This window comes from Panthera uncia, chromosome A2 (genome assembly GCF_023721935.1).
Source record: "Panthera uncia isolate 11264 chromosome A2, Puncia_PCG_1.0, whole genome shotgun sequence".
Classification (NCBI taxonomy): Eukaryota; Metazoa; Chordata; class Mammalia; order Carnivora; family Felidae; genus Panthera; species Panthera uncia.
Genome location: NC_064816.1, coordinates 34,431,608 through 34,719,965, shown reverse-complemented (window position 1 = coordinate 34,719,965; position 288,358 = coordinate 34,431,608). Strand labels below are relative to the sequence as shown.

The 288,358-nt window shown below is 40.5% G+C and overlaps 1 protein-coding gene and 1 long non-coding RNA gene across 4 annotated transcripts; one reads left to right on the top strand and one right to left on the bottom strand.

The window, feature by feature from the left end:
- Positions 1-58,387: 58,387 nt before the first annotated feature.
- On the top strand, positions 58,388-208,217 carry TAFA4 (TAFA chemokine like family member 4). Of its 3 annotated transcripts, none has more exons than XM_049640877.1 (6): positions 58,388-58,561; positions 80,484-80,620; positions 87,045-87,160; positions 183,350-183,505; positions 200,206-200,289; positions 207,915-208,217. In XM_049640877.1, the coding sequence occupies exons 3-6, from the start codon at positions 87,046-87,048 to the stop codon at positions 208,100-208,102; spliced, it is 543 nt and encodes a 180-aa protein (XP_049496834.1). In that variant the 5' UTR covers positions 58,388-58,561; positions 80,484-80,620; position 87,045; the 3' UTR covers positions 208,103-208,217. The 3 variants fall into 3 exon arrangements, with proteins under 3 accessions (XP_049496834.1, XP_049496836.1, XP_049496835.1); XM_049640879.1 differs by having other exon boundaries at positions 200,206-200,330; XM_049640878.1 differs by lacking the exons at positions 58,388-58,561; positions 80,484-80,620; positions 87,045-87,160 and adding an exon at positions 180,473-180,848.
- On the bottom strand, positions 75,763-84,841 carry LOC125929559 (uncharacterized). The gene is made up of 3 exons (XR_007459904.1): positions 84,742-84,841; positions 78,861-78,994; positions 75,763-76,013 (listed from the first exon to the last, which is right to left on the bottom strand). It is a non-coding gene; the product is annotated as an uncharacterized LOC125929559 (long non-coding RNA).
- Positions 208,218-288,358: the final 80,141 nt, after the last annotated feature.

Here is a 288,358-nt window from a genome sequence, read left to right as displayed (position 1 = left end):
GGAAAAGATTTCACTTTAAAAGAAATTTAGGGGCGCCTGGGTTGGCTCAGTCGGTTGAGCGTCCGACTTCAGCTCAGGTCACGATCTCGCGGTCCGTGAGTTCGAGCCCTGCGTCGGGCTCTGGGCTGATGGCTCAGAGCCTGGAGCCTGCTTCCGATTCTGTGTCTCCCTCTCTCTGACCCTCCTCCGCTCATGCTGTCTCTCTCTGTCTCAAAAATAAATAAACGTAAAAAAAAAAAAAATTTAATAAAAGAAATTTAAAGGCAGCATTATACTTTTAATCAGAGCAGTATAAACTTCTAAAAAAAGTATCTGAAAAAAATGTCAGCGTTGAGCTTACCTCATTTTAAGAAGTGTGTAGAAATACGATTCTACAGACTAGCAAGAATTCCAGAAATTGAGGACATTTTCATAATGCAACTATTATATTTAAATATTTTACATTTATAGAGAGAATGCTTTTATATAAACACGAGTACATGTAACACTTTATGGAATTAACTTTTGTCAGACTTTTTCTATGGGAGCAAAAGACCAAATGGTTATAAAATTTAAATGTAAGGAGTGCTTTTGAAAATTAAGTCTTGAAAACAGATTTCATTGTTTGTACATTTTGGGTATGGCTTTGAAATAAATCGTTTTATATTTTATTTGAATACCAGAACAATTTTTAAGGTTTTCTGCGTCTTAATGCTACACCCACCCTTACTTTTTGGCAATCTGGTGGCTCTAGATTATAAAAATAAGTAGCTCACTGATGAGGAATTCGGTTTAAGCAAAAATTATGCCTTACGTTTATTTGGCAGATGATTCTACGATGCTTTCCCAAATGTATTGCATAACTTTTACAAAAATGACAGAAGAATTATTCCCATTTCTCACGTGAGGAAAATCAGACGCTGTTTAAGGGAGAGGACTTCCCTAAAGATCACAGTTCTTCTGGCCCCACATCCATAAGCTTCCGTCCTTTCACTTGCTTTGCTTGTTCAGCAAATACCGAGTAACTACCATGTACCAGTTACTGTTTTAGGTTCTGGGAAAAGAACAGAAAAATGTCCTTGCCCTCATGGAACTTACGTTCCGGTGGAGGAGACAGACAGTAAACAATATAAATAAGTGAAATTACACTGTGTGCCAGATGCTGATACACGCTATGGAGAAAACTAAAGCCGGGAGGGGCAAGGGATGTAGATTTCTTGGGGGAGGCAGAGTCTGGTACACTTAAGTGGAGGGTCAGGGAAGGCCTTCCGATTTGGAATAGGTGACCCGGGAAGCAATGCAGGGAGATAACTGGGCCAAGAGCATTCCAGGAAGCCAAAAGAGTACGTGCAAAGGCCCTGAGGCAGGAGCATGCCTGGCAAGTTTGAGGAGACACAAGGAAGCCAGTGCAGCTGGAGTGATTGAGGGGCAGAGGAGTAGGAGATGAAGTCAGAGAGGTTCTGGGACTGGGGTGCAAGTGGCAAGGCTCCCATCCTTTGTTTCTGATAAAAGGGGAGTTGCTGAGTTGCAAACAGGAGTAATGATCTTGCCTTGAACAGGGTAACTCTAGCGATGATGATAGGAGTAGACTGCAGAGGGATGTCTTAAGGTCTGTTCTCTGGGAAACAGACTCTGAGATGGAGATGTGTATGTTGTGTATTTCATATTGTAGAAGGCTGTGTGGACCATATGTCTTCTCTGCCCCATCTTATTTGTTGGTTCCCCCTCAAGTTTTTAGAAATGTAAAAACCATTCTTTAGATGTTTAAAGAGAGCAGAGGGGTAAAGGAACTTACTTAAAGCCACACAGCTAGGAAGTAACAGATAGATTGGATACTGGGCTTCATTTATGAAGGAATTTAAACAAGAAAGTTTACAGGTAATGAAGGAAGGAAAATAGGAAGGGAGGGAGGGAAAAAAGAGAAAAATTAGCTGGGAAAATAGAGAATCGAGAAAATAGTTCTGGATTTAGGCCCTTTCTTGCAATTACAGAATCGTTTTCTTTGAAACACAGCCAATGGAGAGAGAATTTGAAAAATACGTGCTTTTTCAAAACTAGGAGCATTTAAAATCATCTCAGGTATTATTGCCTTAGAGCAACCAGTTGTTTAAAACAACCTATTCCCATCCAAGGACTGTTGACAGACATTTTAACACCTTTCTTCTCTTTTAGCTTATTGGGGCATGTCAAAAGGTGTCATAAGCATTCTTGTCATAAAAGAAGTGGCTTAGAGCAGCGCATAGACCGCGTCAGCCCTCGCTTTGGGACGGTAACGCATGCATTGACCACGCGGTGGCAGTCAAGCCCTTCCAAGTGGTCTCCGTGTGGCCTGAGGCCCGGCGTTTTCATACCATTATAACATAGATTCCAGACACCTGAGTGACAAAGTAAGACCTTGTTTCTGCATATGGATACATTTGTTTCATTCCTTTGTGTTTTTTTTTTAATATTTATTTTTGACAGCGCGTGCGAGAGAGAGAGAGAGAGAGAGAGAGAGAGCACGAGTGGGGTAGGGGCAGAGAGAGAGGGAGACACAGAATCAGAAGCAGGTTTCAGGCTCTGAGCTGTCACAGAGCCCGACATGGGGCTCAAACCCATGAACTGTGAGATCATGACCTGAGCTGAAGTCAGAGCCCTAGCGGACCGAGCCAGCCAGGAGCCTCGATTTGTTTCATTCCTGATTTGAGGGAAAGCGGGAACTTTCGCAGACGATTTCACACCTAAGTGTGGAATTTCTTAGTTGCAGCCAATAGCTTAGTCCTGTGTAATCACTCTTAACTTGCGTGAAAAGCATTTGGCCCTGGAAAGACAATGTCTAGTGACAAACACTATTTAGTGGAATGCATTCTCAGTGATGTGCAGAGGAATTTACTTGGAATGGGAGGTCTATTTAAGGACCTGTAGCTGGCACATTAGCTCTTCGATTCTTATTAGGAGCTAATTCCTTTCTTAGAAAGGCTTTATGGGTGTTATCACATATACAATTGCTGTTATGACTTAGTTTGAGCAGAACCAGACTGTAAGCACAGGAGTTCACTGAAACCTAGACATGGAAGACAAGTGCTTAAAGCATAAATTGAAGAGTGTTGACAGTCGAGTCCTGACGTGACCTAATGTGGTTCTCAAAGTGTTTAGTATCATGTATTCTTAGCAACCTTGAATTGCAGAATTTTTGCATGTTTTTGCTGAGAGGGACCTTGGAGGTCCTTCATGGCATTTGTTCGTTCCACAATGGTTTGTTGACTGCCAACCAGTAACAGGCACTGGTAACAGACCGGTAACAGAAAGGTGGGCTCCTGGAAGAGGCAAGTTGTGTAGACCAAAGAATGCAGGCACAGAAGTCAGAAGACCCTGCCTTTTCCGCCTTGCGACAACAAAAGCTGCGTGTTCACGGCCTTGTTGCCCAGCTGCATGGCGCTTCAGTTTTCTTACTTATAAATTGGTGGTAATACCTATCAGGCAGAGCAGATTTAAGGATACAGTTTTAAAAACGCAGGCACACTTGTGTAGTCCCTGGCACCATAGGATACGTTCATTAAGTGCAATGATTGTGCTATGACATATAGAACTATTGTTATTTAAAGCTCTAGTATCTGGGGAGCACTTGTATTCTGATTTCCAGGCCTCTCCCCAGACACAAAAAAATGGCTTGCTTGGTTAATGTCGCCACAAGCCTTGTTTAACAGAATTGTTTATTGCAGGGCGTCTCCATGCCTTGGATACGCTCATGTGCGTTGTGAATATAGCTAAACAGGAAGAGGTAGTATTTCACTGTTTCAACCTTATTTGCCCACTGGATCTTTTTCTCAAGGAGTATGAGGGTCAGCATTGCAAGAATCCCTCTCCAGGCACCTGGAAGCACTTGCTACGGCCACAGGGCCCTTCTGGAGAAAGGGTACCGGGCAGTGCTTTGGGGATGAAGTTGCTTTGGTCAGTTGCACCATGTTTGTGAGTTGAATGAGTTGTACTACCTGGTCACAGTGGATTGGACCAGGGATCAATAGCTGAGCGAAAGTCTGTCCAGTCAGGAGGCTGCAAGATAAAGGGTAAACAAACAACCCAGCCATTCAGAGGGGACATTCGGGACAAAGAGAATGCCAATTCCCTGGTACCAAGACACCAGATCTGAGTCCCTGCGTGGTTCCCGAAGCCACTTTTCAGTTACCCACGAGGCCACTTGGACGTTAGGTCACGAATTGGATGATCTCTCTTCCTGACGGTCTGAAAGAATCTACATGATACAGCCATGCTTGCACTCTACGTATTGTTCTCCCCACCCTACCCCCTGGTGATGGAAGCGAACAGAGGTTAAAGGACTTGGACCCAGGTCTTCCTACTCCAACTTTAATGCCATCCAGCTGCGCTGACGTGTTGTCCCTTCTTGTGCTGAGGTCAATCAGCCAGACAAATATAGGGAGAAGCAATTGGAGTTTTCGGAAATAATCTGGAAAGTAAAGATTGTCAGGACACAGTTCTGTTGAAGTGCCTACCGCTTTGGGTGGAAATCTAAGCTGGGCGGAGTATTAAATAAAGGTGCCAGAGAAACTGGGCCGGTGTGATAGGAGGCAATTGGACGAGGAATCAGCAAATGGGAGACGCAGCTAACGGTGGGTGTTGCCAAGTCCCAGGAGCAAACCCGTAGCTAACGTGATTTGGGCAAGGAACTAGAGCCAGGGACTAGAGTCAGATGAGGTTAGTCCTGGATGCATATTGAACTGACCTACGGAGAGGCTGGGAGAGGCCTGGCTTAATGTTTGAAAGCCAGCTCCAAAGGAGGTAGCGGGAGGTGGAAAAAGGAAGAACTAAGGAAACACGCACATACCAACCCTTCCAACTCTCGAGGCAGGAGGAAGGCAATAAAGCCCCACCTCACAGTAAGAGTAATTCTACGCTGACAGACAAATGTAAATCCTCTAGAGAAACATCTTTGTCTATGTGTCATTTTTCAAAAATGCAGGGGATAGTCAGCAACATCAGGGAGAGAGTTTACACAGGTTGCTTTTGCAAGTGTTTATGGTTCACTCTGTGGAAACGGGACCGGGAGGTTTTCCTCCTCTGGTTGACACCGACATCACCACATCTGCTTTTCTGTGAAATTAAAAGCAAGGTGTGATGATGGAGCATCTCACAGCACGGTCCCCAAACCCGAAGCGTGGGCGGAGACGGACCCTTGGTCCAGCCTGGCAGGTAGGTCTATGCAAATAAATCGCCTTTCGGAAATCGCTTTGTAATACTATCATTTTACTTTGTGCTAGATTATATGTTCCTGGAGAGTCGGGTTTTTGCAATTCAAATAGCGGTCTATTGAAAAGACGAGGTTTACGGTGGCGGTGACTTGGTGGGAGCGATAAATCTGGAGGACAAGGGCATAAAAGTAATAGGCAGGAAAAGGTGCCCGTTCTTTCACAGCTCTGCTTGTACACCAGTGAAAAGGACCAACAGCTGGGAACGATGTGTTCCACTCCTGTCATTTTTCTTCTTCTCCTTCCTCTTCCTCTTCCTCCTTCTATCAATATTTGCATTTAAAAGTGTGGTTTCTTGGTGGAAAGTAAATTGCTCCCGTCAGCCAGGAATCCCGCAAAAAAGTTCTGACTGGTTGGTGACTAGCATACAGCGTCCTGTTCCAAGGGCTCACCCATGCTGGTAAGGCACAGAGCAGATTTTGGATTTACCCAGCGTTAGGCCGTGGCCATCTCTTGGAAGGGAAGCCGTAGTCGCCTGCGGATAACGTCTGCTTTGCCCACTGAGACTTCCTGAGACCCATGGAAGGTCTTCTGTAGGGTAATGACATTTGGCCAGTGTGGGTACATGATGTCTCACAAGAAATTGGGGGGGCTTTGCAGAACCGTAATGACAGGGGCACCTGGGTGGCTCAGTTGGTTACACGCCTAATTCTTGGTTTTGGCTCAGGTCAGGATCTCAAGGTTTTTGAGATCGAGGCCCACCCCACATACCTGCGCGCGCTCTCTCTCTCTCTCTCTCTGCCCCTCCCCCCACGATGCATGCTCTCTTTCTCAAAATAAATAAACCTTAAAAAAAAAAAAAAACAACAAGAGGGGGGCGCCTTGGGTGGCTCAGTCGGTTAAGCGTCCAACTTCGGCTCAGGTCATGATCTCGCAGTTTGTGAGTTCGAGCCCCGCATCGGGCTCCGTGCTGACAGCTCAGAGCCTGGAGCCTGCTTCAGATTCTGTGTCTCCCTCGCTCTCTGCCCATACTCAGTCTCTGTCTCTCAAAAATGAATCAGCGTTAAACAACAACAACAACAACAACAAAAACAACGTGATGACAGGCAGTGTGAACAGCGAAAATTACTAGCATACCCTGCTCTGCCACTTACTGCCTGGGTGACCTAGGCAAGTCACTTACACTCACAGAGCCTCAGTTTTCCCATCTGTCAAAGGGGGCTACTGAGGTTGCGAACCAACCTCAAAGTTACTGTGAGGTCATTGTACATGCAAGGTACTTTGCTGGGCAAGCAAGGGGTGAAGGGATGGGGAGGCTGATATGAATCAGGTGAGGGCATTTGCCTTATACTGAGGTCAGTGCCCTGAAGGGCAGGAATGTGCTATAGCCGAGGGGAGGAAGGGAAGTGCAGCAACACAGTATCTGCACAAGGTGAGGCCTCAACAAATAGGGAGATGAGGAGGGAGGCGAAGAGGCAGGTGAAGAGGCGGAAGAAGATACAGACACACAGGGAGCCGGGGTCGTGTATCCCGTGTTGTGACCACTTGCCTCTGAAATGCCCCGGGAGAGCGGGCCCCGACGTCTGCAACCCTGGAAGGCCCCCGGGGGAGCGAATGTGGGGGAGGAGGCCAGCGGGAGTCCGCAGGGCCAAACACGCACCCGCTGTGGCGGAGGCCCCAGGCCTGCGGGCCTTGAACGCGGCTTCCCACTGAGGGGGTTCGTCAGCTTCACCTGACGACCTCCCCGCCCGCCCGCGGGCTCCAGGCCTCAGCGCCGCCAGCTGGGAAGTGAGGAGTTCGGACGCCACGTCGTAACTGGTAACTGCTTCCGCTCGCTCGGTGAGTCTGCGATAAAATGGCAAACGGTGTGTGGAACTATGCAAATGTGTGCACTTACGTAAACCCACGGTTCGGTTCTGTAAGGCCGCCAGGCCACTCCGGGGCTGTGAAAGGAGGGCCTCCTCCTCCAGGTTTTTTACAAAGCGCTCCTGGTCTTTGTCCGGGGGGGGGGGGGGGGGGGGGGGAATCATTCACTTGCTAATGTGTTTAAGGAGGGGCTGAGACTTCAGTTTTCCATTGTTGGTAGTCAATTGACTACTGGGATGGGGGGGAACCAAAGCTGTTTTGGAGCGGGAGGTGGGGTGCGAGTTGGGTAAAATAAATAAAACGGATTGCTGCTCAGTAGAGGAGGAGGGACGTGCTTGAAGCAGGTGTTACTGCTTTTTGCCCAGGGCATGTGGTAGAAGAGACCGCTGACCAGGAGCCAGAGGTTGGTTTCAACGAAGGGCCAAGCCTGCCTTTTAAATCAGGGAGATAAGTTCTTTACGCGGGTGGGAGGCGCCTGGTGCTTTCAGGGCTGCCCTGGATAGTGACCTTCCGTCGGCCTTCAGCATTTTGTGGATCGGGCCCTTCACAGCCCCTGGCAAGTTTGCCGGGCACATTCGGGCCGCCCTAGAGACGCCGTGGGGGATGAGGGTGTCTGAGGAGCAGAGTGAACTTGGGAATATGGATCTGACCCTTGCTAAAGACCATGCTCTGTGCCTTTTATCTGGGAGCCTTCTTTAAAAAAAAGAATGGTTTTTTGGAGCATAGTTGGCACACAAGGTTGCATTAGTTGCAGGTGTGCAACATAGCGATTCCGCGTCTCTATACGTTATACTCCGCTCACCACAGGTGTAGCGACCATCTGTCATCATATCCTATTACAGCATCACCGACTCTATTCCCTATGCTGTGCCCTTTATCCTTGTGACTTTGTCATCCCATAACTGGAAGCCTCTGCCTCCTTCTCCCTTCACCCATGTTGCCCGTCCCCCCCCCCCCCACCTCCTTCCCCGCTGGCAGACAAGAGTTTCTTCCCTGTATTTATGGACCTGTTTCTGCTTTTTGTTTGTTTTTCATTTGTTTGGGTTTTTTTTTTCTTTTAGTGAAATATGAGTGACATCATAGCCTTTTTGCCTTTCTTGTCTCTGAGTCAGAGCAGTTGAGTTTCTGAGTCGCATGCAGTGGCCACAAATAGCTTCCCAGTCGCAGGAAAAAAAAAACAAACAAACAAACCAAAACGCTTCCCAGTGAGAAAGCGGAATACTTGGACGGTGGTGTTTGGGTGGGGATCATGTCAAAATGTGAGCTCGTGTGTATTTTTAGTTCTGAAGTGTATGACAGGTACCACCGTTGTGGCTGACCTTTATGGTACCCTTGACCCTCACCCCCTTCTTTTATTTATTTATTTTAATGTTTATTTATTTTTGAGAGAGAGAGAGAGAGCACGAGCAGGGGAGGGGCATAGAGAGAGGGAGACACAGAACCCTAAGCAGGCTCCAGGCTCTGAGCTGTCAGCACAGAGCCTGACGCGGGGCTCGAACTCACGGAGTGTGAGATCATGACCTGAGCTGAAGTCGGACGCTTCACCGACTGAGCCACCCAGGCGCCCCAACCCCCACCCCATTCTTTTTTTTTTTTTTTTAATTTTTTTTTTCAACGTTTTTAATTTATTTTTGGGACAGAGAGAGACAGAGCATGAACGGGGGAGGGGCAGAGAGAGAGGGAAACACAGAATCGGAAACAGGCTCCAGGCTCTGAGCCATCAGCCCAGAGCCTGACGCGGGGCTCGAACTCACGGACCGCGAGATCGTGACCTGGCTGAAGTCGGACGCTTAACCGACTGCGCCACCCAGGCGCCCCCCCCCACCCCATTCTTAAACCCCACCCCCTTTTTCAGCAAGTCCCTATACCTGACCTCACCCTCCTAGTTTTATACACGAGGGAAAGAGAGCCGCGTTATTCATCACCCTCAAAAATGCTGCAGGGCCCAAGGGTTGTGTGAGATGGTGATGTCAGTGGGAACAATTCATTATTCCATCAAGCACTTGGCATGCCAGTCAATGAAAAAATATGTGCTTTAGATCTGACAGCTCAAAATAGTCTTTTCAGCAATTGGCATGCCAAGATCTTGATAGTATAATGAATTATTCTTTAAACCTATCATTTCAGACCATCAGTTTGGCCATGTAGACTTCTTGGGGGGGGGGGCAGAACTAAATTATAGAAGTTATCTAAAATAGCAAGCAAAATAGCTTTGCGACCTGGGAAGGGAAGACCAAAGCTTTAAGAGGTAGAATTAAAAAGAATGTTCCTCAGGGAAAATACTGAGGTAAACATACAATTACCAGTCGCGAAAGTGTAAGAAAAGCTCGCTGACTTTACGTGACTCTTTAGGCAGGAAAAATACTTTATTCTCATTGGCCACCTGTGGAATTTCACTGAAATTTCATCCTCATTTTCTATAATACTGCCCTGGGAAAATACATAATTTATTGTTCTGTTTGTATTGTATGCAAGCTTACTGAGCAATATCGTTGCAGATTATTTAGGACACACAGGTGTTGAGAGTAGGCTTGGATTGGACTTCGAGTCTGGCTGGAAGACCAGTTTTTCCCAGTGAATCTCCATATGTAGATGACTTTTCCACACTTGATGTATGGCTTTTCTTATACTCATGTGGCTAATTAATTCTGTTCGTTCTGAAGTCCTTCCTCTTCAAAGATCCCTACCCATCTCTTCTCCGAGTGTTCTGAAACCAGGGTGAGAAATTGCACAGCTCGCTGGCTTTATGGAGGGTGTTAGCGTGTTGGCAGCATTTTGGGTGACTTCTGAACACGGCACAAAGCATGTTTAGGTTTTAGCTGGTCAAATTGCTTTCATCTGAAAATGTCAGCTTTATTTCTAGGAACAGCAGCTGCCACATACATTTTTTTTTTTCTCTTGAATATCTCTGCCGAATTGCTGGATGTAAATGGTTATTTTCCATTCTGTTAAATAATGCCCTGTTGCTGCAGCAATGGTCATTTTAAATACCATCAGAAAATAACAGCGACACCAATTTGTTCCCAGGATTGGGTCTTAATTGTCTCCCCGTTGTTTGAAAATAGAGAACAGCCTCATTAATCCACTGCAGAATATTACGCATTTCATTAAAATATTGCCTGGAAAGGAGAGTTACTTCACATCCCCTTCATGTGTCCTTCACGGCCGGCAATATGATCTATTCTGCATTTTAACTATCAACCTGAAGAAAAATCTGGGCATCCATGACCTTTTAATTTGTGCTTCAAAGAAAACATTTCGTAATGTTATGTAATAAATCAATCATTACTTGCTTAATAATCTTAATGCATGTCTTTGAAGTTAGCAATTCACAAGAGAGGCCGGGATTTTTAAAAATTGACAACTCTCTGGTCATTTGATGTAAACTGTGTTTTATCGATCAGCTGTAAAACAGTACTTGATATTAGCTGAATGTAAAGGCATGAGATCATGGGGAACAATGAAAAATGAAGACTATTATACATATGGATATGGATATGTGCATATTTTTATATAGTCTCTGAACTACCCAGGAAATATGACTTTTTAGTACATTGCTATTTGAAATTTGTGAGATAATAATAAATCCCCTTTAACTCTGTCTCATCTTTGTCCATGAATATCCTGACATACATAGTACTTACATATTTTCTAGTTTTTTTAACCTTGAAATGGAAGTATTTGCAACTGTGGTTTCTATGTACTCTATGGATCCATTATTAAAAATGCAAATTTACCCTTGTTTGTTCAATCCTCTGTTGTCTATTTGCCCTGATTTCTTTTGTTGTCTGAAGAATTTTTCACTTTCCAACTTAGAAACAATATCCCAGTTACTTATTATTAATGCTCTGTTTATCATACCAAAAAAACCCAAGCAAAGCCAATCCTGGATTTTTGCATTATTTTATAGATGAGCATCAGATAACAGTTGCAGATTCACTGCTACTTTAATGACTAACTGCTGAATTAGACGTTTCCTGATTTGTAGCGTATTTAGAAAAAGCAACAATGCAATTAATCTGATAGTAATAGGAACGGAAGTTAATATTGGCCTGAAGGTAAGCTGCTCACTGTAAACATCTAGCCTGAATAATTTACAGTCACAAAGGCTCAGTTCTGGTTCCTAAGAGTCCTCTCATCGCTGCCTGGCCAACTCAGCTTCACCCCATTTCTCTTCAGAGAATTCTACCCAGGTATTACCAAGGTCCTATCCTAGTCACTAACACAACAGTGACAATGCCTCTCTCTTAGTTTTTGTGGGGCCCTCTTTTTGTAATAGAGAGTCCCTGAAGCTTCGTAGTAAAGGGCACATCTGGACTCACAACCTCAGCTCTAGGATGTAGCTCTGACTTTGGGCAAGGCATAAAACCTCTGGGCCAACGCTTAGGAAGACCTACCTTCAGGGGTTGCTGTAAGGGTCAGGGAATAACGCCTGGCACTATATAGGAATTCCAAAAAGCTGTGGCGTTCCAAGACAGGGAGGGAACTTGGCATTCCAAGACAGGGAGGGAATGTCACTGGTCTGGGGTCCCACACCTCAGAGCTCTCAGCCTCAGGTTGGAATATTGTTACCAGTTGCAGACTGACTCTGACCTCTTCTCTATTCCTTTACCTGTTACCTTTTCCATCATTTCTATTCAATAATTAATGCTGAAAGGCTTTTCTCTATTGAAACAATGCTCCCAAAAGGTTTTTTACATCTTCTCCAGGTTTTTTTCATTTTCCTTTTATCTCAACACTTGAAACACATTTAGACAGAATAGGTTTTGTCTGTTATTTTTGTTTCCTCTAAAATGTCTTCGGTAGGTACTACGTTCACTGTAGAAATACCTGAAGATATAGAGAAGTGAAAAGAAATCATGTGAAGGAAACCATATTTATCAAGTCAGATGTGGTTGTGAATATCCCCCACACTCCCTCAAACACGTACATACAGATTTGACACGCATGTGTATATGTATATAGGTACAACTTTTTTCACGCCAGGCTTTATATGTATTCCTACTGTGCATATTTCTGGATAACCTGCTATTTGCCAACAGGATTTAATGGTACCTCCTCATTACCATAAAAATATTTACATCCACATTTGTGATGTTTGCAGATAATTTCATCAAGCCAATCTCGTATTGCTGGACTGTTGAGCTTTTTCCAACTACTTATTATTGTTAAGGAAGAAATGCCATGCCTCGAACATCCTTACACATACATCTTTGTGCATCTGTACAATTGCTTCCTTAGGATAAATTCCTAGATGTGACACTGCTGGGTCCCAGGGCGTGCACACTTGTAGAAAACTGATTTCATCCTGATACATTTCTACCCAGAAATATGGTACTTTTCATCCAACCCTCGGGCAGATAAGAATCCAGCCACCTCACATACTCACAACACTGGGCATTGTAAGTTGGTGGAAGGGTTTAATTTTTAAAAAAAAATTTTAAAGTTTATTTTTTTTATTTTGAGAGAGAGCTAGAGAACAAGCAGGGGAGGAGCAGTGAGAACGAGGGAGGCAGAATCCCAAGCAGGCTCTGTGCTGTCAGTGCAGAGACTGACGTAGCACGCGAACTCATGACCCGTGAGATCACGACCTGAGCCAAAACCAAGAGCTGGATGCTTAACCAACTGAGCTACCCAGGCTCCCCCGAGGTAGAGTTCGGAATACCTTGAGAGAAGATGACATATTGGATCAATCTGTGTTTCATGTATTGAAACAATTCTAAGCAGTCTGGTTAGCAAGACAGGTTGCTGTACTGATGTCTGTGACAAGGATCATAACAGAATAGAAAGTATCACCGGGTCTGCAGAGCCGGACCCTACACAGGGAACTGTTGTTTTGCTTGAAAAGACCCAATAAAGGAACAGCAGAGACCATTATTTAGACAGCCCAATTGGCTGTCAGTTTTCAAACTAGGTTAAGTAAAAAAAAGGCTACCCAGGTTAATTAAAAGATAACACTATGCAGTCGGAAACAGTGCCCTGGTAATTGTTTCTTCCATTAAGGCAAGTATGCAATGCATATTACCGAGATCTAGGAAAAAAAATAAACTTGGGTGACAAAGATGAGACATTTGTATCTAAAGCTGGAGTGTTTACCCCATATCCCGACATTAGGTGTTTATAAGCCTGGATGCATAATGGAACATTTTGAAATTATCTGTAAACACGGAAAGGCTATAATGATCCGTAGGCTTGGGCTATTTGTAATTGTCTGAAAAAAATGACAGTAAAAAAAAAACCCACTTTTTTATTTGGTAAGTTTCAAACATACACAAAAGTAGAATGAGTAGTACCATGAACATCTGTGTACCCATCATCTACTTATAAAAATCGTCAATTCATGGAGACTCTTTTTTCATCCACACATCACTCCCTCTGCCTCAGATTATCTTGAAGCAAATCTTTGACATCATATCATTTTACTCATGAAAATTTTAGTGTACAAAAATATGATTTAAATTTTTGCTTCAGCATTGTTAGAATCTCTTTGTAAAATATCAACAAATTGTACGACCTTAGCAAAATTACTTAACTTCTCTGAGCCTCAGTTTCCTGTTCTGTAAAAGAGACACTAACAATACTTAGGTATATAGTGTTATTGTGAGGGTTAGAGGAGTTGGTTCAAGATAACATCAAAGTGATGCCAAAAGAATGTTGACTAATCATCATTTCCATTATCATCACTGAAATTCAGATTTTAGAGGAGAATGATATATGGGGGCTTTGGAAAGTTAAGTAATAAGACGTAAGGCTGCTGGGGAAGAAGAAGATGGGAAAGGTGACAGGTGCATCAGAAATAAATGAGTAGAGCTAGAGATATTTGAGGAAGGTACATCAGCAGAAATAGCCAGGAGCCCGGGCATGTGGGAGGGTGGGGCTATGAGTGTTTTGACGCTGGCCACTGTCTATGTTCCATTTCTTGCCAGTAGGATAGGAACTTGGAGAAGCAGAATATCAATGGAGGATGGACAAGGAGGAGACAAGAACTTGAGTTTCAAAAATGTTAAAGTTCATTAAAGGTCAAATCCTATCATAGTAATAAATACTATTATAATACAGAAGTTGAGCTAAATATGGAAACAAGTTTTGAGTCTTGCTTAATGGGTCCCTAATATCCAGAAATGATCGATTCTGCAAATTTATCTGTGACCAATGCATGTAAGTCATCTCTTGGAATTTATTTTTTGGGGAATTCGATTCATTTCCAGCTATGGTAACCTTATCAAATGAGGACAGTTAGCTGATTTACCAAATGATTTTGAAATTTTGCATCTAAAGTGGCTTTTTCCACCATTCCATTCATTGGTTTCTTTCTTTCTTTCTTTCTTTCTTTCTTTCTTTTTCTTTCTTTCTTTCTTTTTCTTTCTATTAATATCAATCACTATCTAATTTTTTAATCTAATAAAAGTGGCATATAGGATAATTTCACAGTACAGAATGTTTTATGAAATCAGGCCACAGAAATACTTTGATGAATGCACCTCAGTAAAGGACTTCATGGCTGATGAGGTATTAATTGTGGCTACTCCTCTCAGTATCTATTTGCAATTAACAGGGACTTCAGATGCCATGACTGAAAGGAATGGATAATATAGATGTTTTAGTGGTAATGCCAGAGAGAGAGAAATCTGAGGCAGGAGAGCATTTGTGTCTTCAAATCAAATCATATAAGAACAAAATTTGTAAATCACATTAAAGAATTTGGATTTTATTCTCAACAGTGTGCCTCCCAGCTACAATGGGAAGTGACATAATCATATCTGGACCTTTAGAAAGGTCACTCTGGATTGCATGGAAGCAGGACAGGAAGCAAAGGAAGTAGAAGATTGTAGAAGACGCATGACTGAGGACAGCGGGCAGTGAGGATGGAGAGATTTGGGTGGATGTTAGGAGTTAGCATCTCTAGGCCATGATTATCAATTTAATGCAGAGTATGAGTGTGAAGGAGACATCAAGACTCAGTGCGGATATGGAAGAAAAGGTACATGGCTGTATCACAGCAAAGGGAAGGAGGGAGAGAGGCAGGCTTTAGAGGAAAGGCAGCGAGTTCCATTTTGTGTTAGAACTGAGGCGACTGAGAGGTATCCACTGGAGGTACCTGTTGGACGCAGGAGTCTGGGAGCCTAGGAAAGTAGATGCCACTGGCATGGAAATGATGGTTGACACCATTGGAATGGATAAGATCAGACAGTTGTCAGTCAATGGACACTACAGGTGAACACACGGGTGCTGAGCCCCGCTTACTTCAGCCCTCTAGGATTTGCAATTTCACCGGATAGAATTAGTTTCTTTGAGGAGAAGAGCTCCTACTGTCAGGGAAGGTGTCAGAGTCATTGGGCCATCTTTAAACATTTAAGTTGGAAGAGAGTCTCAAGATCTCATGGCAGACTAAAGATGGCCACAGACTTTTTGACAGTCTTTCCTTCTAGAGATGGGATCTCTTCCTCCCATTGATTCCCCTCATGTTTTAAGTCTGGGTGGTCTCTGTGACCACTTTGAACAATTAATTATGGTGGATGTAACCCTGTGCCAGTGTCTTGGCCCACACACTGAAAGATCAGCAGCTTCCAATTCCTGTCTTTCAGAATATGTGCTCTTGGACACCATGTAGGAAGTCTTACTACCCTTCTGGAGAGACCTTGAGACAGCGTGGAAAAGGAGGGACCGGGCTGAGCCCAACCTTCCAGCTGGCCTCCACCAAGGCATGTGAGTGAAGCTATTCTGGACCCTCCACACCAGACACCAGCTGAATACCACAGAGTGACCCATGTGATCCCAGTCAGATTAATGTGGAGCAGAATTACTCAGCTAAGCTCTGCCTGAATTCCTGTCCCACTAAATTGTGAGATACAATGAAAGGTTTGTTGTTTTAAGTTACTGAGTTTTGGGTTGTTTATTTAGCACTAAGGAATCTAAACCATTGTCTCTGTCATATTCCCTCCTAATAAGATTTTGGAAAAACACGGTGTCATCAGTTGAATGTTCTCTTAAGTCAAAGAGACCCATATGTTGGACCAAAACCTATATTTGCATCTGTAAATCGAGGATGAAAATATCTGCTATTCCTTCTTAGAGTTGTTTTAGGACTCAAGAGAGATAATGTATATGAGTGCATTCCACAAATTGTGAACCACTCTCCAAATACAGATGAATTTAAATAGAGTTTAAAGCACTCTACAAATACAGCTTAAATATAATTTTATTGTAAAAATAAGTTTTAGAGGTGCCTGGATGACTTAGACAAGCGTGTAATTCTTAATCTTGAGGTCATGAGTTTGAGCCCCAGGTTGGGTGTAGAGATTACTTAAATAAATAAATATATTAAAAAATGTTTAAAAAATTTTTTTAATGTTTTATTTATTCTTGAGAGAGAGAGAGAGAGATGGAGCATGAGCGAGGGAGGGGCAGAGAGAGGGAGGGACACAGAATCTGAAGCAGACTCCAGGCTCTGAGCTGTCAATACAGAACCCGACGTGGGGCTCGAACTCACGAGCCAGAGCCGTGAGATCATGACCTGAGCCGAAGTCAGGCGCTCAACTGACTGAGCCATCCGGGCACCCCTAAAAAAATAAAAAGTTTTAAACTGATATTACAAGTGTTTTTTAAAACAGCGTTAAATATACAAAGTTAATTGATGTACTTACAATTTCAAGTTACATTGGATCAATCAGAATTACTTTGAGTCTTCGTAAACTGATTTGGAAGCTTTTTATCAGTTCTCCCTGCTGATTTAGTATTTTAGCATTTTGAGTCTTTGTGAAAGGACAGAAGTTCATTTTTACCTCTTCTTTCACCATGTGTTGCTCTAAAAAGGGCCTTATTTACTTAAAGAAATCGAGCGGATTCATTTTGGTTGAGAACAAGGAGTAGAAATGGATCCAAATTGATACACAGCAGGTACTGACCGCCTTGGATGGCTTGGTGCTAGCTACAGATGACTAGCTTTTACACATTTGTCACATTACCTCTTTAGTAAATTGAATTACCAAATTAGCATCAGTTGCTCAGCAATCTGGTGATCTGGTACCAGTTTTCTTCAGGGTAATTGAATTAATTTGTGTAATTTAAATGAACACCAATCTTGCAATTTTTCCATCACGATGCTTTTGAAAAAGTGGAGGGAGGTAGAGTTCAAATGGAATCGGGGTCCTGAATAGAAACATCGGGAAGGATGCTGTCCAGGGTTTATGTTTAGTTGTTTGACACCCGCCTATCATATCCAACTCAAAGAAAAAGCAAGACAAAGCCAGGTGTGAGGTTGGGGTCAGTTAGGGTGGCTCTTGCAGACAAGGCCATTGGGAGCCAAAGAATTCTTTATTGTGTAGGACTGTGCTGTAGATTGTAGGCTATTTAGCTGCCTCTCTGGCTTCTACCCATTAGATGCCAGTAGCAACTCTCACCCCTCAACTCAGCTGTGGCAACCAAAAATGTCTATGGCTATTGCCAAACGTATCCTTGGGGCCCAAACTGACTGTTGCTGGGAACCATTGTTGTAGACAATTGAGTTTGTTTCTCATACTGGGGAGCAAACTAATTTTGCCTCACACTCTTCCCCACTTTTCATCCCCACCTCCCGAGCCCACAACCTTTATGCATCACATACATTTCTGTTTAATCAGCTCATCCCTGGTGGTGTTTTCCAGGACAATGGGCTCTTGTTTATTCCCTTTGATATGTGATAGTGGGCCACTCTTTATTAGACTCATTCAGAAGCTGACATCCACATTTGAAGGTGATTTTTTTTTTTAAAGAAGTCATCCTTTAAGAGGTCATAAAACACTTGGCATTGGGTTCTTAGAGTGTGTGATGAATATTTTAATAGTTAAAAATGTAGCCAGGCAGCAAGGAAATGATTTAATGTTGTAAATAAATCTCTTTGTGGGATTTAATGTGCAAAAATGGACAGCAATGGCTTTAAAAAATCATTCCCCAAGTGATGGGATCTATACAATGGCGCACTCTGTATGTTGGATCCATATCTGGAGGCAGTGTTCACTATATTTTTTTAGATATTGGAGGAAGACACTAAGATCATTTTCTCTCTGAGGACCTCTATCTCGTTTTCTCAAAACTAAAAACCCATAAAGTCAACTTTCTGGGAAATCGTACTAATACCAGACCCCTGGAGAGAGTAGCAGTCATCACCTTCCACTAGATAATAGTAACATGGATGTGGTGCTTATGATGTGTCAAGCACTGGTTTAAGAGCTTTGCATGTGTTAATACTTGACCTTGTGAGCTAATTCAGGAACTATGTACAGTGGGCCAAATTTGGCTGCTGCCTGTTTTTTACAGCCTGTGAGCTAAGAATGTTGTTTATAGTTTCTAAGAGTTGAAAAATAACATCAAAAGAAGAAGAATATTTCTTGACAATTACATGAGATTCAGCAAAAGACCCATCTGATAAAGGACTGTTACCCACATATACAAAGAACTCTTACAATTAACAAGAAGGAAATAAACAACATGATCGAAAAATGGGCCAAGGACCTTAACGGAAACATCACCCAAAATAGATGGCAAATAAAGCTCTGAGAAGATGCTCCACATTAGAGGTTGTCAGAGAAATGCAAATTAAAACAACAACGAGATACCACTACATACACGTTAGAATGGCCAAAATCCAGAACACTGACAAACGCCAAATGCCTTCAAAGTTGTGGATCAAGAGAACTCTCCTACTTTGATGGTGGGAATGCACAGTGGTGTAGTCACTTTGGAAGACAGTTTGGGTATTTCTTAAAAAACTAACCATACTCTTACCAAAAGATCAAGCAACTGTACTCCTTGGTATTTACCCAAAGTAGCTAAAAACCTATGTCCACACAAAAATCTACACAAAGATGTTTAGAGTAGCTTTATGATTAATTTGCCAAAACTTGGAAGCAACCGAGATGTTCTTCAGCAGGAGGATGGATACGTAAACTATGGAAGAACCAGACAATGGAATATTATTTGGCACTTTTGAAAATGAGCTATCAAGCCATGAAAAGACATGGAAGAACTCTAAATGCATAGTACTAAGAAGCCAGTCTGAAAAGCTGCAGACTGTATGATTCCAATTACATGACTTTATGGAAAAGGCAAAACTATGGACACAGTAAGATCAGCTATCACAGATTGTGGGGGGATGAATAGGTAGAACACAGAGGATTTTTAGGGCAGTAAAGATACTCTGTATGATATTATAATGATAGGTATATGTCATACATTTGTCCAAACCCATAGAATGTACAACACCAAGAGTGAACAGTAAGGTAAATTAGACTCTGAATGATTATGATATGTTAATGTAGGTTCATCCTTGGTAAGAAACAAACAAACAAACAAGACCAAAACGAAAGCACATCGTTCTGGTGAGTGGTGATGATAATGGAGAAGGCTATATATGTGCGAAGGGTGGAGGTATTTGGGAAATCTCTGTACCTTCCTCTCAATTTTGTTGTAAACATGACACTGCCCAAATAAATAAATAAATAGCCTTGGGGCACCTGGCTGGCTCAGTCAGGGGAGCATATGACTCTTGATCATGGGGTGGTGAGTTCAAGCCCCACTTTTGTGTAGAGATTACTTAAAAATAAAATCTTTAAAAAAAGAAAGTCATATATATATGTATATATACATATGGAAAGTATATATATATATACATATCTATCTATCTATATATATGGTAAGTATATATATACATATATATATGGAAAGTGTATATATATCTATATATATGGAAAGTATATATATATATATAAAGTCTTATAAAAAATTATATAAGATTCAAATTACAGGGTTCTTAAAGTTTTACCGGGACAGGGCCACACCCATTAATTTACATACTGCCTGTTGTTGTTTTTATGCTACAATGATGGAGCTGAGCAGTTGGGACTGAGACTGGGTGGCCCACAAAGCTTAAAGGATTTAGTATGTGGCTCTTAGAAAAAGTTAGCTGGCCCTGAGCTAGGTATTATTACTGTCCCCATTTTACAGAGGTGAGATGGAAGTACCAGGAAGTAAGTGGTTTGTTTAGTAACATATCAAATATGTGTCCAAGTCAGGATTTGAACTCAGAGTCTGGCTTCAGAGTCTTGGCTCTTCTGTGGTACCGCAGTACGGTGACAATAGGACTTGGCAGTACAGAACTCCTCACTTGAGGTTTATTTCTTTTTGACAGAGATAGAGTGTGAGCATGAGCTGGGGAGGGTCAGAGAGACGGGGAGACGCAGAATGCGAAGCAAGCTCCAGGCTCCGAGCTGTCAACACAGAGCCCCATGCAGGGCTCGAACTCGCAAACCGTGAGATCAAACCGAGCCACCTGGGCTGAAGTCAGACGCTTAACCGACTGAGCCACCCTGGCGCCCCAGAACTCCTCGTTTAAAAAACAAACCAATAGAAGCGACTCCCCACAATGCAGCTTTTTTTTATTATACTCTTCAGTCCGTTCATCCTTTATTTTTTGTACTTAGATCCCCTGGAAGCAATTACTGAATGAAACGGAGAGCAGTTTGCACTCCTTAGGGTAGGTATATATTCCCTTCAAGATTTCCAAGGATGAACGTTTGTAATTCTCCTTTTATTCTGCAGGATTCTTGCCATACAAGGAAGCAGCCCTGAGGTGCAGGATCCTGAAGGCCGGGAATATAGTTGGGTAACTGTTTTCGTGCCACACAAGAACACGTGAGGAAGGAGGACATGTCAAGGACAGAAGGGCCATCTCTGGGTTTGCTGTAATTGAAGTTTTAATGTCTATGTAGAACAGTTAGGAACTTTACAAAATAAAAAAATTAAAAAACAAAACAAAACAAAACAGAATTTGATCCAACAGTCTGGCCCAGAATTGGCCAAGCTTCATTGAATTTATCCATTTCAGAAGATGAAAAGGCTGCGTTGTCTGCCAGGATTTAGCATCCAGTCCCAGGGAATCATTGTGTTTCTAATCTGATGTTTGGGTCATGACGCCATCCCCTCTGCCTGCCGGTCAAGATCAGTTCATTTTTCTGTTATGCTGTTAAAAGGCCCTGGCTATGGAATGGTTTCAAAGAAGCATTTGGCTCCATAGGGAACCCAGCTAACAGGTCTTTCGTTTTATTTTATTCCTTTTGGGATTTAGAGGGGCGTTCATTCCTAGTAGAAGAGGGCTATAATAATTTCCATTTTATTAACAACAGCCACACCAAAAATAATTAAGAGTATAGAATGTTCTAGATCTTGATTGGAGTGATGGTTCTATGAATAGATGCATTTGTCAAAGCTTATCCAATGGTATACTTAAGGTCTGAGCATTTTTACTTCCATTTAAAGGACCTTAGAGGGGGAAAAGTATGGAAGCCAGATATTTTTTTAAGAGTAAGAACAGTTAATTATAGCACCTTTCTGAGGCTGGGTAAACCCAGAATTACTCTCTAGTAATCACTTCTAATTCTTTAGATTTCTTGAATCCCAGATCAAGGTATCTCCTTGCGGGAGGCTTAAATTCATTCCCTCTAATTTGTGTTCTGCATTCCTTTCAAAGCAGTCATTCTAAGGCCACATAAGGATAACTGATATTTATCCCTATAAATAGTCAGTGTCAGAAAGGTAATCTTTATCTTTGAGTCTCTTTATTATGCCACACTGGATTTACAATTAAATAAAGGTGGAAAATTTACCTGGGAGAGGGGGCAGTGAATGCACTTAGTGCCTTTTTCCTGTAGCTTGTAAGGAAAGTGAAGTGTGGAGGTAAGAAATATGACTTTAAAATAAAAAATCTTTGGTTGCAATCGTTCATCATGCCTACGATACAGATTTCCAGTCTTAGATATAAATATTTCAGGATCAAGATGCTTTCATCTTTCTCTGCCTTGCAAGAAGGCAAGATTGGAAACAATCTTCCTTAAAGTAAGCAGCTTTAATCATTGTTTCTAAATCAACTGAACTGTGTTGGAAAAAAAGAAGATGTAAGAATCCTATAATCCCTGGTTTAGTGGTAATGAAATTGTCCAGGCCGAGAAGGGAACAGATGGATTTTGATTAATTTCCACTAAGACCAGCAAGTATCAACCTCAATATTCTTTATAAACTTGTCAGGGTAAATGTTTTATAGTCATAAGAGGATGAAGAAAAAAAGACGTAAAATAAACATGATTTATAACTGGGTTATGAATAGGTAAGGGAGATACATTTAAAAACACTATCCTCATGAACCTGTCAAAATTCAGATTCACTGAATCAGGACGTTTATTTTTTCAGAGACCTTTCAGATTTAATTTCTTAAAAGATGAAAGAATTTGTTTTTGTTGTTGTTGTCAAGAGAGGACCCATTGCCCTAAATATCCGGTGAAGTGGGCCTTCACCTATCATGGCCTTAACAGTAAGAATACAAACAAGATTCACAGAGCTGAGAAGCTGTACCTCAGATTCGACATTTATGATTCCAGGATGATAATTGGAAACAAAGATGAACTTTACTGAGACATAATTTGGAATGAACTTAGACAATTCAGTTGCCACAGTTCATTAGTTTTATGGTTGATATTCAGGATGCTGAGGGGCAGATTTTCAGCTTCCTCTGTCCTTTTAGGGACCTCCCCCCTCCTCCAGTCAGTCAAAGAATAGACTGGGAAGGGGAATCAGAGGGATCCAGGGGCTTAGAGATTTAAATCTGCCATTACCTTGAAATGAGAACTGAAGATTCAAAAAAGGCAAAGAGAGAATCTGAAGTGCATTGTGAATCTGGTCTGCATTGTGTAGGGTGTGAGGCGTGAAACTCCAAAAGAAAATCAATAACTGTTTGTTTTCCATTTAAAAATACTTCTGCTGCCTAGCTTGTCTTTTTCCCAGGATGGCTTCACATTGTCCACTTCCTTCCGCCTGGTCTCCGAGATGCTCACAGACCGAGAGCTGGCTGAGCAAGTAAAATCCTGAATATAACCTTCAAGATCGTCAATACTTAACAGATTGCCAATTAAAGGCAGTATTCATCCTCAAAACATGCTCGGTTCTCATTTAAAAACAAAACAAAAAATGCTAATTTGCTTTCCAATCCTGGAAGCAAAACTGTGATCTGAGAATATATAGAAAAGGTTCCCTCTTTCTCAGCTATGAAGTGATCTATTTACGTAGGGGAAAGTGAGTGTTATTAACGAAGAATGTGATTGTTGTGCCATCAGCCCCTGGAGTGTGGCGACTAGTAAATGAATTGGGCATGAATTTAACACTAGATACTCCATTTTTCTTCCTTTATTATCTTGTCATCATAGCTGTGACTTGGAAACAGGATCTGCTTTAAGGGCAAGGATGCTGATGCCGGGTCCACTGTAATGGAAACAGGCTGTTTGGGAAATCTGACCTGAGGATCATGATCTTAACTTGATAGCACCCCACCTTTCTAGAAGTTTCTATGTTTTGTCTGTTAGGTATGCAGGTAGCAGGGACAGCATCTGTCATAGTGCTGGCAGAAAACAAGCAGGGCTGACTTCTCCATTTTGAGTAGCAGGTACAATGCCTAGGGCCCATGACACTTTTAGGAGCCCATGAAAATGTTCTACTTTCTTTTAAAATCAGAAGAAAAGGGCACCTGGGTGGCTCAGTCAGTTGAGCGTCTGACTCTTGATTTCTGCTCAGGTCATGATCCCAGGGCCTTGGGAGCAAGCCCTGAATTGGGCTCCACGCTGAGCGTGGAGCCTGCTTAGGATTCTCCCTCTCCCTCTCCCTCTCCCTCTCCCTCTCCCTCTCCCTCTCCCTCTCCCTCTGCTTCTCCCTCTGCTTCTCCCCTGCTGGTGCATGTGTGTGCATGTGCTCTCTCTCTCCACAAATAAATAAATAAATAAGTAAATAAGTAAATAAAGTCAGAAGAGAAAAAGTAGATATAATGCAACCTGGATTACATTCATCTTTTTACCAACGCAGTCATAAAATATCATTTTAAATAGTTTTTCGTAGAGGAAAGTGTTCATGAAAATAGCAATGCCAAGGGCCCGCAAAAGTCCTCATGTGGACCTACAGACCAATGACAAATTCAAAGATTTCAACTGAAGATAATGAAACAAAGGGGGCTCTGTGCAAAGGTGCTGTTTGGGGTCAGAAAACCTACCAGGCGAAGCACCCAAGGACTAACAACTATGGGAATTACCACTCCCTTTGGGCCTGAATTCACAAAGGCAGGTGACCAGTGGCCAAACCCACCCAGAAGCCGGGGCAGGGGGGAGAAGTTCAGAGGGTCATTCCATGTAGGTGAGCTTGTAGGGCGCAGAGCAGCAGACAAGAGCAGAAAATGGTTTGGGGACGGGAGATGGGGTTGTCAACAAAGAGTAACAGCTACTAGGACTCCTATTCCAACCCCTCCTGCCTCTAGACTTTTTAAGTGAGTGTAACTACCGTCTTTGTGTAGGATTAATAGGATCTCTGCATGAGTTAAAAAAGGAGGAACTTATTTTCTGCTTCAAAAGAAAACACACAGATTTGAAAGGATAGTACCCTATCGAGTGGCAAGTGACCCAACCTTTCCTGCTCATTTGCTTTATTTTGGAAGCATCTGTCTTTTAGGTCTTATGTTTTCCACCCCTTCACAATCAGGGCTCAACCTCCTGTTCTGTCCCACTGAGGAGACAGTTGAGAGAAGTGGTCAAGAAAAGTCTTTTGAAACTGCCTGGCCTGCTGGGATATCAAACACCTATACCACCTCCCTGTGCCTCAGTTTCTTGATCTGTAAAAGTAGGATAGTAGTAATATGTACCTAGTGCTTATTGTGAGACAAGCACTATTCTAAGTACTTTATGTATATTGGTTAATTTTACCACACACAGAAAACCAAAGATTAAAACATGAAGGGAGACCAATTTGCGATGGTATTATTTGGCTATCTGCGTGCAGCTGTGCTTGAAGGTCAGTTGCCACTCAAGATTTCATATATGTGAATCAATAAATGTTTCCTAAATTTTTGGAGGGGTTCTAAGCCAGTCAAATTGAAATTCTATCCCTTGCAACCAGGATAGCCCCAATAAAGTGAAGGCTCTATAGATACACATATATGTATACACACCTATATATATATTGTATACATTTATATATACATAAACATATCTTCATTAGCTAAATCAATCAAGAGGGAAATGATAGAATACATAGATAATGTCTCTAAACCTTGGGGAATGCTGCTCTAGAAAGTCTCCCGTTAAGAGAAGTAATGAAAATGACCTCAAATTTATTCAGTACTAATTAGTGCCAGGAGATTGTGTGTATTTGATTTGAAATAGTCCTCACCACCACCCTATGAGAGCACTACTAATTATGCCCATTTTATAGAGGAGGATATGAAGCACCAGAGAGCTGGAATAACTTTCCCAAAGTCAATTAGCTGATGAGTTGATGGAGCTAGAATTCAAACCCAAAGCCCATCCTCTTTTTTAATAATAGGCTCCCTTCCCCTGTTGCACTCAGAATGCAGGGATGGGTGGACCATGGGTTTGAGCTGGTGTGGTTTTTGCCATCTTCTTTGGTTCCATCAGAGAAGGCTGGGGTAACCACAAGAATGAGATAAAGGATGATGGGGTCAGAATTGTGGCAATGCAAACAGTTCATAATAATAAATGAACTGGATGCATCAGCTTTGAAAAGGCAACCATCTCTCCCGCAGAGTAACTGAATGGACAGAGGCTTTTCTCTACCTGTTGCCACACACTGTGTGTGCATTAATAGCAAAGCTTTCCGCGTTTACTTCTGCAGCAAACCAATAGAGCAACTGTCTTATTGTGTTATGTGCTTTGGCAACAACAGAAGAGTCTGAAGTGGCACCCGCTGGCCCAGATCCAGAAGTGAATGCCTTCCTAATGATTCCTATCTGTTAACAAGATTCCTGCCCTATTGAAACAAAGGCAGGTCTAACCCATGAGTGGAGGTGGGCGGATGGTAGGACAATATTTCCTGGGCTGAGAGCTACAGCCCCTCACTTCTCCCAGAGGGGGCATGGGGAAGGGGTGGGGAGCTGGTGAGCCTTGAGGCTCACTCTGGTAGGCTGAAGGACCTGACCTTTATCATGTCCTTCAGATCAGGAATGAAGAATGGAGGAACATCCTTAGACTTTTTCAAGCCCAAGATTCCTAACTCTTGGGGCTAGTATCAAATAATTGTCAAGCTTTCTCTGACCCTCCTGATACTCAACTCCTTTCTCCTTCCCGTTTGCTTCCAGAGCTTTAATATAGCACTTACTGTATTTTTCTCCAATACCTTTTCCTTTTTTTATATAAAAAATTCATTTCCCTCTCTGTACTATAAAGTCATTATATTCTAGAGCACTGGAAAAAAGAAAATACTCATGATTCCACACCCAAAGAGAATCATTCAAACCTTTGTACTCTCTTCCTTTATTTTATTTTATTTTTATTTTTAATATAATTTATTGTCAAGTTAGCCAACATACAGTGTATACAGTGTTATTATTTTATTTTTAAAGATTTTAAGTAACCTCTACACCCAACATGGGGCTTGAACTTAAAACCCTAAGATCAAGAGATGTGTGCTCTACTGACTGAGCCAGCCAGGTACCCCTCTTCTTTTATTTTAAAAGATATTTTATTTTCTGGTTGAAAGATTGTGACTCCAAAAGGGCAGCAATCTCTTTATATTTTAAGTGGCTAGCACATAGTTTGGGAAATGTTTGCTGAATCTACATGGTTGAGGTGAGCACAGATCCAGGGTTGATTTTATCTTGCTTAAAACTATATATATTTTTAATTAGTTATATCAGAGTTGCCTGGAAACTTCATCAGTCAAGTTAGACCAAGGAGAAAAGATGCTTCTCTTAGTAACTAAAGCCTCTGCACCTCAGGCTCTTCATTCTTTTCTTCTGACTCCTTTCTGTCTCTGCCTGTTTTGTTTTGTTTTTTTTTAAGCCTTATTGAGATATAATTCACTTGTCATAAAATTAACCTCTTTAGAGCGCACAGTTCAGTGGTTTTAGTATGTTGACAGTGTTGTGTGGTCAGCACCACTACCTAATATTAGAACATTTTATTCCCCCCCAGAAGAAACCCTACACCCGTTCAGCAGTCAAGCCCTGGTTCCCCTTTCCCAGCTCATGGCTATTAGTCTACTTTCTCTCTTTATGGATTTGCCTGTTCTGGACATTTTAGGTAAATGTAATCATACAATATGAAGTCTTTTGTGACTGGATTCTTTCATTTAAAAAAAAAATTTTTTTAACATTTATTTATTTTTGAGAGACAGAGACAGAGCATGAGCAGGGGAGGGGGAGAGAGAGAGAGAGGGAGACACAGAATCTGAAGCAGGCTCCAGGCTCTGAGCTGTTTGTTAGCACAGAGCCTGATGTGGGACTCAAACTCACGAACTGTGACACCATGACCTGAGCCGAAGTTGGATGCTCAACCGACTGAGCCATCCAGGCGCCCCATGGATTCTTTCATTTAATAATGAAATGAAGCTTAATGTTCACAAGGTTCATCCATATTGTAGCTTGTACTTCTTTTTATTGTTTCTTTGCCTGTGTTTTCCTGTCTATGGCTTCTTCACATTCTGTGAGAGGTTTTATGGTATATTTGTTCAAGTGGCTCCTGCCACTTGATATTTGCCTCCTTTACCCAAGCAGTGTTACATCTAACATATCCCTTTGCTTGGGGCCCCAAGGATCAAGTAACAAGTATCTCAGAATTTGCCAGATTCTAAGAAACTGTGTATTTCAGTTTTATGTGATGTACATTTACACAGTTGGATGTTCAACTATTAGAAAGCAAGTATGTTTGAAGGTAATAATCTTATACACAGAGAAAGACATGCACATACATAACAGTTCCAAAGATGAGGTAGACAATCAGGAAAAGTAAAGTAACATTTCTAGATGAATCTGTCAAATACTTTGTTAAAAATCTGCCAACTTGCAAAGGAATTTTAATTAACTGGAGGAGGGATTGGAATCGACTGGGTTCTAGGAAATGGAAAAGTTATATGATCTTCTAAACTGTGCTCAGTTTTTGACTAATATTAGGACCGGGAGAAATTGGCTCAAGGTTTATCTGGAGCGTTGAAGTCTGCCCTCAAATCAGTGAGTGTCAGTTACCTCAACATATGCTGCCAGGAAGATCACTTATTATTAATGGATCGTGAAATGGATCGCTGGGATGTTCGGGTAATTCTTTGTTATGAGCTCTGTCTCTAAGTACAATGGAGTTGTTTTCCTAATCAGAGGTCTAGGATATTTCTGTATCTAATCAACTCATCGCTTTTTTCCTCTGCATATTATTAAGGCATTCATTAGCTTTCAGTAGCACTGCAGAAGTTGGCTTGGGTTTAAAATTGTGCCCATGGTAGAGGGAATGTTTCCACAAACCACTTAAAACATTATTAAGCGGTACTCCTTTCCCCCTCAGAATTTATTTAATCTCATTAAACCTAAAAAATGGCTAAGCAGCGGGTAGCATTTTCATTTTTTCTTGGTGAATCAAAACATGAAAAAGAATGCAAACATTAAGAGGTAATGAACATTGGATGCAATCTCTATTCTAACTTTTCAGACTTAAAGCAATATAAAATACTTAGATGTCGTTATCTAAAATACTTATGACGGGGTTGTTTTTCCTTGACAAGAAATTAATTGGTAATAAATCTGTGTTAGAGTGTAACCGGAAGTAAAAGCAGACTGTACCGACTTAATTTGGCTTTAGGGATAAGATGGCAGCAGATGTTGGAATTAGCATTTTAAAATATTATCCCTCTAAGTCAGCATTTGGAGAGGAGATTGGTTGTGGAATTTTGCATGGAGAGTGGTAGATTCACTCATCCGAGGTCTCATGGCCTTGGACTATGTTTGGGGATCTCTGGAATGTACACAAATAGCACTTGGAGACAGGACTCATAACCAACATCCTAACATCTTAGTGCCCACAAATTTGCACATCATCCATGAGCATGGGACATACTCATCTTCTCTGAATTATTTCAATTTTGGCAGCAAATATGGTACCAGTGTGAGCACGATTAGCCAAAAGCCCAGGTGACTCAGGGGAGATGGGTTTTAGTCTTCTGGTGCGACATAATTGTGTTGCCATGGGCAAGTCATTTAGCTTCTGGGATCACTTGTTTTCTTCTCGGTAAAAAGGGACAATTTGTAGCTGCCCTGCATACTTGACAAAGTGGAAAGCTCTGTGGGGGAGTAAGAAACACTAGAGAAATAGAAGGTATATTTTAAAATCAGCAAACTATGGCTTAAACCAATGAAAGTGCAAATGTTATAGAAACAGCCCCCAAATATCAGTTTTATCTAAGAACATACCTTAGGAATTCATCCTAAGAAAACAGTCAAAGGAATATGTAATGTTCATCAGAGCATTACCAGTAATGGTGAAATATTGGGAGTAACCTGAATGTCCAGCAATAGGGGATTGGCTAATTAAATTATGTTATGGCTATATTAAGGAATACTGTACCTTCATGAAAATCCACAACATGTTGTGAAGTAAAAAAATGGCAGGTTACAAAACTGTATAACCTATGGTTATATGGCCCCAATCTTTGGCTTTGTGAAAATAAAATACATATATAGGAAAAAATGTGTGCAGATAAAACATTAACAATGATTATTTCTGAGTGGGTAGAATATAGATGATTTTTTGGGGGGTGATTTTTGTGTTCTTAAAGTTTGCTATATAAAGAACATATAACTTTTCATTAGAAAGAGATATTTGTGTAATCTCTCTTTCTCTTTCCCTCTTTCCCTCTTCCCATCTTGATTCTCAACCTGGGCATCTTCACCCTCCATCCCAGTGAATATTTGGAAATATCTGAAGTTATTTTTGGCTGTCATGACTTAGGGGTACTCTTGACATCTAGTAGGTACAGGCCAGCGATCCTGTTAAACATCCTGTGATGCCCAGGGCGGTCCCCGGCCAAAATGATTATCTGGCCAAAATGTCAACAGCACCAAGGTTGAGAAGCCCTGTGCACATCCATCCTAGGTCAGACTTCTGTTGTTGATCTCACATGACCCAGGAGAGCTGTCCATGGTGGTCTCTGTAGGTAATGCTCACTGGCCTCATACTTTCTTCTTTTCATCAGATCTTCTCTTCCATCCAGCCTATGGAATCTTGCCTTGTCTGAAAGCTAGAGGGGAGGCTATTTTTCCCAATCTATTGTTCGAGATATGCTGTGGCTTTTTGATATTCAAAAACTTGGCTTCTGGGGCTCAGAAACCCTTTCAAAACTATTATCTCCAGCATGGGTTTCAGCGGCCTATTTTGAAACTCATAAGCCATGGCTGTGTGTCTTTGTTCTCCGAGTTTTGCTTTGGTACATTTTTCCCTAGGGTTGTAAGCATACTGTCTAGCTGCTTGAATTTGTTGCGGGTGAGGATGGAAAGTAGGGTCATGGACTAAAAGGAAGTACAAGGGAATATTTAAAAAATCATCTCAGCACATGTATTTACTCCTTAAAATTTATGTCAGTGTGTGCTAATGTTACAGAATAAAGTGCTGACATGATGAATCATACGTTACTTTTTATTTGTTGCTCTTAAAAATCTTATTAAAATGTTAGAATGTTCTGAATTCACCAGGGGCAGAATCAACTCAGTGTGGAACCTTGTTTATCATGACTGGGTGGAGGTGTCGCCTTGGGGGTTGCCATATTCAACCTGACACCCACTTTTTGATATGCTCTGTCTCATTTTCTTCAGCCTGGCTCTGTATGCCTGTGCTAATTTGCAAGATTTATTTATAAATTCATGTGTAAAAGGGAGATTCTCTTGAAGTTTTCAGGCTGGATAAAATGGGAGTATATGCAGCATAAGCATGGGAGGAAAATCACCAAGTCCTACAAAACAAGTTGAAGTTTGTTTCATGTTGTGGCACCTAGAAGCATGATCACTGTTATCTCCACAAATTCTGCCCCAACCTCCCTTTTGCTGAGAGAGTACATAATGTGTGGAGTCTTGCTGAGAGTGAGCACTGATAAATGAGGAATATCACCGCTATTCCCTACCTGTGATCCTTCACTTGGCAGCCTCACGCCCTTCCACGGCTTTAGGGAATGCCTCTAGGAGTCTAAGTAGATAGATGATTTCCAAATGTGTGCAGCCAGTACAGCCCTTTCAATGCTACTCAAGGTTCTGAGGCCTCTTGCAGTAGGGGGAAAGTGTATTCTTGACTCAGAGACTTTCTAGCTTGAAACATCACATTAAGAAAGACCAGATAAGTTCTCTGAACCTCAATATTTCATCTGTAAAGTGGAGAGAGTGAAGACCATCTAATGAAGACTCCCAGTAAACTGAGCCAGCAAGTCCCTGAACCTCTCTTTCAGAGGTGATAGGGTCTCAGCGACAATGTTTGTCTCTTCTTTGATCTCCAGTTATGTAGGTTGGCTTCTTTATAACTTCAGTTGCACATTACCCTTAAGTATTTGTCATGTAATTTAGTTCAGCTGCCCCAAATCAATGGCTCAGTTTCTTGAGCTTCCATTTTCAAATTCCAGGGAGGAAAGTGTGATTGGTTCATGCCATTTTTCCAGCCAGACCACGCAAGTCAGAAATAGTGGATGGATGGACAGTTTTAGGTTCCGGAGCCTAAACTAATCTAATTAGCTATTGTCGTATGGGTTGGTCAATCAGGGCATTGTATGTGGCACACTCCTGGCATGGACATTAGTTATTGTCCAACACTCCTTCTTTTGGAGGAATGTAACTGTGTGATTATAGTGTGACTGCTATTCACCTCTTATACCCAGTGTGGGCATGAGGAGGTGCTTGTAAAACAACCTGGCCTACATTTCTTTAATTTGAAGCGAGAGGAGAATTCTTTTTGCATCTAAGGTCATATGGCTGGAAGGAGATGGCTTGGAGTTTTTGAAGATCATCTTTCCTGCCTCTTGGAAGAAACCTCCTCTTAGTAAGAGAGAATGAGTCCAATGCAAACAAAAGAACACAGCCAAGAGATGGAGAAGAAATACTTACACATTCATGCCCTCCCTTGAATACCAGTATCTAGTTACATTTCTAGAGCATCTCAGTTACGCAAGCAGTAGCCTCTTTTTGCCTATTTGTTTGTGTTGAGTTTCTGTCACTGGCAATCAAGGATTCTGCCTAGGATGCTTCCTCAGATGGGGGTGTTTGGCAGTGAGGCAAATGTTTAGTACTGCAACTTGTTTGAAATCCATGGAACTTGAGGTCCACTGATAGATTTGGCCTCCCTGGTGGGTAAGTCCCTGATCAAGAGTATTCCAAATGTCAGATGTCCAAGTGAAGCCTCTTAAATCCTACTTTAACATTTATGACCTTTGACTAAATAACGTCATTTCAAGGTAGAGGTGAAATATTCAAGTCCAAAAATAAAAGTCGAATGGCAGGTGGTTTTTGTTGCTGGTATAAAAATAGAGCAGATGGAAAGAAAGTTGGAATAAAACCCCATACTTATTTTTCTGCTTTCTCCAAAACTTTCCACTATAAGTCTAGGAGAGTAAATATCAGTTATGGACCGGAAAAGTGGTTACTATTTCCACCCTAAGTTTGCCATAATATCCACTTGCATGATACAAGCTCAGCTTCCTCAGAACCCAAGTTCCAAAGATACTTGATGACCTTTGTCTCTTGACCAACATCCTCATCTAGATTGAATCTTTTCAGAGCAAGCTGAGTTGGTGAACAGGGAAGGAAGGGATTCTTAGTACATATAATCACTCTTTGTGATGTGGGATGGCTGTCCCAAAGAGTACAGAGTTAGAAAGGCCCAGCTAGGCCCATGGTGGGATACAAATGTGACTACAAACCCTGTTTTCCCTCAGAATAGTATTCTTATTAGCCTATCACTGGTCAAGCATTTCTGCATTTCTGTCAACAGAGTCTCTCCTATTTTTAAAAATTTCAACGGGACTTCATGTTTGTTGGAGGAAGAAAGTATAAACTGAATGAGGATTCTATCTAGGTTGTCATGCTATGTTTTTGTTAAGTTCTGAGGGATTATGAATGTCTTTTACAACTGCATCTCAAGTGCCTATTACTATGTCTAGCATATACAAACAAAATTAAACAATTTTTTTTTTGTTTACATGACAATGTGTTTAGTCTAAGTCTAGTAAGCTCTGATACAAATTGAATTACATCTGGGCCGCCTGGGTGGCTCAGTTAAGCGTCCATCTTCATCTCAGGTCGTGATCTCGCAGTCCGTGAGTTCGAGCCCTGCGTCAGGCTCTGTGCTGACAGCTCAGAGCCTGGAGCCTGCTTCGGATTCTCTGTCTCCCTCTCTCTCTGCCCCTCCCCACCCCTCACTCTCTCTCTCTCTCTCTTTCAAAAATAAACATTCAAAAAAATAAAACAAAATTGAATTACGTCTCACATTTCAAGCTTTACAATTTTGTCACTCTTGATTGATTTAGAAGAATGTTAGTTTAAAAAACTAACTAATGTGGTAAAATACATATAAAGTTTACCACCTAACCATTTGTAGGGGTACGGTTCCATGGTGTTAAGTACATTTGTGTTGTTCCATAACCATCACCAGTATCCATCTCTGGAAACCCTTCTCATCTAGCAAAACTGAAACTCTATGCCCAGTAAACACTAAACTGCCCATTTTCTCCTGTCTCCATCCTTTGCAACTATCATTCTACCCTCTCTGTACAAATTTGACTTATGTAGATGCACCATATAAGAGGAATTATACAGTAGATGTCTTTTTTTTCACTGGCTTGGTCCAGTTAGCGTGTCTTCGATGTTCATCCTTCTTCTAGCATGTATCAGAATATCCTTCTTTTTAAAGGCCAGATAATATGATACTGTATGTGCAGAGCACATTGTATTTATCCATTCAAGGACACTTAAGTTGTTCCTATCTTTTGGCTGTGTGTCTCATACTGCTGTGAACAGGATGTGCAAATTTGACAAACAAAAATGTTAAATGACTTCATAAAAGAATCAATGAAAACATAAATTAATGAATGACAGTAGTGGTCTTCTGTGTAGCCACATTGGGAGACAGTGGGTGGAAGGGATGGGAAAAAGAGAGTACCAGAGGAGTATTATTTCTTTGATGATTCTTTCTGAGGCTGGTCCTGCTTGGAACTGGCTCATACTGCTCCATGCAACAGCTCTTGTGTGATCTCTAAAAATGCCCTCCCACTGTGGTTCCATAAATCCTTCTTATGCTAATTTTCCCTGAAGTGCTCTTCTTTTCCAGGGCATAAATTATTGAAGCATTTGTGGTCAGTGAATGGAAGGAGAGTGAAACCCACCTGAGCCTTCCAAAGCGAATGGCCAGATACCTTGTCTGGGTTCCAGAAGTTTAAAGCAAGCCTGAACAAGCCATCCCAGGCAGGAAGTCATTTAACAGCTAAAACGGCTGCCCACTTCCTAAGCGAGGTGGGGGAATCCAGGATCCAAGGAGAGATACCTCACATCTTTTCACCATTGCAAATTTCCCGGGCTTTTTCCCTGGCCAAGACTGTAGGGAAGCTACTAGAATAGAAAGTGATTCACAAAGATCAGCTGAAGCCATTTTTAGATGTTCACTCTCAGGCAGGAGGACCTATTAGTATCTGTGTAAAGAGGGCCAGAGCTGGCATAGCGCATCGTGTAGGGCATTTGGTTTGGCATGGGTGTCTGGTCTTTAGTATCCGAGTGAGGGGAGGGGCCCCCCTTTGTGGTGGAGAGTGTCCGTGTATGAGGCACGGATGTCTGACAAGGCAGGCTGAGCTCAAGGAGCTTGACTCCTGTTTCCTCAGAGGATGCTGAAAAACAGGCTGAAAACAAAATATATATCAGTCATTTCATTTATCAAAGTTCTTGCAGTTCCCAGTTTGAAGTGAAGGAAAGCAAAGCAAATATCTGCCTAGAAGAGTGAACTTGAAAGCTAGAGGGCTGGGGTTAAAAAAAAAAAGTTAGAAAACAGTGCTTTGAAAATTTCAAAGGCAAATGCAAAGGAAAACACACATGCTTTTTGCTTTGGGCTGGCCCATCCTGACATAAGCCTCAGAGTGAAAGAGACCGGCTCAAGGTCTAAGTCGGCTCTCCAATAGTGGTCTTAACTCTGGGTGCATTATTTAGTCTTTTTTGAGCCTCAGTTTTCCCATCTGTGAAATGGATGTTATAAATAAGAGAACCTATCTCATAGGGTTGTGAGGATAACAATCCATGTGAAGTCCGCCGGATTAACGTTAGTGTTCTTACTAATCTCCCAAGTAAAGATGACGTTCAAAATACATGAGCATTGCAAAATTTTAAAACTGAAGCTTCACTTGATAATATGAGGATTTTGTAAGTGGGCCTAAGAGAGTTGGAATGTTCCTTCTCAGGCACAGTTATCAGCCTGTTGCTTAAGCACCAGGGCGTGTCCAACAGATGCTACAGGTAAGGAAAATAAACAGTGTCTCAGTCATGTGCTATCACCATCCACAAATACAGAACCACGTCAAAGGGTGTTTTGTGAGGCTGCTCATGCGTGTAAAACTGCATGTGTACAGCCTTCACAGGTTCTTACTTAAGAAGATAAAGAGTTTGACCCTATTTTTATGAGACAGGCATTAATTGATTTTGTACTACCTCAAAGGAGGCACAATGGGTGGTAAAGAGCGAAAGAAAGAGTGTTATGGAATGCATGGCAGAGATATTTCTTTTCCAAGAGGGATTGTTCTCTTTGCCTAGAGCAGTTTCTGCCAGCTCTTTGCTTGGATGGCTATCTGTCACTGAGGTCTTAGCTTATATGTCACCACCTCGTGGAGACCTTCCCTGGGCAGCCAATCTAAATTAAACCCATCCTCCATTCTTTTAATCCTCTAGTCTTCTTTTAAGCCCTTACTTGGTTCTGAAATTACCTTGTTCATATATTTGATGATTTGCTCACTGTCCAACTCTTCCTGTAACAAGACACACAGGTCACATGAAAGCAGGGCCTACATTTGCCTTGTCATCATATCGCAGAACCTGGTGCACAGCAGGCATTCAATAAATAGATGATGTAAAAATAATCGAATAATTGGGGCTCATTTGGCATTTTGTTTTTATTTTTTTTGCTATATATATATATATATATATATTTTAATTTTAGAAAGAGAGCATGCGAGAGGAGGACATGGGGGGGGGAGAGAGAGAGAGAGAGAGAGAGAGAGAGAGAGAATATTAAGCAGGCTCCACGCTTAGCACAGAGCCCAACACTGGGCTCAATCCCATGACCCTGGGATCATGACCTGATCTGAAATCAAGAGTTTGGACCCTCAACCAACTGAGCCACCCAGGTGCCCCTGGCTTTTTGTTTTTAAACATAATTTGCCTTTTCTTCTGATTTGGTTAGTAAATCTCAATTGATCAGACCATTTTGGGTTCTTGCCAAAAGACATTGGAAAATTGAAGATGGTACCTAACTGTACCATCTTGCCTAAGAATCATACTTTTATTCATTTGGTAGGGCTGCTCTAGCAAAGCACTACAAATTAGGGGGTCAAATCTGAAATTAAGAAGCTGGTAGGGTTGGTTCCTTCTGAGGGCTGAGAGAGAGAGAGAGAGAGAGAGAGAGAGAGAGAGAGAGTCTGTTCTATGCCTCTTTCCTCTTTGCATGGTTTGTCTGCAATCTTTGGCATTCCTAGCCTTGTAGATGCATCACCCCGATCTCTGCCTTCATCTTCACGTGACATTCTCCTTGTGCCTCTGTCTTCAGAGTTTTCGTTTTTATAAGGATGCTAGTCACATTGGTTTGGGGTCTACCCTAATGACCTCTGTAAAGACTCTGTCTTCAAATAAGGTCACATTCCAACATACGAGGGGTTAGGATATCAACATATGAATTTGAGGGACACAATTAAACCCCTAACAATGTTGAACACCCAAGATGGGAGAATATGGTATTAGGTAGAGCCACACAATTGCTTACATTCCCCCTCCCTGCCTGCCCCCCCCCCCCCGAAGGACAGGTAAACTTCAGTCTAGGGAGACTTGGAGATCTGAAAAAAGCAGAGCTTAAGTGAACACTCAGATGCATGGCATAACCATGCTTGACATAACGTGCTAAATCAATAAATATTTGGTGAATGAATGAATGTGGAGTTCTTCTAAATGACCTGCTCCCTCAGCCCTTCCAAGTCTTTGTTCCAAAGTTCAGGTGACAACTAGCCTGACCACTCCATTCAATACCCCCAGCTCTAGCACTCTTCTCCCTTTCTACACTTAATTTCTCTCTGTAACATACCTTCTACTCATCTGTACTTTACTTATTTATCATTTGTTGCCTGCTTCCCTTCACTAGAACGTAAACTCCATAGGAGGAGTTTTTACTGTTTTATTTCTGCAGATACCAGCACCTGTTTACAGTGCCTGATACACAGTTGACCCTCAATTGCTTTGAGTGAATGAATGAATGAATGAATGGTCTCAGGAGAGAGGTATGACATCTCCTGGCATGTACTTATAGGTTTTCCTTGCACCTGCCCTCATTCTCCCTAGAATCTTAGCACAAAGGCACACTTCAGAGATGAAGCCCCTGTCTCTGATGCTTGAATTCCCTCTAAGACTGGTGACTACTTTGTAACATGATTGTCTTTGGCCCAGAGCCCTGATTTTGATAAGAACAAAGTGTTGAAAGTGTTAAATGATATGCAAAATAATATGGTATGGGGTACACGTGTGCAAAGAACAGAGGTAGGGGGAAGGGAGGCAGGAAGGCTTCGATACATTGGCTCAAGCAGTAGGCTCAGAGAAGGGCAAATACACTTTGAAGTGCAGGATGGGGGTAGAGGCAGGAGAGCGCATTATTTCATATCAGTGCAGAGTAAGGCAAACCAATGACAGTGAACAGGATAGTGGTAGAGAGCAGTGCCTCTCAAACTTTTGCATAAACTAACCACCCGGGGATCTTGTTAAAATGAAGTTTCTGATTCCAGTGTGGGGTCTCAAAGTCTGCATTTCTAACAAAGTCTCTGGGGATGCCTCTTCTGGATTACACTTCGAATATTAAAGAACGTGGACTCTGCAACCAGACTCCTTGGGTTCAAATTACACAGTTACCACTGATTAGCCGTAATCTTGAGCAAGTTATTTAACCTGTTGGCGCCTCAGTTTTCTTGCCTACAAAATGGAGATCCAGTGAGGATCTCTGTAAAACGAATACTATTGACATGTGACAGATTGTTAGCGTTACTTCAGTCGGGGAAGGTTCAGCACGGAGTGCGAGTCAAAGAAGTCTTAGTCGTACTTTTGTAATTTTTAAAATAACAAAGTATTCCGTTATTGACATGTGCGCGGATTTTCCTCCTCTCCCACGCAAGCAAGTTACATAAGAAGCCGGATTAGTGATGCCTGCGCTACGCTCTGGGCCGCCAAGGAAGCCTGTCTGCGAAGTGTTTCGGGTCTTCGGACGCAGATACCGTGCGTGGGGATTGTTTTGCATTGGGAGCCGAACCCTAAATTCTTCTCCCTCATGGAGGGCTCACGCGGCTCCAGGTATTCGGAAAGAATACCTTTCCCCGGCACCCGCGGAGCGGTGGCCACAGCGAGGCGCTCAGGAGAGGCGCTGCGAGCCGAGCGGAGGCGAGTCGGGGGCGGTACGGGGCCGGGGCGGGACGAGGGCCGGCCCACGTGGACCACCGGGCCGGGCGGGGGAAGGGGCTGCCGCCGACCCGGCCAATCAGCGCGGCCCGCGGTGGGTCGGCCCCTCCTGGCCCGCGCGCCTGCCGGCTCCGCCCTGCACTGCTCTCTGCGCGCGGCCCGGACGGGGCGCACCGAGCGGGCGTGCGGTTGCTGCCGGACCCCAGGAGGGGAGTCGCGCCCGCGCTTCTACGGTCGCTGCTTTTCTGCGGCAGTTTCGGACTTGTCTTCGGAGAGACGTGGGAACTTTCACGGACAGCCTGCGGAGGTGCTGGGCCACTCCCTGGGCGCCCGCGGGGAAGTGGCGCGGTGAGCGTCCTCCGGCTTCTGTGCGGAGATCCGTGCCTCGTCCTGGGCCCGGCCGCCGGACTTGGCTGCGGCTCTAGTCAAGTAAGAAGGTTTGGGAGCTGAAAGGACAGGGCGGGAAGGTGGGGTTGGGGTGGCTCTGGATCCAGTGCTCAGTCTCTGTCTCGTGGGTAACAGCTGCCTCTCGGGCTGATACCGGCTTGGCTTGGCTCCGGGCAGCACCTCGTCGCCCCCCCCCCCCCGCCCCCAACCCCGATGCTCTTGAGTGCGGGAGTGACCTCCTGTGCGGTGCTTGCCGTGCACCTCGAAGTTGGAAGCCGCGCTCCTGAGTGAGAGGATGCATGGCTGGGGCTGGGCAGCTGCATCTTGCAACTTCAGGGTTCGTGTCTGCCACTCAGAGATCCCCAGGGAGCTCCTTGGGTGCGGGAAAGGCCACTTACGGATCGGTATGAAGAGGGCGAGGGCGAACTCGTGGTGAGCAATTGTTTTGTAGAAGCCGGCCTTGGGCTTCAACCCTTGGGTCTGAGCCGGGATCCTTATAGGAGCCAACGGGAGAGAGCTGGTTAGCCTACACCTGAAATCTTGGCTGTGAGGCTTTTGCTGGAAGGACTCAGCGTGCACCTGGCACGCGTCTTCCGGCTGAAGCGCTAAGCTTCCCGCCCATGTGGAAGCACTAAGAGCGGGTCTGGAAGTTCCGTCCCTTCCCGCCTTAGGCACCTCGGATTAGCCACCAGGGCAGAGTGTCTGCATTGCTTCCCCACTTTTTTAAACGTTGTCTTGCATCATTTGCCCTGTCAATCCGCTCCTGGAAGGGAGAGCATATTTAATCCTAAACTCATGGCTTGGGAAGGATGAAAAGTGAAAAGCCGGATATCCCACATCTATGGAGGCAGCTGAAGCTAGACACGGTGCCACTGGATTTTCTCCTGAATCAGTATTTTCTCCTGAATCAGTATTTTTTAACGTCTGGGGGTTCCACGGATGCCAGTGACAGCCTTAGGCAAGTCATGAGGCAACTCGCAGCAAGATGTACACGTACAGATTCATGGACTCACTGAGACCTACTCAAGTGCCCAAACTCCACCCCTCCCCTGCCCCCAACCCGGATTTAAGGACCCCCCTTGGTGAAGCATCTGCATCCCTGTACTCTTTTCCCCTTTAACTTTTCTATGGCCGTCCCTCCAAGACTAGCAAGGTTGATGTGATGTGACAGGCAATCCCGGTGTGTGGGGATCGGTGTGTTCAAAGCCTTGGTCGGCTTCTTTCTCTAATACCCTTGGTATAGGGATTATCCACACCAACCTGAAAATTAAACCTGCACACCCAGACACCCACACTTGCCCAATCACAATATAATCAGTGTTTTACACTTGGTCATTCTTGAACAGATGTATGACTTAAAAAATTCAACAGCTCCCTGTGGGCTTTACAGTGAGAGGCATTTCTGCTAAGTTTGTAGTCATAAATCAGTGTGCAAGCCTAACACTTCCTTTGGATTGGAAATACAGATCTTAATAAGGCAGCAAGAGACAGTTTTCAGAATCATCATGACTAATAATGACTTATGTCCTCCCAAACTGACTGCGTGAGGAGGCATTGCTCATTTGTGCAAAAAGCTTTCTTCATGTATGTGGACATTACTTGATCAATATTCTCATAAAGCTGTATTTCAAGGTTTCCTCCCTCAGTTCTGTCTCATTGTTCTGCTTTGCGTGACTTTTCTCTCTTCCCTCCGTGGCATTTTAACTACCCTTTGACGCTTTAAAATTTACTATAAGGTTTTAAGTCACGATTTGACTTGGCCAATTTTCCCTGATAAAGTTGCTGTTCACAGAAAAGCAATACTTGCTTGTTCACTTATTTTTGAATGACTTTAATTTTTTAAAACTTCTCTCTCTCTCTCTCTCTCTCTCTCACACACACACACACACACACACAACTTATAAATGTTTTTACTTAATTACTGAATATTTTTCATTGGAAGCAACATTTTCATATTTCTAGTGCTAGAATGTTCTAGGTCACTTGAATTTCAATATTTATTTTTTGCTTTTTTTAGAGATGTGTATTGTTTGATGACCTAGTTCCATTTAATCTAAAAAAAAAAAGTCTTTGTCCCCCCACCTCCTTTTCAGTGTCACGTAACCTTTCTCTAATAGCTGCTTTTATCTGTACCTCCGTTTATTGTTACACTTAATATAATACTTTGTTATGTAAATGTTGTGTTGATGCATATGATATTAAAACTGCATTCACTGGGGATTAACCCATGGGGATGACATCATCACTAGCCAATCCTCTATCTGATTTGAACGTGCATTGACAAGAGTCACATTATCATATTGAGCAAGCGTTTGTACATCGCCTGTGATGAATAAGAGAAAGAGGGACGTCATTTTGGCTCTTCCTAACTCAATTAGCTGCCCAGTTGGAGAGTTTTGGGGATTTCTATACTAAGAAGCTTAGCTTAATAAAATTAAGACTGCAGTTTATAGATCTCTTTACAATTTGCAGAGAAGTATGTTTTCCCCCCCTTCTGCCTTTTTCCTCCTTGGGAGTTTTTACCCTATATTTTGGCTCTAATTTCTTTACAGTAATGGAGAGACATCATGGTAACTGGCCTAGCCTGCTGAGATTTTTTTTTCTCCTCAAGATAGATGGAACATCTATCCAACATCTAGATGATGGACTTATTTGTGTACGTGTGTGCATTTCATCCGGTGTTGGATAAATACATCTGCTAAGATTAGCAAAATGACTTCAAGTCCTGAAGCCAATCCTGGATGACTGGGAGATCATACAGCGTACTTTATCCTAATTTGTTAGGGAGATACAGGATTGAGGGTGAGGGACAGGCAGTAGGGAAAGGATGTCCACAAAGGGATTGGTGAAGTGATCTTGGCCACATTAATCACTTCATAAATACTTGTTTTGAAAACATTACTAGAAAAAGCTCACTTCCTTCCTTGAAGTCCTTGCTTACAGACATAGGCTTGAATTACACTTTGTAATTAACTTTGGCTTTCCATCTTTCTGATATCTATTAGAAAAAGAAGTAACTCTTCCTGCTTTAGAGTTACTATTCAAACTAAATCCCATTTCTTCCATAAAGTCAGTTAAAAGGGCTCTTGTGCTTTTTTTTTTTTTTTTCTTTTAAACAAAAAATTAATTGCACCATCTGGTTTAAAGAAAGACCCAAAAGCTCACAGAATTTTAAATCTGGAGAATACTTCAAGAGTTTAGTGTTCTAAAAGATCAGGGCTAGAAGGTGTTATGACTTCAGTCCACTACGGTGTAAAAAGAACTAGGGTCCTAACTTCTGGCCCAGTGTCCTTTCCTGACTTTTCCAATAAAGGCCTGCAGGGTGGTGTGGGGATGGTGGAAGGACCCCTCATTTCCGCTGTGTCTGCAGAGCCCAATCATGTCCCCTTCTTTCGCTTTCAAAGATCAGTTTGTTAGAATGTTATGCTGGTTGAGCCCAGCTCAAGAATTTGACAGCTGCAAGCTTGGGCCACTTTCAAGTAGCTGTCATGGTATCTGCGGTTACAAAAGAGACATTTAAGGGGAGGTGGCAGTGGAAGAAGATGGGGTAGCGTGACTCAATTTGGACCTATTTGAGCACATAATAAGACACAGATGTTAAAATGACGACGAGGCATGATACAAGGCTTGAAAACTCAGAATATTAATTTATTGAGTGATAGTCTCCTCTTTCATAGTTTGTGCTTTTTAGTTGCTGTAAAACCAAACTGGTTATTTGGAATAAAACTCTGTTTTCTGGCATGGTTGTGAGTAATGATAATGGTGTTCTGCATTTGTGGAACACTTAATGTGTGTCAGGTGTAGAATGTTGATGGTAATGAAACATCCTGGTTAATAAATGGCTTTCTCTATATGGATGAACTACTGATTTTCAAAGAATCATGAATCTAAAACCGTGTTGAATATTTTTTTTGTCACTCTTTTTAATTCAAAAGGTGTCAGGATCTTACAAGTAGCAAGCAAGTCATTAGCATGAGCATAAATAATTTTAATTCAAAAGTATGGTGGTGTCAGATATTAGGGAGTTCTTGTTAATAAAATGTTAATGAAATGGCAAATAAAAATATGCTGTGTTTAGGAAGATAGATAGTAAAGATGTGGCTAATTTGTCTCCTTTCATAAGATTGTAGTATTGCTCATGCAGAAGAATAAAATATCTCCTTTAGAAAGACACTCGAGTATTTTTCTTTTTTTTTTTTTTTTAACATTTATTTATTTTTGAGAGACAGAGAGAGGCAGAGCATGAGCAGGGGAGGGAGAAAGAGAGAGGGAGACACAGAATCTGAAGCAGGCTCCAGGCTCTGAGCTGTTTGTTAGCACAGAGCCTGATGTGGGGCTTGAACCCACGAACCGCAAGACCATGACCTGAGCTGAAGTTGGATGCTCAACTGACTGAGCCACCCAGGTGCTCCATAGTATTTCTTATAAAATAGAAAAAAAACAGTAGGCCTTTACAAATATTTATTTTTATTTTTTATTTTTTGAAGTCTATTTATTTATTTAGAGAGAGAGCAAGCAGGGGAGGGGCAGAGGGAGGGAGAGACAGAACCCCAAGCAGGCTCTGCACTGACAGTACAGAGCTGGACACAAGGCTTCAGCCCACGAACCGTGAGATCATGACCAGAGCTGAGACCAGAAGTCAGATACTTAATCAGGTGAGCCACCCAGGCACCCCCTAGGCTTTTTCTTCTTTTTTAATAAAAATATGGCATTGCAGAAAACAGTAGTCTATTTTGATTTTTTTTAGTGCTGTAAGTTCATTTCAAATTAGAAAGCAATTGAACATTTCTATAGCATTTTACTTGTCTTAACTAAAGGTGGAACTGTCCAAAGCCAGTTATTATTAGTTTTTTAAATGACAATTGCACCTGCTTGAATTCTGTTTCATATTTATGCCACATGTCCCAAAGTATTCTCTGAAAATTCACAGTTTTATTTCTTTTGCTTAACGAATCATGAAAACATCGATGAGACTTTGGTATATCGTGGGCACTTCCCTGTGCATCACTGGTCCTAAAACTGAGACTTTAGGCACAGAGTCTAAAATAATCCAAGAAAGTTTCCAGGAAGGAAGAAACTTAAAGACCATCTAGGGCAGTGGTTCTCAACTGGGGGCAATTCTGCTCCATCAGGGACATTTGCCAAGGTCTGGAGACATTTTTGGTTACTACAACCAAATTAGATAGGTCTCTAGCAGGTAGAAGCCTGGGGTGCTGCTAAACTTCTGCTAATGAATGGGGCACTCCCACAACAAAGAACTCTCTGGCTCAAAATGTTGGTAGTGCTGAGATGGAGAAACACTGATCCAGGTCAAGTTTTGGGGCCCAGAACAGGGCTTATCCAATGTCCCTAGCTCCCTATTTCGGGCAGGGAACTGAGGTCTGAGGTGTCTAATGCAGAAGCTAGGATTCTTGCTGTTGCTCAAGCCTTCTGGTTTGAAGATGTCTTTTCGATTTCTTTAATTTGTAAAGATAATGTGTGTTTGGGGTAGAAAATTCAAATACTGTAAGAGAGTATAAAAAGGAAAGTGAAAAATGAACCCAGTTTTGCCATCGAGAAAATACCTTTTCATATTTCAATAAACCTATTTCCATTTCCTTCCTTGTGCCTTTATCCACATATAGACGTTTAGACCAAATCATTTTAGATAAATGAGGCCATATATCATATAATCTGTACTTGGCAAAGGGCCACTGGCAGGCCTTTGGTGAAACCATGGCGGGGGAAAGAGACTGTTGACATCCATGCAGTCAGGTGAAATGCCCTTGATTAGGAAGACTTTCTGTGCAGTGATGGCTGTTTATCTGCATTCGTGTAAGACTCAGATATACTCTGGAACCATTCTGGGAAGGATGACAATTCAGTGAAGAGAGCTAGAGGACATTCTTTTTCATGGCTATGTGTTTTTCTATGTAAAATTTCGTCTTCCTCCTGGTCATAAAACACTCCGAGTCAAAAAGCAATTTTGAGTTTCTTTATAATGCATTCCTCTTTGTCAGAGACAGCAAGTTTCATAATGTGAGTGTTGGAAAAAGTCCTTCTGTTCAAATTTTTTTTTTAATTGGTGTCTAGTTTAAGATTAAACAAAATTTTTTTAACATTTATTCACCTTTGAAAGAGAAAGAGGGAGAGGGCGCGTGAGCGTAAATGAGGGAGGGCAGAAAGAGAGGGAGACACAGAGTCCGAAGCAGGCTTCAGGCTCCAAGCTGTCAGCACAGAGCTTGACGCAGGGCTCGAACCCACGAACCACAAGATCATGCATGACCTGAGCTGAAGGTGGTCACTTAACCGACTGAGCCACCCAGGCACCCCTCAGTTTAATATTTTAAGTAGTTTGTAAGCCAGAAATTTTTTATACAGTGGGGCGTTTAATTAAGGCAGTCCCAAAATATATTATTGGGGTGAATTCTCTGCATGTACCAGTGGGGGCAACAATTCACTGGGGCCTGCAATCTCCGTGACTATTTAAATCATTTGGCAGCTCTTGCAGAAGCAGCCAGATTGTAATGTAAACATCTGTTACCTTTTCTCTGCTTTCAGAACTGATTATGCAACCCGGCTTCACATCGGAGACACACAGCTTTCTTCATCTATATTTTTGGATTAATTCCTTCTCGACACACACACACACACACACACACACACATCCACGGACACAAATCAAAAGAGCCATAAAATTGGTTACCATGGACCCAGTCCTCCCAGGATAAAACTCACATCTTCACCCTCTGTCCTGCTCTTTGCAGACCCTTGGATCTGCTCGGGAGCATGGAGCTCCATTAAGCAAGCTGGGGGATGGCTATGAATCTGTCCCCTGGTACCAGTCTCAGTCTCCTTGTGTGCTGAATTTCCACTCACCTCGGCTGAGAGGATTTGGGAAATGAACTGGTTAACTTTTAAACCTCCCCAGCAAAGCCACGTGGTACCAGCTAGTGTAGGGGTGGGTGAGAGTGGGCAAGGAGGCATTTGAATGGAATTGGACGTTAGATAACAAATGTCTCTTTTGCTAAAGTTTTCTGCTGGTATTTGCCACCGCTACGTTAGGGAATGTTTGTCAAATACTTGCTTTGTTGACCTTTCAAAAAATGATAGTAGCTACAATAGCTATCATTTGTTGAATAAGGATGTTGCTGGGTACTGCACTGTTTTAAGAAATTGTGCTAAAATTGGGACGCCTAGGTGGCGCAGTCAGTTAAGCATCTGACTTTGGCTCAGGTTATGATCTCGTGGTTCGTGAGTTCGAGCCCTGTGTTGGGCTCTGTGCTGACAGAGCCTGGAGCCTGCTTCGGATTCTGTGTCTCCCTCTCTCTCTCTGCCCCTCCCCTGCTCACAGCCTGTCGCTCTCTCTCTAAAATAAGTAAACATTTAACAAATTGTGCTTAAATACAAATTACATCAGTTCACCTACTTTACCATTTTAATTTTTTTCTTTTTATTAAGGTTTTATGTTTAATCTCTACCCCTAACGCAGAGCTTGAACTCATGACCCCGAGATCAAGAGTCGTATGTTCTACTGCCTGAGTCAGCCAGGCATCCTGCTGCTTAACCATTTTTTAAAAAAAATTTTTTTTTAACGTTTATTTATTTTTGAGACAGAGAGAGACAGAGCATGAACGGGGGAGGGGCAGAGAGAGAGGGAGACACAGAATTGGAAGCATGCTCCAGGCTCTGAGCCATCAGCCCAGAGCCCGATGCGGGGCTCGAACTCACGGACCATGAGATCGTGACCTGAGCTGAAGTCGGACGCTTAACCGACTGAGCCACCCAGGCGCCCCCTGCTTAACCATTTTTAAGCGTGTAGTCCGATGGTATTAAACATATGCATTGTTTTACAGCTGTCCCCACTGTCCATCCCCGGAACTCTTTTCGTCCCATAAAACTGAAACTCTGTGCCCCTTAAATAGTGGCTCCCCAGCTCTCTCCTCTCAGCCCCTAGCAGGTACATTCTACTTCCTATCTCTAGGAGTTTAACTGCCCCAGGTACCTCACTGAAGGAGAATCATGTATTTGTCTTTTTGGGCCTGACTTACTTCACTTCGCATAGTGTCTTCAAGGTTCATCCATGTTGTAATGTGTGTTGGAATTTCATTCCTTTTTAAGGCTGGGAAACATCACCTTTTGTTTATTCACCCATCGATGGATGTGTGGGTCACTGCTACCTTTCGGCCTCTGTGAATAACGCTCCCATGGACATGGCTCTGCAGATATTTTTCTGAGTCTCTGTGTTCATTTCTTTTGCGTGTATATTCAGAAATGGAATTGGCGGATCATATGGTAATTCTATTCTTTAGTTTTTGAGGATCCGTCAGTATTGGTTTTCATAGAGGCAGTATCATTTTACTGCACTGAACATTTTTACGCACTATCTCATTTAATTCTCTCCCAAGCCCTCCATGGTAGAGAGCGTCATCATCTCCCTTCTGTGCACTAGGAAAGTGAAGTATGTTGGACGAAACCACACAGGAAGCTTGTGGCAGAGCCACGGCGTGAACCCAGGCAGTGTGGGAGAGCCAAAGCTCTTTCTAGGTGATTCATTTTTTCACTTCAAGAAAGATGACCTGAACACCTCCTGTGCATGGCCTGGGTGTGGTGGGGGTCTAGGAGATAAATAACAAATGTGTTGATTGCAAGAAGAAGCTCTGAAAGTCCTGATCTTACCACACTAAGGAATTTGATTGAACTGCGGTGTTCTGTGAGTCACGCTCGTTGTGAAATTGGTGTTTGATCAAAATAATAAGAGGCCGATAAATATCTACTGTGGTTATTTTGGCTGTTCATATTAGTGCTGCCTCAACCCCTCTGGCGATTAATAACCATGCAGCTCAGGGTTTTTAAAATGCCATGCCAGTTTTTGTTTTTCGTTGGAGGTGGGGGTAGCCATGGATATAGACAGTACAAGGAAATAATGGAGATCAAGATAAGCCTTAGGTAGGATCTGAGTGATGATTGCATTTTTATTTTATGGAAACAGTAGGCAGAAGACATTGGCGTCTTCCCCACCAAAAATACAGGTAAATGGAGCTCTTGCAAAAGAAGGCACGTTTTGTCACTTTATAGAATTAACATTTGATCAGTTTTGTGGTTCCCGAGTCCTTTATAAGCACCCCATGTTTATTCATTATTGTGATTACACAGTCCAAGCAGCTCTGCTTGATGTGATGAGCAAAAAGCAAGACGCTAAGGCATTTAAATACACTTGAAATTAACGTTTGCACAAATAGGTGTCTGATGGGGTATTCTAATTTGATTCTAAAGGCCTAGAAATAAGTCTGTGTCTAGGGGTGTCCTCCTGGGAATCCTAAGTCAGATGTGTGCAGTTCATTTGCAAGGTTTCTGTATTGTTTAAAAGGAAAATGGCAGTGTTTGGAACCTATCAGCCCTACGTCCTTTGTGGGTGAGTAGAGGGAGCAGAGAACCAGTAAACGTGGCTGTTGATACTGGTCTTGCATAGTGGGTTACCCTTTAGGATGGAGAGGCAAGCTGTAGGTTCCTGGTAACAGGGGAAAAGTCAGCTTGTCTGGATATATACTCAAACAAAGTACACTAATCATCCTACGGAAGTATTAATCAGAGAAGGAAAATACTCAAGTCTGAAAGTTAAGGTCACCCTGAGAAAAAGGACTGGCAGAATTCCTAGAAAGCTCTGTTTCTTCAAGACATTTTGGTTCCAAATTTACTCTCTTCACATTTACAAAAGACTCATGATCCCAAGTGTAAACTCCGTTTCTAGTTTGATGTGCAAATATTTCTGAACCATAGCATAAATAGACATGAACTTACAAGCAGTTGACTACATCCATATACAAGTTTCAAAGTCCTCATTTACTTAGAAGTAAGTAACGAGGAGAGAATATAGGGTTTATGCTGATGGCAATTTTTTTTGTCCTCTGAACATACTGGATTTAAGAAATCTATTTCATGTTATCAATCTTGTTTGGTATGCCAGTATCCCAATTCTAATCTTACTGCAATTCTTTTTATTAAAGTATAATAGACACACAATGTTACATTGGTTTTAGGTGTATGACGTAGTGATTTAATAAGTCTATGCCTTACGCTATGCTCATCACAGGTGTAGCTACCGTCTGTTAATATAAAACAGTTACAGTAGCGTTGACTATATTCCCTATGCTGTATCTTTTACCCCATGACTTACTCCTTACAAAACTGGAAGCCTGGATTTCCCACTCTCCTTCATCCATTTTGCCCATCCCCCAAGCCCCCCTACCCTCTGGCAGTCATCACTTTGCTCTTGGTATTTAGGGATCTCTTTCTGCTTTTTGTTTGTTTGTTTTTTAGATTCCACGTATTAAGTGAAATCATATGGCATTTGTCTTTCTCTGTCTGACTTACTTCACTTAGCATAATACCCTTTTAGGTCCATCTGTGTTGTCACAAATGGCAAGATCTCATTCTTTTTTTTTTTTTTTATGGCTGAGTAATATTTCATTTGTGTGTGTGTGTGTGTGAGAGAGAGAGAGAGAGAGAGAGAGAGAGAGAGACATCTTTATTCCTTCTTTATTCATCCTTCTATTGATGGACGCTTGGGTTGCTTCCATATCTTGGCTATTGTAAATAATGCTTCAATGAACATTAAACATAGAGGTGCATATATATTTTTGAATTAGTATTTTTGGTTTTTTTGGGTAAATACCCAGTCATGGAATTACCGGATTGTATGGTATTTCTATGTTTAATTTTTTGAGGAACCTTTATACTGTTTTCCACAGAAGCTGTACCAATTTATACTCTCACCAACATTGTGCAGGGGCTCCTTTTTCTCCTGCAGTTCTGTGTTTTCACGTAGACTAGTGTATAAGGAGAATTTTGTTCAAACACAGATTCCCAGGGCTCACCCTCAGAGCTACTGGTTCAGTAAGTCTAGGGCGGAGCCTGAGAATTTGCATTCCAACGAGTCCCACAGAGCGTTGATGCTGACAGGCTTGTGCTTTACCCTTCTCCAGTTCATCTTTCAGAGGTAAAAAATTTAATATGGAGATTTTCATAGAACAGGGTTATTTTGATTAGGTTGTGAGCTTCTCATTTTGTGATACACTGGTTAAGTTTGTCTAACTAGTATAATTCTGAAGATCAATATAGATTACTGAGGCCAAAATACAAATTAGATATTGGTTGGATCAGTGTTACACATATGAGACACTGATTTTGATAATGTCCATAAGTTCCTTTTAGAATATAAGATGTATTTTCTGTAGTTGAGGACTTCTAATGTTTATTTATTTTTGAGAGACAGAGACAGAGCACGAACGGGAGAGGCACAGAGAGAGAGAGAGAGAGGGAGAGAGAGAGGAAGACACAGCATTGGAAGCAGGCTCCAGGCTCTGAGCTGTCAGCACAGAGCCTGATGGAGAGCTTGAACTCACCAATTGTGAGATCATGACCTGAGCCAAAGTCGCATACTTAACGGACTGAGCCACCCAGGCGCCCCTGTAGTTGAGGCCTTTTAGAATAAGAATCATACAGTTGTGTGAATGGGTATTGAGGCTGTTTTGCTGTATGTAGCATGTAACCAGCATATCACCTACTTCTGTCATCTGGCTGATGTCTATACTGATCAGGAAAAAAAAAATGTGCCTTCTATTTTCATATCCTTTGAGTCTGATTTAAATTGTAATCCTATCGGCAGGTGACATACGGGAATTTCGTTTTGGTTCCTGTATAGTTAAGACTCAGCAGATGTTAAAAGCTGATGTGGATTTAAGATTTCATCCATTCTGGGAATAATTGAAGATTTAGTTAGGACCAGAAGATGGAATTGTAGATAGAGTTATAGGACTGAAGGGGGTATGGAAAGTTTTTGCACAGATGCCTGGCTTGGTGCATTCTCTTACCACTTGGAGGAATAAATTACTGTCCATGTTTGGTTAAATGAAAAGCTTTCAGTAGATTTTACTATGTCTTGCACTATTAACGAGAACTTGAAGTTTGCAAACTACAGTCTCTCCTGAATGAGAAACAAATGTTGAAGAATTTGATTGCTTAAATCCTTATTCATTTTTTTTTTAAGTTGGGGTTTTGGGAGATTATTTTAGAGATAGTCTGACGTATAGAAATGTGTGGGTGTTGGCAGGAAGGTTGGAACTGGCAGCCACCAAGAAGAGTGGATGGGCTGGGTCAGAGTCGTTTAACCTCCTCTGTCTCCAGAGCTGTGTTTTAATTACATGGCTGGTTTGCGGAACTTTGGTGTTCTCTCGAAGGCTGTGGTGTGTTGTGTATGTTGTACTAACATTTCCTTGGGACCCATCAGTCACTGTTGTCCCTTTGGCATGTTTTCACTTTGGTCATCTTTGCCCAACTGTCAAGATGCTATAGCTCTCCTCCCTGGCTGCCTGCCATTTTGCCCTCTGTCCCCCTCTAGTTCTCAACTCCAGACAGTTCGAAGATGAGGCTTCCAGGTTGAGTGGCAGACTAGGGCACGGCAGAAGTTAGTTTACATGGAAGACAAAACAGCCGAAGCATCCAAACAACAAACTTGCCCTCATCTGCCCTAATCTTTTTTTTTTTTTTTAAAGAACAAATATCCAGTTAAAAAAAAGCATGGCATTTTATTTACTATAGAACCTAGAGAGTGTGGATGGAATTCTCTGTTGGCTGGGAATTGGCAGTGTAGTTACAGCCGCTAGTTTTGTATCATATGGACAGTGATTCCGCCAGTGATAATAAGCAACCAGTGACCTTGTGGAAGCCCTGCTGGTGACATGCAAGTTGTAAAAAAAATAAAAGTAAAATTGCAGTAAGATAAAAAGTAAAGATCACCTTTAACGACTCCTCCAACCCGTTTCTAAAGCTCTCTCCCCACCAACTGTTAAGAATTTGGCTCATCTCTTTCTGCATATATGTACAATACGTTATGTCTCAGTGAAATCCCAACGTGAGGAGGGAGAATGGCCTGATGGTATGCTGGTAGATTCTCCCTAACCATTTGCAGTTCATCTGTCAGTGCTCACTGGTCAGTAGAAGTAGGGAGCATTTACGTTTATTTCAAAAGTATAATGTGGGAACATCAAAATGTATTTAAACTTTTCTATTTATATTATTTAATTTACATATGTTTGCTAAATAGGTCGTATTGTGTAGTATTGTGTAGAATTTTTTCACTTAAATAGTAATTTATATACATCTGTTTCAATAATTTGCATTGTTCCCTTACCATTGTCTTGGAGAGTGACCCATAGCTCTTGTCCCTTTCTTTAACTAACTTTCATTAGGAACGTACTGCATTTTATTTAGTTGTTCCCTACAGGTCAAGCCTTTTACATTACAGACCGGACAAAAGTTTCAGTAGAACTTCCTGCCATGAAAGAGAATATTCTAAAATCCGTGTCCTCCACTAACAGCAGCCACTGAGCCACATGTGACTGACTGTTGAGCACTTGAAATGCGGCTGTTGTCAAGGAGGAACTGAATTTTAAATTTTATTTATTTTCAATTAATTTAGCATTATTTAAATAGCTGCTCATGTCTAGTGGCTGCCTTTTTGGACAGTGCATGTATAGGTATACCTCCCTCAGAAGGGGTACAGCTACTATTTTACTGTCAAAATGTTTTAGTAAGTGACTCATCAAGTGATGGAAGTGTAGTCTGTTTTGTTCAACAAGAGGATCAAGACTTTTTAACTGAAAAGAGGGAGATAAATAATCTAATGAAAACAGGACGGAGTTGTTAAGATTTATCAGGCGTTTTCCTTCCCTCCTTCAGACTCCTGTCTGCTCTGCCGGGGCTGGGCTTCCTGATGGGAGCTGTATCATTCTACCAGGGCAGTTCTTTGTAAAGTGAATTGATGGCTATGTAAATACAGCCATTAACCTTAAGCACCTTAGACAGCTCCTTGGGCGCTGCAGTTCTCATGCCCTTGAAAATGCTGGTTGATGGATGCCAAGATATTAAAAAATTTTTTCTCCCTCTAACTGTTTGAAACACGGGACCTTCTAAGTGATAGGCCAAAGGAGCCAGTGAAATTGAGGGCCTACTAGGTGTAAATACTATAGCAGGGGTTTGGAATTCTCTCCTTGCAGAGGGATATTTTGTAGGTTTACTCTGGATAGATAAGCAATAGGATCCTGTGTATTTGTATGTATATCTTCTTTTAAAAAATACACATATTGAGATAAAATTTGAAAGCACAGAGAAAGCTTGTGGAAAATTTGCTTTTAAAGCAAATGGAGTTTTATAATTCTGAAACTTTGTAGATATTTGAAAATGAATAGCATATGTTGCTATTAAAAGATACCTTCTCTTTCTTGAAAGTTAGAGAAGGAATTTGAGTGGAGGTGGAGACAGACAGAAGATAGATAACATTTCCATGTTGAAAATGGATTTTGTTTGGGCTCCTGGCTGGCTCAGTCGATAGAGTATGCAATTCTTGATGTTGGGGTTGTGAGTTTGAGCCCCATGTTGGGCATGGAGCCTGCTTTAGAAAAAAGAAGTGGGGCACCTGGGTGGCTCAGTTAAGAGTCCGACTCTTAATTTCAGCTCAAGTCTTGGTCTCACGTTTTGTGAGTTTGAGCCCCACATCAGGCTCTGTGCTGACAGTGCAGAGCCTGCTTGGTTTTCTTGATCTCCCTCTCTCTCTGCCCCTCCCCTGCTCATTCACTGTCTCTCTCTCTCTCTTAAAAATAAATACATGTTAAAACAATTAAAAAAAGAAAGAAAATGCATGTGGTTGTAGGAAAAGTAGCAGTTGTGTAGAAGTAGGGCCAAAAGATGTCAGTTGCCAGTGTCTCAATTTTCTGATGTCATCTGAGACACCTTCCCCTTGCTTATTCCCCTAAAACCACTTTGGCCATCTCTCATTTCCTAGAATGCCTAGACTCATTTCTTCCTCAATGGCTTTGTACTTGACGTTCCTTTCCTTGGAACTTGCATCCTGTTTGTTTCAGAATGGGTCCCTTATACCCACCCCACTTAGGTGACCATGAATCTCTCTCTTAGCTTTCCTTCTACTATGGCTTCATATACGTGGGAACTTGTGTGTGTACTCTTTCCTGAGTTTTCTGGGCAATATGATGTCTGATCTTGCACATAACAGTTTTTCACTGCTGTGTAGTATTTCATCGTACAGATAGACCACTCTATACTTATCCATCCCGGTATTAAACATTTGAATTTTTTCTAGGTTTTGGCTGCTATGAACACTCTCATACGTGGTTTCAGTGGACATACAATGGTTGTTTCTTTTGCATAGCTTTTTTTTTTTTTTCCAGACTAATGTTTGAGCCCGGGTTGTTCTTGCCAGAATTGTTAAATAGTTAAAACACTTATGTAGCGCTTGTCGTGTGCCAAGCACTATTCCAAATCGTTTGAACATATTAGCCCATTTAATTGGGGTGAGTAGGACTATTGTCTTCATTCTACAGAGGAGGAAACTGGAAAAGAGAGTGTGGAGCCTCTTGTCAGCATCACTCAACTAGTAGCTCAGAGCTTGAATTTCTCCCCGTCTCTCTCTTTCTGTCTTTCTCCGTCTCTAATTGAGAATGTCTTTCCAACATTGATCAGATTAGTAACATTGATTTCTCCAAATGGTTACCCTTCTGCAGGACCTTGTGCCCGACAGAGAGGCAGCAAGGAACAGCACTATAAATTGAACGCTAGCAGCTAGTGATTTGAGCTGGAATTTGAACCCAGGTGGCCTGCCTTCAAAGGCTCTGCTCATAACCATTCTGCTAAATAAAACAAGCTTTGTCTTTGGCAGCCTTTCCCTGTCCCTTCCAGCACGTCTTTCCCCCCTCTTCCTGGGCTCTTTGGTGTTCCAGCTGGCCATGCTGCCTCCCCTATGCCCTCTTTTCTGCTCCCTGGTGGTTAGCTTTATTTTGCAACCCCAACCAGCCACTAGGTGTGAATGGGGCAGAACTAGGTGGCCTTCAGAAAACCGTGCTCTACCGTCCCTCTACCTGGATTTCAATCTTGGCTTCAGTCCTGACTCTGTGCAACCCTGGGCAAATAATGTTAATCAGGTGTCCTCATCTTTAAAAAGAAAATATCAGGTGTGAATTGGATAGGAAATACCCGCACAGCACACAGCACAGTGTTTGACACGCAGGAAGTTTTCATTAAATATAAGCCCCCACTGTATTTATTATTATTTAGTTTCGTTGGTGTTATTCAAAAGGATTGTCATTAGGGCATTTTAGTGAAAGACTGAGTAGCCTAAAGTCTTCCCATGTTAATTCCTCCAGGACATACAATTCCTTAATAACCCCAAGCATTGATCTCTAGCAAGATAACCTGGCTGGGGAAATATTTGGGGGCAGGATTCCTTCCCCCAATGCCTTCAGTCGTGCTTTCTCAACAGCCACCTGCATTAGGAACCTGTGTAAATGCCGTGAACCCCTAAAGTGAGATCCCCAAGTGGTTTAACAAACACCCAGAGGAAAATATCAGAGAACTCAGCATCTTTTCTTTTCATTTTGTTAATCTCTAGTGGTTTTCTGAAGCCCAGGGAGAGTAGTCTTAGGACTTTGCAATTTTCTGGCTGAAGCAGAAGAACCGAGTTTGATCTCTTGGGGCTTAAGAGAACAGCCAGAAATCCAGGAGCACTTGAGTGGGAGCCAACAGCACCTTGGTCCGCCTGGTTTTCAGCTACACCCGTCATTAATTCTCTCTGAATGCAGTGTCACATGCAGATGAGGAAGAGTTGATTAACGGTATGCTGCTCGGTTTCTCTTCTGGTCCCCGGCACTTTGAAAATGCAGAGGGATGGAGTGGGGGTGGGGGGGAAAACCAGGGGTGTTCCCTGTTCGGAAAAAAAGAAAAGCCCAATATAGTGTTGCTCATCCCCTTTTGCATTAATGCTACTGTTTTGCATTTAATTAGTGGCCAGTAGTTAAGTCAGGCATCTAACATTTTGGTTGTGTCCTTGAGCTATGGCAGTCTTTTAATCAACCAGTACCCGCCCCCCCCCCCCTTCTTTTGATGTAGTGTCTGCAGGCAAATAAAAAGACCCAGCTTCGATGGGACTGGTAAAAATGGAAGGGAGATTTTGGTTTGCAGGTTTTTCCTGATGTTTCATGATTAAAGGGGCCCTGCCAGGTGTTAGGAAAGGAAATTGCTTATACACCCTTTAGGGGCGGGCTTCCCTTTAATGTCTTGGGAAGTGGGAAACAGACAAGGGGGAAAATAATAGAATGGAAATAATGGAATAAAGGTGCGGGAAATATTCTGTGAGCCTAGACTCAAAGAATGAAGGGGTAGGATCAGTGATTCGCTCGAACGTAGCGGATGAAACATTGATCCAAGGGGGCTTAGGGGAGGGGTGATGCCTCAGAGGTGAGGTGCGGAGAATTGAAATGATTTCACACCACTTGGGCTGATGATCTGGGCGCCAGAGCCCTCTGTGTGGGCAAGAAACATATTACTACTAATAAGGGTTTTGAGCCAAGACAGCCCCACCTGCTGACACATACATCACAACATACACGTAAGCTTTCCTGGAGGCTTTATGGCTTTTTATTTTTCTGTCTAACCTTTTCTGACATACTGATATAAATTAAACAATCTTCTTTCCCTGTCCCCTACCTGCTACTCCAAAATTACAAGTGAATTTGTATTTTTGTGTCTTTCCTGCTTATTGGTGCTCTGGCTTATTTATAAGCCGTCCAGTGCCCAGGACATACACTTTCAAATATTTGTTGATTGGCTTTGGTGATTCTGCTATGCTGGAGAGATGCTGTATATTAGGGGATCCTCTTCTGAGGGTCTAGCTTCCAATTCCATGTTGGGTGTGTGTGTGTGTGTGTGTGTGTGGCTTTGGGCAAACCGGGTAACCTTTCCCGGAGCTTCTGTTTCTCCATATGTAAAACAGAGTCGATCGTACCCATCAGTTAGGAAGGATGTGTGATACAAATGAGCTAGCATGGGGACCTTGTCCAGCACAGTGCCCAAGACGATGTCTCTGTTATCGTCCCCTTTCTCTTTACCCTCGCAGTCCACATCTGCAGGGAGTGTAAATCTTGTAGGGAAGAACATTTGGGTCTCATTGGAAAGCACCTTTTAATTGTCTGTGTTTTGTCCTTGTCTTCTGAGAAGATGATAGAGACATAGGGTAGAGGAGTGAGAAATCGCCGTGCTCAGTCCTCTATAGGAAAAAAATGGATTATGGAGGATTAATCTTTACAGTTCGTTTTATCGATCAGCTTGGCATAATTGCTCTCTTCTTGAACGTCGGCAGCGTCTTCAGTTTTAGCAGCAAGCTGCCCAGAATGTGACCGGGCCCTTAACATGTTTTGTGGCTACAGTTATTGAAATGTAAATTCCACAGAAGAGAAAGATACAGAGCCTAACCCTGTTTTGGGGAAAGTGACATCGAAATGAGCAAATATTCCAGGCACAATCTATCATCAAATCTTTTTTGTGTGTGTTTAGTAATTTAATAGGAGATAGGAGCTGATATTTATCGAACACTTAATTAAGTACCAAACATTGTGTCACCCTTTTAATGATGTTTTATCAGGACAAGCTTATGAGGTTGGGACAATGGAGTCAGACTGCCCATGGGATTTCGTGCTGAATTAAGTGTCTAAAAGAAAAACAGTGTATAGTCAGAATTCTTTCCTGAAACATCCCATAAAATATTTTTGGGTACAACCCTGTACAAGAGTTCTTATACCTTACGTTTGAGAACTGCTGAGCTAGTCCACAGGAAGGAACAAAGGGAATGCAGAAGTCTGGTTGTTCAAATGCATTGAATAAATGAATGTTGAATGAATTCTGCTTGTAACTACCAAACTTCCATAGATGGGTGATGAGTTGAGAATTCTTAAGTATTTCTCTGGCTTAAAGGGTTGGCTTACTTCTCTTTTAATCTTAAATCTCTTTAACCTAAATCTATTCTATGAAATCTGTTGTTGTGACGTTTAAACACTGCTTTGGAGACAAACTTGACCCTGGTTACATTCTAAAGTGAGTTTGTATATTAAATGTGCCAATGACGACTCCATTGTGCTATTAGTGCTTGCTTGCTTTCTTTCTTTCTTTCTTTCTTTCTTTCTTTTTAAAGTTTATGTATTTATTTTGAGAGAGAGAGTGAGAGCGAGACAAAGCAGGGGAGGAGCAGAGAGAGAGAGGGAGAGAGAGAGAATCCCAAGCAGGCTCCGTGCTGTTAGCACAGAGCCCAACATGGGGCTCCAGTTCACAAACCGTGAGATCATGACCTGAGCCAAAATTAAGAGTCTGATGCTTAACCAACTGAGTCACCCAGGTGCCCCTATTAGTGCCTCATTTCTATGGAGGAGAAGCTGGAGTGTGCTGACTTGCCAAGGTCACTGTCAGACACTGCGGTAGGTAGCCTTGTGTGATCCCTGCCTCCTAGAGTTCACACCTTTGTGGGCCAGGATCTGACTTGCTTCTAACCAGTGGAATACAGCAGAGATGATGGGATGTCATAGCTATGATTGTTACATATGTAAACTCTGGTTGCTAGTAGCCTTGCCCTAGAGATTCTCTTTGGTAGCTTGGAGATGTAAGCAGGCATCTTGGGAAAGCCCATGTGGCAAAGAAATGCAGATGACCTCTAGGAACTGAGAGCCAGCAAAAAGCCTTGAAGCTTTCAGTCCTGCAACCTCAAGGATGAAGGACAGTGTTGCCAACATCCACGTGAGTGGGAAAGTGGGGTCTTCTCCAGTTGAACCTTCAGGTGAGAACCTGGCCCTGGCTGACAGCTTGCATGCAGCTTCATGAGACCCTGAGGAAGCACACAGCTAAGTTGTGCCCAGATTCCCGGTCTACAGAAAGTGTGAGATAATAAATGCGTTCTGTGCTGTGCGAAGTTGTCAAGTATGTAGTTAATCTGTTATGCAGCAGTAGATGTATCATCACAGAAATAGTGAGTGTCAGGGTTTGAATCCCATCCCATTGATAGCAGATGTGAGGCTGTGAGCAGATTTGGAAGGACGTTGAAGGCGATCTAGTCCAGCAGCCTTTTGGTGGGTGCCTGTCCCGGCCAGTGGTCAGCCAGCTACTTGGGGACTCCCACACACTGGGGAATTCGTTGTGTCTTGACACATTTGTATTCCATTTGGACAGGTTCCTATTTCATTGATTGGTTCACTCAATATATATATGTATTTTTTAATTTTTATTTTATTTTTTTATGTTTATTTATTTTTGAGACAGAGAGAGACAGAGCATGAATAGGGAGAGTCAGAGAGAGAGGGAGACACAGAATCTGAAACAGGCTTCAGGCTCTGAGCTGTCAGCACAGAGCCCGATGCGGGGCTTGAACTCACGGACCGCGAGATCATGACCTGAACTGAAGTCGGACGCTCAACTGACTGAGCCACCCAGGGGCCCCCTTGTATGTATATACATACATATATATATATATATATGTATATATATATGTGTATATATATATATACACACACACATATAAACATACACACACACACACACACACACACACACACATATATGTTTAAGTTTAATTATTTTGAGCGAGAGAGAAAGAAGAGAGGAGAGGAGAGACAGAGGATCCCAAGCAGGCTCTGTGCTGTCAGTGCAGAGCCCAGTGTGGGGCTCGAATTCACAAATTGGGAGATCATGACCTGAACTGAAATCAAGAGTTAGATGCTTAACCAACAGAACCACCTAGGTGCCCCAATTCATTTACTTACTAAATGGAAGTATTTCTTGAGGGTCTCCTCAGTGCCAGGCACTCTGCTACGGGGTAGGCTATGGTCTTGCTTTACGGAACTGACACTGTCATTATTAAACACTTATTTCTACACAGCCATGATTGTTTTTTAATTTTACTCTAATTTCTCTAAGTCCTAGTTCTGTTCAGTGGGCTCCAAAGAATATTTCTAACCCTTTTTCCACAAGACAGCACTTCAGATAGTAAATACTGTTGCCATTTTGTCTCCCCGAGTCTTTTTTTTTTCAGGCTTGCTCTCCTCCCGGCTTTCTTCACCATTTGGCGTATGGCTTGGTCTGGAGCCATGCAGCCCAATACAGTAGCTATGGGCCATAAGCAGCTACATAAATTTAAATTGATTAGAGTGACATGAAACTAAAAATTCAGTTCCTCAGCCATACTAGCCACATATCGAGAGCTCAGTAGCCACATATGGGGATGACTGTTGCATTGGAGATACAGAACATTTCATCGTGGCAGAAGTGCTATGGGACAGAACTGAATCTTAAATTGGACTGAATAATGTGAGATCTTTCATTCTGGTCTAATTCAGAGTATAACCGAATTACCCTTCTCTAGTTGTAAGTAATATACTTTCATTAATGAAACGTAATATCAAAATAACATTTTTAGCAGCCATATTGTATTCCCTGGTTTAAATTCAGCATTTTAAATTCAAAGTCATTTGAGACATCTCTGAGCAATTTTTCCTCCATGTGCTACATGAGAGCGGTGTTTCTTCCATCCTCTGCTTTCTACTTAGGTTTTTAGCCCCAACCTTCATAACCTGCATTTGCCTCCAGAGAATTTAACTCTCTTAGCTTTCAGTGGATTGGGCACCTTACTGGAGTTTTTTCAGTTTTGCTTTTGACATATCAAAACTGTTGTTTTTCTTCCTGGGTTCAGATCATCCCCAAATTTGAGTGGGATGCTGGCAATGTCAGCATCTAAATTAATGATAAGAAGATGACCAGGATGGGGGCCCTGGACGGAGTCCAGCGCCATTCCTCCAGAGAATACACTCTGAATTGACATAGATGTAATTAATCAGCAGCAAGGAAAACTTTTGATGGGTTATTCAGCCTATTTATTTTCATTATGCCTGGACTATATTTCTTTATAGTTTTGCTTGGAGCTTTATGAAAAACTTAGAACATGTTGCTGAATTCTGGAATTGGTGATCATAACAGCCTTTGATCGTCAACTGCTATGAGTATGAAAAAGGGAATGAGCATTGCCTGGCATGGGTTATTCCTTGTTGAATCCATACAGATTCCAAGGAATCCTTGCTGCTCCTGGCCACGCATGTTAATAATGGCATTCTAAGTGTTTTTTGTGAGGTTGGCCCATGCTTACTGATAACGTGATTGGCAGAACCTCTGTTTTCACTCCTTTTCATTTGCTGGTACGTCTCCTGTTTCCCAGATTTTTCAGTTTGCCAGTAATATTTTTGCCACCTCACATCCCATGCCATCAGAGGTATGGGATTTAATTCATCAGGGCGAGGAGCCTTGGACTCATTTAGAGAGGGCAGGCACTCTGACAATCGCAACACCTATTTTGGACCGCACTTCCCTCTAACCTGTGTTCCCTCTACCCCTTATGGAAAGCATCTCATCCTTCTTAACAGAACACAGGCATAGACTGGAGGTTGAGTAATTCCACTCGCTGTCACCCGTTAGCATCATGCCACTGTCTCCAAGCAAGAGACCCATGTCTTGTTGTTCTCCTTGCCCTGAGCGTGACAAAAATAGCCCTTTTGTAGTTCTGTGCGTTTTCTGCTGGGCTCAGCTCATTCCAGCCTTTTGCCTTCAACTGGGCTCAGCTCATTCCAGCCTTTTGCCTTCTTGACACTCGTATCAGAAGCTGGAAGATTTTTCATTTGAGGATCGAGGCATTCTCCAAAGCAGGTGACTTTCCAGGAGCCAGCTAGATAGAAAGCTATTATCTTGAGAATGACAGTGGGTGCATATCTTTGCCTCCACCTTCTATTTGGACAATGGGCGTTAATTTCTTCGACTACTTTGGGTATTACTGGAGGATCAATTTCTCTAAACCTTCTTTTTCTTTCCTTTTTTTCTCTCTCTTGGCTAAAATCATTTTTACTGAGACCCTTTCATGATGGATGTAACATACTGTGGAAACTGGTTTTCAGATGGCAGGAGTTGTGTGCGAGATGTGGGCTCTCTTTTCCAGGCAGGCTTCCAACCTTCACGACACCATCACCACGGCAAGTCAGCTGTGCGGTTAACACGGATTTAACAAAGCCCTTAGAGCTTGTATTAAGAGAAGGACTCTGGAGTGAGACCCTTGCTGGTTCAAATCCTGGCTTCCCCACTTACCAGCTTTATGACCTTGGCCAAAGTATTAACCTTGCTGTGTTTGAATTTCCTCTAATAAGGTCCGTGCCTCGGAAAGCTGTGCAAGACTTGAATGAGTTAATATATACAACAAGTTTTCAGCATAACATTTGGCAACTAGTTAGTGCTAAATAAAAGGTTTCTGATAGCAGTGATTATTATTTGTGGACTGAGACTCTCAAGCCTGAGAGGCCTCAAATAATTGAAATTAGAGGGCAGTCAGCTGGCAAGATTCTCAATTCTGATGTCCAGGGAGGGATATATGAAATCGATACCTGATTTTCTGTTGTGCCAATCAATGTATCATCACCCATGACATGAGAAAGGAGCGGGGATGCAGAACAAGCTTTGCCATTTTGAGGAAGGACCCTTCACCTTTTGAGGAGCCCCGAGGCTGCACCCCGCTTCCTTAGCTGGCCTGTGTGCACAGGACACTATTCACCTGTGCCTCTTGCCACTTGCTCCTTACCTTTTCTCCCTCAGATGTGAAATTACTTTATGGTTTAGTTTTGTTTTCTCCTTTCCAAATGCCCTGGGACTACAGGCGGTTGGGGAGTTTTCCTTTGGGTTCAAGCCTCGTTAACCCTGGGAACCTCCCCAGTTCAGTGATCTGTGGGTGAAAACGTGGAAAGCAAAAAAACCCAAAAAAACAAAAAAAAACCCCAAAAAACCAAAACCAAAACCAAGCAAACAAACAAATAAAAATGAAAACAAAACAAAACAAAAAAGCAGGAAAAGAAATCCTTTGGTTTGGTTGGAAATCCACTTGAAGACAGGACTCTGTATACTTTTCAGAATTTATCATTATCTGAAAATGAATTTCCACAGTGCGCTTTCTCTCTCTGACCAATGAGAACTGCTGCTAATAAAAGCCCTCTTGCATCCACCCTAGGGGAGACTGTTCTCACTAGCGCTCTAGCTGGTCTCTTTGTACCTCAGGGCCTTTGAACATGCTGTTCCCTTTGTTTCAAAGTCCTTCTTCCACCTGTCCCACAGCTGGCTTCTCTCATCTTTTAGTCTCTAACTCCAACAAGTTTCGACTGCCCTTGCTAAATTATCCTCTCTGCCCTCTCCCCCTTCCTTGCCACTTTCTGCTGTCATCTTTTTTTTTTTTTTTTTAATCAATGTCTGGAATACTCCTTTTTCAGATGGCTGATAGCAGAATACAAGGCAGAGACCTCACGTGTCCCCTTCGCTGCTTGTCCCCATCCCTTGAGGCAGTGCCTGTCACATAGTGGGGGCTCAGATATATTTGGTGAGTGAATGAATTTTGAAATTCAGTGCAGGAAAAGCTGCTCTGGAAGAAAAAGCTCACATTCCCCATTTGCCGTGGGTAGCAGATACCTCCGGTATCTTATGACATATTCCTCATCCCCCGGCAGCTGCAGAGGACCATTCTGAGCAAGTCCAGAGGTGAACTTCTGGGGAGCTGAGGGAAATAACACAAGGTAGCAACTTGAATGAGCAGCCCAAGCTGCTCACGTTCTGTCCCTTATGTTTGTCAGGTAGCCTTCTACCTTCCTCACAGGGCCTTCTCTGATGCAGTGTGTACAAGCCAAGGCGGCCCGCACGAAAATGGGAGGTAATACCTCTGATGAAAACCCAGTGGAGAGATGCTTTCAGCAGCGGACGATTCTGGGAGCCGTTCTCTACAATTCTGGGGGGGCCCTATGGAATCTGCCTGCCACCATACATGGCAGCAACCTCAGTCATGCACCTCATGTCCTTGTCTTGGGCTCTGCTTGGGCGGGGGGCTCTCACCCCGAGACCCCATTCATATCGATAACTTCACTTCCTTGTCCCCTGCTTTCTGTCACAGCCTGCACAGGCACTTGCGATATAAATCGGGAAAGCTTTTATGAACCTCTTTGTTAGTGTTTGCTTGCATGTGTATTTTATCTCTTTCAGGGTGACAGGGGTCTCTTTGCCCTTGGACTTCTGACACTTGTTACCCTAAAGATCTTTGACAGTTCATCTCCCTTTCCTCTCAGCTGCTCACTGAGCAATCTGCTGGCCTCCAGCTCTGCCAGTTTCTTCCTTGAAGATGCAATCATGGAATCCAGCTTGCTCTTGCTTTCTTTCCCAGGCCATGCGTATTTATAGCTCTGGCTTTTAGATTGCGGGCTAACTTTCAAATGTGCTTGCTTTGAAATAGACTTTCTGAAGGACCTCTGTGGGGATAATGAGGCCATTTCTACACTTGCAAGTTGGAATACATTACAAATAGTGGTTGCAAGAAGTACTTGAAACGATGGTACTTTCTATACAGGGCAAATTGTTTTTTTTTTTTTTTTTTTTTTTTTTTTTCAACCTTGCAAAACTCATTCTGCAACCCTCGCCTGGTGCTTTTGTGACTGGTTTATGCCTTACACAGAAGTCAGCTGCATCATCTGTGAGTTTTCTTTCCAACTTGTGGTGTCAGTACTGGCAGAATTGATGGGTGCTGGGTTCAGCTTCCTTAGGGTGGGAAGGGGAAGGAGGGAGAAGGTAGCTGTGATATTGTATCACATGTTTTGGCATGTCTTGGGAGGTAGATTCTTTAACTTTTTCTGTGCCGTAGTTACTTTTGGAGGTTTGGTGAGGCCAGTGGATCCTGTCTCAGAATAATACCTTAAAACACATGAAAGAAAGTTTATACAATTACAAAGGAAGCCAGCTATACTGAAATGTAGTGGTCAGGGGCGCCTGGGTGGCTCGGTCAGTTAAGCATCCCACTCTTGATTTCGGCTCAGGTCATGATCTCATGGTTCATGAGGTCGAGCCCCACATCAGGTTCTGTGCTGACAAGTGGAGCCTGCTTGGGATTCTCTGTCTCTCCATCTTTCTCTCTCTGCCCCTCCTCTGCTCGCACTCGGTCTCTCTCTCAAAAAAAAAAAATATGTAGTGACCAAAACATTAAGGCAATTTGTGATCAAGAGCGTGCACTTTTGTATTAATGCATTAAACAGCATGCTCTACAGGCGAATCCATTAACTACATAATTGTGGAGTGGTGATGGATACATATTCTGAGGTATGCACCACAAACTGTAATGTAACTTGAAAATACCTGTGGTTTCTCTTTGTGACCAAGTCATAGGAACTGTTATAAACTTGTGTCGTTTGTTGCTGACTTTGATAATTGAAGGAAATGCTGAGTTTCAAATAGAGGTTAGTGCAAATAAAGATGTCATTGTTTTTCTGCATCCCAGTTCATGGACCCTTGAATTCTACCCAAGGACCCCAGATTCAGAACCCCCATTTCCACGATTGACAGTTTGCTTTACGGCCTGTGCTGAAGCTCCTGTTTGGCTAGGCCACTGGTGACTGCTCTACTGTCTCCTCACGGGAGATGCTCGGCAAGTGTTGGTTGAAGGAAAGTGTTGCCAGCACTGTACCTGCCATCATTATAGGTCAGACCCATGTTAATGACGAGAGCCACGACCCTGGGATGCTACTTCGAGGGATTCCTGTGTCTGCTTTTTTTTTTTTTTTTTTTTTGGTTTCATCTGTTATAGAAATAGCCATTGATCGGGAGAACCAATGATGTCTGAAATTACTTATTAGATTGAAAATACTTTGGAATGTGGTTTTACTAACTTGGTTTGTCAGGTTTTCTCAGGTAGGATCCATTTGCTGATTACTACTTTGCATAACGCTGTGGAGTGAACAAGGCTGATTTCGGTTTTGGCATCAAGTGGTTTCATGTCCAGTAAGGTTTCATACCCATACACGAAAATATATGCACACAAGGGGAAAATGTTCGGAGCGAAAGCCCGAGAGTGTGTGTCCACAAAGTGAACGATCCAGGTATTGGTTGAAAAAAAGGGGTGGTAGGGGTAGGAGAAAAGGGAGGCTTGAACACTCATTTGTAGACATTGGAAAGACAGTGTTGCACAGTGGTTAGGAGGGCAGAGTCTGGGACCTGGGTCCATATCCCAGCTCTGCCACTTGGTAGCTGAACTTGAGCAAGTTACATTTGGATGCCCTGCTTCCAAATTCCTCCTCTTTGAATGGGGATAAAGATAGCACTTGCCTCAAATTGTGGGGAGGATTAAATGAATTCATGCAGAGGAAAGCTTTAGGGCAACATGGGGCATTTATAGGGGTTCTGGAAGTCACAGTGAGCTGTTATTACTCATTACAACAACTCACATTAGCATGGTTGCAGTTTACTCAGCCTTTCCCTATACCATGCCTCATTTCAACTTTACAGTAGCCCAAGTAGCTATTTTAAAATCCATTTTTGGGGTGCCTGGGTGGCTCAGTCGGTTAAGCGTCCGGCTTCAGTTCAGGTCATGATCTCGCGGTTCGTGAGTTAGAGCCGCGCGTCAGGCTCTGTGCTGACAGCTCAGAGCATGGAGCCTTCTTCAGATTCTGTGTCTCCTCCTCTCTCTCTGTCCCTCCCCTGCTCATGCTCTGTCTCTCAAGAATAAATAAACTTAAAAAAAAAAGTAAACTCTAAAATCCATTTTTAAGATGAAGAACTTGAGGTTCAGGGAGGTCCGATGATTTGCCTGTTGAACAGATGTGACGCATTGGGAATGAGAGCCCATGTCGTGGGTTGGCAAGACCTGTTGATGTTCCAGTGTCTTCCACTGCATTTAGTGTATCGGCTGAAGGGAGCTTCTGCAGTTTATTTTACTTTACTTTTCTTGGTGAGAAATGAACTTTTATTATGTTTGAGCCATTGTTTGGGTCTTTTTGTTAAAACGGCTTGCATTCTTTTGCACCGGTGCTGGATATCATGTTTCCTGCACCCTGCATAGGAAGACTTTCTTAGCTTATTCCTTTATTTGGTGAGCACCCCTTCCATTTGCTTTCTTAAAAGGTATGCTTGAGCAGTAAATACCTTGGGAGATGGGTTCTTTTGCATTTGACCTGTTTTTTATCCTTGATAAAATCCTGGATCCTGGAACCTTTAAGGATCTTCTTTTTGTCTCCAGCGTTCTGGTGTATGTTGTTTTCCACTATTGTGCCGGGTACTAAACCCTTTCAATCTGGACACTTGTATCCTTCATTCCTGTTAATAAAATTTTTTCTTTGATTATTCCCCCCTCCCCACCCTTGCATTTTCTCTTTGTTTTTAGCGGAACTCTTAATACTCAGGTACTGGACTTCCTTGTCTGGCACTCTAATTTTCTTATGTTTCTCTCCTAGCTCCCCTCCATTTCTTTTTGCTTTACTTTTTGGGGAAATGTCGTCATCTTCCTTCTACTGATTTTCTGGTTTGTTCCCTGAATATTTCTTTTTTTTCTTAAATATTTATTTACTTAAGTAATCTCTACAGCCAGCGTGGGGCTCAAACTCATGACCCCGAGATCAGGAATTGTTTGCTCTTCTGACTTAACCAGCCAGGTGCTCCCTCTTTTGTTTTTAAAATAACCCCTTGATCTTGTTTCTTGGTTACAGACCCTCTTATCCCTCTGAGGATATTACTGACAGATTTGTGTAAGTTTTTTTCCTTCCTGTGTGGGTTGTTGCTTCTGAGTTGCCATTTCGTGTTTCTCGAGTTCATTTTAGGTTTTTCAGATGAAGGGGACTGACCCTTCATGGATCCAGTGCTCTCCCATAGAACTTTCTGCAGTGATGGACATGTTCTATAGCTGTGCTCTTTAATATACCATTCTCCAGGTGGAGCTGTTGAGCAGTTGAAATGTGGCTAGTGCCACTGATGAACTCAGTTTAAAATTTTATTTCATGTAAGTTCATTTCAGTTTAATGGCTCACGTGGCTAGAAGCTGTCACTTGGACAGGGCAGACGGAGTTACTCTTACGTTAGAAGGTGTGAGTATGAGGCCTGCCTGTACCACCAATTAGCTTTGTAACCTAGGGAAGCTAACATCTTGGGTTTCAGTTTCCCCATCAATGAAACGGGGGTAATTCTATTTGGATTCAACCAAAAAAAAAATCACTCCAGCTAGACCAAAGGTGAAAATTACTATTAAAAAAAATTCTTAGGAGTTCTTATGGAATGAAGAGAGACCAAGGAAAAGCTACAAATAGAACAACCTTCTGGAACCTGGATCAGACTCTTGTATCTCATTTCTGCTCTTTGAGTATCTGTGTCAATCTTGTGTCTGTGCAGATTGGCTTGCCTTTTTTTTTTTTTTTTTTTTGGTGCCTCTACATGTACTGAGAGAAAGATGGCCACTCCACAACTCCCAAATTTATGTTTCTCCCCTTCATTAGCTTAGTCTCAAATGACTAGCTATCTCTCCGTTTCTTTCTTTTTTTTAAAGTTTATTTGAGAGCGAGAGAGCAAGCCAGGGAGGGGCAGAGAGAGAGGGAGAGAGAATCCCCAGCAGGCCCTGCACTATCAGCTTCTGACGCGGGGCTTGAACTCACAAAGTGTGCTATCATGACCTAAGCTGAAGCCAAGAGTTGGACATTTAACCGACTGAGCCCTCCAGGAGCCCCATCTTGGTTTCAATTCTAAGTCCCAGGAAGCAGAAACTTTACCTGGTGTGGCTTGAGTGAGCCATGGGCGGCCGAACAACACAACAAACGATATTGCCATGCATCTCATCTCATAAGAGGTTTGGTGGGGGCTGGGATGTTCTCAGGGAAAGCCGTAGTTCCAGTTGCTTCCACACCTAAAAAAGTGTCTCTAGTTAAAAATTTTGCCACACGGTGAGTACTGTGATTGAAAACCCAGATTTGTTGGGGAAAGGAGACTGGATATCCTGCTTCAGTTTAGGTTTTCAGATTCATTTATTGATTCAACAGATATTTGTTGAATGCTTGGTACATGCCAGGTCCAGTAGCAAGGGCTAGAGATGAGATTCAGTGCTGAGAGAAGAAACCTATCTCTTGCCTACATGGAACTTCCGGTCTTATGGGTGAGACTCCTGTGAGTATAACAATGCAATTCTGAATAATCAAGAAGAAAAGGCTAAAATTTAGAGATTTTATTTAGTAATTAGGACAGTGCCTCCATCAGGGTGGTTGTCCTGAGAAATGAAGATGAAGCAGGAAGTAACTAAGTGGAGAAGGACAGAACAATATGTTTGTCTATGAACAAAAGGAATGACATGTGCAGAGGTCCTGAGGCAGGAAGCCTATGAAGGACGGGAAAAAAGAGCTGGATCATATTGGAATTTCATTGTTTCTGCTCCCTCTGGCCCCTGTTTACAAAAGTACTTTGGAACTGGTTACAACGGATGGATGGGGTTTCAGGGGACTCTGTTATTTTAATGAAAGGTTAAAGGTCCCGTAGGTGACAAAGCTAAATCTACATCTTATGTATTTTTATGTTATGCAGCAGATTGTGACAATCTTAGTTTTTATATTCATTTCTTCCTTTTGGGGATGAATGCTGCATTTATTACCTTGAGGGCATAAACTCCTAAGAATAAGAGGTTATTGTTGCCAGCCTCTTGTGTTTTTCTGCTTTAGAAGTCTTGTCAAGTTTGTAGCACATCTTTTCTGTGCTGGAATTACGAGATCATGACCCCATGATTTCCTTATATTTCCTTATATGGGCCTACTTGCTGCCAGAATATTTCCCTGATGCCCCAAAGAAACATGACTAGTGAATTCTTGTGTGAAAATGTGGACTCGGCATAGAAATTTCTTAAAAGTCAGTTTCTGGTTGTAACGCATTATAAATATTAGCTGGTTTTGTTTTTGGTTTTTTTGGGGGGGGGGTCTTGAATACAGAAGAATGGCCTCACAGGCCTTTGTCTGAGTCGATGCTATCAAATCAGGAGGAGATTAAGACAATTGCTGTGAGTGCCACAGGTTCTTTCCAAATGAAGAGAAAAAAAATAATCGGGAGTGTATTGTTGTCTATGAATCACAACTTACGGTGTTACTGATAGGCCTGCATTTTGTTTCTCACTTTCATAATATATTTTGTTTAACCCTCATGTCTACACTGTTGCCATATCCGCGTGTAATGAGTCTTAAAGATGATTGGTGGGGCAGGTCTTTCTTTTGTACTCAGGCCCAGTGTGCCTTGTACTCGCAGAGCCCGTCTCATCTACTGAGATGTACTGAGACATGTTCACTGAAATACTGGATAGGTGTTTCCTAGTGTTCACACATGAGAAAGTAGATGTGGCAGGAATTTATGTGATGGGTTCCTTCCTCAGCTGCGGCCGGGTGTTAGGAGGGCTCCGTCCTTGTCATCACCTCCATCCTCGGATGGGAGGCCTTCTGAGTGGGACTTTGTGTATGGTGCACACCGCAGTCTGCAGTCTTGACTGAGCATTTACTACGTCCAGCCCCCCTCTCTGGTTTCTCCAGACTTTTCTGTTTTAAACGCCCCTTTCCTCCCAGAGGGTGGACTCTCTCAGCCTAGTTTGGAATCCCGAGTCCCCCATTTCCTTGTCTTGTGCTATTGTAAGTAATATTGTAAGTAAGTGGAATGATTTCTCTTTTGTACGGATTGAAAACAAAATAAAACAGAACCGCGTTCTCAGATCATTTTGAGGAGTAAATGAGATGAGAAGTGAACCGACGGGTCCAATGTTGGGCCCTGGGTATCCATCTGTTAGGTTATTACCACGATGCCAGATTCTTCGGTTGTCTTCTCCTGAGTTTAGATACAAAGCAATCGGATGTGGCTTTCAATTGCTTTCCAGGGCCCATGAACATTCTTCTAGATTCTCAGATCACACAATGCCTATCTTAATTTCATATGGCATGATTGGTTATGAATCACTGTGAGCCAAGGCTGATCTTTTCTTAAAGCTGTAAAACATATGCCCTTGGGGTCCCTTGCCATCCCATCCCTTGCCCCTTGTCTTCTTCCAGGTCCCCTGACTGCTTACTTCCCTATATTACATGCAATAGACTTTGGGCCTCACATAAACCAGACCCTAAAAGTCCTTTGACCCCTTCCCTAATGACTTACAATCTACCAGGAAACCCATCCTTGAATTGCATTGTGATTCATTGCCTGTTAATTCTTGTATCATGTGGTCTGGGTTACGTTTTCATTTTATTCTAGGGAAATAATGTTTTACCCTTAGGTGACTGTCACAAGGTGGGAATTTTGAGTTCTGGTCTGGTGAGCAGCATGGGTAGGCAAAAGGGGAGTGGACATAGAGACAGGGCGAGTTGAACTTTGGATCCGTTAAGGCATATTAGATAAGGTGGTCTTGTTCATAATACTCATGTATTTGTATCTGTCCCCATCAAAACAGATTTGAGAACGTCTTTAAAAATATTGAGTGAAGTGAAAGATAAAGGGAAGATAAAGAAAACTAAGTATAAATTAGGCATATAAAACGCATGGTGAAGAGTTCTATTTGCTTATTGAGGGTAGGCTATAAATTTGGCTCAGAGCTTCCTAGTTAGCTAAAGGGAAGAGTGAAATAGAATACACTCTTGGGTGTGCAATGTCCGTAAGATAAGAACCAGTGTTCTTGGTACTAAGACCCGAGACTTCGACCTTGCAAGTTAGTTCATTAGTTTGCCTGCACACGGAGTGCCTGAGGTAACCCGGTGTTATGTGTGAGAGGACTTCTTCTGAAAGAGGCCTGACTTCATTGGTGCTCTATTCTCAAGATAGCTGGACAAATTCATTCTTTGTCTCTCTCTCTCTCTCTCTTTTTAAGTTGAAGTGTCCTCGCCACACCACGTTACATTAATTTCAAGCCTAGATTCGTTCTCTTGCACTTCTAGGTTGAGACCTTCATGTGTGACAGACAAGCAGTGAATAAAATGTTTTGCTAGTTTTTCTTCACTTGAGGGTATAGATAAGGCAGTAATTTTCTTGGACCCACAGGTAAGATAGACACCAGCCCTAGAGAGAATTAATGAAGGGGAAAGGGGAGTTTACCCCCCTTGCTCCCTTAGGCACCAGCTCATTGGTTCGCAAACATTTATTGGTAGCCTGCTGTATGCAGTTGCTGCCTTAGGCTTCAGAACATGAGTTTTTCTTTGGCTCTTTTTTCACCATCCTGCTTCAAGCCGTTACCCTCTCTTGCTTGGATTCCTACAGTAGTCTCTCAGCATTCCCCCCCCCCCCCCACCACAGGGTGCAGTCTCTACCCAGCAGCTGGAGGGCTCTTTTCCCTAACCCGTCTCCTTTTCCTGTCCTGTTTAAAACTCTCACATCGCATGTGTGGAATCAAATCCCAGCTCCACACTATGATTTGCAATCTCCCTCATCATTTGCCCCCGGGACTTCTGTGATATCATCTCCAACCCCCCCCCCCCCAGCTTATTGCCCCCCCCCCCCATTCCCACCACTCCGACCGCTGCTCTGCTGCTCTGCTGCTGACTACAGCAGGTTTATTTTGGCTGGTGGTTCCTGCAAGCGCATGCTGGTTCTCTATGTAGGATGCGCTTGAAGCCCACATTTTGTCGCTCACCATTGTATCAGAGTCCCCTTCTCAGCAGGCCTTCTCTGGGTATCCAGTCCAGGTAGCTGTGCATCCTCCAAGCCCAGCCAGTCTCTGTCACACTGTTCGCTTTTGTGTTCTTGGTTATACTTACTCCAATCCACAGTTACCTTATTCACGCTCGTTTGCCTGTTTGTCTGTCTCCCATGCTGGAACACTAGCTCCAGGGCCTTAGCCATCCTCTGTGCACAGTGCCCAACACATGGCCTGCTGCGGGAGAGTTGATCAGAAGTGCTGGTTGGGGTGCCTGGGTGGCTCAGTCGGTTAAGCTCCGACTTCCGGCTCAGGTCATGATCTCATGATTCGTGGGTTCCAGCCCTGCTTTGGGCTCTGTGCTGACAGCTCAGAGCCTGGCACCCGCTTCGGATTCTGTGTTTCCCTCTCTGCGCCTTCCCCACTTGTGCTCTGTCTCTCTGTCTCTCAAAAATCAATAAAAATGTTAAAAAAATAAAATATGTAGAATCTTATGTTTATTTAAGGATATCTTATATTCTGTTTATAAATATGGCTTTATTAAAAAATTAAAACATCTACTTATTTAACAAAAATGTGGGTCAGTTAACATTAGCACTGTCAAGAGACTTTTTATTTTTTGCCACAGGAGGGCACTGTTGGCAAACATAAGATGATTTTTAGGTTGAAATTTAATAAAGGTTTAGATTAAGCTCTTAAGAAGCATTTGTCCCACTAATAGATTAAAATGGCCAATATTGTCGGCAGTGGGCATTGCCTTGCCATTAATTCTGTCACGGCTGAGTTTACTGTGTATATATGTCCATGAACTGCATGTTATCTATATCAGAATCATACTGTGTTTCACCTAGAATGCTCTGTGAGTCATTTTCACATACGGAAGTCACCTTGGCGGGTCTTCTAGTTGAACTCTATTAGTTCACAGGTTCATTTAGGGTCATAGAAGTTAGATGACCGTTCATTTGGGAGTGAAACTAAAGACTTACATTTATTCATTTATTTAACAGAGCATATTTAACACCCATGATGCACAGGACATTATGGTAGAGATTAGGGTACAGGAGAAATACAATATCATCCTTCCCCTCAAGAGGTTTATTCTGGTTGTAAGTGAACAGACCCTGACCCCCACCCCCATCCCCAACCTGTAACCCCATGCCCCAGCCAGGAGTGCAATCGTTAACATAGTAGAGGCACTGTTACCCATCTTTATGTACAACTTACCTTACGAATATTCTTTATGTAGACATTAGATCACATCACATAAAAACTTTTATGGTAAAAATTCAAGTGCTTGGCAACTTGTGGGTAGCCTTCACATATTATGTTGGTTATTTATTATGTTAAAATCCTTGGACCCTCTGTTTTGATGATTTGAAAAATGAGAAATGAGAGGAAAATTTCCAATTAAAAAACTGGTCTAATTAAAAGAAATAAACCCTCTGCAGTAAGGATAATTGGGCCTTGAGAGATTTATGGCTAAATTGCCATTACTGTTCCCATTGGTTCAGCCCCAGACCTGGGCGATTTCCCTCGGACAACAAGCTGTAGAGTCACGCTGGGTGTTCCTGAATTCGGTGAGTGCATTTCATTTCATGTAACTTGCCAGTTTGTTTTCTGTGTTTCCTGTATACCGGCTCTGGATGCAACCATTGTCACTTAGTGATGATTGCTTTTGTGCTTCTCGTGGTCACTGGAAGGCTGGATTTTTCTTCATTAACAAAATGCACTGTTTGCTCATAATTCTACTAGAAAGGATTGTGTCACTGCCCTTAAGTAAGGATGCTGTGTGGTTTTAAGGAATTTCTCGGTTCTTAAAATGACAGTGTGTGAACCTTATAAAAACACAGCATGTCTGTTTAATTTATTTAAATCATCGCCAACTGGAAGAGCCTTTTTAAAGAACTCTCCACCACCTAATTTAGATGAGATAGTACTGCTAACACTTGAAATTAAAATGCCATTTATAAAATGTTTAATATTTAATAGACACAGTTATTGTCTTTAATGGCTCATTTACAACATGCTTTAATATGTTCTAAAATGGCTCAGTAGTAAATTCTTCATAGATGTTTTTAAGCAGGCAATAAAAAAGCAATTTATGACATGTATATACCACATTCTGGCAGAAAAAACGTGCCCACTCTAACATATGACGGTGAACATGCTCTAAATTACTAAGTAATTCCATGCATCGTGTGATAATTATAAATGATAGCCCAGTGGAGGCATCGGCCATGTATCCATGTTTGAAATATATTCATGTAAGCATCAATAACCTATTAGATACATTTACCTTCATCAGCACACTCTTAAAAATAGGAAACTCATTAATACTTGTTTCAGAATAAATTTGTGAAGAGAAGGTTTACATCGGCTTTTATGTATTTTTGTGGAAAAGCTGCTTGAAAATTTCCAGAAGACAATTCAATGCGGTTTTGTTATTTAAGCAACTGGAAATGGAAACATCTTTCCTCATTTCTGTCTGAAGAAATGATGAATGAATTTATGTAGGCAACTTCCATTTCAAAATTTCCATTGTTTATCAGATAAGACATCCCTTAGTGGGATCATCTTTTCTCGTGTTTTCCACTCACAAACCTGCTCCCCCCCCCTTTTTTTAACTCCCTAAACCCAGGTTGCTAATTTTTGATGCATTTGTCATTTACATCATCTGCTGTCTTGATTGAGTAGAAATGAGTATGGTAAAATGATTTATTACAACGTCCAAACTTTTAAGGGTGTCACCTCTTTTATCAGTTGTTGGGAGAATTATGCTAACCTGTTCCCTGATACAGTGGGGGGGGGGGGGGGGCGGGGACTGAGAACCAGAGTTGCCAGGCCCTCCTAGTAGATCCCACCCTGGGAGGTCAGACGAACTGACGGTGAGTCTGGAAATAGCCAGTTATTGGAAAGTGGCCACTGTGCAGGTGATGCAAGGCAGAACTTGTAACACTCACCATTGGCCAGGCGGGAAAGGGCAGTGCCGTTTGGGACCATTTGCTTTATTATTTTTTTAAATTTAATTATTATTATTATTTTTTTTTATTTTAGAGACAGAGAGTGAGAGTCAGCAGGGGAGAGGGGCAAGGGGGGAGAGAGAATCCAAAACAGGCTCCGCACTTAGCGTGAAGCCGACACGGGGCTCGATCCCATGACTCTGTGATCTTGACTTGAGCCGAAATCAAGAGTGAGTTGCTTAACCAACTGAGCCATCCAGGTGCCCCCTGTTTGCTTTGTTATTAAGCGAGAATCTGCTCTGCTGTGTTGTTGCAGAAATGCTTCCAAATTGGAGTTTGTCAGGAAATGAGTCTGGGAGGGTGCATAGACAAAAATCCTCTTTTTTTTCCTTTGGTTTTGTTTCAATGCCGAATTCCTTCATTGAAATCCACAAAAGTAATTTAGCCTTCATGCGGTATGTTCTGGCTCTGGTGTATTTTCTCTGCAATGTTTTAGACAAGTTGTGATCTGCAGTGTGGTTGTCTCCCATCTGTTTGAAAAATGGCAGCTTAAGCATTCAAGGACTTTAGAATTCTTGCATGTTTGGTCTTAATTTGGAAAATGACATAAGACTTTAATAAATCTGCAGCAAATCAGAAGCCTGCAGCAATTCTGAATCCCTGTTTTTTCGCAGCTTTTCCGAGATGAAGCAACATTTATTTAGGGGTTAATAGCAAACACCTTTGGCTCCAAGCCTGGATCTGCTTGCACATTTAGTCCAGTTGCCTACACACATTTTTCCAGGCAGAATTCTCATCTTTAGGATGCTGATCAAGGTCTTGAGTCCCTAAAGAAGATAGATTTATTTTCAGTCTATTTACTAAAGCATGAAAAGAGACTAATACTTTTTGGAAATAATTTCACAGGAACTGGAACAGTAGGTGCCTTGCTACCAGATGGCTTGAATTTGAATCCTAACGTAGCTGCTTGTTGGCTGGGTGACCTTGGGCAAATCACTTACTGTCTTTATGCCTTACTTTCCTCATCTGTGTATCAGGATATAAATAAATCCTACTAATATTTTATTTGTTTAAAATTTTTTTTAATGTTTATTTATTTGAGAGAGAGAGAGAGAGAGAGTGACAGAGTGAGCAGGGGAGGGGCAGAGAGAGAGAGGGAGACACAGAATCCAAAGCAGGCTCCAGGCTCTGAGCTGTCAGCACAGGGCCTGACGTGGGGCTTGAACTCACCAACTGTGAGATCATGACCTGAGCCAAAGTTGGACGGTTAACCAACTGAGCCACCCTGATGCTCCAATCCTACAAATATTTTAAAGTGCTTTAACATAGGGACTGGCACTATGTGAGTGCTTCTGTGGGGGCTTTAGTGGATGCTCAGAGAATTGAATTAACCAGAACATTACAACTACCAACTCTCCGTGTTGTTTAGGATTGGTAATAAATTCTAAACCACTTTTGTATATCTTATGAATGGAAGGCTTTTAATTAGATATGTCACTTTTTGTGGGCTATGGGCATTGAGGAAGGCACCTGTTGGGATGAGTGCTGGGTGTTGTATGGAAACCAATTTGACAATAAATTGTATATATGTATAAAGACATGTAACTTCTTATTTTGACATCATTTCTGACTTAATGAAAAGTTGAAAGAATAGTACAAAGAATGCCTATATGACCTTTACCCGGATTCACCAATTGCTTACATTATGCTCATTATTTTTTATATTCATTCAGTCTTCTGTGTCTCCCTTCCTTTGCCCTTCCCTCCTTCCCCCTCCCTCCCAGCATCATTTGAAAACGAGGTAGAGGCATTTGCTTTTTATTCTTCAATATTTTAAGGTGTATTTTTTAATATAATTTAATCTTTTTATTATTTTTTTTAACGTTTATTTATTTTTGAGACAGAGAGAGACAGAACATGAATGGGGGAGGGGCAGAGAGAGAGGGAAACACAGAATCGGAAGCAGGCTCCAGGCTCTGAGCCATCAGCCCAGAGCCCAACGCGGGGCTCGAACTCACAGACCGCGAGATCATGACCTGAGCTGAAGTCGCTTAACCGACTGAGCCACCCAGGCGCCCCAAGGTGTATTTTTTTAGTAATGACATTCTCTTTCTTATTTACAGTATGATCAAAATCAGGAAACTTAAGGTTGCTACAACCCTCTAATCTGCAGGCTACGTTTAGAAATTGTTAATTGTAGCAATAATGTCATTTATAGCAGTATGTGTGTATGTTGTGTGTATGTGTGTGTAGGCACTTCATCCTGAGGATAGCTTTGTGTGTGTATGTGTGTGTTTCTGGTCCCAAGATCCAGTCAGTGCACCATCAGAATTGCATTTTGTTGCCATGTGTCTCTCCTTTATTTGAAACAATTCCTTAGAATTTTTTTTTTTTTTTTTTTGGTCTTTCATGACCTTGATACTTTCAAAAGCAATTACATTTTAGAGTGTCCCTCAAATTTGAGTTAGTCTGATTTTGCGTCGTGATTAGATCTTGCTGTAAGGTCATTGTGTCTTCCAATTCTAAAAGGAACTGTGATATATCATCCCTGTAAATTTGTAGACTGGAAAGCTGAGAAGGAACTTGATGCTATCCAGATTGACATGTGTGGAGTGAGGCGGGTGTAGCAAAACCAACACAGATATTCTGAGGCTGCTTATCTACAAGTAAATGACTATTTCAAAAGAATAATCCCCTTAGGGAATTCGCCCTACTCATGGGGGGAGGGGGGCAAATAGATCCAGAGAAAAGAGAAAGGGAAAAAAACCTCACTATTTCCTTGATAAGAAATCAAGTGTAGGCAGAATTTTTTCCTGTGTACAACAGAAATAAATTAAACATCTGAAGAATGGTCTCCTGTGGCTGGAAACCTCCAAGTTTCTTGGTACCAGGAAACATAAACAGGCACTCTCTGCTCCTTTGTTGGAAGAGAGTGACTATCCCTACGCAGTACTAACACATGAGGGAAAAGATGAAAAATGTACCCGACATCTAAATGCCAAGTGTTTTAAGTTCATTCTGAGAATGATGGGGCGCACGAAAACTTTTTTTTTTTTTTTTTTAAGTCAAGACATGGGCAGTGTCTTTCCTCATGGAAAACATGGAATCTCTTTAAAAACAAACACGTTTGGAAGCAGATGGGTAGAAAGGACTGTACTATGGCTGGAAAACAACAGAGAAAAGAAATGACTAGAAGTAAATGCTTTTGGTGCCATGTGCGAAGTTATTCATGCTCTTGATTGCACTCGAGTTTGGAAGTGACAAGAAAGAGTTAATCCTTTGAAGCCAGCGCCTAGGGTACACCCTGGGAAAATCTGACCGAATGAGTTACTGTCCAGCCTAAAATTAAACTCCTGGCTCCTTGTCTGGCATACGAACGATGAGATCACATTTCTTTTCACTGATGGGTCCATTTTTTAATGAATTGAAAAGAAGAATCCCCAGTGGTTCCTTTTGTGTGAAGAAAACAAGATAAATATTAGCTAGGAAAGGTCATTTTGGTTTCCAATATGTGGGAAGTTCATTATGATGGATTCTGATAAATTATACTGTGTATTTCTTTCCGATAACAGAAGGTCACACTGTGCCCTTGGGTGGACATCAGGACAAACATACTTAATAAAGTTGGAGGATGTGGGACATGAACAGTTTCCAGTATTTTTTCCCCCAAATACCTTATATTTGTGCAGTTATTCAAAGTCTCTTTCCTCTTGTTGAGCTGTTCACTCAAGGCCGACTCTCTTTCCTTAAGCCCCAAAGGGGTGGGTCTGTGTTCTTCAGTCAAACATGTAATTACCTTTAGGGGCGTCTAAAGAAGAGAAAAGGCTCAGTTGTGCTTTGTGGCAGGTTTGTAATAGGTTCAGTGTGATTCTAAAGTAACTAGACTGTGTTGCAGTGAACATTTTTATCTCATGTTTGCAACTGTAATATTTACTGATGCACATCGTCATTTTTCTCTGATCTCCACCACTGGGAGGGATGCCTTTAACTTAGCAATGTTAAATATGGTGTAGTTTTGGGGCGCCTGGGTGGCTTACTTGGTTGAGCTTCCGACTGTTGATTTTAGCTCAGGTCATGATCTCATGGTTCGTGGGACTGATCGGTTTTGGGATCTGTGCTGACAGTGTGGATCCTGCTTGAGATTCTCCCTCTCACTCTGCCCCTCTCCTGTACTCGCTCTCTCTCTCAAAATAAATAAATAAACTTAAAAAAAAATGGCGTAGTTTCAAGGTCCATTTCCCCCCCGCCCCTTTGACATGTCTTTGGTTTGGGATCATCTGAATCCTTGCAAAAATGTTTCACTGAGTAGAAAAGTCCTTTGAGGTCTGTGCATTAAAGGACCGTGTTGGATGTCAATTAGGGAATTAACAAGTGTTCTTTGTATTTTGGTGTAATGGTTTATTTTGGAAAGACATTTACCCTCTTCCTCCTTCCTGGCTTTTCTTTCTTTCCTTTTTTTTTTTTTGGTATTTTTTTTTTTTAATAAGAAATTAATTGTCAAATTGGTTTCCATACAACACCCAGTGCTCATCCCAATAGGTGCCCTCCTCAATACCCATCACCTACCAACCCCCTCCTTCCCAGCCCCCATCAACCCTCAGTTTGTTCTGAGTTTTTAAGAGTCTCTTATGTTTTGGCTCCCTCCTTCTCTAACTTTTTTTTTTTCCTTCCCCTCCCCCATGGTCTTCTGTTAAGTTTCTCAGGATCCACATAAGAGTGAAAACATATGGTATCTGTCTTTCTCTGTATGACTTATTTCACTTAGCATCACACTCTCCAGTTCCATCCACGTTGCTACAAAAGGCTATATTTCATTCTTTCTCATTGCCACATAGTATTCCGTTGTGTATATAAACCACAATTTCTTTATCCATTCATCAGTTGATGGACGTGCTGGCTTTTCCACTGCGCTGTGAGCTTGGGCAAGTTGCGGAACTCTTGGAATGGGCAATCTCCCACTTCATTTTCATTCCAATGTTAAAAAATGGGGAGAATGGAATTTTGCATCATGAATGGTTTGGGATCCTCCATCAAATTTTGAATGCCTTTGCTGCTGAGAGAACTTTTCCTTTAAAATTGTGTTCTGTTAACCACATCTGTGGCTAGTGAGTGTAGGATTCTGTATCCTTCCCCCCTTGTGTGTTAGGACACTTTACAAATATAGATGCATTCCGTTGCCTACCACAGTCCTGCAACTGCAGATTTCACTGTAAAAAACAGTATTTTGCTACCAGAAATCTGTATCCTTTCAACATTAGAATGCTAACGCCTTGCCATCTTTTTTGTTTCTTAAATAGGTCTTCCCAAGCTAAGATAATTTTTTGGAACTGCAGAAATTGTTGGCGATAGCTACAAATGGGAATTTGGAGTTGGTCTGAAATTCATCTTGAAATAATTGTGTTTGACTGGAACCATATCTTGTGAAGTCACCAAGGTAAAATGATTTTAACAGACACCTAGAGATGGTTTCTTTATGAAGCATTGAGGATTTAGCAAAACGGAGTATCTTAGAGTTGATGATCCTTTATAAAAAGTTTCTTTTACATTTGAATTTTTGGGTATTTTGGGAATCCAAGTTTTTCAAATTTTAGCTCTCATTTTTGAAACCATTTCCGTCTGTAAAGCAGTGTCTTGGCTACTTGGTAGAGTGACAGGCGAAATTTTAAAGATAAGCCAATTTTGTTATACTTTTGAACAAAATGTTCAATGTGGAAGAAATTGAAGTTGAAATATTATGGTACGTGTAGTAGGTCAGAAATCTTTTTACTGGGGGTCTGGTTTATTGACTAAAATAAAGACTGTTGAATGCTCACTCATCCCCAGGCCTTTTTCCAGACAGCAACAGCTGTTGTTAAGTAAATACCTGTTCTAGGCACCGAAACGTCTCCCAGGAACCTGCTACATAGAATTGTCCTTATAAGAAAATGGATCAGGGATCATCCCCTAGGATTGGAATGGGTGCCCTTGAGGCTTTGGCGTTGGGGTTTGTTGTTGGGATCCAACCAGGTAAACAGAAAAGGCATTCTGATAATGTTGGACACAGGGAATTGAATTCAGGGAATATATATAAAGGGGGAGTCAGAGAAGTCAAGCAGAAGGTGTGGAGGCAGCCCAGGGATAGGGAACAGTGGGAAGCTACTACCATCCAAGGCTTGTAGAACAGGAAGGAAGTTGTGTTTGCCAGCACCTGGGGGAAGGGACCCTCGGTGGGAGCTAGAACCATAATGGGCCTTCTGGCAGGAACTGGCACCATGGAGGAGAAATGACCCCTCCATAGATCCTTCCCAAATTGGAGAAGGTGGGGAGAAATACCCCTATCCTTTTTCTTTCATTCTCCAGGCTCTAGGTACCATCTCCTATTGGTTAAAGCCAGCTGATTCAGGGGCCTGGAAATCGCATCCGGTAGGAGTGACCCAGGGGAAGGGAAGAGAATGGATCTTAGGTCAAAACAGGCTCTGGCAGGGAGAGGCTTCATGTATGAAACCACTTCCTGTGACATTTTAACAAGCATGGTGTGGTCTCTTTATACCTCTGAGGATGAGTCTTCTCTTGAGGATGACTCCCCAGCCCCACAAAGTAAATGAGGTGTATTGCATGTGCTGTCTTCTGTTTGAAGACGGACAGTAGTGGACACTACAATGCCCTGCCCAGATCCCCCTTTAGGAATGAAGGATTTATTCCCTCACTGTTGGGAGTGCTGCAGAAGGTGGCCTACAGCTTCTTTGAATTATCCTCAATTCAAAGAGCCCCCTTGCCTAAAATTACCCCCCTTTTTAGGGGCAGCTCATATCCAGTGATGGATCAACATGGAAAAGGTGTGGCCCTTGCCAACTTAGGACCACTGAGAATGGGCATCTCAGCTGTGGAATTCTCTATTGGGTTATCTGAGGCCTTTTTCTCCTACTGTCCTGCTTTCTCCCCTCCCTTGCCTTCCTCCTCCGTAGGTGATAACCCTAGAGCACCCGTCAATTAATTCTCTGCTCAAGCAATTCCCAACCTTGATACTCAGAGAATCTCAAATATACTCTCCAAATTTGGTAAGATCCATTCAGACAAGTTTAGGTGATAAAGAGACTGATAAACAGATGGAAACCAGATTTCACTTGTACATTAGGTAGGAGAGGTTATAGTTCCCCTGAAAGACCCAATCTGAATTTGGAGACTAAATTGGGTGGGACTTAGTGGTTAGAGACAGGGGAGCCAAGCCACAAAGCCGAAGAAAAGTCTTTAATGGTACTGAGTGGAAGGTAAAGAATTAAGCCAATGGGCATCTGGAAATTGGATTAAGAATAAGAAGGTAGGGAGGTGGGGTGCCTGGGTGGCTCAGTCGGTTAAGTGTCCCACTTCAGCTCAGTTCCTGATCTCACAGTTTATGAGTTTGAGCCCTGCGTCGGGCTCTGTGCTGACCGCTCAGAGCCTGGAGCCTGCTTCGGATTCTGTGTCTCCCTCTCTCTCTCTGCCCCTCCCCTGCTCACACTCTGTCTCTTTCTCTCTCTCAAAAATAAATAAACATTAAAATTAAAGAAAAAAAAAGAATAAGAAGGTGAGTTTCAGAACCAGGTTGACTTTGATGGGTTTATTTACAAGGAGAGAGAGCTGTTCATACTTGAAGTTCTCAGCAATGTGCCTCACATCTCAGAGAATGGATCGTGGATACACGGACTGGGCAGGGGGGGATTCTGGTCTTCAGGTCAGTCTGGTACCTCTGAGGAATGCCAGCTGAAGGAAAGGATAGTGAGGGAGAGCACGTTCCCTTTGTGTAACATTTTCCTCAGAGTTGAGAGCAGGTCCTGGCTGTTAGCAAGAACACAAGGATCTCAATTATATGGGCCCAAGGAAATGGATTTTGCTGATAACACGCAGTTGCTTGGACATCATGCTTTCCCCAGTTGAGCCTCTAGGTGAGGACATGCCCAGAGGACATTTTGATTTCTGTCCTGTGAGTCCCTGGGCCGAGGACCTGGCTAGAATGTGCCAGACTTCTGACTTAAGTGCCCTGTGAGATAATAGGTCCAGTGTCATTTTAAACTGCAGAGTGTAGCAGTTTGTTATGCAGAAACAGAACACTAGGGGCGCCTGGGTGGCGCAGTCGGTTAAGTGTCCGACTTCAGCCAGGTCACGATCTCATGGTCCGTGAGTTCGAGCCCCGCGTCAGGCTCTGGGCTGATGGCTCAGAGCCTGGAGCCTGTTTCAGATTCTGTGTCTCCCTCTCTCTCTGTCCCTCCCCCGTTCATGCTCTGTCTCTCTCTGTCCCAAAAATCAATAAACGTTGAAAAAAAATTAAAAAAAAAAAAAAAAAAAAAGAAACAGAACACTAATACCCCATTTATCTGATTCCTTAAAATTCTCCCTTTTGGGGTCACTAATTGCTGCCAACTGGAAGCCAAAGTGCCTGATCCAGCCTGCAAATGTGTTTTACTTGGTCTGTTCCGCACTCTGTGTTTAAAATAAGACAAATGGAGTTAGTTGCCAACATGTAAAATGTGCTTATCGCATACCAGAGTCCATTTTCTCTTGAAAAGTTAGTCCTGGCCTCCCTGGGCTCACATTCCTGGGCTACAGTAACAGTCCGGGGTGGCAGCCTCTGTCCCTAGCTAGGCCTCCCCACTCCCTGCCACTCCCAGTGCCTCGGGTCTTGCCAGCCTATGCCCTCACTTGCAGGCATTTGAATTTTTGACACTTGGGTTAGAGCTTTTGTAACAATTAGGTCAATAACTAATATTGGAGTTAACAACTGGAATTTAAAAAAAAATTTAATGTTTATTGTATTTTATTTTTTTATTAAAAAAATTTTTTTAAACATTTATTTATTTTTTGAGAGACAGAGACAGAGGATGAGCAGCTGAGGGGCAGAGAGAGAGGGAGACACAGAATCTGAAGCAGGCTCCAGGCTCTGAGCTGTCAGCATGGAGCTCGACACAGGGCTGAAACTTGTCAACCACAAGATCATGACCTGAGCCAAAGTCAGACACTCAACTGACTAAGCCCTCCAGGCACCCCACAACTGGAATTTTAAAACACAATGGGTTGGGACAGAGCACTTTGCCCACAAATTCCACAAATACGGAATTTTGAAACTACATGCTTTCGCCAGTTAGTAATAAATTAATAATCAATTCCCTAAAATGATACTATAATTAATTACAGTTGATTCTTGAACAACACGAGGGTTGGGGCACTTGAGTCCTCCAAAACTTAACTACTAAGAGCTTGCTGTTGACTGGGGCACCTGGCTGGCTCAGTTGGTTAACAATCCGACCTCAGCTCAGGTCATGATCTCACAGCTTGTGAGTTCAAGCTCCGTGTTAGGCCCTGTGCCGACAGCTCAGAGCCTGGAGCCTGCTTTGGAATCTGTGTCTCCCTCTCTCTCTCCGCCCCTCCCCTGTCCCTCTCTCTCTCTGCCCCTCCCTGTCCCTCTCTCTCTCTGCCCTTCCCCTGTTCATGCGCTCTCTCTCCCTCTCCCTCCCTCCCTCCCTCTCTCTCTCTCTCTCTCTCAAACATAAGTAATAAAACATTAAAAAAAAAAAAGAGCCTATTGTTGACTGGAACACTTACCAATAAACAGATGGGAGAGATAGGAGATGGGGCTTTGAGAAATGAAGGCATGTGTAGGGCCTTTACAGCAGAGAGACTTGATGTCCCCATGTTAGTTTAGAATGCTCAGGATTTCCAAGGCGACGGGCAAAAGAAAGTCAACACTTGGTGCCTTTTTAATGCCGAGTTGTTCAAAGATGATACTGGAACCTTGCCTTCCCCTGGCTGCTTCAAAGGCAGATGGTGTCTCCTGTCAATGAGGAGGATGATACCTTTTCAACAAGATCTGTGTGGCTGAACTGGGAGACGCCAAGAGAGAAGGGTGGGGGTAGAACCTGTTCTCTGGAGTATGATTTGGATGCTAGGTGCCCAAGGCGGTGCTTTCCCTCAAGCACAGACTCGGGGCTCTGGCTGAGGTGATGCTGGTGGTCATGGGATCTCGACCCTTCCTTCCAGAGCTTCAGAAATTTCATCTCTAGTGAGGCAAAACGGAAGCCAAGCCCATGGGCCTGTCTTTACTGTCTGTCCGTGAGTGTTGATACATGAACTACATATATGAAGGGGATTCCTTTGATCCACTCTAGTGAATTATATCAGGGACAACATGACTCATGTGCCTAATACCACTGGAGTTTCACATGCCAACCTCTCTGACTTTTGCTTGAAAAAGTTAATTAAAAAAATTGGAAACAAGTCGATCACGTTCTATCTAATGTCATGTCAAAAAGGGCAGGAAATTAGGGAGATGTCAACCATCCTTCAATTAAAAAGAAAATTGGGGGATGGGACACCTGGGTGGCTCATTTGGTTGAGCATTACACTCTTGATTTAGCTTCTGGTCATGATCCCAGGGTCCCAGGGTCATGGGATTGAGCCTTGTGTTGGGCTCTGTGCTGAGTGTGGAGCCTCTTAAGATATTCTCTCTCTCTCTCTCTCTCTCTCTCTCTCTCTCTCTCTCTGCCCCTTTCCCCCACATCCACATGAACTTGTCGTTGAGCAACTGTTTTGATACTGTCCATTCATATGAACCTAGGTTTATCTTCCCAGCTTTATTGAAATATAATTGATACATAACCCGGTATGTGTTTAAGGTATACAATGTGATGATTTGATAAATATATATAAATTGCAAAATGGTGACCACCATAGTATTGGCTACCATCTCCATCCTGTCATGTATTCTTTTTTGTAATGAGAACATTTAAGATCTACTCTTAGCAACGTTTAAGTATATGATAAAGTATCGTTAGCTGTAACCACCATGCTATACCTTAGGCCCCTGAACTTATTAATCTTGTAGCTGAAAAATCGTACCATTTGAACAATATCACCCCCATTTTTCTGCCCTCCCAACCTTTGCTAACTACAGTGTTTCTCTGAGTGGCTTTTTTAGATTCCATATATAAGTGTTATCAAATAGGATTGGTCTTTTCCTGTGTGACTTGTTTCCCTTAGCCTAATGCCCTCAAAATCGATCCGAATTGTTGCAAATGACAGGATTCCATTTTTTCATGGCTGAATAATATGCCATCATACATATATACCACATCTTCTTTATCTTCTCATCTGTTTTTATTTTATATTTACCTATTCTTGCCCATATTCCCACCAAACTTTGAGGCTGATAATCATATATTAATATGTATATATAGTATGTAGCCAGGAGAGAACTCTCAGGCTGAGTGTGACAATTTCTGTGGTTTCTTTGAAATGCAGAAACCGTGGCTATTTTATTTGAATCCACCTTTAAGTATGTAACTTTCTCATTTCATGATATAAAATAGTATACATACCCCCATGTTCTATCAGGACAAGTCAAGCTATACACTGGGGCTTCATAAATAGACTTAGCAGTTGTAAAAATTTTTTTTAAAAATGGTTATTTTTGCTAGACAGAGCACAAGCCGGGTGGGGATGGGGAAGAGAGAGCAGGAGAGCCAGAATCTGGAGCAGGCTCCAGGCTCTGAGCTGCCAGCACAGAGACTGATGCAGGGCTCGAACCCATACGCCGTGAGATCATGGCCTGAGCTGAAGTCAGCCACTTAACCGACTGGGCCACCCAGGTGGCCCTAAATAGACTTCTCACTGAAGCACATTGCTAACATGAAAACTCGTAATTACAAAAAGTGTTCATTGCACATTGAGTTAATACTGGGTGCAAATCAGATGTAATTGGCCTTCACTTTCCTTGGGGGGAGAAGAAGTCCAGCACTGAATATGTCCTGCAGCTTTCTCCCAGTTTCCCCCAGAGCCTGTTGGCATGTTTGCCCCAGGGCCTCACCTCACTGAGCTCTCGCTGACTTTGTGTCCTGCTTTCTCTCCAGGATGAGAGTCTATGCTAAGTCAGTGTTACTGTCACACTGGCTCTTTCTGGCCTATGTGTTAATGGTGTGCTGTAAGCTGATGTCCGCCTCGAGCCAGCACCTCCGGGGACACGCAGGTAAGCCCTGTAAGCTCATGATATGCCACTGAGATCAATTAATAAAACCCTTGCAAACGTCAGAGTCCATGTTTGAGACACAGGTAATTGACAAGAGCTTTTGATGGTGTATAAATAACGGGAGAAAGCATGAAATAATCAGAGCAAAGCAGTTCAGTGGTGTGGTGTTTAAAGAATGTTGCTGCAGACATTTTTTAAAGATGTTTTCCAGGTTTGTTCCTTTTCCTTTCTTGAGTACATTTCCATTCTTACAGTGGTTTTTCTCAAAGAATCCCAGAGAGCCAGCAGCACTTTCTTTGTGCATGTATTACTGCTGTAGCTTCCTTTGAAGGCAGAACATCTTTATTGGTAAACTTAAACACTTCCAGGGCTGGAGCGAAGCTTTCAGATAATCTAAGACCTTTTCAACATGTGTGGAGAAACGATGGTGAAGGGTTTAAAAAAATGAAGAAGAAAGGAAAGAAAAAAGCAGTGGTAGCTTTTGTATGGGACCTAAAATAAGACGTGTCTAAAGTTTTAGAGTATCATCCTCATAATTTCTAGTGAGACCCTGGTCTATACTTTGCTTATTTCTAAAAAAAGATGAAAATAATCAGTTAAGTATCTGTGTGTGGTTGTGCAGGTGCATGTGTGTGTGTGTGTGTTTGCCCCCATTCCCCTTTCCTTGTTACATCTACATTGAAAGTGGTACATACTTGGAAAGCCCACAGTGAATTGTGTTTTCCTGAGTAATTCACGTTTGTGGACTTATTGCCAGGTAATTAATTTGCTGTCTTTGCTTCCATAGTTTGAGGCGTGGCAATGCCAGGCTTGCTTTGACGGCTTGGTGAAAAAGTGAATATTGAACCCTTAAACCAGGTATAGGTCAGAATCATGAATTCTCTCCCACAGGTCTTGTGTGTAGAGTTTATCAGATATCCCTACCTTCAGATGTGTAACTGGTTGTGCTTTCCACTCTGTTATTCTGGTATTTAAAGGTTAAGACATAATTTTAGGCTTCAGATGAGTTTAAAAATCTCTCACAACTCAATTTTCCCTTCTCAAGCGAGAGTTCAGAGAAGAAGGGAAAAATAATTGAAATTTTAATGAATCAGCATAAAATCAATACCATTTGGCTGCTGTGAAGTGCCTACAGCTAGCTGGTCATTGCACTGTGTGTCTTTTGATGAGCTTGTTCTCAGGGATAGAGTGTGTGAAGTCATTAGTCTTATCTGTTTAATTCGTATCTCTTTTCTTGGGTGGAGGTTGAGAGGGTAGCAGTCAGGCAAACCTTTCAGTGGGGCAGGTTATCAAGAACAGATTTCCAGACATCCAGGAACTCAGCTTGCAGCATTGTGTTGGAAAGTGATTAAAAGTTGAAGGAAACACAGGATGTGACGGAACCTTCAGTTTTTATCCATGTGGCAATCCTCATGTCTTTGAATTTAGAAAAGGTGCAACCATAGGGATAGATATAAATTAAGATTAGAATTATATACAAAAGAAGTAGGGACAGGATCTTCCATATGAGGAAAGACTCAACAGCAATCAGGACAGCAAGAAGTCAGAGCAAAGCCTTGGCAAATTCTGCTAAGGAAATGAAATTTTCATTCCTAGGTGATTTTATTTGGATCCTCAGCACGTGCTTCTTGGCTTTTGGGGGCTTCCTTCATCTTTGTGATTTAAATCCCTCTCACCACTTGTCTAAACAACCATCAAAGGAGCCAGGACTGGACTGGTTCCCTCCTGAAGGGGGCTCTGTTCTCTTATTCTTTTACTGTGTGTGTGTGTGTGTGTGTGTGTGTGTGTGTGTGTGTTAGATATAGAAAGAGATTTCTTATGACGTATTGGCTCACATAACTGTGTAGGCTGAGATGTTTCATGATCTGTAATTTGCAAGGTGGAGGGATTGGATGAGGCTCTGACACATTGGGCAGTGGCATCTACTCAGTCCACCAATTTAAACGCTAATTGCTTCCAGAAACACCTTTACAGACACACCCAGAAATAATATTTTTTAAAAACTATTTATTTTGAGAGAGAGTGAGTGAGTGTAAGCAAGTGGGGGAGGGGCAGAGAGAGAAAGAGAAAGAGAGAAAATCCCAAGTAGGCTCTGTGCTGTCATCATGGAGCCCAACCACGAGACCAACCATGAGACCATGACCTGGCCCGAAATCGAGAGTTGGGGGCTTACCCATCTGAGCCACCCCATGTGCTTCAAGACACACCCAGAAATAATGTTTAATCAGGTATCTGGGCATCCCATGGCCCAATCCAGCTGATACATAAAATTAATCATTAACAACTATCCTTCTGGAAAAAAAAGAATGTGTATACCAGTATGTGTGTATGCACTTACATATTATTGTGCTCCTTGTTTTGATTTTTTTTCCCATTTAACAACAGAGTTTGTAGATTTTTTTATGTGAGTGCTTATAGATCTGTCACACTGCTTAGTCCTCTATGGTATGGATGTGCCATAAATGATTTGACCATTCCCAATTTTGTGGGCGCTTGGCTTCTTACCATATTTATACAACTGTGTATGTTCCAACTTCAGATGAATTCCTAGTAGTGAGATATTGAGTTAAAGTGCATGTAAATGCATTAGTGAGAGTAGCCTAATTGCTGTAACCAAAAGACCAAGTACACAGAATGGCTCAACAAATGGAAGTTTGGTTTTTGCTTATAAGTCTTGGGGGTAGGAGGTAACTACGTCAGCCGGGTGATCATTCTGTACTGCAGTCTCTTTGGAACCGACAGTGGATGGAAGTACTATCATTTTCAACCTGTGGCATCCCCAGTTGTCCTAGAGTGGCCTCTATTCCAGTCACCTGGGAAGGGAGATGTGCAGGGAAAATTCACCTGAGAGGTGTTAATGGGGTGGCCTAGACGAGGGCTGCATCACTTGCACCGTCCTGCCATTGGCTACAGCAAGTGGGGGAGGGGCAGAGAGAGAAAGAGAGAAAATCCCAAGTAGGGTCTATGCTGTCATCATGGAGGCCAACTCTTTCTCGATCTCACCAACCATGAGACCATGACCTGGCCCGAAATCGAGAGTTGGGGGCTTACCCGACTGAGCCACCCGTATGCTTCAAGACACGCCCAGAAATAATGTTTAGTCAGGTATCTGGGCATCCCATGGCCCAATCCAGCTGATACATAAAATTAATCATTAACAACTATCCTTCCGGAAAAAAAAGAATGTGTATACCAGTATGTGTGTATACCAGAGGCCCATAACCACACCTTAGTGCAGAGCAACTGGGAAACACTTTAGCTGTGCAGGGAGATTAGCAGAACCTGAATTTTGGTGAGTATTCAGCTTCTGACCCAGCACGTTAATGTTTTAGTAGTGCCTAAGCGCCCTTCGAAACTTTTGGACTTATTTATACTTCCACTAACAGTAATTGAGTGATCATGCCCGTTTCCCCAAAACCTTGTCAACACTTGGTGCTTCAAGTTTTTTTTTTTTTTAACGTTTATTTATTATTGACAGACAGAGAGTCACAGAGCATGAGCACGTGAGTGGTAGAGAGAGGGGGAGACACAGAATCAGAAGCAGGCTCCAGGCTCTCAGCACAGAGCCCGATGCGGGGCTCGAACTCACAAACTGCGAGATCATGACCTGAGCCGAAGTCAGTTGCTTAACCAACTGAGCCACCCAGGCGCCCCATTGGTGCTATCAGGTCTTAATTTTTTGCCAACTTGTGGGTTGTATGGGCTTGCATCTGTTTTTGACTGACAACTCAGTGTGCTGGTGAACTGTTTGTTTTTATTTGAGCTACTGTATTCTTTATCCACTTTTCTTTTGGCTCTCGTGATTGTTTACTCATTGATTTGCAAAAGCTTTTTGTAGACTGGGCACTTTGATAATCCCCTACCTCATCCCTTCACTGTTCTCCCTTTTCCCTCCCATTCCAGTGAGGCTGTGTGTGTGTGTGTGTGTGTGTGTGTGTGTGTGTGATGGAGAGGGGTTGGGGACTGGTAGAAATTTTCACTAATGACCTTCAGGAGAAGCAAGTCTGTGGTTTTCTTCCTAGCATAAGAGCTCCGCTGATAGAAAACTCGGAGTCAGAATCAACAGGAGTGGGGTGGGGGTGGGGGAGGCTGTCTGTACTGAGAGGCTGAGAAGCTCTAGTCAGATTTTTACTCCGCTCTGGATGTAGGCAGCTCCAGAGCAGGAACAAGCTGCAGAGGGTTAACTGCAGAAGCCTGTGCCTGAGTGTCCAGAAGGACTCCTGACACTGTCCCAAGGGCTTTTTGTTTGGTGCTGGCCAATTAAAGGAGCTGTGGCCCCAGGAAACCCTAGTTAGAAGTTTATTGGATGCTTTTAATGGCTTGGATTAGGAGAGTGGCTCATTGATGGTTGCGTATAAACAAGGAGAGTTCTTTTGTTTTAACATTTTTTTAATGTTTATTTTTGAGAGAGCATGAGTGCAGGAGGGGCAGAGAGAGGGAGACACAGAGTCCGAAGCAGGCCCCAGGCTCTGAACTGTCAGCACAGAGCCCGACGTGGGGCTCGAGTTCACCAACCACGAGATTGTGACCTGAGTCGAAGTCAGATGCTTAACCGACTGAACCGCCCAAGCGCCCCTAAACAAGGAGAGTTCTTACAACGACTCTCTAAGATGGTGGGGAAGAAGGTGCGACTTACCCCACTTTTGCAAGATGAGGTGTTAGGTGTGGCTTGCGGTTTTCATTTCAGTTCAAGCATTAAGAAGCCAAACCTAATAAAACCCCACCTACTTTTCCCAGGATAGGTGGTGGGAGTCTTTCTTTAAGGCACATGGCATTCATGGACAGAAGTCCACAAGTGGTGTTTCTAAGGAATTAGAAAACACAAAAGACCATCCTTCTTTGTTTTTTAAGGTCTTACTTGATGTAATGATGGAGTGTGAGACCACATGGACTTGTGTAGCCTCAAGCAATAGAAAAGGTGAAAGCGTCAACTGCTAGGTCAGTTTCTTTTAAAAGAAGTCAGAGTTAACTCTGTTATTTCTTCAACTAGCGATTTGTCTTTTTCTTCTTTTTCCTCTTTTTTTCCTGTCAGTAGCACCGTTTCCCCGCAAGAGGGCAGCAGACAACATGGTGGAAAGGTGCTGCCAGCTTCAGAAACTTGAGAAGCTTGTGGAATTAGTACTGGGGGGAGATTTACAAAAGTTTCGTCCAGTGTAGACATGATGAGTTTGGGATGATAAACACCCTACGACCTTGAGATTTATTCCTAGGATAAATTGGACACTTCAAAGAAATTTAAAATTCCCCTTAGAAGTTGGATGCTTCTTCTCTGATGTAACATCATCGCTTCTTTTCTGATGTAACAGACAGTTAGGAACGTAGGTGCTGCTGATTTGCAGATTCATTTCAGTGGCTCTATTTCCCCAGGGAGCTTTAAGTATGACCTGTTTTGGGGTTTTAAATGACAGCAGATGCTGTGGTGCTTAGCTGCTATTTAATATAATCTGCTTTGGTGTAAAGCCTCCTATGTGCTATACTCTGTCCAGGTGTAAATAGGCCCTGACTAATTGGAACACACGTGAGAATGAAGCCATAAAGGGAAGCAAGTATTTGGACTCTCAAGTCAAATATAATCCTGATTCTGCACTTATGGCTGTGTGGCTTTGTCAAGACCACTTAACCATTCTGAACCTACTTCATTGTCTGTGAAAATGGAACGTTCTATGTATTTACCTTACGAGGTTATGGGGATGACAGAATGAGAAAAAGTAGGCAGATGGATTAGCATATAGTAAACACTCCATAAATGGTAGCTATGTATGTATTTAGAGGCATCCAGAATGAGAGCCAGTCTGGAAACTTTCATCTTTGAGGAACGGCTGGGAATTGTGTCGGTACAAGGAGATAGATCAGTGCCTTGGGAGGTCAAAGCTTTATCATGTACAAGAGAAAAAGTCTTGTTTTTCATGGTTCTGAAAGGCTGACCGTGATGAAGAGCATTGCTTTATGAAGACTGACGTTTCGGCTCAACTTGAAGAAAGCAGGAAAAAAGGAATTTCTAACAAGGCTGCAGGAAGCTGGGGACAGAGTGAACTGGAGGTGCTGGAAGCTGGTCGGGTGATGAGAATTGTGACAGGTCTGAGATCTCCCCCTACTTGCCAGCTAATGAGTCCGCCAGTCACAGTTTCCTGGGTGCTGGCAGAAGACATGAAATGCCTGGGTCAGATACAAGGGATTGTACTGTTCGTGGTGCAGTGAGCTGTGGGAGTTTCACGTGTGCTTGGTTCCCCCTTCTGTACTTGGGCGGATTATCAATTCCGTTTGGGACTTAGTCTCCTCTGTAAAGTGGAGATAATAAAATATAAAAAAAAGAGTCCCGTTAGGTTTGTAACTAGGGGTCCACCACAGGCATACCCTGTTTGATTGTACTTGGTTTTCTTGTGCTTTACTGAATTGTTTTTTCTTCGTTCCTTTTCTTTCTTTTTATCTTTTCTTTCCAATTGAACGTCTGTCGTAATCTTGTGCAAGGAAGTGTACTGGCACCATTTTTGCAATAGCATTGGCTCGTGTCACATCTTTGTGTCGCATTTGGGTAATTCTTGCAATATTTAAAACCATGTCATTATTGTATTATGGTGATCTGCAGCCAATCAGTGATTATGACTCACTGAAAGCTTGGATGATGGTTAGCAATTTTTGTAATAAAGTATTTTTAAGATATGTACATTGTTTTTTAGACCTAATGATAATGTGCCCTTCATAGACTATAGTGTATTGTACGCATAATTTTTATATGCACTGGGAAACAAAATCCTTTTGTCTTTATTGTGTCGTTGACTTTATTGCAGTGGTCTAGAACTGCCCCTGCAGTATCTCCGAGGTATGCCTGTATTCACGTCTCGAAAGTGCTAAGAATTGTGTTCCACAGTTAGTGCTCAATGAATGTTAGTTGTCTTTATTGCAACCTGCCTTATCCTTTTAAATGTATTCTATTTTATAGCTATCTGTACTGTTGAAATTTATGGTAATTTAGGTGTCCTGTTTTCCGTATTATAAATGATGATGAAAATTTGAATGTTGTGGTTCTGTGATTTGGTATGTCAGGGAGCAAGAATATCTGGTCCCCTCAAGGTCCTTCTAGCTGGATTAAGAATCAGACTGACACGAGACAGATAAACAGGAGAAAATAAAATTTAATAGGCTATGTATGGGGAATCCATACAGACATGGAAGTTACAAAGCCAGGCAAAATGAGGTATGTCCATCATTCTGAACTAAGAAGTGGGTAGGGGTCTGGGCCTTCAAAGAGAAGGAATGCAATCCTTAGGAAGAATGAAGCAGTAAATGTGCGGTAAACAGATATTTGCCGGGATACTCAGGAACAGTGGGTCATAGACAATGTTCGTGGACCAGGCCTATTCTCCCTCTCTACCATACCTGGTTTATATCATAACATAGTTACTTCTGGTGATAGCTCTCTTCCTGGAGCAGGTCTTCTATCAAAAATCATTTTACACAGTTTTCATGGGGAGTTAAAGAGCTTTACTTAATCCACTGGGTCTTGATTGCTTTCAACTCAAAATAACCTTTATGCCAACGTGGCCCATCTTGGGGGTGGCCAGCGCTTAGCCCCTACAGGTGCCTTGTGTTATTTTTAACTTAGGATAAATCGAAGGGTAGTTATTGAATCTAAGTTTGAGCTCATGTTTCTGGCTCCTATAACGGCTGAAATTTTACAGGAACTCTGCAGGTACTTTTGATTGGAATGACTAATTTGGCCCTAATTTTCTGTAAGAAATGTCTTTCTTTCCAAGATAATAACTAAGTGGGGAATGCAACTTCTGCTACAGGAGTTATTTTGATGAGGCTCAAATGCAACTTACTTGTGAAAACTGCAAATAATAAAGCTGCATATGTAAGCTACTATTGTTTACTTTGCAGACTAAAATGAATAGTACTGATACAGATGTTTGGAAAATGATTTGCGTGTGTTGCCGGAGTTCTGACACTAGGGGGCAGGCAAGGCTCAGAAGAGCTCAATAGCAGAAAGCAAGCCTGGTCTACTGCATGGTGGTCCAGTAGAAATATGAGAGCTGCATATGTAATTTTAAATGTTCTATAACCGTGTTAAAAAGTTAAGCGAAATAGGTGAAATTAATTTTATGAATACGTTTTATGTAACCTAATATATCCAAAATATTATTTCTACCTGTGGCCCTGGCCATATTTCAAGTGCTCCATAGCCACATGTATTGTGATAAATAGCACAAGCTAACACATTGGGTCTGAACAATACTTCCTGAAAGATGAGAATTATGAGTTATTTGCATTTTCATGGGTCACTTGTAGGGCACAATGTTTTATCTGTGTTTTATGTAATTTGTTTTTATGTTGTATTTAGTTTCCCCCCCTCCCCCCCATGACTACTTCTAGGTTTATGGAAGATGCTAGGTAAGTGGGGTTTGTGACCTCTGTTCATAAAGAGTGGGGAAGATCGTTCCATTTCCTCATCACTGCCTATGTGACCATTCTTTGCAAGAGAGTACTTTTAGGAAGAGTGAAGTCTCAAAATAATTTGAGATAGAGTGAGTGTGTGTGTGTGTGTGTGTGTGTGTGTGTGTGTGTGATGGCTCCAGCCAGTAAGTCTTGAAGTTACTCCACGGACAGCTTCTTTTGACCAATACTGGGCATTTACCCCCTCAGGTGCAATCTGATGATGCAGTTTCAGTACGGTTTCTTCCATAATTTCCCTGTCCTCCTCCTGCCCCACCTCCAGCAAATGGTTTCTTTATGGACGCAGCTCCACAGGCAAATCCTTTGTTTTATCAACAAGAAGAAGGATTGTGGAATGGTCAAAAAACCTTTGTTTGGGCGGTGATTGATAAGGGTGTCTGTATGATGATGCCTACTTAATTCTCTCTCTGAGGAGCTATTACACGATCAAAGGCAGAGGCTTTTCACCACAGTTGCGTTGCGTCTGAATCTTGCCAGGTGGAGCCCAGGCAACTGTATTAGCTAATAGCTACCTGGTGAGTGTTCAGGCCTGGGGCCAGAGATGAGAATCACTGATTTGGGAGGAAAAACAAAGGGAGACTCTTGCTCTTACCAAGCTCTGGTTTCATCCAGGCCTGTTGTGTCTCCATTTTAGCCTTAATGTGCCACAGCTGGGCTGATAGAGGGATATTTTGCCTCTAAAAAGGTGACTTCCATCTCCACTTTTCGGAAGGACTGTGAATAAATACTCATTTTGCACCAGCACGGTCATTCCTGGATGCCGAAAGCCTCTAGCGTCCATTCACCTACCTTGTACCCTACATTGTTTTCCTCCAGTGCCATCTTGATGGGCTTTTCAGAACCTTGGCATTTAACATGAAGGGAAAGGAACAGATTACACGAGGTGTTAATCTCCGGCTTCTTCTGACGTCCTCAGCTCTAAGTTCAAGTCCCAGTGCTGTCGGCAAGGTCAGCCTTGCAAAATGCCTGACAAATGAGCAGGCTTCACATCGTTTTTCGAGGGAAGGAAGGGTTGTTTCACTGACTGGAGAGAAAAGGATTTCAGTTCCTTAAATGAGCTGGGGAGTCACCCTACTTGGCAAAGCAGACTTTTCCTTCTGCCCCCTTTTGAGTCTTTGAGGCAGAGCAGGCAAAGATCCCGCCTTTGAAGAGTTCTCTGGGTAGTTAGGAAAAAGATTCTCCTCACCCTTGAGAAGAAAGTTCCTCTTTCCTCTTTCAAGCCATGCAGTTAAACTCATCTAAACAAAGCCTACAATTTGGGGTTTAAAAGCTATAGGTCAGTATCTCCTCTGGATGTCAGTGCTATATAAGGAAATCAGAATCTTTTGTCCCATATAAAGAAAATGAAATCATTGGTAAAAAGAGTCAGGAAGGGTAGAGATGGGACAGGAAGAAAAAGGTTTTGTGTTTTCTTAGGTGTAGTTTGGATGCTTGAAATATTTTGCCCCATATGGTGGTCTCACAATAGCACACTGGAAATAATGTTATTGAAGAGATGTTCAAAAAGCTACTAGAAATGATTGATTGTTTATGAGAAGGCTATGTGTGTATACAGAGTTAAAAAAAATTTCACTCTGGGGCGCCTGGGTGGCTCAGTCGGCTGAGCGTCTGACTTCTGCTCAGGTCATGATCTCACAGTTTGTGAGTTTGAGCCCCGCGTTGGGCTCTGTGCCGACAGCTCAGAGCCTGAAGCCTGCTTGGGATTCATTCATTCTCTCTCTCTCCCCCCCCCCCCCCCTCTCTCTCCCCCTCTCTCCCTCTCTCCCTCTCTCCCTCCCTCCCTCCCTCCCTCTCTCCGCCCCTCCCCTGTTCACACTCTGTTTCTCCATCTCTCTCAAAGATAAATAAACATTAAAAAAATTTAAAAAACCCAATTTCACTCCTAATGTCATGTGCCATCAGTGTTTCTGTTTTAGGGAATGTTGGAAATCAGGTGAGAACTGTAACCCATTTAAACAAGACTAGGAGAGCTTGAAGTTGGTGACGTCTCCAATTGCGTTTCCTGTTTCTTACCTGTTTGATGTGAGTTATGGGGTCTCAAGGTCAGAAGGGAAAATAATAGAGAACTTTGTTTCAGGAAAAAGATATTATGAGCATGAAATGAATAAAATGGGAGTATCCATAGTGTTACTAGAAGCAGGTAATTTTTTTCTGGTTCGTCACTGACCTTTGCTACCTGCTAAAGGACTAGAAATAAATACCTGAAGTCTGGGGGTGGAGGACTTGAGCAACCTGAACTTGGTGATGGATGAAGGAGAAAAGAGTTGTGTGTCTTCTTCCTCCAAATGAAGCACAATCACGGAAGTTGTTGTTTGGAAAGCATTTGCAAGGGATGGTGGAAGGCACTTCTTCCAACAGGAGCTTTGAGAGCCTGGGTAGATTTGAGTCAGGGAAGTGAATATGTTTCTGTTTTCTCTACCCCTTCGCCAGATGTCCTGCAGTGTCATCCTAAAGACTTCCAAGTAGTGTTGACCAGCGGACGATGGGGAATTCCAGTTGGCAGTATTACATGGGCTTAAGCTGTTGCTGGCCCGTCGTATCCTGTAGGAAATAACGCCTGTATGTAAAGAGAGAGGGCAGCTTACTATTTTCCTAGTTAGCGTACTTTTAGGGCACCACCTAGAAATTTGAAACATCCACAGAATGGCTAGATCAGCGTTTGGTTGCCAGGGGTGTGTGTGTGTGTGTGTGCATGTGTGTCTGCTCCTGGAGAAAAATTCAGGGGTTTGATCTCTCCAGGTGGGAGCAAGAAGGTTATTAGCCTGTCCTTTCCACCCTGTGTTGTGCTTTTATTTGTTGAATTTATTTTACAGTGAGCCTCACTTGCAACTCTCAGGGGGTGTGTCACACGTCAGAACCTGGATTGTTTCTGAGTCACTGAAACCTTAATTTGAACCCTATTAATTTTAGAGCTTGTGATTATCCTGGAATGATAGGGATGACATTTACCCATGTGCTGTCTATGAAAAGAGATTTGCTAAGCAAATAAATAGTGTAAATATATTTGCCTGGGAGCTGTTGAAGTTATCTTAAAAAATTGTCAAGTTCTTTGGAAGCATTTATTTAACGTGAAATCAAAATGCTTGTGCCTTTGCTCTGTAAAGTCCTAGCTATGTGAGTTCCTGAATAGCAAAGTTATTCATTCTCTTGGAGCCTCAGTTTCTTTTTCCTGGAAATGGGCCTAGCAACGTGCCACATTTCAAAGTGTTTTTGTGAGGTTTTAAATTAAATAGTTCATATAAAGAGTTTTGGTCTTATGTTGGAATGTAAAGCCCTTCTTTTAACTGCATTTCTTCTTAACAGCTTTATTGAAGTGTAACTGACGTACCGCGAATGGCACATTTAAAAGTGTATAATTTGATAAGTTTTCTCTTTTTTGAGAGAGAGAGAGAGCGCGCGCGCTGCATGCGTGTGAGCTGGGGAGGGGTGTGGGGGGGGAGAGAACCTTAAGCAGACTCCATACCCAGTGCACAGCCCCACATAGGGCTCCATCTCCGGACCATGAGCTCATGACTAGAGCCAAAATCAAGAGGCAAATGCTCAACCGACCGAGCCACCCAGACATCCAAGTTCGTTAAGTTTTAGCACATATATGTACATCATGAAACCATCTGCACGATCAAAATGATGAATATATGTGTCACCCCTGAAAGAGGTTTGCCCCTCATGATAACCGGTACCTCTTGCCCCCGCCCCCACCATCCCTAGGTAAACTACTGATCTTTCTGTCATTAGAGATGAGTTTGCATTTTGTAGAATTGTGTTTAAGTGGAATCATGCAGTATATATTTTTTTCTTCTTTGATTTCTTTGGGCATAATTGTTTTAAGTTTACTTATTTTTTGAGAGGGTGCATGCATGCGCAGGGGAGGGACAGAGAGAGAGGGACAGAGGATCTGAGGTGGGCTTTGTGCTGACAGCAGAGAAGCCCCATGGGGGGGCTCCAACAAACGAACCGCGAGATCATGACCTGAGCTGAAGTCAGACGCTTAACTGACTGAGCCATCCAGGTGTCCCTCCGTGTGCATAATTGTTCTATGATTCTTCCGTGATGTCGTGTGTATCAGCTCATTTAAAAAAATTGCTGAGTAATTCCATTGTTGGCCACACACTGTTTATCCATTCACCTGTTGATGGACATTTGGGGTGTTTTGCAGTTTGGGCCATTTCAGAGAGAGGCCTTATGAACATTTTGTACAAGAGCTTATGTGGACCTAAGCTTTCATTACTCTTAAGCAAATACCAGGGAGCACAATGATTGGTTCGTGTGGTGGATGTATGTTTGACATTTTAAGAAATTGTCAAACTGTTTTCCAAAGTGGTTGGACCAGCCCCCCACTCCCACCAGCAGTGAATGAGAGTCTCAGTGCCTCATGTTGTTGTGCACGCCTGGTAGGCTCTGTGTTTTTATTGGTGGGCTTTTCACTAAGTGTGCAGTGATACCCTACGGTGGTTCTCATTTGCTTTTCCCTAATGACTGATGATGTCGCACCTGATTTCCATTGCTGTGTGTATCTGTGGCGAAGTGTGGATTCCAGTAATTTGGCCCTTTTTCAAAAGTAGCGTTTGTTTTGCATACTGAGTTTTGAGAGTTTTTTATGTATCCTTGATATAATTCCTTCACCAGGTAAGTAAATTGCAAATAATTTCTGTCAGTTGGTTCATCCTCTTAGTGGTGTCTTTTGAAGAGCATATTTTTTTTGTCGTTTTGATGAAGTCCACTTTCCCAGTGTGTGCTTTTCTGTATTGCGTTTTTGATGTCTTAGGAATGGTTGTCTCTAACCCAAGGTCACAGAGGTTGTTTTCTAGAAAATGTTTTAGCTTTAGGCTTTACATTTAGGTCTGTGATTCATGTGGAGTTAATTTTTGTAAATAATGCACCTAATGCATTTTTAGCAGATAAAATAAAAATATTGCCAATTATAAATTCTCCTCTTGTTACCTAGGTGAAGTTGCTGAGAGTACTTGAAAATAATAAAATCATAGATTTATTTTTAAATTACTTAGGCATGTTAATAAGCCAGACTGATATGACCACTCTAATTAGTCTGAATTAGTAAGTTAAAATAATGGTGTCATAATTTAAACCATACAACTTTTTGGATAAAAATATTTTAAATTACATGTGTGTAGTTCTAATGCCTGAGAACGCCTGCCAGGAGACCCACCTTTCTTCCAGGTTTAGACAGTAACTAGTTTTGTAGACCATGAAATATTACTATGATAAATTTCTGAATTTCTTGGCCTCAGTTTCTACAGCTGTAAAACACAGAAGTTAGATGAGTTTTTAAATTGACAATGTGTAGATCTGACTAGGAGAGGGGCAGATTCTTATGGGTCCTTCTATCCATCTTGGTAGCAATTACAACATTAGATAGATGTCCCCCATCTGTACGTATCTCATTTTTCAAGCGTGTGCTGATGGCATTTTAATGGAGAAAAAAGAAATTGACTTAAAAGGGCTTTGATTTTCTATTAATGCTGTGTCATGGGTGCCTTTTTGTAGTCAGAGTGCAACAATGCACCTACCGTCTCATTGGAAGTAGATTGTGACCTTTATTTTTAGGAGTAAAATGTATTCACACTCAATGTAGCTTGAACCCTCCAGCTCAATGATCTATTGCTAAGGTGCTCGTGAGCATTGAGCTGTAGTGAGGGCGTGGTCACAGATAGGTCAGCAGTTGTGGCCAGTGGGTTTCATCATCGCTGAGATGCCAGTTCAGATGGTTCCAATCCAGGATGACTAAATACCTGCATTCTGCTCCCTGGCCCCTGACAGTGTCCCTTATCCTGCTTGATCCACGTTGCTGATGGCTCATAAGGGGGCATGTGTGGCAGATAGAGTGATGCATTTCACAATTAGAAGATATTTGTAGCTTGAGCGTTCCTGAAGGATAGAATTAGAATCTCTATGAATAGTGTGTAATAATATGTACTAGTTTGGAAACCCTCAGGAACACGTTAATCAACAGGTTAATTAGGGTAAAAATAAACATCCTTGTAATGACTGTTGTGTGGTCCGTGTGCCACTCTATGCCTATTTTTACTAACAGCGACATGTGGGTGTGCATGTGTCCTAAACACTGTTTAAAAATGTAGCTATTTTACTTTGCAATCCCATGAATTTTATTTTATCCATTTCCAGTATTTGTTTTGAGGGGAAGTTTGCAGGTTTCACCGTGGCCTGAAAAAGAGGAAGATTTGCTGTGTTTACAGCCACATCCTTGTCTCCCTGCCCTTGTTAACAAGCCCAGGGTCTTGGTAAGGGGTGCTGGAAACACAGGCAACTAGTGGCATCCACGGAGAGCTGTTTCCCTCCAGGGCAATTACTTGATGGTTGTGTGGCAGGCTGGCCTGTCACCACCTCAGGTGTCAGCAAAGATAAGCTTACTCTTGGACCAGCTGGGAAAGGCCGTAGGGGATACGTCAGTCAGCACCATGCTAGGGGAAAGCTCCGGTGCCATACTGCAATATTGGCACATGGAGCTTGTGTGTGACCCATTTGGGGGGACATCGGTGGAGTTTGTTGGCCCTCATCAGGTATCCAGTAAGTTGAATCTCCACGGCTCCCATTCGTGTTCTCAATTTGCAGTTCCAGCAGGTGGGAGTCAAGACGACAGGTCACAGGTGGCTTGGTTTTCTGGTGATTCCTAGTGTCCCTTCCTGCCCATTTGTGGAGAGAGAAATAAGGGAATGCTTGAAAACTTGCAGGACCATGGCCTTGCCGCAGAGGGTGTAGAGCTGAGCCCAGGGGAGGTGGGCTCACGCCCCTGCATGGCTGCCTAGAGCAGCGTGTCCTTCCATCTCCCGGCTTCCTGTGGTGGTGGCAGTGCGTTCAGTGTTTTTCATTGCATGGGTGTGCACGTCTTTTGCGGCCTTTGTCACTGGGCATGAAAAGGATTTGTGTCTTTCTCCTTTCCAAGGCAAAGAATTCCGAAAGGATGGGCACGGGTATCTTATTTTTGTTTCACAGGGTACCTGGCACAATATGATTTGTTTTAAAAAATGGAGCGAATATTGAATACAATAGGCTATTTTCTCATGTAAAGTAAAATTTCTCAGGGCTTGTCATCTCGGCTTTTCAGGATGTAAGCGGGAAAGATTTTCCCGAGTTAGTTCCTGAGAGTGAGTAAAGAACAGACCCAAGATTCGAATTGTTGCCGAACATCCCATAGTGAGCGGACACCCTCCACAGGTGACTTCATTCTCTTCGCAGTGGACATTGGGTTGCTCCAGTTCTCTCCACTATCCCAGAGCCAAACCAGAAGAACACCAACAAAAGTGCGTTGGTGATCCATGTATGTGTCCCTGTATGGACCTGTTCAGAAATTTCCCTGGGATATATGGACGGCTGGGAGGAATTGCTGGGTTGTGTATGTGTGGGGTGCAGATGCCACATTACAAAATATTAATTGGTGGCAGGCCATGGTGGCCATTCTCCTTTCTAGTCCCAGAGGCTGTGGATGAGATGTCTTCTTTGAAAGGGAGGAATTTGAAGGCAAAGATTGTGGAAAAATAATTTCTGGGCTTCCCTTGATCCGTTTCAGGGTCACAGCCCAGTGATGAGTGTACGTGATTAGCATATTGGGTTAGAGACCTAAATGGACTAGAACTACCTTTTAGAAAACCCTTGGCAACCACCGGATTTAAACATTCTGCACACCCAGTAGACATTCAGTTTTAATTGTGTAGTATTCTAAGAAAATCAGGTGCTGGGAGTGTCTACAAAGTGGGCAGTGGCTGCTTGGGACTGAAATATTAGATGGTCCTTTTGTCAGAGTGACAGGTGTCCACACGGATTGGTGAACTCTCATCGCCAAACCTGTGTGATAGGCTACCACCTTGGCGCTGCTTTCCTGCTTGGATGCAGTGCAGTTCAAGGTTGGCGCATGGTTGGGAAGTTCTCTGCCTAAATCATTTCCATTATTTCCCGGGTCTCAGCCCATTAACCAATTTGGTCCAAAGGCCAGGAAGAGAAATGGCATTCTCGAAATATTATTAGCATTTTGCGGTGAATGCTAACTACTGTACATTTACAGCCGATTAAGTTTTGCGCTCTCTATTTTATTATGGATTATGACAGGGATTTTGAGACTGAGTTCTGTTAAATAATAAATAGAAGCAGCAAGGTCATTTTCTACCTGAGCAAAGGAAAACTTTGCAGCAGGAAGACATGAATTAAGAAACAAGTTTAGTTAACGGTCTCAGGAGGAAGGAGGGATTCACGTTTTCCAGAGTTAAACAGATACCAGATATTTGCTAGGAAATGTGAACATCACCAATTATTTATTGCCAGTGGTTGGATGTATTTTTCCCCCACCAAAATTTGGTTAAGTTATCGTTGGAAGCAGAGGTTTCAAAGTGGTGGACCACATAATGTTTTGTTTGGCCCAGATTATATTTAAAAGTGTTTTTTTTTTATCGGTTGCATTTTTTGAAAATCACAGGATTTGACATAAAAATTCAGATTTCGGGAAACACTAGATTTTTGTTTCTTCTTTGTAACAGTTTGCTGTAGCTGACTGCTAGCTGCCCCAGCCTTTGGGACATTTTTCATTTTCTATGCCACCTGCTTCCCTCATTTATGTTGACTTTCTTGACCCTGCAGTATCAGCAACTGAGTCTGAGAGCCTTGATTCACATGTTCAAGAATAAAGATAAAAATAACTAGAAGATTTTTATTTCAGGTTGCATGCGTTGTCGTCATTCATAGCCCATTGGTTAAGAGTTTCGGCTCCAGGATCAAAACCTTGTGGAAATAAATACCGGTTTCTTCAAGATGAGCTGTGTGACCTTAAGCAGATTACTTAACCTCTCTGAACACTAGTGTGCTCAGTCAAATGAAGTAGCAATCGTATGTACCTTGTAAAGTTGCTGTGAGGATTCCACTTGGATCTGTGTGGATGTGTGTCCATTAAACACTGACACTCAGACACACCCACACCACTTAGAATAGTTCCCGCTAACCCATCAAATATTTTTATGTACAATTTCGTTGAAAAAGAAGACTTAATGGATAAATAAAAAACATAATTTCTCTTTTCCCATCAACTAAGAAAGTCAAGAAGTAATACTTGTGCTTCCCACAGGCGTTCCTTAAAATGATGGGTTACTAGATTGATAGTATTATAATTTCACTGTAGCATAACTACAAGAAGGATATTGTGAAAGCGGATGGACGTTTTGCTGTTCCTGATAGCCTTCCAAGCACTGAGACTTAAGGGGATGGTGCATGTGTAAGGGATGGCAAGCATTTCCATGAAGTATTTATCTGTGGGCGAGCCTTGTTCCTCATACAGGAACAGGTGGCTTTATGCGATGGCTTCCTTGCTCCACGTGAGGACTTAGAGATAATGCCATACTGATTGATAAAGTGAGCAGGATCCGACAGTCCACAGAGGGGAGGAAAAACAGGATCACTCTCAGTGAAGACAGCGTCTTGTGATACTTGATGTTTGATAAGCAGATGGAGAATCAGAAATCAGATTTACATGACTGGATGATGGAATGAGATGGAGATAAATGGGTCTGCTCTAGTCCTTACCTCCTCTCTTGACTAGAGTCAGAGCTTAATATATTGTATTGCTTCAGATAATAGGGCTTTTTCCTGCCCCACTCCCCCTTTAAAAAAATGTTGGTTTCAGGGGCTTTTTGGTGCTAAAACTAAGTGCTATTTCTGAGTGGTTTTTGTCTTTGGAGCTCTAACAAGGAGAATTAACATTTTACTATATATATACATATACATACATATATATGTATATGTAAATATATTTAAGTATGGTTATATATATAAATAAGTGTATATGCATTTATGTTTCACAGTGTACTTCTACATAACTTATTTTTAGGTAACGATACATTAGGAAAGCAGTCATAGGATGTAAAAACCATTTTCCATTTCAATGATTTGAAATCATTTTGATGGCAATTAAGAGCATTACCTGAGTGGTTAAAGGTTGACATCCATGGGTTCTTGTTAGCTAACATCTAACATTATTTCCTTTTTAACCCTCTTTCCAAATTAGTCCCGTAGTTTAGGGTACAGGCATTGTTTTTCCATCTGTGCAATGCTCTCTGTATGCTTAATGTGCTTAGCAAATTGACAGGCCATGATGTTCCTTTATTGAGAGGGACTTTGTCTTTTAGATGTACTGTATCACTTAACAATTGTGCCACCAGTATATCTTTGAGCTTTCAGAAGTAGCTATGTGGCAACATGTGGACACTTTGCGTGAAGTGGGAGAAATCATTGAATGCCATTGTGACAGGGAATCTGATTGCCACATTTGGAACCTGGAACAGGTGCATGGAAGCTGATTATAAGAATGCTCTGGGAATTTAAGTTTAATTCAAGAAGAATGTTGTGTACATGGTGATGAGTTTAGTTGACAGTAGTAATTATTACGATGTTATTAACCGGAGCTGAGCCAAATCATCTACCGTACGCACATCCCATTTGACTTCCACCCTGGTCCTGGAAGTCTGTGTTGTTATCCCCTCATGTTTGTGGTGACGCTCAGATCCTTTCAGTGACCTGAGGTGTAATTATTATTTATTCCGTCCGTAGGAGTGCTGAAAACCGTATCTTGGGGTGAGTGCCTTTCCTAGTATCGATTAGTCCTAGTAGAAGGGGAAACATAATACCTAGTTTGCAGCTCAGGATTCCTACCTGAGACTACTCTTAGGAGTTAATTTAAAAATCATGTGAAGGTTACTGCTACATATGGAGCTTATAAAGTTTGTTACCCCAAGAGGCTGCTTAGTGGGTTGAAATCTAGGTCAAGAGAAGCTTCCATAAGACTCTGGAAGAATGGAATAGTCAGACAAGTTAGGTGTGTTTGGGAACGTGTTAATCTTCGGAGAGGGACATTGTGTAAGCCAACATGCTCGCCCATTCCTTTGTGCAATATTATCTATGGACTCTTAGAATGATCCTCTTTTCTCTTTTTTTTCTGACTAAGTGGACACAAATAATAAAGCAATGTTCTTTTAAAACATTCAGAAAGATAAAATCAGAGCTTCCAGGCCTCTTTGCCCATGTGCCCCTACCCAGTTTTGACCTCAGAGCTAACCAGAGCTGTTAGTTTGGTGTATTAATCAGTTTGGATTGTGTTCACCTGCACATAATCAACTAAATGTAACCAAATCAACTTATTTTTTTTCCCCCTTAATGAGGAACCTAGAGGTGGGTAGTCCAGAGTGGTACACTGTTTAAAAATCCAGGTATTTTTTTTCCTTTCTGCCTCGCTGTCCTTATTGTGTGACTTTTGTGGTTATGGTGGCAAGGTGGCCGCTCTAATCCTAGATAGCTAGCGTGTGTTCATTTCGGGCAGGAAAAACAGGAAAGGGCAAAGGGAAACATGAACATGGCACCTGACTCCCATCCTCTTTGTCAGGAGTGCAATAGGTTTCTGGAAAACGTGTCCAGTACAATGTGCTTGCATTCATTGGCCACAACGTTGTCACATGACCACTTTGGAACCCAATCATTTTGCTGATTTGCTGGGGCAAAGGGATGTTGGGTTGGTACTTACCACTGTCTGCTTATCCACCCATTCTTTTTCAGTATGTTTAGGTACATGTGTAAGTACATACAAAACCCTTGCTCTCTTTTTTTTCCTAACCTAAATGACACCTACTCTAAATAACCTTCTGCAACTTCATTTCCCCTACTTGGCAGTTTATAATGTCAGCAATTTATTGGGCTTCATTACAGAAATCAAATTTTCTTCTCATTATATATAAAGTACAACAGCAAATCAATCTTCACCTACTGTATACCGAAACTTGGCTTGAATTCGACGAATCTAGATTTCTATTTTACTGTTTACTTTTTGTAAATTAAAAGATATAGAATGTAAGTGAACTCTTTGGTGTCAACTACTTTAGAAGCGTTTAGTTTTGAGTTTTGTAGTAGCACTCTGCATAGTTTGTGATTTAGATTTTTTTTTTTTTTAACTTCCATATAATGATCTGTTATCACGGTCAATATTCTGGTCCCTAAGAACTCCACCATCCTGTATTAGAATTTTTATTCTGCTGTGCATTTGAGACCAAGGGTTAGGATTATAGGTTAAGTAAGAGTGTGTTGGGAAGTTATGACTGATTCTTTTTTCTTTTTTTAATGGTTATTTTTGAGAGAGGGACAGAGTGCGAGTGGGGGAGGGGCAGAGAGAGAAAGAAACAGAGAGAGAGACAGAATCGGAAGCAGGCTCCAGGCTCTGAGCTGCTAGCACAGAGCCTGACTTGGGGGCTCAAACCCATGAGCAGTGAGATCATGACCTGAGCCGAAGTCAGACACTTAACTGACTGAGCCACCCTGGTGCCACGAGTTATGACCAGTTCTTGCAGAGCTCCATAGAATGTTTTGTGTTCTTTCAGGGCTGTGCTCCAGCTGCTTGAGGTTGTTGGAATGTGGACTTCTGTGGAGGAGAAATTGTTATTCACTTTTCTTTGAAAGGTGGATAGGAAAGGAAACAAACCAGCTTCCCCCCCCCCCCCCCCCCAAAAAAAAACAACAAAACAAAACCCGAGAAAAGAGCTTATTAGAAGATACTTGGTGATTTTTTTTTTTTTTAATGGAGTCAAATGAGAAGCAGAGATCATTCATTCAGTCAGAAAGCTTTGATCATATATCTGTTCCTTGCTCCAGGGAGGCTGGGTGAGATTCCAAGAATTGCAGGACTTGGTGTCTGCCCACAAGGAGCTGCGAGAACTCACAAGAGCAACTAGTGAATGGATAGCATGTTGAAAATTAGTGAAAATCCATGTGATTCTAGTATATTCTCCACACTGCACATCATGTCACTTCCCTACTTGTAACCATATAGTGTTTTCCAGTGACCTTAGAATAAAGCCCGTAGCCCTTCCCGTGACCTCCAAGGCCCTCATTAGATCGATCCCTGACAATCATCTCTTGCCATTGTCTTCCTTACTGACTTTGCTGCAGCCACACTGGCCTCCTTGCTGTTCTTAAAAGAATTGCTCTCATCTCAGACTTGTGTTCTCTCTGCCTTGAACTCTCTTTCATGTTCACTCCCGTATTTCACTGAGGACTTTGCTTCAGTGCTGTCTCTTCAGGTGCCCCCTGTCCCACCATATTACTCTCTCACCCTTTATCCTGCTTTATAATTCTTTATGGAACTCACAATTATCTGACATCCTAGTAGACTTTCGTTTGTTTTTCTCTCTCATTGAAAGAGGTTTCACAATAATATCCCCTGAATAGTGTCTGGTACATAGCAGGTGTTCAGTTAGTATTTGTTAAATCGGGGAGTGAGTTCTAAAATATGAAACGGTCACTGTACCCTGTTTATTTCCATCTTCCCTGAGCCCAGGAATATGCTTAGAAATAGTGTTAGCAGTCAAAGCTAATACTTACTGAGGCCTGCTACGCTTGAGGCAGTGTTGTATATTATACTGTTAGCTCTGTTTGTACAGATAGGGAAACTGAGGCACAGCAGTTAAGCAGCTAGCCCAAAGTCACGCACGTAGTAAGTAGAGGATCCAGAATGCCTCAGACTTGGGCATTTTTCCATCCATTACCTGCTTGGCTGTGCTGTCTTTGTCTAGAGTAGGCCTTCAATAAATATTTATTGCATTGAAGTGAATAATTAATAAAGGGCCATATCACAGAAAACAGATGAGTTAGAGAGTATAGGGAAATATAGAGGGGTGCTGATTGCATTGTACAAAAAGTTAGAGGTCCCAGTCCCACCCCACGTCACAGGACAGTTGGGACTTACTTGGATTTTAAGAACAAGTTCCTTCTAGTAGGCAGAGAGGAGGTAAGATGGAATTAATAAATGGTAAATCATGCATTTAAAACATTAAAATAAGCTTGAAGTTAATAGAAGGAAGATGAATGTTAAAGAGTCACACTTTCTCAAAAACACAACTGACTCATATCTGTTAACACTTGAGTTATTTTTAGAACACAAGCAGGGGAAAAATGTGTTTTTTTCCCCCTTAGTTCTGTAGTAGATAATAATAATAATAATAATTAAGGCTAATAGATATGTAAACATTGTGACACTCCAACTTTATATCTATTTGACATTCTAAATTAAAGTATAATTTACTTATTCAGAAATGACATTGCTTTGTACATTATTACCATGTTCTTGCAAAAGATTCAAGTGAATCACAACTGAACTTTTGCAATTCTGGTTTAAGAACCCTCAGTTTTCCTTTGAAGGGAGCTGAGTTTATTAAGGAGGAATTATTTCAGAACACTGTAGGGGAAACACAGAGGGTTTTTAGATCCAAAAGGATTATCTAGTCTGATCATGAATATGAGATGAGGGATTTTCCCCCCCGACCCCAGAGCTCATGAGAGCTGAGGGCTCAGTCTTGGTAGTTTACTTTCCTTTTGGTGGGTGACAGTGCTAAACTGAGGGTGGTCTGATAATGTTTGGGAACTTGGTTAGTGAATTTCAATGAGTAAGGATTCAGGCCTAGTGAATCTGAAAAGAAGTTGGTCGTGGGTGTGCATTGACTTTTATGCCGAGCTGAAGCTTGGCCATTTCAATTCACTTCAGTTCAATTCTGTAGCCAGTGGGGCTTGGTAATGCTTCTCCTTGGAATTAGATGGAACTTCTGTATTCTATTGCTGGCAGACGTGGACAACCGTAGGTCAGTTGCACAGAAGTGGCCCTCACGTGGCTCAGAGCTGGCCAAATACAAGTGTCCTGCGGGCGTGGAAGTCCCAAAGGAGAAGGAAGGGGCTGGGTCCAGTTTTTCCTCCCAAACTCCTGAATGCAGTTAGTAAGATGCCTGGTTCTTCCTAACACTAGTGGGCTTGAAACACTCATCTCCCTGCAAATGAGCTCCTCCTGATCTCCTGTTTTCTGTCTTGGCCTTGTATGTCTTGAGACTGAAGAATTCGTGCTGATTCATCATGTCTTCTCATGTTTGTCGCTCATCATGTGCTAAGACCCCAAGTAGGGCCTCTCAAAGAGTGGTCTGTGGCCGCTTGCATCAGAATCAGAAGCTATCAAAACACATGTTCCTGGGCTCCCACTCAGATCTACTCAGTTAGTGTCTCTTGGTCTGAACCTAGGAAGCTGAATTTTTAAGAAGGTTGTTCTGAGGTGTGCTCAACTTTGCTCAACCCAGTCCTAGAGGTTTGACCTTAATCCTGCCCTTGAAACTGTCTCCATTTCTGCTGCCACCATCCAGGTTCCAGTCCCATTTATCTCTCCCCCAGGTTGTTTTCCCCCTCTAGTCTTGCCTACCTTTGATCTTCCATACCTACTAGACCATATCAGTAAATTTTGAAATTAGATAATCCAATTAGTAGCTTACGCCTAAGTGTTTAGTATAGCGTGTTGCATTTATTTGAAGGTATAAGAGCCTTTGGTGACCAGATGGAATTTGAAAAGGAGGGCAAAGATGCTGGTTGCTCTACGGGGAAAGTGGCAATTTTGTGGCATCTTGGTAAATGGCAACCAGCAAGCCAAAGGCCCTTTAGAGAGACTGAAGTATGGGGAGGGCAGTGCAAATAGATGAACCTGTTGAGGAATGGCAAATAAGCTGTTCAATAGTGGATCCTTGGGGAGAGAAGATGGTGAGTGAGACAATGTGATTAAAAGTTGGGGTTTTGAGGCAGGACTGGTTATTATTTGAAGCTTGTAAGAGATGACTCCCAAAACGCAATGATTTCAAATAGCATTTTATTAGGTCGTGATTACAGATCAGGAATATGGCACACTTAGCGAGGGGGTGGTTCTCCACGTGGATTGGGTTGCTTAGTGGCATTGAGATGACATTTGGGCTAGTGTGAGGGATTTAAGGTAGCTTCACTGAGGTTTATGCTACTTTGGCTGGCGTGGGAAGCCTGAACTCAGCTGTGTTTCTTTGCATGTAGTTTCAGGTCTCTCCAAACGGTCTCTCTAGCAGCGTTATTGAACCTCTTACTACTGGCTCAGGGCTCAAGAACACGCTTTCCAAAAGCTATGGAGTAGGAGTTGTCAGTCTTTGGAGGCCTGGGCCCAGAAATCGGCTCAGTGTGATTTCTGCATATTCTAATATTTGCAGTGGTCACACAGCACATTCATATTCAAAGGGAGGGGACACCCACCCCATCTCTCCCTCAGCTGAGTGTCAAAGCATTTGTGGCTATCTTTAATAATGTCACACCGAGTTACCGTCACATTTCAGATCAATCGATTGAGCAAAAAGAACGTAAGAAATCTGAGAAGAGGGAAATATGGATTTTTAAGTGAGGCTCCTACTCGAATAGCTAAATAAAGATAAATAATGGAAAAAGTATGTTGCATTATGTTCATCAGCTGGAGTTTTTATTGCTCCTTTTCCCTGGAAGGATAGCTTGTGCTAGAGGTAGGAAATTTATTTAAGGGAGAACTTTTAGAGGACTGTTTTTATTTTATTTTTCCCTAGGCGTTTTTTGGTTTTGTTTTTTTTGTTTGTTTTTTTTTTTTTTAGTTGGCATTCTCCCTGACAAACTGTTCCAGTGAATCCAGTTGGTTTTTGTTAGGTGAGCTTACGCAATAGAAAAGAGACAGTGTGCCACATTCCACGTACTAAGAACTGTGCATGTTCCCACCCTAAGGCAGTCATGCCTAAGAATGTGGTACGGGGGCTAGGACCTCTGTCTCGGGGTAGGGAGGGGTGTCATGCAGGCTTCACTGCCTCTGGAGGTAGTAATAGATAGTATTCCCTGAGCCGCTGGCCCTGGATGTGGGAGCTGTTAAAAGGGCAGAGGGATCATTGAGGGGATGAGGAAGTAGGACAGAATAGGCTAGCCCCTATTTACCTTTAATCCACGTTCATGGATCCATTGCCACCAAGGTGAGTTGACCAACCATGGTCCATGGAGAGGCCGAATAGTAGGACAAAAAGACCGTTACATTTTCTACCTTACTGACTGAAGACCTTACACGGGTCACGGGAAACTCCAGTTAAATTTCATGCCCACAGGACTAGAGACTACAAGCGGAGACCATGATTTTTATTTGCAGATAGAGGGCTAACAGCAGAGAGAGGATGCTGTCCGACTCATTGTCTTCCATGCCTTATCTGCCTCAGGAGTTCCCTGCAGGGTAGAGCCTCGGAAAGTGCTGGACAGGTTCATTTTGTGTGTGTTCCAGTTACAGATGGAGAAGGCCGATACCCACAGGTGTTGCAAGGTGGCGGTTAATGGTGCAGGCACTGGAGCCAGACTGGCTGTGTTCAAATTTTGGTTCTGCCACTGAATGGCTGTGGAAACTAAGACTCGTTTGTCTCCCTTTCCTCAACGATAAAATGGGGCTGATAATAACATCTACCTTTTAGGGTAGATGTGAAGATAGAATACATTATTGCGTAGGAAGTTGGCATAGTGCTATAAAAGGAGTAGGTATTAGTAGCGGTAGTCTTTAGCTTTCCTAGAGAAATTCCTAGCATTAATTCTTGACACAAGGCGGGGACTTAAAAATACTTGGTGAGTGCCATTTGTGAGATCGAGCCGCATGTCAGGCTTTGCGTGGACAGTGCAGAGCCTGCTTGGGGTTCGCTCTCTTCCTCTCTGCTCCTTCCCCCCAATAAATAAAATAAACATTTCTTTTTTTTAAATATTTATTTTTGAGAGAGAGCTTAAGTGGGGGAGGGGCAGAGAGAAAGGGAGACAGAGGATCCGAAGTGGGCTTGGCGCTGACAGCAGAGAGCCCTGTGTGGGGTCCAAACCTGTGTTCCATGAGTTTCATGACCTGACCTGAAGTCAGACACTTACTGAGCCACCCAGGTGCCCCTAAAATAAACGTTAAAAAAAATACTTGGTGAGTGAATTATGAATATGTTTCGCTTCACCTGTGGAGGACAAGTTCAAGACAGGAACTGCATACAAAGGTGGCAAATGTTTCCAAAATATGTTATGTATCTGGGATATTAATGTGGATTTTATGACCAAGTGATTTCATACCTGATTGTGCACAAATCTACCAAGGTGGAACTGGTAGCCTTTGAGACGCTCTCACGCCCCTCTAGTAGATCAATTGAAGGTGACAGTGCATGAATTGTGGAGGGTGATAGTCATGCCTTGTGATTTAGCTCAGGGGCTGATAGCCTTGTACTGTCAGGGAAGAGAGGCAAGAACAAAGCCAGACTATTGTGGAACCACAGAGACTTAATGCAGATTAAAAGTTATGTGTGTGTGTGTGTGTGTGTGTGTGTGTGTGTGTGTGTGTGTTATTCTTTAAGGTAACCTTCTGTTTAGACTTGTAAAAAGGAAGCCTTTGAATGGTGTTAGATTTTTGCACGTAATAACAGCGTTACTGTCTTGACAGCAGAGGTGCAGAATGTGAGACAGGGCAAGCCCAGGATTAGAAAGAAACTCCACTTAGTTCAGTATTTTAGGAGATAATAGTAACTGAAGCAAGAATGGCAATGTTGGGGCGCCTGGGTGGCTCATTTGGTTAAGCATCTGACTTCGGCTCAGGTCACGATCTCGTGGTTTGTGGGTGTGAGCCCCGTGTTGGGGTCTGTGCTGACAGCTCAGAGACTGGAGTCTGCTTCGGATTCTGGGTCTCCCATCTCCCTCTCTCTGCCCTCCCCCCTCTCCCCCGACTCCTACTGTGTCTTTCTCTCAAAAAATAAACAAACATAAAGAATGGCAATTGTTGGTCAGTCTAGCCATGGTTGGTGAAGGGTTTGGCAGGTATGGTGTCTCCCAGAGGGAAACCATGAAAGCCTCCTCATGCAGGAAGGGTGTTTGCTAATAACCTGTGGAACCATGGGGAAGGGCCAGGACTCGGTTTTCCCTTCTCCATGACCACACTGGGTATGTGACAAGGTCATCAGCTGACTTCTTTAGCTCCTGTCTTTGGGTATTAAAGGAAACAGAATTAAAGAATTTTATTTTTAAAAGCCATGTGTTTTATATCTCTGGAGCATTTCTTGGAGAGATTACTTACCTAGGCTTACAAATGGTCTTTCTGCAACCTGTAAGTGGTGAGAATAAGTTCCGTCCCAGGGGGTTTCCTGATATAGCCCACATTTGCCACAGGGTCCTTTTGTCTCACAATCTCTATCTTTTCTTGAGAGTTTAGCCTATGGGAGCAAAGCGTCTCTTTGGAGAAAAGATCTTGTCCTTTCACAGCTTCTATCAGAAATGAAAGGAGGTAAACTGCAGAGTCTAATAAAGTTATTTCTTCCTCTAGCTTTCTGCCTATAGAATATTAAATTTGTGGGCACAGCTTGGTTTTCATGGTGGACCCATCACGGTTCTCTTCCATTTTCCTCACATCCCAGCACCTCTGTGGCTGTCGCTGATGGTCTCTATGATCATCAGTTTACAGAGTTGGTGTCCTTAGATTCCCCCCCCCCCCCCCCCCCCCCCCCCCCCCCACTCCACATCCAAAGACCAGATACTCTTTTGCATCAGACTTCGGTAGTGAGGATTGGCTGATCTCAAACTTAATGCTTCTAATGGATTAATGTGAGGTTGGAAGGCAGAGTGGCAGGCCATATGTCAGGGAAAGAAGGCATTAAAATGATTTTTTAAGAGGCAGGGGAACATTTTTCAATATGAAAAGGTTGTGAATTGCATCGGAGTGTTAATGAAGCTTGAGTTGGTGCGGAGTTTTCTGGGACCTGTTTAAAATATTTGCATTTACATCATGTAGTAAAATTTTCACTTCTGTCTTGACCATTAATATTTGTGGCCTGAAGCCATTTTTATTAATGACTTGTGTTTGTTTTGGACATTGTTTCCTATGTTTCCTTATGGTGTTCGCATTATTCACCATGGTGATCATGGTTTTTTTTTTTTTTTCTTTCTCAAAGCCTGTGTTTTATTTATTTGTATTTTTAAATTCCAGGGAGATTAATATACAATGTTATATTGGTTTCAGGTGTACAATAGTGATTCAACAATTCTGTACCTTTCTCAGTGCTCATCAAGAGAAGTGAAACCATTGTTGCACTATATGCTAACTAACGTGGATGTAAATTTAAAAAATTAAAAAGAAAGAAGTGAAGTTTTGATCCCCATTATCTATTTCCTCAGGCCCCCATCCATCTCCCCTTTGACAACCACCATTTTGTTCTCTGTGTTTAAGAGTCTGGTTTTTGTCTCTTTTTTTCTTTTGTTCTTTTTTTTTTTTTTTTAAGTTTGTTTATTTTGAGAGACCGCTAGAGCACAAGCAGGGGAGGGGCAGAGAGACAGGGAGAGCGAGAATCCCAAACAGGCTCCGCAGTGTCAGCACAGAGCCTGACACAGGGCTCAAACCCATGAATCATGAGATCATGACTGGAGCAGAAAGCGAGAGTTGGAAGCTTAACTGACTGAGTTATCCAGGCACTCCCATTTATTTTGTTTCTTAAATTCCACATATGAGTAAAATCATGTGGTGTTTGCCTTTCTCTGACTTAATTCACTTAGCATTATACCCTCTATGTGCCCTTGTTTACTGCAGCAAGATTTACAAAAGCCAAGATACGGGAGCAGCCCAGGTGCCCACTGATAGATGAGTGGATAAAGAAGATGTGGTATTTATATAAAACGGAGTATTAGCCATAACAAAGAATGCGATCTTGCCATTTGCAACAGCATGGAGGGACCCATGATGATAATTTAACTTTGGCAGGCTATGCTGTATCTGCGAGAGGAATATTCATTTCTCTGTTTCATTCAGAATTCTGCTTACATGTAAGCTTCCTTGGCCACCCTCTATGAAAAGTCCTCTTCTGCTGTCACTCTTTATCTCATTATTTGTCTTCATAGAACTTAATTGCTCTCTACATTTTACTGTATTTGTTTACTACATGTGTCCTGCTAGAGTATGGTCTCTCAGTGGGCAGGGGCTCTTGTCTGTTTTTATTCACTGCCGTAGTCCTATCACCTAGAGAAGGGATCCGTAAACTGTAACCCAGTGGCCCAATCTGGCCCATAGCTAGTTCTGGTATTGCATGAGAACCAAGAATGATTTTTACATTTTAAAGGGTTAAAAGGGGGGGGGGTGTTAAAACTTGAAGAAATAATAGGGGGCCCTCAAAGCCTTAAAAAACAGTGCCTGGCTGTGGAACAGGCTCTCGACAAATATTTGGGCAATGAATGAATGTTACATGGATCACTCAGTGTCGGACTCTCCATCTACCTACAGTGATGCCTTATAAACCTCTGGTGTTCAGTAAAGTTCCTTGATTAAGGTCATGAAGATATAAAAATGGATTCTTGTCACTGAAAACAGTAATTCTGGTAAAGTATTTTTTGTAGCTCAGAGTTACAGCACTTAACCCATGTACAGCTGTGGAGTCATCACTTTGTGATAAACTACTAACAAATTTCCCGGTGACATTTTCAGTATTATAAGAAAAATGTTAATAGCACTCGACACAAATGATGCTTTTGATTTGTGCCCCAATTCTATAGGATATAAAAGCATACTTTTCAATGTTTCCAAAGTGATGTTCCAGGATCCCTTGTGTCTGAATATCTTCAGGGGGTGATAGTTTAAAAATTGTGAATTGTTTGACCCCATCTCAGGCTCATTGAATCAGAATCACTAGAGTGAGGCCTCAGGAGTTTATATTTTCACCAAGCTATATGTGTGATTCTGATGTTCACTAAGGTATAAAATCATTGGTCTTAATTCATCTCTTGGCTGGAGAAGTAGGAAGGAGAAAGTTGGAATGTACCCAGTCATTGGAGAGCAAGAATGCATGTATTATCATGGGCTCACTCCCCAGCTGGGTTTCCCAGCCCTCCGTGTCGAATGAATCACACTTGGAGATCTTGCTAAAATGTGGATGGGCTCAGGCCTCGGATTCTACTCTTCAAACCCGCTACTGGGAGATGCTCTTGGTACCTGTTCTTGGATCATTTAGTGTAACTCTGGGATTGCACCAGGAGTTGGCAATTTTTTTTTCTCCAAAGGGTCAGAGAGTGAATGTATTAGGCCTTGTGAGTCATACAGCCTCTGTCACAACTACTCAGATCTGGTGTTGTCATGTGAAAGCAGCCACAAATTATGCATAAATGAATGGGTGTGTCTGTGTCCTAATAAAACTTTGTTTACAAAAACACGTGGCCAGTTGGATTTGGCCTCAGGGTCATAAAATTTTCCAGCCCTGGGTTGGAGAATCATACCGATTATGACCACTGTTCTTTAGAAATTTTGAACACCTTCCATATGCCAGGTAATTTGCTAGGTGCTTTCTTTCATCCTTTGCATCCTGATATAATACACAAAACTAAAGAGCTGGAAAGTTAAGGAGCTTTCTCAAGGAAGCACAGCAAGCAGTCGACATGGTGAAATCTTGAACCCTGACCTCTGGATTCCAATTTGAGTGTTTTTTTTCTTCCATACAAAGTGAGTTCCATACTAGCAATGACTTTTGCTTTGGAAATAACTTTTCTTTTTGAAGGACTAGTAGAAAGTAAACTCCATCAGGGCAGGAATTTTTTTGTTTTGTTCTCTCTTCCCTGCCTAGAAGGGTACCTGGAACATAGTAGGTGCTCAATAGACATTTATTGAATGAACGACTAGTTTATGATTTGCCACTTCTAACGTTGGTGTTTTTATTTTTTTAAGTTTATTTTGAGTGAGAGAGAGAGAGAAAGAGAGAGCAGGTGGGAGGGGCAGAGAGAGAGAATCTTCAATAGGCTCCCCACTCTCAGTGCAGAGCCCTATGTGGGGCTTGAACTCAGGAACCATGAGATCATGACCTCAGCCAAAATCAAGAGTCAGATGCTTAACCTGCTGAGCCACCCAGGTGCCCTATAGAAACTGATTTTAAAGGTAAAGTAATTCAGTCGATGAATTGCTGTGTAAGTGTCAGTCCTAGAATCCAGATTTTTGTACATAGAGGCTCCTTGGTTCTCAAGCTTCTTGATACTCAGGCTGTTTCATATGTAGCAGTTGATTTAAATTTGTTAAGTACCATTTGCAGGGACCTAAATTGTTCCCTGCAGCTTAAATAGATATGAGCCCCTTTTATTTTGAGCCTTCAATTTCTTCTCAGTATTGGGAATAAAGTTGTGTTTTGACAAAACATCCTGGTAGATGGAGGAATCAGGATTATTTCTGGGGCAAGAGATTTGAGACAAAACCCCCATCCTCTTGTGATGGGGGTGTTCCTACAAAACATAGTAGTCCATTCTCATGCCAACAATCAGAAGAGGTAAGAGGCGTTGATGGAGGGCCGTACACCCATTTCTTCTTTCTTCTCTGTAGTTTCTCATTTTAGAGCACTTAATAAGGTATTAAGAATAAAACGTCCAGATCTTGCTGGAATGGGTTTCTTTTTGGTAACTATATTGCATATTATTGGAAAATACACTGTGATTTGCACAGGGTTCTTCTGACTCAAAGGGAAGGGCAATTTTGTAGGCGTGCTTGAAGAATCCCAAGTGATTTTAAAGAGGGGTATGCAAAGACAAATAAAATGGCCGCCCTGAAGTGGAATATACTAGAGTAAAGATGGTGTGGAATGGCTGAGAGTCTGGCTTTTGTTCCTGAGGAGGGAAGAGGAAAGGCGCAGCTGTGGAAGCGACCGGGAGACTGACTTGAGAAGACATACAGATTTCTTTATCATTTCTAAGCAATTCCTGCCCCCAGTGACCTAATTATGTCACCTGCAAGCCAACTTTGTACCTTTGCAAGACAGCCACGTGACATCGGAGCTTTGTAGTGAGATTTCCCACAAAAATACTCTCTCTGTGCTGCGCTTGAGCGGCTAACTTCACGAGTTTACCTTAGTTGGAGAAATTGCAACTTTGCAGTTTGGGGCTTATTTTTTCAAGATAGTTATTATTATCAAGTCTTCTAGAAGCCGCAGGCAAGGAAGAAAGACCTTTGTTTGTATCCTGTGCCTTCACCTCACTCATTTATTCCTTTAACAAGTATCTGGGTATTATTAACTGTATCAGCCAGAGTTCTCATTTCAGGGAAACAAAGTCTTTGTCTTCAACGAACTTTTAATGCTAATGAGTGGAGATACACGATAAACAGAAAAACAAATATCAGATGGTGATGCGTTCTAAGGAGAAAAATAATAGAGTCAAGGGACTGGAGGAGCAGGGTGGGTGTGGGCGATGTGGCTGTTCAGAAAGGGTCATCGGGAAAGGCTTTCCTGGGAGGTGCCATTTAGACAAAGACCTGAGGATAACGGGAAGCAAGTGTTCTAGGCGGAGGGCAGAGCGAGTGCCAAGGCTGTGAGGAAAGTAGGTGGTCAGATCAGGGAGTTAAGTGGAGTGAGTACTGCAGGGAGTGGGGCTGTAGACCATATTGGGCTTTGTGGGCCCCTGTGAAGACTTTGGTTTCTACCCTGAATGAGCTGCAAGAGCTTGGTGAGTTTTGAGCAGGGGGAGACATTGCCTGACTTGCAGTTTAGAAGAATCACTCTGTTGGGGTGTTGAAACTTAGGAAGGAGTGAACAGAAGCATGGAGGCCACTTAGGAGGCTGTTGAAATAATTTCTGGCAAGAAACAGTAGTGCCTTGGATGAGGGTGGTAGCAGGAGAGGTGGCAAGAATGGAGTAGACTCTGAAAATGTTGTGAAATGGAGCCAACACGACTTGGCTGACAGATGGAATGTGGATTGAGAGAGAATGAGAGGGATCAAGGATGATGCCAATATTTTTGGCTTGATCAGCCAGAAGGAAGGGGGTACTATTTCTGAGATGAGGAAGTGTATGGGAGGAGCAGGTGTGTGTGTGTGGAGTGGAAGTGGATGTGGGATATGTTGAGTTGAAATGCTTATTAGCTACTCACATGAAGTTGTCAAGAAGGCGCTTGGATATAAGGTAGTGAACCTCAGGTAGGAAGATTTAGGTGATGATGCTAGTAATAGGTATTAGTGTTATGTGCCTATTAGTTGAGGTAGAGAACGTTCTTTACCACGTGTCTGAATTCAGAACCAAGTGATAAAAATCAAACAGGTGGAGAATTAAAATTTCAACGTTACTGCCAATAACGGCAAGATTAGAGAATGTAGCCTTGGGTTTATGGCAAAGGGGACTTGCCCATACTTTAGTCTTAAATGAGATGGCTTCTTTACCATGCATGGTTGGTGTAGGTTCCTTACTGCACAGAACCAAGCAGATCAGAATGTTAGTGTCCGTTCAGGTAAGCAGATTATAAAAGGGCTCATACCACAGATGGACCTTGGAATGGCCACTTCCTTCTGCCTATACTTGCCAATCCACCAATTATGTAAGTCTTTGTTTCTCCTTTCTATAGAGGGGTTCTTCCAACTTGGGGAGAGAAGCCAGGGTGAGTGTTACCCTGGCTAATGAGGTATATGAAATGGGGAATGAATGTCTCCGCTAGCCATGTAACAGAGTGTTCGAAACTTTACAATAAATGTTTCAGGTAATCGCCACATTTTTATCATTGTTATGTACATGAGGCAGCTTAGACTTGAGGCTGCCACTTTACCGTAGATCTCCCGGCTCACCATGGGAATACCTTGGTATGCATTTGACACTAGACTTTTATTCCTCTGTTTTGTAAAGACAGGAACTTTGAAAGCGGTTAGATTTTACATTTTTTTCAACTGTAGACCCGAAAATGTTTGATTTTTGTCATTGTTGATGACGTTTTAGGAGTGGATCTCAGTTAAGGGAAACTTTCATTCAAAGTTTATAAAAGAATTAAGAAAAATAGTTCCTCCAAATTAAATATTTACACACAATTTAAATAAAAAAAGTTTGTGGAGTGTTCATTCTTAACAGACTTATTTTTAGGAAAAGTTCTTGATTTCACTTCTATTTCTACTAGTTCTATTTCTTCTAGTTCTATTTCACGACTAACCTGAATGCTTTTGATACTCACGATAATCTTTACACTGATGTTTTTGTTTGTTTGTTTGGTTTTTTTACTGCGGCTTCCTAGACAGACATGCTAATATAACCTTGGGTGCTATATTTCATATGAAGTTATGTTGCAGTCATGGAAAATCCTAGGCTCTGTGTCTGTGTATTACATATGCTGAATCTGTTATTATTCCAAAGTCTTTGGAGCAACAGGTAACTTCCTTTAAAATGGAAATCTGAAATAGTACACGACCTCTTATTTTATCTTACATCTGGTTGTCCTCATAACATTACCGGGTAAGAAAGGTTGGAGTAGACAAGTATCGAATGTTTAGAAGGAATGTGTTTTCATTATTCTTGAGCCTCCTCAGACCATTGATGATACTGTACAGATCTTCCTTGATTTATGATCGGGTTACGTCCTGATAAACCCATGATAAGTTGAAAATAATAGCATAAACCAAACAGGTACTTAATAGACGTAGCCTTCTGAATATCATAGCTTAGCCTTGCCTCCCTTAAATGTGCTCAGAGAACTTAAATTAACCTACAGTTGAGCCAAATCAAGTAACACAAAGCCTATTTTGGAATCAAGTGTTGAGTATCCCATGTGATTTATTGAGTACTGTTCTGAAAGTGAAAAACCAAATGACTCTGTGGGTACAGAATGGTTGGAAATGTGTTGGTGGTGACCCTCGGGAATGCGTGGCCGACTGGAGCAGTGGCTGCCACTTCCCAGCAGCACCAGAGAGCATTCTCTCATATATTGCTAGCTTGGGAAAAGATCCAGATTCGATAATTCCGTATGGTTTCTCCTGAATGTGTACCGCTGCTGCATCATCTCCAAGTCACAAACTCGTTAAGTCCAACCATCGTGAGTCGGGGACCATCTGCACTATGTCTGTCTCCTCTTCCCCTTCCTTTCCAGGTAGTGCTTCTTTACTGCGACTGTACCCTCAAATGCAGATAAACACTGTGGCGGGTGGTTTTACATCATTTTATTTATCTGCATAACACGCCTCTGAATTAACCTTCTTCTTATCCTTTTTTTTATGGACAAGAAAACTTGGCATGGTCAAGTAATTGTGGTTACGCACATAGTGGCAGAACTGGCTCCTCAAAAAGTAGGCTTTCTGATTCCAGGCCAGTGTCCTGTTGCTATCTTACCTCTTTTCTTTAGCTCAAATAAACTTCCCTCAACTCTGCCATGATTCCTGGCCTCTGTGTTCTGTTTCTGTCCAGCAGCACTCTCTCACCCTTCAGAACCCTCTTTTCTTGCAGAGCTCCCTGCCTGTCCTGAAGGTCCTTCTGGTTTGATTTCTTACTAAAGGCCTCTTCGTGATGTTGACCACCAGCCTGGGTTACTGACTGTGTCCCTCCCCGTCCAACAGGTTTGCACTGTTGATTTCTGCTTACTCCCTCTCACATCCCTTAGGTTGTCAACTATTTGAGAGCAGGGATGGATACTTCACTGTGTTGCCCATAGAATGCAAAAGAAAGCCTTGCACAGAAGGGCAGAAATGGTCATTGAATGGACCTGAGATATCCTGAACAGGACTCACAGGTAGCGAAAGGCTTTCCCTTCAAAGGTTGTGTTTTCATTCTTACGAGTTACGGTGGGGATAAAGAAGCTGCTAAGTGAGCCTCTCCTTTTTGCTTTCCCCTCCTCTGAAGTATGTCATTTAAGGTAAGGTTAATACTGGATAAATAAAAATAAAATTCTAAACTGACCGGGGTCATGGCAGTGACAGCACTAGGCTCTCAAAAGCCCTGAAGGAAAGCATTAAAACTCTTTGTTCAAGAGTAAGTGAGAGCGGGTCTAGAAAAGATAGGGCAGCAAGTCTGGAGGAAAAAGGACAGGGAAATACCAAACAGGTAAAGCAGCTCGTTCATGGTAGGTGTCCCAAGGGAGCTCTGGTGGCTAAGAGGAGCAAATCCTGGTTGTGCCCCTTGCTGGCCATGTGACCTTGAACTCCGAACTTAAAACCTCAAAATTCTCCTCTGTTACACTGAAGATGATATTTTCAAACTCATTGGATTGTTTTGTCATGCTAAACATAATTAAGAAATATGGTTAGAATGGTGGGCAGAGTAAGGTTTCCCAAAGAGATCCATATCTGAATCCCTGGAACCTGTGAATGGGTTATTTTACATGACACAAGGGACACTGCAGATGTGATTAAAAGTTAAGTGTTTGAGGGGCGCCTGGGTGGCTCAGTCGGTTGAGCGGCCGACTTCGGCTCAGGTCATGATCTCGGGGTCCGTGAGTTCCAGCCCCGCGTAGGGCTCTGTGCTGACAGCTCGGAGCCTGGAGCCTGTTTCAGATTCTGTATCTCCCTATCTCTGACCCTCCCCCATTCATGCTTTGTCGCTCTCTGTCTCAAAAAATAAATAAACGTTAAAAAAAAATTAAAAAAAAAAAAAGTTAAGTGTTTGAGGTATGGAGATGGTCCTGGATGAGTCAGGTAGGCCCCATGTAATCACAAGGGTCCTTTTGAGTAAAAGGGAGTGGGGGTGTAGGGGTGTCAGAGTCAGAAAGAGATGAGATGTTAGTTAGAGGTAGAGTGATATGGTTGCTAGTTGTGGAGATGAATGAGCCAGGAACCAAGCAGTGCGGGCATCTCGTAGAATCTGGGAAAGGCAAAGAAATAGCTTCTCCCTGGAGCCTCCAGAAGGAATGTGGCCCTGTCAATGCGGATTATAATGCAATTACACCTGTTTTGGACTTCCAACATGCAGAACGATAAAAATAATGTTGGTATTGTTTTAAGCCACTGAATTTGAAGTAATTTGTTACAACAGTAATAGGAAAGAGATACAGTTAAGTATTAAAAAAATGATCTTTGTTGTCGTTGTCACTTTTTTTGGGAATAACTTAGAGTAGCCACTTAGTCTCTCCAGGCCTTAGCTTCCTCACTGGTCCTGGGCACTGTCCCTGAACCACACCACCAGCGTTCATCCTCCGAGTCATGAACTCTTTTTGTCAGAAAAGAGTTACGTATGGATTATGTTTGTTTTTTTAAACAATTTTATAGACGTTTACTTTTGGGAGAAAGAGAAAGAAGATAGAGACAGCGTGAGTGGTGGGGATGGGGGCAGAGAGAGAGAGAGGGAGACACAGAATCTGAAGCAGGCTCTAAGCACAGAGCCTGACGCGGGGCTCGAACTCAGGGGCTTGAACTCACAGCTCATGACCTGAGCCGAAGCCAGATGCTCAACCCACCAAGCCCCCCAGGGACCCCTGGATTGTGGTTTTAGTTGACAAAATTAAAATCATTACTACAACAAAGGAAACCCATTATGTTTTTTTTTTTTTTTTTAAACACATACCACTTACCATCTTCACCATTTTTTTTAAATCCTGATTTTATTTTTTTTAAAGGAAGCTCTAGGCCCAGTGTGGGGCTTGAACTCATGACTCCTAGATCGAGAGTTGCGTGCTGTACCGACTGAGCCAGCCAGGTGCCTCCAGGAAATTTATTATGTTTTTAATTCATAAAATAAAGTTCAATACTACAACTAAGAAAACCCATTATACTGAAATACAGTTATCAAATATCAAAACAACTGAGAGTTAAGCTGATATTTGAACTTTAGTAACACACTTAAAAAGATCATGTAGCAGGCCTAATAACTACTGTAATTTTGAAGCAGAAGTGAACAGAAAGGACTTTTTAGCACGTCTGACACAACTGAAATGTGAGATGAAAATATCCACGATTGTTTGGGTGACAAAATCTCAGGTACAGCTGATAGTATTGGATTCCATTGACTATATTCATCATTGAAGGAACTGCTGGATTCAGTGGGAGGTCAGGGGAATAAAGATATAACTTGTTTTCCCCATTTAACTTCACTTTCCCTGTATCCCCTCCCCCACAAGTTTTGACTGTGGGCCCCTTGATGCCCGAGGACCTCAGGTATGCATCCCTGGCAGGGGCATTACAAAAAGACAACAGGAAGTATGATGAAACCCCAGGATCTCTCTCTCTCTCTCTCTCTCTCTCTCTCTCTCTTTTTTTAAGTTTATTAGAGTGAGCAGGAGAGGGGGAGAGAGAATATCCCAAGCAGGTTCTATACTGACAGCACAGAGCCCAATGTGGGCTTGAACTCATGAACTGTGAGATCGCGACCTGAGCCGAAATCAAGAGTTGGATGCTTAACCACCTGAGCCACCCAGGAGCCCTGAAACCCCAGGGTTCTCATACTTAAAAGCCAGTGAATATCTTCTATACATTCTCTGGGGTTGAAGAGGTGGTAAGTCCGTGAGGACTAGGAAATGAGTGCATTCCTTCATTTAGAAAAGGTGAATGCAATTCTGGTAAATCCGTGTGAGTTGATGTAAGCCTCATGGTTTTGAAACATTATTGGAACAAAACTAATGTACCAGGAGAGAAGAGCTAGTGAATAAACAGTTTTACAGTAGGGTTAAAGAGGTGAGTGTGATATTAATTCCATATTAGCAAAGCTTTAAACACTGCAAAAGGAATGAAACATGCAGCAAGATTTTCAGTGAAGTCTCTTAGAGGTATTTTGGATAAGTAGCAGTGGCTAGCAATATTTTCTTGACTGAGAATGAATAAGAAGGTCCAGTAAATGGTGCTGATGGTTGTCCCTGAGAGGTATACGCAGATGAGCTTCAGCTGGAATTCATAAGAGAATCGCTTATTTGATAGCATATTAAATAGCTCCTTGGGTGAGAATTTTAGGCTTACATCTGGCACATTGCTTTGCACGTAGTAGGCATGTAGATGTTAGTGACATTGACTCGATTCAGTATTTTACATCCTACTCATCCTCGGGATTACATTTTTTTTTTCAAAAGTCAGTATTTGTTTTCACTGGATAATTTAGAAAGACAGCTATGCCAGCCACAAGTAAACAAGTAGCTTTTCAAAGCTTTCCACACCTGCCACAAAAATAGAGTGAGCATAATACATTTTTATTTTGTTAACATGAGGCTCAGTAGGATTGCAAAAATTAATACCAGTAGAGGTTTTCTACAGGCGGTTTTCATTGCAGATTTACTGGAGGAGCACTCGCAAATATCTCTGTAAGTGATGGATTTGACAGCCATGTATGTCTTTAAATAGAAGACAGAGCGCTGTTAGGTACTTATCGTGGTTTAAGCATGTCAATATTTTCTCATTTTTCTTTTGGGTAAGAAGTTGGATATGGGCAAAACACCTGAAAGAAGCGTAGTTATTGTGAATGGGCCCTCATGGCCTTACTCTTTGTGGCAAGACTTAAAATTGAGGGGGGCAGTGGGGTTTATTGTTGGAGTGATAAGTAAGAACTCGTGTAATTCATAATTCGTGTATCTTTGAGGACTTGTTTTCTCCTGGAGAAAAAAGAACCAGAAAAACAAAGTTAACTTCATGGCTCATAAATCTACAGCTATCATATCTTATTGTTTCCTTGATGCTGTGTTCATTTCCTCCGTATTACCTCTAATAGCTCTGAGTTCCTAAATTAAGAGCTTGGTATATATTTTGGAGGTGGTTCAAAAGTTATGGATGTTTGGCCACGTTTTTCAGCATCATTGAATGTATGGATGACATTATTATAGAACTAAAGATAATTTGTAAGTGGTGACTGTTAAAACAACAGCACAATAGTGAGTAAGATAATTGGCAGAATCGGTTTCCACGGTACTAACGAAGTCACTGGGCGTCCGCATTCCAGCTATATGGACACCTTCCTGTGGCATAGCATGACCAGTTTGTAGTTTCCATGGCTTACTCACTTTGAAATGAAGTTTTTCACATTTTGTTTAATTGTGGAGGATTTCATTTTTCCTAACTTTTTGCATGTAGTAAGATTGTAGTATTTTCTATCTCCCTATTATAAATTTGTATATTTTAAAAATGCAAAAAAAAACCCCACCCAGCCATATGATATTGGTAACAAATCATGTTTCTAGACAAATAACTATAATCTCCATACTGTTAAAGTGCACTATAAATTCATGTCTACCGTATTTTATTGTAGTAGAACTTAATTGCATTGGTTAACTAAATTCACAAAATGGCAATCCAAGAGATATTGGTTTTGATTTATATTGATCACTGTTCTTTCAGGGCTTCGACTTACACTTTAAATGTTCAAATCTGGGGCCCCTGGGTGGCTCCATTGGTTAAGCATCCAACTCTTGATTTCAGCTCAGTCATGGTCTCACAGTTCATGAGTTCGACCCCCCATAGCAGGCTCTATGCTTACGGTGTGGAGCCTGCTTGGGATTCTCTATTCCTCTCTCTCTGCCCCTACTCATGCTCTCTCTCTCAAATAAATAAACTTAAAAAAATTAATTAAACATGTTCAAACCCACTGCTATCATCCTATTAGAATAGAGTACCAATGAATGACTTGTTGCTGAGCATGAACCCTGTAAACTAGAGGTATGAAAGTATTGCTAGGAAGTGTTCACTATGTAAGCTGATTCACTTATTAAAGATTTTAATATTCTTTGAAACTATTTGTTGCCCTTTCCTTCCCTGCGTCTATGACATCATGTTTGGTCATATGGTTTGCTTTTAGCCAGTGAAATCTGAGTTGAAGTGACATGCACCTTCTGAGTAAAAATCTTAAGAATTATTAAGAATTCCCATGTTCTAGGGGCGCCTGGGTGGCTCAGTCGGTTAAGCGTCCAACTTCGGCTCAGGTCATGATCTCGCAGTCCGTGAGTTCGAGCCCCACATCGGGCTCTGTGCTGACAGCTCAGAGTCTGGAGCCTGTTTCAGATTCTGTGTTTCCCTCTTTCTCTCTCTTCCCCCACTCATGCTCTGTCTCTCTCCTCAAAAATAAATAAACGTTAAAAAAAAAAAAAAATTCCCATGTTCTTTGTTCTCTCTGTCATGAAGAGCAGCCATGTTTAAGATAAAGGCTGCTCCCTTAATTTGTGTTCTAGAATGAAAATGAATGACCTGGAACAGAAGCATTGTTGATCTACATCGGATGTTTAACATAAGTGAGAAGGAAACTATTGTTGTAAGCCCATGAGATTTGGGGGCAGGTTGTTATTGTAGTGTCACATACCCTATTTGGCCTGCTGTGTCATACCTCGTGGCTCCCTCTAGATATTTAGAAGACAAATGATCACTTACGACTTCTGTATATGGGATTTGTATTGAAACATAAGGGAAAGATAAAAGGTTTAGAATTAGCTGAGAATAGGCTTTGCCATAGGGAAACCAGAAGGTATGAAGATGGGTTTTGAGACAGCTTGTGATCTATTTAGGGAAAAGTGTAGATTAGGGCGGCTCATTGAGAGGGCTTGAGTAGGCAATAAGTTATTTTAGGAAGATTTGTTGGGTCTAGATTGTGAACACTTTAAGATAACTTGGAACTTTGGAAAGACATTAGTAATGATCATTTTAGGATGATTGTTATGGTGGCTGGATAAATATTAGGGTCATGGGACAGGGGGCAAGAGGTATTTGCAATGGCCTGACCTGGGTGGGGGAGTTGAAGGTCCAGGGCCAGCTGGAAGCCTTGAAAGGGCCATTTTTAGAGGCTTGCTCATGGATGTGAGTGCCTGTGTCTTAGAACACTCCCTTTCTCCTGTATGTTCCTCCTCCTCTGTTCTGACTGGTTTCAACCCCATCTCAATTCTTTTTTTTTTCCAAGAAATATTTTTCAGTACCTCCTTTACTGACTTAAGCCAAAGTTCACCAAGAGTACAATCTACTTATACACACAACTAAAGAAAAACTCTCTAGTACTATGCCTTACCCTATTATGAAGGAGAAACCAAAAGGAATAGAATGATCTGTATTCAATATGTAAATGCTCAGGCCTGACAGCATCAGAGGGCATGATGTTATCAGATACTTTAACACTCTGTGGAATCTCTGAATGTAACAGCTTCAGACGCAAACCAGCAGAGGTGTATTAGGTTGGAGAACGTGACACAAAGCAGTCCTGTGTGGGTGGTAGGTCTACCTGAAATGGTGAGCGTCTCTTTGCAAAGCTCCGGACAAAACAAAACGGTCCTCCCTACATTTACTTGTTAGTGCACTCCACCTTTATATGCAATGTAGATGAAGGTACTGCAGGATATTAAAACTCAAGTAGATCTCTCGAGAGTTCTTCACTGTGCAAGACTTCAGGAGTACTGCAAGATGCCCTTGTCCACCCAATTCCTGAGACGACCTGAACTGCCCTATACATTTCCAAAATGTCTGTGTGTGGGCAGTCTGGCTCTGAGTTGGGGATTACTGCTCTTCGTCATTGCTTCTGCTTGCTCCCTGTTTCTGCTGTGCTGTAACGTTAGCTAGCATTTGCCTTTAACAAGGCCTTGCTGTCCTCCTTACAGAAAGACAGACTTCATGAACTCCTGGCTTCAAGTGCCCTTGCTAACTACCTTATCTCTTGGCAGTCCTTTGTTCAAGTTCGGGAGTGGAAGGAGATCAACTCCATCTGGTGTTTTTTTAATGTCAGACCAAAGGTCTTAGTCACTAGACAGCCTATGGATTAGCTACGCTAGACCATTCGGTTGTAGGAAATGAGGCACAAGATGATCGAGCATTGAATGTGAACAGAGAGAGCAAGTCAGTAGATGTTGTGATTGACGTGTCTGATATACTCAGCATTTCTTGTCCCTCGCTAAAGTAGTTGTAGAGTGATTTTATTCACTCTTCTATTCACAGCTTCTAGAATAGTTTCTGGCACTTGCTAGCATTCATTAAACAACTCTTTATGACACTTGTATATCATCAGTCTGTGCATTCTTGGCCAAATCCTACATGTAAAGCTTATATCTTCTTGGCCAAGTCCTGGGTGGTAAGCTTTTTATAATAAAAGCTTAACCACCGTATATAATACATGCTTTAGATAAATAAGACTGGCAAAGTAAATGGTTAGGGCTTATTTGTCCTTCCTTAGAAATGTCACTTAAAGTAAAATATTTTCTTATTTGATGCCTTTGACAGTTTTTAAATCAGACAATTATAGTGCGTGAGAACCAGTAGAATAGTGTCTGCTACTGACTAGTGAATTTGAGGAAAGCCATTTTTCTCTTAGAAAGAAAATACTGTGTCACAGACTTCAGTGGAAGTGTTTTTCTCTGCCCCCTGATTGCCAGGGCATAAACTGTAAAATAAAATACTGTCCAGGTCACTGGCATATTGCTTTTCTGCAATGTTCAAAATGTTATCATGTACTTACAGTCATCCAAATTCAAGATACCGTGTACCCGATTGGTTGTTTGTGAGTTGTTTTCAAATAATTATATTATCTTATATGTACCTAATGCCCTTTATGTATTGACTTATCCAGAGACTACATTTTTAGGTGCCTTGAAATATGGGTCAGTAGTTTCTTCAAAGGGATACATTGAATTCATGTTTCTTGAAGAAGTGGGCTAGACGTTGTTTTCTACTCATGGTCTAAATATATAAATAATGTTTGCAAAACACCAAAAAATAAAGGCTCTCAGCTTCTTGAGGGCAGGCATCTTATCTGTTGATACAATGAGTCCTATCCCTCTTTTTTCCACTTACTGAACCTAATGAAAAACAAGAGAAAACAAGAGAAAAATCAAAACATCAGTAAAATAGGGTTAGAGACTGAGGTTCAGACCTCCAGCCCAGCCAGACTTGTTGATGCTTCCCTCCCCACCCTAGTCTTCTTCTTGGGACTCACCCTTGGCAGAGTAGTTGCCAGTCACTCTTTTTCCACATAAATCATCATGGCAGGTCTCGGCCTTCGTCATACCCCTTGAATGGGTGATGGTCACATCAACGTGGCACTTGTGAACAAATCAACCTTGCCCAGGACGGAGTTACGGATCAGGGATGTTGCACTCCTCCTTTTACCGTTCAGATCTAGAGAAGATAGCAGTTTCAAACCAATTCTCTAGAAACACAGGGAAAGGAGTATTGTTCTAAGTTATGCATTTCTGTATCTCTAGTTATTTAGTACAGTAAATAGTAGGCATTAACAAGTAGATGGATGTGGATCTCACATGTATTTATTTGCTGAAGCCTGGTAACTACAGAATATTGCGACAGTAGCTGCAGTACATAGAAAATGAGCTCCCTGGGGCGCCTGGGTGGCTCAGTCGGTTAAGCGTCCGACTTCAGCTCAGGTCACGATCTCGTGGTCCGTGAGTTCGAGCCCTGCGTTGGGCTCTGGGCTGATGGCTCAGAGCCTGGAGCCTGCTTCCGATTCTGTGTCTCCCTTTCTCTCTGCCCCTCCCCCGTTCATGCTCTGTCTCTCTCTGTCTCAAAAATAAATAAATGTTAAAAAAAAAAAAAAAGAAAATGAGCTCCCTTTGTAATTTCAGCAATGAAGAACTTTTTGAATGGCATTTCAGGTATCCAGTTAGGTAGATATAAGCAAGGAAAAAAGTCGCAGTATCTAGAGAATGGTGGAAAGTTACACATAAGCTAAAGCAAACCAACCCATTAGAATTGTCCATTGCGTTGTACAGCTTTTCATCTTAAGAGTAAGAGGGGATTTTGACAGCAAGTTGCCAAAGAAAGCCCTTGAAATTCTCTTTCCGGTTCTGTATTGCGAAAATGTGGTAATTTAATTGAAAGAAAGAAAGGCTAACTTCCTTGTCATGTAACCTTTAAGAATGGGGCTTCCACATGCGTCACTGCTGCATGGAAAAGCTGGGTGATGTCTCGGGTGTTCTACTGTGCTTAGAAATCTTATGCTGTGGAGAAGGGATTCTCATTCTTCTGCATGTGTCAGACGGTTCTCTGTGTGCTCTGTGTTGTTCAACATTGTTGTGTTTTGGCTGCTCTTCAAAGCAGAGTACTTCTAGAGCTTCCATATTTGTGGTAACTTCAGGCCATCTGCTGCTCCACTGCTATTGGAATGAAGGACAATTTTCAACTGAAACACAGTCATACTCATTGTACCAAAGCAGTTTCCACAGTATTTATTTTCTAATGCACTAGATTTTGTCGTCCTAAACCTCCATTGTTATCAATGGCTCCTTTTTTTAAAAAAAGATTTTCCTTCCTGCCAGCAAAAGAAAAAAAAAAAAAAAGAATCACCAGGCTGCCTTTTATTTCTGGGCCAATGTTCAGGGCTCTAAACATGACAAAGATTCATTTTGACCTTCTGATTAGCATGTAAATTAAGATACTTGAAGCAGAAGGCTCCATATTTTCTTCCAGTTCATGTGCAATGTCAACAGATTGGTACAAATCAAAATGGAACACTTACGAAGCAGCTTCCATTTATAAAATGTCAATTAGAGAAGGAAAAAGTGCCTATAAAAGTTAGCTAACTGGTGATATCCATTAGAATAGTTTTCTCTGTTGCTTAATACCGCTATTATCATTTTGTAACAGGGTAAGAATACAGTGTAATCTCCCTCCTGTCATTTTGAAAAATCTCTTGTACGTAAATGTCTAAAGCAGGCTCCAGGCTCTAGGCTCTGAGCTGTCAGCATAGAGCCTGACGCGGGGCTGAAACTCATCTGGTGAGATCATGAACTGAGCCAAAGGCAGACGCTTAACCGACTGAGCCACCCAGGCCCCCTCATACTTTAAATTTTTAAAAGGTCAATTTAAATGATTATTTAGGCATGGAAATATCCTTTATCCTGCTTCTTGGCCCTCCAAGTCTAAATATTTACTGTTTGGTCTTTTGAGAAAAAGGTTGCCAACTTCTGGTCTGGATCATGGAATTAAGACTTGACCTAATTGAATTGGTGTGATAGATGGGTGGGAGGTAAAAATGGTTTTAGGGGCCACATTCTTGTTGCTATCACCAGATACTTATAGCAAGCAAAGCACCACCATAGCTTGTGCTGTGAATGGAGAAGTATAAAGAACTAAGAAGCTTGTTAATCTAAGATTCTAAGAAGCTTCTTAATATACTTTTCACATAAGCCACAAACAGCTATTAGTGGAAAAGAGATTTAATTGGTTTCCAACCTGTACGTGTATATTGCCCAAAACACTGCAGCAAAATTCATAGGGATTCCAGAGCTCATTCATAACTACAAGGTGATGGTCAATTAGATAAATTGACACAATAAAACAGGGGTGCTTCAGCAAAACAGTAAGTCTTCTTAATATTTTGGTTGAGAGGGATATGGGTGTGTGTTTCACCTGGAAATCGACATGTCCCATGATTAAAAAAATAAATGATTAGGGGCGCCTGGGTGGCGCAGTCGGTTAAGCGTCCGACTTCAGCCAGGTCACGATCTCGCGGTCTGTGAGTTCGAGCCCCGCGTCAGGCTCTGGGCTGATGGCTCAGAGCCTGGAGCCTGTTTCCGATTCTGTGTCTCCCTCTCTCTCTGCCCCTCCCCCGTTCATGCTCTGTCTCTCTCTGTCCCAAAAATAAATTAAAAACGTTGAAAAAAAATGATTAATAAATACCATTTTCATGTACTGTCTCCATAAAAGTAAAATTAATGACCCTGGGATGATGGGTGACCTTTTCTGGAACTTAAATGCATGACAGTTCTGGCTGTGCAACTCTGGCATCCTAAGAGAGTGGCCACCCAAATTAATGGTGGGCTCTTTTGTGCCAGGCTGCGGTGGCCATTCAACACGTGAAAGCCCAATTAGCTTTGCAACTGTCAAAAGGTAGGCATCTGTGCTCTTCCCCTCGGATGCCTGCCACATACCTATGGCTTTGGTGACAAAGCTGATGTCCCCTGTTTTTGATCTTATAACTTTGCCCTCTCCTTAGCCTCTTTTCAATTCCACGTCTCATTAATGATAATTCCAACACATTTTTTTCATGCGCTCTGGTTCTCATTAAATTTGTGGAATATGTACCTGGCAGAAGAACTTGCTTTTCTTCTGCTCTTTAAGTTTTGACAAGCTTTCAAACGCACCTTAATGAAATTCTTCAAAAGGCAGCCTCCCCATTCTGGTGCCAGGCCTTGGAGAGCTGAGAAACAAGCATGGGGCACACCTGTTGGAGGGGAGTGTGAACAGCGAGGCAGGGAAGTCACTCTTTCTGAGGTTGGGCAGGTTGCCTAGCCGCTCTGTGGCTCCATTTTTTCCTATCGGCAGAACTGCTGGGCTGTGCAAGAATCACTCCGTGCTTCCTTCTGTTTTGAAAAGCTTGGCTCTGTGATGCCAGGATAGAGTGTCTGTAAGACCACTGGCTTTATACCACAAACATAATTGCTCCAAACAACACACATGTATCATTTCACAGTTCTGGAGATAAGAGGTCCTAAAATCAAGGTGTTGTCAGGGCTGGTTGTTTCTGGAGGCTTGGGAGGTAAATCTGTTTCTTTGTCCTTTCTCTGTCTCATTCCTTGGCCATGGCCTCTCATGACTTGGCCTCTTCTGCCTCTTCTTCCCTTGTCACATCGCCTTCTCTCTGACTCTCAGCTTCCTGCCTCCCTCTTAGAATGACCCTGTGACCCTATTGAGCCCACCAGAATAATCCAGACCTTTCTCCCCATTTCAAGATACTTATTCACACATGCAAAGTCCCTTGGCCAGGTAAGGTTACCTATTCACAGGTTCTGAGAATTAGGATGTGGACATTTGTTGGGTGGAGTGGGGCAAGGGGAAGGTTTGGTTTTATTCTGCCTACCAAGTATTCCTAACGTGTCTCTGTTCAAAAATCCTTTGATGGATGGTTCCCTGTTGTCTAGAACATAAACGTTTACCCTGATTACCAGGAATCTCAGCTCCTATTTATTTATTTATTTATTTATTTATTTATTAAAGTTTATTTATTTATTTTGAGAGAAAGAGAGAGAGAGAGTGAGTGGGAGTTGGGGAGGGACAGAGAGAGAGCATCCCAAGCAGGCTCTTGACTGGCAGCCCGATGTGGGGCTCAAACCCACAAACCACGAGATCATGACCTGAGCCAAAACCAAGAGTTGGATGCTCAACTGACTGAGTCACCCAGGCGCCCCAGCTCAGCTCCTATTTAAACTTAATTACAATAAATTTGCTGATACTTATATATTTTATGATTTTTCTTGGTCCTATTTTACTTTGTGTGACTTCCATTTTATTTTTGCTTTTCTGAAAAAGGCAATATACAATTTTATTCTGTATATAGATATTTTAAAAATACTGTGTAGCACCCTTCTTTTTGGAACTAGTAAGGTGTCTGATTCCTATAATCAGGTCTTTGTCTATAGTTTGGCCATTTTTTTTTTTTTTTCTTTTTCAGCCTCATCCCCTAATCATTGACTATAAACCCCCTGCAATGAGCATGTGGTTTATTCAGGGTCTTGAGCTTTTATAACATTGGTCATAAGGATCCTTTTTTTACTTAGCTTTCTTTCCAAGTGGCAGTAACTTATCCAATGTGTCTGAAGCCAACAACAAATCATGGATGGAAGGTACCCTTGTGAAGGCAGAGCTTGCTGTCATTATAGCCTGACTGACCTTCCAACAAGAGCTCCAGGATTCACTTTTTGTCTGTTTTTTGCCTCTGCTCTCCTGTGGATTTTACCTTTATTTTCTGGTTCCATGTGGTGGCAAGATGACAGCAGTAGCTCAAACCTTCTGTCCTTAGGAGTTTCAGTGTTCTGGGACAGAGCAATAAACTCATCAGTTGGGTGTAAGACCAGGTTAGCTCTAACTGGGCCTGCTTTAGGTAGGACTGAGTCATGAACTTGGCTAAATGCAAGGCACTGACCTCTTAGATCTGGGTCATAAGGTCTGTACATGGAGCTGGAAGGTAGGATCCTACCTGAGTCACCAGGTTGAGCCTGGGAAAGGAAGGGTCTTTCACTAAAGGAAGATCAGGCTGTTACTGGCATTGAGATGCTGGGCGGTCCAAAGCTCACAACTGTAGAAGCTGTTCCCATCTAGAATGCTTTCTGCCCTCTCTGCTTTTTGTATCTACAGCTATTCTTGAATGTCTAGCTAATTTTTTTTTTACCTCTTTTCCAAGCGCTTCCTGTGGGAATCTCTGCACAAAATCATGTTTATCTGATTATCTGTGGAATCTATTCTTTTACTTAATGAACATTTAAAGTATATTTGTCTCTCAGACCATGTGTGCTGAGTACTGAAGTGTTGATCATTGCTCTGAGGGACTTAAAATGTAGAGGGGGACACTGGCATTTCACAGGTCGCTGTAAGCACGATGAATGTTAACAATAAAGAAGGAATGGGAGAGTGTAACAGGAACGTTTAGTCAGGGGGTTCTGCAAGGTCTTCCATGAGGAGGTGTTATTTAACATCAGTCCTGGAATTACCTACACATAAGTGTGGAGAATTTAGAATAAGCTGAATGGAATATTGCCTATTGAAGGATGTAGAAAGGCTCAGAAAGTTTTATACACCATATTCAAACTCCTGTGTCTAGGAGGATGCATAATAACAAGAAGTAAGCCAGAATTGGTACAAGCTGTGGGGGCAGGGATTATGAATCAAAACACTCAAACCGGTGTCAAGTGTCTTTGTCCTCTGAGCTCCAATCTACGATGCTAGATTGTCTGGTTTTTCAAGAGTTTCTCATTTCATACTTGGGGAATTAAAAATGTTGGCAGTAGATTAAAATTTAATTGTATGGGCAAAATAAAATTCTGACTGAAGTGTTTCTCTGTCTATTTTGTGATTTCCAGGACACATGAATTTGTTCGGGTAGCTAAGAATTGTAATCTGTGGATTTTGGATTTTATCCATTAAAAGTTTTAAAGAGCGTGCACCTGGATGGCTCAGTCAGTTAAACGCTTGACTTTTTTTTTTAAAGGAATGGAGTAAACCATTGAATTTTGACATATTGTGTGGGTTTTTTTGTTCTTTTTTTTTTTTTATTTTGAGAGAGTGAGATGCAAGTAGAGGAGGGGCAGAAAGAGAGGGAGAATCTCAAGCAGGCTCTGTGCTGTCAGTGCAGAGCCTGATGCAGGGCTCAAACTCATGAAACTGTGAGATCATGACCTGAGCTGAAATTGGGAGTGGAACGCTTAAGTGACTGAGTCACCCAGGCACCCCAGGCGTCTGACTCTCACTCTTGATCTCAGCTCAGGTCTTGAACTCAGAGTCATGAGTTCAAGCTTACATTGGGCTTTGCGCTGGGCATGAAGCCTACTTAAAAAAATTTTTTTTTTTTAAGGAGGGAAGAGTGAGTGTTGTACAAGACCGGGGTGTATACTGGCTTTGAAAACTGGTGATTCACTTTGTAAGACTTTGGCAAACAAATTTTTAAACCCTGGTAGCTTGAAATCCACCATGGAGGACTGGTTACACCATGGAAATTAGCAAATGCCACAAATCATCCACCTTTCCTGCCTCTGAGATGGTTGTTAAACATTTGCAACACACCATTCTGTTCATCAAATACATACATATATTGTATATGTGTATGTGTGTATATGTATCTATTTTTTAAGATTTTATTTGTAAGCAATCTCTACATCCAGTGTAGAGCTTGAACTCACAACCTCAAGATCAAGAGTTGCACGTTCCACTGACTGACCCAGACAGTTGCCTCATATACATGTAGTTTATATAATACACATTCATTTGTATAGTTTGAAAGATTGTTCTGGCCATATCACGGAGAATGGTTGGAGAGGGCAAAATGGAAGACAATACTGTAGGCGAGAAATTATGATGGCCGAGTAAGGAGATGAGTAAGTCAATGTAGAAGCTTTTGCCTCAAAACATACGGCTTAAAACAACAGCCGTTGTTTAGCCTGAAATTCTTGGCAGTTGTCTTGGTTTGTGCCAGGCTCAACAGAGTATGATTGGGGTGCCTGTGTGTTCACCTGCTTGTGTGTCTGTGGTCATTTAGCAGGTCTCCTAGGGGCTGAATGATCAGGATGGCTCCACGTAGATGTCTGAGGTTGGTTGGCTTTGAGTGATAATAGGGCGGCTGGACTTGTTCACATGTTGACTGTGTTAAAAGAACAGCAAGAAGGCAAGTCTCAATGTGCAAGTCCCACTCAAATGCTTGCTAATGTCCCACTGGCCAAAGTAAGTCATAGGTATGTATCCTGGATTCAGAGATAGAAACAGATACCTCTTGCTGGGAGAAGCTACAAAGTCCATTGCAAGGGCATAAATAAAAGGAGGGGAGAAATCTGTGGCCAATTTTGCAGTCTGTCATGATGGATTTAGGAGGTAGCTGGGAAATAGTATTGTCAGGTCTGGTGACCGAGTGTGGAAGAGTGAGCATGATTGGCTTGTGTGTGCATGTAATCTCCCTACCAGAATATACATGTAGGACAGAGAGTGTCATGAAGTAGAGGAAACGATTGCCTAATACCATGGTCAACTTATTTGTTGTCCCAGTTAAGTAAAATTATTCTCTTGTCAATTTTGCCACCTGAGTTTGACTAAATCACAGCACCAATTTGCCACACACAGAATAGTATTCCATGTTCATTTCCTTCCCAATAAACCTTGCTCAAAACTTCCCTATTTCATAAAGCCCCCCCCCCCCCTGAAAAATAGAATCTGCATACCCTGGTTCTTTCCGCCATGATGCATTTGATAGTCTCATGTGTTGAGGCCTTACTATTTGGCCTCAGCCCTTGAAGTGTGTATGCACATTGGTAAAAATGGTTTGTAATTCTGACAATACACAGTGGTGTGATGTCTCTTGTTACTGTCAGATTCATCCAGTGAATGGAGTAGAAAAGATTGTGTGCTCCGTGGGGATGGGGACCAGGTCTTTGTTGCTCAGAGCTATATCCCGAGTGTTAAAACAGCATCTGATGCACAGTAGGCTTCAAATACCTATTGTTGAAAAAGGGAGCCTTTGGAATTTATTTTGTAGTTCGTGGACTGACACACCTGTCTTTATTCTCTAAAATAGAGATGCAAAAGCACATCAGAAAACCAGCTTCTGCTATAAGTTCACTACCTTCAGCTCCTTGTTGTAATTCCTCAGTAACCTACACATCCAAAGAAACACTTGTGCCGGAAAAGTGTGTTTATGCTTATTCTTTTTCTTACCTGTGGTTCTTGAGTGAATCACTGTGAAAACCCAAGTATGTCTTTCAATGCTAGTAAAGCAATTATAGCAATGTAAGGTTTCAAAATTAATGGTGATTTTGCTAGTGAAGCATAAACATGATTCAAAAGCAAAGGCTTAGTTTAGGCTTTATAACTCTTAGTAGAGTATGTTTTTTCAACTGTATCTGCCCTTAATTCCGCAGTAACTGTATTGTTTTTCATCTTTGTGTTATGATGGAGCCAATTTCAACTACTCTTTGCCTTGGTGGTGTTAAGTGGGTGATTATTAATAATGAAGGGAATCAGAATTGCTGGGTCACATTCATTAATGGGGTTGCATCATGCTTTCTGCAGTGTGGAGTGTATATACCAACCCCTCGCCCTCCACCTGCCATGATTGACGGATATTCTTGGCACTGATATTTGCAGAGAGGCCTAAGCTATTTACTATTGAGATCAATACTTAGTGTGGCATTTTGAAAGAAGTGTGAAGGAAGGAGGGAGCCAAGGAAAATGGAAAGAAGTGATTTGGAAGGGTTAACAAAGCTGGAGAGCAGACCTGTGGTCATCTGGGCAGGGCGGGAAAGGAGAAAATCATCTGAAGACCAGAGCTGTCCCTGTTACTTGTATTAACTGACAATGAGGGTCTTTAAGGTCATTTTTGGTTACTCTGTATTAACAGCATATATTTAACATGAGTAACATACGGCCATGTTTATATTAACCTATGGCTTTTAAAATGACCAAGGAAGAAGTGAGAACAGCCAGGGTGGAAAACAAAGGGCAAATAGAGGGTAAAGAAAATGAAGCAAATTAATCCCCTTAGCTTATATTCATGGTCATTGACTCCTTATAACATGAGTTTCATATTCTCATCAATGACAAAATAAATAATCATAGGCCTACCAAAGCTTGGTGAAAGATACTAGAATTTTTAAGAAAACCTTGTATTCCAAAGAGAGGAGTTTAAAAAAATAGGGGGTGGCACGGGTCAGGATCCTAGCAGCTCCTCAGGGAATGAAAGGTGTTTATGTCCCATCGATTCTGACAACCTGCCCACTTTTAAATGAGTCATCGGGGACAGGGTGTAAAGTGAAGCAGCTTTGCAATTCCAGTGTCCTGACACATTTTTTGATTATGCCATTAAACACAGTAAGGCTACATCTTGAGTTATTTTTTAGATCGGCAGGTAAAGAGATGGCGTTTTCTGAATTTCATTTTATCTGATTTGGAATCCCTCTGTCTATGCCTACATTTGATTCATTGTTACAAGAGTGAATTAAACTTGCATGCGTGATGCAGTTTTTAAAATCCACAACTCAAGCACGGCAATAAAAATGGCAGCTCCCTTTTTTAAAGAACTGGCTCAAAGTCTCTTTCCTTTTGCAAAAGATTGTAACTGTTAACTCTCCATGAAGTTCAGCTAACTCTTACAGTAGAGAGCATTTTGGCTTATGCTAAATGTTTTTAATGTTCTCTTGCTCAAATATCAGCTCGAAATTAACATGCCATTTTTGCCATTTAGCTTTATGACTAATCATTGTATAAGTGGCAGTTGGATTTCCGAATTGGGCTGCCTAGCTACAAACCACCAAATAGGATTGCTTATCTGAAACAGTTTGCTGCAAAACCAAACCCTGAAACGAATGACAAGAGAGCAATTAAAACAGAGGGTGTTTTTCAGTAGACCGATGATCATCTTGGTGCAGTTACTGGCCCAGTATTCCTTAATTACACAATCCGCTTAGTGGAATTTAAAAATAATACTTTTTTTTTTTTTTTTTTTTTTTTTTAGTAAGTGTTGGGGGAATGTGTCTTTTTCTGAATTGAATCACATAATCTCATCCGCAGATCTATCTCCCAGTGTAGGATTTGGATAAGTTGGTTTCCACTTCCCTCAAATGAGAGAGAGATAAACTGCCTGTATTTGCCTGCCAAAGTTTGAGATGCTTTGCGAAGTCAAGAATAACAACAGCAGAAATATAGGAAAGATGTAATCCCACTCTTAAGAGACACTATAACCCGTTGATCTCCCAGAAGCAGTAGTGCAGCTGTACAGGGATAATGAAGAGAATGAGGAGGCTTTTTACCTGTGTGTAGATGGCCATCAATTTAATAGAAATAGGAAAATATCAAACTCATTTCATTTTAGTGGTTGAGATTCTGCTTGAATTTGAGATGAAAGGTCTCAGTTTCATTAGGAGTAGAAGCAAAGTTGTATCCATCCTCTGAACACATATTGTGCACAGTTAATTGGTATTCTTTTAATCTGGTTAATTTGAAAACACCTAAGATAGAAATTATTGCCTGTGCAAAGAAAAATAATTACACAATGACATGGGAAACTTTAGACCAATTTAGTAACCCAGAAGATTTTTTTTTATCAGCTAAAACAGCGCAAGAGACAGCATAAATCAATCTGATTGTTTTCCTGAGAAGTTGAAAGCTTTGAGGAGATTATCTTTGGGGTATAAGTACATTATAATTTGAATTTGAAACAAATACTACCCAAGTGTTAGAAAAAGTCTTTCATTCTATTTTCTATTGTACAAGTTTGCAAACTTTGCTCCATACTAGGACCATCTGGTGAGCTTTTAAAAATCTTGATATCCAGGCCATGTACCAGACCACGACATCAGGATATGTGCCATCAACTTTGAAATTTCAGTTCTCTCTTAGAAAAATTCCCTCAACTCATTGATTGAAAAAATGATTGTCAGTGGGTGAGTCCATATATGTAATCATAGCTAATGTTCTCAATCAAAAAACAGAAATAAGATTAATAATTTATAATTTCCCTCTACTAATGATGATGAGTTAAGGGTTTTTTGTCCATTAACCTCGTAACCTTCGTAAGTACTATTTAATAATGTGGTATCAGTCCAGCATTTCATTTTATGAGTGAAATGAGCTTGCAAGGATGGATATTGATGGGATGTTTCTAAGAAAAATTAAGAGTGTTTAATAACTTCAAAAAGTCCAGACAACTAGTGAAATCCACGGGTAGGTTCTTAAGTATTGAAAGTACTATGACTTTCCTGCCAGTTCCAGGGTTTTGTTAGAATCTTAGTCTCTGCCTTGGGGTACAGGGTGTGATTGACAGAAGGGATTGTAGGCTCATAGCTTGTGGGCCGTGTTTGGCCCAAATAGGTGCTGTATTCAGCCTGCACAGTGTTTCACTGTCTGAAAATATACACATCAGAATCTTAATTTCTTGTTTCTAACAGAAGTTTAGTATATGCAGAGCTGAGAAGCTGCCACTACCTCAGATACAGGACTTTCCATTTGTTTTTATACCTATTTAGGTTATATGGCTGTTCTCATTTACTTCCTAGGCTTTTAAAAACCCTGAGATGCCTGCATCAGACAAAGGTGTGAGGCAGGGAATGATTTATTTCTTGGGTGTTCTTCTAATGGAAACAAAACCTTATCTTTTCTTCTTGAAGTGATTATATATTCCAAAGAGAAATGTCGCCCTTTGCGGTATTAGTTTCCTAGGACTGCCCTAACAAAGTACCATAAACTAGATGGCTGCCAATAACAGAAAGTTTTTCTCTCACAGTTCTGGAGGCTAGAAGTCCAAAATCAGCTTGTTCATAGGGCCATACTCCCTCTGAAGGCTCTTGGGGAGGATCATTCCTTGCCTCTTCAGCTTCTGATAGCCCCAAGTGTTCCTTGGATAACTGCAGTCTTGCCCTCCATTGTTACACTCTGTGTGTCTGTCTTCACTTGGCATTTTCCTCCTCTTGTAAGGACACGGGTCTTTTAGATTAGACTTGATCTTAACTTGATTATATCTGCAAAAGTCTTATTTCCAAACAAGCACACATTCTTAGGTACTGACTTCAATATATCTTTTTGGAGGACACAACTCAACCTGTAACACTTTGATTGAACAGAGAGCAAGACCATTGTGACCAGTGGCCCTTGGGCCATGTATAGTCAGGTCTTTAGGGTGGAGCCCTTTATTGGACCCTGTGGCCTAAGATCAGTCCATAGTACCGAGATGCCTCCAGCCACAATGACCTTGTTTTACCATGTTCCTTCCTCTTTGAGTCACATGTCTCTGATAACAGTCTCCATCTGTTACACACCTGACTTACTCTCCTACTAAGCTAATACCCACATTGGCATTGCCCATAAATACTTAAAAGTAAATCAGTGTGTTTGTTGGTAGTGGGCATGGATATTAGAGCCAAAACTTGCCAGAGTAGGGTTCCTGAGTCTTGCTTTCTTAGTTTCTTAATGCTAAACTTGTACAAAAGGTGGGAGAGATCCTTTAAATTTATTGCTATTTCTGGCTTATACTCTCCCCACTTTGCCCCAAGTTTGCAGATCCAATGGTTGCAGCCATTTTACTTTACTTCTTTGGCATTGTAACAATTTGTTCCCTGGTTGCAGTGCTTCCAGACTCATGTCTAATTTAAGGTCATTTGTACTAGGGGATTCAGGGGATTTCCATCTCCCTATGAATGGGACGGTGAACTTCCATCTCAGAATTGACTGTGTAACGCACGTCAGCTGAGTATACTTAGCATGTCCTTTTCCCTTAGCATATGAAGGGTTCTTACTGCATTAAACTACAAGTATTGTTATTTTATTCAATCTGATAATCTCTGTCTTTGAATTAGTTGCTTAGATCATTTACATTTAATGTGATGATATATTTGGACTTAAGTCTATCATTTAATTATTTGGGTTTTTGTTTTTTTTTGTTTATTTTTTGTTTTTGGTAGGTTACTACTTTTTCCTCCTTTGTTCTCCTTTATTCTTTTGGGTTGAGTGAATTTTGATACTTTGTTATCATCTTTTTGGTTCTATCTCTTTGTATTATTATTTTTTTTTAATGGTTGATTAAAAAATTAGGGCTTAAAATACACATATCTAATCTTTCACAATCTACTTTAAAGTTGCTATTTGGACTCACTGAGCAAAATATAGAAGCCTTCAAGCATATAAATCTGTTTATCCTCCTTCCTTTATATTATAGCTGCCAAATGTATTATAGATGTGTACATTAAAAACCCCACCAAGTAATGTGATAATTTTTGCCTTCAATAGCCATACACATTTTCTTTAATGTAAGAGGAGAAAAATAGACAATATGTATGTAATTATTTACCACTTAAATTGCTCTTCCTTTATTGATAAAGTTGCAAATTTCTTTCTGTTAGGATTTCCCTTCAGCATGAAAAATATCCTTTAGCATTTCTTTTAGGGCTATGATACATTGTACTCTCATTTTAGAGGTGTGGAGTAATCATGGTTTCATTATTACATACGTGTATGTGTTAAGTGTGTGCTTTTTGTTTTCTGAGGAGAAACATTTAATTCATTGAATGACTGTTTTCTTTCAGTGCTTTCTATGTGCCAGGCACTGTTATTCACCAGACAATTGATGATAGAGCAGTAGACAAAAGAAAAAAAAATTGCCCTCTTGAGGCTAACATCATAGGTGGGAGAAAATAGACAATAAATAAGCAAATAAACTATGGCATGTGTCATGAGTTCTCCAGGAAGAAATAAAGCTGGGATCAGAGTTGGACTTTTAAATTGGGTTGTCAAGGATGACCTCTCTTGGAAGGCAACGTGGGAGTAAAGACTTGAATCAGGTGAAGGAGCCAGTACTGATGAATTCTGGGGGGAAGAATGTTCCAGGTGAGGGAACAGCAAGTGCAGATGTCCTGACTCAGAAGGTGACTGGCATGTTTGAGGAGGAGCAAGGTGGCCAGGTGGTGAGAGAGAAGAAATGTAGGCATTCAGCCAGATAGGTGAGGCTAGGTTCATAGAGAGGCTACATAGTGAAAAAGAGCTGGGAAAAAGGATCCATCTGTTACACCATAGCATGACATTTATATACAGAAGGTTTATTTTTAAGTCTTTCTGCTTCTGGGACTATAACAAGGGTCAAAAAACCTCAAACACTTAAGACTTGTTTCTAATTGAAATAGGCAAATGTAGGCCTAGCATTGCAGTCTTCCAATTTTGTCAGGCAAGCTGGAGATAGACCATTGAATTAAATCTCTTGACTTTTAAATATTGACAACTAAGAAATTAAATTCCTTTAGGATCCTTGAGCCAAACACAATACCTGTGGGCTGGAATCATTTTACAAGTTACCAGATTTTGAGCTCTGGCCTAGAAGCCTTATCAACAAGAAGCAGCTCCATTCCATCCCTCTTTAAGGACAGATTGCTTTAAATTTGATTTGTGTTCCTGTGCCCTCTTTTAATTTAATGTTGTAGTCAAAGACTGTGTCCCATAGTGAATAGCTTGGTGAAAAATACTTCATTTGCAGGTATTTCTGCTTGTAGTACAGATTAGATGTGACCTGTTGGGGTAAGTCATGGGGATCTGGTTTCTGAAAGGCTCAAGGACGAGACCCGTGATGCCAGTGGGCATCATCCAACTTCTGCTCTTCTTCTTTACATGACAGACTTTGGACATTATCTGACTTTATTGCCTGAGAGGTTTATTGTACTTAGCACAGCTTTCTCCACAGCCTGGTGAGATAATTATGATTGTTATCTTCTCCTTATCTTCCCTCTCTCTCCTTTTTATGAGATGAAAACCTCTGGTATAAATATGTGACAGCTAGGGCATGCGCTTTTTCTTCTTCTCAGCCTAATGGATGAACAGCTGGGAGTTAATGAGCTTTTAATAGTGAGTGTAGGGGGTTAGTTTGTTGCAATTTCAGTCTCTGCTGAATACTCTGAGGTCTCGTTGTTTTTCTATTTCCTCTTAACATTAGCTTTATTGATACCTGCAAACACCTGTTTAAAATTCACTCAGCATGGAGGGAACATATTTCTCTTTGGATCACCTTGGCCTCGACTGACTCTCCTTTAATTACGAGGCTCCTGTGGAACTTCATGTGATGTTTTTCTCTTCATTTTTAAGGACCTCAAAAATGTTAGAGATGAAATTTTTATTTAGCACAGAGATTTTTCAAAAAGCCTTTTGCATGAGTATTTGTATGTTTTCCTTGACCCTTTTAATTTTTCTACTCTGTCCTTAAAAGCAAAACAATACAAAATCCTTCCGCTAGTACATTTTATAGCTATTTTCTTAGCATTTATTTCTCATTTATCTTTTCACCTTAAATTAAATTTTCTTAAATCTATATCATGTAAATCCTGGGCCATAAAATGATTACCTCTAGCTTAGAAAAAATCATGATTAGCAATAATATATGACTTTAATGCAGTTTATGCAACATTCTCTAAAGGTTACAAATCACCTCCATGCATCTGTATTTCCTCATTAAGTTTTCACAATTACCTTCTGAGATGAGCTGGACACGTATTACCATTTTACAAAGTAGAAAACCAAGGTACGGTATGTTATTATTCAAGGTTAAGTGGTTATAAAAGTTAATACATGTACATGGTAAAATTTGAAACAGTGCAAAGGATGTACAAAAGTTTTTCTACCTAGAGGTAGCCAGAGTTAACCATTTTCTTGTGTTTCTTCCAATAACTGTCCATGCATGTTTACACTTGTGTCTCCTTTTTTCTTTTTTTTAAACACAGGAGGAGAATGGTCTCCATACTGTCCTGAAACTTGACTTATTAATTTAATTGTGGAAATTGAACATGTGTGATAGAAATCCCTGCAGATCTCTCTCCTGTATTGTGTGGACTTAACATAATTTGCTTAACTAGTCCCCTATTGATGGACATTAAGTTTGTTTATGCTTTTTGGTACTGAAGAGCCTGATACATGATGCTGTGTAGATATTACAAATATTTCTGTACCTAGACAAACACAAATCCCTAGAATTAGAATTGCTGAATTATTGGGTATGTGCATTCAAAATTTTGATGCATATTTCTAAAAGTGTCCTAAATACATCGTTACAATATTTACACAATGTAACAATTTACACAAAAGATTGTGTCATCCCTCACAATGACTCTATGTAGATTCTAAAACTTTTTTTTTAGTGTTTATTTTTGAGAGAGAGACAGAGCACGAGATGGGGAGGAGCAGAGAGAGAGGGAGACACAGAATCCGAAGCAGGCTCCAGGCTCCGAGCTGTCAGCACAGAGCCTGATGCGGGGCTTGAACCTACAAACTGTGAGATCATGACCTGAGCCGAAGTCGGATGCTTAACCCACTGAGCCACTCAGGTGCCCCTAAATCCTGAAACTTTAAATTGCCAGTCTAGGTTGGTTTAATTTGCACATTTTAAATTATTAGTGAGGTTGAACATCTTTTCATATGGTTAGAAGCAGTTTGTATTTTATTTCTATGTCTGGTCTATTTGTGATTCTTTGGATACTCCATAATCTTTTGTTACTGATTGTAAGCATTTTTGACATATTGAAGAACATAGTTCCATCTGTCCTGTTACAAATATTTTTCTAATTTATCATTTGTGTTTTGACCTTTTTTTCATTATTGCAAGAGCAAACAGGATCATTATAAGAATAACTCAGGAAAATCTGACAAGTGAAACAAAATTAACATCTCCGTAATCTTGTTATTTAGTGACAACCACTTTTGTTGTATTTGGTATATGTTCTTTCTAACTTTTTTTTCTGTGTGTGAGTGTGAGTGTGAGTGAGTCAGGGAGAGAGGGAGAAAGAGGAAGAGAGAGAATTGTTTTTTCAAAGTTTATTTCATCTTGCAAATTCTGGAATCATCTGGGGTGTCAGAGAACTAGGTGGGGAGCTCTGAAACAGATCCAGCACCTTTTTTGCATCACCAGCCTCTTTGTATTTTATTTTAGAAGGAAAATCCTCAGTGCTTGCAAGGATCCTTTGTTGTTGTTTATCTAAGAACACTCCTAGGAAGTGGTAGATGGGCCTCTCCTGTTTGGACTTGGGGCACAGCACTGAAGCTCCTAAGCTGGCTAGAACTTTTTGTCTATGTTTGTCTGATTCTGACACTGTCCACCTTTGTTTTGGTTTATTGCTAGGGATGTAGTTATAGTATTTGAAGACCAATTACAGTGTTACACATCCTGCATTTAAAAAAAGGCAGGTCGGGGTGCCTGGGTGGCTCAGTCGGTTAAGCGGCCGACTTCGGCTCAGGTCATGATCTCGCGGTCTGTGAGTTCGAGCCCCGCGTCGGGCTCTGTGCTGTCAGCTCAGAGCCTGGAGCCTGTTTCAGATTCTGTGTCTCCCTCTCTCTGACCTTCCCCCATTCATGCTCTGTCTCTCTCTGTCTCAAAAATAAATAAATGTTGAAAAAAAAAATTTAAAAAGGCAGGTCAGAGGTTTTGGGGGGGGAGGGGCCAATATGGGGGAGCAGCATGGAAGCACCAAACCATTTTGCACACCTACAAAATTGATCTGAGGACTAACACAACAGTTAGTTGTGAGCCACATGACTCAGCAGGTATGCAGCACGGAGAGGTGAACTAGGGGAGAGAGAAGCCACGGGAAGTAGGGAGCTGTTTTTGTTTGTGGAGAGAGGACAGAGATGGGAGAGAGTATAGGAAGAGCACTCCCCCTGAAAGCAGCTGGAGAGAAAGAGTGGAAACGCCCACAAGGAACTGAACAAGAAAGGGAAAAAGGAGAAAGAAGAGGGTTTCAATACCATTAGGACTCTATTCATAGGGGAGCACAGAATCGGAAACTCTGCAGCTCAATACCTGGCAGTGCTCTGGTAGGAAGGGCGTATCCCCAGGAGCAGACAGGGAGGTCTGAGGAGTCCTCGGGTCACGTGGGGAGAGGTGGTTCCCCTGCCGGGAGGACATTTGGTAGAGGCCATGCAGCCTCCCCAAAGGCAAAGGTCCCAGCGGACCCCAGATTACAGCTGTGTTTGCTGGTGTGGGAACAAGGACGCTAGGGTGCAGCAAAGCCTGGCACCACATGTGTGTTGTGATTTACCATAGTCCCTGAACTGCTGCTGCTACACAATCATGGAAAATTTTTCTGGGGCAGGCTGGCACCTGGGCACAGTCTCCAGGCCTCTGCGGCAGCGTGGTTGTGCGTTCCCGGGGTTGGGCTGACCCTCGGCCATTGCTTGGGGAGACCCTCCCCCAGAGGGTTGGAGTAGGTTCAAGCTGCAGGGTCCTCAGAAGTGAGGGGTTGGGAAACACAGCCCCATGTGACATACAATTCCGGAGGGAGGTGCCACTTGGCAGGCTGATGGCTTGGTCTCAGACACTGCAGAAGCAGGGAGTGGACGGAAGCTGTAGACGAAGGATGCATGATTGCCTGTTGGCGAGAGCACAGAGTTCTGATGCTAGAGACTGGGAAGCTGAGTGATGCCATTTTCACCTCTCCCATGCATGTGCGTAGACCTGTGTGTGGGCCACACGGATCCACCCCAGTGAGATAAGCAGTGCCACCTAGTGGAGAACAGAGCCGTTACATCAAGCCCCATCCCAACTGTGCCAGCCAAGCCTTAGAGGACCGCCACAAGTCTCTCCCTCTGCTTAGTGTACAGGCTATAAAGTGCTTCATTGTTTGACTTCTAGGGGAAACTGGATGTAATTTCATTTGAATTACAGATGCGTAACCTATAAAGGAAGACAGATAAGGTTCGCAGCAGTCCTACCCACAGAAACTTGGCAGGCCAGAAAGGAGTGGCAGGATATATTCAACATGCCAAAGTGGAAAAATATGCAGCCAGGAATTCTTTATCCAGCAAGGCTATCATTCATAATAGAAGGAGATATAAAGAGTTTCCTAGACAAAACCTAAACGAGTTTGTAACCACTAAACTAGCCCTGCAGGAAATTTTAAAGGAGACTCTCTGAGGGGAGAAAGGATGAAACAAAACAAAAAGACCCAAAGCAACAAAGCCTAGAAAGGACCCGAGAACACCATTAGAAACTCCAACTCTAAAGGCAACACAATGGCAATAAGTTCATTTCTTTCAGTATTCTCTAAATGCTCCAATCAAAAGACATAGGGTAACAGAATGGATATCAGACCCAAAGACACCTTCAGATTGAAAGTAAGGGGTTTTAGAATCATCTGTCATGTGAATGGTTGCCAAAAGAAAGCTGGAGTAGCCATACTTATATCAGACAATCTAGATTTTAAAATAAAGACTGTAACAATAGATGAAGAAGGGCATTATATCATAATTAAGGGGTCTGTCCATCAAGAAGATGTAACAATTGTAAACATTTATGTCCCCAACGTGAGAGCATCCAAATATATAAATCAATTAATCATGACCATAAAGAAACTCATTGGCAATAATACCATAAGAGTAGGGGACTCCAACACCCCACTTACAGCATTGGGCAGATCATCTAAACAGAAAATCAACAAGGAAACAATGGCTTTGAATGACACACTGGACCAGATGGACTTAACAGATATATTCAGAACACTTCATCCTAAAGCAGCAGAATATACATTCTTCTCCAGTGTGCATGGAACGTTCTCCAGAATAGATCACATACTGGGGTACACATCATCCCTCAATAAGTACAAAAAGATTGAGATCATACCGTGCATATTTTCAGACCACAATGCTATGAAATTTGAAATCAACCACAAGAAAAAATGTGGAAAGACAACAAATACTTGGAGAGTAAAGATTATCCTACTAAAGAATGATAACCAAGAAGTTAAAGACAAAATTAAAAAGTACATGGAAACCAATGAAAATAATAACACCACAGCCCCACACCTCTGGGATGCAGCAGAAGGCAGTCATAAGAGGGAAGTGTATAGCAATCCACACCTTCCTAAAAAAGGAACAAAGGCATCCAGATCAGCAAGGAGGAAGTCAAAATTTCACTGTTTGCAGACGACATGATAGTCTATATGGAAAACCCAAAAGATTCCACCAAAAAACTGCTGGAACTGATCCACAAATTCAGCAAAGTGGCAAGATATAAAATCAATGCACAGAAATTGGTTGCATTTCTATACACCAATGATGAAGCAACAGAGAAATCGAGGAATCGATCCCATTTATAATTGCACCTAAACCCATAAAATACCTAGGAATAAACCTAACCAAAGAGGTGGAAAATCTATACACTGAAAACTATAGAAAGCTTATGAAAGAAATTGAAGAAGACACACCAAAAAAATGGAAAAATATTCCATACTCATGGATTGGAAGAACAAATATTGTTAAAATGTTGATACTACCCGAAGCAATCTACATATTTAATAAAATCCCTATCACAATAACACCGACATTGTTCACAGAGCTAGAACAAACAATAAAATTTGTATGGAACCAGAGAAGACCCAGAGTAGCCAAAGCAATCCTGAAAAAGAAAACCAAAGCTGGAGGCATCATAATCCCAGACTTCAAGCTGTATTACAAAGCTGTAATCATCAAGACAGTATGGTACTGGCACAAAAACGGACACTCAGATCAATGGAACAGAATAGAGAACCCAGAAATGGACCCACAAATGTATGGCCAAATAATCTTTTGACAACGCAGGAAAGAATATCCATTGGAATAAAGACAGTCTCTTCAGCAAATGGTGTTGGGAAAACTGGACAGCAACATGCAAAAGAATGAACCTGGACCACTTTCTAACATCATACAGAAAAATAAACTCAATATGGATGAAAGACCTAAATGTAAGACAGGAAGCCATCAAAATCCTAGAGTAGAAAATAGGCAAAAACCTCTTTGACCTCGGCTACAGCAACTTCTTACTCAACACTTCTTGGGAGTCAAGAGAAACAAAAGCAACTATGAACTATTGGGATCTCATCAAGATACAAAGCTTCTGCACCACAAAGGAAACAGTCAGCAAATCTAAAAGACAACCCATGGAATGGGAAAAGGTATTTTTACAAGTGACATATCCGATAAAGGGTTAGTATTTAAAATCTATAAAGAAATTATCAAACTCAGCATCCCAAAAACAAATAATCCAGTAGAGAAATGGGCAAAAGACATGAATACTTTTTCAAAGAAGACATCCAGGTGGCTAGCAGACCCATGAAAAAATGCTCAACAGCATTCATCATCAGAGAAAGACAAATCAAAACCACAAAGAGATACCACCTCACACCAGTCAGAATGGCTAAAATTAACAACTCAGGGAACAACAGATATTGGTGAGGATGCAGAGAAGGGGGAATTCTTTTGCATTGCTGGTGGGAATGCAAACTGGTGCAGCCACTCTGGAAAACAGTGTGGAGTTTCCTCAAAAAAACAAAAATAGAACTACCCTACCACCGAGCAATTGCACTACTAGGTATTTATCCAAAGGATACAGGTGTGCTGTTTCAGTGGGGCACATGCATTCCAGTGTTTATAGCACGCTATTGACAACAGCTAAAGAATGGAAGGAGCCCAAATGCCCATCGATGGATGAATGGATAAAGAAGATGTGGTATATATATACAATGGAGTATTACTCAGCAATCGGAAAGAATGAAATCTTGCTGTTGGCAACAACATGGATGGAACTAGAGGGTATTATGTTAAGCGAAATTAGCCAGAGAAAGACAAATATCATATGCATTCACTCATATGTGGAATTTAAGATACAAAACAGGTGAACATAAGGGAAGGGAAGCAAAAATAATATAAAAACAGGGAGGGGGACAAAACATAGGAGACTCTTAAATTTAGAGAACTGAGGGCTGCTGGAGAGGTTGTGGGTAGAGGGATGACTAAATAGGCAAAGGGCATTAAGGAAGACACTTGTTGGGATGAGCACTGGGTATTGTATGTAGGGGATGAAACACTGTATTCTACTCCTGAAATCATTATTATACTATATGCTAACTTGGATGTAAATTAAGAAATAAAAATAAATAAATAAAAATGAAAAAATGGCAGTTTTTTAAAGACATAATTTACATATGCAAAAATCATCTCTTTTGGAATCCTCATGCATTGTTGGCAAGGAATACATGTTGGTACAGTCATTATAGAACACAGTATGGCGACTCCTCAAAAATTGAAAATTGAAATATCATTAATTCTACTTCTCCATCTTTCCTCAAAGAAAACAAGAACACTAAATCAAAAATATATATGCACTCTTATGTTTACTGAAGCATTGTTAATAATAGCCAAGGTATGGAAGCAACTTAAGTGTCCATCAAAAGATAAATGGATAAAGAAGGTGTGTATATTCACAATGGAAAATTACGCAGCCATAAAGAAAAAAAATGAAATCTTGCTACTAACAAAAGCAGGTACGGACCTAGAGGGTATTGTGCCAAGTGAAATAAGTCAGATGAAAACAAATGTGGAATATAAGAAACAAACATACAGACAAACAAAAAACCAGAAACAGATTCATAAATACAGAGAAGAAAGTGGTGACTGCCAGAGGGGAGGGGGTTGTGGGGATGGTGAAAATAGATGTAGAGGATTAAGTGGCATAAACTTCTAGTTATAAAATATGTAACTCGGGGATTTAATGTATAGCATAGGGAATATAGTCAACATTGTGATGAACTTTGGTGAGAGGTTGTAACTATAGTTATTGTGGTGATCATTTTGTAATGTATATAATTGTCAAATCAGTATGTTGGATACCTGAAACTGAGATAATATTACATATCAACTATACTTCAGTAAGAAAAAGGACCACTTTTAAGTGCATACATTTGATTAATTTTGATAAATACATACAAGTAGGTGTAATAATCACAATCAAACTACAGAAAATTTCCATCATTCCTGAAAGTTGCCTTGGGTATGTTTGCCTTCCTGTTCCTTAATACCCAGCTCCTGGCAACCACTGATCTGATTTCTTTCCTTATGATTTCTCTGTTTTCTTGATTGAGATATAAATACAATGATACAATATATTGGCTTCTTTCAGTTACCATAATTCATTTGAGAATCTTCCACATTGTTGTGTATGACAGTAATTTGTTCATTTCTACCGTGGAGTAGTATTCACTTGTATGGATTTCCCATAATTTGCTTTTCTATTCACCAAGTGATGGACATTGGGATGTTTCTAGCTTTTAATTTTTGTTATTTTTTTTAATGTGTATTTATTTTGAGAGAGAACATGTGCACATACACATGATCAGGGAATAGGCAGAAAGAGAGGGAGAAAGAGAGAATACCAAGCAGGCTCCACACTCACTGCAGAGCTGGACGTGGACTTGAGCTCACAACTGTAAGATCGTGACCTGAGCTGAAATCAAGAGTTGGATGCTTAACCAGTTGAGCCACCCATGTGCCCTGGGATGTTTCCAGTTTTTGCCCATTAAGAAAAAAGCTGTTATAACCAGTGTTTACATACAAGTCCATCTGGGGAAATAAGTTGTCATTTCCCTTGGGAAATGGGTTACTGGGTTGTATGGTAGTTGCCTGGTTAACATTGTAATAAACTGCAAATTTGCTTTCATAAGTGTCTATACAATTTTGCATTCCCACCAGCAGTGTATGACAATTCCAATTTGTCTACGTTCTCATCAGATTTGGTTTTGTCAGTTTTATGATTATAATTATTTTAATAGGCACCTACTGCACCTTATTAAAGTTGCAAATTGCATTTCTCTAGTATATGTTGATGTTGTTGAATGTTATTGGAGAAGGAGCTATATATCCATTAGTTTGTTCTCTTACTGAGTTACAAGAGTTCTTTATATTCTGGATACAAGTCCTTTATTAGGTGAGTTTTACAAATTATTTTTCCTACACCGTGTATTAAAATTTCTTCTTTTCTTAAACAGTGTCTTTTTTAAAAAGTTTATTCACTTATTGAGAGAGAGAAAGAGAGAGAGAGAGCATGCAAGTGGGGTAAGGGGCAAAGAGAGAGGGAGAGAGAGAATCCTAAGCAGACTCCGCACTCATGGTGGGGAGCTTAGACTTAGGAACTGTGAGATCATGATCTGAGCCAAAATGAAGAATTGGAAGCTCAACTTATCCACCCAGGCACTCCTTAAACAGTGTCTTTTGGGCAAAAGTTTTTAATTCTAATGAAGTTGAGTTTATCTAATTTTGTTTTCTTGCTTGTACTTTTAATGTCTTAAACATATCTAAGTATCCACTGCTAAATCCAAGTTGTGATATTTTCTTCTTTGAAACATACTGGCATTGCTTTCAAGTGTACAACGGAATGATTCAATATTTGTGTATACTGCAGTGATCACAGTAAGTTTAGTTTCCAACACCTTATAAAGCTACATAATGTACAATACAACATTGCTAACCAGTCACCATGCTGTGCATTACATCCTCATTACCCATTCATTTTATGACTGGACGTTTGTACCTCTTGACCCCTTTCCTCCCTTGTTATCCACCATCAACCCCCTTTCCCTCTGGCAACCACCACTCTGTTCTCTGCATTGATGAATTTTGTTCCTTTATTTGTTTTGCCTTTTAGATTCCACATACAAGTGAAATCATACGGTATTTTTCTTTTTCTGTCTGACTCATTTTACTTATCACAATACCCTTAAAAGTTCATCCTTGTTACAAATGACAAGATTTTGTTCTTTTCTTCTGGCTAAGTAATACTGTGTTGTATACAAATACTACAGTTTTTTTATTCATTTATTCACTCATCTTTTGTGGACACTTGGGTGTCCTTATCTTGGCTATTGTAAATAATGATCTTTCAGTGAATATAGGTGTATATATCTGCTCAAGTAGACATTTTTCTTTTCTTTAGATAAATATTCAGAAGTGGAATTACTGGATCATATGTTCTATTTTTCAATTTTTGAGGAGTCTCCAGGCTCCATATTTTCCCATAATGACCGCACCAGTTTGCATTCCCACCAACAGTGCAAAAGTGTTCCCTTTTCTTCACATTCTTGCCAACCTTGTTATTTCTTATCTTTTTGATCATAATCATCCTGAGAGGTATAAGGTGGTGTCTCCTTATGGTTTTGATTTACATTTCCCTGATGATTAATGATGTTGAGTGTCTTTTCATGTGCTGTTGGCCATCTGTATGTCGTCTTTGGAAAAATGTCTATTTAGATCATCTGCCCATTTTTTTTTTATTAGGTTGTTTTTTGTGAGTTGTGTGCATTCTTGATATATTTTAGATATTTAGTGGATATATTGTTTGGAGCTATCTTCTCCTACTTTTCTAAAATACCTTTCTGTTTTGTTGATGGTTTCCTTCACTGTACAAAAACTTGGTAGTTTGTTGCAGTCCTATTTCTTTCTGCTGGTGCCTTTGCCAGAGAAGAAATATTCCAAAAAAATACCCCTTAGACTGATGTCAGAGGGCTTAGTGCCTGTGTATTCTTGAAAGAGTTGTATGGTTTTAGGTTTTACATTTAAGTCTTTTATCCATTTTGAGTTTATTTTTGTGTACAGTGTAAGAAAGTGGTCCACTTACATTCTTTTGCATGTGGCTGTCCAGTTTTCCCAACACCATTTGTTGAAGCAATTGTCTTTTTCTACACTGATTCTTCTTGTCTCCTGTTTTATAGATTAACTGACCACATAAATATGGATTTATATTTGGGCTCTCTATTCAGTTCCATTGATCTTTGTGTCTGTTTTTTGTGCCAGTACCATACTGTTTGTTTTTTTCTTTAACTGTAGCTTCGTCGTGTAGTTTAAAATCAGGGAGCACTATACTGCCAGCTTTGTTCTTTCTCAGGATTTCTTTGGCTCTTCGGGGTCTTTTGTGGTTCCATACAAGTTTTAGGATAATTTGTTCCAGTTCTGTGAAAATGCTTTTGGGATTTCATAGGGATTACATTGCTTTGGGTAACATGTAACAGTATTAATTTTTCCAATCCATGAACACAGGGTATTTTTCTGTTTATTTGTGTTATCTTTAATTTCTGTCATTAGTGTGAAATAGTTTTTAAAGTACAGGTTTTTTACCTCCTCTGTTAAATATATTTCTAGGTATTTTATTCTTTTTGTTGCACTTGTAAATGGGAGTGTTTTCTTAATTTCTCTGTCTGCTACTTCATTATCAGTATATAAAAACATCACAGATTTCTGTGTGTGAATTTTGTATCTTGCAGCTTGACTGAATCCATTTATTCTAATATTTTCTTTCTTTCTTTCTTTCTTTCTTTCTTTCTTTCTTTCTTTCTCTCTCTCTCTCTCTCTCTCTCTCTCTCTCTCTCTTTCTCTGTTTCTTTCTGGAGTCTTTATGGTTTTCTATATGTGGTATGCCACCTGCTCATAGTGACAATTTTACTTCTTCTTCACCAATTTGGATGCCTCTGTTTTCCTCTTATTTATGTGGCTAACACTTCCGATACTATGTTGACTGTAAATGGTAAGAGTGGGTATCCTTGCTTTGTTCCTGATCTTAGAGGAAAAGCTTTTAGCTCTTCAGCTTTGAATGTGATGTTAGCTGTGGGTTTTTCATGTATGTCCTTTATTATGTTGAGGTGTGTTCCCTCTAAACCAACTTTGATTTTGTTATCAGGGTAATGCTAACCTTGTAAAAAGAGGTTGGAATTATTCCTTCCTCTTCAATTTTTGGGAATAACTTGAGGATAGGTATTAAGTTTTTAAATATTTTGTAGAATTTGCTTGTGAAGTCATCTGACACTGGACTTTGGTTTGTTGGGAATTTTTTTTTTAATTACTGATTTAATTCATTACTAGTAATTAATCTGTTATTTCTGTCTCAGTCTTGTAAGGGTGTGTGTTTCAAGGAATATGTCCATTTCTTCTAGGCTGTCTAATTTGTTGCACAGTATTTATTTCTGCATATGCTAATTGTTCACAGTATTCTCTTCTGACCCTTTGTATTTCTGTTGCATTGGTTAAAATTTCTCCTCTTTCATTTCTGATTTTATTTGGGCTCCCTCTTTCTTTTTCTTGATGAGTTGGGCCAAAGGTTTGTCAATTTTGTTTATCTTTTCAGGGTACCTGCTCTTAATACTCTTAGATCCTTTGTCTTTTTCCAGTCTCTATTTCATTTATTTCTACTCGGATCTTTTTTATCCTTTCTTCTAACTTGGGACATTTTTGTCTTTTTCTGTTTTCTTTAAATGTAAAGTTAGATTGTTTATCTGAGGTTTTTCTTGTTTCTTGAAGTAAGCCTGTAGTGCTGTAAACTTCTTAGAATTGCCTTTGCTCTCTCAACAGTTTTAGAACTTTGCCTTTCAATTTTCACTTGTCTCAAGATATTTTTTTGTTGTCCTCTTTGATGTCTTCATTGACTCACTGGTTGTTTAAGAGCATGTTGTTCAATCTCCACATTTTTATGTTTTTTAATTTTTTTTTTGTTTGTTTTTTCCAGCTTTCTTCCCACAGTTGATTTGTCGTTCAGTCCCCTTGTGGGAAGAAAAAATGCTTTGAAATATTTCAGTCTTCTTGAATTTATTGAGACTTGTTTTATGGCCAAATATGTAATCTATCCTGGAGAATGTAAATAATGTGTATTCTGCCTTTTTTGGATGGAGTATTCTGTATGTATCTGCATATATCTATTAAGTTCAGCTGGGCTAATGTGATATTTAAAGCTAATGTTTCCATATTGATTTTCTGTTTGAATGATCTGTTCATTGATGGAAGTGGTATATTAAAGTCCTGTGCTATTATTGTATTACTGTCTGTTTCTCCCTTTACTTTTGTTAGAATTTGGTTTGTATATTTAGGTGCTCTCGTGTTGGAAATGTATAAATATTGACAAATGTTACATATTCTTGTTAAATTGAGCCCCTATCATTTTGTAATGCTCTTCTTTGTTGTTGTTGTTGTTGTTGTTGTTGTTTTTTGGTAACAGTTTCTTTTAAAGTTTATTTTTTCTGATACAAGTATTATCCCCCAGTTTTGTTTTTATTTCTATTTGCCTGATACATTTTTTTTCTAACCCTTTAAATTCCATCCGTGTCTTTAGGTTTGAAGTGAGTCTTTTGTAGGCAGCACATAGAAAAAACTGTTGTTTGTTTGTTTGTTTGCTTGTTTGAATTCATTCAACCACGCTGTGTCTTTTAATTGGAGCATTTAGTCCATTTACATTTAAAGTAATAATTGATACGTATGTACTTACTGCCATTTTGTTCATTTATTTCTGGCTGTTGTTTTAGTTCTTTGTTCCTTTCTTTGTTTCTTTTGTTCTTTGAATGTTTTCTTTAGTGTTTTGTTTAGATTCTTGGCTCCTTTTGTGTATTTACTGTAAGATTTTTTTTCTTTGTGGTTACTCTTTTTTTTAAATGTGCATTTATTTTTGAGGGATAGAATGTGCTTGGGTGGGGGAGGTGCAGAAGGAGAGGGGGACAGAGGATCCAAAGTGGATTCTGTGCTGACAGCACAGAGCCTAATGTGGGGCTTGAACTCATGAGCCATGACTCATGACCTGAGCCTAAGTCAGATATTCAGCCGACTGAACCACCCAGGTGCTCTGGTTACTCTTCAGTTTACATAAAATAGGTTATATGGATGTAACAGTCTCTTTTGAATTAATAATAACTTAAATTTGAACACAGTCCAAAACTTTACATTTTAATATTTTTGGTGATACATTTTACTATTTTTTTTTTTATGTATTCTCTACATAATGAACTTTACTCATAAATGAACTTTACTAATTTTTTTTCAGTGGCTATGCCTTCTTTGGTTTGGAGCATATTCCTCTCTCTCCTCATTTTGCCTGTCTCTCTTTGTTAATCTGTATATGTTAAGCTAAACAGCTACCTCCCTCAGTCTTGCATAACTCATCTTCTGTAGGAGCTATTCCTTGTGGCCCAGAGTGCAGTCTCTCTTCTCCATCAGAGTCTGGCACTCTGTGGTGTCTTTCCTGTGAATTGTGTTGTGTTTGGGCCTTGGCTTCTGTAAGGGAAGGACCGGGCTCTGGGTATTAATTTGTAACAGGTTGCTGTTTGGTTACTGAGTGGTTTGAGCTGTGTTAGAGTTGATTGCCCATCCTGGTTGTGGCTCAGTCTCTGTGTGGGGGTCAGCAGCACTGGGGCACTCCTTTGCTGCTTGGGAAGGTCATTAGTTGGGGCATTTACCCTGCTGGTTGCGCTTTAGTTTCTGGTGGGGTTGGTGGAGCTCCAGGAACTTACTGGGACTTGTTGAGGATTGGCTACTACATAGGGAGGATGGGGTTCAAGGTGCTTACTCTTCCTGCTTTGGAGTTGATCTTTCTGTGGGATGGGCTCTGCTCAGGGCAGTTGCTGCGCCCAGTTGTTGGTTAGCTGCAGTACTGGGATGTCACGGCTTCGGGCCCTTTGGTGGCTCAGTTTCATAGCTGGATGAGTGAGGCTTGGGGCACTCCTTGGTCCATGTGTGTCCCCATCCATTGCCTGGGGAGGGTGGGACTGGGATACTTGCCTGGCCTGGTTTGGCTTGGCTGCTGCTGACTGGGGTGGGTAGGGCTCAGGGTGCTTGCCGTTCCCAGTTCTGGACTAGAAGGGCAGGATCAGGTTGTTTGCCTGATAGAGCTGTGGCCCAGTATTTGCAAGGGTTGGGCAGTGCTGGGGTGTTTTTGTTTTAAAAAAAAATTTTTTTTAACATTTATTTATTTTTGAGAGGCGAACCGACCATGAGTGGGAGATTGGCAGAGAGAGGGGAAGACACAGAATCCAAGTAGGCTCCAGGCTCTGAGCTGTCAGCACAGAGCCTGACATAGGCTCGAACCCACAAACTGTGAGATCATGACCTGAGCCAAAGTCGGATGCCCAACTGACTGAGCCACTCAGGTGCCCCAGTGCTGGGGTGTTTTTGCTCAGCCTTTTTGCAACTCTGAACTGTAGGTGGTGGGTAGGGTGTGGGTATGGAAAGGACACCATATGGTACTAGCAATTTAGAAGGAGGACACCAAAAATGGCACCTATCAGCTCTGTCACCAGCAAGTTAGGATGATTTTGCAAAAATAGCCTCTACCCACACTTCCTTCCTAGGTGGAGTCTCTGCAGGTTCTTGCCTCTCTAATAGCTGCTTTGGAATTAATAAGTTGTGTTCTCTATTGGTCTAGGTACTTTCAAACTTTTATTTTTGCCCTGGATATCAGGGTGAGTGGGTTTGTGCATGAGCTTGTTAAGACTGAGATCTCCATTACCTGTAATTCTGTTATCCTCCTCGTCTTATTCCCCATTAATTTTCAAAGCCATATATTTTGGGTACTTATCTTTCTGTTGCTGGCCCCCGGAGATTGGGGTGCCTGGTGTAAGTAAGCTGTAAATTTATTGTGTTCATGAGAGGAGAGGAGTTCAGGGTCTTCTGGCTGACACCTTGAGCCCTCCTTCCATTTTCCCTTTAAATCAATCATTTCGCTTTATGTATTTTTAAGCTCTATTGTATATAGTGTAATGATGTCTATATCTTTCTGTTAAACTGACCTTTTTATTCTAATGAACTGTTCATCTTTATCCATCGTAGTGCATTGTATCTTGAAATATATTCTGTCTACTCCTAATACAGCTATTTTATTCTTTTTGTGCTTGCTCTTGCATAGTATATCTTTCTTCCATTCATTTACTTTTCACCTCTCTGTTTCAAAAGTGTATATCCTGAAAAAAATTAAAATTAAAAAATAATTAAAGTGTATACCCTGTAGCTAGCATATATTTGGGTTAGGTTTTTGTTTTGTCTATTCTGACAGTCTCTGCCTTTCAACTGAATTCTATAGTCCATTATTATTTACTATAATAATTTATATGTTTGGATTTGAGACTACTGGTTTATTTATTTATTTTGCTTGTTGCTTTTTTTTTGTCCCTTCATCCTCCCATTCCTGCCATTTTGAATAGTTTTTGGAATTATACTTTAATTTTCCTGTTGTATTTTGCCTTCATTTTTGAACATAAATTTCTGGGTTGGCAGGTTTTTTCCTTCAATACTTTAAAACCGGTGTTCCATTGTTTTCTGGGTCATTTTTTTCTTGGTTTCTTGTGTATGTCTCATAATTGTCATTTAATGCAAGACAGTGTGCATGGAAGAGGAAACTGAGATAAATATTATTTACGATCAGGAATAGGCCCATCTCTTTTCTTCCATGAGGCCATGAGTTAAGTCAGTCTAGTCTGTAGTTAAGCTGAATTTGTTTTGATGTTGTTCTTGCCCTTATTACCCTCAGTGCCCCCACAGCTTTCCCATCCCTTCAGTAGTGGACTGGTACTACCTTGTGCTTAGTGTTGGACCCGTGTAGAGGTGGTCTTTCTCGTTGCTTTTGTCCTTTCCCCAGTGGTAGACTGATAGTGCTCTTTTTTCAGTGCAAGTCTTGTGAAGGAAGCAGGGATGTTGATGGCTCTTCTCTTCCAGTATCAGTTTTAGGCAACCCTGTATGTCTGAGCTTCAAGGACAGGGCCTTTTCAATGCTTTTTCTTCTGCCTCTCCCTCCTTGGTGGCTGAACTTGCCCTCGCATCTATAGAGGGAAGGCAGTGTGGGAGGGAGTTGGTTTCCTACCCATCTCCTCTCTCCCCACCCACAATGGCAGCACAGTTCTGCTTTTTATCATTGTAAGATCCCAGGATTGTTCTTGTTCTTACCTCTCTTTAAGCTGCCCTGCTCTTGGTTCTCTCAACCTAAAAGTTCATTAAAAATTTAACAAAATCTTTTCACAATTTTTTAATGTTTATTTATTTTTGAGTGAGAGAGAGAGTGTAAGTGGGATAGAGGCAGAGAGAGAGGGAGACAAAGAATCCGAAGCAGGCTTCAGGCTCTGAGCTGTCAGCACAGAGCCCATCTTGGGGCTTGAGCTTACCACGAGATCATGACCCGAGCCGAAGTTGGCGCTTAACCAACTGAGCCACCCAGGTGCCCAAAATCTTTCCACAATTTTGATTTATCTCTTGTGATATAATAAAGAACATTTCTGGTGTTTGCCCCTTCCTGGCAAGTACTTTAAAAAACTTTGAAATTTCCTGAGTGGATAGTACTGTCTTTGTCATGCTAATGAAGCCCCTTCGTCATGCTAATGCAGCTAATGCAGGGACTCAGGCTGGGTCCCTAGATAGCTTTGGATGGGGAGGTAGGGGATGGCCACAAGAAAGACCCAGCTGTGATTAGACATTAGGAACTTGCAGCCTTCCAACCTCTGGGTGGAGGAGGAGGGCTGGAGACTGAGTTCAATCATGTGGCCAGTGACTTAATCAGTCACGACTATGTAATGGTAGTTCTGTAAAATCTTTGGGCACAAGTTCCATTGACCTTAAGGTTGGTAAACAAAACCTCCATACGCTAGGAGAATGACATGCATTTAATCCAAGGGAAGGGGGCATGGGAGCTCTGTGTCCAGGACCCTTCCAGACCTTACCCTGTGTATATCCTTAATAAAAATATAAGTGTAGTGTTTCCTTGAGTTGTGTGAGCTGTTCTAGTGACTTATCAAAGCTGATGAGCTTGTGGGAACCCCTGAATGTGTAGCCAAGGTGGTCAGAACTGCAGGTGACTTGGCATCTGAAGTGGGAGCAGTCTTGTCGAGGATGTAACCCTTAATCTCTGAAACTGCGGTAATTCTAGGTAGCTTGAGGATTACACTGTAGTATTGCAGTACACCCTAGTTAGGGTAGAAACAGAACACCTAATGTTATAGGGGATAATATGTCCTCTTTTAGGAATGACTGTTGCAATTAACTGCCACCTTTTCTTTTAGTAGATGCTCTCATCTAGGTGATAGAGAGCAGTAGTTGCCTGGTTAACTGAAAAAATCCTTTAGAGAAGGCGTTATTTTTTAAAAAAAAGATAAAACTTGCCTTAAATATTTTGTTTGAACTTAGTGTCTGTAAATGTGCACTCATTTCCCAATCAATTGATTTGTCATATGAAGGTTATTTCTTTCAGCATGGATCTAATGTTCTGAATTCCATATGGTCTTGTTTGTGTAAAGCTTGCCTATTTGCCACTTTGGAATTGGAGATTCTTTGGAAAAGTAGAGGGTGGTTCTGAGACCCTTGTGAAGCCTTTAGGTTGACATCTAAAATTCTTCCTCATTAGTAAAATTGTTTTGGGATTTCATCTCTTAATGAGATGAAAGTTGGGGAGGATGACTTCTGTGACACCAAATTTCAAACTCTTTTTTTTGGGGGTATTAACCCAGAAATATTTATTCCTAGCACCACAGCGAAATATGGGTTGCACAAAAGTTTCTCTTCATAAAATGAGAGAAAGCGAGCCGGGACTGGAGAGCAGGCATATTTATGCTTCCATCCGAGCACATCCTATATGTTTAGGTAAAATAACCATGTATGGAGAATTAGCTGGAAACCAGTTTTCTTAATTGTGAGTGTACCTCTTCAAAAATCTTTCTGTATTTCTAGAAGTTGGCATAACCTCCTTTGAAAACTGCTGTTGCAGAACATTGGTTAAGAGAACATCTGCTTTATTTACTCCTATTTTTATAGTGCTTTTCTTTTCTTTAATTATAAAATCAATTCTTGTTTATTCCAAAAATTGTCTTCCTTGGTGTCATTTTTCAGAGATGATCACTATTATCAGCAGTGGTATATTGTACTAGATTTGTTTCTGGCAGTTCAAAACATGTTATCACCCACTTGTCCTGGATACTCAAAAACTTTACTGTCCTTACAGCATTTAAATTGTATAACCCACACAAGAAACTCTATTTTTACCCCTCTTTGGGCATCATTCTTAAGGCCATCATGTTTTTAGGAGGGAGGCATTTTTTAATGTGTTTATCTCAAGAGTTTTATCAAAAGCAAACAAAACAAAACCGAAAAGTAAAAATGAACTAACTGATAAAAATCTAGGAAAAACAAGGTTTGGCATGTGAATAGGATTATATTTGAATTCCTCCTCCTCCTTCCCCCCCTTCCCCCCCTCCTTCCTCTTTCTCTTCCTCTTTCTCTTCCTCTTTCTCTTCCTCTTCCTTTTCCTCTTCCTTTTCCTCTTCCTTTTCCTCTTCCTCTTCCTCTTCCTCTTCCTCTTCCTCTTCCTCTTCTTCTTTTAATGAGTCTGAGTTCCCAACTAGCCCAGAGGATGAGCATACAGTCTCCTGCAGGGAAATCTTCCTTGGTTTTCTGTGGTATTAAGGTTTTACTGGCTTGAGTTCACAGGTGATTGATGGACCTTTGATGCAGCTGTTGTCTTCTAGTATTAATGTGGGCTGTATATGAAAAAAGAGGACTAACAGGCCTAATTCCTTAATTCCAAAAGAATTTATTGAATGTTTATTGTGGGGATCTAATCATGAATACAAGTTGTATTCTCTGCCTTCATGAAGCTTATAGTCTAAGAGAAGGTGCTCAGGAAAAAAATTAACTATCATAAGCCCATCCTTCATTGAGATTACCCCTTTTGTCTTGGAAGTTTTAAAAAGAGTTTTTAGCCAATATTCTTGTAAGGAATTACGGTGCTCTTGTGTGACTACTTAAGTATATCTGAAAAATGCAGCACATAAAGATAGATTTTTTTTTTTTTTACTTGAACCTTAGTGTCATAGAAAAAAAACTTACTTAAAATAGCAAACTATACTTAGGCATAGTTACCACTGCAAAGGAGCCACTTCTTATGTGTGCATACATCTGTGTTATGTGTATATGAATATATACACACACACACACATATAACATGTGTGTGTGCGTGTGTGCGTGTGCACGTGCACGCGTATCAACACATATATATGCATATCAACATATATATATAGATATAGATATAGATATAGATATAGATATATCTATATATATATATATGCATGCCTGTAAAGATTTCAGCTATGAATATAAGATAGGATGGCTTTGAAAATCATCTGGCTGGTTACGATTAAATTTACCAAATTAAGATTGGTATATTATTGAAAATAAACTCCCTCCTCTCACTGTATTTCCAATTCTCTCCAGCTGAAACTATTTTTTTATATCTTAGATTTTTATTTGTACCATGTTTCTAAACATAGGCATATACTGTGATTTCTTGATTCATCAATTTTAGACATTATTAATCTTCTGTTACGACAGGTAAAAGATTACATTGCTTTTCTTGGACAGTTTTACTGTTCCTAACTGTTTTATTTGCATGTATATATGTTTTTTGGGTTAGGCATCATATCAGAGTCTCTTGTTCCAGAATTATCCATTCTGGCTAGCTGAAACACTGACCCTGTGGTTTTGTTTCACTGATCTTTTAGATTGAATTTCTTGTTTTCCCATATCTCTCTCTTTCTCACTCTGCTCCTTTATTTTGCTGTAGCATATCCTCCTCTAAGTTCTTAAATAGTTGGGTTCATGAAAATAAAAGTTTTGAAGCAATGCCTGAAAAATGTTTTGTTTCACACTTTATTGATAGTTTGGTTGGATATAGAAATTTTCCTTTAGAATTTGGAAAGCATGACTCCATTGATATTTAGCATACTGTGGTGGTTTTGAGAAGCCTAATAAAATGGTTTTGTTTCCTTTTCTCTCTATTAATATTTCCTACCCTGGCATCTCCAAGTTTTTACCTTTTTTGGGGGTATGTTTTTGTTGTTGTTATCCTAAAAAGTTTGTTTCTTGATTATGTGTATTGTGGTGTTGGTCTGCTCTTCATGCTGTGTTTCTGCAAACTGGATTGAAGTTACTCATTGTTCTGATCTTGGACACGTGTTTTTTCTTTGGTGATATTCTCACCATGCTTTGTGCTTTTGTTGTTCTCTATCTCTAGAATAGGATTTTGGGCCATCTGGATTGTTTCTCGAAGTATTTCCTGTTTGGTTTCATTCTTTACATCTCTTTATGTTTTTTGAAATCTGAGAGATTTTCTTGGGGGAGAACTCTTGATTTTGCTATTAAAAAAATTCTTAATGGTGTTTTCTTTTTGCTGACATTATTGTCGTACGGTTTTCAGTAACCTATTATGGGGATTTGAAATGTGGTTTCATTTTGTATTTTGAATATTTGATGGATGATTTTGTGAAACTGTGTTATTCCCCTATTTTACCTATTGTCAAAGATTTAATGTGTGTGTGTGTGTGTGTGTGTGTGTATTCCATAACTATGGGAATTGATAAAGTTATATATGAAACTAATAAGGGGATATGTATAAAGGCAAATATATAGGTGTATGTGTATATACACATACATGTATAATGACACATAGTAAAAGTTCATCATCTCCTTTTCTTCCTTCTCTTCCTCCTTTTTTTTTTGTTTTTGAGTCCTACAAACCACTGTTAGCACTCTTAGGTCTTTGTCTGTTCCTTGCATTAATTCTCTATTCTCTAGTTTTATTTTTTCACTTTGTTTATTTTAATCTTTTTCATATTAGAAAATTTCTCCAAATGTTGTACTCTTTCTTGAACAGTGCAAAAGTTAGCACCAACCCCTGTGCCATGTATAACTTTTAACTCCCACAAAACCTTAACTACTAATAGCCTACTGTTGACTGGAAGCCTTACTGATAACATAGTCAATTAACACATTTTGGGGGCACCTGTGTGGCTCAGTCCGTTAAGTGGCTGACTCTTGATTTTGCCTCAGGTCATGATCTCATGGTTCCTGGGATTGAGACCTGCATTTGGCTCTATGCTGACAGCGCTGAGCCTGCTTGGGATTCTCTCTCTCCCTCTCTCTCTGCCCCTCCCCTGCTCATGCTCTCTCAAAACAAATAAATAAATATTAAAAAAAACCCCACTTATATTGTATGTTCTCCATATTATATATTGCATTGTTACAATAAAGGGAGCAAGAGAAAAGAAAATCTTACTAACAAAATCATAAGAGAAAATACATTTACAGTACCGTAATATATTTATCGAAAAAAATCCAGGCATGCATGGACCCGTACTGTCAAACCTGTGTTGTTCAAAGGTCAGCTGTGCTTTCTTAGGGAATGGTGACATCTCTGAATATAGATAGGATTTAGTGACTAGTAGATTTTAATTTTGAGTATACTGATGCTTTCAGCCCCATGCCTTGAAGGACCCATTGAGGGCCTTGGAATTGAATCAGTCTCGGTCCCTCAGTATCCACTTCTCTGTGTCTCTATCACTTACTCCTAATCCACCTACTTTCCATCTTCCCAGAGACTATTAAAGGTGTCTCGGCTGTTGGTACCTCCACTTTGCTCTCTTTGCTTTAGTGAGTTTGGATCTTTTGTCTTCCTTTACTGGAGTTTTAGTCAAGTCTTAGGAAAGAGAGACGAACAAAGCTGGTTCTTCGACCATCTTTAACTGGAATTTAGAAATTACAACATCTCTTGAAAATTGGTTCTGCTATGTGCTGTTAAAGACACATTGATAGTGCCACGTCAGGGTAATTTTCTGTTTGAATTCTAGACTTAGGTACTTCGTGCCATGTATAATATGTCAAGAAAAATCATAGTTATAAGAGAGTGTTTAAGTAACACCTAAAATATTGTTTAGGGTATGATGAAAAACATTATGCAGTTTCTTGCTAGAGTCTATTTCCATTAGAAAGTAAAATAGAACAAAATTTCCTAAGGGAGAATGTTAAAAATACATATATACTTTTTGTATTTTAAATGTACAAATAGAAGCGTATCGCCAATTTCTACATTATATGTGCATACATTTATTTTTGTCTACTGAGATGGTTGTGCATACAAATTTAGTAGAACAAATAAATCTATCCAGCTATGTATGAAATGTTACTGAAATCACAAATGCAGATATTGAAAGGGATTTGCAGGGACTAAAACAAGCCTTGTTTATTTTATCTTTAATTCTCATTTGCTTTTATTTTGTACGTATCGCTTTTTAAACATGTTCTTTGAACACAGCAATTTCACTTGTCCTTCTTTTTGTTTTTCAAATAAACCTTACATTTAACCGTCCCCCTCCTTTTTTTGTGTGCTAGGAAAGGGGGGGAGGCAGACTGGGACTCAGAGGGGAGGCATGGGTGAAGTGTAATGTGGGCTCTCTGCTTCATCAGTTGCCTCTAACTGGAGAGGCTTTTGGCAGTCTCTTCTATGTCTCTGCAGTTATGTTCCCCTTTCAGAGGAAGGGTGCTCAGTCTCATCCCCTGGCATGGGGAGGCACTTCATTTGATTTCCTGTCCCCTGGTGATCCTGCTGATTTTGAAACCAGTAAAAGTATTAGGCAGTAGTAAAACCAGGAGCCAGAGAAATAGGAACTGGAGTGTCCAGGATGGATAGGAGTCAAGACTCACGTCATTGGAAATGCCTAAGTTTGTTATCACCTGGTTTTTGATCGGAGAGCTCAGGGTTTGAGGAGGTACTGGATGAAAACTTGGGGGGAAGTAAATGGATTCATGTGCCATGCTGGAAAAAATTAAAACAAAGATGCCTGACTATCTCCTATCTCAGAAACAATGAATATCAGTTGGCTAAGGGGCCTTTGCAATGCTGATTTCTTGCTCCGAGAAGGCATTTACTTTTTCCTTATTGTGAGAAGTATAATTTTTTGGAAAATGAATTGAATCTAGTTTTTTGTATTTCTTCCTAGATCTTCCCAGTTTACTAGTTGTTTAAATAGTTTATAATAGGGGCGTCTGGGTGGTGCAATTGGTTGAATGTTCAACTCTTGACCCTAGGTCATGATCCCAGGGTCGTGGGATCAAGCCCCACATCGGGCTCTGCACTGCTTGGGATTCACTCTCTTCCCCTCTTAGCTCTTCCACTACTTGCTCATTCTCTCTCAAAATAAATAAATAAACATTAAAAAAAATTAATAGTTTCTAATAATAGAGTAATAATAGTTATGATCATATGTAGTGTATTATTACTAGTATTACTAATATTTATTGAGCAGCTACTATATGCCATGTGGTGCTCTCTATATTAGCTTTATGCTCACATCAAACCTCTGAAGGTTTATTATTTTGCAGATATGGAAACCAAGGCAAAGAGAAGTGAAGCCCCTTGTTGGAAACCTCACAGAAGTAGAGAGATGGCAGATTGGTTTTTTAAACAGAGGCATCTGGGGTCTATAGCTCTATAATGCCTTCTACTTATTTCTTGTAATGTTAGCTTGCCTCCATCTACACCCCCCAATTTCATATTTGCACACTTAGAAAACCTAAAGAAGGGTTGGAAGGAAAGTAGAATGAACATCTTTATATCTCTTACAAGAGTTATCACATTATACCCTATCATATTGGAACTACCAGTTAAAAATCTGTCTGCCTATCTTGCCATTTTTTTCTGAATTGTTTATAAGTAAGTGGCAAGCTACATATATTTCCAAAGGACCAGACCATTCTCCAGTACAATTTGGCATTGTAGTAGTCTTTGTTGCTGTAAACTAAGGCAGGCAGAATCCAGACCACCAGCAGGTAAAGACAAAAATCATGCCTTTTACTTGATATTTCCCAATAGTCTGTAATGAATGGTAAAAGCAGTTTCACGGACATACACCTGTACCCATGCACACATGGAGAGAGACTTTTTCAGAAACATGAGTGATCCCCAAAGATTTGTTTTGCCCAGTCATGTTATTAGTGCGATACCCCTTGATCTGAAGTATGTCACCTTTACTCATTCTCTAAAGTTAGAATTAATAAGTAACAGTGTATATTAGTCACCTCGGCCTGCCATTACAAAAAAGGAGAGATCAGGTGGCTTAAACATCAGAAAGTTATTTTCTCATAGCTTTAGAAGCTAGAAGTCCAACATCCATGTGTTAGCAAATTCATATTCTGGTGGAGACTTGATTCCTGGTGTGCAGATGGCTACCTTCTCACTGTGACGTCATGTAGCCTTCCCACTGTGCCTGTATGGAGAGAAGGGACACCAGTCTTGCTGGATTAGGGCCCTGCCCTTAAGATCTCACTTAACCTTAATTACCTTGAAAAGGCCTTATCTACAACTGTGGTCACTTGGAGTTTAGGGCTTCAACAAGTGAATTTGGGGATGGGGGGTGTACAGAGTCCATAACAGACAGTTTGATGGACTGCTTGTGAAATAATGGAGGATTCGTTCCACTAAAATGTTAAGTGGTATTTCAACGTAACATTAAAAAGTTATGTGTTGTTAATTAAAGCCAGCTTTTGTATTATAATTAAAGTGGGAGCTATTGTGTGTGTGTGTGTGTGTGTGTGTGTGTGTGTGTGTGTGTGTGTTGATATGTGTGTATTTGCGCTTGTGTGTATTTGACATACAGTATTGTTAGAGTTTTAGTTTCACACCATAGTGATTTGATATTTTTATACATGATGTAATGATCCCCGTGACAAGTTGTTACCATCTGTCATCATACAAAAATTATTCTAGGATTACTGCCTATATTCCCCATGATGTGTATTACTTCCCTGTGACTCATATATTAGTTCTTAATCCCCTTCACCTATTTATGTCACCTGCCCTCTAATACCTTCCACCTTGAGTAACCTGTAGTTTATTTGATGTTTCCATGAGTCTGTTTCTGGTTTGTTTATCTATTTTGTTTTTTACATTCCACAGGTGAATGGAATCATACAGTATTTGTCTTTCTGTGTCTGACTTAGTGCATTTAGCATAATACCCTCAGAAGCCCATCTATATTGTCCAAATGACAAGATTTCATTTTTTCTGGCTCAGTAGTATTCCCTGCATGTTGCTGTGTCTGTGTGTTCACATCTTTATTCATTTATTGATGGATACTTAAGTTTGTTTCCATATCTTGACTATTTTAAATAAATGCTGCAGCGAACAAAAGGGTACATATATCTTTTTGACTTAAGTGTGTTTGTATTATTTGGATAAATATCCAGAAATGGAATAGCTGGGTCATATGTTAGTTGTATTCTTAATTTTTTGAGAAATTTGCACACTGTTTTAGATAGTGACTATTACGGTTTACAATGTGACCAACAGTGTGTGAAGGTTTTTTTTCCACATCCTTGCCTTGTTAAACTCGTTATTCCTTTTTGATAAAAGCTACCCGGACAGGTATAAGGTGTTACCTTTCTCTGTTTTCGTTTGCATTTACCTAATAATTAGTGATGTTGAGCATCTTTTCATGTGTCTGTTGGCAATCTGTATATCTTCTTTGAAGACATGTATACTCCGATCCTCTGCCCGTTTTTTAAGTGTTTTTATTTTTGTTGTTGTTGAGCCCTAGGAGCTCTTTATATATTTTGCATATTTGCACCTGATCACGTAGACAGTTTGCAAATATCTTTGCACATTCCTTTAGATTGCCTTAACATTTAATGATGGTCTACTCTGCTATGCAGAAGCTGTTTATTTGATGTGGTCTCATTTGTTTATTTTCTCCTTGCCTTTGGAGTCACAAAGATGTTGCTGAGACTGATGAATTTACTGCCCATTTTTTCTTACAAGAATTTTATGGTTTCGAGTCTTCCATTCAAGTCCATCTATTTTAAATTAATTTTGTGTATGATGTAAATACGGTCTACTTTCATTCTTGCATTTGTGTCAGTTTTTCCAACACCATTTATTGAACCGACTTTTCTTCCTTGTATGTTCTTGGCTCCTTCTTATAGATTGTCTCTATATATGTTTGTGTTTTTATTGGCTTTCAGTTCTGTTCTGTTGATCATTTGTTTCTGTTGCCAATACCATACTGCTTTGGTTAGTATAGCTTTGTAGTGTAGTTTAAAATCAGGGAGCCTGATACCTCCAGTTTTGGTCTTCTTTCTCCAGGTTGCTTTGGCTGCTTGAGGTCTTTGGCAGTTCCATACAAATTTTAGAATAATTTGTTCTGCTTCTGCGAAAAATGCCATTGTCTCCTTGGTTAAATTTGTTCTTAGGAATTATACTCTTTTTTGATACAATTGTAAATGGTATTGTTTTCTTAATTTCTTTCTGCTAGTTGTTTGTTTTTTAGTGGATAGGAATGCCCAAATTTCTGTATATTGATTTTGTATCTTATGAATTCAATGAATTCATTTACCCCAGTAGTTTGGTGTTTTCTAAATATAGTATGTCATTTGCAAATGGTAAGTTTTCTTTTTTCCTTTCTGATTTGGATGCTTCTTATTTATTTTTCTTGCCTAATCACTGTAGCTAGAATTTACAGTACTGAGTTGAATAAAAGTGGAAAAGTAGGCATCCTTGTCTTCTGGATTTTTGAGGAAAGGCTTTCATCTTTTCATCATTGAGTTGAGGTTAGCTGTAGGATTATTATATATGGCTTTTATTATGTTGATGTATATCCCCTCTAAGCCCATTTGGTTGAGACTTTATATCATAAACGGATGTTGAATTTTGTTAAGTGCTTTTCTGTATCTTGGGAGATGATTGTATAGTTTTATCTTTCATTTTATTAATGTGATATATTATGTAGATTGATTTGCAGATGTTGAACCTTCCCTGCTCTCTGGAATAAATCCCACTTGATTGTTATGTATGATACTTTTAATGTATTGTTGAATTAAGCATTCTAGTAATTTGGTGAGGATTTTTGCATCCATATACATCAAGAATATTGGCCTGTAATTTTTGTGAGTGTGGTATCCTTGTTTGGTTTTGGTATCATGGTATTGCTGGCCTCATAAAATGTGTTTGGAAGTTTTACCCACTGTTAGTTTTTGGAAGAGTTTGAGATGGATAGGTATTAATTCTTTTTTGGATGGATGGTAGAACTTACCATTGAAGACATCTAGTCCTGGTCTGTTGTTGGTTGGAAGGTATTTGATTAGTATTTTAATATCCTTACTAGTAAATGGTCCTTTCAGATTTTCTGTTTGTTCCTGAATCAGTCTTGGAAGATTGTATGTTTCTTGGAATTTATCCATTCCTTCTTGGTTATCCAGTTTGAAGGCATATAATTGTTTGTAGTAGTCTCTTGATACTTTTATTTCTATGCTATCAGTTATAACTTTGCCTCTTTCATTTCAAATTTTATTTATTTGAGTCCTCTATTTTATTTATTTATTTATTTATTTATTTATTTATTTAGGTTAGTTTGTCTATGTGTTTGTCAATGAACCAGCTTAGTTTCACTGATCTTTTAAATTATCTTTTTAATAGTTTCAAACAGAGAGGGAGGCAAATCATGAGACTCTTAAATACACAGAACAAACTGAGGGTTGATGGGAGGTGTGGCGGCGGGGGGAATGGGTGATGGGGATTGAGGAGGGCAAATGGTGGGAGAGCACTGGGTGTTGTATGTAAGTGATGAATCATGGAAATTTACTCCCAAAGCCAAGAGCACACTATACCCTGTATGTTAGCTAACTTGACAATAATTTATTATTTTTTTTAATATAATTTATCTGTTTAGTCTCAATTTCATTTCTCTTCACTTTGATCTTTATTATTTCCATCCCTCTACTAATTTGGGCTTTACCTATTCTTTTTTGTCTACGTCCTTTACATGTAAAGGGAGATTTTTTTATTTGATATTTTTCTTATTTCTTAAGGTAGGCCTGCATTGCTATGAACTTCCCTCTTAGAAACCACTTTTGCTGCATCCTGTAGATTTTGTTTTATCATATTTTTGTTTTGAGTTGTCTCTAGGTATTTTTTTAATTTATTTTTTTTCCAAAGACCCACTGATTTTTCAGCAGCATGTTGTTTAATCTCCATGTTTTGGTGTTTTTTCCAGTTTTCTTTTTGTATTTAATTTCTAGTTTCATACCATTGTGGTTAAATAAGATGCTTGATATTATTTCAGTTTTCTTGAATCATTGAGACTTATTCTGTGGCCTAAAATGGAATGTATCTTGGAGAATGTTCCATGGGCACTTGAGTAGAATGTGTATTCTGCTGCTTTTCTATGGATGATTCTGTATATATCTGCTAAGTCCATCTGTTCTGATGTGTCATTTAAGGCTAATGTTTCCCTCCTGATTTTTTGTCTGGATGATCTGTACATTGATGTAAGTGAGGTGTTCACATTCTCAGCTACTGTTGTATTACTGCCTATTTTTTCTCTTTATGCCTGTTAATATTTGCTGTAATATTTTGGTCCTCCTATGTTAGGTGGGTGGGTCTGGCCCCTGGTCCAGGGTTGGGGTTCATCAGCAACTGCTTCTGTGCATTTGTGGGCAGAGTTCTCAGTGGTACTACCCACTGGTGCTAGCAGGTTAGGGGGAGAATTCTAAAATGACACCCATTCGGTGCCAGTATTAATAAGGTAGACTGAGATCACAAAAATGGCTCCCACCAGTGTCTTATTTTCTGTGGAGAGTCTCTGCTGTCTGCTGCCTTTGTAACAGACACTGTACAATTGGTAAGTGGATCTCTGTTGTCTAGGGTGTACGTGCTTTTCAGATTGGTATTATTGAGCTGGTTTCTAGGTCAAGTGATTGTGCACATGAACCCCTTTACACAGTGTTTCCAGTCCCCACAGTTTGATAGTTCTCCTGAGCATAATCCTCATCAGTTTTCAAAGCCTGGTATTTGGGGGCTTGTCTATCCTGCGCAGGGTTGGTGTCTGATGTGGAGATCGAATCCCTTGCTTCTCAAGGAAAAGTTCTGTACCGTTGTAATGTTTTCTGGTTGTGAGGCACTGAGGCTGGGATGATTTTTTTCCTGGTGAGTTCATGTCTCTGCCTCTTCCTGTCTCAATGCTGTCCTTTTACCCTTTGTTGTGGATGTTCTCTAAAGTAATTTTTCAGGTCCCTTTTAGAGGGAATTATTCCATACGTAGTTGTAGATTTGCTGTGTCTGTGAGAAGAGGTGAGTTCAAGATCTTGCTCTGTTACCATCCTGAACCCACCTCTTTGACCTTATGCATTCACTTTTGGTTCTTTTAAGGCCACTGGCTATTTTTTCTTTTCTTCCAAACTCAATGCATAAATAATTATTTTTTTTTCCTCTGGCTACAATTATTCTTTTGGAGATTTTATCCAGTGTGCCATGACTTTAAATACCATCCTATATTCCAGTGGTAAGTAACTGTCCATCTGAAAACCAGACTTCTCTCTTGAATTCCAGACTCAAATGTCTTACTGCCTATTTGACCTTCCTCAGTTAAATATCTAATTGGCATTTAAAACTTAATAACCGGGGCGCCTGGGTGGCTCAGTCGGTTGAGCGGCCGACTTCGGCTCAGGTCATGATCTCACGGTATGTGAGTTCGAGCCCCGCGTCGGGCTCTGTGCTGACAGCTCAGAGCCTGGAGCCTGTTTCGGATTCTGTGTCTCCCTCTCTCTGACCCTCCCCTGTTCATGCTCTGTCTCTCTCTGTCTCAAAAATAAATAAACGTTAAAAAAAAAAAACAACTTAATAACCAAGCTCCTAGTTTTTCACTCATTTATTTAAGGGACAACCCACTATTCTTATTGTTCAGGTCTATAACTTTGGAGTCAACATTGACTCCTCTCTTCCTCTCACATCTTAAATTTAAGCCATCAACAAATCCTGTCCCTTCTACTTTCGAAATAAATCCAGAACCTGACATTTTCTTATCTTTTCCACTGCTATGATGGTCCAAGCTATTATCACCTCTCCTTGGATTACTATGGGCAGGTGCTATGTCCCTGCTTTCATCCTTACTCTTCTGCTCATAGTAGATCTTTACAAAATATATGTCTGATCAGGTCATTCTAAGTTCATAATTTCCAGCGACTTCCCACCCCATTGTAAGTAAAAGCCCAAGCCCCCAGTGACCCATGAGGCCCTCTATAATCTGCCCATTCACCCTCCATTATTTCTCTGGCATCTACTATTAATTTTTCCTTCTCTCTCATAGCTCTAGCTTTAAGGGCCTCTTTCCCTCTGATATCTTCAGGACTTACTCTCTTACTGCTTTAATTTCTCGCTCAAATGTTAGTTTCTGAGGCCCTCCCCATTTTAAATTGTATCTTTCCTGCTTTGTGTTTCTTTCATTACTAAAATATGAAAAGTCCTTGAGGAAGAGGATATTTGGGGGCCTGTTTTGTTCAGCATTGTTTGCATGTGCCAGCACGGAGTAAATGCTCAACAAATATTTATTGAATCAATGTGTCAACAAAAACAAGTCATTTATTCAACATCCATGGTTTTTCAAGTAGTTCACTATGTTCATTAAGCAGTGTAAGATTTATAACCATCATGTGATGTAGATAATAAATTCCTTGTGTCAGAAAATGAGAGTGAGAGCCTCCTTGGAATTACCCAAGTCTGCAAGGTAGCATCCTAGCTCAGCAATTCTGACTGCAAGGCCATGGCTCCCTCTTTCGTTACCAGAAGCTAAGGAGAAGGCCATTTCCTCCTTGGGAGTCTTGTGAGATATTTTCTTCAGGTCTCTCTACTTGTTAAGACCACAGGCCATGTGGCTTCTTTATTGTTCTATCGTCATTGCCAGCAGGGGGCCTCATGCCTAGTGTGAGCTCAGAAGATACTTGTCTCCACAAGTAAGTTACCAAACTTGCCCAGCTAGTCCCATGGCTACCATTGTTTTACATCGGTACTATGACATATCCCTTTGTGACTGAAAGCCAAGCTGGGGCAGGCATAGGGGGAGAAAGTTGAGAAATGTAGGAGATGCCTCGTTGTCTGCTTTCTTTTCATGAATTCTTTTCAGCATTCTCTTTCCTCTGTCGTGCTTTCGTGGAGAGAAAGGATGAGAATGCCACAGAGAAAACCACACTCAAATAAATGCCTTCTAAGAAGATCACTGGAGTGTGAGGCTTCCTTTTAAGGGTGTATGTTCTTGTGCTAGGCAGGAGAAGGAAGGGGGAAAAGGGACTTGAACAAAAGGAAAAGGATCCAAGGGAAATAATAGCAGGAAGCACATCACTCTCATCTGATGCCTCCTGTGTCTCTGTTGGCTTTCAGATAGTTTCAGTGAAAGAACTTCTGTTGCAAATGAAGTTTTGTAGTTTCTCTCCTGAACAGTGGAAGGGCCTTCACTGCATTGAGACAAATGAACATTTCCTTTGTTGTTCGCAACGTCTCTAAAAAGCATAGTTAATAAGGAAAAAAAGGTAAGCATTTAAACAGTTTACTCTCCAGATAAGTTTAATCCATCTTCTCTAGCAATTGCGTAGTAGTAAATTAATGTTTTAAGAATGATCATAATACTTTGGATGATGTCCACATTAACTTCAGGTGAATGAAGAATTGCGTATCTTAGATTTTATAGTCTTGCTAACATCTTAAGTCACCTTTTATTTTCCCCCCAAAAAGAAAGTATGCCACCCCACCTGGTTGCAAGGTCAGAAGTGTGGAAAGGCATCAAGGAACAGTGTCAAGTTTCCACATTTAGAAGATATGTCTTCAAGAGCACTGAGAACAGTGTCTAGTCTGTAGCATATTGTATCCAAGTGTTGGTTAAGTAAATAGAAATAAATATCTTCCCTTCTACCTACCGAGACAAAACTGGCAGGGAAATGGCCTAGCAGCTCACAGGGATTAAGAGACAGCATCAAGAGGATAGAGTTTTGTTTTTTCTTCAGCCAGTTTTTCTTCAGAGAACAGCTCTACTCCTGGATAACTTAGTCTTACCTGTCCTAGTTCATACCTTGAAACAGTAAGGTAAATCCCATATGGAAAGTTTCAGCTGCAACCTCTCTTATGTATACATATTTACTTTAGTTTTCAAGATGGATCCCCAACCAAAATGTTTCCTGTTGCTGAAGAGGGAGATGTATCTTTAAGTGAATTTATTGGTAGTGGCCACTCGTTGGTACCAATCTTATTGTGCAAGGCATCCCTCCTGTACTTTTCTAGAAAAGTGAGTTTACCATGAAAATTTCTTGTCTGTTTTAAAAGCTTTCATTTTCCCCCCCAAGTAACAGGACTACACTACATAGTTGTGTGATGTTTATGGTGGCTTATTTTATATAACTACTTGACTGGGCCATGGGGTGCCCAGGTACTTGGTCACACTTTATTTTGTGTGTTTTTTGAGGGTGTTTTGGAGGAGTTTTGCATTCAAATTGATAGATTGGTAAAGATTTGCCTCCTTAATGTGGGTGGGCCTTATCCAATCAGTTGAAGGCCTAAGTAGAACAAAAAGGCTGATTTTCCCCTGAGTAAGAGGGAATTATTCCTGACTGTGGATTGGGACATTAATCTTTTCCTGCCATTGCAAGCTGAAACATCAGCTCTTGCTGAGTTTTGAGCCTTCCATTCGTTGAGCTGGAATGTCAACATGGGTTCTCCTGGGTCTCATCAAGCCCTTGGACTCAGACTTGAACTGAACTTTTGGCTCCCGGGAATCTCCATCTTAGTGCCTTTACCCTAAAGATCTTAGGAATTTTCAGCTTCCATAAGCACGTGAGCCAGTTTCTTAGAGCCCTGGCTAATACAAGATGAACTGCTCAAGCAAGTACGATCTGTGGTTTTTGTGCATTGCAGCTCACAATGGATTCCTGTCTTCTGCTCTCGTTCCTTAAGCACTTTTAAGAACTCGTTTCTGAAGACTTACCGCCTCCACCAGAAACTGTAGGTTATAAAGAAATGAGGGCTATTCTTACTCAAAGACCACAGTCCAGTGTTATCAGTACACAGACGACTAGACCTAGTGACTGTATAGAGTCCCGCAGACACTGTCCTCATGGAGGAAAGATGTTTTCAGTGGGAGACTGAGCCATTTCTTGTGATTGGCTGAGGTGGAGATGCCGTTTTGGCTCCACTTAGTGAAATAGTAGTTACTACAGCTACTACCTTTCCCCTGCATGCTTTGACAGTCCAGACACTGCCTGGGTTTATGTCTCTCTATTTTTCAATTTCTAGTTGTGTGACCTTGGGCAAATTAATGTTTGTACATTCTGTTAAACGTGCAAAAGGAATGAAAATAGTACCCACATCATAGCATTTTTGTAAGATTACATAGGAAAGTATTTCTAAAGAATTTAAAACAGTACCTGCAAACTACCCTATTTTATCAAATCTAAGACCATCGATTGTGAGACAGACTGCTGTTTTGTGTATTTCTAAGAAAGAAAAGCATTGCCAATTGCAGTGATAAGATGCTATCAGTTGTGATAGCTCCTGAAATGTTAAAGATGAGAAAAATATGTATCTTAAAAATCAATGAAGTACAATAGTCAGTGGTCTGTATAAGTGAATAAAATCCTAGACCAGCAAGCTGATTATTCAGAGACAAGTTTGTGAAAAGGAAAAAAAAAAAACTGTTTGTATTCGTGGATGGCTATCTAACTAGCAGCAAAATTCTAAGCAACTGTAATATTAGTAAATGTCCAAATCACTTCTCAACTATTTTAAGTTGCTAAAACACATTTCCTTTATTTTAAGGAGGTTAAGTGCTATCTTCATGACTCTCTAGGGTCATTTAAAATCTAATTACTGTGGGGCGCCTGGGTGGCTCAGTCAGTTAAGCCTCTGACTCTTGATATTGGCTCAGATCATGCTCTCACGGTTTGTGAGATCGAGCCCTGCACGGGACTCTGCACTGACAGAGCGGAGCCTGCTTGGGATTGTCTCTCTTCCCTTCCCCTGCTCATGCTCACTCTCACTCTCTCTCTCTCTTAAAATAAATAAATAAACTTTAAAAAAATCTAGCTAATGCATGATGGCTGTTATATAGATGGAATATTTGTGTCCCCCCCCCACCCAATTCATATGTCGAAGCGCTAATGCCCAAATGTGACCATATTTGGAGACAGAGTCTATCAGGAGGTAATAAAGGTTAAATGAGGTCATAAGGGAGAGTTGGTGTTTTCATGGGAAGGAAAAAAAAAAAAGGAAGAGACAGCCGAGCACTGTCTTTGCCGCATGAGTGCGTAGTAAGAAGGCAGCTGGTTGCCGGAAGCCAGGAAGAAAGCTCTCACCAGGAACTGAATTGGCCAGCATCTTGATCTGTTACTTAAGCCACCCAGCCTGTGGTACTTTGTTGTGGCAGCTGAGCAAATGGCAACAGTGGCCAACAGGGAGGGGAAGACACTGTTGGAGGACTGAGGATAAATTCACCTTGGCCCCCCCAACTACATGGCTAGCCATTCATGGAATGTTTGACCTGACTGTGTTTGCTTGCAATTGGAAACCAGAGACAGGATCTCCTCATGAACTCTTCAAAGTCCTTACTTTTCTGCTTACTCAACACTAAATTCCCATGCTACTTTCCTCACATTGTAGTTACGATTTATTTTTACTTAATTTTTACAGTTTGTGTATAACTACCTATGGGAAATCTGCATTCTTGTTGTATACGTTTAATTAGGTTTATAGTTGTAATCACTTGATGTTTTCTTCTGTAGTAGATTGAAAACTCTCTCTCATGTTGGTGGTTTGATTCTCTGGGAACTGGTTCTGCTTTTATGTGTTTTACAAATGAAACTTTGCCTTAGTATTTGTTCTTGCCAGTAATTTTGAAGTTTGCTTCCACTGACAGCACAGTATGCAGAGGAAGGGTGAGAAACTTATCAGAATAATATAGAGGTTGTTTTGTGGAAGGGCTAATTTGATCGATTAAAAACATTGCCTAATTCAGATTTTTAAACTAGTTTTGTGATTTGAAGGCCATGTACCAAACAACAGAAACCAAGCAGAGCATTAGCCCCTGACAGTCTTTGGGGAAACCTGTTTTAATGAGTAGATGAGATTGCTTGTAATTCACGGAACAATTTATATGTAAATGGTATGTGTGAAAATTGAGAGTGCTCAAGGGGGCTTGAAAAGGTTGTCTTTTATTAATAATTTCTAAACATTGCCTCCACAATCTTGTTTACATTGTTTTTATCAGAGCAGAGGTAAGTCTCTCCAATCCTGGTATAGCCAGAATTAGTGTATTAGTTATCTATTGCTCTGTAACAAATTAGCCTAAACCCTAGAAGCATAAAACAACCCACAAATATTATTTCATACAGTCTCTTCTCTCATCATCAGAAATGTGGGTGTGACTTCGCTGGGTGGTCCGGCTTCAGGGTTGTCTGATTGCAGTTAGCTGTCGGCTGGGGTTGGAATCTTTGAAGACTTGACCAGGGCCATAGGAACCATTGCGGGACAGTCTACAAAATAACTGGCATGTATTCTTTAAAAATGTCAAGGTTAGGGAAGATAAAGGCTGAAAAGTATTAGCTGATTAAAGAAGGCTAAAGAAATGTGAGAACGAAATACATCATAGGTCCCTGGGTTGGATCCTGAACAAGGGGAATAATGGCTATAAAGGACATTATTAGGACATCTGGAAAACCTGTAGATTATATAATAGCATTATGTAATAACATTGTATCAGCGTCAAATGTCCTTATTTTGATAATTATGTAAGAGAATGTCTTTGTTCTTAGAAAACACACTCTCAGGTGTTATTTAAGGGTAAAGGGGTATCGTATCTGCAACTGACTCTCAAATGGTTCAGAAAGATACATGAAAGAGAGGCAATGCCAAGGCAAATAGGGTTGCATGTTAACAATGGTGAACCTACACATAAGGTCTTATATTATTCTGCTATTGCTGCTGTGACCAGTGACCACAAGTTTAGGGGCTTATTTCTGTAGGACAGAAGTTTGGCACACTAACTGGTTCCTCTGCTCAGAGTCTGACCTCTGGGTTAAAATCAAAGTATCAGCAGGACCGCTTTACTTATGGAGGCTCTGGGGAAGAATCTGCTTCCACATGTATTCAGTTTGTTGTCTGAACTCAGTTCCTTGTGGTTGTAGGACTGAAGTCACCATTTCCTTGCCTTTTGACCCCTCCGTCTTTAAGCCAGCAGTGGTGATTTGAGTGTTTCTGTTTTCAATCTGACTTCCCCTTCTGCTTCATTTGTCTGCTTTCGTGGGCTCACGTGATCACATCAGCCCTATCTGGACAATCCAGGATAATTTCCTTCTCTTAAGACCAACCAGTTAGTGATTTAAAAAAAAAATTTAGGGGCGCCTGGGTGGCTCAGTCTGTTAAGTGTCTGACTTGGGCTCACGTCATGATCTCACCACTGGTGAGTTCGAGCCCCACATTGGGCTCTGTGCTGAGAGCCTGGAGCTCAGAGCCTGGAGCCTGCTTTGGATTTTGTGTCTCCCTCTCTCTCTGCCCCTCTCCTGCTCATGCTCATGCTCATGCTCTGTCTCTCAGAAATAAATGTTAAAAATATTTTTTTTTAATTTTTCAATGTTTATTTTTGAGGGGGGAGGGGAGAGAGTGCACATGTGCAAGTGGGAGAAGAGGAGAGAGAGGGAGAGACAGAATCCCAAGCAGGTTCTGAGCCATCGGTGCAGAGCCCAATGGGAGGCTTGAACGCACTGACCGGGATCATGATCTGAGCCAAGTTCAAGAGTTGGACACTTAACAGACTGCACCACCCAGGTGCCGCTAACCAGTTAGTGATTTAAATTATATCTGCAAAATCTCTTTTGCCATGTAAATAGCATAATTTAGCTGTGGCTGTGATACTAGGAGTTGAAGGTCCTGGGGGCTGAATTTCTGACTACCACAGGTTCATAGGAGTTTTTGGGTTTTTTTTGCATTATTCATACCACCTTTATATATATTTGAAATTATATGAAAGGGAAAAGTTATAAAGATTCCTAAGCATAGAACAGGAAGTTAGAAAATGTAGTCATGGCATCATTCGTCTATGTGGTAGCTTCATTTTTTCCTCACAGCGCTGGGTTTGTTTTTCTCCCCCTTTATCCATCAGGTCACCACCAAATCAAGCAAGGGACCTGTGAGGTGGTCGCTGTGCACAGGTGCTGTAATAAGAACCGCATAGAAGAGCGATCGCAAACAGTCAAGTGTTCCTGCTTCCCAGGACAGGTTGCTGGCACAACTCGGGCTCAGCCTTCTTGCGTTGAAGGTAAGACCTTTCTGGTCCATTTTCTCCAATCCTGCAAAAAGTGCCTAAAACTACCAAGAACCTCCTTGCTTTACAGTCGTTCCAACTCAAGGAATATGAGGCTGATTCTAGGTTAGTGCTGCTCTGAAAATGAACATAATTGTAACTCCACAAATTGCTTGGTGGATAAGGGAAGTTAATTAATGATATTTCCCAAGAGGTACTAGTGGGGAATTCTGTTACTGGACAATCAGGGAGATAGGCTTTGATTTTTTTTTTTTTTTTTCCAACTGTCTATCCAAATCGTGTGCATCAAAGCAGTTGCTTCCTGGGGCACCTGGGTGGCTCATTCGGTTGACCGTCTGACTTCAGCTCAGGTCATGACCTCATGGTTTGTGAGTTCGAGCCCCGCGTCAGGCTCTGTGCTGACAGCTCAGAGCCTGGAGCCTCCTTCGGATTCTGTGTCTCCATCTCTGCCCCTCCCCTGCTCATGCCTCTCTCTCTATCTCTTTCTCTCACAAGTAAATAAACATTAAAAAAATATATATTAAAAAAAAAAAGCAGTTGCTTCCCTAGACACAATTTTCTCCCTGATCTCAAGCTCTCAATTCCAAAGCGATTAGCACCCTGATTTTCTCAACTCATATTTAATGTTACAGACTTACATTCTCTTTATATCTAGTTTACTATTTTAACAAACATTTATGAAACATCTTCTTTGGAACAACTTCCTTGAGAAAAGTTTGGAATCACATGTCATTTATTGTCTCCAAATCCCCTAGCAGAGTGCTGTGCCAATGAATATTTTTAAAAAATGAATGAATGTTGATAGAGGCATGGGATTGATTCCTTTTGATGCCTCTGGCCGCTTCTAGCAGACAGCTTGTTAGAAACAAGTATCATTCCCCAGGGGAATGGATACATGAGGTTAAGCCTTGTAGCACTTGATCTATAGTGGCAAGAAAACTCCCTGAAAGTGAATGCTTCTACTCTTACTTGATGCGTGTCTAAAGGTCAGCCATTAAAATGCACATATGCATTCTTTACTCCAGAATCACACAATCAAGAATAATAATTGACTTTCCCATATCCCACCTCCCCTACCAAACACAGGTACACATTTATGGTCTGTATGGTCACTAGAGTTGGGTATCAGCATGATCTCAGCGACCGTTAAATCTGGAAAGTGAATATGGCCAACTTACCATCTGCAATTCTTCATAGAAACCCTGGGGCCAAATGTGTTGCTGAATTCAGATTTTTTAAAGGCAGCATAGTACATACAGCATCTGTTACCTAACGAACCTACTGTCTTTTCCAGTTGTACCCCATATTCACAGATGCTAGTATTTCTACAGTGCAGTATATAGAATATTCTTTCGGAACAGGATAGGGCAAGATGACCAACCTCCTGTTAATTCAAATCAGGTTTTGTTGCCATTGTACAGAACTCCTGTCCATTTTCAGAGCTTTTTGGATTTGGGGATAACAGATAAAGGATTGTAATCTATAAAAGAAGATGGTTAGCATTAAAACAAGAGTCACTTAAAAGAAATTTGCAAAGTTCCTCTCTCTCCAGACGGGACAGCTGAACATATTTATTTTCTCCATCAATTGAATCCAAACCATACCTGTTTTGTCTCCAATTCTCTGTGCCGCTGTCACCTCCACAGTGTAGGAGCCCAGATTACATTTTGACAAGCTTACTACTCCTATCTCCCATTTTCCTCCCTGCAGTCAGAAGATCCTTCTGCAAAAACAGAACTTATCATGTCAGTCCTGTGTTTAAAACCACATTTGCATGACCTCCCAGTATCTTTAAAATAAAATCCAAATTCTTTACCCTGGCTTTTGAAGCCTGGCGTAGTCTGGCTCTGTCTCCCTCCTCTCTTTCAACTATACTACCCACATCCAAGTGGGGTCCTTTATGTTCCCTTTTTATTTTTGAGGGGGTGGGTGGGGAAGGGACAGGGAGAGAGGAGGACAGAGGATCCGAAGTGGGCTCTGTGCTGACAGCAGAGAGCCTGATATAGGGCTCAAACTCACAAACTCTGAGATCATGAACTGAACCAAAGTTGGATGCTTAACCAACTGTGCCTCTAGGTGCCTTACTTTATGTTCCCTTTTATCCTGCACTTGTACCTGTATCCTTGGCCTGGATCATTGCCTTCTTCCCCACAACACACATTCTGTCTACTTAATTCCTCCTTTCCTTTCCATATCTCCTGTATGCTCTGGTGTCTCCCTGTATATCTAGTTCATGACATGTATCCCGTTATGTTTTCAGATCCGAATGTGTGCATTCCCATTAATCTCTAGGTTGCTTGAAGATGGGAGCTGTCTCTCTTTCTTCTTTCTACCCACTCTCGCATTGTGCATGAATGATTTGGGCACAATGGAGAACATAATCATTTTCAGTAATCATAGATTGTTTTCAAATGAATGTGTTTGTTTACTGTGTGGATTTTAAACTTCAAGAATTTTGAATTATAGCATAAACTCTGTTCTATCCAGCATAGAATCTTTAGATATAAGAAGTCTTCTACATTTCTCTCAAAGCATCAGGATCTGGAAAATACAGTTAGGGTGGCAATCATATTTAATATCTTTCCCTTGCTAAAGAAAATATTAATACCTTATTCTGCAGTAGCTTATTTTACTTTTTATATACATTTATTATTTGGGCCAAATCCCTGTTGGCCACCACTGTAAGAATAACTGCATTTATCTGTTTGGTCAATACATTTTTTTTTTTTGGCCTGTTTGTGTATTTGAGATAGTTCTCCAGAAAAAGTGGTATATTGCAGTGTGAATGCATGTTTTACCCAAATGGTATCATATTGTGTGTGTGTGTGTGTGTGTGTGTGTGTGTGTTTTAATTTACATCCAAGTTAGCATATAGTACAACAGTGATTTCAGGAGTAGATTCCTTAATGCCCCTTACCCATTTAGCCCATCCCCCCTCCCGCAACCCCTCCAGCAACCCTCTGTTTGTTCTCCATATTTAAGAGTCTCATATGTTTTGTCCCCCTCCCTGTTTTTGTATTATTTTTGCTTCCCTTCCATTAGGTTCATCTCTTTTTTATCTTAAAGTCCTCGTATGAGTGAAGTCCTATGATACTTGTGTTTCTATGACTAATTTTGCTTAGCATAATACCCTCTAGTTGCATCCACATAGCTGCAAACAGCAAGATTTCATTCTTTTTGATTGCCGAGTAATACTCCAGTGTTTGTGTGTGTGTGTGTGTATATGTGTGTGTGTGTCATACACACACACACATATACACACACACACCACATCTTCTTTATCCATTCATCCATCGATGGACATTGGGCTCTTTCCATACTTTGGCTATTGTTGATAGTGCTGCTATAAATATTGGGGTGCATGTGCCCCTTTGAAATATCATACCCGTATCCCTTGGATAAATACCTAGTAGTCCAATTGCTGGGTTGGAGGGTAGTTCTATTTTTAATTTTTTGAGTAAGTTCCATAGTTTTTTCCAGAGGGGATGCACCAGCTTGCATTGCCACCAAAAATGCAAAAGCGATCCTCTTTCTCTGCATCCTCGCCAACATCTGTCATTGCCTGAGTTGTTAATGTTAGCCACTCTGACGGTGTGAGGTGGTATCTCATTGTGGTTTTGATTTGTATTTCCTTAGTGATGCTGAGCATTTTTTCATGTGTTAGTTGGCCATCTGGATGTCTTCTTTGGAGAAGTGTCTTTTCATGTCTTTTGCCCATTTCTTCACTGGATGATTTGTTTTTGGGGGTGTTGAGTTTGATAAGTTCTTTATACATTTTGGATACTAACCCTTTATCTGATAATGTCGTTTGAAAATATCTTGTCCCATTCCATCAGTTGCCTTTTAGTTTTGCTGATTGTTTCCTTCGCTGTGCAGAAGCTTTATTTTGATGAGGTCCCAATAGTTCATTTTTGCTTTTGTTTCCCTTGCCTCCAGAGACGTGTTGAGTAAAAAGTTGCTGCAGTCAAGGTCAAAGAGGTTTTTCTCTGCTTTCTCCTCGAGGATTGTGATGGCTTCCTGTCTTATATTTAGGTCTTTCATCGATTTTGAGTTTATTCTTGTCTATGGTGTAAGAAAGTGTTCCAGGTTCATTCTTCTGCATGTCACTGTCCAGTTTTCCCAGCACCACTTGCTGAAGAGACTGTCTTTATTCCATTGGATATTCTTTCCTACTTTGTCAGATTAGTTGGCTATGCATTTGTGGGTCCCTTTCTGGGTTCTCTATTCTGTTCAACTGATCTGAGTGTCTTTTATTGTGCCAGTACCATACTGTCTTGATGGTCTTGATGATTACAGCTTTGTAATACAGTTTGAAGTCTGGGATTGTCATGCCTCCAGCTTTGGTTTTCTTTTTCAGGATTGCTTTGGCTATTTGGGGTCTTTTCTGGTTCCATACAAATTTTAGGATTGTGTTTCTAGCTCTGTGAAGAATGTTGGTGGTATTTTGATAGTATTGCATTGAATATGTATATTGCTTTGGGTAGTATTGACATTTTAACAATATTTGTTCTTCCTATTCAGGAGCATTGAATATTTTTCTGCTTTCTTCTGTCTTCTTCAATTTCTTTCATAAGCTTTCTATAGTTTTCAGTGTATAGATTTTTCACCTCTTTGGTTAGGTTTATTCCTAGGCATTTTATGGGTTTTTGTGCAATTGTAAACGGGATTGATTCCTTGATTTCTCTTTTTGTTGCTTCATTATTGGTATATAGAAATGCGTCTGATTTCTGTGCATTGATTTTATATCCTGTGACTTTGCTGAATTCATGAATCAATTCTAGCAGTTTTTTTGGTGGAATATTTTGGGTTTTCCATACAGAATATCATATGTCATCTGAGAAGAGTGAAAATTTGACCTCCTCTTGGCCGATTTGGATGCCTTTTATTTCTTTGTGTTGTCTGATTGCTGACACTAAGATTTCCAGTACTATGTTGAATAACAGTGGCGAGAGTGGACATCCCTGTCTTGTTCCTGACCTTGGAGGGGAAAGCTCTCAGCTTTTCCCCATCGAGGATAATATTAGCATTGGATCTTTCATAGATGGTTTTTATGATCTTGAGGTATGATTCTTCTATCCCTACTTTCTTGAGGGTTTTTATCAAGAAAGGATGCTGTATTTTGTCAAATGCTTTCTTTGCATCGATTGAGAAGATAATGTGGTTCTTGTCCTTTCTTTTATTGATGTGATGAATCACATTGATTGTTTTGCAAGTATTGAACCAGCCTTGGATCCCAGGTAAAAATCCCACTTGGTCATGGTGAATAATTTTTTAACGTATTGTTGGATCCGATTGGCTAATATCTTGTTGAGCATTTTTGCATCCATGTTCATCAGGGAAATTGGTATATAGTTCTCCTTTTTTAGTGGGGTCTTTGTATGGTCTTGGAATCAAGGTAATGCTGGCTTCATAGAAAGAGTTTGGATGTTTTCCTTCCATTTCTATTTTTTCAGAACAGCTTCAAAAGAGCTTCTTAACAGCCTCTTTAAATGTTTGGTAGAATTCCCCTGGAAAGGCATCTTGGCCCTGGACTCTTGTTTTTTGGGAGATTTTTGATTGCTGATTCAATTTCTTTACTGGTTTTGGGTTTGTTCAAATTTTCTATTTCTTCCTGTTTCATTTTTGGTAGTTTATATGTTTCTAGAAATTTGTCCATTTCTTCCAGATTGCCTATTTTACTGGCATATAATTGCTGATAATATTCTCTTATTATTATTTGTATTTCTGCTGTGTTGGTTGTGATCTCTCCTCTTTCATTCTTGATTTTATTTATTTGGTTCCTTTCCTCTTTATTTTTGATCAAACTGGCAAGTGGTTTATCAATTTTGTTAATTCTTTCAAAGAATTGGCTTCTGGTTTCATTGATCTGTTCTACTGTTTTTTTTGGGGGGGGTTGTTAGCTTTGATTTCTGCTCTAATCTTTACTATTTCCTGTCTTCTGCTGGTTTGGGGTTTTATTTGCTGTTTATTTCCCAACTCTTTAAGATGTAAGATTAGGTTGTGTATCTGAGACATTTCTTTGTTCTTCAGGAAGGCCTGGATGGCTATATATTTTCCTTTTATCACCACCTTTGCTGCATCCCAGAGGTTTTGGGCTGTGGTGTTATCATTTTCATTGCCTTCCATGTACTTTTTAATTTCCTCTTTAACTTCGTGGTTAGCCCATTCATTCTTCAGTAGGATGGTCTTTAGTCTCCAAGTATTTGTTATATTTCCATATTTTTTCTTGTGGTTGATTTTGAGTTTCATAGCGTTGTGGTCTGAAAATATGCATGGGATAATCTTGATCTTTTTGTACTTGTTGAGGGCTGATGTGTGTCCCAGTGTGATCTATTCTGGAGAACGTTCCATGCACACTGGAGAAGAATGTATATTCTGCTGCTTTAGGATGAAGTGTTCTGAATATATCTGTTAAGTCCATCTGGTCCAGTGTGTCATTCAAATCCATTGTTTCCTTGTTGGTTTTCTGTTTAGATGATCTGTCCAGTGTTGTAAGTGGGGTGTTGAAGTCCCCTACTATTATGGTATTATTGCCAATGAGTTTCTTTATGTTCATGATGAATTGATTTATATATTTGGATGCTCTCACGTTGGAGGCATAAATTTTTACAATTGTTAGATCTTCTTGATGGACAGACCCCTTAATTATGATATAATGCCCTTCTTCATCTATTGTTGCAGCCTTTATTTTAAGATCTGGATTGTCTGATATAAGTATGGCTACTCCAGCTTTCTTTTGTCAACTATTAGCATGGTAGATGGTTCTCCATCCCCTTACTTGCAATCTGAAGGTGTCTTTAGGTCCCAAGTGGGTCTCTTGTAAACAGCATATAGATAGATCTTGTGTTCTCATCCATTCTGTTACCATATGTCTTTTGATTGGAGTGTTTAGTCCATTGACATTTATAGTGAGTACTGAAAGATATGAATTTATTGCCATTATGTTGCCTGCAGAGCTGGAGCTTCTGGTGGTCCTTTCTAGTTTTTGTTGCTTTTGGTCTTTTTTTTTTTCCTCCCATCTTTTCTTTCCTCAGAGAGTCCCCCTTAAATTTCTTTCAGGGCTGGTTTAGTAGTCACGAACTCCTTTAATTTTTGTCTGGGGAACTTTTAATCTCACCTTCTACTTTGAATGACAGTCTTGCGGAATAAAACATTCTTGGCTGCATATTTTCCCGATACAGCACATTAAATATATCCTGCCACTCCTTTCTGGCCTGCCAAGTTTTTGTGGATAGGTCTGCTTCAAACCTGATCTGTCTTCCCTTGTGAGTTAAGGACTTTTTTCCCTTGCTGCTTTCATGATTCTTTCCTTGCCTGAGTATTTTGTGAATTTGACTATGATATGTCTTGTTGATGGTCAGTTTTTGTTGAATCTGTGTCTTTTTGATGTCTGTGTCTTTCCCCAGGTTAGGAAAGTTTTCTGCTGTGATTTGGTCACAATACCCTTCTACCCCTTTTTCTCTGTCTTCATCTTCTGGGACCCCTATGATTCTGATGTTGTTCCTTTTAAATGAGTCATTGGTTTCCCTAATTCTTAAATCGTCTCTTTTGCTACTTTCCCTCTTTTTTTTTCTGCTTCGTTATTCTCCATAAGTTTGTCCTCTGTATTGCTGATTCGCTGCTCTGCCTCATCCATTCTTGCTGCCATGGCATCCCTTTGAGATTGCAGCTCAGTTATAGCTTTTATTAATTCATCTGGACTAGCTTTTACTTCTTTTATCTCCACAGAAAGGGATTCTAATATATTTTCAAACCTAGTTAGTAGTCTTAATATCGTGATTCAGAATTCAGAATTCAAGATATTGCTTGTATCTGTGTTTCAGGGATTATGGAAAATCACAACACACATCTGGCGCCAGGCTTCACCCTTAATGTCCTTGTTCCAGCACCAGCGAATGTGGTTGTTCTTCGGGGTCTGCTGGGACCTTTGCCTGTGGAGTAGCTGCACAGCCTCTACCAAATGTCCTCCCAGCAGGGGAACCACCTTTCCCTCTGTGGCCCAAGGACCCCTCAGACCTCACTCTCTGCCCCTGGGGATTTGCCCTTCCCACCAGAGTCCTGCTAGGTATAGAGCTGCAGAGTTTCAGACTCTGCACTCCCCTTGTTTATAGAGTCGTAATAGAATTTAAACCCTCTCCTTTCTCCCTTTTTTGTTCAGTCCCTGTGGCTGTTTCCACTTTTCCACTTTCCACTTTCTCTCCAGATGCTTTTCCTGTACTCTCCCCACCCACCTCTGTCCTCTCTCTGCAAGCAAAAGCAGCTCCCTGCCCTCTGTGGCTTCTCTCTCCCCCAGTTCACCTCTCTGTGCCGTATACCTGCTGAGTTCTGTGGTTCAGGTTGTGCATATTGTGTTAATCTTCAAATCAGTTTTCTAGGTGTGCAAGGTGGTTTAGTGTTGATCTGGCTGTATTTCATGGATGAGAGATGCAAAAAAAACCCAAACAAACCCAAAAACAAAAAAAAAAACCTTCCATGCTGTTCTGCCATCTTGGTCCCTCCACCAATATTGTGTACTTCTTAATCCAACCTGTTATCATTATTATGTTGATGAGATCTTTGTGTGCTGGTACCTATTGACCTGTTTTTTGTTTTGTTTTGTTTTGTTTTGCCTTTTTTCTTTTTTTTTTTTTTACTCGCTTGATTAGCATTTCATTGAATGGCTGGGTAATAATTTGTTTAGCTGTTCATCTACTGCAGGACATTTTAGTTGTGTCTGTGTCAAGACAAAGAGACTTATATGCTAATTAAATGATTTCCTTAGTGTCATACGATGAGTAAGTAATAGAGATCAATTATTTGGTATCTGAGCAGAGTTGGTTCAGTAGAACATTCTGCGATGATGTATATATTCTTTCTATATATCTCAGCTAGATGTGTTGATGCACGTATGTCCACTAACATTGGTAACCACTAACCACATGTGGTTATTGAGCATTTGAGATGTTACTGGTATGGATTTAAATTTAAATTGGAACTTGTAACTAGAAGCTTCTCTATTGAACATTGGAGGATTAGCTGTATGTACATATGTAGCTCATGAATACAACATTTGTATCCAGAGAATAACCAAATTCTGAAGGATAGGATTATGATTGTGTATTAATATTTGTGTCCCCTGCACCTAGCCTAGCCTGGCAAACAGTCAGTGTTCAATAAATGTTTATTGGATCAAAGTCACAGAGGAGATGTTGGAAGTCGTAGTTTAGGCTCTAGTTAGAATATGTGTCTGTTTTCATATCCCCCTGATCTTCTATTCATTATTTGAATGCTTCCATTAGGGCTTTTAGCTTTATCCCATAATAATCTTTATCCCACAATAATTATGCAGGATCATGCTGCTAGTTGGTTTGTGGAAGACCTAGTCTCTGCTGATCCGTCCCTCTTTTCATATTTGTCAATAAGAATGTGGAGAGGATCTAAAATATAAAATTCACTTGAATTTACATTTAAATTAAAACAAAAGCGAGAAGACATTGGAGCAGGGCATTAATTAATGTTGACATAGAAAGTGGAATCTCCTTACGCATTTCTGTTAATCTAGAGCACAGATACTTACCTTGTGTTTCCATTGCTTTTCCATAAAATCATAGCTTTTATTAGTTAAAAAGGGAGAAAAATTAGCTGTTGTTTTTCCTCCAATAAGTCCTTCTTTTTCTTAGTTATAATTAACTTATAAAATCCTGCATTGTTGAAATGTGTCTGTCCTACACATTGGGGATTTGGGCAGAGGGGTGGGAAATTACTTGATTATAGCCAAGGCTACTTGGTTCCTACAGCAAACAACTATGTGGTTGGTGAGCATGTTTCCATTTGAATCTTCAACTGCCAAATATACGAAGCTGTTTAATGATGGGAACTGTATTCTTCACATTTATCAAAATACCACTGTACAGAGATAATGCTGAATGCTTTATGATAAAACGGGATAAATGTGTACTATGGTGAAGCATCATTTATTTTGTCAGAGTGAATGCTTTCTAAACATTGGGTTTAAAAAAGACTAATAAAAGCTGAGAAATGGGAGGCAGCTATTTTTTTTCTTCTTCTGATGCCCCAGTTTGTTTTCTGAGATGTCACAGATTACTTAGTTAAGGCCTAGAATTCCTGTTCATATTGTAGACAACTTGCGTGGCTTTATGGACTGTGTGATAAGTTACAGAGTCTGTCTTCAAATGTGATTTCACAAGGTTTTGTGACTGGCTGTGTTCCATGATGCCACCTGAAAGACAAAGTGGGTTTCTGAGTTTTTCCCAGTGGCTGTAGGGTGAATGACAACAAGGTGTACTTTACAGAAGCACTGGGGGAGGTTGGAAGGATGTGCACCCTGCATATATTGGTTCATTGTATTTTAACTTAGCACATTGCGCCTGGCATGTCCTAGGTGCTGGGGAATAGCATGTTAATGGGACCCTGGCCCTGCTTTCAAGGAGCTCAGTTTATGGGGAAAGAGAGACAAACTCTAGGAAATAAGGTACTTGAAGAGTAAGCAGATGTGGGGTCAGGGATGACATCCAGTGAGAAGCACTGGGTCTGATTTCACCAGGCAGGAGGGGAACTAAGTGGTGTAGCAGGGTAAAGCATGTCAGGATGAGCAGCGTGACCATGGGAACTAGAAGTAGCTCGTTTGGGCTCTGAGGTGGTCATAGTTGAGGCTGGAGATGCAGGCAGAGCCTTTGCTATTAGAGACCTGCCGTCAACTCAAATTTTAGGATTTAATTCCTGCCTTTGGCGAATTTATATTCAAGGAGCAAGGTTGATCTCAAATACCCTAAAATTCCTGAAAAGGAACGATGTGATCTCTGAATTTGACGGGTCAGATAGGTTGTCAGCATAGGTTTCAGGGTGAGCCCTGGAGTAGCCAGGATTTGTGTGTGGGAGAGAGAGCAGTGAGAGTGAGCCAGAGAAACAGATTCAGAGAGAGATGATGCAGATTTTCGTCTTGGGGGATTGGCCACAGTGGAGGCAGGAGGGAAGATAAGGAGTAGAGGTGGCATTGTATTTACCATGTATTGGGATTATTTTCACCAGCCAAAGCTTTAATGAAGTCTCATGAACTAGCTCAGCTTCTCATCATGGGCTGAGTACATCTCCGTAACCAGAGTTAAAAATTTTTTTTTTCATGTTTATTATTTTGCAAGAGAGAGAAACCGTGCAAGTTGGGTGGGCGGGCAGAGAGAGGGAGACACAATCCGAAGCAGGCTCCAGACTCCGAGCTGTCTGCACAGAACTGGACTGGGGCTCGAACCCGTGGACGGTGGACCACAGCATGATGACCTGAGCTGAAATTGGATGCTTAGCTGACTGAACCACCCAGGCGCCCCTTTATTTTTGAGAGAGAGTGTGTGCAAGTGGGGGAGGGGCAGAGAAGGGGAGAGACAATCCCAAGCAGGCTCTGCACTGTCAGTGCAGAGACCCTTGCAGGGCTCACACTCAACCAATGGTGAGAAAGAGACCTTTAACTGACCGACCCACCCAGGCGCCCCCCCTCGATCAATGTTTCTTAACCAGGGGTGATTTTGGCCATCCTAGGGATATTTGATGATGTCTGGAAATACTTTGGGTTGTATACTGGGGGAGAGGGTGCTACTGGCATCTCGTGGGTTGAAGTCAGGGATGCTGGTGACAGTGTTATCATTTGCATGTATACCCCATACAATCGAGAATTATGGGGCCTCTAAAGGGCTACGATCAAGTAACTCTGCCTTAGAGGCAGGTCCCTGCTGTACATGGTTGTACTGTGTGAGCTTGCACGTAGTTTAGAAGACAAACCTAGATCCCAAAAGATCGTTCTGTACATATTTGTCCACAGCTTCAGTCAGTACTCTGTGTGCTTTGCGGAAAAAACAGTACCTTGTTATGTGTGAAGTGTGTGAACAAGTGAAAGGTTCTTGAACAAAAAATCGTGTTCTTAGGACTGCCTTTTTGCATGTTACCTGGGTCAGGTTGGAATGGCTTCTTTTCTTGAAATAACAAATCTAAATTGGCAGGTCTTCCCACCTGCCTACGTTTAAAGTTAACCAACGGCTTAAAGTTAATAAATCTTTCTTTAAGGTTAATTCGCCAAGAGCATCTTGAAATGACAATGTTAAGAACAAAGTAGCTAAGTATATTAGACACTCAGAGCATATTTTTGTGATCGTTTCTATTTTTAAGACATCCATATTCTAGGAAGATGTGTTCTTCACCTTTCTGTCTGTAGTTTCAGCGTCAAAGTGTCCTTTTCTTTAGAAAAGCTTAACTGGGCGTAAATACAACTGAACTAAGACAAAAAATGGAAGACCACCTCCTGAGAAGTGAGCCTGTTTGTTGGTAGTCTTATTCAAAGGTGGGTTTACGTAAATAGCTATATGAATACATATTGTGTTTTATGTCATGGAGTAATATTTAATTGGGACAAGGAATAGAAAAAAATCTCAATCTACTTTATGCAACAGAGAGGACGGAAAACGTACCAGGAACGAAATAGCTAATTGGTCCCATTATATTTTCACCTAGAAAACAGCATTACAGAAAACACTAGTCACTACCATAAAAGCAGAGCTTCAGGGTTTTTTGTTTTGTTTTGGTTTGTTTTTTTTTTTTGTCTTCTTTCTGCATAAAACTAGAAATTCATTACAGGTTGGCAGCTTGAAGATAGGGATGTTTTGTATTTTCATAAGTCAGGAAGGCATGGGGCTTTCTAAAGAATTTTATTTTAAAAATAGAAGTGACAAGACACTTTCTCATTATGAAATTTTATAACAGGATAAAATAGAGACCTCCTACAAACTTATTTTCCTATGGAGACAAGGCTCAGTTAAGTGGGCAGATGTTCTCAAGAGTTATTTTAACAAAATCCTGCTCCTGGGTCCTTTGTTTCCACCCAAAGCTGAGCTCAGTACGCACTCAGAGCTTGACCTTCTGGGCTTTTTTCTAAAGATTTTTTATTTTTTTTTATTTTTTTTATTTTTTTTATTTTTTTTTATTTTTTTTATTTTTAGGACAGAGAGAGACAGAGCATGAACGGGGGAGGGTCAGAGAGAGAGGGAGACACAGAATCGGAAACAGGCTCCAGGCTCTGAGCCATCAGCCCAGAGCCTGACGCGGGGCTCGAACTCACGGACCGCGAGATCGTGACCTGGCTGAAGTCGGACGCCTAACCGACTGCGCCACCCAGGCGCCCCCTAAAGATTTTTTTTAATGTTTGTTTATTTTTGAGAGAGAGACAGAGCACCAGCAGGGGGAGGGGCAGAGGGAGCCACAGAATCCCAGGTAGGCTCCAGGCTCTGAGCTGTCAGCACATAGCCGGACAGGGGGCTTGAAGCCATGAGCTGTGAGATCATGACCTGAGCTGAAGTTGGATGCTCAACCCACTGAGACACCCAGATGCCCGGACTTCTGGACTTTTTAATCACCTTATTCACTGGTGGGTGAAACCCTTAAATGGTCCTCACTTTAGCTGTGAGTTCTTTAGTCAGTCTTTAACCCATAAAGGAACTGGAAACTTTTCTTGTGGCTACTGTGGTGCTTCTCGTGAAGGTTTCCTTTCTGAAAGAGCATTTGTTGTTAAGTAAGTCTTTAACACACTTGTAGGGTCCCACGTATTCACTAAGATATGAAAATGATTTTTTTTAAGCAAATAGCAACCTATCCTGAAATTTAAAGTCTATTTTAAGGAACCTACTGTGAATCTGTCTTCAGAAAAATCACATTTTCCAGTTAAATGAAAGAAAACTGGTAAATAATTTCACAAGAGCTCGATCTTCCATGCTTTGTTATTTTATTTAAATAAATTTATGTTTTTAAAGTATTCTGAAACTATTTTACTCTTTTCTCTAGTTAAGAATTGGCATTTTTTTAAATCCCCTCAAGCTCCTTTTCTAGATTTGGCATCAGAATTATCTTGGGACCCCATGAGGCCAATAAGGGCTTGTATTTCTCTGCTGTGAAGTTGAGATAGAAAGAATCAAATTATTTCCTCTGTAGGGAATTTACACCCAGATTTCTCAACTTATGCCTCACTTGGTCTCTTTCAGACTCCTTTTTGTCCCCAATGGTTTATCACCTGCCAGACTAGCTCTCCTGGGCACACAGTTTTCCCTTGGTTGTGGAACCACCTTACTAGAAACTTTCCATCGCTCCCTTCTGCTTGAGAAATCAAGTCTAATCTGGAATTGACATTAAGAGCCCCTAAAGGTTGCTTCTCAGACCACCTTGCTCAGCTGACTGTCCTTTGCTTTTCTGCTGACCCCTCACTGCAGCCACATGGACCTCCTCCTGGCTTTCTGGTGGGCCACTCCCTGTCTCAAAGCGCCAAGTGTCTTCACTTCCACAGATCACTTGTCATCTGTCTGAGCCTCTTTGGAATCCTCCATGAAGCCCTGACACCTGTCAGGTTGCCACTGCTGAGTGGCAGAGAATCTGCCTAAGAAAACTGTTTTAAAGATAAAAAAAAGTATTTTAAATTCAGCTGTAACTCTGTGTAAATATAACTAAGCTCTGTCAACATTTATATAACTTTTGCAGTCCTGCAGATGGAATTTTCAAATTGAGGGTTGGGAACCATCTCTTATTTATCTTTATATCCACTTGGGACCAACCTGAGGTATTCAGAAAATAATGAAGGACTGGTCAGCACATTGAATCTGGTCAAACTTTGTGTAGCCTATGGTAACCTAAACTATTATTGTAAATTGTGGTACAGTCGAAAGACTTGCAGATCAAGAGGAAGAAGCCTAGGTTCTCATACCTCCTCCCTCATTTTACTCGCTTTGTGGAAGGCTCTTGTTTTTATTTCCGGAACCATCTGCCTCTGCTTCCTGCTGCTGAAGGTTGTTGGGACAATCATAAGAGCAACGGTATAGAAAGGGGCTTTGAAAATAACAAAGCTCCACTCAGTTTTAAGGTGAGATTTCTATAATATTTGTGACTGAAGAGCATACAGCTTTCTCCAACTTCACCCTACTATCTCTGTCTACTCAAGTTCATTGGCAATTTCTGCCAAAATAAGTAACCCATAGAGCTATATTCCTTTCTCAGTGTTGGCACCTTCTAACGTATGGTTTTTCTAGATCACAATTGTGCCTCATTCAGGGATTATTGGTTTTAATGGGACTCTAATCTGACAGTAGCACAGTATTGGGCCAGAATAAGGAATGGTGGTTTCGTGTAGAGTAAACACAATGTCTGGCCATTTCAGCTGATAATGAAATGGTCCTGTGCCCTAATCCTGCCATAGTGCTGTTGCCTGACAGGAGAAGAGTTTTTAATGCATGAGCTTGCTGTATTATCTACTTTTGTTTACTGCCTCTATACCTCTAGTTGTTTCTACTACAGCTCGCTGGTGTGAGGGAGGGGTATGAATACAACAAGGGTTGATGAGGGGGCTCCAGTGGTCGAATGCCTCTGTTCCAGTGTTGTTTGCCCAGTGTGACTTTGAGCCTCAGCCTTTTCTTCTCCATAAAATGAAGGAAATACATTTAGCAGGATGCCTGTCCCTCAGTAAAAACTAGCTATTAGGAATTCTCAAGATTTGCTTGAAGTTGAGTTCAGACTTCCCAAGACATGGTAGTTTAAGTCACATCCATTGAGGTATTTTTTTTTTTTTTTTACCTTAGTGCTGCTATTTCAACAGAAAAACAGAGCTCTGCGTGCCTGGGTGGCTCTGTCAGTTAAGGATCTGACTCTTGGTTTCAGCTCAGGTTACGATCTCACAGTTTCATGAGTTCCAGCCTTGCATCAGGCTCTGCGGTGGCAGCATGGAGCCTGCTTGGGATTCTCTCTCTCCACCCCTCCTCCACTCACACTGTCTCTCTCAAAAATAAACAAACTTTAAAAAAATTAAAAACAAGAGAGAAACAGGGCTCAGCCACCCCATCTCCCTTAATCCACACACCATACCTGCAGCCCTAGATCTCTGATCGGTACCAGCCTTCTGGCTGGGCCCACCTTTAAATATGAATCACATTCCCTTTTGTCCTTTGACTCTGTGAGAATACCTGGCCAAGTTGATGGAGTTTCCTTAACTTCTCGTAGTCTGCGTCCACACCTGGAGAATTCTTACTGGTAGATGTCAGCAGGGATGATGGGGTAAGGAGGAAAGAGAATTTCCAGGTGAGAGTACAAGCCTAGAATGTGGGCATGTGAGGGAGTACCAGGCTTGCCAACTTTTACTTGGCTTCCAGCTGTTGAGTTTAAGGAGTTATTCTACCACTTGCTGGACTGGCATGGAGAGATGAACCACTGGCAACAAAGCCCGTCAAATGTACTGACTTTGCCAGCTCAACATACACTGTTGTAACCTACAAAATGATGACCACACCAGTAGCTAACATTTTCTGACAACCCAGTGACTGGTCCATGGTTAGCCAAGACTTTGCTGTGGATTACCTTTATCTTCTTGACATCTGTGGTGAGGTTCTATTTTTATCCCCATGTTACAGATGAAGAAACTGAGTCCAGGAGGAGTTAAATAGCCTAAGGTCATGGGCGGGAAAAAAAAAAGCACAGCCAAATTCATACCCAGGCATGTTGTAAAGCTTGGGATCTCACTGTTTTCTAGAGCATGTGGCTGAACGCAGTCTTTAAATTGACTTACGTTGAAATAGTTCTTATTTACAGTCTGAAATCCGTATACTGATCCATCTGAGCTTTATGTTGTCCCTATTTGGAGGAAGAAACACCTTCACAAACACTGTTTGGCCTTTGTTTTCCAGCTTCCATCGTGATTCAGAAATGGTGGTGCCACATGAATCCTTGCTTGGAAGGAGAGGATTGTAAAGTGCTTCCAGATTACTCAGGTTGGTCCTGTAGCAGTGGCAATAAAGTCAAAACTACAAAGGCAAGTATAGACAAACACAACTCTCATTTACAACTTCCCCAGGTTATTAACTATGTGGTGTCCCCCCTTCAGTTTATCCTGGCACCACCAGCGACGCTATTTTATGTTGATAAACCTCCTTGGCTGGTACCATCCCATTACTTTGGCCTTTTGAAAAGCCCATTGCCTAATATCACCCTTTATGTCAGATCGTATGGAGCAGGGACTTGCTGGATGAGTCACTCAATTCATTGCAGCTCCTTCGGGAGCCCACTTTAAAATAAAGGAATCAGAGTCGACAGCCAGCAATATCCAAACAGCATGGTGAGATTCCACATCCAGATGATTTGCTCAAGGAGGGATACTTCCTGTGAGGAGTAAGACTTATGTAACATTTGGATTTAAGTCAAGAGTTGTCTCTTCCAAGGATGTGCTTTCTAGTCCCCACACTTTCAGAAGTCTACCAGTGTCTACCCAGTTCTTGAGCCCAAAATCTTACTTCTTCCTTACCTCTCTATGTCCAGTCTGTTACGGGTCCCTGGGCTTGTTATTTCCATCTCCCTCCTTGAGCATTGGTCACCATCCTTACAACAGTGGTCCTGTCCCCACTGTGTCTCATGTTGATGCCTCACATCCACTCATGCTCCCTTTTTAGGTCATTCTCCATATGAGGACCACAATCACATTTGTGAAATGCAGATATTCCTAGCTAGTCTGCCTGCCTATTTGGGTCTTAATAAATAACCTGGGAAGCCACATCCCATCATTCTTTGTTTGTTTGTTTCAGTCTTCTGTTAGTACCTCTTACCATGGTGCCTTTGCAATTGCAGAGAAAGGTGTTCTTCATGGAATGTGCTTCCCTCCCCTCTTTACTCCTTAACCATTATTTCTTTAGAATCCTTCACTGATGAGATCCATGTCTCCTCTATCTTTCAACATTTACTATGGTTATACTTTCCATGGAAAGGTATAGTTAGGTTTTTAGTACCTAGAGTGTTCTAAGTACAGACATGTGAAGTCAGGGCTCATGTCGGTTTTCAGTTACCTTCATAGTCCCGATAAGTTTTTTGAAGAGAAAGTAATAAAATTGAAAAAAAAGTAATAACATTGGTCATTCTAATGAAAGAATAAATTTAGAACAATGATAACATCTATAAACAACTATAAAGATAAATTTTAGCTGGCATCAAATACAAGATCAGCAGTAGTATAATTGTCAACTTTTGTTAGTAATATAAAGGTGACTGAATGACCTGATAAAGGCATATCTTGTTTTATTGTGCTTTGCACATACTGTTTTTATGGTTTGTTGTTGTTTGTACAAATTGAAGATTTGTGACAACCTCGTGTCAAGTCTGTTGGCATCATTTTTTCCAATAGCACTGGCTCACTTGGTGTCTCTGTGTCACATTTTGGTAATTCTCACAGTATTTCAAATCTTTTCATTATTTGCTATGGTTATCAGTGATCACTGATGGTACTATTGTAAGTTTAGGGTGGCACCCCTTTGTGCGTTCAGTTCCCCTCTCTTCCTCTCCTTGGGCCTCCTTATTTCCCGACACACAACAATATTGAAAGTGGGCCAATTAATAACCCTACATGGGCCTCTAAGTGTTCCAGTGAGGGGAAGAATCACATGTTTCTGACTGTAAGTCAGAAGCTAGAAGTGATTAAGCTTAGTCGGGAGGCCTGACACAGGTAGCCAAACTGTGAATACAAAGGCAAAACTCATGAAGGACATTTAAAAAAACTACTCCAGTGAACCCCTTCCATGGAGAAAGTTTTAGGGGTCTGAATAAAACCTCCATCTAGCCACAATATTCCCTTAAACCAAAGTCTGATCCTGACCAAGGTCCTAACTCTTTAATTCTATGAAGGTACAGAAGAAAAGTCTGCAGCTAGCAGATATTGGTCAATGAGGTTTAGCAAAGAAGCCATCTCCATAACATACAAGTGCAAGGTGAAGCAGCAAGTTATCTAGAAGTTCTGGCTAAGACAATGAAGGTGGCTACTCAAAACAACCGATTTTCATTGTAGACCAAACAGCCTTCTGTTGAAAGAAGATGCCATCTAGAACTTTCATAGCTAGAGAAGAGAAGTCAATGCCTAGACAGGCTGACTGTCTTGTTAGGGGGCTAATGCAGCTGGTAACTTTAGGCTACAGACAGGGCTCATTTACCATTCCAAAAACTCCTAGGATCCTTAAGAATTAGGCTCAATCTACTCTGTCTGCTCTACAAGTGGAACAAAGCCTAGATGACAGTCCGTCAGTTTACAACTTGGTTTACTGAATATTTAAAACCCACTATTGAGACCTCTTGCTTATAAAAAAGATTCCTTTCAGAACAATCTACCTTGTCACCCAAGAGCTCTGATGGAGATAGACAATGAGATTAATGTTTTCATGCCTGCTAAAATGACTTCTTGACCCATGGGCTACAGAATGGATGTTATTTTGACTTTCATCAGGCTATAGCTGCCACAGGTAGTGATTCCTGTGATTGATCTGGGCATTCTAGATGCCATGAAGAACATTTCTCATTCCTGGAAAGAGGTCAGAATTAACAGGAATTTGGAAGAAGTTGCTTTTAACACACATGGACAGCTTTGGGGTATTCAAGTCTTCAGTGGAGGAAGTAACTGTGGATGTGGCAGAAACAGCAAAAGAATTAGAAATGGAGCCTGAATATGGGACTGAATTGCTGCCATGTCATGAGAAATCTTAAGAGATGAAGACGTGCTTCTTATGGTGTAGCAAAGAAGGTAGTTTCTTGAGATGGAACCTACTCCTAACGAAGATGCTCTGAAGATTGTTGACCTAACAACAAAAGACTTAGAATATGACATCAACTTAGTTGAGAAAGGCAATGGCAGGGTTTTAGAGGATTGACTCCCATGTTGAAAGAAGTTTTGTGGGTAAAATGCTATCAAACAGCATGGCATGCTCTAGAGAAAGCCTTCATGAAAGGAAGAGTCAGTCAATGTCACCCCAACCCTTAGCAACCGCCACCCTGATTAGTCAGTGCCATCAACACAGAGGCAAGGCCCTCCACGGTTAAAAAGATTATGACTGGCTGAAAGCTCAGATGATAGCATTTTTTAGCAATGAAGTATTTTTAAACTAAGGCTGGTACATTGCTTTTTTAGACCAAATGTTGCACACTTAACAGACTACAGTGTAGTGTAAACATAACTCTTACATGCACTGGGAAACCAAAAAATTAATTTGGCATGCTTTCTTGTGATACTCATTTTGTTGTGCTATTTGCTTTATGGCAATACTTGCTTTACTGGGGTGGTCTGGAGCCGAACCTGCTGTATCTCTGAGGTATGCCTGTGTACGCTTTTATATCCACAGCAGTGGACGTTCATGGAGTCCCTTGTTGGTGGACGAAAGAGGTTAGCATTCCCCATCATTTCTAATTCACTTCCAATCTATATAAACCCAAGTGTGCTTGCTAAGCAAACCCTGCCTTAAAATAATTCTACTATCCTTCCCCCCACCCTGGCCCTTTTCAGCCCCTTTTCCCCCTTCCCTTCCTGAATAAAAATGTTGGAGCTTCCAAGGAGCTAGCATATTAGATCCATCAATGATAAAAATGTCTTCTTATCCTATTTCTTGTGGACAAAGAAATAACATTTAGAAGATTATTCTTGTATTGATTCTTATATGTGAATATAAAACAAGACCATGAACACAAGCCAACTATGTTCCGGAAAAGAATGTGTCTAAGTAGTCTCTTGCTGGGGAGGCTCCCTCTCTATTTGTATGCAGTTAGAGCATTTGCAGGAAGCAGGCCTTTAGAGGCATTTTGGCTCTGTCTGCTGGGAATATAAGTTTGCTCTAGCTAAAACCTCAACGGTAGTGACATTTCATTTGGAACTTCTAAAAGTTGTAGAAACACAATACAGTTCCCTAAGCCATAATGATACTTAGCTGCTTTTTTTTTTTTTTTTTTTTAGTGATATGCCACTTGAGAATAATCTCAAAGTAGTAAAACTTTGTTTCCTTTATTAATCCAACTCATTGTGGCTTGAACTGCATAAAACATTTTATGTCTTTTATGGTTCTTATGAACACAGAGCAAATTCATTTGTGGAGGTGTGACTGGCTTCTGGGAAGAACTTGGTGCCCCGAGATTCTCTTTTTCATAAAATAGATACTAACCTTACCCATAAGTGAGACAGCGGTCCTACAACGGTTGAGGGATTACAGTTCTAGGGGGGATATTAACTGTGTGACAAAATAGTTTTCATTTTCCTTAAACAGTTCCTGCACACCAACATCAACACGTGGAAAGGCTAAAAAGTAAGATGATCTGCAGTAAAAGACCTATGTCAGAATTATATTTTTCATTTAAATGCAAATATGAAGAGAGCAGTCAAGTTGAGAGATTAACAGATTTAGATGAAGATCAGAAAACGAGGGGGACAGTTTTCTAGGAAGCCATGCTGTCTGTTCCAGGTGTAAAAGGTTGGCAGTGAGTTTATTGTGCCTGGATAGCTCTTGGTGTTCGCAGAGAGCATTCATCTACTAGTTCTTGTGGAAAAATACAACTTTCACTGTCATTCTGCCTCAGTTTTCCTCGTCTTCATTTGGAGTCGTTCGTGTTAAAGCTCCGAACAGTTGCACACAATGTTGTTTCAGCACGAAAGCCAGCCACTGTCCAGGGCTATTTGATGTTTGAAAATGGAAATAAATCGTACTGAATTTCAAGAAATTTTAGACGTTTAAGGTTTTATTTTTCCAACATCTAAGGGTAAAGAGCTATGCCTTTGGAGCAGTTCTAACCGGGGGCAGTTTTTCCATTAAGGGTCATTTTTAGTTGCCACACGTTGTGGGAATGGGGGTTGTTCAGACATCTTGTAGGTAGAGGCCAGACAGGTTGTAAAAATCTTAAAATGCATAGGAGGGGTCCCCCATAGCAAAGAATTAACTGGATCCAAATGTATTTTTTTCCGGTAGCTCTTGGTAAGCATCCTACCTTATTCTCTTACTGCATTTACTTCTTCTAAGTTTGCATTCTCTGCATGCTTCTAGTATTTCACATTAGAAAAGGAGAGAGAAGAGTTAAATGAGGCTTTCTCGGCTATACCATCTCTTACCCTTAAGATCTAAGATGACCCGTTCTTATGGTATCTGCCTGAAAACACCCTGTGAATGGTACCTTTCTCTGTTTCTTAGGCTACCGCTATGAATCATCTTCATTCTCTTTTGCTACATTATTATAATGATTATTTAATGGTAACAGTAGCTTCAGAAAACTCATCCTAGGGGGTCCTTGTACGCACTGTTTTGAGCCACACTCCTTGGATAGTCTGGTATAGTAAGTCTGGGATGGGGCAAACCATTCTTAAAAAGTGCTTCATCCGTTGATTGTCATGTAACCAGGCCCCACACCTGCTCTGTTTTTGCTGTAGTGCTGTTTTCTGTGTTTCCAGGGTAAATTCCTTGCCCAGGTTTCTCCTTGGTGAGAGACCATCAATGGATCCCCATGGGTAACAGAAAATAGAGTGTAAGCATCTTGAGGTCAACCCCTAAATGTGACTCCCCCAATAGACCATGTATTTCCATACCCCCACTGCTACCTCATTCATCACTTCTCTTTTCTAAAATTCTAGTTGTCTTTTAAGTTCCAGCTGAGATGGTTCCTTTCCCCTGAGGTCTTGTCTTTCCTGATCTCTGTGGAGTAGAGCTAGTATTGGCATGTTAGCAGTGTGGTATCCACCAAATTTCAAAGTGACAATGAACCTTACATATGCAATTAGCAAAATGAAAAGTTTACAGGAAAATAAATGCTAAAGAATCCTGTCATTCAACTTTAGATTGGCTCCAAAATGAGCTGGGCATGGAAAGGAAGCTTCCTTAAATAAGATGCATTGAGAATTACATCCTCCATCTGTACTTAGATCCAGAAAGAGCTAATGTGGCAGTAGCCACCATTTCATGAGGTTAATCACAGGACAAGCACCAGGTCATGGCATTCACGGTTCACTCACTCTTCACTATAAATGAAGGGAGAGGATGCTACTTAAACATTTAACAGCCGAAGAAGCTCAGGCAGTGATACTCCTCCCCATCAGAAAAAGACCGGTATTCAAGATTAAGACTCTGGAGTAGTTCCTGAATCCTCACTCTCTCCATCCTTTGTCCTGTTGGCTTTGCCTTTCAGCACTTCTACCAAACTGATCCTCTTAAGTTGACAGTCCAGCCATGCACCCCTTGTCTCACTTTTGTACCTGAGGTGGAGAAAGGCCTTAGTTTTTCCCCCTAGGTAGTCAGGACTCCCTCTCATCACTCCAGATTCTCCTCATCTGACAATCCTCTAGAAATCTCAAGACTTCTACCCACCTGGCCTTAGTATCTTTTTTTTCCTCCCTAGCGTATATCACGTTCTGACATATCCTTTGTCTCTTTATCCATCCCTTTCTTCTAGAATAAGAATCACTAAGCTGTGGCCTGCAAGCCACATCCAGCCCTTGGCCTGTTTTCCTAAGGTCTGTGAGCTAAGAATGCTCTATACACTTTTAAATGGTTGGAAACAAAAGGAAAAAAAAAATTCATAACATGAAAATTACATGAAATCCTAACTTCAGTGTCTACAGCTCAAATTTTATTGGGATAAAACAGTGCCCATTAGTTTACAATGCTGTCTTGTCTATGCTCCTTTTGTGCTATAAAGGCTGAGTTAAGTAGTTGTGACAATGACTATATGGCCTACCAAGGTGAATGTATTTACTATCTGGTCCTTTATAGAAAAAGTATGCTAGCCCTATTGTAGATAAACTCCATGAGGACAGGTTTTTGTTGTGTTTGCTCTAGTATTCCCAGCACAAACAAAAGAGCAGCTCTTTTGTAAAATGTATAAAATAAAGGCTTTATGTCAATTAACAGCAAATCTGAGGTTTGAATAAATAATTGATTGGGTCTAAAGACCAAGCAGGATGACTCTGTCATCAAGTAATATCTTTTTATGTTATAGGCAGGTTCACATCTTAAGCTTTTGGGTTTTTTTCCCTCTAGCTTGTGTATGGATTATCTAACCTGTAAAATACATTACCAAATAAAACTATAGAAACTGCTGATTTATTCTAAGTATTTAAAAGTAGAGAAAATAGTAAACTTCTTAATGAAGATCTGTTTGCAGTCATTATGGCAGTTTTCTAAAATAACCTATTTTTTAAAATAAAAGTTAACTACATTAAAAAGTAACAAAGGTAGCATTTTGATCTTGACATACACGGATCTTAACTGGCATTCATTTGAAAAAAATTAGTGCCTTCAAGAAAGCATGCTCAACATGCATGAGTTAACTTGATGGGCACTGAATGTACCTAATCTGATGGGGTTTTGATAACTCTAAAAAATACCAAGCTAAGGTACATAATGTCGTGTTGTGCAAGTCTTTGTGCATGTTTTCTTTGCAACCTGAAAGTAAGAAATGTAAAGGATTTGAACAGGTGATTTGGTGAGGGGGGTTACAAATAAAGGAACAATGTGCCAAACGGTGCACAAATGACATAGACAGGGACTTACGGGTCTGGTAGTAGAAGGGACCTTTTTTGGTGGGGCTGAGATACTGAATGCTCACTTACTTGTTTTAGGTAACACGGTAGCAAAGACAGATGTGCTTAACGTGGGAGGAGCAACAGGATGCAGAAGTCTCCTATTTGGATTACCATCCTGGTTGGTTTGTGGAAAATCGTCTTGGATTTCAGCAACATCACATTTGTATAAGTATGCTGTACGGAGTGTCATTCACTTAACTGTCCCAGCCCTCTCGGCTTCATGATTTTATTACATTGAATTATAGCCACGGGCTGCCACACAATTCACATCCTATCTGGATCCCAAGGACCAAACCTCCAAGAAACCCTGGAGGAACAAAGCAGAGACTTCAAAGTGGATCTTCACTGGGTCTTCTGTTTCTTTCTGCCTTCACAAAGGAGCGTGGACGGGTTCACAGGGTTCTTATTCCGGTCTTCTTTTGAACTTTTCCTTTAGTCCTTGCATTAAAGTGGTTTCAAAGGGGTCTAAGTATCAAAATGCTTTGGCAAAACATATTTGCAGGTGTAGATCAATGAAAACTCTGATTAGGGAAGAAAATATATTTTCTAAATCTTAATGAATAGACTTGGTGGGGTTCTTGTGTGTGCATTTGTATTTTTGCTTTAGAGCGTTTAAATGTTTGCGCTTTAAGTTCTGTTGTCAGGTTAGCAGAAATAACATTTTAACATCAGTACACCATTTTACTGAGTGCTAAGGAAGTGTATCAGCTCCAATATTTTATAACCAAAGCTTGATCATGACATATTCACAAAAGAAATAACACCTGTGGGGATTTTTATGGCTTAAGGTATAGTCATAGAAGTAAATTATTTAAAATCTGAAACAGTCTGTTTAGATCAAGGATGATTTCTGAGATCCAGTTTATGTCACTTAAAATATTTTGTTAACCCTTAGAAGTCTTGAAATGTTTGATTTTTAGACTGTAAATGATTTATTCACTTAGCACTTTTCTCATTTGTTATTTTTTTAAATGTAAGTAAAATCTGAGTCATTTTCTCTTGGTTTAATAATTTTGCAGCAGACGTGTGTCTGCATAGTCTCAGATGCTGTCATGGAGAAATATATTACAGATGAAAAGTGACCCAGATTTTAAATGCATAATGTCATTGAAACACCTACTACTGTAATAACTGATAGATTTTATAAAAAAATGCCAAAAACATCCTTTCTGCACTATTAATTATCCTTGTCCTTTCACAGTCATTGGGGAAAACAGTACTATAACATTTATAGGGGCAACAAGTATGTCTATTTTAGTCTTGCAAAAAGAATGGAAATGGCTGACATGCACTTGTTGGCTAACTTTGAATTTGGACGCTTACCAGAATTATTACTGTCCTACAAGTAAAAAAGTCACTCTGCTGATGGCACATAAATTTTTGTGATTTTATTGCCTTAAATGCAAATGTGAAAAATCACTTAAAATTACATTTAATTGTGGGCGTGTCAACTGTATGGCAAACTTGAGACCTATACACGTAGCATTCAAGATCATTTAAAACCTAGGGAAATTTGACTAAGTGTAGGGCCCCACATGATGTTTTAGGCATTCTCTGCTGCCTTTAGTATAGGACACTCCACGGTAAGAACAGAGAGTTTAAAAAGTCAATTTTATGGCACATGAAAGAATGTGTCTTTTGCACACACATCTGATCTTGTCCACCAAATAAGATCAAGTACAAATGACACTGCTTCACCTTGAGATACATTTCTACTACTGTGGGGGGGGGAATAAATGGTCCATTAGGGAAAATGGTGGGTATTAGAGCTGCCATTCTCATCCATTATTGCTTCAAAGTGTACTTTTTATTGAGTTCAAAAGTTAGTCCTGAAATGAAGCCTACTTGGAGAAGCATTTTCATGTTATCAGCCCTATACCATTCCTGTAAGGAGGTGCATAAGATAGGTTTGCTTTGAATCCTAGAATACATAGAAAACTATTGATGGAGTTGTGAGAACATGATTAATGGCAGCATTAAGCCCTCTGATTGTGGCACTTGTGATCTCAACACCTGCAGACTTTCAATTCTTAGATCTAAAAACGTGAAGCTGCCCTGCAAGGTTGTAGACTTAGCCTTTGACTCTGCAAAGGCAGCAGCAACCTCCTAGATTTTATAGCTCTTCTTCAGATCCAGATGTGTGGCTCTGAAGTGTATGGACCTCAACTCTATACAGGTAGAACTCCATTCATAAGCTAAATTCAACAAACAGTTAAAGAACCTTCCCAAGACCCCCAAATCATCTACCCTTACACACACAAATCCATTTTTTCTTTTCAACTTGGCAGGTCTTTATGAATATTCCCATTGTATAGAATTTAAGACCCAATAAAATTAAACTTACCCACACTCACATAGTTACTACTAGAAATTTTATGAGAGCTTTTCAGATAACATACTAACCCTGTGTCCTAGGGTGTCAGGGACATGGGTGAGTCTTAGAATCTGGCTAGTAGCTGACCTAGTTTATCAGGGTCCAGCACCACACTGTTTGCCACAGTCTTATAATGTGCCAGTACACTGATGAAAAATCGTACTGCTGGCATTTTTGAATTGGGTGCAAGGAGATGGTCCTTTAAGCCTAAGAAGTCTCAGAACTCACTTCCTCCTATGGACACACCACATCTACAACTAAATATAGAGCAATTTCTACTGAAGAAGAACCAAAGGTTCATTGAACAGCTTTGGCATAAGCAATGACAGGGGGACCACATAAAGTAGGCTAGGACAGATGGACACATGGTAATGATGGGAACACCACCCCTGATGTGATGATCTGCACTAGGGAGGGCTATCACTGAGAGACCTGTACACACACTCACCTGCCCCAGGCACTGCCATTTAAAATGCAACTACACTGGAAGTGAAGGAAAGCCATTTACAACCCTACAGCATAAACCAGAGTGTGGGAACTCTGAGGTTTTAGGTGCCACCAGGCACTACTGTTTATGTAACCCCCTACCTTCATAGTACCCTGAGCCTGCACAACCCATTCCACCAAGGTGGCCTCAGTGTATGCTCTGGGCCTCCCCTGGCCTGTGCTCAAACCAGCCATCCTGCCAGGGCAGCCCTAGCACAGAACACCCAAGAACCCCCTCAGGCCTGCACCACTTGAGCCATCCTTCAAGGGTGGCCCCATCAAAGAGCCATCAGGCAGAGTGCCCACTTCTGCTTCAGTTCCAGCTATCCCTCCAGGGACATGCCCCGAGAAGCCCAGCCCATGGTTATAGTTCCAGCTGTCCTGCCAAGGTTGATCCAGTTTACAGCACCCTGGGACCTTGTGGTCCATGTCCACTCCAGCTGCAGTTATCCTGCCAGGGTGGCCCTGGTGCAGCACCACCTGGAGCCCTCCAGCCTGCACGTGATTCAGCTTAGACTGCACAAAGCCACCAGGCACAGATAGCATCTACACTGGGGATGCTCCAATGCAAGGTGACTCTTTCAAGATTCGGAGAGAGAGGTGTTCTCCATAATAAGTGTTCACAGATACAAACACAGAAAGTTCAAAAAAAAAATAATGAGACTGAGGAATACATTATAAGCCAAAGAACAATATAACCCCCACCCCCCAAAACTCTAATGAAACAGAGGTAATTTACCTGATAAAGAATTCAAAGTAATGGTCATAAAGATGCCCATTCAACACACAACTCCAGAGAAGAATGGAAGAACAGAGTGAAAGACTGTTAGTATAAGAACGTAACAAGTCACAAAGTTGAAGAACATAATAACTGATATGAAAAATATACTAGAGGGAATCAACTACAGATTAGATGATAAAGGTCAGTAATCTGGAAGAGAGAACATTGGAAATTACCCAGTCAGAAGACCTAAAAGAATTAAAAAATGAGACTAGTTGGACCTCTGGGACAACATCCAGCATATTAACATTTGCATTATATTGATCCCGGCAGAAGAATAGAGATAAAGGGACTAAAAACCTTTTTTTGAAGAAATAATGGGTGAAAAGTTCGCTAACCTGGGGAAGGAAACCACCATCTGGGTCCAGAAAGCAGTCTCAAAGAAGAACCCAAAGATGATCCAAACCAAAACATAATATAAAAGCAAAAGTTAAAGAGAAAACCTTAACACAGCAAGAGAAAAACAAATAGTTGCATATAAGGGAAACCTTGTCAGACTATCAGCTGATTTTTCAGTGGAAACTTTGAGGCCAGAAAGAAGTGGCATACTACATTCAAAGTGCTGAAAGGGAAAACTTAAAACCAAGAATACTCCACCTGGTAAAATTATTATTCAGAATTTAAGGTGAGGTAAAGAGTTTCCCAGAGAACCAAACCAGCTTTACGACAAATGTTAAAGGGTCTTCTTTAAGCAGGAAAAGACTTCACTAGAAATTAGAAAATACATAAAAGAAAAAAATCTCAATGGTAAAATGAAATATATAGTAAACAGTATATCAGCCCCTTGAAAAGTTAGTATAAAGGTTAAATGACAAAAAGTAAAACCAACTCTAACAATAAATAGTTAAGGGAGGTACAAAATAAAATGAAGTAAAATAAGACATCAAAGTATAGAGATTAAAAATGTTGAGTATTGGGACACCTAGGTACCTCAGTTGGTTAAGTGTCTGACTTTGGCTCAGGTCATGATCTTGCAGTTCATGAGTTCAAACCTCACATCTGGCTCACTGCTGGCATTGCAGAGCCCACTTCAGATCCTCTGTCCCTCTCTGTCTCTGCCCCTCCCATGCTTGCACTCTCTCAAAAAAAATGTGGGGTATTAAAATGAATTTGAACTCAAGCAACTACCAGCTTAAAATAGACTGCTACGTATGTAAATCACTATGTTCATCATGATAGCCACAGGCCAAACACCTACAGTAGATATACAAAACATAAAGAGAAAGGAACCCAAACATAACACTAAAAAATACCATCGGGGCGCCTGGGTGGCCCAGTTGGTTGAGCGTCTGACTTCTGCTCAGGTCATGATCTCACAGTTTGTGGGTTCAAGCCCCACATTGGGCTCTGTGCTGACAGCTCAGAGCCTGGAGCCTGCTTCGGATTCTCTGTCCCTCTTTCTCTCTGCTCCTCCCGTGCTCATGCTCTGTCTGTCTCTCTCTCTCTCTCACACACACACACACAAGAATAAATAAAACATTAAAATTTTCTTTAAATACCATCAAATCCCAAGGGAAGAGATTGAAAGAAGAAAGGAAGAACTGCAAAAACAACCAGAAAACAACTAACAAAATATCAGTAAGTATATACCTTTTAATAATTACTTTAAAATAAATGGACTAAATGCTCCAATCAAAAGGCATGAAGTGGCAAAATGGATAAAATCAAAACAAAACCTATCAATATGCTGCCTACAAGAGACTCACTTCAGATTTACAGACATACACAGACTCAAAAAGACAGATAAGGGATTCCAAGGAAAGGGAAATAGAAAGAAAGCTAGAGTAGCAATACTTCTATCAGACAAAGCAGAGTTTAAAACAAAAACCATAACAAAAGACAAAGAAGGGCAATACATAATGATAAAGGAGTCAATCCAAGAAAAGGATATAACATTTATATATTTATGTACCCAACATAATACATATTTTAAATATAAAAAGCAAATGTTAACAGACATAAAGGGAGAAATTGAGAGTAATAAAGGAATAGTAAGGGACTTTAACACTCCACTTACTTCGATGTAGAGATCATCTAGACAGAATCAATAAGGAAACATTGGCCTTCAATGATACGTTAGATCAGATGGACTTAATAGATATATATAGAACATTCCATCCCCAAACAGCAGAAGACACATTCTATTCGAGTGCATATGGACATTCTCCAGGACAGAGTGCATATTATACCACAAAACAACTCTCAATGAATTTAAGATTTAAAAAAAGGTCACTTATTCTAATCACTTTTTTAGTTTCTATGAAACTAGAAATCAATTACAACAAGAAAAAGTAGGGAAAATGCACAAACACATGGACACTAATATGTTATTAAACAACCAAAAGGTCAATGAAGAAATCAAAGAGGAAATTAAAAAATAACTTGACACAACTAAAAATGGAAACACGGCTTTCTTAAGTGTATGGGATACAGCATAAGCAATTCTAAGAGAGAAGTTCATAGTGATGCAGGTGTACCTCAACAAACAAGAAAAATCCCAAATAAACAATCTAACTTTATACCTAAAAGAACTAGAAAAAGAGGAAACAAAAGCCTAAGTTAGTAGAAGGAAGGAAATAATAAAGATCAAAATGAGAATAAGTGAAAGAGACCAAAAACATACTAAGAAAAGATCAACAGACCAAATGGGTTCTTTGAAAAGATATACAAAATGAATAAACCTCTAGCCAGACTAATCAAGAGGAAAAAAAAAAAGGTTGAGGGCCAAGATATTTCAGAAATGAAAGAGAAGTCGCAACTACCACCACAGATAAAAAGAGTGAAAGAGATTACTACAATTTTTTGCCATAAACTGAAAAACCTAGAAGAAATAGACAAATTCCTTGAAACATACAACTTTCCAAGACTGAATCATGAATACTCTCTGAACAGATTGATTACAGGTAATGAAATTGAATTAGTAATTTAAGAACTCCTCAAAACCAAATGTCCACTACCAGTTGAGTTCTACCAAATATTTAAAGCCATTCGATTAGCAATTTAAGAACTTGCTAAAACCCAAAGTCTAGTACAGTTGAGTTCTACCAAATATTTAAAGAAGACTTAATATCTATCGTCATTTTTTTCAAAAATTTGAGAGAAAAGAATGTTTCCAAATTCATGTAATGAGGCCAGCATTTCCTGATACCAAATCCAGACAATGACACTCCAAGAAAAGAAAATCACAGACCAAAATCCCTGATGAACAAAGATGGAAAAATCCTCAACATAATATTAAACAAACTGAATTCAAAATGCACTGACAGGATAATACACCATAATCAAGTGGGATTTATTCCAGTGATGCAAGAATGATTCAATGTGTGAAAATCAATTAGCATGATACACCACATTAATGAAGCAAAGGATACAAATCAATTGATCATCTAAAAAGCGTTTAACAGAATTCAACAAAGCAGGTAAGGAAGAAATTTGGCTCAATAATAAAGGTCATATGTGAAAACTGACAGCTAACATCATACTTAATGGTAAAAAGCTGAAGCTTTTCTCTAGGATCAGGAACAAGAAAAGCATATCCACTCTTGCCATTTTTATTCAATATCTAATTAGAAGTTTTTGCCATGGAAATAAGAAAAAGGAAGCATCCAAATCAGAAAGAAAGTAGTAAAGGTGTCTGCAGATGCCATGATACTATTTATTAAAAAACCCGAAAGGCTTCACCAAAAAACAATCAGAATAAATGAATTGTGTGAAGTGATCAGATACAAAGTAACATACAGAAATAGGTTTTGTTTAAATACACTAATAATGAAACAGGAAGCTTAAAAAAAATACCACTTACAATTGGATCACAACAAACAAAATACCTAGGAATAAATTTAACCAAGGAGGTTCAGAAACTGTACTCTGAAAACTCTAAGACATTAATGAAAGAAATTGAAAATGACACAAATGGAACAATAATCTGTGCTCATGAATTGGAAGAATTAATATTATTAAATGTCCATATGACCCAATACAATCCCTATCAAAGTCCCAATGATTTTTTTTTTCACAAAACTGGAACAAAGAATGCTAAAATTTGTACAGAATCACTAAGGACCCTGATAGCAAAACAATTTTGAGAAAGAACTAAGCTTTAGGTACCATGCTCCCTGATTTCAAACTATATTACAAAGCTATAGCGATCAAAACAGTGTGGTGTGGACATTAAAATAGACATGTAGGTCAATGGAATAGAATGGAGTCCCCCTCTCTCTACCAAAAGACCTCAATATATGTATGATCAAGAATGACAAAGGAGGGCAAGGATATACAATGGAGAAAAGACAGTCTCTTCAATAAGTGGTGCTGGGAAAATTGGACAGCTACATGCAAAAGAATAAAACTAGACTACTATTTTATACCATTATACAAAAATAAAATCAAAATGGATTAAAGACAAATATAAGAAACCAAGAATTTTATGAAACCATGAAAATTCTAGAAGAAAACACAAGCAGTAAGTTGTTTGACATTAGTCTTACTAATATGTTTTTGGACCAGTTGCTTCAAGCAAGGACAACAAAAGCTAAAATATATATAAAAATATATGAAGCTTTTGCACAGCAAAGGAAACCATCAAGAAAATGGAAGAACAACCTACAGAATAGGAGACAATATTTGCAAACCACAAGTCTGATAAAGGGTTACTATCCTTAAGAAATAAGGAACTCAGACAACTTAATAGCAGAAATACAAATAATCCAATTTAAAAAAGAGCAGATGACCTGAATAGATGACATACAGATGGCCAACAAGCACATGAACCTCAACATGAATCATTATCAGGGGTATGCAATGGAAGGCACAAGGAGATATCATCTCATACCTGTCAAATGGCTATTATCCAGAAGACAAGAGGGGCACCTGGGTGACTCAGTTGGTTAAGTGTCTGACTGTTGCTTTCAGCTCAGGTCATGATCTCATGGTTTGTGAGTTCCAGCCCCACATCGGGTTCTGCACTGACAGTACGGAGCCTGTTTAGGATTCTCTCTGCCCCTCCCAAGCTAGCGCTCTGTCTTTCTCAAAATAATGATAAAAAAAATAACAACTGTTGGTGAGGACGTGGAAAAAAGAGAAACCTTGTGCACTGTTGGTGGGAATGCGAATTGGTACACCCACTATGGAAAATAGTATGGTGGTTTACCAAAAAATTAAAAACAAAACTACCATATAATCCAGCAATCCACTTCTAAGTATTTTTTCAAAGAAAATGAAAACAGAAGAAGAGATATGTGCACCACTTTGTTCATTGCAGCATTACAATAGCCGAAATATGGAACCAACCGGACTGTCCACGGATACATGAGTGGATAAAGAAGATGTGGTATGCTTGTATACAATATTACTCAGCCATGAAAAAAAATGAAATCTTGCCATTTGTGACACCACGGATTAACCTAGAAGGTATTAGTCTAAGTGAAATAAGTCAGAAAAAAATAAGTATCATGATTTCACATCCATGTTCATTCTAAAAAACAAATGAACAAATAAAACAAAACAGAAACAGACTCGTAGGAAATAAGCTGTTGGCTACCAGAGGGGTGGAGGGATTGAGAGGTTGGCAAAATAGGTGAAGGGGATTAAGGAGTAGAAGCTTCCACTTTTAATTTAAAGGAAGTCATGTATATAGTCAATAAGATCATACTCACTTTGTATGGTGACACGTGGTAACTAGAATTATCGTGGAGATCATTTTGCAACTTCTAACAATATTGAATTACAATGATACACACCTGAAACACAGGCTATTGTATGTCAACTGTACTTCGATTAAAATTATTAAAATAAAATAGGGTGAAATATTCATTAGCAAATGTCTACTTGAGTTTAAAACAGTGACTGTGGTCTCTTTTACTTATTGAAGGGACACTATGGGACTTAGGTAATATAGAACAAAAACTGAAAACTTCCAACTACTATCCAGTAGTTGGACTTAGACTATAACCAGCTAGAATTTTATAGATACCACTGTGTAAACTGGCAGAAAACCACCCTTCTCCATGTAATCTTTAGTCAGAGGCTGCAGGCAGGCAGGTATCTGCAGCCCCAGCATGTTTCATGGCTTCCCAAGGTTTTTTCTCAAGATGATGCAGTAACACTGAGTCCCTACTCCTCCACAGCTGTTGGATGGATGAAGACAGTGGCCCCTTTGACATGTGCTCCCTACTTAATCCAACCCCATGACTTGGTCTGCTTCCCTCAGCTGAATTGTTGCCCATACTAAGGAATTTCTGGAAAAAAAAATTGTTGATGCACAGACTGGGTATTGACTCCTGAAAGTGTCAATGGAAACAACCTTACCAAAATGACTAGTTCACAGACAAGTTTCCCAAGATTGGAAGAAATTTCTGCACAAAAATCTTTGTCATGCACTATTAAGGACACTGACTGGTGATGAATCCAACGCTAACTAACTTTACCATTTAGGGTGTTCGTGAAATAGGCCAGGCATTATCAAGGGTTGTACCTAAAAGCATGTGGATTCTTCTGTAGGGGTTGGGCAACTGCAGCCTGTAGGGTCAAAATCAGCATGGCTATTGTAAATAAAGATTTATTGGAACACAGCCATGGCATTTGTTCATGTATCATCTCTGGCTGTTTTTGCACTAAAACAGCAGAGTCACATGGTTGTTACAGACAACCATGGTCCACAAAGCCTAAAATACTTGGTCTTTGGACCTTTACAGAAACATTTCTTAGTTCCTGTTCAATACAAAGGAAGTACATGATTTTTTTGGTTTTTTGTTTGTTTTGTTTGTTTTTTAAGGAGTTCATTCCAACATGTTGTACAAGATAATGGCAAAGAGTTCAGATGCTGAAGGCAAACAAAACAAAGTTTGATTATCATACCTTTTTCAGCTATTTTAAGTTTCAATTTCTTTACCTATAAAATGGTTATAATAATAAACACACCTCACAGGAAATGTTAAAAAGCATTTCGTATCACAACATGCTTAGCATGTTGATTAACAAATAGTTCTTGATGAAGGTGTTTCTCTTTTATGAGTAATTTGTAGCCCACATAGTGGCCTCATACAAAGAAAGACTGAAACAGCCAGCCCTCACTTCAAGGTTCAAGGAACCTAAGGTTTAAGCAGACATAACCGACAGAAAATTAGGACCAAGTAAGAATAGATGTTCAAGTGTGTTCCCTTTGTTTCCAAGTCCGTTGGAACTTTGAGAAAGCAGATCAAGGACAAATGTGGAAAACAATTCAAAGAGCACTGCTTTCCCTTGACCTTGGCTGTCAATTAGGTAGGATATGGAAAAGACTTGTGCTTTCTTCGTGGACAGGTCAATGTCTTGGACCTGTAGTACTACTCTGGTAGAAGCTGAAGCACTGCTAGGCAGGAGGATGTGGCACACAGGTACCTTGATTTGAATCTGCCACCTGAGATGGCAAATACAGCCCATACATACAAACAGCGTTCTTTCAAGTTCATCTTCCAGTAATCTTGTAAACACAAAGTTTGAACAAAAGAGCTCTGTAAATAATTGATGAACAGTTACTGAAGCATGTTGGGCAGTCTTTGTGGTATTGATTTTGGACTGTGAACAAAGCAGACCTCTGCAAGCCCAGACTTTAGTCCCTTTCTCTCCTTTTTGGTGCTATCAATATTCATAGCCTGCTCACATGTTGGGAATGTGAAATGATGTTTCTTTCATGTTGCTCATTTGGGCCTTTGCTCTCTGTGGATAGGGTCTCTGACCCATCCTTTAATTATCAGCTTTGATCCCCTTAATGAGGCGTTATCAAAATAGTTCAGGACACTGAATTATTAATTGAATAACTGTAATTAACGATCAAGGAATGGAAGCAAGCAAATGAACTTTGGTCTTCTACTTCCAAATTCGAAATCCTACTCTCGGTAGTTCAGCTCGGGTCTCGGAACTTCTCTGCCCTCTTTTTGAATTGCATCTTCACCCTTACTTTGTTACATATATTAAGTTCAACATTTGGTGTTTTATAGACCATTCACAGACATCATAGAAAATAAAATCATGTCCTTGCAATTTTAGCATTGCAGTAACTGAAAAGAAAACATAAAAAATAATCCATCATTTTTCTCTCAAACTCTCTCACACACAAATCAATAGAGCAGAATGCTTAGGTCAGCTCAGTGGGGGCATGGGTTGAAATAGGAATCAGGACAATACTTTGGAATATTTAAATATTTATGAGTGCTGTATATCTCACAGAGGACTGAAACAGATTCTTAATGCCACAGTAAAGAAACTGGAGTAAAACCATCAAGTCTCAGCTTGAGAAAAAGTTAGTGACAACTCTTGAAACTGTCACAATCAGAAAAACTGGTATTGGATGCCGCCATATGCTATCACAATCACTGTCTTTCCTGATTCGCCAGTAGAGCACAAAGAATGGCAATAGGGAAGGGGATCTCTAAAACATGCTGTGTCTGACATTCTCAAGGGAAAGGGACTTTGTCGAAAATCAGTAACGACTCTGTTCTGGTGATGTAGGCACTTGGGCTGTGGTGAGAGGAAAATAGAAATTTGAGTGTGTTTTTGGAAGGCTCTTATTTCACTTCTGGTTAGACAAAAAAGTAGTGTAGAAGGTCTTCTTCACTTGTTACTCCATTCTTCTGGTGGTTTAAAGAGCTATATTCATTTCTCTTTTCCCTCCTGACATCTCAAATGCAAGAAGGGGTGAGAGGTGGGAAAAAGGTTTTTTCAGGCTCAGGGTAGGGCCTGGAAGCTGTCCATTTTCAATAGGAAAATACTTGTAAAAACTGATAGATTTGACTTCATAAAAGGCAAATCTTTCACATGGCAGAATTCTGTAAACCAATCTAAAACTCAGACTAGAAATCCTATTTAAGCTTATATGTCAGGCAAAATTTTAGTAGCCATACATACAAAATTTTTACAAACCAGGAAGCAAAATATGAACACCTGAAGAGTGAAGTTAATAGACAGTATAATAATTCATAAAAGAAATACTAAAATGACAATGGTTTGCAATTTTTGATAAATAGTTGAGACTCAACAGCCTTTCATGTATCAGTTTGGACAATATTAAAAAGAACATTTAACAAGGGTTGCAGGGGTGCAGTGATATACTGTTGCATATCAAGAGGCCTAGCGGTATAATACCTCTTGACTCAAGATTTCTACTTAGAGGAATTTAAGGCATCAAAAGGCCAAGTGGCATGAGCAAGAATATGTCACAGAATTGTTCCTAACAGCAAAAATCAGAAATCCTACATAATTACCAAACGGAGCTATACTTTTGGTTCTGGGCAAGATGCATTCCATTTTACTTCTGCAAATTGCAACAGAAATCCCTGGACAAAACACATAAGTCACTTAGCCAAGCACTCAAAGATAGAGGAAGGTCAGACCCGCTAGGCACATTGGGACTCAAAGAACAACCTAACAGTAAGGTACTGGGTTCCTTTACTTCCTTTGTTTCCCTTTTTCCTCTCGTTCCCTTCTCCCTCATTTGCTTCCTTCCTGTCTCCCTTCCTTCCTTGTGTCCTGTGTGTCCTGACTGAGGCACTGGAGAGGCCTTCAACCCAGAAATGCAAAGAGGTCAGACAAAAATAGGCCCCCTAAAAAACTTACCTTCTTTTTGTGCAAACAGCTGGGAAGGGAGCAATTCCACAATGCATAGATTTTTAATCCTATCTACCTTTTTTAATAAGTTGATTGATTTATTTTGAGAGAGAGAGTGTGTGTTTGAGCGAGAGTGGGGGAGGGGCAGAGAGACAGGGGGAGAGAGAAGGGTCTCAAGCAGGCTCCACACTGTCAGTGCAGAGCCTGATGCAGGGCTCAAACTTACCAACCACTAGATCATGACCTGAGCTGAAATCAAGAGTCAGATGCTTAATTGAGCCAGTTAGGTGCCCTATTCCTATCTACCTATCTTAAGTGAGCACCGTACGAACCATGTGCAGCCATACACATCCCCACCCAGGGCTGAGAATACTACAGTTGATGACATTTTGTCATCAACATACAAGTAAAATAGAAGGAAATAGCCCTGCAAAGGCTTTATAGCTAAACTGACATTTGAACCACCACCCACAAGAGTGACGACCCAAGACATACATTTTCAACATAATAGGTTGACCAGCCATCAAAACAGAAGATTTTTTTTAAATTTTTTTTTCAATATATGAAATTTATTGTCAAATTGGTTTCCATACAACACCCAGTGCTCATCCCAAAAGGTGCCCTCCTCAATACCCATCACCCAGAAGATTTAAATGGGACCTAGAGTTTGATAACATAATATTCAAAATGTCCAGGATGCAGACCAAAGTTACTCATCAGTAACAGGAAAATCTTAACTCAAATAAAAAACTATCATTAGCAGATGCCAACAATGACAAAGTTACTGCAATTTTCAGACAAGGATTTTCTAGCAAGTGCCATAAAAATGGTCCAAGAGGCAATTATGACACTCTTGAAACAAAAAATAAACTATCTCAACAACAAAATGGAAGATGTAAAGAAGAACTAAATGGAAATTTTATAATTTTTTAATGCTTATTTTTGAGAGAGAGAGAGAGGAGAGAGGGAGGGAGGGCAGGGAAGGCAGGGAGAGAGAGGGACAAAGAGTCCAAAGGAGGCTCCAGGCTCTGAGCTGTCAGCACAGAGCCCAACATGGGGCTTGAACCCATGAATGTTGAGATCATGACCTGAGCCTAAGTTGGATGTTTAACTGACCGAACCACCCAGGCGCCCCAGAACTAAACTGAAATTTTAGAACTGAAAAGTACAGTAAGTGAAATTTTAAAAAAAACTTCCATGGATGGGTTTCATAGCAGAAATGAAATGAGATAGGAAAAAAAAAATCAGTAAACACGCAGATAGACCAATCAAAATCACCCGGTCTGAGCCACAGAGAGCAAACAGACTGAAATAAACTGAGCCTCAGGGGCCTGTGATAAAATAATGAGATTTAATAATCATCTCCTCAAAGCCCCACAAGGAGAGGAGAAAGACCATGGTGCTCAAAAAAGTGGCTAAAGACCTCCCAAATTTGGCAAAACATATAAACCTACAAATTCGAGGATGCATGTACAAACTTAAGTTTTCACTTCTCCGGGATAAAGACCCAGGAATACAGTTAGTGGGTTGTATGGTAAGTGGATGTTTATAAGAAAGATTGCTAAATGTTTTCAGAATTGTGGTACCATTTTACATTCCAACAGCAATGTGTGAGGGATCCAGTTACTCAACATCCTCACCAGCAATGTACAGGTGATTATTGTTATTCATGGTAGTTATTATCTATAAAGTCACCATGAGCACTAAATTAATGAATACTGAATCATTGTTCCTATAGCTTATACAAGCTTCTGTTCCTGCAGGCCTCTGGTCACATTTTCATCAACCAATCAACAGAGTACCTTATTTTATATGTGTTTCTGTTTAAAGACACCTTATCTAATACAATAATGTTGACTAACATTGAACTCCTGGACAAAAGCCCTAAAACTCATGATGGAACAAAGCTTATTTAACACGTGTATTTTCTCCAGGGTAAATTGCAGCCTTCTTATGCTTAGAAACACTAGCCAGCACTCAGCACTACCCTTGGAGTCCATCTCAAATGGTGCAGTGACCACAAAAGCTCAGAAATGCAAGAGAATGTGGAGCTAAGGAGACTGCCTAAAGAATCTCATTTACACTATGGGAGCTGAAACAAAAAGGCAGTGTCCCTGTACTTAACATCAACTGCAGACATTTGTATTGGATGACCCAAATTTTTATTGCTCTATGTAGGCACATGTCCAAATGACTGTGAAAGCTCTCTGAGTATTGATTTTGGGGTTACAAATAAATTTTAGCAAGTAGACAAATTCACAAATAACCCATGAATAAATAAGGACAAATTGTACCACCATCAATATTCTGGTTTCAACACTGTGCATAAGGTACACGTAAACTACTCATTTTCTAACTTCTTGTGAGTCTTAAAATATTTCAAAATAAAACAGTATTGTAAGGAGGTGTGGCTAAATATGTTATCATATCTCGAAGCAATAAAGTATTATAGAACCATTAAAAGAGTACTGATTTATTTCTTGTATAATCCCATTCAATTAAAATATACACATAGATCTCATATATAAAATGTTAAGAGGGAGGACATTGTGTAGTTTTAACTTCTTCTTTCTCAATGTCCTTTTTTGAGACAGGTTCGCTAACATGTTTAATCTCCAACTGGGCTCCCTTCAGATATTCCCTTGGCTCCCTTGGTCATTCTAACTTAAACTAAATTATTATTCCACAGCAAGGAAGAGAATCCAGATAGCTAGAAGTGACATCTTGTTTAAGTGTCAAAACTCTCTAAGATGATCACTCTTTCGACTTGATCTCTTATAAAAGTCCCACCAACCCAGAGATGTCATCTATCAGAATGTTTGGAGTGTTGTGTAGCCGTCGGAATTCATCTATTGCCTTTCTGTCTGATCCTCCAGATTCTAGGTTTTGATACAAGTCTAGAAATCTTTGATCCATTGTACAGAAATTGCTAGAAAAAGAAAGGAAACTGATGTTAACAAGCACCCACAATGACTGAGGCAGATGAACAGAATAAGTCTTAGAAAAAAACTGAAAAGCCACTGTGAATACTCAGAGATGTTAAGTATCAGAGCCTGTCATGTTCCTACTAACCTTTTTCAAAGGACTGTAATTTGAGTCAATGTTAGTGAATAATAATGTCAGAAACCCCAACTCATTCTCATGGCTTCAAAGGCTTCAAGTACCCCCAGAGAAGGCAATGTAAAAACGAAGCTATATCAGGGTGGTGATACTAAAAATCAAAAGGAAAGAGATTTGGAGCCTAATGCTATAATTAATTTTGTAATTACATAAGACTGTCCAGAACTGGGAATTTGAGTTCTTAGAAAGTAAATAAATTTAAATGAGAATTACTTAACTAAAAATTTGATAAGACACTAATTGATTTTAGTAAAAAGACATTACGCGAAGTATAGTCAGCAAGACTGGTAAAATAAGGAAGTACGTGCCTTGGAGTTTAATGGAACTTCATCCCAATTGCCAAGACGCTGTCTCAGCAGAAAACAGGAGCCCACAGGATGCTATTAGATAGGAAGAGGTTGTTTTCATGGCTAAAAGGAAGAGTAGGCAGGGCCTGGGGGGAAATCTCTTCTGGTTATGCAGCTCTGCATGTGATAACCAAATGCCTCTGGCAAAAAACACAAGATTTCCTTGGCCAGTCCAAGGTTTCTTCAGGTTAGAGAAAGGTATCTCTTCAATCTGGGCCACTTAGTCCAGAAGAACAATGATGAAATTAAGGCCTGAGAGAAGAAGAGGCATATCTTCATTTGGTCTCCAGTGAAGCCACATATATTTTTCAATAAGTATCCTCATTCTACTTTGTCACAATCTAACAAAAGAGAATTCCCTTTAAGTTTCTGTCTAAAAAGTTCTCTTTGTCAGAAAGATAGCAAGTATTGTGTTATCACGAGCAGTATCAAATCAGTGCTAATGACTGCATTTGGAATAAAATGCAGATAGCAGGAAAGACAAATTATAAAACCAATCTCTATGGTCCCCATGGAGGGACCATAGTGGATGTTGATTTATTGAATCAAAGGAAAGCCTTTGTTGGTAAAAGTGCCTAATGACATAATTAAACCTTTGATCATATGTGATGTTTGAGCCCTGCTTTAGTTTTTTACTCAACATGTAAAAGCTATAATAACCCTTTGGTTCACAGTTAAAAAGGGGGAAGAATCAAGAAACAAAAAGTTTTCTTCTGTTTTTTTTTTTTTTTCCTGATCATTGAAAGAGCTGTGGTGTGGTACAGATCAATTGCTAGAGATGCCTCTATACATCAGATGTATTCAAGAGACACATTGATTCAATCGCTCAGAATAATTCAGAGTTCATCTAATGGGAAGTTAAGATACTAAAGCACCTCAGGTTCAATTTTCCTGCAGTTTCATCCCCCAATTGTATCTGAAATTTAGTCGTCCAGACAGTCCCAAGACACTGACAGAGACATGTAGTTAATTTGTCCATTAGAATCTAAGATGCTTTGAAAGGTAGGCAGATCATTCTCAGGAAACTTGACTCTTTAAATAACAGACTTGTTAGCAAAATGGCATGTTGAAAATCTAGGCCCACCAGGGTGAATGGTTCCCCTCAGATTTACTTTTTAAGTTTGTATTTAGAAATAGGACTTGCAGGGATTATTATACAGAGAGATGGTCTCTTGTCTCTTTCACCAAGATCACCCACTGGTTCCATCGGACCTAATTACAGCATAGTGTCAACACCAGGAATCCAACACTGGTACAATGTGTATGTGCAGTTTTAGACATAAAATTATTGCATTACCACCAAGATCTCCTTCATGTTACCCTTTTAAGTCACACCCGACCACCCCCACCCACCATTCCTAACCCTTGATCACCACTATTTTCCATCTCTATAAAAAGGCAGCTCAATGCCCTTGAGATCCATCCAGGTTATACATGTCAATGGCTTGTTCTTTTTAATTGGTGAGTAGTATTCCATGGTATGAATGGACCACAATTAGATTAGCCATTTACCAACTAAGGCATATTTTGATTGTTTCCAGCTTTTAGACATTATAAATAAAGTTGCTATGAACAATTATATACAAATTTTTGGTGTGAACATTAGGTTTTCATTTCTCTGTGACAAATGCCCAGGAGTGCAATTGCTGGGACTTATGATAAATGTATGTGGTTTTTTTTTTTTTTTATTGTTGTTGTTGTTTTTTTAAGAAACTGCCAAATTATTTTTCAAGAGTGGCTCTACCATTTTACATTTCACTAGTAATGTATGCGTGGACTGGTCTTTCAACATCCTCACCAATACTTTACCAGTGTTTGTTTTTAATCAGGAGTTTTGTGAGTTTCTTCCATATTGTAGATACAAATCCTTTGTCAGATATGTAGTTTGTACCTATTTTCTCCCAGTCTGTAGCTAGCCTTTTCTGAACTGGTTATTTTGAAGAGTAAAAGTTTTCAATTTTAACAAGGTCCAATTTATCAGTTATTTTGTGGATGGTCATGTTTTTAGTATCCTAACAGCCTTTCATTAAGCTGTTGGTCCTAAAGATTTACTCTGTTGTTGTCTTCTGTAAGTTTATCTTTGTTTTTCTTTTTAGGTGTAATTTTTTTGGTAAATTTTATAGTTTTTCATTTTACACTTAAATCTATGATCCATTTTCAGTTATCTTTCCTACAAGTGGAGTTTAGGTCAAAGTTCATTCTCACCCCCCCACCCCCATATGGATGTCCACTTGCTCCAGCACTATTTGTTGTAAAGACTACATTTTCTCTACTAAATTGCTTTGGTGCTAAGCAGGAAAGAGTATCCAATGGAAAAAAGTCTCTTTAGCAAATAGTGCTGTGAGAACTGGACAGCAACATGCAGAAGAATGAAACTGGACCACTTTCTTATACCATACACAAAAATAAACTCAAAATGGATGAAAGACCTAAGTGTAACACAGGAAACCATCAAAACCGTAGAGGAGAAAAGTGGCAGCGACCTCTTTGACCTCAGCTGCACTGATTTCTTGCTCAACACATCTCCAAAAGCAAAAATTAACTATTGGGACCTCATCAAAATAAAAAGCTTCTGCACTGCAAAGGAAACAATCAACAAAACTAAAAGGCAACCAATGGAATGGGAAAAGATATTTGCAAATGACCTATCAGATAAAGGGTTAGTATCCTAAGTCTATAAAGAACTTACCAAACTCAACACCCAAAAATCAAACAATCCAGTGCAGAGATCCAGGAAGAAGACATGAATAGATAGTTTTCCAAAGAAGACATTCAGATGGCCAACAGACAAATGAAAAGATGCTCAATGTCACCCATCATCAGGGAAATACAAATCAAAACCACACTGAGATACCACCTCATAGTGGTCAGAGTGGCTAACATTAACAACTCAGGCAACAACAGATGCTGGTGAGGATGTGGAGAAATGGGAACCCTCTTGCACTGTTGGTGGGAATGCAAACTGGTACAGCCACTCTGGAAAACACTGTGGAGATTCCTCAAAAAATTAAAAATGGAACTACCCTATGACCCAGCAATACTACTGCTAGGAATTTAGCCAAAGGATACAGGAGTGTTGATGCATAGGGGCACGTGCACCTCAATGTTTATAGCAGCGCTTTCAACAATAGCCAAATTATGGAAAGAGCTTAAATGTCCATCAGCTGATGAATGGATAAAGAAGATGTGGTTTATATGTACAATGGAATACTATTTGGTAATGAGAAAGAATGAAATCCTGCCATTGCAACCTTGTGGATCAACCTGGAGAGTATCATGCTAAGTGAAGTAAGTCAGAGAAAGACAAATACCATGTTTTCACTCATATGTGAATCTTGAGAAACTTAACAGAAGAAACTTAACAGAAGAAACAGAAGAAACAGAAACTTACCAGAAGACTATGGGGGAAGGGAGGGGGAAAATGGTGTCAAACAAAGAGGAAGGCAAAACATAAGACACTCTTAAATATGGGGAAAAACTGAGAATTGATGGGGGTGGTGCGGGAGAGAGGGAAAAATGGGTGATGGGCACTGAGGAAGGCACTTGTTGGGATGAACACTGGGTATTGTATGTGATGGATCATGGGAATCCACCCCCAAAACCAAGAACATACTATATACACTGTATATTACCTAACTTGACAATAAATTCTATTAAAAAAAAAAAAAGAAGAAAAATACCCTATAAGCCAGCAATTACACTAATAGGTATTTACCCCAAAGATATAACAATACTCATTTGAAGGGGTGCATGCACCCTGATGTTTATAACAGTGTTATCAACAGTAGCCAAACTATGGAAAGAGCCCAAATGTCAAATGTCCACCAATTGGTGAATGGATAAAGAAGATGTGTCTCATATATGTAAATATATATGGTATATATACATAATGGAATATTACTCAGCCATCAAAAAGAATGACATCTTGCCATTTGCAACGATGTGGATGGAGCTAGAGTATACTATGCTAAGTGAAGTAAGTCAGAGGAAGACAAATATCATATGATTTCACTCATATGTAGAATGTAAGAAACAAAACAGATGAACATAGGGGAATCAGGAAAAAAACAGAGAGGGAAGCAAACCATAAGAGATTCTATATCTATATCTATAGCAAACAACCTAAGGTTTGATGGAGGGAGGTGGGCGGGGATGGACTAAATGGGTGATGGGCTAAATGGGTAATGTGTATCAACAAAGGCACTTGCTGGGATGAGCACTGGGTGTTATATGTAAGTGATGAATCACTAAATTGTACTCCTGCAACCAATATGACACTATCTGTTAGCTAACTAGAATTTAAATACAAATCTGAAACAAACAAAATAATACTAAAAAAATTGCTTTTGCACTATTGTCAAAAATCACTTGGCCATACTTGTATGAATCTATTTCTGGATTCTCTATCTTGTTTCATTTATCTATGTGTCTATCCCTCCACCAAATATACAGTCATGATTAGTATATAATAAATCTTAAAATTGATAAAGTGACTCCTCTGACTTTATTCTTATTTTTCAGAATTACTTTTAGGTATTTTAGTTCCACTGTCTTTCCAAATAAATTTTAGAGTAGTCTTGCTTACATAGAAAAATATAATTGTGGTGCCCGGGTGGCTCAATTGATTAAGCATCCAGCTTTGGCTCAGGTCATGATCTTGCAACTTGTGGGTTCTAGTCCCATGTCAGGCTGTGTTGACAGCTCAGAGTCTGGAGCCTGCTTTGGATTCTGTGTCTCCCTCTTCCTCTCCCCTGCTTGCACACTGTCTCTCCTTCAAAAATAAATAAACATTACAAAAAATGTTTTTTAATGAAAAATATGATTGCATTAAATCTCTTTATTAATTTATGGAGAATTTTACTAATTGGAGACTTCCAATTCATGAACATGAACATGGAATATCTCTTCACTTCTTTACATCTTTGAATTTTATTCCATCAGTACTGTGCAATTTTCAGCATGTAAGTCCTACACAGGTTTTGGTAGATCTGCAACTAAGTATTTCATATTTTTGGAATAAATGTAAATAGCATTTATTTTTTAAATTTCATTTTCCATGTGTTCATTGCTAGTATATACAAATACTTTTCCCTTTTAACTTCAAAGTTCCAGGAGGTTTTTTTTTCTTCTTTTTATATATTCTTTGGGATTTTTTTTGTATAAAACTTCAGGCCATCTGAAAAAAGTGTGTTTTATTTCTTCCTTTCTGATCATGTGCCTTTTCTTTTCTTTCCTCATTGTGCTAGTTAAAACTTCCAGTACCATGTAGAATAAGAGTGGTGAGAGCAGGCATCCTTGATTTGTTCTTGATCTTAGGGGAGAAGCATTTAGTCTTTTACCATAAAGTAAAATGTTAGCTTCAGGGCTGTCGTAGGTATTGTTTATCCATTTGAAGAAATTCATCTCTATTTCTTTTTTTCTCAGAGTTTTTATCACAAATAGGTACTGAATGTTGTCAAATGCTTTTTCCTACATCGAATGATATAATCTTTGTCTTTTGTCTTCTTTAGCCTCTTATATAGTGAGTTATATCACTTGATATCTGAATATCATAACTTTGCATCCCTGGAATAAACCTTCCTTGGTCATGGTGTATATTTCTTTTCGTATATTACTCGGTTGTATTTATAAGAATTTTGTTAGTTATTTCTATATTTATATTCATGAGGGATGTTGGTGCACAGTTTTCCTTTTTTGTATGGCCTTTGCCTGGTTTAGTATTAGAATAATAGCAGCTATACAGAATGAATTGGGAAATGCTCCCTCCTCTTCTGTTTTCTGGGAGACACTGTTTACAGTTGGTATTAATTATGCTTTAAATGTTAGACAGACTTCTCTAGTAAAACCATGTGGGCCTTGAGATTTTCTGGTCTATGCACATTGGTGTTGCCAGGTCACTGGTTTCTCCAGCACCCACTCTGAGACAGAAGTGAGGCAGAAAGCAAGCCCAGGTAATTCCGTATCATATTGCTCCCTGGATCCTAGGTTTCCTAGTTAGTCTACCTTCTTGTTTCCACCTTTTAGACTTCTGTTATATTTGTCCAGAGATTTTACTTGCACTTAGTGGGAGAAATAATGAAAGGTACATATATTCCATGTTCCCAGAAGTGTAAGTTTCCCAAAGGACTTTAACCTAGTGGGTAGCCAAGAGGAAAAATATTTAGGACAAAGGAGAAAAGAGGGGAAATTTTGGTGAACTGTTCTGTCTTGGACATATATGGATAATGATGATTTGTGTCTACTGATGAACAACCTACTTCACCTCCTTGTTTTGTTTTCTATAGAGCTATAATTCACATACCGTAAAATCTATGCTTTTCAAGTGTACCATTCAGTGAATTATTAGTATATTCAAAAAGTTTTATAGGCACCAACACTGTACAATTTCAAAACAATTTTATCACTCCAGAATGAAATCTCATACCCATTCCTCCCACTCCACATTCCTTTCTCCCCAAAGCCCTTCGTTGATCTACTGTCTCTCTATATTTGCCTATTTGAATATCTCATATATGTGGAATCATGCAATATGTTTTCCTTTGGGTCTGGGTTATCTAACTTAGCATAATTTTTAGGTTCACCCGTGTTGTAGCATATATCAACACTTTATAGCTGATTGATATTCTATTATATGCACAGACCAGGTTTTATTTATTCATTCAGTGGTTGATGGGCATTTTGTTTGTTCCTACTTTTTAACTATTAGGAATAACGCTGCTATAAACATTTGTTTATGTGTGTTTTTGTGGAAATGTGTTTACAATTCTCTTGGGTATAGATCTAGTAGTAGAACTGCTGGGTCATATAGTAACTCTATTTTCAACTTTTTGAGAGATTGTCGAAGTGTTTTCCAAAGTGGCTGCATTTTACATTCCGATTGGTGATGTGTGTGGGTTCCAATTTCTCTACATTCTCATTTTCCATTTAAAAAAAAATTACAGTAATCCTAAGGAGTGTTAAGTGTTATCACATCACCTACTGGTATTATTTTCATTTCCCTATTTATTTTTATTTCTCTGTCGACTAATGATGTGATTACCTTTTCACGTGTTTTTTGGCTTTTTGCATAATTTCTTTGGATACACACCTTTCCAAGTCATGGCCTATTTTAAAATTGGATTGTATTTTATTAATGGAATATAGGAGTTCTTTATATGTTTGGATACTGGATCCTAATCAGATAAATAATTTGCAAATACATTCTCCCATTTTGTAGGTTGTCTTTATGTACTCCTGACAGTGTCCTATGATATATTTTTTAAAAAATTATTCTTAAGTTAGTGAACATATAGTGTAGTCTTGCCTTTAGGAGTAGAATTCAGTGATTCATCACTTACATCTAACAGCCAGGGCTCATCCCAACAAGTGCCTTCCTTAATGCCCATCACTCATTTTCCCCACCCCCATCAACTGTTTGCTCTCTGTATTTAGGAGCCTTTTATGGTTTGCCTCCCTTTTTTTTATCTTATTTTTCCTTTCCTTCCACTATGATAGTCTGTTAAGTTTCTCAAATTCTACATATGAGTGAAATCATGTGATCTGTCTTTCTGTGACTGACTTGTTTTGCTTAGCACAATACCCTCCAGTCCCTTCTACGTTGTTACAAATGACAAGATGTCATTCTTTTTCATTGTTAATATTCCATTGTACATACATACATACACACATACACCACATCTTCTTAATCCATTCATCAGGTGATGGACATTTGGGCTCTTTCCATACTTTGGCTATTGTTGATAGTGCTGCTATAAACATTGGGGTGCATGTGCCCCTTTGAATTGGCACTCCTGTATCCTTTGGATAAATTCCTAGTAGTGCAGGTACTGGGTTGTAGGGAAATTCTATTTTTAATTTTTTGAGGAACCTCCATACTATTTTCCAGGGTGGCTGCTGCACCAGTGTGCATTCCCACCAACAGTGCAAGAGATTGCCCTTTCTCCACATCCTTGCCAATATCCGTTTTTGTCTGAGGTGTTCATTTTAGCCATTCTGACCTGTGTGAGGTGATATCTCAGTGTGGTTTTGATTTGTATTTCCCTGATGATGAGTGATGCTGAGCATTTTTTCATGTGGAAATTCTGGATGTCTTCTTTGGAAAAATGTCTATTCACATCTTTTGCCCATTTCTCCACTGGATTATTTGTTTCCTGGGTGTTGAGTTTGGTAAGTTCTTTATGGATTTTTGATACTAACCCTTTATCTGATATATCATTTGCAAATATTTTCTACCATTCATTGGTTGCCTTTTAGTTTTGTTGACTGTTTCCTTTGCTGGATGCACAAAATTTTTAATTTTGATCAATTTTATTTTTTCTTTTATTCATTGTGCTTTAGATATCTTGCCTAAGAAACCACTATCTAATGAAAGGTCACTAAAATTTATACTTAAGTGTTAAAAAATAAATAATTTGGACACTTGAATTTTAGTCTTTGTTACATTTTAAGCTAATTTTTATATATGATGTGAGGTAGACATACTAGGTTCATATGGCTTTTTAATAATTGGCTTAAAACAGAACAGAAATTCATTATTTCACAGTTTTTGAGTCCAGATGTCTGAAATTCATTTCACTGGGCCACAAGCAAGGTGTCAGCAGCATTGTGTTCCCTCCAGAAGGCCAAGGGGAAAATTTATTATTACCTCTTCTAGCTTCTGGAATGCTGCTGACATTCCTTGGCTTAGGACTACATCAGTCCATTCTCTACCTTTGTGATCACATGCCTTCAATTCCTCTGTGTGGAGTCTCTGTTTCCTCCTTATAAAGGATACTTCTGATTGCATTGTGGGCCCATCCTGATAATCTGGAATCATCTCCACATCTCAAAATTCTTAATGTAATCACATTTGCAAAGACCCTTTTTCCAAATCAAGCAACATTTACAGATCCCAGAGGACAGAAACCGATACCTTTGGGAATCCTAATTCAAACCATTACACAAGGTGTGCAACCTTTCTTGTTTTTGCTTATGGATATCCAATTGTCTCACCACTTATTTTTGAAAAGTTTGTTCTTTCCCCACTGAATTGCCTTGTCGTAGTTGCTGAAAATAAGTTGACCATAAATTTGTTTTTTCTTCTGGTTCCACAATTCTATTCCATTGATCTCTATGTCTGTCTTTTTTTTTTTTTAAGGTTTATTTATTTTTGACGGAGAGAGAGAGAGAGAGAAGATGAGTGGGGGAGGGGCAGAGAGAGGGAGACACAGAATCTGAAGCAGGCTCCAGGCTCTGAGCTGTTAGCACAGAGCCCGATGCAGGGCTAGAACTCATGTACCGCGAGATGGTGACCTGAGCCGAAGTCAGACGCTCAACTGACTGAGCCACCTGGGCGCCCCTCTCTATGTCTGTCTTTATAGCAACACTACAATGCCTTGATTACTGTAGCTTGGTATGAAGTTTTTAAATTTGCAAATGTGAGTCTTATAATTCTCTTCTTTTTCAAGATAGATTATGGGAGGTCTTTCGTATTTTCTTACGAGTTTTTGGGCCAGCCTACACATTTTTGTACAATAGTCAGCTTCAATTTTGACAGAGAATGCATGGGATCAGTATATCAATTTGGAGAGCATTGGTATGTGTTAACAATATTAAGTCTCTCAATGATATTGTGTAGTTTTCAGTGTAAAAACCTTATGCTACTTTTGTTACATTTACTCCTAAGTTTTCCTTTTTGATACGGTTGAAAATGGAATTGTTTTAATTTTTTATTTCTCATGACTGAAGTATAGAAGTACAATTGACTTTTTAATCCTGAACATGTAACCTGAAACCTTCATTAATTTATTAGCTTTAATACTTTATTTTGGTGGGTGTCTTAAAATTTTCATTATACAAGAGCATGCTACCTGACAATAGAGGTAATTTTACTTCCTTCTTTTCAATCTGGTTACATTTTATTTTTATTTTCTTGCCTAATTACTCTGGCTAAAATCTCTAAGACATTGTTGAATAGAAGTGGCAAGAGTAGGCATGTACATCTTGTTCCTGATCTTAGTGCAAAATCTTTCATAGTTTTAACATTGAGTATGTGTTAGTTATGGATTTTTCAAGTGTGTCCTTAAACAGGTTGAGGAAGTTTCCTTCTATTTTTAGTATGTTATTAGTTTTTTGATCATGAACTGATGTTGGACTTTATCAAGTGCTTTCTCTTTTTATATTCAGATAATCATGTGTTTTTGTCATTTCTTCTGTTAATGTGGTGAATTACAATGATTCTCATATGCTATACCAATCTTGCATTCCTGGAATGAATCTTTCTGGGTCATCATATGTAACTGTTTTTATGTATTGGTGGATTTGGGTGGTTAAAGCTTTTAAGAGATTTTTCCATCAATACTCTTAAGAGACTTTGATCTGTAGTTTTAATTTCCTGTGATATTTTTGCTTAATTTGGGTATCAGGATAATTCTCACCTGATAGAAGGAGTTGGGAAGTGTTTCCTTCTTTCCTATTTATGGGAAGATTTTAAGAAGTTTTAGTGTTAATTATTCTTAATCCTTTGATAGTATTCACCAGTGAAGTCATTTGCATCTTGGCGTTTTATTGTCGAAAGTGTTCCTGAACACTACATCTCTTTGCTTGTTCTAGACCTAATGAGGTCTATATTCTATTTTTTCTTCAGTTAATTCCACTAAAATGTTTCTTTCCAGGAATTTTTCTATATAATGTAAGCTATCTAATACATTGGCATATAAAAGTTCATAATATTCTGTTCTAATTCTTTTTATTTCCATAAAGTTTATAGTAATGTTCCTTCCTTTTGTGATAATTTTTAATAGTCTTTTTTTTCTTGGTCAGTTTAAAGATTTATCAACTTTGTTGACTTTCCAAAGAATTAACTTTTAGTTTTATTGATTTCCTCTATTTTTTTTCCTACTGTCTATTTCATTTGTTTTGGCTCTCATATTTATTGTTTCCTTTCCTCTGGTTGTATAAGGCTTAGTTTGTTCTTTTTTTCATATCTTAAGGTATAAGTTTGGCTTACTAATTTGAGATTTTTTTTTAACGTTTATTTATTTTTGAGACAGAGAGAGACAGAGCATGAATGGGGGAGGGTCAGAGAGAGGGAGACACAGAATGCGAAGCAGGCTCCAGGCTCCGAGCTGTCAGCACAGAGCCCGACGCGGGGCTCAAACTCACGGACCGCGAGATCATGACCTGAGCCGAAGTCGGCCGCTTAACCGACTGAGCCACCCAGGGGCCCCGAGATTTTTTTTTTAACACAGGTGTTTACAGCTAATAATTTTCCTCTAATCACTCTGTTAGTTGTACCAAGTTTTGGTATGCTTTGCTTTCATTTTCATTCACCTCAAACTAGTTTCCAATTTCCCTTGTGGTTTCATCTCTGATCTCTGAGTTATTTAGAAGCATGCTTCTTAATATACACGTTTCCCGCCCCCCCCCCCCAAATTTCCTTCTGCTAATGATTTGTAATTTCCTTCAGTTGCAGTTAGGGAACATGGCTTACATGATTTTAATTCTTTTAACATTTTCAAGACTTATTTTATTGCCTAGCATATAATCTACACTGGAGGTATCTCCATGTACACTTTAAGTGTATTCGGTTGTTGGGTAGAGTGTTCTATAGATGTCTATTAGTTTGGTTGATTCATAGTGTTGTTCCATTCTTCTATTTCCTTGTTCAGCTTCTAGTTGTTTTCTCCATTATTGAAAGTAGGGTATTTAAGTCTCCAACTATTGTTGTTGAATTATATTTGGTCCTTCATTTCACCAATTTTGGCTTAATACATTTTGGGACTCCCTTGTTAGGTGCACCTGCCTCCTGTTGACACACTTCCTACGTGAATTGACTCTTTTGGGGCTCAAGTATAGATAAAGCAATATTCTAAATATATTTCATATGTAACAAAAGTAATTGAATAACGAATGTTCTCGATCGGTGGCCAGAAAACATTTTCAGTAAAGGGCCAAATACTGTTTTAGGTTTCTGCAGGACATACAGTCTCTGTCACAACTACTCAATGCTGCTTTTGAAGTGAGAAAGCCACAGAAAACATGAAAGCAAATGAGTGTGACCATGTTCCAGTGAAACTTTATTTACAAAAACAGTCAGTGGACTGGGCCACATTTACCAACCCCGGCCCAGATGATTGCTTTTTGGAAGTGTGATTTATTAACAGGGTATGTTTATCAATACTATTCTCTGTACTCTTTTGGACTATTTCCTCTGCATAATTCCAGCACATAATTTGATTTTATGCACTTTACTCAGAGAACATAATTGACCAACTTGTAATGAGTTTATTTGCAAGAAACAATTCTTCCTTCTTTAATGTCTTCAGTTCTGAAACGTGGATATGAAAATGCGTTCCTGTGTTTGTTTGTTTGTTTGTTTGTTTTACCAGCCATGTCTACATTAGTAGCATCTTGAATATCGACATTTGATATATAATCAATCTGAGACAACATAATATTCTCATCCTATATTCTCCATCCTTATGCATGGATTTGAATGAGTTGCATCTGTGTTCAGAGTAAACCCCTGCAAATCAATTACCAAAGGGCAAACTGAGGTATACCGTATTTAGTTGAGAAGGCATGAAACTTTGTGTTTGAAAATATTTGGCAAGTATTGAGATTTCAAGATTCCAAGAATACTCCAGGGGTTTCAGAGATGCAGGGCAGGGAAACTGTGCCCATTCCAACATACAGGTGTGACAACAGGAAAATTGAGTGCTAATTGATTACTTGCTGCTCAGCGGCATGAAGCAGAGTCCAAATGAATAAATAATCAAATCCCAGCTATAAAGTAATGGAATGATAGATTGCTCAGGAAGGCTCTGTCACCAAGACATGTTAGAGCTGCAAGAATACCTTTATACTGTGGGAGGAAACAAGAGACATGATGCACGGTATTTATCACTTTTTGATTATCCCATAGAGGGTTTTTTTTCCCCAGGAGCCTTTGAGTTGCTGCCACAAACTTCATCAGTGAAAGGGGACAGAGGGGGAAGTTATCTTGGTTTAACAGACTTGGAAATGATGGCCCACAATGGCTTAGTGACATGCCAGTGAGCTTGTTCGCTTCGGCTCTGGAACCCCTCCTGGGATGAAACCTGGACAGCATCCCAAGCTGCCGGCCTTCAACTGCGTTACAGCAACAAGTACTTACCTGGCTTTGGCTGTGTCTGGTGAGGAGGATAAGAGGATAATGGTTGTTGCAAGCTTCTCTGGCGCCTGGTCCAGTGGTAAGGGTTTGACACATGTTATCTCATTTATTCCTCACGGATGATGCCACGTAGTGATTTAAATGACCCTTATTCTAAAGATGAAGAAACTAAATCTGAGCGCAAAGAACTTGACATATTTCAACGTTGTCTCTCTGATTCCCAAACTCTCTTTAAGCACTTTCTGTAGTTTCTTCGGGCAACACACCTGTTCTTGTTTGCTTGGCAGCTACACCGTGTGCTAAATGATAGTGATGTCATTCTGGCATTCTGAGCAGTCTCTTGTGAATCTGGGCAGGCTAAATTAGTCTGTCAGAAGTGAACAGGTGATCAAATGAAGTTGCCCCAAAATGATAGACCCACATGAATGAACTGGTTCTTGGGAGGCAATAGCTGCCTACTTCTTGCCCCCTTTTCCCTTACCTACAGGCAACTGTAGCGGGAGGTTCTGGGGGGCTAAACGCTGTGTAGGTGCCCCCCCTCCACCCCAAGATTTCTGCTTCCTGGTGAACACACCCTGTGTAATTCTCTTCCCTTGTGTATCAACAGGCCCTGTGACTATGACAGGACATCGCTCCTATGATTAAATCGTATACCAGAAAAAAAGAAAAGGAAACAAACCACCAGAGACTCTTAAGGATAGAGAACAAATTGAGGGTTGATGGAGGAGAGGTGGGTGGGCGACGGGCTAGAGGGGGGATGGATATCAAGGCAGGCGCTTGTTGGGATGAGCACTAGGTGTTGTATGTAAATGATGAATCACTGAATTCTACTTCTGAAACCAATATTACACTGTATATTAACTAAAATTTAATTTAAACAATTTAAAAATAGATTACATGTCAGGTAAAGACATTTTGCAGATGTAATTAAGACTCCAATTCTATTGGTTATGAATTAATCCAAAGGGAGATTATCCTGGGTGGGCCTGACTTAATTAGGTACAAGAGTGGACTGTTTTGAAGAGATTTATTCTCAAGCTCACCTTGAAGAAACAAGACGGCACTTTGTGAGAGGGCCACATAGCAAGGACTGCAGGCATTCAGAATCACCCCCAGCTAACATCTATTAAGAAAATGGGGATCTCAGTTCTACAATTACAAAGAACTGAATTTTGCTAACAACCACATGAGGTTGCAAGAGGACTCCGATTTCTCGAAGATACAGACTGGCCAACACGTGAATTGCAGTTTTGTTAGACCGTGAGCTGGGGCCTCAGTTAAGCCATGCAGGGAATCTTGACTCACTGCAACTGAGATCATAAATGAGCGTTGTTTAAAACCCTATGTTTCCATCTTTTTTTGCTACATAGCAACAGATAACTAACCCAGAATCCTTTCTCGAGGAGGGATTTCTTAGGGTTCCCTAGGGAACCCTCTGTTCTCTGCAAGCTGGAGAACCAGAAAGCCAATGGTGTTATTTAGTCTGTGACTTTCAGAGCCCAAAGCGATGTTGCAAGGCAGGAGAAGATCAAGGTCTTAGCTCAAACAGAAAGCAGTCTGCTCTTCCTCCACTTCTTTGTTCTATTCAGCTCCTTTAACAGATTGGATGATGCCCACCCATAGTGGTGAGGGCAATCTTTATTCATTCTACTGATTCAAGTGCTAACGTGTCCTGGAAACGTCAAAGACACACCCAGAAATGTATTACCTGCTATCTGGACGTCCTTTAGCCCAGTAAGATTGACAAATAAAATTAACCAACACCATGGGCTTTCCCACTTCTTTTCTCTGGTCCCTCTCTACACCCACTGTCCAAAGAGCAGCTCAAGTGACCTTTCAAAACTGTACAGCAGATCATGTCTTTCCTTGGAGGAAACTCCTTAATGTCTTTCCTCCTGACAAAAGTCTACTCTAGGGGCGCCTGGGTGGCGCAGTCGGTTAAGCATCCGACTTCAGCCAGGTCACGATCTCGCGGTCCGTGAGTTCGAGCCCCGCGTCAGGCTCTGGGCTGATGGCTCAGAGCCTGGAGCCTGTTTCCGATTCTGTGTCTCCCTCTCTCTCTGACCCTCCCCCGTTCATGCTCTGTCTCTCTCTGTCCCAAAAATAAAATAAAAAAATTAAAAAAAAAAAAAAAGAAAAAAAAAAAAAAGTCTACTCTAAACTACCTCAGCCTACAACACCGTGTATGACATGCCCTTGCTCTTTCCACGTTCATGGTGCCATTTCCTCCCTAGGCTTACACTCCAGCCTCACAAGCCTTCCTTCACTTCTGAGAGGGTACCACCAACCACTTTTTAAATCTAGAGCCTTCACACATGCTGTGTCTGACATTCTTCACCACACTCTGAAGAACTTTATACTCATTGCTCAGGTTACTTTTTCAAAGAAGACCTTCCTCCTACCCTATATAAATTACAAGTATTTATTTACAATTAGTTATTCTGTCCCAAGGACATGTAACTGTGTATTTGTGTATTTTTAATCATCTCCATCCTCCCTGCCTCATTAAATTGTACACTCCATGAGGGCAAGGCACATATGGATTTCATTTTGCACTGAATATCCAGATTGCTAAACACCGGTGCTATGCAATTCATTAGAGCTACTCACTGATAGTTTTTTTCTCTCTTCCAAAGAGCACGAGGTGGAATAGCTCTTTGGGGTCCCTGGAAGCTAGAGGCGAACATGGGACTTACTTTGGCTGATTGAATGCAAAAGGGCATGATGATTATTACTTCTGAGTAGAAGAATCGAAAGACTACTATGTAAGGGTCCATGTTTCTCCCACTCCTAGCCACACATGATATTCTGGACCTGTATTCTATACTACAGTGACCAGTGGCCAAATGTGGCTATTAAAATTTAAATTCATTGAAAGTAAATAAAAGCACAAATTTAGTTCCTTGGTCACATTCACCACATTTCAAGTATTCATGTGCAACCTGTGAGTAGTGGGTACCATTTTGGCAGTGCTGACATTGACCATTTCCTTCACCATATAAAGATCTACCGGACAGAGCTGCTGTAGATGCTGGAGACTCTGTGCCTCTAACTGAAGAAAGTATGAAGCACAGCCATCAGCCACCTAAGATACACAGATTATACGAGTGGAAAATAACCTGTGTTATCAGCAACTTGTATTGCAGGTTTGTTTCTGCAGCTTGTTTCCCAGCCTATCCTAACTGCTAAAAGTCATCACTAAGTACTTGCTAAGTAGCTTAATGATTGAATGTCATCTGAGGTAAGTGGCTAAAGAAGGGGGATGGAAGAGCTTTGAAGAGTAGTGAACAGCATTAGCAAACATTTAAATCTGAGAAGTAACCAGATCTCTGGGGTAGTATGGTTTATGCGATGAAGCTTCAGACAAGTGAGAGACCAGGAGAGAAGTAGTAACAACTAAGAATTTGTACACAAAACACGAGAAGGTCAACGGTAGATGCCAAACTTGCATCTGACCCTTAGATCTAGTGAACAGTTAAAATCTACAGAACCTATAACTTGAGCCCATGACTGATATTGCCTTGCCAATTTAACCACCTTAGTATGCCACCTTCACAAACCACCACATCCTTCAAATGGAAATGACAAACCTACTTCGGAACATCATCAGTGATTTGCTGAGGAGAACATGTGTAAAGAAACTGGATGATGATTGGTACCCAGGAGGATGTCCTTTTGGTTACAGAATTGTGGCTTCAGCCCACAGCTGAAGAAGAGTGGAGAAATACAGGATGTTCCAAAGTCAGAATGAAGAGGGCAGCTACTTTCCTGGAGCACTTGCTCAAGGGCGCCATTAACTAGCCCCATCTCCCCCACTCGGCCTTGTCATCGCATTAAGAGAAGTACAGTAGGAAGAGCTACTGCCTCTATTTCTCCCAGTGGGTGACTGGTGAGAGGTACCTCCTCTCCTTGGAGTCAGTAGTCCTCTAGGAAAGTCACTTCTAAAGCTTGTGAGTGACTGAACTACTTTGCTCATGGGGTGGGGACAGGGTGGAGACAGGAGATTCTTTCTGAAGGTTGGTGAGACTCAGGATTGGACACAATGGGGCAAAAGGGAGAAAAGATAAGAATAACATTCAAAACAACCCCGACTGAATCTCGGTACAATCCTAAAGACACCACTGGATCAAGTGAAAAATAAGACAAAACAAACAAAAACACCTAAAAGTTGTGGAATTGGGCTGAGATGCTACGGATGATGTTACTCAGCTGGGAAAGAGTGGGGGCAATTTTACACATGCTTCTTTAAAAAATTTTTCTTAATGTTTATTCATTTTAGAGAGAGAGAGAGAGAGAGAGGCCATGAGCAGGGGAGGGGCAAAGAGAGAGGGAGACACAGAATCTGAAGCAGGCTCCAGGCTCTGAGCTGTCAGCACAGAGCCCAATGCAGGGCTCGAACCCATGAAATGAGAGATTATGACCAGAGCCGAAGCCAGACGCTCAACTGACTGAGCCTCCCAGGTGCCCCAATATGCTTCTTGAAGCCTATTATTAGAAAAGTTTTTCCCTAAAAGTTATTCTAATAATTTGAGATGCTTCAATGAGCCAATTATACGAGGATGATGCTGGGGACATAGCAAGCCCTTGATGATCTTTCCAGGTGTGACAGCTGGTGAGATGTTTTTAAAAATTGGCTCTTGAAGGCTCTTCACTTCTATCCCTTAAGCTCTGAGTTGATGAAACATAAAGTTATCATTAAAAGAAAGTGTGGGGATACAATCTGATATTCTTAGAGTATTGCTAGTTTTATAATTAATTCATGGATGAGAGAGCCATTATCCGATAACATCCAGAAATGGGGAAATTATTCGTTTCAGACAAGCACCCCTGGTCCTGTTATAATTTTTGATTAAAATGAAAACTTACCAAGTTTTATTCTTCAAAATGTGATAGCTTCATGGGCAATTGCAATCAGCTAGTTCCATTGTTGGGTTTCTAATTCCCGGGCTTATAATAATATATATATATATATATTTTTTTTTGGAGTCAAACATGACATAATGCTCGAACTCCTGGAGCTAGCAAAGATGATAAAATGTTTTTGCCGCAGCAGGTGCTCTGCAAAATCCTTTATTAAAAAGGGCTGCCACACACAGGCTCAGAGTGTGATGGATTGTACAGAAATTAAGAGTGACATACTATGAATTTACAACATCAAAAATTTCCCCTAATTAAAGCAATGGGAATGGCCCCCAAACAGAATCTGGCTGGAGCTGGACGAGAAGGATTATATTCCCCCACGAGTCCAGAAGAAGGATTCTTGACCCACTGTCCTCACAACAACTTAGTACTTGAATTAAGCTATAAGCTGATGGTAAAAGGCAACTGACGTTATTTCACCAAAAGCCTTTCTTTTCTGCTATACTTTGACTTCTATGTCCAGCACGTGATGCGGACATTTCCTTTTAAAAAAAAAAAAATGTGTGCAATTAGACTTGGTAATGTAGCTGTCCTGTTGACAGAGTAAACCCTCCTGACAGTACGAGCGTTCTACTTCCAGACATCAGAAGGGCTCACAGAGTCGTTCAAACTGTGACAGAGTGTCTTGGCAGTGACTGAGGAAAGCTTGACAAGCAGTATCTACTAACAAGTCCATGATTGCCGGGGAAGGTGTTGAGTGACTTTTCCTTACCTGCACGTTCGTTCTCGTTCATTCTCGCACAGAGGGAAAGGAAGGTATGTGTACGTCTCCTGCAGGAGGTATTTAATGAGCCACAACTATGACACAAAAACAGATGGATACCGTGTCTTTCACAGCCTTTGGAAGAGAAAGGATAGGTGGCCGGGATCATGTCTGGAACAGAGCTTTTCAGAAATAATAATGTACCCACACAGATAATGGACTCTGGCACTAAACGAGCTCACTTCTCCCCGGATGTATATTCATCTCCTAATTGTCAGGTAGGTGTTTCCCACACTGATCCAGACAGGGACACCCTAGTGTTTCCTTCATCCAGCAGATTTTATGGCTTTCCCCCCCCTTTAGAACTCTGAGGAGGACATGAATAGTGACACACATATTCTCTCTCTCCCTCCCTCTCCATCTCCCTCGCTCTCTCCCCTGTCATACATTATTTCCATATGTCACCATAAACATACACAAAGGACTTCAATTTCTCACTGTTTCTTAAATACATCTGTATTTCTCATCCCGATAAATCATTTATTTTAATAACTTTTCTTCACTGGTGTGAAAAAGCATTATTATTATTATTTAATGTTTATTTATTTTTGAGGGAGAGAAAGAGTGTGAGCTGGAGAGGGGCAGAGACAGAAGGAGACACAGAATCTGAAGCAGGCTCTATGCTCTGAGCTGTCAGCACAGAGCCCGATGTGGGGCTTGAACTCATGAACCACGAGATCATGACCTGAGACGAAGTCAGCCGTTCATCTGACTGGGCCACCCAGGTGCCCCAAAGCATTATTTTTAATAGCTTGGACTTCAGCGCCAAGCAGCTCCATGGTTTCTCCTAGCTGGGTAGTGTTGGGCAAGTTACCTAACTAAATCTCTTTTGCAAACGGAGGATGTTAATAATATCTATTCTCAAAGAGTTGTTCTGAAGAAGAAATGAAATTATGCATGTATATCCAGCATATGGGGTGCACCCACTAAATGGTAGCTATGAATATTTACCACCATTATAATTATTATCAACGAACTGAGACCTAAAATCACTCGAGCTGGTAAAAAATTGCATTTGCAGAAGCTGAAACTGGTAATAAATTACAAAACCGTTTCAGGAAGGCAAGGAGAGGCCTCTGCCTTTATTCGTATACTCCTATTTTCATTATTCTCAGTGTCAGACATGGGTGATGTCAGAAAGAGGGTAGGAAAAATGTGAGGACAGGCAAGGGGGAAGAAGTGAAAAAGTGAGAAACTGAAATGGAGGGAAATTCCAGAATGTGGAGAATATGAGAGATGTAATGGTACATAATTCTAAGACGACATTTTTCTCTCTTTTCCACAAACCAGCAGCTTCTCTGACTGTTCCACTTATTTTAATGAAGCCCCATATTCCAGCTCACATGCGTTTGAAATCTTCTCTAAATACTTTCCTAACACGATGATTTTAATGGTGTCAGGGCCAGATCAAAAATACCCTCACTATCAAAATCGCATCTACTCGTTAGTCTATTCTATCCAAACCACGGTGACTTAGAATCCACGGTCCCAGGATGGCAAATAGACTTCAACTCAGATACCATCTCCCACTGAGTGGTTATGGCCACTTGCATTGCTGTGTTGAAACGATTTCTGAGTCTATGTCTGGCTACAGCAGCAAAGAAGGGCACAACTCATGTCTGCCTCAAGCGTGGGAGTGGGGAGTGGAGGCAAGATGCTCATGTATTAGCCCCTCTTGTGATCTTTAGCATCCTATCATTACCTTCATTGGTTATGAATCTTATCCTTCCTTGAATTCACTCATATGTGCCATCATTTCACCTATCCCCTATTTTTTTTTTTTTTTTTAGGAATTCAGAAAACAGGAGGTCTTTTTTCCCCTCTTAACAGTTCCACATGAATGCTTTGCATGCTGCAAATACTTGGTAATTATATGTTGACTGATTGACACCCGGGAGCAGAAATTAAGGTGTTTGAGTGAGTACAGGCAACCACACAACAGCTCTTCCTTTCTGCTGGTGTTTTTTTCTTCCCTAAGCGCCCAGACTGTAACACCTTATAAGCTCCCTTGGTGCTTTTGAAAGCAAGATACAAATACGCTGTACGTGGAAAGGAAGACGTGCCTGCCACGGTCTGCAGGATTAGTCTCTGCAACACAGAATTACTGAATCTGTAAAGTTCAGTATCATTTTCTCCGTCCTGCACGCCGTTGGGAATGGCAGGCTACAGAAAGCAGATCTCTTGAAAGGGAACGCACATCCACTCATCTCCACAGGAACCACAGTGAAAAGGGTGTTCAAAGCTAGGGCACACAGCTTAGGTTTGGCAAGAATCACGGCTAGCTTGGAGAGCAAGCGCCTACTCACAGTGGTGCCGTTTAGCTTCTCCCGTTCCCCATTGTGCCTCTCAATGGGTTCAAGAAAAAGCCACAACGAACCGACCACGGCAGGGACGTGCTGTCAGCAAGTCAGAATAATTATGGCACCTTTCAGGCTGTCAAGATGTAGGCGCAAGAGACAGTCTTTATATTTGAGTTCACAAAGTGAGTGTGTGTAGGTACGCATGCACACACATAATAACAGGTACACATGGATCAGCTCAACCACTGGGATTGCTCGGGAAATTGATCCAGCTAGATCAAGCCAGAGAGATTCGTGCTGTCTTGTGCATCACAGAATGCTGAGTGCATCCCTGGCCTCTCTACCCGCTGGATACCCTTAGTTAGTGTCCACTCCTGAGCTGTGATACAAGGGTCTCTAGATATTGCTAAATCCTCTGGGGAAATATCACCCACGGCTGAGAACTGCTGGACAAAACCTTTCTTTTTCAGTTTCCTGAGGGTGAAAGAGACATCACATACACACAGGATTTACTGGTGATATAGTTTGACAAATTATATACATGTACCATTTATTTTATCACTCAGAATTGCCTTGAAGGAAAGTTGTATTTGTCCCAAGCAGCAGTTGTGTTAAAAATGTCTTTAGTGTATTCAATACTTGCAAAGAACGCGGGATTTTGATTTTGAAACACATCACCCTACATTAATCAGAGTATTTTCGTGGAGACAGAAATATACCATCCAAACACAAAGAAGTTAAAACTACAAATCATGGCAAAGCTGGCAGTATAACTAATTTGGAAATGAGGTGACAAAATAAATGAAAACACAAAACATTATAGAATAAGCATGTCCTTCACTGCATCTTTTTTTTTTGTTATAAATTGAAGAGAAACATATACAATAGGAGTTAAATACACAATACTTTCCACCTATCAGAATACACTAATGCAAATAGATTTCTGAGCAGGTGTATCTAAATGCTGTAGTCATTAATCTGGATTTGCAAACATCTTGACTTTCCAATGACAAGGTGGGGAAAAGTAAGTGAAATCCTCATCAGCATTAATTGAATGATGAAACAGCACTAAAGATACACTGTATCACAAGTTTTCAATGAGATTTTATACCTTTTGTTAGTAGGCATTCCTTCTATTTGTTTCTATTCCTTCTATGTGTAGAGTTGGCTGCTGCTAATTAACTTATTAGTTATGATATGAAAAGAGGACAAAGACTGGGGCAAGTGACTTTTAGGAAGCTTTCTATTTCACGGTCATATTTTCTCCAGGACAAAGGAGAGCATTTAGTCAAATTGCTTTCACCAAGTAAAATGTAATTGTTAATTCAGCAGATCTAGGGATTGAGTAAAGATTGTTTTAAGTATAGTTTTTTTATCACCAGAAAAAAAAGGATTAGAAACACACAGTCACCTCAACATTATGTTCACACTGGATAATATAACTGAGTAATAATTCTGTCAAACTGATTCATCACACCATTCCTTCCCGTTCTAAAAACAAGGATATTTTCCATCCAACTTAAATTTATTCTCTGTCAACAGCTGGCTTGTGCGCACAGCTGACGTCACTACTTCTTTGTCACTGTAAGGAAAAGCCTTTCTATTTCATCGGGTCAAACTGTGAACTGTTTCATTCTTACTGTATTTGGTTTCTGGCTTGACAATTAGGCACCCACCACTGAAAAACTTAATTCCTGCACTGAATTGGCACATCTATTGTGAAAGATAATCCCTTGCTTGCTGAAATATCTCCCCCATGCCTCCATTCTAACTATCAGGAACTGAAAACTCTTGGAGCTTGCTTTCCTTCCAGAACACAACGAGGGAGTCCAAATCAACCGCTAATGAACTTGTGAAAATGCAAGGCGTTTTCTTTTGACAACGGAGGTTAAATGCCTTCTGTGAATTTATACACATGATCAAATGATGGAAGTGAAAAACAAGAAGTCACCCCTCCAGACTCAGCTCAGAGAATCCTGCCTCTATAAACCACCATGATCAGTCAGTCTATTTTTACTCTGTGCTGCATCGTTTTGAACCTAATTCCTGTTAGCATTTAGCTCGTGGTACTAGGATTATTTATTTTAAGGTCTTTCTCCCCTAATAGACTGTGAGCTACTTGAGGGCAACAAGCACATCTTATTTACTGGTTTGTCTCTCAGAATGTGTCCTTTTGTAATACTTAGCATAATTATACAAACTTGTCTAATGCCGGTCTTCTCTGCTGGACTTTTACGAGGTGGCACACATTGATGATAGTAACTTGTGCTTACATACATGGTTCTTAAAATGTGTGAGCCACTGTTCAAAATGGTTAATAGTATTAGTTACCTCCTATTCCATTCTCAGGACTATATAGGAGGTCAATATAGCATCAAATATCATGTTATAATTGTTTCAAGTTTATTTATTTTGAGAGAGTGAGAGAAAGTACGCGTGTGCACATGAGCAGGGGAGAGGCAGAGAGAGAATCCCAAGCGAGCTCTGAGCTGTCAGCATGGAGCCCGACGTGGGGCTCAAACTCATGAACTGTGAGATTATAACCTGAGCCAAAACCTAGAGGTGGTTGCTTAACCAACTGAGCCACCCAGGCGCCCCCAGCATGTTATAATTGAGAAACCTCCTGTCAGAGAAGTAAAGTGACTTACCTAAAGCAATCAGCTACTAAGTGACTGGGCTTGGATTTGAACCCATGCAGTCTGGCCGAAAGGCAATCACTCTTCAGTTCCATTATGCTGCCTATCAGGGACCCTGACAATGTTTGGTAAATGAATACAAGAAAGAAAAAGGATGAAAAAGATTGAATAAAATGAAAAAAGGAGCAAATGAACAAGGAACTGTTGGTCATTATTAAATGTTTGCTAAGTAACAGAAGAGTAGAATCTAATTGCCACAGCAAGAAAACTGAGATCCATAGGAGGGGAAAAAAGTTTTTTATACTATATTCAAATAATAAAAAATGGAATTGACGTTAAAAATGATAATCTTGAGATTAAGTTAAGATGGCAGAGCAACTGGAGACCGTGAGCTTGTCTCATCCCTGAAACGCAGCTAGATCAGCACCAAACCATTTTGAACACCCAGGAAATTGATCTGAGGATTAACACAACAATCTGCATTACCTGAGCCACAGAAATCTGCAGGCATACCATGAGGAGAGGTGAACTGAGGGAGAGAAAAGCTGCAGAGGGTACTGAGTTGTTTTTACGCAGAGAGGACAGAAAAAGAGAAAGAAGGAGAGCGGTGCACTGGGAGTGCAAGGAAAGCACTCTCCTGAAAGTACCTGGAGATAAAGAGAAAGAGTGAAAACACTCACAGGATACTGAACGAGAAATCTGTTCCCCAAAACCACTGATGGAAAGAAAGGGGAGGGTTTCAATACCACCAGGATTCTATAAAGAGTGGAGGGCAGAGTCTTAAGTTCTGGAGATCAGTGCCTGGCGGTGCTCTGGTGAGGGAGCAGGGCCAATCCCCAGAAGCAGGCAGCGGGGTCTGATGGGTCCATGTGCCACATGGGGAGAAGTGGTTCCCCTTCCTGGAGTGCATTTGGTAGAGGCCATATGGCCTCCCCATAGGCAGAGGTCCCCGTGGACCCTGGAGAGCGGCCCCATTTGTTGGTATTGGGACAAAGACACCAGAATGCAGTGAAAACTGGTGCTGGCTGTGTGTTGTTGTTTGTCATAATCTCTGAACCTCTGCCACTATGCAATCCCACCAATCTTTTCTGGGGCAAATGGTTTCTGGCCAGCACCTGGCCATTGCTCAGCAAGACCCTCCCCCAGAAGGTTGACACAGGTCCAAACCACAGGGGTCTCTGAAGCATAGGGTTCTGACACAACCCCATCTGAGATCAAACTCTGGAGGGAGTTCCTGCCCAGGAGGCAGGCAGCTTGGATGTACAGGGTAGAGGTGGTAGTGGACAGAGGCACTCTCCTGAAAGTATCTGGAGGGGTGAGAGCCTGAATTTCCTGTGCTAGAGCCTAGGGAGCTGGGTGAAGCCATTTCCACCTCTGCCACACACGTACATGCGTGCCACACTGATCCACTCCAGTAAGTTAAGCAGTGCCACCTAGTGGAGAACAGAGCCATTACACCATGCCCTGCCCAACTGTGCCCTCCAAGCACATCACCTAGAAGACTAGCACAAGTCACTCCATCTGCTTAGTGTATGGATTATGGGAGGCTTCACAGTTTCAGTCATAGGGAAAACCGGATATAACTTCATTCAGGTTTCATTCTGTTTGCTGGTTCATTTATCTGTTCGTTTTCTTTGCTTCTGTTTTTGTGTAAATCGCTTTCTTTTTTTCCTTCCTTTTCCCCCTTGTCTTTTTTTTGTTGTTGTTCCTCATTTTTGGATAAAGAGAAAAATTAATTTTTTTTACTTTGTTTTTTATTTAAAAATTTTAAATTCTATTTCATTTTCTTTATTTCATTTTATTCTGTATGTATTTTTAATTTTTAAATTTTTTCTTACCTTCTACTTTTCTTTCCCTTTTTTCTTCTATCAAGCTTCTTTCAATAAGCAGACCAAAACACACCTAGAATCTAGCTTCCTTTATTCAATTTTTTGTTGTTTTTAATTAATTTTTATTTTTTATTTTATTATTTTTTCCCCTCCAAAATGATAAAAAAGAAGGAATTCACCCCAGAAGAAAGACTAGGAAGAAACAACAGCCAGGGATTTAATCAACACAGATATAAGCAAGATGTCTAAACTAGAACTTAGAACCATGATACTAATAATACTAGCTGGGCCTGAAAAAAGCTTAGAATCCCTCTCTGCAGAGACGAAAGAATTAAAATCTAATCAGGACAAAATTAAAAATGGTGTAACTGAGATGCAATCTCGAATGGATACCACAATGGCAAGGAGATGAAGCAGAACAGCGAATCAGTGGTTTAGAACATAAAATTATGGAGAATAATGAAGCAGAAAAAAGAGGGAAGTTAAGGCAAAAGATCATGATACAAGACTTACAGAACTCAGTGACTTATTAAAAAGGAGCAACATCCAAATTATAAGAGTCCCAGAAGATGAAGAGAGAGAAAAAGGGGCAGAGGGTTTATGTGAGCAAATTACAGGAGAAAACTTTCCTAATCTGAGGAAGGACACAGACATCAAAATCCAAGAGGCACAGTGAACTCCCATTAGATTCAACAAAAACGGACCATCAACAAGGCATATCATAGTCAAATTCACAAAATAAACAGACAAGGAAAGAATTATGAAAGCGGCAAGGGGAAAAAAGTCCTTAACCTAAAAGGGAAGACAAATCAGGTTTGCAGCAGACCACAGAAACCTGGCAGGCCAGAAAGGAATGGTGTGATATATTCAAAGGGCTGAACTCGAAAAATATACAGTTAAGAATTCTTTCCCAGCAAGGCTGTCATTCAAAATAGAAGGAGAGATAAAAAGATACCCAGACAAACAAACAAACAAAAAAAGAGTTCATGACCACTAAACCAGACCTGCAAGAAATTTTAAGGGGGACGCTTTGAGTGGAGCAAAGACAAAACAAGCAACAAACTTTAGAAAGGAACAGAGAACATCACTAGAAACACCAACTCAACAGGCAACCCAATGGTGCTAAATTATTATCTACCATTATTCTCTCTAAATGGACGAAATGATCCAATCAAAAGACATAGGTTATCAACTGTTATTCAACACAGTATTGGAAATCCTAGCCTCAGCAATCAGACAACACAAAGAAATAAAAGGCATCCAAATCAGCAAGGAGGAAGTCAAACTTTCACTCTTTGCAGACAACATGATACTCTATGTGGAAAACCCAAAGTTTTCCACAAAAAAACTGCCAGAACTGATCCTTGTATTCAGCAAAGTTGCAGGACATAAAATCAATGCACAGAAATCGGTTGCATGTCTACACACCAATATGAAGCAGAAGAAAGAGAAATCAAGGAATTGATTCCATTTAAAATCACACCAAAACCCATAAAGTACACAGGAATAAACCTAACCAAAGAGGTGAAGAATCTATACACTAAAAACTATAGAAAGCTTATGAAAGAAAATGAACAAGACACACACACAAAGGGAAACATTCATGCTCATGGATTGGAAGAACAAATTTTGTTAAAATGTCAATACTACCCAAAGCAACCTACATATTCAATGCAATAGCTATCAAAATAACACCAGCATTCCTCACAGAGCTAGAAACAAACAATCCTAAAATCTGTATGGAATCAGAAAAGACCCCGAATTGCCAAAGCAATCCCGAAAAAGAAAACCTAGCCTGTAGGTACCACAATTTCTGGACTTCAAGCTGTATTACAAAGCTGTAATCATCAAGACACTATGGTACTGGCACAAAAACAGACACTCGAATCAATGGAACAGAATAGACAACCCAGAAATGGACCCACAAACGTATGGCCAACTAATCTTTGACAAAGCACAAAAGAATATCCAATGACAAAAAAGATAGTTTCTTCAAAAAATGGTGCTGGGAAAACTGGACAGTGACATGTTGAAGAATGAAACTGGACCATTTTCTTATACCATACACAAAAATAACTCAAAATGGATGAAAAAACCTAAATGTAAGAGAGGAAACCATCAAAATCCTAGAGGAGAAAACAAGAACAATCTCATTGACTTTGGCCACAGCAACTTTTTACTCAACACATCTCTGGAGACAAGGGAAACGAAAGCAAAAATGAATTATTGGGACCTCATCAAGATAAAAAGCTTCTGCATGGAGAAGGAAACAATCAATGAAACTGAAAGGTAACTGATAGAATGGGAGATGCTATTTGCAAATGACATATCACATAAAGGGTTGGTATCCAAAATCTATGTAGTTTGGTGGTTCTGAGAAAAATTAAACATTCTATTCTATTGCCATAGAATTACCATATGATATGGCAATTCTATTCCTATATCCCCGAAAGAATTGGAAACAGGGAACTGAACAGTTATTTATACATTTATGGTTTTGGCAGGCTTTTTTTTTTCTTGGCAAAAGCCAAAAGCTGGAAACAACCCAACTGTGCATCAGTGGAAGAATGGACAAACAATATGTAGAATATGCATACAATAGAATATTTCAGCTAAAGAAGAACAAATGAAATTCTGATATATACTACAGTGCAGATGACCCTTGAAAACGTTATGCTAAATGACATAATCTAGACCTATAAGAACAAATATTTTAAGTTTCTACTTATGTAAGCTACCCAGGATAAGCACATTCAAAGTAACAGAAGGTAGAAAAGAGGATATAAATGTCCAGAGGGGATGGAAAATGAGGAATAATTGTTTGATGGGTACAGGGTTTGCGATGAAGTTCTGAATATAAATAGAAGTGATGATTATTCAACATTATAAATATATTTCATGTCATTGAACTATACACATAAATGGTTAAAATGATAAATTCTGTATATTTTACCCCAATATATATAAGTAAATTAAAAAACATAGCTAATAATCTCATCTAAAGGTAAAAAAACTTAATGCTCCTTTAAATTTGCAAAAAGAGGGGCACCTGGGTGGCTCCGTCAGTTGAGCGTCTGACTTCAGCTCGGGTCATGATCTCATGGTTCATGGGTTTGAGCCCTGTTTCGGACTCTGTGCTGGCAGCTTGGAGCCTGGAGCCTGCTTCGAATTCCTTGTTTCCCTCTCTCTCTACTCCTCTTTCGTTCATACGCTGTCTCTCTCTCAAGAATAAAATAAACATTAAGAAGATTAAAAAAAATAAATTTGCAAAAAGAAAAAGATGACTCCTTTCAACATTTAATTAAATATTGTAGTAAAGGTCATAGCCAAAGCTATATAAAGCTAGAAAATAGAATAAAAGCCATAGATATCAAAAAAGAACAAGTAAAAATGTCTATTGGCAGATCACATGATCGAGTGTGTAGAAAATTCTAAAGAATCTAAATAAAGTTACTAAAACTAGCAAGTAAATTTAACAAGTTCACAAGATCCAGAAACAAGGTCAATGTACAAAAATGAAATGTATTTCAATTTAAAAGCTAGAAATAATTAAATATAAAATTTTAAAATACCATTTACTGTAGCATCAAAAAACCGTGAAACACATGGAGATATGTTTATTAAAATTAGACAAGACTCAGAACCTTAAGATATCAATTCTTAGCAAACAAATCAATAGATGCAGTCAACCTCAATCAAAATGCAGTCCTTTGAGTCTAGGTTGTATTAGTCAGTACAATATTTGTAAGATGTCTCCATGTTGCAGCCACGCATTATTATTTGGTACCATTTTATTGCTGAGCAGTATTCCACTGTGTGTGTATCTGTTTTCTATCCATCCATTCATTCCACAATCTTTTATCCATTTTTTCTGTTGTTAGACAATGTATTATTTCAAAGTTTGGGGATAATAGTGAATAAAACTATGAATACTGATGTATAAGTGTATGACTATATATTTTCATTTTTTCTTGGGTAGACAACTAGGAACGGAATTGCTGCCTCATATGGTGTGTATATATTCGTCTTTGTAAGACAATGCTCAACTGTTTTCCCAAGAGATTTTACCACTTTGCTTTTCCCTAAGAAATATTTCAGAATTCTAGCTGTTCTGTATTTCCGCCAACACTTGATATGTATGAAAATTTTTTGCATGAACATTTTTGGAAAGATAGTTTTAACGGTGACAGAAAACACAAATGACTGTTTAAAGAGGTGGGGGTTGACTGCAAAGGGACAGAAACATTTTGAGGTAAAGGAAATAGCTTTTAGCTTGATGGTCTTGGTCATTACATGGGTCGTGGAGTTGTCAAATCTCACCAGAGTGTACGCTTTAAATAGGGGCGTTGTATTGTATATAAATTTACTTCAACAATGATAGTTTAAAACTAACTCAGAATGTTTTTTAATCTAAGTACTGTATTCCAGAGTAGGGTAGTATTTTGACAGATATTTGTGAGTAATGTGGCTACAAATAAGTAAATCCCTTTTCTAAGTTTCGGAAATTCCTCCGCTTGGTAAAACAGAGCTCCTTTTCTACTACAAAACGTTCTCTCTGGTAGCCAGGGAATGGGCCTATGACCTCGGTTTAGCCCAGCATATAAATCCCCTAACCACACGCTTTTCCACTTTGAATGACAAACTGGTTCCATGATGAAGTCAAAACTGCAGAAATCCTTGGGCGACAGGTGGTGGCAGCAAGAACTATGGATCCAGGAGCTCTCAGTGTCTGGCACTAATTTGGTGACTGGTGTCAATTGTGGTGCCTGTGCCTGGTATTGGAAGCACTAGAATGTTTGTGTTACAACCAATCTGGCAACCGAAGGGAGCCAGGTAGGTTCACTGTCTCCTGGATTCAAAGGGAATCTCTCTGACCACATTAGGAGATTCCAGTACCATTAGTAAGGTAGAGCCAACTGGGATCCCTATCAACAAGTGTCCAGGGGAATTGCTTTTCTTTCCCACTGAGCTGGAGATCTCTTTTCTCTGCCAAAACTCCAGCCAGACTGGGAAGAGGAATTCAGCCGCCATAAGCATTCAGCTTGGGAAGGACTATCCCCCACAGGCAAAGAAGATTCCACTATAGTAAGTATCTTTAAAGACTGGCTAAAGGAAGTTCTTTAAATATAACATTTGAAAATAAAAAATCTTACAAAGTGAAGGAAGACTATTAATAATGTTAAAAGCAGAAGTAAAGGTACATATAATACATGCTCTTTTTCTAATTAGTGGTATAAATCAAATTTGAATATTGCAACAAAAATTATGACGTCATCTGATCTAACAATGATAGTTAAAAACAGGAAGGGACAAGGACCTAAATGGAAGTGAGTTTTCCACAATTCACATGCAGTGGTAAAATGTTCATAGTCGTAGACTTTGATAACTCACAGAATGCAATTGGAATACTTGGCCGCTATAAAAATTACATAAAGAGATATACTCAAAAGCACTATAAGTGAATCAAGATGAAATTTAAATAGAAAATGTTCAGTAACCCAGAGAAGGCAAGAAAAGAGAAACCAAGAAATGGAAGAGGAGAAAAATATAAAACAAATAATAGAATGGCAGGCTTAAGTGTTAGCAAATCAATTATTACTTTAAATGCAAATAGTCTGAATATAACAATGAAAAGACAGAACGGCAGAGTACATTTTAAAGCTACATGGTTCAATTATATGTTGTAAGAAACCCAAATTCAATGACATAGTTAGGTTGAAAAGAAAAGGATAGAAAAAGATATAACCCGCAAGATTTTACAAGAAGTATTGTGGCTATATTAATAACTGATACTGTAGAATTTAGCACAAAGAAAATTACTAGAGGCAAAGAGGGATATTGCAAAATGAGAAAAGGATTAATCCACCAGGATGATATAACAATCCTAACTATTTATGCACCAGACAAACAGTGCCTCTGTGGGGAGTTAGTTTAGGAATTCCCTGAGCTTGCACCAATGGGTTAACAAGGCTTAAAGCAGAAAGCAGCCACAGGGTGAAAATGACCCCAGCACAGAACAAAGCGTAGAGTGGGAAGCCACTTCCACAGGATCAAAGCATCTGAGAACAGGTAAACAGGATGAAAACACTGAGCGTACAACAAAGTGTAGGGCGGGAAGCCACTTCCACAGGACGAAAATGTCTGAAAATAGGTAAACAGCGCAAGACAGCCACAGCAGGGTGAAATTGCCCAGAGCTAATTAGAAAAAAAAAAAAAAAAAAAAAAGCCTTGTTGACCCTGAGGTAACTTTCTCTGTCTTATCTCCTAGGCAAGTTAAGATAAACAGACAAGGCTCCTGATACCTGCCTAAACAGCTATCTGCTTGGCGCTGGGATTTTGTTTTGTATTGACCCAAACCCCTAACTTGGCATATCTTCAAAACCCCCTTTCTCTCACACACATAAGTTAATGATCACTGTTTCACTGTCTCTTTCTGCACATCCATCACATTTGTAAGCCTTCTGATCCTAATAAATGCAGAGTAAAGACCCTTACTCGGGGCTCTTGTCTCCTCCTGGACATTAGCCTCTCTTGTATTCAATTTCTGCATCCACTCTCTTGCGGGACACGAGAGAACTCCAGACTCAACAGTCTGCGACATGCCTCAAAATACTTGAAACAGTAACTGAAGGACTGAAAGGGAAAAAGACATATTAACATTATATTTGGACACGTCAACATTCCTCTCTCAAGAACTGAAAGGATTACTAGACAGAAAATCAACAAAAATATAGAGGATTTGAAAAACATAATCAACCAATATGATCTAATGACACAAATAGAACATTTCACCCAACATCAGCAGACCATCTATGTTTTCAAGTTCCATGGAGAATTCATGGAGATACACCATAACCTGAACCATAAACAAACTTCTACAATTTTGAAAAATTTTAAATCATATAGAGTGTGCTTTCTGTCCATAATGGGCTCACAGCAGAAAATCATTAACAGAAAGACAATAGTAAGACCTCTAAATATGTAAAAATCAATCAACACATTTCTAAATAATGTGTGGATCAGAAAGTCTCAAAGGAAATTAAAAATTACAGCCAAATGAGTTAATATCAAAATTTAATATATCAAAGTATGTGATATACAACTAAACCAGTGCTTAGGGGGAAATTTTTAGCACCAAGTGGGTACACAAGAAATGAGGAAAGGTCTCAAATCAATAATCTAATTACATACCTCAAAAGCTAGAAAAAGAAGAACTAAACAAACTCAAAGCAAGCAGAAGGAAGGAAACAGTAAGAATAGAAGTCAAATGGAAGTGAGAATACAAAAATAATACAAAATAAATCAATCTGAATCAATCAAGCTGGTTCTTTGGGAAAAAAATCATTAAAATTGATAAACCCCTCATAAGACTGACAAAAATAAAAGGGAAGAGGGCACAATAATATCAGAAAAGAAATAGGCAATTTCACTGCAGATCCTGCAGTCATTAAAAATTTAACAAAGAGATATTATCAACAATTTTATGCTCATAAATTTGACAATTTAAAAGAAAGGGCTCACTTTCTCACAAATCACAAACTACCCAAACTTAATCTAGAAGAAACAGAAATTCTGGAGAGCTATATACTTCTTAAACAAGTTCAATGTGTACTGTAAAAACTCCCCAAAATGAAATTTCTGGACCTACATTGTTTCCCTAGGGAATTTATCCAGAGATTAAAAAAAAAATCAACAATTTTATACAATACTTTCAGAAAATAGAAGTCTCATTCTATGAGGCCAGTGTTATCTTGGATATTAAAGCCAGACAACAGTAGTACAAATACAGAAAAATGCAAACCAGTATCTCTCAAGAACTTAGGTTAAAAAAATCTCTAATATTAACAAATTGATCCAAAATGTCTTAAAAAATTATACACCGTGAGTAATTTAGAATTATTTCAGGTATGCAAGGATTGTTGAAGACTTGAAAAAATCAATACAATCTACCATATCAATAAGCTAAAGAAGAAAATTCATACTATTTGACAGAAGCAACATTTGGCAAAACCCAATAGTTATTGTGATAACAACACTCAGCAAGTTAGGCATAGAAAGGAATTGCTTTAAGTGATAAAGCACATCCACAAAAAAATTGCAACTAGTGTCGTACTTAATTCTGTCCACCTTGTCTTTCTAATATCAGAAAACAAGCAAGATTTTCTGCTATCACCACTCATTCAACCTAGTACTGAAAACTGAAGCCACTGCAATAGGCAAGAAAAAGAAATAAAAGGCATATATATGGTAAATGAAGATACAAAATTATCGTTATTGCAGATGACATGATAGTCTATATAGGAAACCAAGTAATGTACAACAGCAAAAAATCAGGGCTATAATTAATAATTGCCTTCATCAAGGCTAAGGTATAGAAGATCAACACACAAAAATCAGTTTCATTTTCTTTTTCTTTTAAGTAGGCTCCATGCCAAGTGTGGAGCCTAATGTGGGGTCTGAACTCACAACCTAACGATCAAAACCTGAGCTGAGCTCAAGAATTGAATATTTAACTGACACTCAGGTGTCTCAAAAATCAGTTGCATTTTTCAATACTAAAAATAAATGTGTAGAAAGTGGAATTAAAAATACAATACTATTAACAGTAGCAAAAAAGAAACAAAGAAATAAAAGTAAGAAAAAAAATACTTAGGTATAAATCTAACCAAACATGTACAGGATTTGTAGGCTGAAAATAACAAAGTATTGGTGAAATAAAGAAGATCTAAATAAATACAGAGACATACCATGTTAATGGATTGGGAAGTTCAATAGAATAGCAATACCATCTATCATTCTCAAATTGATCTATACATTTAATGTAATTTCTGTCAAAATCCCAGAAATGATTTTGTAGACCCAGACAACACCCTTGTGAAATTTGTACAGAAAGTTAAAGAAACTAGAATTTTAAAACAATTTTGAAAAAGAAGTATAAAGTAGGAGGAATCACTCTGATATTAAAGCTCATTTCATGGTGAGAGTAATAAAAAGTATATGGTTTCACAAAGGGCTAGACACATATATCAATGGAATAAAAAAGAGAAATTCCAAATACCCCTTTGCAAGTACAGACAAGTGGTTTTGAACATAGGTTTCAAAGTGATTCGATGGAAGAATGTTGGCCTTTCAACAAATAGTGCTGGAGCAACTGGGCATCCTTAAACAAAAAAAACCTCAATTTAAACCTCATGTTTTATATAAAAATTAACTCAAGATGGATCACAGACTTTAATGTGTAAAACTATAAAACTTAAAAAAGACATAGGTGAAAAATCTTTGCAATATAGAGCAATGCAAAGAACTTTTCAACTTGACATCAAAAACAATTTCTAAGAGGATACATAAATTAGACTTACTTCATCAAAAGTCAAAAAAGCCCCTGTGAAAAGGATAAAAAGACAACCTATACACTGGGAGAAAATATGTGCTAATGATCCATATGACAAAGGCCTAGAGTTTAGGATCTATTAAAAAATTTTTGAAAACTCAACAATGAAAAGCAAACACACCAAGTAGAAAATGGGCAAAAGACATAAAGAGACATTTCACTAAAGAAGATATAGAGATAGCAAATAAGCACATGAAAAGATGTTCAACATCATTAGCCACCAGGGAAATGTAAATTAAAATGACCATGAGCTGTCACTATCAGCCTATCAGAATGGATCAAATAAAAAATAGTGATTATACCAAATGTCGGTGAGGATGGAGAGAGAGTGGATCATTCATACAAGCTGGTGAGAATGTAAAATGGTACAGCTATTTCAGGAAGCATTTATGTAGTTTTTACTTACTTACTTACTTATTTATTTATTTATTTATTTATTTATTTATTTATTTATTTTAAATAAAACCCAACATATAGGGATACCTAGCTGGCTCAGAGAGCTGAGCGTCAGACTCTTGATTCTGGATCAGGTCATGATCCCAGGGTTGTGGGATTGAGCCCCATGTTGGGCTCTGTGCTAAGCATGGAGCCTACTTGAATCTCTCTTTCTCTCTCTCTGTCTCTCCCTCTGCCCCTCTTCCCTACTCATGCACTCTCTCTCTAAAACATATAAAACAAACCGGCAAAAAAACAAAACTAAACAAAACCCTCCAATATGCAATTACCGTTTGACTCAACAAGTATACTTGGAAATTTATCCCAGAAAAATTAAATGCAGGTTCACACAAAAGCCTGTACATGAGTGCTTGTAGCCATTTTCACAGGAGCCCCAACTAGAAACACTGCAGATGATCTTCAACAAAAGAATGGTTAAACAAAGTGTGGTACAGAAATGCCATGGAATACTACTCAGTAACAAAAAAGAACAAATTACTGATATTCACAATACCTGGATTGGATTATGCTGAGTAAAAAAAGCCAATTCTAAAAATCCAATACTATATGATTCTACTTATGTAGAATTTATTTATTTATTTATTTATTTTTGAGACAGAGAGAGACACAGCATGAACGGGGGAGGGGCAGAGAGAGAGGGAGACACAGAATCGGAAGCAAGCTCCAGGCTCTGAGCCATCAGCCCAGAGCCCGACGCGGGGCTTGAACTCACGGACGGCGAGATCGTGACCTGAGCTGAAGTCGGACGCTTAACCGACTGAGCCACCCAGGCGCCCCTATAATGTTCAAACTGTTGATTATTTTTTTATTAATTTTTAAAGTTTATTTATTTATTTTGAGAAAGAGAGAATTCCAACCAAGCTCCATGCAGTAAGTGCAGAGCCTGATGTGGGGCTCAAATTTACAAACCCTGAGATCAAGACTGAGCTGAGATCAAGAGTTGGATGCTTAACTGACTGGGCCACCTACGTACCCTTTAAGTGTTCATTATTTTGACTGTCATGGCAGATACACATACATATCTATTTGGTAAAACTATATAGAAACACACACACACGCACGCACACACACACACACACACACACACACATACATGTAAAAGTAAGGGAATCTGAATAAATGTAGTGGGTTGTTTCAATGTCAATATTCTGGTTGTGAAATTATACTACAGTTTTGCAAAAAAAGGCTACCAATGGGAGAAAAGGGTACATGAGAATCCTGCATTATCTCAATGAAAATTTTATTTAAAATTTGTCTTTACTATTTTTGAGAGAAAAATAGCTAACAATATAAAAATACACAGACTTTTAGAAAAAGAGATAAAATTTGAGAAATGAATAAAAGATAAAGGGTATTACGTATGAAATGTTGATTAAAAGTGTAAATTTATTGGGCACCTGGGTGGCTCAGTCACTTAAGCATCCAACTTTGGCTGAGGTCATGATCTCATGGTTCGTGGGTTCAAGCCCCATGTTGGGCTCTGTGCTGACAGCTCAGAGCTCAGAGCCTGGAGCCTGCTTTGGATTCTGTGTCTCCCTCCCTCTCTGCCCCTCTCCCACTCATGCTCTGTCGCTCTCTCAAAAATAAATAAACATTTTAAAAAGTGTATATTTATTGTCCTTTTGGGAGAAGGCCAATTTTGTAGGAAAAAAATGAATTGCAAGATGTTACTATTGACGGAAACAGGGTAATTATACCAAGAGACTCTGCATGATTACTTACAACTGCATGTGAATCCATAATTATTTCCAAATTAACAGTTTAATTTCAAATTAGTGACAAATTCCAAAAAGATGAGAGGTTATGGAGAAGGAGGGAAAAAAGGGAGATAATGACAAGAGAATTTCCACATATTTTAAATGATGGGAAAAAAAGAGAGAAGTCAGGTCTGCAACTTGACCAAATAGAGAGTTTCAATAAAACTAGAGTGCATATTTCATTGTTAGTTACCTTTGATAGGGCCCATACTTAATGATAGTGATAAAGGAAATGATAATGATTAAAAGGGAAAGTCATGGGCAAGGAGAAAAAAAATCAAAATTAGCGCAAATCAGATTCTTATTACCAGGAATTATTATCGCCAGTAATTGAAGGTGGAGGAACCCCTATGATGCCACACCTTGGACTAAAATGAGGACTTGCAGAGGCCTAAGGGTTGCATACAAAGGAATAATTTGGGTTGGTAAACATATTCTCTTGATACGATATGTCTGAATATTTCTGCATATTTCATATACCTGTTTCCCTCACTGGTTCAGCCACAACCAGAGACAAAAAATTAAACAGCTGTAAAGCTATCCTGTCACAATTCTACTAGTAGCCATCATAGCAAGAAGATACTTGGACTGAGGGATGGAAAAACTCACTGTCCAGGTGGACGTGCAAACTGCCTAGAAAAAAGGGAGGATACGAGAATAAAAAAGTCAATAGAAAATCTCAAAAATGTTCCTAAAGCAGAAACACTACAAGGAATATAGGAGTATAACACAATAAAAGTTTAACCAACTGGATATTCAACATTCTAATGATTCGTAGGTGAAAGAGGAAACAAAGAGTGAAATTACACACTTTTGGAAAGTATTGTCAATGACACTTGTATTTATTAAAGTGTATAGGATGTAGCAAAAAAAAAAAAACTTGAAAAAAATTCCCACTCTTTAATAGTTCCACTGAGAAAAAACACAGCATCAAAAAAACATTCAGTTCAATAATATAAAAGGAATAAAGTAACTAACAAGAAATCTGAAAGAATTAAGATTAAGGCAAAAATTAATAGATTTGAAAGCAAAAAGGGAAATGAAAGATATCTGCAAGAACAAGATATGTAAAAGTACCAATAAAATAGATCAGATTTTCACTGATTTGAATTAAAAGAAAAAAAAAAAGAAAAAGAACTTTGGAAAGAATAACAGTTAATAGTCATTCCTGGAAGATTTTTTTTTTAATAACAAAACAATTCCAGGTAAAGTTTGTCCATTTAAAAATCTAAGTTGAATAGTTGATTATTTAAAGAAATACTTAACAAAATGGATTCCAAATCAGCATATCTACAAGTTTAATTGAAAAGAGTAACAAAGATCTATGTCTTCCAAAAAAAAAAAAAAAAAAAAAAAAAGCAGGAGAAAAAACTTTGTTGGTGAGTCTATAAAGTTATTTAGGGGCGCCTGGGTGGCTCAGTCGGTTAAGCGGCCGACTTTGGCTCAGGTCATGATCTCGCGGTCCGTGAGTTCGAGCCCCGCGTCGGGCTCTGTGCTGACAGCTCAGAGCCTGGAGCCTGTTTCAGATTCTGTGTCTCCCTCTCTCTGACCCTCCCCCGTTCATGCTCTGTCTCTCTCTGTCTCAAAAATAAATAAACGTTAAAAAAAAAAAAAAAAGTTATTTAATATTTTTGTATTTTTCATAGCACAGAAAAAGATGGTGTTACAGGTTGACTTGTAAACCCCCTCAAATTCTTAACCTCCAAAGTGAATGTATTTGGAGATAGAACATTTAGGAGGTAAATAGGGTTACATAAGTTCATAAAAGTAGGCCCCAATCTCATAGAGGCCATGACTTTACAACAAGAGACACCAGAAAGCTTTTTTGCTCTCTCTCCCAGCCAAGTGAACACAGCAAGAAGGTGGGCATCTGTAAGGGAATCTGTTATCAGAAACCTGTTTGGTCTCACCTTGGTCTTGGCTTTGAGAACCTTAAGAAAGAAAAGAAGAGAAAAGAAAAGCAAAGAAAAAAGAAAAGAGAAGAAAATTTCTGCAGTTTTAGCCAACCACTCTGTGGTAATCTGTTATGTCAGTCCCAGGATGAAAACCTTCCCAACTTATTTTTACCAAAGTAACAATACTGATTCAAGACCTGACGGACAAGAGTACCAAAAACTAACAGCCCAATCTCCTTCAAGGTCTAGAAAGCAAATCTTTTAGGCTTTGTGAGAAAATCCAGTGTGTTACTACAAGTACTCAACTCTGCCAATGTAGCACAAAATCATCCATAGATAATATGTATATTATGTAAAAATTATGTTAAAAAAGTCAGAGAGACAGAGGAAGGGAGAATCCCAAGCAGGCTCTGCACTGTCAGTGTGGAGCCCAATGTGGGGCTCAAACTCAAAGTGTGAGATCATGACCTGAGCTGAAATCAAGAGTTGGGTGCTTAACCAACTGAGCCACCCAGGTGCCCCAGAAAGCAGTCATCTTTTTTTTTTTTTCTTTCTTTCTTTTATTTCCATAGGGAAATACAAAAAGTACAGCCATTCAAGTTAGGAAAAAGTTTACTGATGCCTGGTATTATTGCTTTCACTCAGTTATATTGGATACCTTTGCCAATGAATAGGCAAAAACAAAAACAAACAAACAAAAAAAAACCCAAACCCAAAAACAAAACAAAACATAAGTATTCTAGTAAAGAAGGTAATGTTTAGGCAGTATTTTTTTCTATTCTAAAATAGATGGTAAACTGAAAAATTATTATAATAGACACAGATTTGAATTGTGTGGTTGGAGACAAGATAAATATACCAAAAAATCAAGTGTTCTTCTTTACAAAAGTTGGCATAACTCCCCAACATCATTATTCTTCTAAACAATTCACCGTGCACAATTATGACAGGCCCCACTGAAGGGAAACACAGCTGCTGTGAGTCACTGTTAGGAATAAGAGTCACCTGCATCCTTTAGGTGAGCTAAATAAAGAACCAATTATTGAAAATCACTGAAGAATGTGAAGAAGCCAATCATCAAGTTTCCCTAGATGAAACATTTGCCACTGTAACAATACTTAGTCTCCAATAAAATCAGAAAAGCATGCCTTTGAACTAGAAAAACTATTTTGTCATGCACGTATTCATTCATCAAATGATTATGCCAGTCATTCTTCTTGCCTGAATTCATTAAAGAATAAAACAGGCAAAGGTTCCTGCCTTTGTGGAGATTATATTCTAGCCAGGCAAGATAGGGCTTCGACAAAATTCTAGTAAATACTGTAGATTAGGAGGCAATGAACATAGTAAAAGAGAGATCAACAATGTAGGAACAGGCACGTGAGCGGTGAGTTGCAATTTTAAATGGGGGTGGAGGGGTGGTTGGCTCTACCCTTATTGAAGAGGCACATTTCAGCAGAAATCTGCAGCAAGTGAAGGAGGGAGCCATGATGATATCTGATGGGAGGAACATCCCAGATGGAAGGATCAATTAATGCCAAGGCTCTAAGGCAGGAATGAGAGTACGGACCACTAGAGAGAGCAGGGGGAAGCCTGACTGCAGTGGAATGAGCACTAAGGGGAAGAAAAGTAACAGATGATGTCTGAAAGGCAATAGGAAGGGATCATGTACATCTTACATCATTTTATGAAAGTAAACAAAACGCTAAATATTAAATAGCACAATGTTAGTTGTGTCGGAAATAATTTATTAAAACACCATAAATGAACATGTTATGTAACAAGTAGATAAAAAAGCCTTAATAAAACAGAAGAAATGATTTAGGAGAGCCACATACATTTGACAATTTGGTATAGGACAGATTTAGTGTTTCAAATTTAGAATAGCTATCTATTTGGGGGAAAAGTCTAAGTTAACCATACACCATGGAAGAATAGAGAGGACGTTGAAATGTAAAAATCACTGCTGGCTTTGAAGACAGGAGAAGCAGGTCCCAGCCAAGGCATGTGGGTGGACTCTAGAAGCTAAGAATGATCCTGAGCTGACAGTCAGCAAAGAAATTGGGATTTCAATCTCAGAATTTCAAGGAACTGAACTCTGCCAACAGCCCAAATGCACAAGGAAAGAGATTATCCCTTTGAGCCCTGACAAAATTTGATTTTAGCCTCATGCAGCCCATGTCAATTTTCCACCCATATAACTGTATGCTTCATAAATCTATGTTGTTTTAAGTAACAAAGAATAAAGAAAAGCATTAATTACATCTGAGTTAAAGAATTAAAGATTATATAATTTCTAGGAGAAAATGTATGAAAATATATTCCTAGTGTTGGTAATGGAAGGTCTTCCTTGGAATAAAAATAAGCCTAGAAATTTTGAGGAAAAGGATTTTTGGTTATAGTGTATTTTAATTAAAAATTTTTGATATAGCAAATGGTATGACACACATAAAGTTAAAAGAGAAAGAAGAACCTAGAGAAATTATTGTAACATATTACCACTATGTATTAATATTCTTAAACATGAAGAACAGTAAATAATCAAAATAAAGAGCAGCCTCCTAATAACAAAATGCACAAAGGTATGAGACCAAAAGTTACAAAAAATACAAATAGTCACCCACAACAACATATTTAAGCCTACCAATAATGAAAGAAATACAAATTAAGTAATAAGTTTGTTTTTCCTATCGATGGGAAAGGATTTGGGCTGCCAAAAATGCTCAGGAATGGAGAAGGGAAAAAGAGATGGGCTCTCTCACAAACTGGTAACATGGTGGGTACTTAAATTGTTACTTTCTCGAGATCATGATGGCAAGGATATCAAGATTCTTTTTTCATTATTAATTTATTTTCAGATTACTTAACATACAGTGTAGTCTTGGCTTCACGAGTAGAACTCAGTGATTCATCCCTTACATATGATACCCAGTGCCCATCCTGAAAAGTGCCCTCCTTAATGTCCATCCCCCTTCTAACACCCACCCCCAACCTCCTCCCTCCAGCAACCTTCAGTTTCTTCTCTGTATGCAAGTCTCTCATGCTTTGTCTCCCTCTCTGTTTTTTATTTTATTTTTGCTTCCCTTCCCCTAGGTTCATCTGTTGTATTTCTTAAATTCCATACATGAGTGAAAACATATGCTAACTGTCTTTCTCCGACTGCCTTATTTTGCTTGGCATAATACCCTCCAGTTCCATCCATGTTGTTGCAAATGCAACGTTTCATTCCTTTTCACTGGTGAGTAGTACTTCATTGTGTTGATGGATATTTGGGCTCTTTGCATACTTTGGCTATTGTTGATAGTGCTGCTATAAATACTGGGATGCATATGTCCCTCTGAATCAGCATTTTTGTATCCTTTGAATAAATTGCTATTAGTGCAACTGCTGGGTCATAGGGTAGTTCTATTTTTAATTTTTTGAGGAACCTCCATACCATTTTTGCAGAGTGGCTGCACCAGTTTGCATTCCCACAAACAGTATAAAAGTATCCCTCTTTCTCCACAAGAGATAACAAAATTTTAAATGTGGAGTGGATTTAGCATTTTCACCTCTGTAAGGTGATCTTAAGGATCAAATGTGTAACTCTGTGAAGATATGTAAAGTTACATATACTATACCACTGTGAATAATAGTAAAATCCTGGCAAAATGGTAAATATTAATTGCATAATAGATAATGAAATTATGGAACATTCATATAATTAGATTAATATGAAGCTATTAACAATGATGAATTAATTTATACACATCATCAGGGTAAGTTTTCCTCTCTATGTTAAGCTAAAAAATCAGGTAGCAAGTAATATGGGCACACTTATAAAACAAGATAAATGTTATGCAAGTGATCACCTATGTATACAAAATCTGAAAAGGAATATTTCTCAAATAGAAGAAATATTTAGAGTTGGGAAAAATGCATACCGACAGTAACAATGATCTCTATGTGCCTTCACATGAGTACTTTCTTTTTTCTTTTCTTGTATTTTTGGATTGTTCCTTAATGAAATATGTAGTGTTTATAAAAGTTATTTTATACAAAAGTGTATTAAACAGTAAGGAAGACAGTAGATCTATGATCAAGTATCTAGGAAATCAATTCAATAAATACATTCAGAATTCAGGCAAAACAAACAGATAAAAATAAAGGGACAGAAGGTTGGAAATGTGAAGAAATACATACAAGGAATCCCTGAAAGACAAGAGAATTGTCAGAACAGAATGAGTAAGTAACAAAGAAAAGTACAGAATGGTCAATTCTTCTGTCTTTAAGAAAAGTTGTAAGAAAATATTAATGAAAAGGGCTAAATGTCTAGGCTTACCCAGTGACATCTTTTGAATTTTAGGAAATTAAAATCCATCTTAGGGGCACCTGGGTGGCTCAGTTGGTTGAGCATCAGACTCTTGATTTCAGCTCAGGTCATGATCCCAGGGTTGTGGGATCAAGCCCCGTGTTGGGCTCTGTGCTGAACGGTATCCTGCTTAAGTCCCTCTCTCTCTCTCTCTCTCTAAAAAAAAGCATCTTATGAACAATCAGGAAAAATGTCACAAAGGAACAAAACCCTAACTGTAGGTAGATACTGTAATACTAAGCCAAGAAAATAAGCAAATCACAAACAACATTTGAGAAAAAGTGCCTATCTGTGCAATAGACTAACACAAAGAAATATACATTTAGAACAGCAATAAATGAAGAGGATGTCTGGATGAAATTTGCTTTCTTAGACTCTTGAGACGAAAGAGCAGGTATTTTCGAAATGCCTAGGTAGAAGACCCAGGGATGGCTTTTGAGACAATCCCTCTCAATTTCTAGTGCTTTTCAAGGAGACAGCTCTTTCAAGGGAAGCAATTTCAATTTCCATTGATGCAAACTTCTGACAGGTCTTTTTTAAAAATACAGAGAGCCATTATGTTGAGTTCATAGAAGAAAGAACATCACTTAGAAAAGCGTGGCTTATCCTCTAAAGGGTAGAAATTACTCCCAATTATAGGAACGGCAATTAAATGCTTGAGTAGGCTTATATAAATGACAAGGGGCATTGAAAAAATACTGCACTGTGGGCATTCCAAACTCCAAGACCTGGTTGAGGAGACCTGGGAACTCCACTGGCAGGAATCAGAAGGCTGGCCTCAGTTTCAGTGCTGTCATTGGGAGGTCTTGTGAAAGGTACAGAGCCTCTCACAGCCCTGGTTTCTTCAATCCTGGTCAATGCCTCATTTCAGAACAAGCCACTGGGCACACATTAGTGCATGGTACTGGATAAGAGCCCGGAGGTTCAATGTCCAACAACTGGAGTTCAAATCCTGATTTGACCACATAGTCGTGGTGAGGCTGTGGGCATTCTTGCTTTTACTCGTTCTCATCGGCAAAGAGGAACATAATCCCTCATCTTCTAGGTACATACGGAATAAACAGATATATATTATACCTTACGTAGTCTGAAAGTGTTCCGTAATTTCTTCTATCAGAGGGAAAATATTCGTGAAATAAGAGAACGATAGCAATAAAAGCTTGCTTCTTCTATGCCAGGAACTTAATTATTACCTACAACAATTCCATGAGAAAGCCTTTATTATTCCCATTTTACTGATCAAAGAACAGGCTGGTGGGGATAAGAAACCTGCTCAAATAATAAACCGAAGCGCAGAACTTGTACTATACTTCAGGTGTAACTAATTCCAGAGCTCAACTTTCAGCCACGACCATTTAATGCCTGAATAACTGTCTATACACTGAGGACATTTTGCATCCATTACACATTTTACCTAAAAAGGACTCCATTAAGATAAAGTATCCATTTCCCTCTCCTGATCTTAAATTGAGGTGACTAGCTTCCTAGCTTGCAAGCCGGTTCATTAGACAGAACAATTATAAGCACCGGAGGAATCAGTAAATGGTGAAGTTTGTCACAAAGTAAAATATTAACAAAGGCAGTTGCGATTAATTTTGAAATAATTGCTGGATCCTACTCCCACCAACACGAAGCTACATATATATTCCAACTAATTTGATGGGGCTGAACTTCAAAAACAGATTAAGTCTTTTTAGATTTTTACCTCAAAGATAATTAGCTTGAAATACAGGAGATGAGAATAAATCACAAATACTGTTATCTCAAAGACATTTCCTTTTGCTCGATCCTGATTTGCCTGACATCTTGATGCATAAAAAGTAATATTCCATCTGTGCAAAAGCTTTGCACATTTTGCTCAGAAATACCATTTTTATACTTTAGCCCCTGGATGGCGATTTGCACGGTTTCATCTCCTCTTGCTTGACAGTTATTCCGTGATTGCTTAGAACCTCCTGAGTATAAATAGCAAATAAGGAAAGGTGGTAAAAGTGAGAAATCTCAGGAAGGTAAAGATGAAGTGAGAGAAGTGTACTGGAGAAGCTTGAGAAAAATAGCTCAATTCTTGCTGCTTTGGAAGACCAGAAGCCACTCCTAAGCCCTTCTCCTGTGTCTGGGTTAGGTCAGCTGGAGCTCTCACTGGTCTAGAAGGAACCTCAAGATATTTCTGTCTGCCTGACAGTTTCAAGCAAGGTTTTACCCGATATAGCAACATGGACATCTGGGCAGTGTTTGGGACGCTGAAATAAACATTTGCCAACACAAAGCCCCAAGTTTGCTTTATTGCCTTAAAGGACTTTTTTTTTTTAAGTGTTGTCTCATTTTTAGCAAAACCTCTACACTGTCAAGGAGACCCTAGACAACGTCCAATTTGATTTCTCTCCTGTGGCTTTGCCTGATGTATCGTGCATCTTGCTCTCTAACTTGTTTACCGGGAGTTAACATTTATGTTTGCCTTCTAAAGAATAGCTCGTAACACCACTCATGTATCTGATTCTATGGATCACTGTCAATAACAAAATACTGAATGGAGTCATTTTCTGTTTGTCATTCCTGTTGGATTCACCCGCCACCTCCAGAGGAAAGTGTTGCTATTTGGTTGCTATGGTGGCCAAGGAAGGGAAATAGTGGCATATGTTTACCTTGGAAAATTATCTGCCCTTTTCCAAACCATGCACTCTGACTGCCTATCTTTAAAAATAACATTTCAAAGCCTGACCAAGGTGTTGGAAATAAATTTGTACTAAAAGCTTGCCTTTTCTATCACTTCCCATTTTTTACCTCATTACTATGAGAAAAAGTGTATTAGTGTCTAAACGTCTCATCAGTTCTGAGAACGGGAGCTGTAGGCAGTTCATAAAATGGAAATTGTTAACTGGTTGGATCCCTATTTGCAAGGGTACCACACGCACAACTGTTTGATTTGCAACAAATTTGCATACTTTGAGCTCCAATCTTATACATGTGTATTGCACTGGGAATAGGGGCTTGGTTGATGGTGGTGGATCAAGTTGTAACACAGTTTGAGAGCTGAATTAGGGTTGTTTGTGCAGTAGGCAAAAACCTGAAACATTGTAAAATATTCTGTTATTCTAAAATAGTACCTTACATGTCTTCCCTTTAAAATTGAGGTATAATTGATATATAACATTGTGTTAGTTGCAGGTGTACAACAATGGGATCAATATTTGTATACATTGCAAATGATCACTATAGTAAGTCTACTCAACATCTGTCACCATACCTGGTCACAGCACTTTTTTTTTCTTGTGATCTACGTTATCTTCTTCTGCTATCACTCGTATTTATAGGCTACCTCCCAAAATTCGTTCTAGGGCTACAATGAGTCAATTATTGCCCCTGACCCTGTATGGATCAGATAACAGAATCACCGCCTAACTGGCTTTTGAAGTGTTTGTGTGAGAAACAAAATTGACCAGGGTAAAATTGATCTGTGCAAATCACCGAGGCAACTCCAAAACAACTCAGTTTTTTTTTTTTTTTCTGTCGAGGCTTTAAGCAGACAGGGGCCACAAGGACCTGTGTGAGTCTCTCGTAAGACAAGGCATTTTCTTGGCAAACATTTTTCTGTAGGATGGGCGAAGATCATTTTGATATCCACTGTGTCCTATGTGGGAGAGGCTTTGCAGACTGCTAACATTACAAACACACACATATCCAAACACGAGCTTCAGCATGACTGTTCTCAGGGCCCAGGATAGAGTGTTCACCCCAACTTGTACACTAATGAGTGGACCTGTAACCAAAATGATACCTGATAAAGGGCAAGTGATTATGGAGCAGGATTTCAGAACACGGATGTGTTTCCCAAGATCTCTATTCTTTGACTTTAAACTCAGGGCGCCTCCTTGGGCTCTCTAAGGTCATGTGGGCAAAGTTTACAAGGGCGGTAGTCAATCTCAGCTGTTGCCAATCTCTCATGCTCTCTTTGCAGTTAAAGGTGATTGATTAAAAGGATGCACGGCCAGCTCCCAGACCAACCCAATGATAGGTTTGGGGAAGGTACCCCTGGGGGCTCAGGAGCCATTTTGAACACCAAAGCTAATTCTCCAAATTTAAGAAGAAACTGACTGGAATTACCTGGAGAAACCATAGGCAGGGATGGGTCCCCTAGAAGCCAGGTGTCCTCTGCTTCTCAGGGACAGCTCAGGAAGGTTCACCATCGGACCACAGATGACAGTGACAGGGGAGCTCTGAGTAGCTGGTATCTTCGCCATGACGGGTAAAGACAAGATTGACAGAGGGTAATCAATCTTCCACTGAAGAGAGTGTTGATTGATTCTATTTTTTTTTAACTTTTAAAAAATGTTTATTTTTGAGAGAGATTGTGCATGCAGGGGAGGGGCAGAGGAAAAGAGGGACAAAAGATCTGAAGTCGGCTTTGCACTGACAGCACAGAGCCCAGTGCCAGGCTGGAACTCATGCACCGCAAGATCGTGACTGGATTGGAAGTTAGATGCTCGCCTGACTGAGCTACTCAGGTGCCTTGGTTCTGCTATTTTTGGTTTACAGATCCTGAAAAGAAGAAAAATCTACCCAAATAAAAGGACTTCTTGGGGTGCTGGGCTGACTCAGTTGGTGAAGCATGTGAGTCTTGATTTTGAGGTTGTGAGGTTGAGCCCCACCCTGGGTGCAGAGATGACTTAAAACTAAAATCTTGAAAAATAAAAAAGGACTTCTTAAATATTACAATTGAGCTAATTGCTTTGAGGGGGTTGGGCCAGGTGGACTCAGGTTTTAGATAGACACCAACCTACAATTTACTTTGGTGTTTAGAAAATAATTTGTTAAGTTCTATCTTGATTTCTTCCCCCCCCCCCCCGTACCTTGACAAAATCAGTAAACTTCTTTCAGTAGTCAAATGACCCACAATTACTGGTTGAGTGAGCCTCAGTAAATCAGTGTAGTCACTCTGGGAAATACAAAACCATGATTCTCAAAAGGATGTTACCTGACAAAAAAGGAAAAACCTTACTTACACTAAAAAACAATTTGAGAATAGTTTCATTTTACGAATATCTTAGAAAGTCATTGCATTCCGAAGCAGCCAAAAATGCTTCACAGAGTACAAAGAATTGAGATTTGAAAGCTAAATAGAATGTAAATAGGCATTTTATTTATCTATCGATTTTCACATTTGGCTGGTTACACCGTAATTTTCCTGGTTGCATGTTCCTCTCTCGTCCAGGAAAAGTGAGCCTCAAACTTTTTGAGCATGAGAATCATGTATTGTTTGGGGCACTTTCTCGTCTCTGTCTGTGCCTTCTCATGTTCCTAACTGGCTCTGAGCCTTTCTTTCGGTTATATCCTCTTAAGATAATCCAGAATTGTCAAGAGCCATAATTTCTCCTTTTACAAACATTGATAAGCATTAATTTATCGCCACTTACAACAAATGGACTAGAAATCTATTATTCAGATAAAGATCCTGACTCTGGGTTGCTGACTGTAAGTAGCTGGCATAGGGCTGGGGAGGGGTCTGCGGATGGGATGCTGCTGGACAGCTGGTCAAAGGGAGAAGGGAAGGGACCAGGGGAACTTGATGGGACAAACATATGCAGCCCAGTGTGACTATTGTAGTCCCTGGGCGGTTTGAGTCCTGGCTTTGCCACATCCTAGCTGCGTGACTGTGCTCAGATTTTTCAGCTCTTCTGGGTGTCAGTTCCCTAGGTAAGTGGATCTCGATGCTGCTGATCTGAAAATGGTATGAATATGAGCAACATTTACTCAAACGGGTTACTGTGGGTGTTAAATAATTTAACATTTAGGAAGCTTGGTGGAATGAAAGTAGATTTATTTTGTGTATTTTATTTATTTTTTTAACTTTTTAATGTTTGTTTATTTGTGAGAGAAAGAGAGAAACAGAGAGAAAGAAAGAATATCCCAAGCAGGCTCCAGGCTCTGAGCTATCAGCACAGAGCCAAGCGAGGGACTCGAACTCATGATATCATGACCTAAGCCAAAGCCGGACACCCAACCGACTGAGTCACCCAGGCGCCCCGTATTTATTTTTAACTTTTCAAATATTCCATATCATTGTTTACATTTCATTGTATCAATGTTTATACGGCATGAATACATGTGTTACATTTTCAATAGCCGAAGTTCATGAACTTTAAAATGGGGTGAGAAAAGAGTACCATCTCTTGCATTTAAAAAAAATTTTAAATGTTTATGTATTTTGAGGGAGAGAGGGGGACGGGGAGAAAGCAGGGAGGGGCAGAGAGAGAGAGAGAAAGAGAGAGAGAGAGAGAATCCCAAGCAGCCTCTGTGCTGTCAGAGCAGAGCCCAATGTGGCTCTCGATCTCAAGAACTGTGAGATCATGACCTGAGCCAAAATCAAGAGTCAGATGCTTAACTGAGTGAGCCCCCCAGGTGCCTCTTGCTTCTGCAATTTCATGCATCCTAACCTAAGAGATGAGAATCGGCAGGGTAGTACCCAGAACTCTGCATTTTGAAAGTCAGTCCATTTGAAAGTCAGTGCAGCTATTTATAACACAGATGACACCTGAGCTACCTTTGAAAAACCGTACATGTACTCCAAATGTCTTCTTGCGGAGACAGCACCTCTGGATATCTTCAGCAGCTAGTACAGAGCATGACACATAGTAGCTACTCAATAAACATTTGATGGATGAGTAAAGGAATCAACTGTTGGATGAAAAGAAATACTAATCCAGAGTTTCTCAACCTCAGTGTAACTGATTCCGGGCCAAATAACTCTTTGTTGCGGGCACTGTCCTGAGCATGATAGGATGTTTAGAAACAACCCTTACTCATTCCCACTGGATGCCAGTAGCACTCCCTCCAGTCGTGACAACCCCAAATGTCACCAGACATTACCATTTATCTCATGGGGGCCAAACGAGGCCCAGCTTCAAACTACTGTCCTAGACTGAGGCACCGGTAGAAGGGGAAAGCCCTCACACACTGTGTGGCACACAATAAACATGGGCCCAACATTGGTGGTATTGCTTTAAACCATTTGGGATGCTGAATCACTGCAGATGACGTGGAGGAAGCACCCAATCAAAGGGTTGTACTAGAGTTCTGTGAGCCTTCTTGTAGGATTAGATAATTACTTTCTCCTTCCGAATGCTTATCTGAGTATGCTCGTAAGAAAAAAAAATTAATTTGATTTTGAGCACCCCTAGCAGATGTCTGGCCCTTAATTTAAAAAAAAAAATGTTATGTGTTGTAATTGATCAGTGTGATTCCTATTAAGTCAGTGGGGAGTCAAGGAATAAATCCATATACAAGGCTTCAAAGTGTAACCTTGAGTGTGATCCACTTGTTATATTCATGAGAATTATAATCGATTGCCTATATAGGGACACATTTATTTTATTCCCCTACCCTTTAAAAATTTAAAGCCACACACACACTTTGTAAAAGGAACTCACTTTGTCAAGAAAGCAAGCAGAAAAATGAAATGTAAAAGATCAGCGTCCTAAACACCATTTTCACCTTATTCTTTAAACACATGGCCACTCGTACAGCTTCAAACCAAACTTTTGAATCTCCCTCAGGCAACTGACAATTACAGTTTGAAGTACAAGGAGGTGTGATTTTGTGCTCTCCTCCAACAAAGGGAAAAGTGAGGATTAATGGCCTCATGGAAGCACACGTGGGTACGTAGCTCAGATGGAATTCTGCATTTCGCTTGGGGTTCAAAATGACGACTTGGGAACTTCAGTAAGACAGGTAAAATGAAAGAAATAATAGAGAAATCCAGCCTGAGTTCTGCTCAGATTTCTACCACAACAGCAGTTACTGCTATAACAATGTCACCAACAGACACAGACCACAAGACAATACACATCTCAACTGCAAACTTTTGTCCTACCCCTGCTGTTACTAGCCAATCATGGCAAGTGCTATTCCTACGCATGCCCGCGTCTGGAACAAGGTATGACAACAACCCTAATATTTTTCCTACCGCTCCTCCACTGCTGCCAGAAAATAACTCTACTGAGACCTCTCTACAGTCCATAAGCTTCAAACCATCCGATGAGGTAGGAATTTAGTTTCACGTTCCCAAACGGAGGCTTAGGGTTTGTCTGATGTGCTCACTAAAGGCAGGAAGACCACTCAAGGCGTGAGTCCTCGTCTCTAGTTCAGTGATGTGCTACTCGACACCATGGCCAGATGGCCCCACCTTCCTGGAACTGGGCCATCTAGTTTGTTGAATGCCAGGAATGGATTAGGTAACATGTAAGCAGTTTCCTCTATTCCTTCTCAGATGAACTCTATCACTGTATTACATTAGCCCAGAGCAGCATGGCCCCACACAGGGACCGGGAACTGAATGTTCAGATGTGTCCTCCGGGTTCCCATGGGGGCAGCTAGCTAGAGCTGTGGCTCAAGCCAACAGGTGTTAATTGAATTTGTTGTCTGCTGGCCAATAGGGCAATGTTGAGATCAGGAACCTCCCCTCCCCCCATGTCCACACCAACGCTGACCATGAAATAAGCCATTTGTATTTGAACTTTGAGGTCCAAAGAGTGAGGACTATGGAAACCCCGTAAGTTAACCATCCTTTAAGAACATGTTCCTTCAAGAAGAAAGACTAAGGGAGGATTTGAGAGTAGGAAGGACAAGTTCTGGCCTGTTTGTAAGTAACAGCATTGTCGATGACAGCAATGTTCCTAGTACTGTTTATAATAGCAAACAGTTGGATACCACTTACAAGCCCATCAGGAGGGGGCTGGCTACATTAATTATGAGACTTCTCTACAGCACAGTACTGCAAAGCCATTAAAAATGATGTGTAATTCTATATGTGACACAAAATGACACTCATTTTATGTAAATGACAGGATAAATTATCATCATAATCCCACTTACAAAAGACAACTCATTTCTTTTTTTTAATTACTTTTTTTTTTAATGTTTATTTACTTTTGAGAGGGAGGGAGAGAGAGAGATAAACAGAGTGCGAGTGAGGGAAGGACAAAGAGAGGAAGACAAAGAATCCGAAGCAGGCTCCAAGCTCTGAGCTGTCAGCATAGAGCTCGACGTTGGGGCTCGAACTCACGGATGGTAAGATCATGACCTGAGCCAAAGTCAGACGCTTAACCGACTGAGCCACCCAGGGGCCCTCATTTCAAACTCTGTGTTAACAACAAAAATTGTATATATATATATATATATATATATATATATATATATATATATATATAAAACCACTACCTCTTGGCAGTGGATTAAACTCGATCTTTATTTTTGCCTGTATAAATTTTAAATAATATGCAGAAAAAAGATACAAAGCTATTTCTAAAGACAGGAAAATCTAGACGTAGGAGGCTACACTTATATTCTGGTGACAACTTTCTATCACATCCCAACTTGGTAAACAGCCTATTGGTTTCGTTTATATACTGTATGAGAAAATCAGACCTCTCCTCTTTAAAAACCCACATCTCCTATCTGATCAGCCATGTTATTTGTTAGCTTTGATTCTGAACAACTGGTAGGCTCTCGTGAAAGTCAAATCCCCCCAGCAGGAGATGGACTAATACTGGCAGGTGCAGGTTATGACAGTAGCTCATGTGAACACCACAAGAATAAATACGAAGCTTCAAAGTCAACTGCAGGGAAGGAAACAATGCTAATCTGAACACATACATTATAAAGTGTGAGGAAGGAAGAGCACTTTTTTACGGCACGGAAGCCGACACATAGAGAGATACGATCAGATCCCTTTAGCATAAGTTTTATATGATTTTCAAATGAAGCCTTTCCCCATCTCCCATCGTGCTTCCCAGACCCAATTTGGTTTGCTGATCTATTTCCATCCGTCAAGTTTCTCCTTGAGTACAGTGCATTTTGGGCTCCTCTTTTCCTCGAGGCCTGGAGGCATGTTAATAGGATGAGTCAACAAATGAGCTTAATTGATCCTGTTGGGCCTTTGTTTATGCAAGGATGGAGAGGAGCTGTTGGCTCAGTTCTCTTCTGAAAATTTTAACTTGGGAAAAATGCATTTCCATCTAATTTTACTTGCCGAAAGGATAGTCACCTATCTATTATTCAACACATATTGACCACTAGATTACAAGCATCCTCACTTTAAAAGACACGTTTCTCCAACACCGCTGGTACGATTTACAGCATCTGTTCTCCAAAGAATTCAGGGGCTTTCAAATACCTTCTCAAGGCTACCCCCTGCCCCCACCCTCCCTTGGCAGTGTGTAGGTGAGAAGGAAACCTTATTTACCAGAGGATGAGGAACCAGCCCAAGGCTGCTATCAAATTTACACCAAAGAGCACAGCAGGACATTTTTCTCAGGTGCTTCCCACCTCCCATGACCACTGCCAGGGTTTGCCTCCCTGCCATTTTCTTAGGCTGCCAAGACGCAGTGAATTCCTTGCTGTGTCCTGAGCACATTTCTCAAAAAAATTAAAAAAAAAGCCCAGTACTGGAGATGTTGTCCTGTCCCCTCTGCCCGCCCCCCCAAAACACAGAAGCAAATGACTTGATCTTTTGCTTATACCTTGACCCATCGTCTGGTGGTAAGCCATGCTTCCTGGCGTGAGTACCTTGGTTCCCTCCCCCGGTTGTCTCCTGACACCTCCTCCCTTCTCAAAATGCTAACATCTCCTTCTGCTCAACATTCTTAGCTGACCAGCTTGCCGTTTCCTTCTTTGAGAAAATTCAAGCAATAACACGAGAACTTCCACAATCTCCCATGTCTGCATCAACTCACCTTTCCACAGGCTCTGTCTCCCTTCTTGTCCCTGCCGGTAAACCACCTCTGCTCCTCTCCGAGGGCATTACCTTACCTTGTGCCCACCCTCCTTCTCTCTCCTGCTCAAACCACCCCTCTCCCTCCCACGTCATCAATTCTCCCGTCTGCAAGATTGTTCCCAGCTGTGTGAAAGCACAGACGTCTCTCCAGCCTTACAACAGTCCCCATTCATTCCATCGCTTCTTTCTCCCAGAGCCTCATTTTCCTCCTCTCCTTTAGCGAACCTCCCCTAAGAGCTGTTTAGGCTAATGGTCTTCACTTTGACCTCGAGCTTATTCAACCATTCTTTTCCACGCTTTTCTCCATAGCACTGTGTTGAAGCCACTCTGTAATCTCACCGGTGAATTCCTTGCAACTACTTCCGGTGACCTCCTAACTTAGTCTCCCTTTTCCCATCTTTGCCTCCCATGCAATATGATAACCCAGCAGTAAAAGTCAAACCGTGTCATGCTTGTGCTCAAGACGTGTTCATGGCTTCCCATTATATGAAGTCCCTATAATTTTATGTGATGTCTTATGTCATATCACGGCCTCTCACCATTTACTCTCAACCCTCATCCCCTCTACTCTGCCTCAGCCATGTCATCTTCTTAGTCCACCTTGAATAAATCAGGCACACACCCACCTCAGGGCCTTTGCACTGACGACTCTCCCTCTGATATGCTCTTCATTCAGTTGCATGCTGGCATACTTCCTTACATTCTCCCTGTACCTGCTTAAATATCACTCTCTCATTTCGGTCACCCTGTCTATTCTATTTACAAATATACTTTTCATCTCCGCACCTGGGACTGCCCCGCTACCACCCCCAACAATTAGGTTTGGTTTTTCTCGACATCACTTACATTTTATTATTAATTATTTATTTGTTATGGTGTTTATTGCTTATCTCCTTCGGTGGAATGAAAGCCAGTTGAAGGAAGTGATATTGTATTCTACCTTTTAAAACAATTATTATTTTTAAAATATTTATTTATTTATTTTTGAGAGAAAGAGAGAGTGAGAGAGACAGACAGACAGAGAGACAGAGAGAATGCAAGCTTGTACCAGCAGAGGAGGGGCAGAGAGAGGGAGAGAGAATCCCAAGCGGGCTCTACACTGTCAGCACAGAGCCCAATGTGGGGGGCGCAGACTCATGAATCGTGAGATCATGACCTGAGCTGAAGTCAAGAGTCTGGTGCTTACCAGACTGAGCCACCTAGGTGCCCCTAGAACAATTCCTGGCACAGTACACGCTCGGTAGATCTTGAATAAAGGAGTTAGTGGCAAGATGACCGCTGGTACTCTAAGGAACTGGTCGCAAGGTACTTATAAAACATGCAGTACATTTGACTCCATACCTAACTATTTAATTACAGTCTCTGTGGGTAGGGCCCAAGAATGGAACTGATTTTTTTTTTTAATGTTTATTTATTTTTGACACAGAGAGAGACAGAGCATGAACGGGGGAGGGTCAGAGAGAGAGGGAGACACAGAATCTGAAGCAGGCTCCAGGCTGTGAGCTGTCAGCACAGAGCCCGACGCAGGGCTCAAACTCACTGACTGTGAGATCATGACCTGAGCCAAAGTTGGACGCTCAACCGACTGAGCCACCCAGGTGCCCCGAATCGAACGGATTCTTATTCACAGTGATTTCTGACAGCGATGATTTGAAGAAGGTTAAAGAGCTAGAGCTACAGAATTCTGAATGGCTCTTTGGTAGTAAGCCAGGGGGAGGTAGTCACTCAAAAGGCTTGAATAGGCCAATGATTCTGATCCAGGGTTGTGTGCTCTCCATCGGACAATGTCTAGAGCCATTTTACTCGTCCATACGGAGTACTACTGGCATCTAATGAATAGAGGCTAGGGACCCTTGTAGACATCCTACAATGCACAGGAAGGCTCCCAATCATCAATAATTATCTGAGCCAAAAAAGTTAATAGTGGTGAGGTTAACCTTGGACTAACCTAGTTTCATATCCTGGGCTGTTCACTTGCACAATTTCTGATCCCTAGCTCCCAACAAGAAGCGTGGCAGAGATTTACAGAGAGAGAGACCAAAGGGCAATCAGGCAAAGGGAACATTGCTTTAGGAGGAGTTATCTGACTTCCAGCCTCAGCCCTGTTTTTAACTGTATGATCTTGATTATCACAACTATTCATTCTGTTTGGATCATGTTATGGACTGAATCGTCCCTCTCGAATATCATACGTCAAATGCCCTAACACATGATGTGGCTGCATTTGCAGATAGGGCTGTAAGGAGGTAGTTTAGGTGAAATGAAGTCATAAGGGTGGGGCTCTAATCCAGCAGAACAGATGGGATTCCCTTATAAGAAGAAGAAGAGACACCAACAGTGTGTCAGTACAGAGGAAAGGCCACGTGAAGACACAGGGAAAAAGTGGTCCTCTGTAAACCAGGAGTAGAGGCCTCATCAGAAACTAACCCTTTCAGCACTTTCTTTAAAAAAAATTTTTTTTTAACGTTTATTAATTTCTGAGAGTCGGAGACAGAGCGCCAATGGGGCAGGGGCAGAAAGAGAGAGAGAGGGAGACCCAGAATCCGAAGCAGGCTCTAGGCTCCAGGCCGTCAGCACAGAGCCTGATGTGGGGCTCAAACCCACAAACTGTGAGATTACGACCTGAGCTGAAGTTGGATGTCCAATCGTCTGAGCCACCCGGGGAACCCCTAACACTTCCAGCAGTTTGATCTTGACTTCCAGCCTGCAGAACTGTGAGCAAATAAAATTAAGTGTTTGGTGTTTAAGCTCCCCAGTCAGCGGTATTCTGTATGGCAGCCCGAGATGACAGATGCAGAACGCAAATAAACTTTGGGTTTATGCTGCCCAGCATACACTCCCCTTTCTTCTTATGGCAGCATCTTGATTTTGCCTTTGGAGCACCGGCTCACCTTTTACATCACTCCCTATAGTTCAAGTAGGGTTGACCTCACCCTCTGGCTCCAAGGGCTGACCTGGGAACTCGGCTTGGCTAATCGGAGTGTTTGTTCTCTTGACCACAGTGATTGAAACCGGGGCAAAAGCAAGAATGGGATTTTTGTTGGATTTCTTGGAAAATTCTGCCAGCTTGCAGCTGGGAACATGGGCTACTGTAACCGTCAGGTGTCTTTGCAGCATACGAAGACAGAGCCAAGAAAAGGAGAGACAGAAAGTTCTAGCAACTTGCAACCAAGGAAGTCCTGACTCAAATTTCCTTGAATGTTAAATAAAAAGGTAGATTTACATTACAGCCAAAAAATGATAAGATGCAGTAAATGAGACCAAGGAGCCAATGTTTTTATATCTTTGACAATTATCAATAATAATCACATGCAAGGTGAGCCTCTGACCCTGCCCCCACCCCCAACCAAAAGCGGACTGTGAATCAAGTTTGAGGCATATGGTAGGGATGAGAAGATACCGCAGGTCTCTCCCCTGGGGTGAAAATTAAATTGGAAACAGGAGAAAGCCTTGTAACATTTGTGAGAAATTAAAGTTCAAGTGGTAAGGCAAGCCAACTCTGGCCTAGTGGAAGGGGAGAGAGAGGAGAAGAAATACAACAGTAAATTAGTATTGAATGTGTGCACGCCAACTGGCTTTGCTGGTAAGTCTTCATGCATTACATACATCCCATGATGTACCTAGTGTGGAAACCGGGTTTATCGTCCCTTGGAAAAGACAGTCATAATTCAGAGCTATTAACAAAAATAATAGGGCTGGGGCCCCGAGGAGCTTTTCTTAGAATGCCTACACATATTCTACCTAACCTAATTTAAGCAATGTCATGAGTCAGAACAGATCCCCATCAAGCCTGTCATGCTTGTCATAACATAGCATTTGAACAGAAGACATCCCTTCCCAGGAGATATTCCTGCTAAGGAACTGTGTTATTTAATGGGGTTTAAAGATTCCTTTTAAGTTGCAGGGCCTGTTTGTAGGAAATTTGCATTGGAGAAAGCAACTGCTGGCTGAGCTCCACTTAAAGGGAACCAGGCTTTCTCCAGGCTCGGATTTGGAGGGCAGGCTCCACAGCTGTAATTAGCCAATGATGGCAGGAGAGCATAGCAGACAGAGGGATTGGGGGGGGGGGGGGGGGGGCTTTGGTTTGAATTTGAAATGACGGGCACGGTTTTTTAAAAGCTATCATCTGTGATTCTGACTTACTTCCAAAATAGCCCTGTGGTTATTCATGATGATGTTTGCATTTCATGGTGTCGCCTCTCTGCATGAGGTGATTGGACCAGAGTTGGACACCTGGCCCAGTTCTGGCCACCATATCCTCTTGGGGTTTGGAAATGAGACACAAAAGTAATCTACTCTGTTTGTCCCAAACTTTTTTTCTTGAACTTGGGACATACACATTTCAAGAGACATAGGCTGATGGAGGCCACAATTTCCACTTAGCTTGGAGGAAGGAAGAGCATTAGCTTTGAAGCCTTTGGACGAAGCCTTGGTAAAAGCAGAAAGGGACCCAGAGAGAGAGAGAGAGAGAGAGAGAGAGAGAGAGATCTAGAGCACTTAGAACCTTCAGTCTAGTTTTGAGACACGGCAGATTCCTTACCAGGTGAGTGATTTCAAGACTAGTAGGGGTTAAGAGAAAAGAGTGTGTTTAATTACCAAAACCTCTTTATAATTTTATTTCAAAAGTAGCACTTCAAACTCCGAGTTTCTACTGGTATAAAAGTGACAGAGTAGTAACGTTGCTGGAGTTATTTAAACAGAGAGTTACTAAAGCGTCTTACTCTTACCCATCTTTAAATTCTTTCCTTCTGGCACTCTCCACCTTTTCGAAGGATATTTTTGACTTGAAATTAACAAAAATGGTACCTGAGTAAGGAACATGGTCAAAACGGCACAGTAGGATTCACTCTGTGTAATTCAGAGAAGGGTATCTGCTCATGGAAAGGTACACACAGACTGCAGATACAAAAAGGCCAGCTTGGTATGTCAATCGAGTACCCAGATATTGCCAGTTCCTAAATATCTGCACTCATCTTTAATGTCATGGGCTGGGTCAGTATCCAAGTGATTCATTATTCCTCTGGATATGTTTTTCAGAGTTTGTTTGGCAGTTAAGTAGCAGGAAAAAGTTCCATTTTTCACATCAGGAAAAATTCGTGAATAAAATGAAACCTCTCATTAGTGCCTCTCCTTTCTAAATGCTGTGTTGCCGTATTTATCACAAATCATGACAGCACCTTATTCGAACCTCACGCTTCTATTTCAGCTTTCCTTGCTTTCTTTACTTATCTATTGTTTTCTGTCTCTTTTACCTCCCCGGTTAGAAAAACCTCTCAAACTCTAGTTCAGTAAAAGTGTCAGCTAGGCTTTCTGGAAGAGAACATGGTTGGAGCAGAGGGGAGAACACTAGCCCTGAATGGTTCATGTGTTGGGGACTTTGGGCAGAAAATAACAGCTAGAACGTTTGTTGCTAAATAAAATTGTTATTTTTATGTCCCTTACTCAGCGAGCATCACGAAGAGAATGCTCCTTGTCTCTCAGAAAGGAATGGTTTAGCTTTCGTAGTCTCTGGATGATTGGGGCAGAGGAGGCTGACAGTGAAAACCTCCTTACAACCGGCACTGAGACAGTAGCTGTGGTCAGGCTACTAAGTTGGTGGTGGCAGCTTGGCTATATCACCACACATTCCCAACCAATTAGTCCTGGGGCGGATCCAGGAGCCTTTGAACTGCAGCTACAATATCAGTTCGGCTAAGAAAGCTAACTCATGAACCACAGGTAATTTCACCCCAAGGCGAAATCCTGAAATATTTGTGGGAGAGCAAATTCGTCAGGCGTCTCTCTGTAGGGATACTGAATTCATTCTGGCATAAACATAAATTGACTTCTGGGAAGTCAAAGAGCCGAGAGCTTCAGGAATGGCTGTATCCAGGGGACCTGTTGTTATCCGTCTCTCTCCATCTTTCAGCTCTGCTTTATTGTCCCCCTTTTCCTCCCTAATATGCTCACAGTATTCCTGAGATTGATTCACTCTGGTCTGGGTGGGTAATGAAACTCCCTGCCCAGACCAAGGAAGTGCTCTTTTCTGGAGACAGGTGTGTGTGTGTGCGTGTGTGTGTGTGTGTGAATGGGACAGGGTGTTGTCACCTTGCACTAAAACCCATAAATGAAGAGTGAGAAAGAGGTGACTTTCCACAGAGAACCTAGGTACAATTTCCAGAAGAATGGGGGCTAGAAGACGGGTTTACAAAAACCAGTTTGCAGATATTTTGCAGATATCCACCCTAAGGAAACCCTTACAAGGACTGCCCTTCATCCCTGAGTGCACAAGAATTGGTAATTATCCACACTGCGCATAAATGTTCACATACCTTCATTCACACTCACAGGTTGGCAAAACCCAGCTCATTTAGGTTTGACCTGTTTTAAATTGACCAGGATATGTCCGCATGGGAGGGGAGCCCCCAACCTTTACCGAGTACCTGCCACATACTGAGCCCTTGCATATATATGATTTCACTCTCTTCTCATGATGTTCTTTCAAGGCAGGTGTTGTTAGCCACATTTTAATATGGAAGCCAAAACGTAAAGCAATAAAGAGGCCCGTCCACAATCATACAGCTAGTGGGAGAATCTAGCCCTTGCCTTCAACCTAGCACATTACTTTTATGTTTACATAATTCACAACATTAATTAATAAGCCAGAGGTCTCGATGGTTGGTGATGATGGTGGGGGTCACTCCCAGAGCCTCAAATGTGTTATCTTTCTAGCCCTTGATACAATTTCTGTGGTTCTACTGCTTGTCTGTCTTAGCGCTCACACTGCTGTGACAAAACACCATGGATTTGGTGGCTTACGCAATAGATATTTATTTCTTACAGTTCAGGAGTCTGGAAGTTTAAGATCAGAGTGACAACATGGTTGGTTTCTTGGGGAGGACTCTCTTCTTGGCTTGTAGACAGTCACCTCATTGCTGTGTCCTTGCATGTTGGAGAGAGAGCAAGAGCTCTGCTCTCTTCTTCTTATAAGGACACTAGTCTCAGCAGGGGCCTCTGCTCTCATGACCTCATCTAAACTTAATTACCTCCCAGAGGCTCCATCTCTAAAAACCATCACAATGGGGGTTAGAGCTTCAACAAATGAATTCTGCGGGGGCAGAAGCACTCAGTGTATAACATCATCCTATCTTCCATTCTAGCTGAACTTAACTCATAGAGTTATTTATTCTCATATTCCTTTCCTCAGTTCTGACTTCCTGCCATATCTCTCTGCTAAACCTATCTACGCCACAATAGGAACTGCTTTTGGAAAATGAGATAGAGTCTCTCTCTCTCTCTCTCTCATACTCTTCTGACATCGGGCATCCTTTAGCAGGCATGTTAATGCAGAGAAGGGAGAACTGGGTTTGTAGAGGCCACTTTTGCTTCTGTGTTCAATAATGCACACATCTTAGAGCCAGAGGAATCACTTTGATTCTTTTACTCAGGCTTTACCATATTTCATTCCAATACAATTTGGGATTTTTGAACCAGTAACAGTTATGAGTTGGATTCTCAATTAACTTTCCCAAATAAAAAGGGGGGGGGTACAGTGCCACCCCACTCATTTTGATAAAACATTTTATTTGGCATCTACTGAGAGTAACAGCCTTAAGGTGTTAGCTGGCTGAGCTGAGTAGATTAATAACTTGCCTTGGGTTATCAGCTGAGTTTTATCCGCAAATAAATCCTGTCTGATCGCTTGGTACAAGCCATGAGATTATTCCATCTAGTCCAGAGGCAAGGATTTTTTGCCTTGTAATTGAGCGGCAAAAAGATTCTGAATAAAGCATTATTTTGTGTGTCTCAGGGTTTGGCTACTTTATGAACTATGATCATGGAAGAAAGATGGTCTGCTCCCTGTCATCAGAAATTATATAGTCAAAGAGCATATACTTAAGCTAGAACAGTGGTTCTCAGCCTGGGGGAAATTTTGTCACCTTCCTTCCCCCAGCAGACATTTGGTAATGTCTGGAGATATTTTTGATTTGTCACAACTGAAGAGAAGGGTACCACTGGCCACCAGTAGGTAGAAGGCAAGGATGCTGCTAAGCATCCCACAATGGTCAGGGCATCCTCCTCAACAAGGGATCATCCAGCCAAAATGTTAATAGTGCTGAGGCTGAGAAACCTTACGGTAAATCATAAGGAGCCAAAATGACCCTTGGATTTCTTGTTGGATAGGCTATTTTCTTAAGCTCAAACAGGAAACAACTTTCTCTTTTGCAGATGCTGCTGGTAAGGAATGTAGTCCTTGTATTAGTTTCCAATGGCTTCTGTAGTGAATGACCACATGCAAGGTGGCTTAAAAAATACAAATGCATTATGTTCCACTTTGGGAGGTCAGCAGTCTCACTATGTCCCTTCTGGAGACTCTAGGAGGAGAATTAATTCCTTGCCTGTTTCAGCTTCTAGAGGATACCTGCTTTCCTTGGTTTGTGGCTCTCTTCTACCTTAAAAGTGAGCAATCCCTTCTCTCTGACCTCTGCTCCATTATTCTCTCTCCTTCTCTGACTCCTTAGAACACCCTACCTCCATCTTGGAAAGATCCTTGTGATTACGCTGAGCTCACTGGATAATCCACGAACATGTTCCCACTTCAAGACCCTTAACAATATCTGCAAAATCTCCTTTGCCATATAAAGGCAACACATTCACAGGTTTTGGGGATTAGGAGACGGATGTCTTTGGGTAACCGTTATTTCTCCTATCATGGTTCCATTCCTTTGATACAAGTACCTGTAGGCTACCCCTAAGTTCTGAGATACCTCTGCCCCAAATGCACATACATTACTAGAATCCTGAGACTACAGAAAAATAAAAAGCAGTTCTAGAAAAACAAATCAAAACCACAACATCCCTACCAACACACGAAAGACAATTCTTTTAAAGGAGCTTCTGGCCACTTGTTCAAGCTCCTAAACTAATGGCAAATAAGACTGAATACAATAATGATTATAACTTCAAGATTTCAAGAAGATAGGAGAATTGAACCATTCTTGGGACTTGCATCATTTCTTCTTTCCGCATAGAGATTTATAGTAAATAGAGTCTTCTTTTTAAAATTTGAATCTCTAGTATTCTTTATTCTATCACTGAATCAAAATTCAAGAATCAAAATTTCAAGAACACAGCTACTATTTTAATCTAGGTGGGTGTCATTATTCAACTCAGTACTTCATGGCCTCCCAAAAGGCAGATACTGAACTTGAAGCTTACCATAACAGAACTGCCTGTAGGGTCTGTATTAACTGCGTGGACTGGAGCATCTACATGCTTATCACTGTGCTTTGGAGGGCAAAAACGGGTACTGGAGAAAAGCCAGGCATCCTGCAAGGGTTCAAGGAACTTAAATCATGTTTGCCTTCACTTGAGTCGTTTGGGAACTAGAAGAATAAAATTCCAGACAACTGAGTAAACGTTTATAGAGCATGTACTCTATACTACCTTGGCATAAAATGTTAGGATATAAAGATAAATACACAAATGCTTCTCTTGAACTCAGGACCCAGAAGGAATGCCTTAATCTTTCTCATCAGGCTGTGTTATCATAGGCATTTCTATAATAGTGAGTCTTCAATTTGTCCCCATCTATAAAATTGTGTATAAATAA

Coding starts and splice junctions, on each gene's coding strand:
- TAFA4 (XM_049640877.1), top strand. CDS start 87,046: ATGAGAGTCTATGCTAAGTCAGTGTTACTGTCACACTGGCTCTTTCTG. Junction 87,161..183,349: donor GCACCTCCGGGGACACGCAG/GTAAGCCCTGTA, acceptor TTTATCCATCAG/GTCACCACCAAATCAAGCAA. Junction 183,506..200,205: donor TCAGCCTTCTTGCGTTGAAG/GTAAGACCTTTC, acceptor TTTGTTTTCCAG/CTTCCATCGTGATTCAGAAA.